The sequence below is a fragment of the Pseudonaja textilis genome, chromosome 3 (assembly GCF_049901715.1).
Source record: "Pseudonaja textilis isolate UNSWEBS1 chromosome 3, rPseTex1.2, whole genome shotgun sequence".
Lineage (NCBI taxonomy): Eukaryota > Metazoa > Chordata > Lepidosauria > Squamata > Elapidae > Pseudonaja > Pseudonaja textilis.
The window spans coordinates 42,531,780-42,820,137 of NC_141992.1; the positions used below are offsets into that span (position 1 = coordinate 42,531,780).

Genomic DNA, 288,358 nt, shown 5'->3' on the forward strand with positions numbered 1-288,358 from the left:
CCTCCAAGTCAAACAAACCAATTTAACAGGTTGTCAACTGTTATTAATATTATTAGTGTTAGCATTGAATATACTATTGCCATGTTCAATTTGATAGATAGGGAAACTTGCAATATTTCTGGTTCTACCTGATTATCCACAATAACTTTCTACAACTCTTAATTTTAATTACAGGGCACCATTAATCAGAGAACGGTCAACCAAAGATAAAAAGAGTAGTAGTCTTTAGGTTCTTCCCTACCAAAAATAGTTAACAAGGTACACATATTTTAAAAACCTAAACCCTTTAGAAAGGGGGAAACAAAATCTTTCTATTACACTTCATGGTTTAAAAATACCAATAATTGATGGCATGGCCTATTTAGTTTTATACTGATATGGAACATATTCTAAATATGAGATATATATCTTTCATCAAGAATGTAGAACTCAAAATCATGATTCTCCTTTATTTATTAATCCAGAATTTCTTTATCATAATTTGCATTGGGTCTGAACATAAAATTCTGGTGCAATGAGCATTTATTCCAAATATGGACATGAGAATGAGTAAAACCAACCAGAAATTTTGCACAGTCTGCAAGGTTGGTTAGCTTTGTCCTGAAGAATTCAGGGCTTGTTATTAACTGAGTACATCATGTGTTTTTATTTTGTTTCAATTTTTTAAAATTGTGGTTTTTAAAAGCTAAATTCTCACTAATATCACATCAGTCGCTATAAAACATTCCCAAACTATTCATAGCTCTCAGCAACTATTCCTAGGGGAACACTAGAGATGAGAAGAGCAGCAGCATGATCCTCCCAAAAGGAATGGCCAAAAGAAAGGACTTTTTGTACTCCTTTTTAAGACCCCTTCAATGAAGCTTCACCACTTATAAAATGTTGGACTCTACCTAAATTTTCCTAATTCTGACACCACAGCACCTTTTGAATCAAGTTAAGGATTTCTTTCAAAACACCTCAATCAGTAAAAAAAAGGTGGAAACCCATGTGAAGAGTGATCCTCTGTTTCTGGATCTCCTTCAAGAACTTACAGAAAAAAAATGTCACAAAAGGTACCTTCACAATTAGGGGCAGGAGAAGACCACCTGCCAGCATTTGTGCAATGAATTGTTGCCTCTCCAATCAGATCATAGCCAGGATTACATGCGTATTTCACAAGCATTCCACTGGAAAATACTCTTGTTTCCTGGTTACTGCGAGTCCCATTTTGAATGTTTGGGGGTGGTGGGCATTGCCTCACTAAAAGAAGAAGAGAGAAAATTGGGAAGAAAATAAAATTAAAAATATACTCTGGGATGATACATCAGGGGGAAAAGTAAGATACTAGTTATTCTTTAGGCTCAACTGTAAGCATCATATTTTCCACTGACTGAGAATGAAGAAAAGTGCATAAAATTAATAACAGAAGTTTAACATTGTTCAAACAATGGAAAAACCAGATTCATCCTTACCAAATTCACAGACAGGAATGGGCGGGTCCCACATACCATCCACTTGGCAATGGGTCTCTCTAGAACCAATCATCTTGTGGCCCCCAAAGCAGTCAAAACTAACTTTCTGGTTATATTTGTAAGTGCTGGAAACTCCAGCCACAATCCTTCCATTCTTAATCTGAGGAGATGGACATTGTGTCTCTGAAAAATGAAACACATATCAGAAGTAGATAGGGAGAAAAAAACGGAATCACTCTGTAGTAGTGTCAGGCCTGATTAGTTCAGTTTGGGTAGCTGAGGAATAGAGATAACCAGTTTGTTAGTGTGAGGTCCTCAAGGAAATATTTGAAGGAATCATTTTAAATGTTTCCAATTAGCAGCTGATAGTCCTTGCTTGAGAAGGAACCCAAGAACCCAAGATTGGAGCAGGAAACCTCACCTCCACAATACACACGGCCACTCCATTCTCCGGTTATCCCATCCTTAGAAGTACAGTAAATAGAGGCATTTCCAATAACAGGGTAGCCTTTGTCACAGGTATATGTTACAGTTGTCCCATACAGGAAATATTTCAAAGATTTTCCAGTATTCTTGCTGTGGGGAATATTTGGTGGTGATGAACACAAGATAGCTAGAAAGAAGTGGAGGTTGCGTAAGAAAGATAAATTAATTTCATTTTCCTTATTCGAGTGTAGATATAAAGCCTGGAACATTTATAACATTCATTAATGTAATATGTGCTGCGAAAAAACAAGTCAAAGTACATATGTTATATCAAGCATCATTATCTGTTGTGGCAGTTGTAGCTGTAAATTGAATTACCATGGAGTTAATATTTCCCCTTGTCTTAAGGCTTTTACAAGCAATTGCATATTCAAGGTCTTAGTACTCTCCTTTTAAAAACAGTGTATAACTATCTCTGGCATATAATTTCTCACATTGTTTCTTTGATATTGTTTCAAGGACATATAATAAAAGGATGAAATAAAAAAATAAGAAGACAGGCCATTTTAATTCAATTGAAAACTGTGTTAGTTGGTAAACCTGAATTAAAAAAAATACCCCAAATGAGAAGAAAGTGTTATTTGGAGAGAATCAACTGGTTGGGGGGGTGGGGGGGGATCATTGTTGAAATTAAATACTGAAAGTTACCAAAACTGAAAACAAATCAAGGTTATGATAGACGATAAAATTTGTAACTCAAGGTTCAATTGTGGGGTCTTTGGTGTTCTCAGAGGTTGGTGGTTTTCTTGGAGAGGTTTCATTACCAAACCCCATAGCATCATTCATTCTAAATAAAGTTTTTTCGTCATGACCTCTGGGCTTCAGGCATGTTTGATTGAGTGATGTCATTTAACAAGAGTGTTGTGGCATATGTGCTTTTTCTCTTTTTGGGATATTTGAAAAGAACTTTAACTTATGTTGGGATGTTGAAATGCAAATAGGAGAAATTACTGGCTGAAGGAAATGAAGATTTAGGTTTCACTGAAGTTTGATATTTTCAGTTTGTCACTGAAGGCCACGTCTTCAGTGGTGGTGCAGTGGTTAGAATGCAGTATCACAGGCTAATTCTGCTGACTGCCAGCAGTTTGATTCTTACCAGCTGAAAGTTGATTCAGCCTTCCATCCTCCTGAGGTTGACAAAACCCAGATTGCTGGGGGCAATATATGCTGACTCTTTAAACCAGTGGTCCCAAACCTTTTTTGTACCAGGGACCAGTTTCATGATTATTCATTCTTTACGGCCTGGTACAAAATGATCCACGGACCGGTACCGGCATCAGCACGCACGACCAAGGCAAGGCGAGCCGAGCGACTGGCCAGCCAGCCGTCCCCTGCTTCTCCCCACCACCTTCAACTCCTCCTTTGTACCTTCTCACGGTCGATGGGCTTTTCGGGCTCTTTCTTAATCTCCTCCTGAGTAACGCGAGACTCTTCCGCCATCAGGACGACTCTTCATTTGAAGTCGCCCCCCCTTCGATGAAACTAAGGCACGAGGATTCCTTCAGCACCCAAACGCTGCTTTCCAACCAACGACCGAGAAGCTCACCCGGAAGCACTTTCTCAAGCACCATCGAAACAAGATGGCGGTGCCCAAACAAAGTAGGCCCTACTTTCATTCTTTGAGGCCCGGTACAAAATGATCCACGGACTGGTACCGGTCTGGGGCCCGGTGGTTGCGGACACCTGCTTTAAACCACTTAAAGACACTGTAAAGTGATAAATAAGTTTAAGTACTATAGCTATTGCTATCTGCACTATAGCTGGATCTCAGTTTGATCAGCTCTCAGATTTTTCCCTCCAGGTCTCCCTACTGCAGCCCTCAAATTCACCCCTCTGGCAGCAATGGGACAATATTAAAATGGTCCCTATGTGAGCAAGGCATCTGTTGCTTTGCCAGGGGCATCTACTCCTATAGCATTTTAGATCAACCTTTGCCAGCAGAAAGACCTATTTGATTTCCTTTGAGAGTATGACACTAAATGAGCATAAAAAAGAGAGGTGGGAAGTGATACAGTTGTAACATTACAGATTCTGCTGGATTCCCAGATTCCTATCAGGCCCAGCTACTCTTGGGAATGGCCTTAGGTAATAGAAGCTGTTTTTGAACAACATACAATATAGAGATCCATAGGCTCCTCAAAACTGTGCTAAAGGCTCTGAAATGTTCTGATTTTTCTGTAGACAATTGATCTCCCTGTGGCTCCTAGCAATAGCACTTAAACATATATACTGCTTCATAGTGCTTTACAGCACTCTCTAAGTGGTTTACAGAATCAGCACATTTCCTCCAACAATCTGGGTCCCCATTTTACCGACTTTGGAAGGATGGAAGACTGAGTCAACCTTGAGTTAGTGAGGATCAAACTCCCAGCTGGCAGTGAACAGAATTATCCTGCAATACTGCATTGTAACCACTGCACCCCTACTAATTGCAGTATGTAAAAGTATTCGATTAAGGTAAGATTTGATTAATACATACATACATCAATCAAAAATCCACATGTTTTATTTTAAGTCATATCTCTCCTTTCCCAGATTCTAGGGCAAACCACAAAGATACAACAAAAAATGGATTCAGGCAAATAATGTGACTTTTGGATATAATTGCAAAATATGTTTAATTCTTTAGAATTTGCAAGATTAATTAAGTTTATTGCAATACAGTTGTGTTCATGACAGCTTATGCCACATTGAAAATGATAAAATGAAGCTGCCATAAAATTTTTAGTTAATAATATTTTTTTTATTAATGCTGTGTAATCAATTCCTAATGGGATAGAACAATTAGTAGTTAATAATTATTTTGTGCACAAGTTCTTTAAATCAAAAAATACAATCTCTGAATGTGTAGATACATAACTGATTTATTGATAGATTTTAAAACTTCTATACTCAAAATATATATAACACAATTAAGGTTATTTTATGATACCAAGAGCGTATAGTACCTAAAATTACATTGTGTTTGTACTGCTGTGCTCTAATTTCAGACTCATCTATTTGAATGGAGTCTGCAAAAGGGACATTAATGGTAGGTTGGACCACATTTTTGATAATGGTATCACCAACAAACTTCATAGACCCAACTAAAGCTTTTACCCTGAACTTGGCATTCTCCAGATGAATAGCATGTTAACTCTCCAAATTCAACTTGATTCAGCACAGAGGTAAAAGAGACTTTGGAGGTCTTCCAGTTGAACCTCAACCCCTTTCAGAGAAATGGCTGTTCAGTCTCTTCTTAAAAACCTCCCGTGATAAGCATCTACAACTTCTGAAGGCAAACTGTTTCACTAGTCAATTGTGCTCACCATTAGGAAGTTTCTCCTTAATTCGAGGTTGCTTCTCTCCTTGATTATTTTCCATCTATTGTTTCTTGTCCTGCCTTCTGGTGCTTTGGAAAATAAGATGACCGCCTCCTCTCTGTGGAAGCCCCTCATATGCTGGAATATTGCTATCATGTCACCCCAGTCCTTTTCTCTACACTAGCCATACCCAAATTGTCATATGTTTTCGTCTCCAGGCCTTTGGTCATCTAAGCTGCTCTTCTCTGCACTTTTTCCAAAGTCTCAGCAAGTACAAAAAGTATATGATATGAAACATGATTTTGAAAAGAAGTCACAATGGAATCATAATTTAGCTAAAGAAATATGACTGTATGCTCTACTTACGGTGACATTCAGGAAGGCTGCCACTCCATTTTACTCTTTTTCCATTTAAGGCACATTGTCTGGAAGACTGTCCTATCAGTTTGTACCTGCATTAAAACAGAAACTATTACGGAAAGGCCACTTATTCTTCCTGGGTTCAATTTCCTATTACCGATTCTCAGAAATGCCAGTGGAAAAAAATAGAACAATTACAATTCAATAACTTCTAGACGACCATGTGCTAACAACCCTGCATATAAATAGTGAAAATCTATTACTTACAAAGAACAAACAATGTATGTGTATGTTGAAGAATTATTAGAGGAAAGCATATCCCATCCAAGCCATTATTTTGCAGAGTTCTGTTACAATATTTTATCTTTGGGTCCTAATTACCTATTTTCTCAACTACCCAATCATGTTTGGGTAAGCAATATAGGCCTCTCCATCTAAAATATCATACATAAATGTACTGGTAGGTAGTCCTTGACTTATGACCACAATTGAGCCCAAAATTTATGTTGCAAAGCAAGACAGTTGTTAAGTAAGGTTTGCTCCATTTTGTGACCTTTTTGGCACAGTTGTTAAGTAAATCACTGCAGTTGTTAAGTTAGTAACAGGCTTGTTAAGTGAAACCAGCTTCCCCATTGCTTGGCAGAAGGTCACAAAAGGTGATCACATGACCCCAGGACACTGTGGCCATCATAAATATAAACCAGTTGCCAAGCATCTCAAATTTGATCATATGACTATGGGGATACTGCAACGCTTGTGTGAAAAACGGTCATAAGTCACTTTCTTCCGTGCCATTGTAACGTCAGATAAAGTTGCAAATGACTGGTTGCAAGCCAAGGATCATTCATGGTAAAAAAAAGCTACTTAATCACATTTAATAGGGATGAGGAATAAATTGGAGGAATGAATCAGTAGATTATACAATCCTATCTGCCTGTATTAAGTTTTATAAAAGTCTGTACTTATCCTCAGGGTGAAAGTGTGCAAACTTCAACACTTTCACTGGGTTCATGTTCTGCACCAAGCCATATTCCATTGAACAAACCACTTGCTGCTGAACTTGGGCAATACACTATGGCAAAAGCAAACCATATTTTGGCTAGTTCCTCCAAAACTTTGTCCCACTGTAAGCTTTTGTTATGTCCATTCAGCTTTTATATATGAAAGAGACAGTATCTTGTTCTTCATCATACGCCAGCAACCCATTCTGAACAAGCCTTGTCAGTGTCTCTGTTTGGCCTCCATTCCCAATGGTTGAAGTCACTATATATACTTTGCATTGTATTAAAATAACCCCCTTAGCATGACTTAGCTTTTTAAAGAATTTTTTAAATATTTTAATAAAATTCAGTAAAAAGAGAAATAATTAGTCAGTGACTCTGGTGCCATGTTGAAATTTCAGGCTTTAAGGCAGGCTTGTCCAACCCGCGGCCCAGGGGCCGCATGCGGCCCAGGTCGCCTCGTAATGCGGCCCAATGCCCACCCCAACCATCGTGCCACAGCCAGCGAGAAGGAGGAGAGGCAGGCGCGAGGTGGGGCGAGGCGAGCGCCAGGCCAAGCAGCAAGAGAAAAGGCGGGCGCCGTCAGAGCGCCACCTCCTGCTGTTACCGCCGCCGCTTCTGCCCGCCACCGCTGCTGCTTCTGCCCCCGCCGCCGCTGCTGCCCCCGCCGCCGCCGCTTCTGCCCCGCCACCACCTCCGCCGCTTCTGCCCCCGCCACTTCTGCCCCCGCCGCCACTCCCACCGCTTCTGCCCCGCCACCACCCTGCTGCTTCTGCCCCGCCGCCACCGCCGCTGCCCTGCCACTGCTGCTGCTTCTGCCCCCGCCGCTGCTGCTTCTCCCGCCACCTCTTCCCGCCGCTTCTGACCCCCGCCGCCCCGCCGCCACCTTCTTCTCCCGCCACTGCTGCTGCTTCTGCCCCTGCTGCCGCTGCCCCGTGGCGGGGAAGAAGCGGTGGCGGTGGCGGGAAGAAGCGGCAGAGCAGCAGGTGGTGGCGGGGCAGAAGGGCTGGCGGCAGAAGCAGCAGCGGTGGCGGGGCAGAAGCGCAGCAGCGGCGGCAGGGGAAGAAGCGGCGGCGGGGCAGAAGCCTTCCCCGCCGCTGCTTCTGCCCCTGCCGCTGCTGCTGCTGCTTCTGCCTTCCAGTCCTGTCTCATCCAGCCGGGCTATTTGCAGGAGGAGAGGTAGGCATGAGGCAGGCGAGCTTCCCCCTCCCCGCCCCGCAAAATGTGGCCGGAAAATAAACTGTAATAAAAAAAACGGTGATAAAAAATAAATAATTTTTAATAAATAATTAATAATAAATAATAAAAACATCTCACTAACTTTATTTCCAAATAAATTTAATATGTTAACTATGTTTTCTATGGTTTTTTGGGGTGATCGGGTATCGTTACCGTTATTTTATTTTATGTGCGGCCCAAACCAAATTTTCATCTTCTAATGTGGCCCAGGGAAGGTGAAAGGTTGGACACCCCTGCTTTAAGGTGATGTGAACCAAATGTTCCACAGTCATTATCATAGGAATAAACTTGAGCTGAGGGCAGATAGGTGGGCAGAGGTACAGGTGAAGTAGAGTGACAGGGGAGTAATGGCAGTAGTATAGAAAGGAGACAATGATTGCAAGGAGGAAATATCAATATCACATATCAATATGTGTTCTTTTGCTGGGACCAACTTCAAAGCTGTGAAAATTCCTTATTCAAATATACTTCGATGCATGATGATCTACTTTTAATGGTCATGACTATTTTTTTTCAAACAAAGGGTTTTTTTTACAACAAACATACAAACAAAACATAAAAACAAAACCCTCTTTCAATTATATACATACAGTGTGTCAGTTGGTTACAATCTTTTGTGCTATCCTTTTTTTACCATTACTCACAAATTATATAAATTCTCACCTTATCAATCTAGTTTGTGCTTATGTAATATCAATTATTAAACATGCATTTGAATAAACTATTTTTTCATCATTTTATACGAGATATTCTAATTGTCATTATGATTTAATCTTATACATTCATCCAATGGTTATATATTTTATATTGTATTTTATATCAATCTATTAACTTTTATTGTAAGGCTTACTAATCTATTTCTTTATCATGTCTTTTTATCAAACCATTGATAAAATAAATCCCATATCATATAAAATTGTTTATCCTCTTGTTCTCTAATTTCAAATGTCAATTTACTCATTTCGGCACAGTCCATGATTTTCTTAATAATTTCCTCCTGCATAGGTATTTTTTCATTTTTCCAATTCTTAGCAAATGCAATTCTAGCCACTGTTAAAATGGTCATGACTATTAATGAAAACTATTTCACCAGCTTCTTGAGTATCATTCTAGCAGAACCGATACCATTTTTTATTATCCAGGGCAAATAAAATGGGCCAAATTTGAACAATTGAGGGAAGTGCATATATATCTCAGAAAGGACTGCTGTATATATTTTTGTAAACTTCAGTAGTTATTCTCATTAATGAGTGTAAATGCCCACGTGTAGTAAAATACCCTTTTATGCATGCACATCAGAGGTGATATTCAGCAGGTTCTGACCAATTCTGGAGAACCGGTAGCAGAAATTTTGAGTGGTTCAGAGAAATAGCAAATACCATCTTTGACTGGTCCTGCCCCCATCTACTCTCTGCCTCCCGAGTCCCAGCTGATCGGCTGGGTCTTCTTTTGTTGCCCTGCACAAGAGAACGGAGCTGGAAAGCAAATTAATGGGATGGGGAGGGAATGGGATTTTACAGTATCCTTCCCCTGGAGTGAGGTGGGAATGGAGATTTTACAGTATCCTTTCCCTGCCATGCCCACCAAGCCATACTCACAGAACTGGTAGTAAAAAAAAATTGAATCCCACCACATGTATCTGGGATGAAGATTCTGGGTTTTGTAATATCCCAGGATCTGAAATGGACACCTAACACTAGAACCATCATTAAAAAGGCACAACAAAGAATGTTCTTCCTGTGTCAACTCAGAAAATTCAAACTGCCCCAGGAACCACTGAAACAGTTCTACAGAGGAATTATGAAATCTGCCATTTGTACTTCTATAACTGTCTGGTTTAGCAACCAAATAGGACAGGTACAGATTTCATTGGATAGTTAGGACTGCAGAAAAAAAAATTGCAACCAACCTGTCTTCACTGAGGACCTTTATACTGCACAGGTCAGAAAGAGGGCTGAGAAAATATCTACAGATCTCTCATATCCTGGACAACTGTTTCAACTCCTCCTCTCAGGAAATTACTACAGGGCCATTACATGCCAAAACGACACACAATTTTTCCCCTCATGCCATCACTCTGCTGAACACTTAATTACCACAGTATTGTCTTATGTCTAAGGATATTTACTCAAGTAGTAGGGCTGTATTACTATTATCCTTCTCATCTTTTTTGCATTATCTTCGCCATTGATAGCTTATAATTATATACTGTACTTTGTTGTTGTATGTACACTGAGAGCTTATGCACTGCAAACAAATTCCTTGTGTGTCCAATCACACTTAGCCAATAAAGTCTCCTGTTCTGTTCTATTGCATTACATTGCACTGGCACATATATCCTGAAGATTTGACCTGAATTCTTAGCTCCCAAAGGGATGTGATCCTTTTCTAGTGGAAGAATATTCTTTAATGTAAAGGGTAGCAGTATGCGTGTGCATGCAGAAGCATATAAAAAAGCACCAAAGAATGTTTTATGCACATACCTACTTGGAAATATGACTACTCAGTTGACCATAATAAAATTCTTCTTGGCAACTTATCCTAGCTCAAAATCCATTCCTCTGAAAAACCAATCTTATTGCAAAATAAATGAAAATCATACAAGTTTTGTCTATACTTACCCTTCCTCACAAGTATAATTTAATGTAGAACCAAACAGAAAATCTCCTGATACAATCAGCCTGCCATTTTCTGGTTCTCCTGGATGTCCACATGATTTTTCTAGCAAAAAAGAAAGAACTTGTATCTTTCTTATGCTAAAACATTCAAAACTGAAATTCATAACTATATATCATATGAATACATTCCCAACACGTTCAAAAAATGGAGAACATTTCCTCCTATTTTTATGAAGAAAAAAGCCACTCACTTTTACAAAATTCTTGAACTTCTGACCAAACCTGATTCCGGATACATATAGAAGAGGCATTCATTCTTGGATGCTTAACATAACCTGGGTTGCATTTGTATTGTACCAATGACCCAACAGGAAAGGAATTCATTTTCTGATATTCATCAGTGAGTTCTGCAAAGTCTAACCTCATGGGGATGTCACAGTTACCTCCTGATTTAAAAAGAAGAAATAAAGAAAAACAAATGGTCTCAGTGTTTATGGTTAGATTTTGTGCTTCAATCTTCTGATTAATTTTCTTTACTTAAAAAGATATCACAACATTTGAAAGGCCAATATACAAAATGCTGTGGTTATGGAATGTACCTTCACAGGTAGGGGCAGGAGAAGACCACATGCCATTATCTATACATTGAATAGTTGCCTCTCCAATCAGAGCATAGCCAGGATTGCATGTATATTTCACAAGCATTCCACTGGGGAATACTGCTGTTTCCTGGTTGCTGCGAGTCCCATTTTGAATGTTTGGGGGTGGCTGGCATTGCACCACTAGAGGAAAAAGGGAGAAGATTGGAAAGAAAAACAGATTAAGAAAGAATGTACTTTGGGCTGATACATTTATTTCAAGAATGAACAGTTCTCCCTCAAAAAGTGATTGTGAAATGTTCCAAAGCATTCTTTCAATGTGGGGTTCCCCTTGGATTCAGGAATCCTGTTTGATGAGCAGGTTATAGTTGCAGTAAGAGGACATTTGCACAACTTCACTTTGTGCATCATTTGTTACATTTGCTACATTTGGCAGCCCTGAGGCAGTGGGGCTTTTTTGCTGTAATAAATCCCACTAAGGTGTGGTCTGAGCTCCTGAAGGTCCTTTAAGATCTGGTTATGTCAGCAGACCTGGCAGCCCAAGAGAATAGGAGAACTAATATATTCCATTATTATTAACATTCTTTTGTCTGCTACTTCTTTGTTCTTTCTCCATTTTTGTGGCCTTTTTATGGTTTTATAATGGTGTTCAGGTTTTTATTGGCTGCTTAGTTTTGTTGCATGCTGCCCAGAGTTACTTGTTTGGTGGCAATGGGTAGCTATGTAAATCAGATAAATAAATAAATAAATAAATAAATAGGGTGAATGGGCATCAGCATTCTTTTCTGAAAATAGCATGTTGTTACTTAATAAGAACCCCTCCAATAAAAACTGCTTTCATATTTAGTGTTCATAGAAGAAATTGGCAAGTACAAAGGTGGGAGGGAGACATGGGGAGCTAATTAAATTTTTTACTTATGAGAGGCATTGATGAAATCCAGCTTCACTACACATCACTGACAGTTGGATGCTGGAAATCCCATATGTCATGCTGATACTAAATTATATGATTGCCTTTTACACATGTAAATGTAATTATTAATATGGGTTGATAAGCTTCTTTGGATTTAATAATTTTCTGGATTCACACAACTTAGACCTGAAAATCAAAGAGAAGTAGTATAACTTAGTTTAGTTTGATGTAAATAATGGCCTCCTTGAGAACTAATGGCACTTTCTTTTTTATGAAACACAATTTCAAATATTCCTCTTCCAGCATAAAGAACTACACCTTTGATTTGAAAATATAATCTGCTGAACAGATAGTTAAAACAGTCTTTCACCTGCTTGATGATGGCCAAGTTAAGAAGGGAATGGGATAAGCAGGATGAGCAATATACATATGAGGCCTCAGGCAGGAAATCTTTTATTGGATGTCAGAGAGTATAAATCAAAGAGAGGCAGTTGAGATTAAAAACAAAGAAGACTCCTAAGCAGCTAAGGAATAGAATAGAATAGAATAGAATAGAATAGAATAGAATAGAATAGAATAGAATAGAATAGAATAGAATAGAATAGAATAGAATACTTTATTATTTGTCTTTGATGCATATGCACTCAGTGTACATAAAGGAAAAAATACATTCACCAAGAATCATAAGATACAACACTTAATGAAAGTCATAGGTTACTAATAAGCAATCAAATCATACTATGAAACAAATAAAACAATATAAATTGTAAAGATACAAGCAACACTGTTATAGTCATAAGTGGGAAGAGATAGATACTAGGAAGGATGAGAGGAACAATAGTAATACAGTCTTAGTAAATAAGTTGGCAGGGTTGTGGGAATTAGTTGTTTAGCTACAAACACAAAGGCTGCTAAAGAAATGAAGGCAGTAGAACATAAACATGAAGTCTGTCCCATGTTTTCACCCAAATATCTGATAGTTCTGTTTTCCTCTTCCAGCCACCCAAACTTGTCCCTTGACAGCTAGGGTCAGGCAGCATATTGCATACAGCACACTATTATTCTTATCCTCTTTGTAGAAGAAAAAATGTGCATGGAAGGAGAGTATTAAATTCTCCTATCCGCCTTTACCTCCTCTGATTAGCAATGAAATTTATCTCAGGAGAATAAAAGTAAAAGCAATCTGCCTTGATAACAGTGGAGGTCCTATATTGTATGTTAATCCCTGTGAAGTTTGCTAATAAACTAGGTGACTTTAATTTCTAAAACTATTTATAGTGCTTCAGATTATATGTGATTTCCCAGACAGGAATAAACAACCCCAAATCTGTGATTTTTCCAAAGTTTAATTCACACTAATTCACACTAAATTTCCAAAGTTAAATTCATGCATCAGTTGCAATAAAATGTTCCCAAACTATTCACAGCTCACTGCAACCTTTCCCACATGAACACTATAGCTGGGAACAACAGCATCAACATCCCCGCAAAAGGAATGGACACAGAAAAGGGCTTTTTGTCATCAGTTATGTTTCAGGGTCTCTTTAATGAACTGTCAAATCAATAGGTACAAAATTCTGGACTCTACAATTAAATTTTCTTAGTTCTGAAACCAAAGGTAGGTTTTAAAGCAGTCTTCAGTTGGGGATTTCTTTAGAAACATCCCATTCAGAAAGAAGTGGAAATCCATGTGAAGGGTGATCCTCTGTTTCTGGATCTCAAGAGCTTACAGAAAAAAAATGTTGTGGTCACAAAAGATACCTTTACAGTTAGGAGCAGGAGAAGACCATCTGCCAGCATTTGTGCAATGAAGAGTTGTCTCTCCAATCAGAGCATAGCCAGGATCGCATGTGTATTTCACAAATATTCCACTAGGAAATACTCCTGTTTTCTGGTTGTTGTGAGTCCCATTTTGAATGTCTGGGGGTGGCAGGCATTGAACCACTAAAGGAGGAAAAAAGAAGATTGGGAAGAAAACCAGATTAAGAATATACTCTGTGATGATATGTCAGGGAAAAAAGACTAGTTGTTTCCTAGCCCAGCTGCAAAGCACCATAGTTTCCACTAACTGAAAGTGAAAGAAAGTGGAACCCACAGTCAAAACAGCATAAAGATTTCATGGTGTTCAAAAAATGGAAAATCCAGATTCATCCTTACTCTGTTCACAGACAGGTATGTGGGGATCCCATGTACCATCCACTTGGCAATGACTCTCTCTGGAACCAACCATCTCATGGCCCCCAATGCATTCAAAGCTAACTTTCTGGTTATATTTGTAGATGCTGGAAACTCCAGCCACAATCCTTCCATTCTTAATCTGAGGAGACGGACACTGTGTCTCTGAAAAATGAAACGCATTTCAGAAGCAGATAAGGAGAAAACACTAGAATCACTCTGTAGTAGCGTCAGGCCTGATTAGTTCAGTTTGGGAAGCTGAGGAGTAGAGATAACCAGTTTGTCAGTGTGAGGTCCTCAAGGAAATATTTGAAGGAATCTTTTTAAATGTTTCCAATTAGCAGCTTAAGAAGAAACACAAGAACCAAAAATTGGGACAGGAAAACTCACCTCCACAATACACATGGCCACTCCATTCTCCATTTATCCCATCCTTAGATGTACAATAAATAGAGGCATTTCCAATAAGGGGGTAGCCTTTGTCACAGGTATACTTTACAACTATCCCATAGTAGAAAGAATCCAAATACTCTCCAGTGTGCTTGCCATGAGGAATCTTTGGTGGTGGCGAACATGGAATAACTAGAAGGAGTGGGAAAGTCGAAAACTGAAAAGAATATTTTGTATCTTTTTTAGCTGAATATGTACTTTTCAATTAATTCATTAGTTCATATTCTTCTGGACTTATATTGACACAAAGCAATAAAATATTTTTATATATTACCTACATACATCATACTACTTACTCTCACAATAGGGAACTTCGTCAGTCCATACCATTTTATTGTTCAATACTTTACACTTTCTGGTAGACTTGCCAATCAGCCTGTACCTGATGCAAGACAAAAGAAACAGCATATACCATAATCATTTTATTTTTTGTAGAAGAATGCAGACTTTAGATAGTTAGGATCAAATGAATATTCTAGATTCATTTGTCTGCTCTAGTTCAAAATGAGCTGTTTAGAGTTGATTCAGTTCTGAGCTGGCCTCAGGTCTGAGTAAAATGTAGGTATAAAGATGGTTAAGAACCCATAAAGTATTTTAGTATTCATCCACCCCATGCATTTTTGTTCATGTGATGTCAGTTGGTATTTATATGCATTCATATGTGTAGACAGACAGCATATGTGTATGTGTAGAGACAGATTGCTAGATAGCAAAATAGCAAAGTGCAGGAGAAATTACTTTCCCTAATTGCTAAGTCTTCTTTTAGCAAAAGTCTTATATGTTTATAATCATACAATAGAAGGAGAAATTTCCTATTGTTTTTTATTCCTTGGAGGAAATATATTAGAAAGAAGAATATGTTCAACTCTGTTGTTTATTTATGCAATTTGTGAACCTGACAGTTGTCCTTCCTTTTCATTCAGCTTAGTCCTAATTTTTGCTGATGCTCGTTTTAGCAAACTTAAATTAAAAGAGAAAGATGCAAAAATGCAGCAGCAGGTTGAAAGCTCCCAACCTAGCCACTACTGCTCCTTCTCCATTTAGGCACAGGCAGGGGTAGGATTCAACCAGTGTTACTATAGGTTTGGTGATTGCGTTTTGCATGTACTTGCATGCTTTGTGTGCATGTGCGCCTGATATGCGTTGTGCTTGTGTAAAAAAAACCTTAATTTGGGCTGCCCAGACAGCTGAAAAGTGCTATGGGGGGGTATGCAGCATTTGAAAAGCCTCTATTTTCCTGTTTTTTCAACCTCAGCTGTGCCATGCAAAGCAGCTGAGGTTGAAAAAGCAGGAAATAAAGGACAGGTAAGAGCCCAGGCGGGCAGGGCAAACAGTAGCAAACACAGAACTGGTCCGGTGTCTGCTGCTCTTCAGAGCTACGGATTCTATAGAACCAGGCAGAACCAGTAGCATCCTACTCCTGGGCACAGGCCTTGCCCAAAGACTGGTGAGGAAAGTGAGATTTCCTTCATCCCACCAAAAAGAGTTCTTATCAGACCATTTCAGGTTACACTGTTCGAAGGAGGAAGGAATAAACAAGAATCACACCACTGGAAATTATCTTGGATTCCCTGTAACTTACCCTCCATCACACTGGTAATTTGCAGTGGATCCTAAGTCAAAATCTCCTGTTACAAGCAATCTACCACCATCTGGTTCTCCTGGATGTCCACATGTTTTTCCTAGTGGAAAACAAGAGGATGTCTACTTTCTCATGTTACATTGTAGCACAAAATATATAAAACTGGTTCAGGGTTTTTGTCTGAATTTAGCAGAAAAATCAATTCCCTTACATAAATTTACAGAATTTATTTAATCAGAATAAAAAAAAGACTTACGTTTACAGAACTCCTGAACTTTTGACCACTGCTGGTTTCTATTACACGTACTAGAATACGTCCCTGGCTTTTTCGTGTAACCTGGTCGACATTTGTATTTCACTGTTGATCCAACAGGAAAGAAATCTTTCTCTTTATATTCATCCATTAACTCAGCAGAAACTAACCTAGGTGGGTAGTCACAGCTATCTAATTGGGAAAAAAAGACAGCAATGAAATTTGCCAGATTCAATTTTCAATTTAGTTTCCATTTCTTCCCCTATGATCTGGAAGTGGCTCACCATATCTTGGAATATAAGGGAATATGATCATACTTGCAGAGTTAGAGCTGATTTATTCCAGAAAGTTCCTAGACTTTTCCCTGAATGTCAAATTTTAATTTAAAATAAATCCTTTTTCCCTTTAACAAATAAAAATTTAAGGGTAAGTGTAAATTTTGTTCAAGTCAAGACAGGTAATGTCTCATGGAAAGCAATTGTGCAGAATGAAACCTGTAGTAAACTATTATTTTAATCAAGGACATAAGATATGAGCTGGGAAATTCTTGTGCTAATGAAAGCACAATCATCTGTTTTCACATCTTGTTCTTCCAGAAATCTGAGTCAGAAAAACTGATCTATTGTTATGAAATTTTTCTGCTCATTGATCTGGGACTGTTCAAGACCATCTTTGTTACTAGCTTATTTATTGTAAGAAAGCACTTATAAAAGTGGAGCCAGTGTTGCATTGCAGCTAGATTGCTAGATGATGACTCAAGCCGTTATTTTACTTACTTGGGGGCTGGCCCAATTCATCTCCCCAGACTGTTATGAGAATAAAACAGAGAAGAAACTACATTTGCTACTTTATTTTGCTGGAATAAAAAATATGTATTAGTATATTTTTAAGATAGTTTATTAAATAACCTGACAGAATTGTGCAAAAATTGGCAGGAAAACAATTTCCATTTCTAGTAAATTAAAATGTTGGCAAGCTTTGACGAGATCCAGTTCTCGCTCATACTCTTCCATGGAATTCAGTGGATAATCAGTATTTCTCAGTTTAAACCCAGGCTGTCAAACTCAGGGCCACAGGGTGGATGTGTCATGTGCTGGCCATGCCCAGCTAAATGAAGGGGGGGAAAGTTGTGATACATCACATGACATCACCATGACAACACAAGTTTGACACCCCTGGTTTAAACGAAGTCAGGGCTGAGAAGCTACATTTCAGGTGGTCTGTCAACTGAACTAAGTATTTTTAAATTTCTCATTTTTAATTTCTAACACAGTATCAATAGATATAATCCATATAAACCAAAGCTTTTTGGCTTCCTCAATCATTTTTAATCATATATAAATGGATTCTGAAATCAAACTGTTGAAGAATCATCATTCTAAGAAAAGACAGGCTTTAAATGCAAAACAACAAAATGAATTCCTCTTAATTTTAAACCTATTTTGAAAGTTTTTGCCAAGCTAGTAAGTAAAGTAAAAAAGCAAACAACAAGTGGAGGAAAACCAACAGCATTCTAAATTCTGCCAGGATGAAGACCAGTTACAGGACTGTGACATTTACAGGTACAAATGTGGAAGGAAATTCACCCTGTAGCTAAAAACTGAGCAAGGGAAGTGAAAGCTATTATCACCCTTATTTCAAATTTAGATTTCTCCCCTACCATATTTCAATAACAAAAAAATACTTCATATGTTATTAGTGACACAAAATAGTAATGGGTTCAAAATCTGCCAAGAAATGATGACAGCTCTTAATTTAATTAAATCTATGAATATACCAACAAAATTCAGAATTGTACTGCATGTATTTAAAATCTGCAGTATAATACAGTAGAAACCTTCACTTGATTTAGAGCCCTTAGATCTGAGCTGGAAATATCAAGACTAATGGAAAGTAATGAGATTATCTGCCATGCAATGGTTTTTTGTTCGTTTTTTGAAATTTTGTAAGCAGTTCTGATTGGCATAACTCCAGTGATTACAAATAAGCGAAGGGAGAAAAGTCAGTCATGACTGAGAAAATACTGTATTTAAATAATGGTCTTCAATCACTAAATATCAGGAACTGAACACAAAGTCAGATTTCATTCCTTTGTCTTTGACCTCTCCAGAGCTTCCAACAAGCTCTTTTCTCCCAGATGAGGATCAAAGTTCAGAAGAAAAGAGTTATCAGAACTGGAATAGAAGACATAACTAATTTTTAAACTATTTGTGGAGAGAGAGGATTGACAGAGAGAGGTTAACATTACAGAAGCTCAACCAACTTCCACCTTCTCACCTTGTTTCACTAAAGGAGCAGCCAGGAAGGTCGCAGTAAACAAAAGGTTGAGGATGCAGGCAGAAATCATTGCTCCTGATTCAGTGATGACTATGAAGCTGGCAGCAGAATTCATGCCCTTATGTATATAAATACAAAAGAGGAAGCAGCAATAGTAGCAAGCAAATAAAAGAGGGGCTTTCATACCAAAAGCCCCAGAGGAACCAGATTTAGACAATAGAACGTGTTTCTTTGTACACTGTGAAATCTCATCTTGCACATCCTGCAGTTTTATCAGTGAAATCAGTTTCAGAAACAGTGGTTCCAAGCACCCCAAAACATACATACAAAATCAATGCATCCATATTGGTCACCCCAATAGTTCTGTATACATTTAGTCTGAGGTGAGATAAAATGCTGGATTATATCAAGGTTGTTTTTGCTGCATTTGGCTAGGAAGTTAAGAGTGTTTTAGAAACTGATGAATCTTATCAGCAAGCACAAGGAGAAATTAACATCTGAAGGTTGGAATAAAAATCACATACAGTAATTTATTGTCAGTAATAATTAATGTTAATAACAGACACAAAACTGCATTTCCCAATTAGATTAGATGAAAAGGAAGGACTTTTTGGTAAATGCAACATTTAATAACTGCCACAAAATCTCTTGTGGAAACTTGTTTTGCATGATCTTCTAAAAAAAAACCCTCCAGCCCATTTTAAGAAATGCAATCTTTAGAACTTTTTGTCTGTTGAAATTAATCAATCAAAATCAAAAACAGTTTTCTCCTACCATTCAAAATATGCAATTCTAATATTTATATTCAAACCAAGGGCACTTATCAGTAAAAACCTATTTTGTTGCAGTAAGACTTCAGTTCTATTCACAAAGCTTTATTTTTATTCCATTATGTATGAATGTATAACTGGTAGTTTCTGATAAAAAGTTCAGTGCAATTCAAACTTTAATATTACCATTGCCAGACATTTCTCTATATACAAACATTGCATTTAATTTTTTCATATAATACAATAAAATTTACAAATACAACTTTTGCAAACTAAGGCAAAATACTTTCTTGAATGCTGTAAGTATCCACGCTAGCCAGACTGATGCCAAAATGACATAATGTATTTTGTAATATCACAGAACATCACAATACACATTTTGTCATTCTCCCCCTCCCAAGCACCTCAGGTGAACATTTCAGAATCAGTTCCATTCAATCAAAATATACCTTATCACAGTGATGTTGACTGTTAAAATATAAAACAGAACACTATATTCAGCAAAGCTTACTGTTGCCGTATAAATTTAAACCCAGAAAGCAAGATTAGCTTTTCTTTGGCTGCCACATGAACTCAGAAGCCTGATTTAAGAACTAGGCTGTTAAAAGAACCATGAAGACTCTTCCATTCTAATATAATCATATCTTGTTAACAGCATAATGCATTATCCCTGAAGCAGAAACATGATAGGTTCCTCAAATTCTGTATCTGAGTGATAAGAAGCAGACACACTAAGTGATACTCTGAAAGGATTTAAGTGCAAACTATTAGAATGTAGAAGCAGCATATGCAGTCTTGTAGATCATATGTTGATTATTTCATGTATTAATTGCCTCATCCAATGGTCAAACTGTAAATCTATGAACTTTGAACTCAGTTCTTTAATAAGTTCCTATCTTCAGTTCTGAAGGAAAACTGTTGAAAGATTACTGAAGTTTTATTGTAGAAGTTCAATGGACTCAGATCAGTCTTTTGATTTTGGTTCCAAAGCCACATCTTTTTCTGAAACTACACGGTAATTATCAGTAGAAGCAGGATGAGTGTTAGCTTTCCTGTAAAAAAAAAAAAGACACAAAAATAAATTCATATTTACATATGCCGTTTAAATAAGTTTTCTTATTTATTATTTATTATTTTCTTCAGTCCTGTTAATAAGGAAAAAACAACACACACAAACACAGACTCGCTTCATTCTGTGAGATTTAAAAAAAAAAGTATTTTAATTAGGAAAATCCACCTCTGGAAACCAAAGCATTTTACATTAATAGTTGCAGAATATTTGACATAAAAATGAATTATTCTAAGCACAACAGAACTAGTGTACAAAAAAATAATATAATAAATGTTTTTAGATAATTGCTGCGGAATCACAACTCAAAACCTCTTTTTTACCCATGGGGAAGCTGTGTGGTGTCAATGCTGAAATCTCACAAGTCAACATCTTCAGTCAAAACCAAGCTTTGTTTACATCTACTGTAGGCAGTGATTAGAAGGATGGGAAGTATAATACTTAAGAGAACCCTTGGCATATTAATACTTCTTATGCAGTACATCACTTCGGGCTAGCTGTTAGGAACTGTAGACCATGCCCACGACTAATATATAAATTTCCAAGTTTATATAAAAGTTCAGCTTCTCAGGTCTTGATGTTGACAAACACATTTAAATCATCTTAGTTTTATTATCTAAGGTATACTTGTTCATTTAAACCATAAGTTAAATAGCAGAAAGGTAAAAAATAATTACAATATGTTCCCTCATGACTAGATTTGGAATACAGGGAACCATAAGTAGAACCCTGGTTATGTGCATATATGTATGATGCAGACTGCATCATCTACAAACTAGGAGTGAGCGATAAGAGAGAATCCCATTAGTGATGAAGTTTATGCCTGAGTTGATTTACATGCTTAGTACATCACTAATGCCAAGCCTGACATGAGCATGGTTTCTGGAAGTCTTTCCAATCTCTTAATAGCAGATCTGCCCTAGGTCATGCAACCAGGACAAAGCAGGCTTAATGGAGCAAACCGCAACCTTCTGAGCTATTGGCTAGCTGCCTTTCCCACCGGGGTCCATTACATTTTCAATCTCAATTTTTCATTACATTTGGACTGCTGGATTAGAAAGAAAATAAATATTACATAAAAATCCATCAGGCAAAAAAATCTATATTCTATGCTTAGAATTATGAAAACAATTCAGTTGGAAAAACTGACTGTAAAATATTTAAGTGCTTATGCAATTCTAAGAACTATAGTTTGGAACTATGACACATTTTTTAGAAAACGTTATTTCTTATCTTTACTTTTACCTACATCCCAACACAGGCAAACACTATTCTTAATGGTAATGTGACATACTTATTTAACATTGAGAACACTGTAAGATAATGCATATAACCAATAAGCTTATTAGTTACAGGGTATATCTGCATTTTTGAAGTATGTATCCTGGTATGTGTTAGTAATTTATTTTCAAAAGCTTATCTTTAAAAGTGAGATTTCACTAAAATAACTTTAATGCTAGCCTAGCACAGATACAGAATCTTGGGAAGAGAAATCTCCGACCTTATTGACAAAGAGTTTATTAAGGCCATTTCTTAAATAATTTGAAAGGTTTCTTTCCATCTGTGCCAAGGTACTGATTCTTGAGATAAGTTATGGGACTTCCTCTTCTAAAGAAGGAGTAACGAACAAACATGTTGAATGTAAAATGCTGGTGCGGCCCCTCAAGGAGCCATTGTTAAATCCCACCATTCAGGTGGTTACACCTCCAAAGGATCCTGGAAAAAAAACAGATTATCTGAACACTTTTCAATCAGGTTTTAGACCTGAATATGGAACAAAATTGGTCGCACTCATAGATGACCTCTGATGGAAGGGGGATAGAAGTGCTACATCTACCCTTATTCTTCTTGATCTCTCGGCAGCTTTCAATACCATTGACCATGGTATCCTTTTGGGCTGACTTAGGGAGTTGGGGATGGTTGCACAGTTCTGGGCTGGTTCACCACCTTTCTCCAAGGCTGCTCCAAATCAATGTTGATAGGAAGCATGAAGTCTACCTCTCGGCCGCTGCTAGGTATTCTACTACTTTTTAACATCTGTATCAGGGGTGTCAAACTTGCAGTCTTGATGCATCACACACTAGCCACCCCCACCTCCATTTTAACAAAGGGAAAAAAAGTCGCAATACATCATGATGACATGACAATGCGAGTTTGACACCCCTGATCTATATGAACTTTCTGGGTGACATTAGCTGTCACCATGGGATAAGGTATCATCAGTATGCTGATGATATTCAGTTATACATCTCCATCCCGGATGAAGTGAGTGATGCTATGAATGTTGTTTTGTGGAGCCTGGAGGTTGTGGGGGCCTGGATGGGACACAACAAAACTTTGGCTGAATCCTAGTAAAATGGAGTCGCTATGGATAGGAAGCCCCTCTGCATCCAGGAGTATATTTAGCAATATAAAATCTCTATTTATTATAACAATAAATAAGTTATATACGTTTCCAGCCTTCAGTGGATGATATAAATTTGATTGGAGAACGGTTCTTCATGTTATCCTGTAGATAAAACGTAAAACCTAAAAATGAACAACATTTCAGCACTTTTAATGTTACAGTTAATTAGAGCAAGATGGGTAAATCCTAAATGAAGTCTGAGGTGCTCAAGCAGGGGAAGGGAGGGAGAAAGTGGGGAGCTGTAAGTCTCTGAAATAAGAGCGGTTTTAAAATAAGCATTATCCAGAAGGATGTTTTTGGCTTCATGTTATTCAAAGCATTTGATCAGGAATCAAACTGTACAATTTAAATGAGTTAATTTTATAAAAAAGGAAGAAGGCAAAGAAAGCAAAAGCAAAAGCAAATCAATGGAGAAAACAGGCATCCCCACAACTTCTCCTGGGTGCATGCTTAAATCAGCTCACTCATATTCATGTATGTAGACCTCCCCACTCCCCGCAAAACAACACAGCAAATTGGATGATGCTAATAGAAAATCTGAAAACAGAAGATTTGATTATTTAAAGAAGTCTTTCAGCAAAATAAAGGTGTAATTAGAATGTTGTGGCCTAAAGGGAAGACAGATAATATTAGAAAAATGAACAGATTCAAGAAGGAAAGAGCCAGGCTTTAGTAATCTTAAGTAGTAAGACAGTATTTCATAAATGCTAGAAAACAAAGTTCGCAGTAATTTTTTTTTTGCAAAGCATCACAATATAGCTCCCTACAGATTGCACAAGTGTTAGTCTACTAAGATTCTCAAAAATGTATGAATATGTACTCTATCAAAAGATTACATCTATATACTCTTTACAAGTAAAGATGAGCACATGCAATGATAGTGATTAAGGATTACTGCTCAAAGAACCTGTGGTTAAGAAAACTGATTTGAAAATCAATTTATGAATAAATCTAAATTAGTGCTTACAAAATCCTGTAACTGTATATGAATTATATGAAAATATAATAATGATATACGGTATCAAAAACAATACTCCTGCACAGAGACAGAAAGCAAGCAACATACACAAGACAGGATGCCCATTGTAATCTGTCTAGAAAGATACCAAAGTTGCAAGTAGATTAAAAGCTGTTCCAAACAAACAATACAAATTTCACAAAGAAACATTTTAATGATTCCATTTCATTAGGGTACCAGGAAGTCAGAGACAGAAATCTCTGATATCAGCAGATCAGGGCAATATGAATAATTTTACTTTTTTTTCAACAAGCATTGCCAAGCCTGCAATTAAACAAATAGCAAACAGACAGATCAGCTCTGTCACTCCAGAACACTGGTGCTGGAGATGTGATTAAATTTAGATTAGCCATTCTAGACAAACTATAATGTTTTGTTCTTCTTCCTTCTTTGCTGTAGATTTTTTGCAATTGTTCAAGCACACAGCACAGAAGTTACTTCTGGACACAAAGCACATTTATATGAAAATTGTAGGCTTTAAAGACGGCACTGGCAAGTTAGAGATGGCTGCTCATGCAGCTACGAAGAAGCTAGAAGGAATTAGAGACAGTATATCTTGGGCTGACTCACCCCTGGAGAGAGAACCATCTCACAGCTGCATAAATTAAAGCAGCTAGAACTATAGCGGCAATGACAGCTCCTTGAAGGGAAAAAATGTGATAGCTTCATATTCAAAAGTAGTATCAATCATCATATACAAACTTCTGACAGTACTTTCAAGGTATGTTTCAAACCATTCTGCCCACATCACCTTGTATATACAGAGGATACTAAAAGCCAGGACCCACAGACAATTTCATATAGAAATTACATTACGTGTTTGAATTAGTGGCCATTTTTTTCAACATTTCCTTATTTGCTCCGTTACCTTTAAACAGTAACATTTTCTCTGAAAATAAATTAAATATATTCTGATTGGCCTATGGAGACTGACATTTGGTACACACCCTCATGTATGCAAAAATATCTGACTAAAGAGAAAAAAAAATAGGGATTTGAATTGCTTTAAAAAGATGCTCCGCAATGCACGGAAGCACATTTGTAGCATCTGCATGAGATTAAATACAAGTTCTACATTTTTTATCTGGGATCATGTGACTGTAGAAAGGAAGTTTCAGATTCTGCTGAGCATTCCTAGAATCAGACAAAGCTGCTTGTGAGTTCTACATAGCTGCTGCTTTATGCTTTGTACATGTCCTGAACAGAATGTGAAATTCAGTATTGAATCTTCATAGAAGATTGATAAATGACAAAAAAATTACACCAATGAGTAGCAAACAGTCACCCTGCACAACAATTAAACCAAACCGGATAGATAAACAAATGTAACACCTTTAATATTTTCTCACTTTCCTGGAATCCAATTTAATTCAATAAGGTACGTACTACATTTATAATAAAACCAGGAAAGACTTACGCTAGTCCATCAGTATAAATAATAAGTGATTACTGTTAATTAATACTGATAAAAACAGCAGAGAAAAGAAAACATTAGTGAGAACTTCTAATCTCATAATTTAGACAAAGTCCAGAAAAGAACTAAGGATTTGTTGGAGGATTGAGAATCAGGCCCCCTCTCTGGAATGAGTAAACAGAGAGGGAGGGGCCTGTCTCTCTTTGACTCCAGCTGACTGAGAACAATATAAAGAGTGGTGGGCAGGATAATTTAAGAGAGGGGAGAGGGAGGGTATGGTAATATAAACTTCAGTTTTAGACATGGGAACATTAAACATTTAAATTAAATCTATTGGGCAAATTAATTTGCCAAGGTAGGATGATATATCCTCAATATGTTGATGATACCCAATTACACATCTCCATCCAGGCTCAAGTATAGATATAGTAGAAGCATTGTGCTTGCATGGACAAAAATTTGCATGGACTGTGCATGTGCAGAAGGGGAAATCAGTGCAGAAAGGGAATCTGCCAGGGCTGGGTTTGTTTGCCACCCAATTTTTAAATTGTGACCAGAAGCGTTCATGACCTGAGGTTCCACTGTAGTTATTAAGTCTGGGGTGTTATGTGGCAGGTATTTGTGTGTTTGAATTCTAAAGCACTTTAGCATCTTCATTTTCTATTATTTTTGCTGTGCCACCAGTTCTTGCTTGCAGGCAATTGGGACTTCCTGCAGATATTCCAGTGCACTGTTGCAGCAGCTAAGTAGGTAGTCCACTGTTCTTCAGCTTCTTCGCAGAAACAACATTTGATTTCTATTACTATCTTTATCAATTCTGACTTTGTATGCATTTGTTCTTAAGGCTTGATCTTTGGCAACTGGAATTAGACCCTCTCTCTCTTCAACTTTCCTGCTCTTAGCCATAGCCAGCTCTTGTTATCTGCTTTGCCTGCTAGTTTTTGTTGTATATACTGGCCAGGTAATATTTTGCCTTTTTCCCCGTGTGTATTTAGTTGGCCTTTGTCATAGACTGGTTTGATCTCTCCAGAATTCAGTAACCCTTCATGATGTACTGTAGTATTTTTTAGTGTATCTTCTTCCCTGTCCTTCATATATTGTTCCAAAGACCTTTCTTATTCTTTAAATGGTCTGGTGTACTTTCAACATTCCACATCCACCTATTTTCTTTGGTAAGTAGAGTCTGTCAATTTTGCTGCATGAATGAAGGGCATTATTATTTGTATTATGGCTGATCACACATCAGCCAAATGTTTAGAGTTTATTTTGCATTTTTATCCACCTATCAAGTCTTTCCCAAAAACCTGGGCTAGACAGATGTCACTAAAGGAGAATATTTGTAGTTCAGGGTTGATTGTTCAAGCAGATCATTCAGGCAGATCCAGGCAGTTCAGGTTCAAGGTTGACTCAGCTTTCCATCCTTCTGAGGTGGGTAAAATGAGGACCCAGATTGTTGGGGGCAATAAGCTGACTCTGTAAAGTGCTTAGAGAAGGCTTTAAAGCACTATAAAGCGGTATATAAGTCTAAGTGCTATTACTTCTGTGGTTACCAATGTGTTTCCTTTAGTAATTAAAAGTTTTCGTTTCTTTAAGACCCGCTATGGCGTGGGGCTGGGCAGTTAACAAATCACTTTCCTTTTATTGTTCCTGCCCATCCCTCTTGGATATGGAGACAGTATCCATGGAAGGTCCCGACCAAACAGCAGTTGCAGTGGAAGGTGTGTTGATAACAGGTATTTTCAGTGGCAGTTCACTGAGGGCCAGCTTGTCCCCAGTCAAGAATGGCTTGTAACCCAACACTTTCAAAAATAGTAAAAACTGATTTTTCCAGAAGGACTTTGGAAATTGATTACTGTATAGACATGTGTGTGTGTGTGCATGTGCATATACATGAACATACGTAAAGGGCACAATTTTCTTATATGCTAATATTTGCTATATTTTTATGGAATTTAAAAATGTATATTTTGCTATTTTAATATTTGCAGCCCCCTGTGATCCATGAGAATTGAGGAAGTAGATATCTGAAAACAGATATCTTGAATAATAAGCTTAATATGAACCTGGATTTGTTCCCTTTTTGGGAGGAGAGGATGGTTGGATGACAAACACAGTTTTCCTCTTGGAATGACAGATTTCTGGTACAACCAGATTTTTTTCTGCCTTTAAGAGATTCCAGCTGTAAAAATGACCCTGACATAAAGAAAAAGAAAATCCCCCACCGTGTAACCAAAATAATTTATCAAGTTGAAATACTCTCCCATGAATTTAACTAGCAAACACAGGAAACAAAATATTTAAAAATAGCCAAAAGAGAATCTAAAACATGGGAAAAATTGTGAGGGCAGAAAAAGATCTTGCCTTATAAGAAGGGGTGGGAGTCATAGCCCTTCTAAGGAAGGAATTGTGCATTAAATGATCTCTGTTAATTTCTGTCAAACATTAAATGCAACCATAGTAGTTCAGTCTGTAAGTACTTACCAATAGCAATTCCAATAACATGGCCAGATCCTAAAAGAGAAGACAATCCAAAGAATAAACGTGATCAAAAACTTGAACATATTTAGTAAAAGTTTCACACTATTTTAACATACATATACAGTAAATCCATCATGTTATTCCCTTTTGGGGTAAACAAAATTACTCAAAGCACGTAAAAAGTATAAAGCAAAATAAATAAAAAAGATGAAATATGAGATAGCTAAAACGATTAAGGCTAATTATGCCAATACAATTAACTACTTGCCATATCCTTCTATTGTCTACATACTTTCATTCAATATTGTTCTGATAGATTCAATCACTTTCATTCAGAACTTCAACATCTTTCCCACTTTTTTTAGTTTTGCACAGATAGACATACACACACATACATGCAAAACTAAAAATGGGAAAGATATTGACATTCTAAATTCAGTAATTCAAATAATGAATTACTGAATTATTCAAATTCATTTGAAGGTGACTGAATTATTTAAGTTGTTAATTTATTATCTTTAACAGTGATCCCAAAAATATTTCAGGACTTTAAGTATAATATTGTACATGTATTTTGAAGTATAGGACTGTGCAAGAAATTTTGAAATACATTTGTATGAAATTGACCAAAAAGATTTTTAAAAGGATTCCTGAATAATTCATATTCTCTCCCTCTCTTTTATCTCTCATATTTCAGAGAATTTAGAGAAAACTATTTCAGAAAAACAAAAACAAAAGTGACCTCTTATAGAAATGCAAATGCTAGTCTAAATAATTACTTTCCATCATCAATACTTTGCGATTTTACCTGGTTCATCCTTGGGAGTTGTTTGAGTTGTAGTTGGGGGCCCTGCAGCTGTAAGAAAAAAAAAAGTTTAAAGACTAATCTGGACTTTTTAGGCAATGTCATACATAACATTTAAAGCTGAAAGACTTCATAAATTATAACAGCAATCTAATAAAGAAAACAAATAGTTGGAAGATAGATAAACAATTTAACTGAAAAAAGCTTAATGTAATGTAATATAGGTTAACATATATTGTAAGTAAAATTCTGCAAGAGTAAACTCAGCCAGTATATTAAAAGCATCTAGCTTAATCAGAACTAAGCAATGAAAATATATCAGCACAAAAACCAAGGCTCGGCAGGCCAGTGGAGGCAGCGGCAGGGAAGAGGAGAGGGAATTGTTTTGCGCATGCACACTGCTTGCACAAATGCAGCTTTGTGTGCATGCACATGTGCCCGCTCACCCACCACTTCTGCAGGCCAGTTCAGAATGGGCTGTGGTCCAGCACTGAGCTGTGGACCAGGGGTAGGGAATCCTGATATACATGATAGTTTATCAAACATTTCTTTGAAAAAAGAAAGTCAAATTTAAAATTTTGATAAACTACCATGTATACAGGGTCTGCCCCCACCCCCCCACCCCCCAGTCCACAACTCAGTGCTGGACCACAGCCCATTCAAAACGGGGCTGCAGAAGTGGTGAGTGAGCGTGCACATGTGCATGCACACAAAGCTGCATTTGTGAAAGCAGTGTGCATGCGCAAAACCATTCCCTCTCCCCTCCCCCACCTCCACTTGTCTGTTGAGCCTGAAAGGTTGGAGACTGCTGATGTATATATTTTTTAAAAAGTTTCACAACTGAGTGTAAACTGGAATCCACATTCCAAGTTACATAGCACAATAGAACATGCATTTCACAGATGAGGCAGAAATTGGATGTAAAGCAGAAAACAAATACAAATATAAATCACATATTTGCCCTGCCAATCAAAAAATGTGCAAAAGAACATTATATCAGTGATACCGAGAAAGTTACAACATATCATCATCCCTAAAGACATATATCCACAGGTATCCATGCACACATTGTTTTATCACGTTTCCTAAAAAGTCAGAGGGGTGTTGATGTTTGATAATCATGGGCGAAGTTATTCAGTATTGTTGATAGTAGAAATAATGCAATGATACATAATAGTGGTGATAATGAATCTCCTTGAAATATTCCTCTCGATATTAACCTCTCCCCCAGTCTCTCACCATCAACCTGCAACTGTGTCTTCCATTGTGCCATTGATCTTTGCACAAAGCTTCTAATGTTTCTACTGAGTTCTGTTATTTCTAAGTGTTGAATGCCTTATTGTAATCAATCCATGCTACATTTAAATTAGTCTTCTCTTGTAGTTTTCCAAAATTATGTTTTGTTATGATTATTTAAAGAAATTCCCCTGACACAATGCATTGTCTGTTTAAAAAGAAAAAGATTAAAATGTATACTAAGCATAAACAATTAAAGCAGAAGTTAACAGGAACAATTAAGAATAACTGCATTGGTCAGATTTCATGATGGCTGATGAAGAAGGTGCCTGATAGAATTTCCTCCTTTAAACCTCAAAAGAACAAAAAAAAAAAAAGGCAGAAGGAAGGTTAAGGGGAAGAAAAAGCTGAGAATGTATCAAAGAAAAGCAATATGAAGAAATACACTCTCTAAATTAGGCCTTATGGGAAACTAGTCTTAAAGGAAGTCCAAAAATCCCTAGCAATGATAAAATATTCCCAGTAAAAATGAAACCAAGAACACCAGCTACCTCCCCTGAGTTAAGACAACAAAGGATGGCATTGTTAAAGATGTTTAGCTCATGTATGGCATAGTTTTGGAGTAAATTTGAGGAGTCAAGAATGTTTTGTCATGGAGAACTCCAGCTTGAGTTATATCATAATTTCAGAGATGTGTGTAGAACCACAATGGGGTTTTTTTTCTTGAGAGGTTTAAAACACATTTTTCCTCTTAAATCCCTCCCTCCTGGAAAATTATTTTATTTGCATAGACTCCAGATATACTTTGGGAGTTAAGGTTCAGTAAAGAGACTCCGTCAATTGTGGTGTACGAAAGTAGAAAGCTGAATTCTTGTGGCTACTTGCAGAGTTTTGGTAGACAAATCATATAAAGCAAAGCTGCAAATGTTGCCACAGCTTTCTTAAAGAGATTGCAGATCCCAAGTGTTACTATCACTTGTCAGCTGTTGATATAATTTACATAATGATTATGCTGGTTAATGAAAGCTAGAAAGATCCAAATAGATTTATTAGGCCAGAAATAAACAAAATTCAAGCAAACAGAAGGCTAGAGCTTTTGAGGCCCTTAGAAAATGGACCAACTCTATTTAATGTTAACTGATTGAAGAAAGGGCAATATATCTAATGTCAAAATGTTCCTTCACAGTAAGATCTCTAAGGCAGTCAGAGAGAGGTTTTCACTGGGTTTGGCATTTTTGTCCTCTTACAAATAGTCCTTCACTTATCACAATTAAGCTTAGAGTTTGGGTAGAAAGGTTATTATTATTATTATTGTTGTTGTTGTTATTGTTGTTGTTGTTATTATTATTATTATTTTCTTTGCCTATTTTTTAATGTATTAACCATGTAATACTTTGTCTTGTCTCTTTTTTATTCTTTATTTGATCTTCTTCTGAGCCAATATGGCCTCTCCAGTACTTAGTAAGCCTTCATGGTAGACTAGCTTCAGTGCATCCTTTTTACTATCCTTCAGATATTTTTCCAGTAACCTTTTTTTCTTCCATTGTCTAGTATACTTGCAACATTCCAGTCCTACCTATGCTCCTTGATAAACATATGGATAAGGACTGGAGATGTGGTATTTTGCACTTACTGGTAAGCTGGGTTCTCTATATCTGTAAAGACAGTTGACCTCCCAGGCTTTAAAACAAATGCCATTTGACAAATTTGCCTATAACCATGACATTTGCAAGAAACCCAGCTTCTGGTTCCCAAACGAGTATCAAGCAACACCCACTATAGCAACAACAAAAATAGAAACCAACACAAACTGTTACACTGGATACATAATTATCACCTTCTAATAGAGAAATCAAAACTTTGCAAAAGGGTGAATAACAAGACAGAAAGCTATTACAGTCATCTGGGGTTTGATACTGTTCAAAAATGCAGAACAGCTCCCTGATGATTAAAAAGGTAGTGATTTTTAAATAATTTGAATCAATATGAGTTGCCTTGAAGGAATATCCTGAACAGAAGAAACGTCCATGTTAGGAGCTACCACTTACAGATCATTCCTGAAAACAATTCTGAATTAGAGATTCATGGCTCTTGAGTGGAAGAAAACAGGAAGAGAATGGGACAGAGGAGCAGCACATAGAATAGGCATATTGCATCTTGAGCTGCATTAGGAATTATACATCAGCTGAATAGATGTGACAGATTTTACATAAAGGCAATAGCCAGGCCTAGGGAAAAAAAGCAAAGGCTGATGTGAAGATAACTGGGATCACCATCGTCAAAATACTCTGCACGGTGATTGGCTTTGGATACATTTTCATAAGGATACATTTTGATAAATTATTTGGAGAGTAACAACTTATAGCAATGTCTATCAAAGTGAATCTCTCCCTTAAATAGTCTCAACTCTGTGGAGTACTCAAAGAACAGTAAACCTAGCAATGGCTATCAGAGAAAACTAGCATGATGAAAGTTATAAATTACAGGTTCTAAATTAGTGGATTGTGTGTGGGCAGGATTCTTAACTAATATTACAATACTTCTTCCCCTCAGATCAGAACTGAGTGAGACAAATCTTTTAGGAGCCTTTAGCCTTTTGCCATATGAAGTCCATAATGTTAATACCTATGCAGGAGAATCCTGAGGGCTCCAGCAGATGACCAGTATTTCATGCACACTTGAGAAGAGATGCATGAAGGTTCCCAGGAAACCTCTGAGGCATAGCAGAAGCTTTGGAAATAGTTGAAGATGACGGAATTGGAATTTGCAGCTGTAAGAGCTTACTCTTGCTCCCTAAGAGTGGTTCACAAATGGATGAATGGTTGCAAAAAGCTTGTTCAATAATCACTTGGCAATATTTTCAAGAATATGCAGTTTGATGCAAACAGAAAATAAAGTCCCTTTTATCTAAGAGGAAGATTTGCTTCTGCAACAATGGCACTTGCAAAACAGCTCCTTCAAGGTCATTAGGTCAAGACTAAAAGGCTTAGGAAGGGCAATTGTCCTAAATTTGTTCATGCATAATAGCAATTAATTAAAAAATACAATAAAATCAATGAATATAAACATGAATAAAATATAAAAAATTCCAGATCAATAAGCTGAGAAAATAGACACAGTATTATTCTGATTTTGAAAGACCAGTGACGGTTGCACTTATTCCGCCACAGACTATATGAAGAAAATTCTTGCCAAAGAATCTGTAAACTCCAGAAGACACTCTACATCACGGGTTTCAAACTTGCCGCAATATGTTGCTGTCATGTGACGTTTCACAATGTTTTTTCCCTTTGCAGAGCATGGATGGGCATGGCCTATGTGTGACGTATCTGGCCCGTAAGCCGCCAGTTTGACATCTCTGCTCTACATTATTCAGGGCTTGAAGATTTGCAGAACCACCTTTCTCCATGAGTTTCTGCTCTGGCTCATCCAAAAAAAAAATGTCTTAAAGATATCCAGGATGCGTATTTTCTCTATTGTGATACCTGTCCTTTAGAACCACACCCTAAGCTGACTCTGCTGCTCTTTAAGAGGGCCTTGAAGATCTAAACTACTAACATCTCAAAAAACTCATGAAATTCAGTTACAATCATGGTGATAGTAAAGGGGAGTCAGTAACACTACAGAATAATTTGTTTACGCTCAGTGCTCCATGGGGATCCATATTTGTTCCTTGGGCAAAAGGGAGATTTACATCGCAGTTTTTTAAGACTTAAGCATATGTCATTCTTTCAAGAGGCAAGGAAATACCACTATAGTCTGTTAAATGAAATGAAACATATTACCCAAATATTCACAACCCATCATGCCCCTGGTGGAGACTGACTCTGAGGAAGAGGAGGAACAGCCAACAGGGAGTGGAAGTGTGGCTCCAGAGGTGGTGGAGGAGACTAGGGAAGGGCAGAGGCTGGCTGAGCAGTCAGAGGAGGACCCAGGCCCATCCCCTATCCATCCTTGGGCATGCAGGGAGAGGATCAGGGTAAAACATGGTATACTCGGGAGGAGAGGGCCATGATCCTCTTCATGGTTTGCAGGTGTGAGATCTGCATAAAAGGTTGGACCTGCATGCTAACAAACGCTGGAGACAAATGAGTGTTTTATTCCTGGATGAGGTTTATCTTGGTTGGCGTTCTTCCAACAGACTATATACCTGGTTATCTTCTTGAAGTTTATAATTAATTATCCTGGTCTGTTGTGGAACTTTATTCAATGCGGTTTGGTTTTGGTTTTTGCTTCGTTATTGGCTCTTTGAATGTGAACTGTTTCTTACCTTTGAAATGTTATTTTGAAAACAGTTTACTCCTCCACTATGAACAATTAAACAGTGAAGCCAAGTTGAAGGCATTAAAGGACTTTTAGTTACATTTGGATTTTGTTATATTTCTGATATACTTTGGGTCATCACAACCCCGTAATTGTAAGCCATTCTGTAGATTAGTTGCACAAGAAAAGGATGGAAAGCAGTTAAAATAACAGTTGTGTCTATAGGGTCTTTCCTCCAAGACCAAATCGTCTGCACCCTGAAAAAGAGTTTTGACTAGCAATCCAATCTTGTGATGACTCACCTTCAGTGCCATCTTCTTTTGGTGAAACAGTGCCAGGCTTAGGGGGAATTGGGGGAGTAGAAGGAACAGCAGGTGTGGGGGGTTTGGTTGGTTTGGAAGTGGTAGGGACTACACAAAAAGAGAGGGGAAAATGTTTATGTAGTTTTCTCCAGACCCAGGATGCTCAACTTTAAAGTTTTCAACACTGATGTTCAACAAAGTTTTAAAAAACATTACTTACTCTTATCACACACTGGAAGAGATGGTTTCCACTGACTATCACTGTCGCATTGAATCGAAGAAGATCCTAACAAAGTGTAGCCAGGATTGCATTCAATCTCTAAATTATCCTGATATGTATATGTAGCTTGAAACACACTTGCCACGTTTCCATTTGGGATGCTTGGTCTGTGGCACTTGACCTCTGGAAAAGAAATCAATGTCTAGTTTGCACCAAATATTGCATCAAAAACCAGCTGGCTTCATGAGGGGGAAATGAAAAAGTATGCCATGATATTATCATTACACAAATGCTGTAAGTTATATATTTCTGTCACAGAATAGGAAATAAGGACATAATGGTGGCATGCATGCATGCATATAATGGCATCACCATGTGACATAATTATGGTTTGCTGCTGGCATTTGTAATCTTTAGACTAGAAACCATTATATGCTTAACTTTGGTTGAAAAGAATATCAAATATGGCTGCCCCTTGTTTGCAGGAGTTGCATGAAACAACAGTAAATGGATACACAAATGATTACCTGCAGATTTAATAATTAACTGACCCAAATATATAACTGTTATTATAAATATGCAACATTGACAGCCAGTGAGATATAGTTTCTTAGATTAGGATGAAAGAGTTCACCCTAAGATTTCTTTTTTATGATTAAGAAACATGGTTCTCTTGGAGTTGGGATGATCTCATTAAATTATAAGATACTATCCAATGTTTTAGCTTGCAATTACTCCATGGATGGTGTGGGGCTTGATAGAAATGCTTTTGGTTGAAGAATACACCACTTCCCTTCTGCTTAAGTCCTTGGTTTTTAGTCTATTCTTTAATTTTTATAACTTTAATTGTTCTTATAATTATGATATTTTTATTATACTGTAAGCCAGTCAAAGTCACTTTGGATAGCAAGATGGCCACCATATAAATGTAATAACCAAATCAGAAAGAAATGAGTTTTTAAAATTATGCTCCTAACACAATGGAGCACAAGTCCAATCAAGTTCTCAAGGGGATTATTACCAAATTTGAACACAATAAATTATTCAAACTATGTTTACATTGCTTTCAATTGTAACTTGTACAAACTTGTTTCACTCAGATAGATTCCATTTGACAATCCACAGCTCCCCAATGCTTAGAAGATTAGATTACCAGATTTCAGCAAGAGCATAAATGTATGGAACTAATGGAACTAATAAAAAAGCAAGTTGACATATTGAAGGTAAGGAAAATAACATAAATTCCATTACTTTTGCATTCAGGTGAAGGCAAATCCCACTCTCCATCTAAACCATTTTCTGCAACTACACATGTAATTTTAGGATTTCCAATAAGGGAATAATCAGGATCACACCGATAGATTGCTATCCAGCCAGCATCATATACATCTGAAGGATTGGGATCATATCTTCCATTGGCAATTACAGGAGGACGAACACAAGGAATACCTGGAGAAAAAAAATTCAATGAATTCAATTAGGCTAGAATTGCAAAGCATTCAGATTTAAATTTTTTCATGATACAAATATTTGGCTGCTTGAATTGATTTCTTGAATCCACCAAGTAAATGCACATTTTTGGAATTCTTTCTACGATCAACCAGACCACCAAAGTCACTTTTCTCATGCCAGGGACAACATTCCTATCTAATAAGTATTTGCTGTCCAGATTCTGGATAGGCTTTCTTCACAATGTTATTATCAAAGTGGTCTTCCCCATTAGAATCTCTTCCATATGCAAGTTTAAGCTAGAAAAAGTATGTTCTTCCTATGGAAGTACTGTGGAGGTTACCCATCTCTTGATAGAATACAACAAAAGAATATACTGAGAAAAGTGATATGACCGACTACATTGCATGGCAGGTGATGCTCACAATAGAAGAGCCATAGACTGAAAGGCTGCCTGTTTACATTGTGCTAATGTGACTTGACCTAAAAGTTTGAGATTTAAAGAGGCAGGATCCTATGCAAGGTTGTGATTTCAAAAAGGATAGCAGGAATAATAGTTTCTTTAGTGGACATGAATCATGTCAAGGTTAAACTGGTTATTTCCGAAAGTTCCAGATTCCATTGCAACATTTTTTTTCAATATTTTTTCCTATGCTTAAGCCAAAGATAGTAAAAATTAGGAAAAGGCAGCATATGGTGGCTTCCTGTATCCACTTTGTGTAGTTCGGAACCACATTAGCTCTTCTCCAGTCTTTGGGTCATTCCCCCATGCTCTAGGAGTTATGAAAGACTATATTCAGTGGTTCCAAGATTATGTCTGCCAGTTTCTTCAAAACCTGGAATGGAATTTATCTGGTCAATGTCTGGAAATTCTCAGTCCTCCAGGTCATAGTTGTTTCAAAGGTGCCTTTTCAAAAGGCATCTGGACTGATTTTTTTATCCTGAGGAAAAAGAACAAAATGTTTCACTTCTCATCCAAAAACTGATGAAACTTCTAGGGTGAGAAGTGAAACATTTTGTTTTTCTTGCTCAGAGAAAAAACCAACGCAGTTGCCTTTTGAAATACCATGTTTGAGACAATCCATCTGGTCCTTTGAATTTGAACTCATCTAGATTCGCTATGTATATCCAGGTTATGGTTGTCTGAAAGATACTTTTTCAAAAGACAACTTGTCTGTCTTTGTTTTTGCTTGAAGATGTTTCATTTCTCATTCAAAAAGCTTGGATGAGGTGAAGTTTCAGAACTGAAGCAGCTTCTTGGATGAGAAGCGAAACATCTTCAAGTAAAAACAAAGAAAATCCAGTTGCCTTTTGAAAAAGCACCTTTGGGATATTCAACTAAAAGCTAAGCAGACTGAACTTTTGCTATTAAGCTAAACGTAAAAGCACCAAAAGAATCTTAATAAGCTTAAAATAAAGTATCATCTTACGTTCGCAAGATGGAAGTTCTCTATTCCAGTCAACTATGCCTGATCTTAAAACACACTGACGAGTGGTGCCACCTATTATTCTGTACCTAAAGGGAAGAAAAGTTTTATTTCTCAGCCATGGATTTAGAAATTTCTAAAATAAGCCACAACAGGTTGGGTTCACAGAACATGCTGACTCAAACCAAATAAATTATATTATGATGTACTAAAATGTAGGATTCCAACCATTATAATACTCTGGTATTTATTTACCTAGTAAGAATCTCTAGAAGTACTGGCACGCGAGAGGTTGCTCAAAAGAGCCCCACTGTGCATGCGCTGCCCACCCACCAGCTGATTGTTGGGTATCTGGCGCTCATGCATGGGAGATGTGCGCGCATGCACAGAGACACGTGGGGTGCACAGGGAGGGTTCTCGTCCGCATGTGCAGAGATGTGCGGTGCACGCTAGGATCACACATGAATGCGTAGAGATACATAGCACGCGGGAGGGATTGCATATGCATGCACAGAGGGATCATGCGTGCCTGTGCAGAGACGCGTGGCATGGAGGGGTTCACACGCACATTTGCAGGGGACATGCCCCTCCCCGCACGCATTGCCTTCTGGGTGCTGACACAGGAGCCCAAAATTTTCAGCACAGGAGCCCAAAAAGGTTAGCCACCACTGATCTATAGGAATATAGATAATTACTATGGTTTACAATTCAGATTTTATTATATTTTTTTGTCCATTGTTTCCAAAGATATTTTTACAATTTGCTTCAACAAATAATCTCTAACTTACCCATAATTACAACCAAGGATTACTTCTTCACCAAGTCGGAGGTCATCTGAAGATACTATTTTGCCATTTTCTATATTTGGAACAGGACATCGCTTTCCTAAAAGATTGGAACTGATGTTATCATGTACTTATTCTAGCTTCACATTTCTCCATATTATATTATAGTTGTATCCCTCAAAAGAGTTATTTTGCAATGTAGTGCTACTTGGCAAACTATCCACAGCTTCTGTACATATCTTTTCAGTTCAGTGGCTGTTCATGCACTTACATATGAAAATAGACAAAAGTAGTTTATGAAACAGCTGCATGAATTGGAAAAAAGCTTGATGCTACTGAGTCAAAGTCTTTCAAACGTTCTCTGTGTATATTAAAATCTCTTAAAATTCTAATCATATAGTAACAAAAATAATTACTAACATAATTATAATTACATATGCATAGTACAGAACTATAGAAAATAAATTACATGCTTAAAAAGAAAACAAACTAAAAACTTTAAAACAGACAATAAAACACTGGAACTGTGCAAATTTCTAAATTCCAAATATTATTTTTTAATTATTAAACCATAAACTGAATCTACACAACACAGAATAGAATTCTACAAACTTACCGGTTTTGACACAAAGCCAATTCAAAAGTCAAGTGTTGAAAAATGTCATTAAGCCAATTGTTTTCTAATATATAAACATCTTTCCATGTGTACATAATTTACCTTTTTTGCAAAAGATCAAGCAGAACATGCAAACTAATTTTTGTAGATGAACAAATTCCTAATTTGGAGGATATATTTTAACAGATTATTAAAGAGTTTTCATTCTTAACTTCCCTCCTAGTCACTCTTCATCACAGAAATATTTAAACAATGAGAAATTATTATTGGAGGGTATATATCATGTATAATAGAAAGATTGTTTTTCAAAATTATTACATCTTCATAAAATGAATGGTATCGATATTTGTACAATATTTGTTCATCAACACAATAGCCCACCTCTTAATTGTTTTACTTACTCAGGTTTTTAAATCATATAAAACAGTTTTTAAATCATATGAAACATATTCAGTGGTAACATTCTTTAAACCCCAAGACATGATTATACAATAGAGGAGTGTCTAATTCTCTATTTCAAATTTCTTGAACATTTCTGTCATGCCCCTGGTGCAGACTGACTCTGAGGAAGAACAGCCAACAGGGAGTGGGAGTGTGGATCCAGAGGTGGTGAAGGAGGCTGGGGAAGGGCAGAGGCCGGCTGAGCAATCAGAGGAAGATCCAGGCCCATCCCCTATCCATCCTAGGTCACGCAGGGAGGAGAGGATCAGGGAAAAGCAAGGTCTACTCAGGAGGAGATTACCATGATCCTCCTCGTGGCTTGCAGTTGGGAGCTATGTATATAAGTTTGTAACTGCTGGAGTCAAAATTTAGTGTTAACTTTGAAAGAGGTTATTTTTGTTGGCATTCTTCCCATGGACTCTCCTTGGTTTCTTCCTGGAATGTATGATTAATTATCTTGGCTTGCTTCGGAACTTTGTCAATGCGGTTTGTTTTGGTTTTCTTTTTGCCTCATTATTTACTTTTGTGAGATTAAACTGTGAGTAATAAAACAGTGAAGTTAAGTTGAAGGCATTACGGACTTTAATGTATGTTTTGGGTTATTTTGAGAGACTGACTACGGGTCATCACAATTTATATTCTTTTTAAAAATCTTGGTGCAATATTGATGTTCCTCAGAAACAGAGATATCTTAATATCCTCACCCATCTGGGAAATTTAAATTGCAAAGCTCCTATCTACTAGACAAGATATTTTCCCAAGAATAATAATCCCCAGGTATTTCATAGATTCTGGAGTACCTGTATAAATGAAGCTTAATTTTTATGTCTATCTCTGAGGACCTTTTTATCAATAATAAATATAAAATTAAACTTATTTCAATTTATTGAATTCAATTTATTGAAGACCCATATTCTACAATTTCTACACTTTAAGGATCTCGGTCCCCTCCTTCCCCTTAATGTATCATCTTGAAACAGGATAGTAAACAATTATCTCTTTGTCATACATAAGGTAATGGGGGAATAAAAAATAATTTTCTGCATTATTGTCCAAAGATTGGACAACCATTTATTCAGGATGGTACAAGGATTTCTAGCTTGGCTCTTGGACTAGAAGATCCCCAAGGTTGCTTCCAGCCCTATGATTTTATTATTGTAATATTGATATATTTTTGGGTTAAAGTTTAGTTAAACTTTCCTTCAGAGTAGTTTGACAACATGTGGATTGGCTGACCTTGGTCATCTTTGCCCACTTGCTTGCCTGGGAGTCTGGGACAACTCACAACAAGACAATTCGCCGCAGGACAAGAGTTACAGTAATATTAAAGCAATGGTGAAACAGAATCATTAAAAAAAGGATGCAAAAGGAGGAACAAAATAAAATGCAACAGGCAAACATTAAAATAATTTTTAATTATTTTAAATGAATTGAATTGTCCTGCAGCAAGTTCTCCTATGAAGAGTTGGCTGCAGCAAGTTGTCTGATTCTGTGGCCTGCATTCTCTCCCCTGGGCTTATCATCCCAGCCACATGCAAGGGGAAGCACCATGGAAAGGTTCTAAAGCCTGGCAGGACTGTCTGTGCCATGCTGTACCCCAATACTGACAGGGTCCTTCTTTCACACACCACTTAGTTTTCTTTTGCACACTGGCCAGGACTTCCTTGTGCAAAAAATGGCTGGAGCTTGCTTCTTGAAAAATAATTATTCAACTGTATATGTTTCTTGGAACTTTTTCTGGCTTTATCTTCTTGATTGCCATTTTAACTTTATCCTCTATTACAGATTTGCTAACATAATTTTAAATTCTTCTGTATTGTACGTTCATTTTGCTAAACAATTTTTAATTTCTAAAAAAATCACATTTTTTGCTTCGCATTATTAAAACTGCATTATTCTTTTTGCTTGGTATAAATATTCTTTGCTAAATTCTCATAATCCAATAGTCAGAAGAATTTTAAATTACTGTTTTATTCCAAGTTATAGGATGGAAATTAAATGTACAACTTTAAATCTGACAATTTTGGAGAGTTGAACATATTTCATTCAACACTGCATAGCAGCCACTGTTGTTGACAAAAGATACTCACCTTGACAAAGTGTAGGAAGATCTGACCACTTACTAGTGTCAAGACATGTCATTTTAGGAGTTATTCCAGATATATATTCATAACCTGGAATGCATTGTAATCTCAGAACAGCTGCAGCTGGATAGGTATCGTCTAGGCTTCCTCCTCCTCTTAGTGAAGAATGGGGAGGTAGAACTGGTCTTGGGCAGTCACCTGTAGATAAGTAAAAATGAGGAAGTTCCGAAGTAGAGAACAGAAATAAATGCCTATTTATTTATTTATTTAATTTTATTTATGTTGCCGCCTATTCGCCCATGGCGACTCTAAGCATCTTACAGAATGTAAAACCATATTTAAAATAAAAAACAATAAAAACTAACAAAAAGAATCAAATAAATTAATAAAGTACAATAGAACAAAATCTGGAAAAAAATAAAAACTCACCCCCAACTCCCAACCTTGTCCCGACTAAAGCAGATCACACTAGCCATTTGATGAGCTCCATCCCGCTCTGGGCTCCGGCAAGAGACGTTCCCTCAGATAACCTGATCTCAAGCCATGAAGGGCTTTAAAGATGACAACCAGCACATGGAAGCAAATCGGCAACCAATGCAGCTCCCACAGGATGTGCACACCGGGGTCTGCACAAAACCATGCAGGCTGCTGCATTTTGCACCAACTGGAGCTTCCAGATGTTCTTCAAGGGCAGCCCCATGTAGAGCACGTTGCAATAATCAAGACAGGAAGTGACTAGGGCATGAGTGACTGTAAGTAGGGACCACTGGTCCAGGAAAGGGAGTAACTGGTGCACAACGTGCAGTTGTGCAAAGGCCCTCCTGGTCACGACTGGGCTGTAAAGCATAAGTCTAAGTGCTATTGCTATTAGAAGAAGCACTCATTAAAACACATGAAATCATTGTTCCCCTCTCCTTGGCACAGCAAAACCACACCTGAAGTACTGTCTGATTCTGAATCCTATATTATCAGAAGGAGATTTGACAGGTTAGAACTGCTTCAGAGAGCAGTAACAAAGATGATTATGAGATGAAACAATTTTCCATAGCCACAGAAATTAGTATGAGAAATAACAAGTTGCAGCCAGCTGGATTTCATTGAAATAGGTAAAAAAGCCTCCAGATGATAAGACCTGTATAGCAGTTTAGCTGGGGAGGTTGTAGATTTTCCATTGTTTGATGTTCTTAAGTCAAATCCCTCATGGATTCTAAAAATAAGTTTCCTATATTTTGCAATAAGTCAGACTAGACAAACTTTATGGTTTCTTCCAAACCTACAATTTTCTCATTTTCCTCTTCACTACACTATACTCTTTCCCTTTTTTAGAGGAGCTTAAAGCTATCTATCCTATCTTAGCTTATTTTTTTAAGGCAGGCAGATTGAAAACCATTCATTCGTTTAGAGGTGGAAGAAACCTCAAATGCAATTTACCAGATTTCCTGCATGGATAGTCCCCTGCTACTATGTGGGACAGACAGAGAAGAAGCTAACCATCAGAAAGAACATAAGCGAGCAGTTAGGCAAGGAGCCTCAAACTCATTGATAGCTTCACATTCAATGAACAAAGACATGTTTTCAACTTCATAGCTATGATTGTTGGCCCAGAGAAACAAAAATAGTTGGAGAAATAATTGAAGCCTGCAAAACTGTCCCCCGGTCAGTCAACAGGAATCCTGATTTACCACCAGCTAATTAGGAGCTGAGGGTTGCTTTTGTGGTATGGAGACAACTTGTCCTTAACACCAATAAGACCAAGGAGCTTATAGTAGACTACAGAAGGAATAGATCAGACATATACTTCCCTTATCAATGGAGACTGAGTGGAGTAAGTGGTCAGTTTTAAGTTTCTGGGTGTTACCATAAAAGAGAACCTGACCTGGGGTGCTCACATTACAGCACTGGTCAAAAGGGCCCAGCAGAGATTATACTACCGGAGACTTCTCAGGAAACAACTGAATGAAAAACTGCTGGTTACCTTCTACCCCGCATCATAGAAAGTATTTTAACTTAATGCACCTGTGTATAGTTTGCCAATTGCACAGTGGCAGATAGGACAGTGCTCCAGAGGATTAACGTCATTGCCCAGAAGATCATTGGTTTCCCTTTCCCCTCTTTGGAAGAGCTTTATAGCTCCCGCTGCCTTAAGAAAGTTCAAAACATTCTCAAAGATCCATCTCATCCTGGGCACCCTATTTTTGAACTATTACCATCTGGCAGACGGTACAGAATAATAAAAACAAGGACAAATCGGCTGAAAAACAGCTTCTATCCCAGAGCAGTAACTCTATTGAATTCTACTGTATAGTGTAATATTAATGCAATATTAGAGCTTTTCAATTCAATTGTATAGAATGCAAAGGATGTGTGTGTTTTATTTTTATAGTTATAATGTACACTGAAGATGGCATTTAATTTCGTTGTACAAGGTGCAATGACAAACTAAAACCAAAAAAAAAATCTTGGAAGAATAAATCTTTGATCCCCTGATTCAGATTGGATCCTGCAACATTCTCAAGGGACACATATATTTACCTTCATTCATGAAAATTTTGTTTTTTAACATAATTATGTCTTTGGGCTTTACTTCTGCAGTTATAAGACTGTGTAAATATAGCCCTACCAGTGACTTAAATAATCCTTAAATACATATTCTTCTGAACCTTGGCTTCAGAGTCCAGCTTTTATGTTCTGAAACAGAAGTGCACTGCTTGGTTTTCAGTCCCAGTCTCAATTGCTGTTTGGCTTCTGTAACTCAAGAAACCAACCCACAGAGAAAAGGTCAAGTGAACAGGTCAAGACTGGAAAAACCAATTTCTTCCCCTTGTAGTTAGTTACATTTCTGTTTGAGAAAGGACAACAAACATCACCCACAAAACAACTATGATGAAGTTACACAAAGGAACACATGTTGAATAAAGCCTTGCCTCCCATCAGGAGCAGTAAGTAGGAGGTGTTTAAAGAGCCTCTGTTCCGGTACTCAACTACCTCTGCCTTCCCAAAGACAGATCTGGCATTAACACTGGGCTGTTTCTGAATCCCACAGTCAACCAAAGGGTCCCCGGGTGGGGAAATGAAGGATGGAGAATCCACAGCCACCAAAGAGCCCCTAGGTTTGATCCGTGGTGGCGCAGAGGTTAGAATGCAGTACTGCAGGCTACTTTTGCTGATTGCCGGCTTCCAGCAGTTCGAGTCTCAACTGCTTAAGGTTGACTCATCCTTCCATCCTTCCAAGGTGGGTAAAATTGTTGGGGGCAATATACTGACTCTGTAGAGAGGGCTGTAAAGTCTAAGTGCTATTGCTGGTGCCAAACTTGGCAACTTGTAAGACTTGTGGACTTCAACTCCCAGAATTCTCCAGCCAGCTGTGCAGCTGTATGCTGACTGGAGAATTCTGGGAGTTCAAGTCCACAAGTCTTACAAGTTGCCAAGTGTGGAGACCTCTGCAACAGGGGGCAAAACATCGGCAAAATGGGTGTGGCCTTCGCAGCCCCCGCCTCTCTCTGCCCGCAGAGGGCTGGCGTCCTTTCTTCTCCCTCGACTCAAAGGAGCTGAGCTGCCTTTGCGGCGAAGCAAATGGAGCAGCCGCTCTGTCTGGTGAGGTGGCCTGCTCGCAAAGGCACCGGAGTCCACTTCCTAAAGCAATAACTAAGGCGCCTCTCCCCTCCCCCACATACCCCCGCCCATTTTAGAGCCCGAACTTTTAGCAGGCTCGTAGAGAGAGGGAGAGGCAGGCGCCTCTTACTCACACAAAGCCGTGGACGAGAAGAGCAGCAGGAGCCAGGCCGCCGAAAGAACCCCGGCGGAACAAGAAGCGAAAAGACCCATCGTTAAATAGCAAACAGGAGCTTCAGAGGCAGAAAAGGGAGCAGCGCCGCCGCCAAATGCTACTGGGTGACGACAAACCGCAACCCCACCACTTTTCTAGTAAATGGGCGTGCGCCGCTTAGCTCTTTTATAGGCACGTCATCACAAACAGGAAGGGAGTTTCTAAGGCGACAGCGCCCTGCTCCACCGATCAAGGGTAGCGCTGCAGGAAAGCGCAAGAGCACGTGGTTTCGGACGGGAAGTGTGTCGGCCCGGGAGGAGGAAGGGCGGTGGTTTGAACTCTGACTGTAAAAGGAGTCTGGAAGAAAGTTGCGGTGGTTAAGTCGGAAAGGAAAAGAAAAAACACAAAAAAACCCGCGGAGGTTGTAAATCAGAGGTCTCCAAACTTGGCAGCTTTAAGACTTGTGGACTTTTTTGTGGACAATTGTGGACAATTCTGGGAATTGAAGTTCTCAAGTCTTAAAGCTGCCAAGTTTGGGGACCCCGGTTGGAAATGATGAATTCAGGTTGCAAAGCTGGTATTTTGGATCGTCCCCAGTTTACCGATAGCTATGTGTTAGGTTTCAGTTCTCTCAAACGGAGGTAATATGACTACCATCCACCTCTTAAAGCTCTAAAAGATTTTGCAACTTGAAAAAGACCCAACAATGCTGGAGAGTATCCAACTGGGAAAATATTGGTTGATGGTGTATACTTGCAGTTGTAGTGGTATTCTCATTAAATTGCTTTTTTAAAGTCACGTTTTATAGAATGGAATAGGAATAGAGCTGGAAGGCACCTTTATTTTTTTGTTTATTTGTTTTGTCAATCGCTTACAAGATAATAGGTATAAGAATGAACCTGAGTATGAATACAGGAAATAGGTACGAATAAATGGGGACAATAGGACAGAGACGGGAGGCACGATTGTGCACTTATGCACGCCCCTTACAGATCTCTTAGAAATGGGGTGAGGTCAACAGTAGATAGTTTAAGATTAAAGGAGTGGGGGGTTGAGGATGTAACAACAGAGCGCCATGGTTTCTGAAAGCAAGCTATTCTGCTGCTTGATTGTCTTCACTATCAGGAAGTTTCTCCTTAATTCCATGTTATTGACCAGCTTGGTGTAGTGTTTAAGATACCAAGCCAGAAACCAGGACAACATGGATTCTAGTCCTGCCTTAGACTCAAAGCCAGCTGAGTGTCTTGGGCCAATAACTCACTCTCTCTCTCCCTCTGCCCTAGGAAGGAGAAACAGCAAAGCACTTCTGAAATATTGCCAAGAAGACTGCAGGGACTAGTCCAAGCATTCCTGATTCCTAGCAACTATCTGGAGAAGACCCTCCAAATATTGGCAAGATTTCAGAAGTGGTTTGCCATTGCCAATCATTCATGGTAGAGCATCAACAGAAGCGGAAATACGAATTACTTCTGCACTTAAAGATTAAGCAATTGCATCTTGTATATTTAAGTTACTTCTAAATGATTTCATTTGCTTCCAAGCAACTTAGCTTTTCAACAAAGGAAACCAGTTTTGAATAAACACATAAAGGATTGTGCAAAAAAGTAAACATGGTAGAAAATAAAAGTGCACTGTAAAACTTTTTACCTTTTTATCATGCATCTTATTTTTGTCAGTTGACAAAAGATTCTGCAAACATTTACATTGATAATTAGAAATATTTGAAGAAAATAGTTTCTTAAGATCCTCATTACATATGAGGCACCATGCTGAGTCAGACTTAAAAAGTCCATTCTGTTTTTCAAAATGACCAACCAGCTTTGTTTATTTACCTTATGTTTTATGTGGTAGCAAATGCTATTCTTTAGTTTTATTCTGGGAGATGGAAAATACTGAAATAAACATTTTTTTTAAAAAAAGTAGCAGATTTGCTCTTAAAATTGATAAATGTTTTGGTTTTTTATTGAGAGAAATAAAGTTAAAACAGTATTTTCTAGGAACTGCTATGGCACTTAGAAAAGTTGTTGCAAGGTAGTTAATCTTGTTTTTTCACAAAAATGAATGGCTGAGGCTGAGAATAAATTCAAAGCTTTATGAAACAAGGTAAATACAGCTGAGAAGTTGATCCCTGGCTTGGAAGTTATATAATTTATTTTGGAGAGGATTGCATTCCCCTAGTAAGAATAGAACTTTGTCAAGTTTATTGTAGATTTACTCATGTTACTGGATTCCTGCAGAAGTCACTGGGTAGAACAACCTATTAACAATTTTGGCTTGTACAATAACTCCAGCGTTTGCTGGCAAACAGTTTTGGGTTAATCCCTTAAAGCTGAAATTAGGGGATTTTCCTTGAGGATTCTGCAAATAGCTACAAATAGCTCAGAATTCTATATAACTCCATTTCTGAAGGATCTACACTAATTCATTTAGCCGTTCAGTCATTTTAATAAACCACTGTTGATTTCTCTGGTCTTAAACATCTTTGAACTAGGATCTGAATAACTTTTAATAGAGTCCTTACATCCTGATAAATGCACTGTAGACTATTGATATTAATTGTAATGCAGAAGTGGGCATGCTCAATTATGGTACAAACCATATGAAATCAACTACCCACATCCGTTCAGTAGAGACCCCCCATCCACCCAATTGTAGAATATTTCTACTATATTAAAAACTTATCTGGTTGCCCAAACATTTTGGTTTTCTCTCTATCTTTTGTTAGCTGTTCTACAGTGTCTTAATAGTGTTAATTTATACTTATTGCATTATTTAATGATTAAAATGATTTTAAATGAAGGTCATCTATGATTTGAACAAATTTCAAAGCTTCCCTCCTACAATAGAAAGAAAGATGAAAAAATTCTTAAATATCTATTAGTTTTTCATTGAGTTCAATTAATAATTTTTATATCTATGTGCTGGGCAAAAACTGAGAAAGGCTGACTAAAACTTGGGAATTCCAATTTATTCATAGTAAATATCTTGAAAACCAAAGGTGATGAATATATAAATGGCATCCAGCATAATCTGGAGACTACTACATTAACATTTCATAATGGGAAGACAGATTAGCTAACCAAGGGAAGGACATGTGCACTCAATTTTTCCATTGAGTCATCTATGTTTGAATAAAGCAATGCATGATGATGTTTCAAATAAATTTAGCTTATGAACAATCATTGACACTTGGACTTTCAGGAAACCTGATACCAAGTACGTGATTTCCTCTAGTGTTGTATAAAACAAGCACTAATTATGTTCAATAGGTCACATATTTTTTTAAAAAAACATTTTGTTCTTTCTGAATTTAAAACAAAAAAAGCTTACTTCCACACCCTGCTGTATCCTTAGCTTTGTAAGATTATTTGATAATGCAACAAGCATTTGCTGCTAGAATGAGGTGATGGTCATGACAAATCAATAGATAAGCAGAACGTTCTATTGGAATGGCAAACAAAAAAATTGTGGAGGATAATGATATAAATAAACAATTTCAAGAATGATAAATGCAGTCCCCACTGGATAGCATTAGACTAATACACTATCCAGGTATCATTTCATATATGCTTCCAGCATATAAAATAAAAAATTGTGACACAGGTTAATGGACACATACCTTAGTATATAGCAGGGATGCCAAGCTTGAGTCCTAACTCTACAATTAGGTCACATTAGTCGCCCCTAATAGGCTCATTCATCCCATGAATAAAGACGTAACATTTCTCAAAATGTTGAACCCACCAAACAAACAAGCCTTCGGAAAAAAATGAAATGTCGGGAAAAATAGAATTATATGCAGTATCCATTTCTATACTGTCCTTTGTTGATCTAAATTGACACTGCTGTTTTAAGAACATACAATGAACTAGTATAATTTGCTTTGCTCATATAATAATGTTCACATTATGTTTATTAATTGATTTTATATTAAATGTTTCCAAAAGCTTTAACTAGTGTTCTAGAGGTTCTGAAAAGTTAGCAACAAAGAAGTTTACAAGTAAAGCATCCAGATTTTGATCACATGACCATAGGGATTCTGCAACAGTCATAAGTGTGAAAAATAAGACACTATTTTCAGTGTTATGGTAACTTCAGTCATTGAAGGATGATTGTAAGTCTTTCCCTGCACATTGGGCACAAGCAACTGTATAAAAGGAGGAGCAGGTAAAATATTAACCTCTATTCTGAAGTCTGCCCAGCAACTTCCATACCAGATTGCTCCACCACCCCATAGATGGCAATGTTTTTCATCACAGCTTAGCAAATATTATTGGAATGGGGCAATTTGCCAGAGCCAAATCGCTGCTGGACAACTCTCTACGGTCAACTCGCTACGGGACAACTCACTACAGGACAATTTTAACAATTCTATTGAATTATTTAAAGTAAATAAAAAATTATTTTAATTTTTGCCATTCACATTTCATTCTGTCCCTTCTTTTGCATCCTTTAATTATTCTATTCCACATTTCTTTGATATTAGTGTAACTCTTGTCCCACAATGAATTCTCCAGTGGCAAGATGGCCGTGGTGAGTTGTCCCTCAGCAAGTTGGCCATGGCGAGTTGGCTGTGGCGAATTGTCAAAGACCCAATGTTATTGTTAGAAATCTACCACTTCTGAAACAGGTGGGAGGTATATAAGAAACACAGCAGGATCTAAAGCTATGCCTCTTGATTCCCCATTCATAACTTTGGAGACTCCTGAAAGAGACATGCAACTCTCCATGGACACTCAAAGATTTAAAATTTGGATTTGGATTTATTTTCCCAGTTGATGACCTCATATCCTTTGAAAACATTTCCTTACAACGGAAGCTTTTAGTGCCAGATAGTATCCAATAAAGGTAGAGTTAATACTAGGCTGATGAAAAAATATTTCTTATGCTATTACATATGGCAAGTCAAGTTTTAAAAATTATCCAGTGCCTAGAATAGCATAATATATTTATAAAAGTATTTAAAATATTTTAATTTTCTACTTAAACTTAAAGTTAAATACATATGGTTGTTACATATAGTTGTATTAAACAAAATATATAATGTTTATTGTTAAACACAGAAGTGTCATTTGGAATATGAGAATATTTGGAAAGAAGAAAGAATTTTTCTTACTTGGTATAAAATGCTTAATGGAGAAAAAAGAACAAAACTCCAAAGTATGTTTCTTTGCAGAAGCTGCCCATGTTATCTGTGAAACAGCATTACTGCCATACTCAATCTATTCCTTCCTTCCTTCCTTCCTTCCTTCCTTCCTTCCTTCCTTCCTTCCTTCCTTCCTTTTCTCTCCTTTCTTTCTTTCTTTTTAAACTTGGGAAAGTATCTCAGCATAAAATATTAAATATTATACAAAACATCAAATTTAATAATTCATATTTTACATCTTTTTCTAAAAATAATAAAAATCACTGAATTACAAAGTAAAACATCATTCAACTTAGTAAAAAAAATTGAGGTTATATTTTACCTTTGCATTCAGGAACAGACCCTCTCCAGATCCCAGTTTTATTATCTTCAGTTATACAATGCAGAAGATCACCTCCAGAAAGTGAAAACCCGGGATCACAGATATAGGTCACATTTGAGTTAAGGGGAAAAGTTCCATTCTTTCCTCCAGTATAAGTTCCATTCTTTATTTCTGGAGGAGGAGGACAAGTGGGCCCTGAAACCCAGACAAAATTTTGTGATTGGTAAAAAATCTGCCAAAACACAAATGGGTAATTATTTTTTCTAGAAGAGGAAACTAGATTGTCTGTGTCATCTATGTATCTATCCATCCATCCATTCACCCATCCCCCATCCATCCATCTGTCATCAATATCTTCACCTAAACAGTCACTACGAAGAATATGCTAACACCAAGTCAGTTGGATATGGGTCTTTCAAAAGCTAGTGAGGGTCAGGTCTGGCTTGATTATGAGGGGAAAAATTGATCTTGTCAGATCTGAGAAATTAGATAGGATCCTTTAAGCTGTTAGCTTGGCCATCTCTGTATTAGATCAATGCCTCTCCTTGCTAGCCAAAGGACCTTTGAATGGGTTCTGATAATGGTGAATTCCTCTTTGAGAAAGGGGGCTGTTCCTGCCATCTCTTGGTTCACCCCTTACAGAGAGCCATTAGTAGATTTCACTGTCCTTAAAAATTTCCATCCAGTTTCCAACCTTCCATTTTTAGGAAGGATTGTAGAGAGGGCAGCTGTGCTAAATATTTAGAGGCCCAGAAAAAGCAAATTGTCTGAAGCCTTTCCAATGAGGATTCAGACCTGATTTGGGATGAGACAGCACTGATTACACTCTTGGATGATGTCTGGTGGGAGCAAGATGGGGGTGATGCAAGCATCCTTGTTTTTCATCTCTCAATAGCTTTAATACCATCAATCACGGTTTCCTTCTGGAGTGTCTGTAGGACTTGGGTGTGGGTGGCATAGTGTTGTGCTGATTCTCCTTCCTATAGGGATAGTTACAGTTGGTGTTGATATGGGGGCGGGGTTGTAATATGAGAGTCTAGCCTGCGGCCCCTCTTTTGTCATCCAAGAGTTTGGTATGGGCTGTCTAAGTATCTCCACCCTAGCTACCGTAGTGTTACTGTGGAGGTTCTCTCAATGCGTAGAGGCTATGGGGGCCTGAATGGGGCACAACAGGCTTCTTCTCAGCCCGAGCAAAAAGAAATGGTTCTGGGTTTGGGGGCTTCTTTGTTCAAGGGACTTCCAACTTCGTTTGTAGATGGGTGGCACCTCCCTAGACACACCTCGTATGCAATCTGGAGGTCCTCCTGTACTTGCTTCTCTTGCTCAAGTCTTTGCACAGCTTTGGGCTGTGCATCAGTTGTGACCCTACCTGAACCAGGGAACCCTGCTCACAATCACTCGTGTCCTTGTGACCTCCAAATTAGACTGCTGCAATGCTTTTGAATAACATGGAGGCCTCAGATGCTGGAAAATGCAGGGGAGTGTCAAGTTAATATCATTGGTTTTAAGGCACATAGGATGCCACTGTTCCACATGCTGCACTGTCTTCCAGCATGCTTTCGGGGACAATTCAAGCCTTCATACCTTGGGATTAGGGTTTCCCCAATTATTTCCACCTGTTCCAGATCTGGCATTGGCTAAGGAGTGTTGGCTGATGGGAAGATGGCATTTTCTGCTGTGGCACCTGCCCTTTGGAACATCATTCCACCCAGAAGTGCTATTCAGCAGGTTCTGACCAGTTCTGGAGAACCAGTAGCGGAAATTTTGAGTAGTTTGGAGAACCGGCAAATACCACCTTCGACTGGAGATTTTACAGTATCCTTCCCCTGCCATGCCCACCAAGCCACGCCCACAGAACCAGTAGTAAAATAATTTGAATCCCACCACTGATTCCACCTATGCTTAGGTTAGCTCCAACCTTGCTGTCCTTAGGGATGTTATTTTTACCATCTCTGAATTAGATTTATGCCCCTCTTGGTTAAGCCCTCAAGGAGGTATTCAATATCAAATGATGGTTAATTTATTATTGAGTGAAGAATCGTGCCTGCTTCTTCAAAAAAATGTATCACTGGACCTAACCCTAAAATGATATTGATTGCACTTGAAAATGATCCTTCACAGGATCAGGATTAAGGATAATACAACTTTCCTGATCTTACTTGATCTTTCCATGGCATTTGCTACCATTAACTATGGCATACTTGTGGACTAACTTAAAATGTTGAGAGGGGAACACTACTGCAATTGTTCTTCCTTTGGAATTTGATCCAGTTAATACCATTAGTGCGTAGGAAAAATCCAGTCCAAGGGCCCTGTTGTGCTAGGCTCACCCTTCTTCCCATTTCTGTTCAACATCTACATAAATGAATGAGTTCACTTGTCAGCATGAGAATATAGTACATGATACCCAGTTTTTTATCTTAGTTCCTGGCCAGACAAGCAATGCCATGGAATCCTATCCTGGTTCCTGGAAGGCACTCAGAATTCTAAAGATGGAAAATGGATGGATGGATGGATGAATGAATTCAATTCCAGAAGAGAGATTAAAATAGAACAAACACAAAAGAGAAAAAAATCCATGAATGCCCACATAACAGCTAAGTCTCTGTATTAGCTTTAATCCAATTTCTCAGCGTCTGAAACTAGCATGAGGAGCTGCTAAACTTAGAGATGCTCCATTGGAATTCCAGACTGTTCTAAGCATTTCATACCCTCCCCCGCTGCAATCCACAGGCAAATCCTGGGCTCAGGCTGTTTGAAAGAATTAAAAGAATCTTACTGAAACATATTGGAGGCTTTGGTTTCCATACAACTGTATTATTAGAAAATGAACGTGATAAGCACTGGCTTGTAGGTGATCCAATTAATTGGTACCTCAAGAAAAGAAAAAGAACATAATACATTTTAATCTCTTTCTCTTTTAAAAGTTTGGAGAATACCATGGACAGCCAAGAAAAAGCATATATTATTGAAGATTTATTGTATTATTTAAAACATAAATTATCACAGTCAAATTACAACATTTTGGGCCTATTAGGTGAAGAAACAGGTCTCTTGAGAAGTCCATGTTTCTAGAAAAGGAAAGAAGAGGATGACTTAATTATAGCAGTGCTGAGTACACTATTGGGAGACTTGAAGATTATGTAAGCAGACAGGGTTACCAGTTAGTCCAGGGATGCCAAACTCATACCATCACGGCAGCATCACGTGATATATCAGGACCTTTTCCCCTTTTGCTAAACCGGGCGTGGGCATGGCCAGCGTGTGATGCATCTAGCCCTTGGTCTGGGAGTTTTGACAGTCCTGGTATAGACTCCCTTCCTTCCTTCCTTCCTTCCTTCCCTCCCTCCCTCCCTCCCTCCTTCCTTTTTCATATTTGCTTACATTGTTAAGAAGAAATCTAGTCCTAAGTGGCAAAAAAAGTCCAACTCTGCTATAAAAATTCTCATCCACAGTCTAGTAAACATTGGAAAACAAGTCATGAAAGAGTGGAACATTTTTTTTATTCATCCTTATTGATTTACTATGTACTGTGTTCATGCCATGCTGACCACTTGCAATCTCCACATGCCCTCCCTGAGCCTTGCTATATCTCTCTTGCCATTCCTACACCCTTTATCTGAGTCTTGCTGCTTTACAACTGCATCAATTAGCAACAAAAATTCTAGTTTCAATTGTTGTCTAAAATAAAGGACTACTTGTATCATAATTAAACTTTGCTATGGAAGCCAACTCAACACGCACCCTTCATTACAGGTGAAATTTACGTTTGCTTTTAGCAGGAAATCCGTTAGAATAATACGGTTACCATTTTCTGGTTTCCCTGGATCACCACATGATTGTCCTAATAGGAAAAAAAATTGAGAATTAATATTCTATGTCTCTCTCTATATATGGCAATAATAGATAATTTCAATCAGTCATAAAGAAAGCTTGTACATTTTCTTGGGAGAAGAGTCATAGTGGAAAAACAAGTTAATTTATATATTGTAATTTAACGTAATCAACAAAAATAATGCCCTAAAAATGCTCAGCATTAGAGGGAAGATAACTTTATTACAGTCCCTGACCAGCAACAGAGGCATTAATTAATAAAATTATGAGTTGCAGTTTCAAAATGTATCAACTATCAGCACCAGTCAATGATATTTGTGATATTTTTAAATATTCAGTTAAGTTACATGTTTAATGAATAATAATTATTATTATAATATAATATGCCAATTATATTTGTGATACATTTTTAAATGTACAGTTGACTGAGTTTAATGTTAATAATGAATAAAAGATGGTGAAGATGATGATCATAATAATAATAATTGACTGAGTTTCATGTTTAATGAATAAAAATATATAATAATAATAATGTCTTTTGGTCATTTTTGTCTTTCTCTTTTATATAGTGTTGCCTTTTTCTTTTCAAGAAAATAATTTATCGCTATTTATCATTTTACTGTTCTCTCTGTTGCTTCCAGTATTCGTACTCTACATTAAGTTTAATAATGATACTCAGGTTTTAAATTGTATAATATACCAGGTATCTTCAATCACTTACTGAATTATTGAAAAAAAATTATTAGATTTGTAATCCCTCATTTTATTATATTATCAGTATATTGCATTGTTTCTGTTGTGTTGTTTAATTGTTTCATATTGTTTTGTTTGGTAGCCACTTGAAGTAATATATATGAGCAGCTATATTAATTACTTTATTATTATAGAATAATAAAGTAAATAAATAAAATCAGCGATCTCCATTCTGGCACTTAAATTACATATCAAGAGGAAGATACTAATAGGCAGTAGGCCTAATTTGAACTATAACTGCTGACATAAAATAATGATAATAAAAATTATAAATTAATGAGTATCAAACTGAGGTGCTTACATTTTGTGTCACTAGCACCCTATAAATAGAAAAGATTGTCTGAATTACTTGTGCTTCAAGATGAATATAATCAGCCACCCTAGATCACACCTAGATTCCCCTTTCTCACTATGGAAGACATTATTCAAACCTGAATCATAGCCATCAACCCTCACATCTCCTAGCACTCAGGTTTCTGGCAGAAATAAAATAATAAATCTGAATAAATATTTCATAAAAGAAGGATAAAAAATTAGTCAATATCCACCAGTATTCCATTAAATGAAAAACATATGCTATAATTACAGTTTACAATCAATCAATAAGCAATTCCTCAAAAAGCAAATAATTTAGGATAGTAAAAAAATAAAGATGCCAATAAAGCTGCATATGATATCAACCAAACTAAAAACATAGTGTATCTATTAGTCTTTTAAGAGCTTCAGAAGTGTAATTCAACACCGCTATAAATATTATTAATTAATAGCACACATCAAGCTGGCCTTTGTAGGATCATACTTTATGAAATCATTACCAAATGAATCAGCAATTTATTCAATGCAGTTTTGAAGGTAGTTTCAATGGAAGATCCTGACCTTTACAAAAAACTGGGACTGATGTCCAGGTATAATTTGAAAGGCAAGTAATAGCAGGCCTCTTTGGATGACCAAGAATGTGTTCAGCGCTTCGATGGCAAATATGGTGCACAACTGATCCCACAGGATAGAAATAAAGAAAATCATCATCACTCACTACGCTAAATCTGGTCTCTTGTGGACTCTCACAGCCACCTGTGAACAAAAGCAAATGAAGGTTTATAAAAGAAAGGTTTTTTAAAAACTTACTTTATTTGTTAAAATATGTATATTTATTAAGGGTTGATAACTGATAGAGGAAAGGGCATACAAATCACTAGCTGCTATATTTAACCTTTTCCTGGCAGCAACCTCACGCCCAAGAAATGAGTCTACATTTTTTGCTTCATTCTGATTTTGATTGCCCCACCCAGGTGACTCCATAGAATGACAGTAGTCCAAGGGAATGTGGTTGAAAGAATGATGAAAACCAAATCACAATGCAGACATTGAAAGGACGTAATAAAAAAAATAATACAGAAAGTTATCTGAAACAGGAAGAAACATTCAAGATAATGATCATTAATGTTTTATCAGGTTCATACCATCTGTGTTTGGAGACTATCAAATAGTATTTAGAACAGAATTCATAAATGTAGAAGGTGAAAAATATACATTAGTAATTTCCATCCTTACAAACTAGTCCAAAATTTATAAGCTTGTACATCTATTTGCAACCCAATTGACCCAGATATGTGTGTGTGTTTGTGTGTGTGTGTGTGTATAGTTCAAGACTGTCCAAGCCCAAAATTTCAAGCCTGGTGATATAGGGTATTCTGTTGCGAGCAGATGAGTGTAGTACTCTTCTCTTGAAATACTTCTGGACTCGCTCAATTGTATTAATGTCTGTGATATGCATGTCTGTGTGTGTGTGTGTGTGAAAGGAAAAATAGTTAACATGTTCAACAACAGCAAAGTTTAAGTTCAAATTACTCTGTTAAAAATCTGTTATTGTAATTATCTCTTAGAAAATCTACAATGGTTTATTTACCACAAATTACCCCAATCATTATCTCTGAATCCAGGGTAAAATACCCTTGTTTGGTTCTTGATGGTGAAACCTTTTCTTAGTTTTTAATTGGAAACTTTTCCAACAATTGCATCTCATTTCCAAAGTTCATAAGTCTTTGATGTAAATATCTCTCTGCAACATCCAGTGTTGAATTATTCTCCTTGACAACATTACATTCCTCCTGCCAAGAAAGTCCAGTCTATCCTTCATTATATCCATTAGCTCAGAATTTCCTACATTTATTTTCCTTTCAATCTTTTCTGCCAGGTGTATATTTTTCAAACCAAATACTTTCCCTTTGCATCAGACAGCAAAGATCAATTTCTATTTCCTCAAATTTCAAGATTATTTCCTGCTTTTGGATGTCATCTTGAGTTTGCAAAACCATTATTGATCCATTGAATTTGTTGTCTATATTTTCAAATAAAACCTGTAAGTTGGAAGCAATCTTTTTTCAGATGCCTCCCAAAATTTTTTATCTCCTTTTAGAGGCATGAGAAACACTCTTTAACCACAAGAAAAACAGATAAATTGTAACAGCTTCTACAAGGAAAGGCTCCCCCGTGCAGGGCTTAAAAGGGGGGAAATTTCCTGACTTCCGGTGGCGAGGCAAGGACGGGCAGAGGGGCAGAAATCCGCTTGCGGTTCTAGCCATCCTTTTCTTGAGTTTGGTGCGATCTTTCGGGGTGCTCGAGACTCGGAGAAACCCGTGCCGGTGTGGGGGAACCTCGGGCTGCAGTGTGGGGAAAGCAAACCCCCTGCAATGAAGAGGAAGTCCTCCAGAGCCCAACGATCAAGAACAGCCTCCTGTCAATGGAGGCTCCGAAGTCCGGACTGCCACCAATGGGAAGGAAACAGTGAGTGAAAGTTTGCAAGCTCACGGGGAAAGAGAGTTGTGGTTAAAGACAGTGGCAGAGAAGATATTTGACTGACAATAGACTGATTTCAAGCTGTTATATACTGTGTGAATGCCTGCTGTGAGCTCTAAGAGAAAGCGGTTACAAGAGAATCGGTCTAGTGAAAGTGAAGGGGCTCGGCAGGCAGAAGAGAGTCGGAAATAAAAAAGAAGTAAAGAAAACTTTGGAAGTATGGAGACCAGCATGGAGGAGCGATTAAAACGACTCTATTATCACTAGCATTTGGATTGAAGCTATTAAATCGGAGCCAGAAGCAGAACGAAGCCGATCGGGGGGAAAGACAGAGCGGCGCCATAAGTGGTATCCAGAACATTGAAGTGGCTACAACAAAGTAACAGATCTGTCTGAAGGGACACAATCTAATCTATAAACTCTGGGAAAATTGAGAACTGGTCCTAGCAGAGGAGACAGTTCCTTTCTCTATTTGAAGGAGATCAGAACAATTGATTTAAAGAACACTAAAATATAAGTAAAAGAGGAAGTTTTTAAATGAGTGGGAACATTGCTTACTGGCAGCTGTTACTCCGCAAATCTTCATTTGCCATTTCCAGTGTGCTCGAAGTGAAAGCTCCCAAACTGAAAAGCGGAAACAAAAAACTCTTGTCTTTGGAATTTTCTTTTCCTCTACCCTTTTCTGTGTGTACTACTTACTAAAATAGCCTCTCTTCCTTTCTACTTGTTGAATGCTATGTTGAAATATGCTTGCTTTTTTTTCTGATTTCCTCTTGATAAATATGTACATTTAGTAAAGAAATATTAGAGTGTTAAAATATTGGATTAATTAATTTAGTTAAGTTATTATTAATAGAGATTGTTATAATTTGAATGGGAATATAGGGGAGACAGTAAGAATATTAAGCATTAGTTATTTAACAATCTTAGAGCTCTCTAGACCAATATTATATTTCATTGTGTGGGTGTATCTGTGAATGTAATGTATTGTGTAGTTAAGGTTATTTTATATTGAAGTTAAACTAGAGAAATATATATACACTTTACTAATTAGTTAAGAATATAGCTATTTAATAGATTGATAGATTTTGGTCAATTTTAGTTACAGAACTAAGAATACTGAATGCCAATTTGGAATAATATATTTAGCATTGTACAACAACAAAAACAAATTTTAAAGGAAATGACTACTACAACTACCACTGCTCTGAAATCTGGTAGGAAGGTTAATCCCACAATAACGACCACTTTGGCAACAACTTCACCTATGGCACAAAAAACAATAGAGGAAACACTACCAACAGAGAAGTCAACTAGCATCTCGAATGCGAATATTCAAGCAATGTTCCTAACCTTACAGGACTCATTGACAAGATTGCAAGAAACAATGACTAAAAACCACAGTGAAACAAGGGCAGATATTAATGAATTGAAGGAAGAAATGGGGAAACTAAAGACAGAAATGAAAGCAGACATTTCCAAAGTAGAGGATAAAGTGGGGGTGTTGCAGCAGGCCTTGGAGAAAAATGAAGTTATAATAAAAGAAGTAGAGAAAAGAACTGAACAAACGGAAAGGGAATTAGAATGGGTGGATGAAGATCTCAAAAGCATGAGCAAAGAAATGGAGGACTCCCTCATCCTCCTAGAAATGGACAAGGCAGCAACTTACCTAAGATTCCAAAATGTGGCAGAATCAAAAGAAGAAGACCTGGAATACTTGATGGCAGAAATACTGGCCGGTTTATTGAAGATGGATAAGGATGAAATTCAAAAAGAGTTTGATGAAGTCTACTGGGTCAATACAAACTATGCAAGATGCCACAAATGTTCCAGGGAAGTACACATACGATTCACTAGAAGATGTGTTCGAGACATGGTATATAGAACCTCAAGAGATAAAACAATAACCTACAAAGAGAAAGAAATTGTGATTCTTAAACAGATACTGAGGAGAATAAGGGAACAAAGGCGTGACTATAAATTTCTGGCAGCATATTTAAATCAAAAAAGAATTACATTTAAATGGCTTATTCCAGAAGGAATGTTAGTGTCGTGGAAAGAGAAGAAATTCAAAATAGACACTATGAAAAAAGCCCAGGATTTTTACGAACGGATGGTGGGCCCACAGGAGCAAAGTAGTAGGGAGGAATTGGACACAAATTTTCAAGAAGAATATGGCGGACATAAAAATAGAACTGGAACGGTAGGAAACCAAGAGAATATCTTTCCACAACAAAAGACAGAAGGAACCACATCAACACAAGCGCAAGAAGAGAGAGGAATTGTTACATGACAAAGAGCAAAACAAAACTAAATAGATGGGAGAAGAAAAAAAATTACTATCAATAAACATAAATGGTTTAAATTTGACAATTAAGAGAAAAAGGATATTATCTAAATTAATTAAACAAAATGCAGATATAACGTGCCTGCAAGAAACCCATATAAAGAAGAAGGATGAAAAATATTTAGAATGCCTGAAATTAGGAATGTTATTTACCACACCAGCGGATGAGGAGAAAAAGAAGGGAATCGCAGTATATGTGAAAGAGGATTTGAAATCTGAGCTAATATGGTTGGACTTAGAAGGAAGGACTCTGGGTTTGCAGATCTGGATTAATGATATTCCAATTCTTTTAGTAGTAATATATGCCCCAAATGGAAACCAAAAAGAGTTTTTTAAACACCTATATAGAAAATTGGTTGAATTGCAAAAAAGAAACATTTGCATAGTAGGGGATTTCAACTCCATTGCTAATTTCCAAAATCACAGTAATGCCAGGAAGAATAAAAAGGGGAAGAGAGAGCTCCCCAAGATCTGTAGGGAAAAGATGAAAGAGCTAAATCTGACAGATATATGGAGAAGATTACATCCTGAAAAAAGACAATTTACATTTTATTCAAATCCCCACCAAACATGGACATGGATCGATATGGCATGGATGAGTGGGGAAATAGCAAACGAGACAAAAGAAGTGGAAATTTTGCCTAATGAATGGGCAGACCATAATCCAATACAGGTAATATGGAAGGGCAGGGCAAAACCAAAGAAAAGATGGACCTTAAACACTCAATAAGAGAGAAAGAATACATTAATAAATTAAAGGAGGAATTGAACTTTTTTATAAAAGAAAATGATAATGGAGAAACCACGAAACAAAATGTTTGGGATACGATGAAGGCGGTTATAAGAGGCATAACAATCTCTTATAACGCCAAGAGAAACAAGGAAAAATATTCCCAACAAAACAAATTACAACAAAGAATTAAGGAGCTAGAAACCCTTCTACAAAATAACCCAAAAGAACCCAAACTGCAAAATCAGATAAGTATAGCCAAACGCAAACTGAATTTAATTGATCAAGAGAAAATGACTATGAATTTGAACTTAACCAGACAAACCTATTTTGAACATGCCAACAAGCCAGGAAGATGGCTATCTTATAAATTAAAAAAAAAGAAAGAGAAGAGATTGATATACCAGTTAATAGACAGCAAGAGAGATACATACCAGGAAATAGAACAGAAAAAAGAAATCATTCATAAATACTTTGAAGATTTATATAAAAGAGAGGACGTTAGTGAAGATAGAATAAGGAATTATCTAGATGAAGTAAAGGATAAGGCAATTGGGGAAGAAATGGCTGAACTACTAAATAAAGACATTACTGAATCGGAATTGAAATCAGCAATAGAGAACCAGAAAAATAATAAAACCCTGGGCCCAGATGGGATCCCAGGGGAGCTGTACAAGGCAATAGCAGATCAAATCGGACCACTTATGGTGGAAGTCTTTAATGACATTTTACTGGCAGCCAGGATGCCAGACTCATGGAGTGGGGCGTTGATCTCGCTGATCCCGAAGGAGGATACAGATCCCAGATATATAAATAACTACAGGCCGATTTCACTTTTAAATACGGATTACAAAATATTCACACTTATTATAGCAAACAGATTAAAAAGGATCTTAAACTTGTATATACATGAAGACCAAAATGGATTTCTCCCAACTAGGCAAATAAAGAACAATTTAAGAATAGTATTAGACGTACTAGAATTCTACGAAGCCCACCCCGAAAAACAAGTAGTACTTATGTTCCTAGACGCAGAGAAGGCTTTCGACAATCTAAATTGGCAATTTTTAATTCAAAAAATTTATAATTTGAATTTGGGCACCAAATTTGAAAATATTATAACAACTATATATGATACACAACAAGCTAATATAATAGTGAATGGGGAATGCACTCTCCCAATAAAGATAGAAAAAGGAGTGAGACAGGGTTGTCCACTCTCTCCCCTGCTCTTCATATTAGCATTAGAGACATTATTAACACGAATTAGGCGGAATTCTTTCAGACAAAGAAAGTGAAATACTTAGGAATTTGGCTAACCCCACACTGTAAGACACTTAAAGAAAACAATTATGATAAACTGATACACCAAGTAAAGAAAGATTTAGAATCGTGGGGGAAACTTCAAATTTCACTACTAGGCCGAATTGCTACTATTAAAATGAACATTCTCCTCAAATTCTTGTACCTATTCCAAACGATCAAATTACATAAATTTTTTTTTGAAGAACTTAGTTTGGTAGCTCACATTTTTGCTAGGCTTTAGAAGTTTTTGAAGATTGAGCTGTGAGACTGGAAGCTGGAGGCATCATGTTATAATGGTTCTATTTTTACATGAGCAGATGTTTTGAGTGAAATAACCTTGAAATTTATTTGGCAAGGGAAAAAACCCAGAATAAATGTAAAACCAATGCAGGATATGAAGAGCAGGGGAGGCCTAGCATTTCCAAATTGGGAGTTATATCACATGGCCACTTCGTTAGTTTGGCTGAAGGATTGGGTGAACTTAACCAACAAAAGAATATTATTTTTAGAAGGCCATGATTTACAAAGGGGGTGGCACGCTTTCTTATGGGATGTAGGGAAAATCAATCAAAAATACTTCCATAAGGAGACGCCTTGAAGATTACAAGACCATTAATTAATGGTAATACGGCTTTTAAAATACATCTGGGATTTTGCCTCTGGAGAAAAAACTGTAAAGAGAAGAAGAGGAAAAAAGTTTTGTTTGTTTGGATTGTTTGATAACTCTGACATTTGGAAACTACTTCAAGATTGAAAGCATCTGGGTTGTTTTAAAAAAAAAACCTATAATGGTACCATCGGTTGACAAACTGAAAATGGAATATGAAAAATTAAAAGAAAGACAACAAAGTGGCAAGGATTCTTTGGGAGCTGCCTTCCATTTTTTAGAAATGGCGGTTTCTATGTACCAGCAAACACTGGAGGAAGGAGAAGGAGAAGTAGAAGAAGAAAAGGAAGAAGCCATTTTTAATGGACTAAAAAGTTTGGCTAAGAAAGAAAATGGGAAGGGAGAAAGGGAAAAGGAGAATTTAAGATTTAATAAAACAACCAAGAAAAAGAAAAATAGGGTGAAAAGAAGGTACAATGTTAGAAAGCAATTGAAAAGAGAATTACAACAGAGAGGGAAACTTAAAAAGGGGGAGAGGAGAGGGGGGGGGCAAAAAGACCAGATTGGAGAAGAAAGGGAGGGAAAAAGAAAAAAAAAGCCACGGGTTAGGACAAGATTTAAAAAAAAAAGTTTTTTTTTTTTCAGAGATGAAGGATGATAGATAGTTTATAATTAAAGAAGATTCTGCAAGAGTGCATAAGATAGTATCGTAGTATTTGCATTTGAAACAGTTTATTGGAATATTTAATGAAATATTAATGTTTAATAATGATGGATGTTGATATTTGATTGAATATTAGGAGACTGTGTTAAATGATTAATGCTTAGTTAAAGTTTAATTTGTTTGTTTTAATGTTATTATAACTTTAGTATTTTATTTCTTCTATCCTAAAACAATGTACTTATCAGAATTAGAATTAGAATAGAAATTATATATTTAATTATACTATAAGTTTACTATTCTTTTATTTTAAGATTTAATATGTAGAATGTACTAAGCAGAATCAGGATGGAAATTATGTATTATTTTAAGCTTTATTTTAGGAGAAGGTGTCATACTTCAAAAGCGATTACAGGGGAAATTTTTTGTTAAAGGGAAGAGATACATAGATGTTTGGTAAAGAACGGACAAAAGATATAAGTATAATGACTTTGAAATAAGATGAAATAAATAAAATATAATTAAGAGAGTGGAAAGATGGGATAAGTTATATAGAGAATACAAAATGGTTAATAAGATATGAAGGGTATATAAGGTGGGCATGAATTTGATTTAGGTCTGTCAAAAAAGATGTAACCTGGGGCCAAGTCACTTCTCAAAAGAAGTTTTATGTTTAGTGTGTGGATTATTTACGTTTGATTCTAAATTAATAAAATCTTGGAGAAATGAAATTAAAGGGAGAGAAATTGGGAAAAGATATGTATAAATGATAACTAAGGAGGTTTTTGTTTTTTTTTCTCCAATGTTTTGCTTTAGGTTATGTATTTTGTGTGCTTATGACTGATTGAGAATTACTGAAATTTTGATAGAAGGAAATATGATTGAATGAAAGTGAAGGGAGAAATAATGAGAAATTTGGAAAAGATATGTATGTGTAAATGGAAGTGTGATAATGTGGAACTATGCTTTAAAAAATAATGTTTTATTTGCCTTGTTGAAATTTATAAGTAATTCTTAGAAAGGAGGTTTTATACTTCTATGTGTTATGTTTTGTTTGTCTTCAAAAATCAATAAAACTTGTTCATAAAAAAATAAAAAGAAAAAAAAGAAAAAAAATACATAGACACTTAATCAGAGACGCACTATTAACAAATTGGAGGAAAATATGGAAAAAACATTACACAAAAATACCAGTATGGATTTCAACAATGGAGGCAATGATTCACCCAAACAATTTGGAAATTACCAAAATGATTAAATACAAAGATTTACTGGACCCACAAGGAAATTTGTAACCGAGGCAGGAACTTCAGGAGCAAGGACAAAAAATTGATCAATGGGTTTATCTTCAGATTCAAAGCAGATACAAACAAGACAAAAAAGAATTCGGAATCAACAATAAATTGCAACAATTAGATAAAATTTTATTAGGATCAAATAAAAAAAACATAACAAAATTTTATAATTACTTATTAGAAACAGAACTTTGGGGGGAATTCTAATATTGTGGGGTAATTCTGTGTTGTGTCAGATCTGGAATTACCACGGACTTTGCCAATTTGATGCTTTCCTAAATAAAAGAAATGGTCTTGGAAGATGGACTTTGTTCTTTTCTTTTTAAATGGATTTCATCATTTGGAAACCTGACAAATAGCTGAAGCTGAACATAACCCTTTGTGGTTATAGCATCCATCTGCTCTTAAGACAGGAACTATGAATCCAAAAGAACCCCCAGGCTATGAAACTGCTGCTTCTTGGGGCACATAACCCCATCAAGAATCAGTCCTGGAATAAAAAATACTTTTGAATTAACAGTCAATCATCTTGCTTGGGTTGCATCTGAAACTGTTTTCCTCATTAATAATATGAAAGTCTCTAGCCATTGAGGTAGGACTTCTACCACATCTTCCGCTGGGCCAGGGTAGAGAAGTAGTGGTGGGTACCCTCAAGATATTGTGGGTGATGTAACAGATCATGTATCTGTTCCAGTACTTTGGCTTATATGTTAAATAGGGGAGGGGACCAAGCCTGGGGCATTCCATAAAATAATCTCTCCACTCAAAACATCTGCTCATGTAAAAATAGAACCATTATAACATGATGCCTCCAGCTTCCAATCTCACAGCTCAATCTTCAAAAACTTCTAAAGCCTAGCAAAAATGTGAGCTACCAAACTAAGTTTAGAATCTTCCCCTCAGAAAGAAACAATTTGAAAAACAAACAAACCATGTGTGCATGCAGGGAAGAAACATCTTTAATTTGCTTTTTCTGTAAGATAGCAAAGGAGCTTCACACAGGGAGGCATCTCTTGTAGTATTGAAGCTTATGAATGATCTGTAACTTCTGCAGTCTTGTGATTATTTCAGAATCTTGTGATTATTTTATGCAAAATCTTATTTAGGCACGCCTATCCCACTGAGTGCTTATGCTTGCTTTGGCAAATTATCGCTTTACACCTTTGTTCTGCACAGAGAAAAGTTTTGCAGACTCTACTCTCGGTGTGTGAATTGGCTAACTAGACTGTTTCAAGGACAACAAAGGTAGCTAGCCTGATTTTCACAAGGAACTGTTCCACAGCATCAGTGCTGTGACAGAAAAACATTCCCCCTAAAGCCCCCTGAAAATGTGTGTTTTCTAGTTGTTTCTTTCTGTTTATCTAATCAGTAAGACTGTTATTAATTGGAAAGAGAGTCTTATGGGCATCCAGGTGCCAAGCTATAAAAGGCTTTAGAGGTCAAACTCAACATCTTAAATTGGATCTGGAATCCAACTGCCAGTCAATGCAAGGTCCAAAAAAGTATTGTTATGTGCTCCCAACTTTCAGAGCCACTGCAATTGCAGTTTCTGAATACTCTTTAAAGGCTGCCCCAATTAGACTGCATTACAGCAGTTTTACAGTGACAATTATTCTTGACAATTATGCAATATCATTACCAGACATTGCAATATGTTTATCATTACTCTGGTTATAGCTTTACCTGGAATAAGTTTAATTTTCTGCTGCAGGAATCAACTAAATTTATAGATTATTCTAAAAGGGCAGGATTTCATTTTGTACAAAAATAAAGTATTTCAGTTTATACCTTTCTGAAAAAAACATTGCAGTGTGTTCAATTAAATATGTACAGCTAGCTATAATTTCAATAGGTACAGTATATCTCAATAATTCCCTTTAGTTTTTGGAGCAAGATTAATGTTGTCAAAATAAATATTATATAGGTTTATGGAGAGACAGATAAACCTTTATCTTTAGACACAGATAAACCTCCAGGTGACCTTAATGACCCACTAAAAGAATGTAAATGGGGCCAGCTGCCTGCAAGTAGTATAAATCCTTCCATTCCCCACTATCCAGTCAGAGCTGAAGAAGCTTCTTGGATGAGAAGCGAAATGTCTTCAAAGAAAAACCAGAAAGTCCAGTTACCTCTTGAAAGAAGCACCTTTGGGACTGCAGTCTGCTCATAAAAAACAGCTGCCTGAAGTATATGGGCAACCCATTCCACAGGGGAAGCCAGTTACCCATTTAGTAGATGGGCAGGCATCAAACATGAGGGTGAAAGTTCCCATAATTTTTCATGGGGAATTATAGCCAAATTCAACACCTGGATGTGAGATCCATACTGCAGAAATACTCTTTAAAAGAAAGTGAGATCTGTAGGTTGCCCACATAAAAGAAAATATAAGGAAGATTAAAAAAAAACTTACGCTCACAAAACTCTTCCACTATGTTCCATCCTTTGTCTGGAAAACAAGTTGCTATGAATGGTTTGCTATCGTCTTCTTTATAGCCAGGAAGACATTTGTAGACTACTGTTTCAAAAGGTTTGTAAATAGATTTAATAGGATCATATGGCTTAGCATATTTCAATACTGGTGGAGGTCCACAGTCACCTAAATTAAAGAGAAAACATTAATTTTAGTCAATGTGCAGCTGGTTTTCTCTGCAATATTTTTGGTATATAATAGAACAGTGGTTCTCAACCTTTTCTTCATCATGGACCTCTTTTAAATACCTTTTGTGGCCATGGACCCCCAAGACCTACAATTTAAATCATAACAGTTCTTCAAGCCTTCCTGGACCCCTTGTGATGACATGGTGACCCCACCAGGGGTCCACGGACCACAGGTTGAGAACTACTGTAATAGAATATATCATAATACATTTATACTAAGTGTATGCAATAGAGAATGGATTTTGTTTATTTATTAATTGGAATTTATTTATTACTATACTATACTACCAGCTTCAATCTATGTTCTCAGCCATAAAATCAGCACAATAAAACAGTAAATTTGTTGTTGTTCAGTGACTAAGTTGGGTCCAATTCTTCATGATCTCATGGACCATAGCACAGCAGGCCCACCTGCCCACATTCAAGTCCATTGCATAAATGACACTATCTAACCATCTTATCCTCTACCATCCCCTTCTTTTGTCTTCAGTCTTTTCCAACATCAGGATCTTTTCCATTGAGTCCTCTCTTCTCCTTAGGTAGCCAAAGTATTTGAGCTTCAGTTTCAGTATCTGTCTTCCGAAGAACAGTGAGGATTGGTTCCTTTAGGATTGACTGATTTCATCTTCTTGCAGTCCAAAGGACGCTCAAAAGTCTTCTCTAACACTACAGTTCAAAAGCATCAATTCTTCAGTGCTCAGCCTTCCTTTTGGTCCAACTCTCAAAGCCATACATTACTACTGGGAAAACCATATTATAAACTATACTAATACAGTACATAAGATAATAAGGTATATAATATCAATGATGCTAGATCATAAAACTCCAATACACAAAATGCCTTGCAAAGACAGCTTTCTTTGCAGATTGTTTCTAAAGGATGCCTACATAGGCCCAAATTGAACTTTGATGGGAAACTGTTCCCTAATGTGGAGTCATTACAGAAACACATTGTCTTTGGATCTTCTCACATCTGGAATTGAATAGTCAACATTGAAGTACTCCAAAATTCTCTGCCTGGATTGAATATTTAAGTCAGGTTGGTTCACCTACAGAAGATGATCCTGAAGGCTCAAGCTATGGAAAGCAGAGGTAGTATTCAGCAGGTTCTGACCAGTCCTGGAGAACCGGTAGTGGAAATTTTGAGTAGTTTGGAGAACTGACAAATACCACCTCTGACTGGCTCTACTGCCATCTATTCTCTGCCTCCCAAGTCCCAGCTGATCGGCTGGATCTTCTTTTGTTGCCTTGCACAGGAGAACGGAGCTAGAAAGCAGGTTAGTGGGGTGGGGAGGGAATAAGATTTTGCAGTAATCTTCCCCCAGGAGTGGGGAGGGAATGGAGATTTTACAGTATCCTTCCCCTGCCACACCCACCAAGCCACACCACACCCACCAAGCCATGCCCACAGAACCAGTAATAAAAAAAAATTGAATCCCACCACTGATGGAAAGATTTAAAACCAGTATTTTGAATTCCACTCAAAAGCCTGTTGGCAGCAATATAATTGCAACACAATGTGATATGGCTAAATAGTTTTCAGCTGGGAAAAGAGGCGTTGGTCCTACCTGAACGCCTCTTCTTGGGGAGCCAAAGGGAGAATCCAGGATGGGTAGTCTCTAGTCTTCTAGCTCTGTAGACCAAGTTGAAAACTGAGGACTCACCCCTGGTAACGGTCCCCAGTTCTGAATGACATTGAAGTGAGTTCAGCAGCTCCTTGTCCTCAAACTGATAGCTCAGTTGATACTGCAAAAAAAGGGACATTTTCTCCCTACCCCAACCTGACAGAATACAGGGTGGGATGGATTCTCCCTTCGGCTCCCCAAGAAGAAGCATTCAGGTAGGACCAATGCCCCTTCTCCACTGAGCCGAAAGGAGAATCCAGGATGGGACATACCAAAGCTGGCTGATGGCTATCCTATGGGGGGATCTGGATTGGTCGGAAGTCCCCACCTCTACATGAACACCATGCAGGACTCGTCTTCCAAAGGATGCCTCTGCTGAGGTAAAGGAGTCAATTTTGTAATGTCTTATGAATGGTGTCATTGATGACCAGGTCACAGCTCTACAAATGTCCAGAATCGATGCCTGCATTGCCCAGGCTGTGGTGGTTGCTGCACTTCTGGTTGAGTGTGCAGTGATTCCCCTGGGTACAGGAAGGCTCTGTAACTCATAGGCCTTTGCAATGCAGTCTCTGAGCCAGCGACCTACTGTGGAAGGTGTCACCCTGCGACCCAAAGGCTGACTTTATGAAAGGGTTCAAGTGGAGGAGAAGTCAGTGCCTGCAGGACCTTAGGCAAATCCCAGGTGGGGTAGTAGTGGACCACTGGTGGCTTCAAATTCGTGGCTCCCCTAAGGAAGGCTTTCACCCTAGGGTGTTGGGCCAGAGTAGTAGAGCCCTTGACCAAAATCACCAAGGCCAAGGCAGCCACCTGTCTCTTCAAGATATTGGGAGTGAGACCTCTATCCAACCCATCCTGCAGGAACTCTAATACATTTGCAACAGAAACAACAGTGGGTTCCAATTGGTGACTAGCGCACCAACTGTAGAAAATCTTCCACGTTGCATTATATATCCTGGTCATGGAAGGTCTTCTGGCCACCTGGATGGTCTGAATGACCTTTGTGGAAAACTTCTCCCATTTCAGGATCCCCTGCTCAAGCACCAGACGGTCAGCTGAAACCAGGCTGGATCTGGGTGCTCGATCGGGCCCTGGCTGAGGGAGATATTATGCAGGGGAATTCTCCAGGGTCTGGCGACTGACAGGCCCACCAGGTTGGCGAACCAAGGACACCTTAGCCAGTAAGGGGCTACCAACAGAACTTCTGCCCTCTCTATCAGTACTTTCCTGATTGGGCCCGGAATCAGGGGAAGTGGGGGAAGGCATACAATAATCCCTGGGGCCACCTGGACTGGAGAGCATTGACCCCTTCTGCCCCCCGTGCAGGGAATCAAGCAAAGAACCTCAGGAGCTGTGTGTGACTTCCCTGATATGCTCCTGTGAGAGAAAAACCTGTCTGGCCAAGGTGTCTATGATAGCCCCCAAATGCAAGAGCCGAGTCGATGGTACTAGATGGCATTTGTCCAGGTTTATCGAGAACCCATGCTCTCGAAGAATCCTGATTGTCGACATCAGATCCTCCTCCGTCTGGGGTTGGGAAGAGGATGTTATCAGGATGTCATCCAAATAGCATTGGATCCTTATGGGTAAGGCTCTAAGGTGTGCTGCTACTGCTGCCAGGAGCTTGGTAAAAGTCCGTGGGGCTGATGACAAGCCGAACAGGAGAGCCCTGTATTGAAAATGTTGGGCACCATAGCAAAACCTCAGGAATTAACAGTGGTTGGGGTGTATAGGCACATGGAGGTAGGCCTTCATCAAGTCTACCAAGGCCAAAAAATCTCCCTCCCGCAGTCCCTCTAGAATGGAGTGGAGGGAGTGCATCTTGAACCTTTGGTAGATTAGATGTCTGTTGAGCCCTTTCAGGTTGAGGATTGCTCATCACTCCCACCCACCCCCTGAGGCCTTTGGAATCACAAACAACATTGAATAGAAACCCTGTCTCTCCTGGTCTACCAGAACCGGCTGGATGGCCCGAATGTCCAGCAGATGGTAGATCGCTGATTCCATGAGATCCCTCTTTGAGGGGTCCCTAGAGACAGGGCAGCACACAAAGGCTCTTGTGGGGAGGAGAGAAACTCCAGGGAGAGACCCAACCATAAGGTTGACAGGATCCAAGCGTCTGTCGTAGTCTGTCCCCACCTCTGCCAGAAAAGTCCCAGATGGCCCCCTATGGGAGATGAGGCTCGGGCATCACTTGTTGCATCTGAAGGGTCTGTTGGAGCCCCTAAAGGACCTTCTGCCCTCTTGCCTCTGATGCCCTCTGGTGGCAAAGGCCTGTCTATCGGCCTGAGACAAGGATCTTTGGGAGAAGGGCCTACTTTGATGGGGAAAGCCTGCCCCAGCTTCCCCCTGTTTAAATGAGGGCTTCCTGTAGTAGGGAGGAGACCTGTAATCAAAGCACCTCTCCTGGGAGGGCAGGATCTTTCGCTTATCCCTGGTTTCTGTCAAAAAGTGATCCAGAGCCTCCCCAAAAAGCCTCTCTCCCGTAAAGGGAGCTGACGCCAGCTTCCATTTAGTTCTGATTTCCATCTGGCAATTTCTTAGCCAAAGAAGCCTACATGCTGTTATGGAAGAGGCCATGGCTCTGGAGGAAAATTTGGATGACACGAGGGTGGCATCAGCAGTCAATTGAGCTGCAGCTATAATCTTATTCAGGTCCTGATGCACCCTGAGATCCTCAGGTGCGATTCTGCCCTGTAGCTGCCTCAGCCACCACAAAGAGGCCCGAGTAAAAAAAGATGCAGTCATCGATGCTCTGATGGCCCAGGAGTCAGCTTGATGAGCTCTCCAGAGCACCATCTCCTCCTTCCGGTCCTGTGCCTTTAAAATGTCCTCTGCATCAGGTGGGATGACAGATGAGGAAGTTAGGGCTACCACTGGGCCATCTACCTTTGGCACTTCCATAATGTCTAAAAGGTCCTTGTCCACATTAAATAAGGTGGACTCAGACCCACTGGGGCGAATGTACATCCCAGGGGACTCCACTGCTTTTTGATCAGGTTCAGAAACATCTGGGGCACAGGTACAGCGTCCACCACATATACTTTTTCAGCGAACAGGAAATCCTGCCGATCCTCTCCCTCAGTGGGAAGGTCCTGAGTGACCATGTCCTTTTTAAGATGAGCTGTGCTCTTGGCCTTAACCAGCAGAGTCTTGACGAGAGCCGGCTGGAAAAGGCCCTTAAAGGAGGGGGGACCTGCTACCTCTGACTCCTCACCCGAAAAATCCCTTTCTGGAAGGAGGTCCCTCTCAGAGCCATAAAATTGGCTGCTTTCTGAAGGGGAGGCCAAGCAATCTCTGAAGTGGATCAGCTGTTCTGCAGAAGCCTGCCCCTGCCCCTGAAGGACGCCTCTGTTAGTGTCCAAATAAGACAGCTGGCGCAGCTGGCTCACCTATGCCTAAAATTCCTGTCTTATTGTTTGGGAGATCCAGGATCTCATGAAGGATGGCATTTCTTGCATCTGAGTCTCCTCAGTCTGTAAGCCAGATGCTGTAGGTGTAAAGGTGGCTGCAGGCACAGGTCTGGCTCTGCTGGAGACTTGGCCTGCAGGTGCCGCCATCAAGATCCCTGAGGCGGCTCAGAAAAATTGTGAGAGGTCTCTGTCCTGATTTGGAGGTTTCCCTGCAAATCCTTAGTACTTGAGCCACCAGGAGACCAGGCAGTCATAAACTGCCTAACTGCCAGTTGGTCTGGCTGCCTGTCATCTTGTGAGGGCTAAGTTTGAGAGGTGGCTCTGTTTTCAGCCACCCTGGATTCTCTCACTGCCCTGTCAAACTGTTTGTCTATGGCTTTTTGTCTACACCTGGCTGCCTATCCTCAGCCCTAGAGGGTTTTTTAGGGGCTAGAGCCCTGGCTCTAATCCTAGCTGCTGCCTCCAAACCAGCAGACCTGGGCTTAGGTGATCCCTTTACAGCCTTCTCTCTACCCTGTTGAGGAACTGACAATTCTTGATCGGCTCCCTGGCAGCCATCTGGAGCCTGCCAAAAATAACTGTCACTTGACAGGGGGAGAGAAAGGGAAACAAAAGTACAGAAAAAAAAATATATTTAGCCTACACTGTCTGCTACAGCCACAGTAGCTGTTCACCACTTCAGGAGGCTAGCGTGACCCAAAGTGGTGAGCTCAGCCCAGCTCCGCAATTCAAAAGCTGAGTCAGAGAAAAAAGTTGAAAAAACGGGTGACTCTTTGAATTGCAGCAAGCCCTGACAGGTCAGAGGCTTGCGAGCCTAGTGCTGGCTGCACCGCAATTATCAGGCAGACTTAAGTGTCTCGCAGCTGCCATGGTGCTCTGGGGACTGGATAGGGGGTCAGGATTCAATCCTGATGGCCAGAACCCCCCCGAAGGGACAATATGGGAGATGAACTGCAAGATTGCCCCAAAAACGCAAGAAATGCCTGCCGCCGCCAAAAAAGGGGGCGTTTAGCAGCAGATGCGCTACCTTCAATGATCATAAATTCAGGGATTGGTCTCAAGGTTATTTTTTTATCATTGTCATAATTGAGACTGATATAAAAAGTGACTTCAGTTAGACAGTTCTCTTAGGTTTGTGTGAAAAATTGCAATGGAACAAGGATTCCAGAACTCATTGTGTTCTAGGTGCAGGAGCATAATCTTAAATCTAATAGAGAAATTACTTTGGCTGTTAGAAAAGTGGAAAGAGGAGTGATAAAAATTGCAAAATGAGTCAGGAAAGAATACTTGTGTGATGTATAAAATAAAAACAGAATGATGTACAGAAATAAAGAAAATGTACTTGACCCATTGTGAATAGGATATTAGAAATACTGACAAAGATTAAGAATTACAAGTAGGACTGTGATAGACTTTGGAGTAGGATATAGTTAAGAGAAAGTTTTATTTTTGTGAAGAATAAAACACTTGACATTCCGTAATAAAGATATCCTAAATCTTGCAATAGTGGTGAATATCTGTAGCTTGAATATAAGATGAGGGTGAAGATGCATTTTCTGAGCTTGTGGGTTAGTTTCCAAATGTTTCATTACCAAGATAGGTAACATCTTCAGCAGAGTTTAGGGAATGTCAGTGTCAGTGTTCATGAAAGCCCGAATCCTCCAACCCTTAGGAATAGCAATAGCCCACAAACCCACAGCCATACTGTGGTAATCATCATATTCTGTAAGTTCTTCGTACAGTTTTGCATAAGATCTGGGGATTTACAAACACTCCTCATGGGGGCAGTATTGCCTTTGTGATGGGCGTTTGGTCCTGTTTTGACCTGCAAAGCTTAGATGGACCAGGTATATCGGTGAAAGTTCACAGTACCCAGCCGAGCCATTCCCGTGGGACTTTCTGTGCTTAGATATTCTCATGGGACTTTTCGCAGCCCTGCTGAGGCCCCGTTGAGGTAATGCTGCTGAGGTAATGTTGAGGTCATTGTTTTGATTTTGTACTTGCATTTGCTTTCTCAATAAAAGCTGGTACCTGGGTTCTCTCAGGGCTGGCATTTGCTCAGACGGTTCCCTGCGTCTCATTTCAAGTGCCAGACCACCACACATACTCCGCTAGGAATTATCCAGGACCAAAGACAAAATAAAGAAGGATGAAAGAAACAATGTAATCTACAAAATCAACTGTAACCATTGCAACCAATTCTATGTGGGACAAACATCACATCAATTAAAAATCAGGATCCATGAACTCTGACTGGCAATCAAATGCCATGGTCCCAAATCTTTAATCTCTACCCACACTGACACAAAACAGCACTAGTTCGATTGGAGCAACACAAAAATAATTGGCCCTGCTATCACCCACCATGCTTATGAGTTCAGTGAAGCCTGGCATTCCACAAGCAATTCCATCAACAGACACATTGACCTACAACCAGACTATGAATCCCTCAGAATCCAAATCCAGTGCACAACCAACCAGAGACAGCACTGATCATCAACCAACCCACGCAACTCCTTTCCATCCAGGAATGGGCTGATACTGGTTCACCCTTGTTTGGGCAAACTGGTACCGAACTGGTAGCTAACTTTATGGATGGTTCAGTGAACTGGCAAATCCCACCTGTCCCAGGAGTTTCCACGTGGCCCATTTTGGATCCTAGATAAGTGCAGGGTCTGTGTGGAGGCTAGGGGAAGGCAAAAAATGGGCCTCCCTGAGGCTTTGAAAGGCCAGAAATGGGCACGTTTCCAGCCTTCAGAAGGCCTCTGGAGCCTGGGTAGGCTGTTTTCGTCCTCCTGGAGGCTCGAGGAAAGCTTCCGGAGCTTGGGGAGGACAAAAAACGGGCCTGCTGGAAGTTCAAGATGGCTGGAAATGGGCCCCTTTCCAGCCTCCAGAGGGTCTCTGGAGCCCAGGGAGGCTGTTTTCACCTCCCTGGAGGCTGGAAGAAAGTCTCCAGAGCATGGGGAGGGTGAAAACGTCCCCCGCCATGATATAGAAAGCTGACTAGGCCATGCCCACCATGTCCACACCCACCCAGCAATTGGACAGAAAATCGGTTGCTAAAATTTTTGAAGCCCACTCCTACCCCCACCAGCAGTTTACTTCTCAATGACCCTGACCTGATGTAACCTCCCTATCGTAAGACTCTTATTGATTCACTCCTGACCCATCACAAGACCCTCACTTGACATGCCCACACGCAAAGCGTTTATAAACAGAAGAATACTGATACTGACATCCCCTAAATTCTGCTGAAGATGTTACCTAGCCTGGTAACGAAACATTTGGAAACCAACCCACAAGCTTGGAGAATCAACCTTCACCCCCAAAACATAAACCTGTCCACCTCCTTGCATGTGTTTATACCATCCTTACATGCGTTTAAGTTCCTTACTACTTAAACTACTTATTACACTTGGAACAGGGTGGTCACTGGAGCTAGAAAAACATCAGTTCTCTCACTTTCTTGCAACTAATGTTGAGGTTTTGTCAAGAACCAAGGCAATGATTAGGAAATCAACCATCTCCTGCTTATTTCCCTTCTTGGATAAACTGCTCAATCTCTTCCCCACCCCCATATACACACATAAACATATACAAACATCAGATTTCCTCATTCTCCTAATCAATGCTGACACTCATTTCTTGATGCAAACAGTTGAGAGGACTGGGATTATGTATTGTTTATAGAAACAACAGAAAAAATGAAACAAAAAAGAAAAAAGGAAGAAAAAAGGAAGAAAAAAGAGAGCAATATCCAGGCACCTCAATCACTGATGAGTCAAGCTATGAAAAAATCATCAGCAATTATAATATTCATTCTAAAATATTGTAAAAATATTTATGGTAAAAAAGGAAATTAAAAAGGGAAGAAGAAAAATAAACTGAACTTGTATTTTCTGTGTATCATGTTGTGACTTTGGAAAAAAGAATTTAAATTTATAATGAATTATCTGCTCTTAGAGACAGTCCTGCCAACCTAGCAGTTCAAAAGCATGTAAATGCAAGTGGATAAATAGGTACCACTTTGATGGGAAGATAACAGCACTCCAAGTTTCACTGCACACCTAGCAGGATGTCATGCTGGCACATGACTGTGCAAATGTCTTTGGATACTGGCTTAATGGCATAGTACCACCCGCTATAGTCAGCTATGATTAGTGGAGTAAAATTCACATGGACTCCTTTACCAACCTGTACCTTAAAGATGGTGCTATGCAAACTGATGCAAACTCTGAATTATTATTTAAACATTTCTGAGGTTTACCATACATTCTTCTAGCTTGTGCAAGAAGGAGAAACAGGGAAATCTTGCACCAGTTTTGGTTCACATGCCTAAATATGTATCCAGCTTATTGTATAGAGGCCTCATTGTTGAAAATCCATGTTCAAATTTGAACCAAGTTTGCTAGGTCAGCCATCCTTTTAGCTCTGAGAATCAGCTCCCAAAATCCAAAGGCAACACAACTGAGAATTGCTGAAACTTCTCTACTGCTGAAAATTTTGTGAGTTTAAGTGTATAGTGTATATCTGGAGGAACCCCTGCCAGGGGAACACTACATTAAGTCATTCTAGGCAAATAACTATTTGTCTAATGAAATATAAATTACTCTGGAAATAGATATGTGGCTTGAACTAATTTTCAGCAACTTTTCAGATAGATATGTGAAATAGTAGGAAAAACTATTAGGGAAGACAGTATATCTCTTTAATCAGTATAGTACCAGAATCCATATCCTAGATATTTGTGTCTAAAATATTCACTTAAAGATATTTTATTTCCATCAATTTCCATTATTTGTGTCATGTCATAAGTATGCAAACGATGTAAACTTATATGAATGATGTAAGTTTGAATTTAACAAACATTCAGAAATAACAGACACACCCTCCCTGTAGTGTATTTAAATAGAGACTTCTAGGGCAATGTTCCTATTGGTTAGCAGAATCAACGATACGATTGGTTAGTCACGTTAGTATCTGATTGGCCGCCTATAGCGGTGGACAGTTTAAATAAATGCCATTGGTTGCGAGCCGCGGAGCAGCTGCTATAAAAAGGGCTGCTGCGGCTCGATTGCAGTTGAAGTTACTGATTGTTATTAAAGAGCTGAATTCAACTCCGGTCTGCGAGTCTCTTTACTGGCGACAGAACACTGGTGACAAGGATGGGATAAAAGAGACAAAGACCATAAGCACGTGGCAACGACAGCTGAAGGACCAACGAGATGGCCGGCAACAATTTGCCACCCGCACTGTTCAACCCAGCCGAAGAAGACTGGGAGTCATACATTGACAGATTCCTGATGTTTTTAGAAAGCAACGAGCTGCAAGGAATCACCGACCAAAGGAAGAGAGCTGTATTCCTAATGCATTGCAGTCAGACTGTTTTTAAAATGGCCAAGGCATTAGCAAGACCAAATGACGTTAAACAGAAGGCATGGCCAGACCTGAATCGGATGTTGGAGGAACCATTACGCACCGGCCGTATCCAACCTGATTAGAAGGCACAAGTTTTACAAGCGTGACCCACTAGAAGGCGAGAGCATTGGAGACTTTGTAGCAGCCTTAAGAGACATTGGGGCGGGGGCATGCGAATTCCTCAACATGGACGAAGCCATGAGGGATCTCATAGTCCTTGGACTAAGAGACACAATGTTACAGAGCAAACTACTAAACTGACCAAACATCACCGTGAACGAAGCCATTACTGAAGCAACTGCCACTGAAGCCGCAAAGAAATCTGCAGCAAAAATGAAGCAGATGAACACAACGGGCAGCCCGGGCATGAACAAAGAGAAGAAGACAGAGGGAACCCAAAAGCACGCTGCCATGACTTCTCACCATGAGGACATCAAATCATCAACCGATTCAGATGACAAAGATGAGGAAGTGAACAGACTCTACTCAGAAAGGAACTGGAGAGAGAGATGAAGCAGAAGATCCGAGTTCCAGTGTGCAGGTTTCGGTGGAAACCACCTGAGATCTGAGTGTCAATTCCTGGATGCCACATGCCGGCATTGTGAGAAATGGGGGCACATCGTAAGGGTATGCCGAAACAAAAAGAGCTATAGTTCAAGGGGACAAGGCAGTACCCACCCACCCACCCCCGAAACAAAGAAAGGACAATCGGAAGCTGTTGGAAACGTGATGGAAAAAGTCAATGGAAAAATGAAAAGGAAGAAACGCATCAAACTATCACAATTGGGATGGCCAGAACAACAAACACTAAGAAGGTTCGAATCAACGTCCTGATTGAAGGCGAGCTGTGCGAGATGGAAGTAGACTCCGGTTCGTATTTATCAATGGTGTCATGGAACACAATAAAAAGCTTAATTCCCAATATACAACACAGAGAACTTGAGAAGCAAAGCCTGATCATCAAGGACTACCAGGGTAACAAAATACCGGTAGTAGGGCTAGGACACTTTAAAGTAAATTTTAAAAGATCCTGCCATTAACCATTGTTGACAGAGATCACCCCAGCCTGCTCGGGTTGGAATGGTTCGAACCGCTCGGAATCGAGGTGACAGGAATCAACAAAACCACCATGACTGACTGGGAAAAATACCTGATAGAAGAATTCCATGACGTATTTGACGGGACCTTAGGCAAGTACCGTGGGACCCCTATATCGCTTAACTTAAACCCGAACGTAACTCCAGTTAGGCTTAAGGCCAGACGGGTACCATTTGCACTAAGACCTAAAATTGACGAACAACTAAACAAACTAATCGTTCAGGGGGTACTAGAGCCAACTGACCACGCCAGATGGGAGACCCCAATTGTGATCCCTATAAAACCTGATGGGTCCGTGCGCAACTGTGGTGACTATAAGGCCACCCTAAACCACGCATTGCAACAGAGCGCATACCCCGTTCCAGTAGTCCAACACCTGTTGCATTCATTGGGAAGAGGCAGGATTTTTGCAAAACTCAACCTCGCGCAGGCATATCAACAATTACCCGTTGATCCTGAAACAGCCGAGGCAGAAACCATCATAACGCACAGAGGTGCATTTAAATGCAATACATTACAATTCAGCGTAAGCGTGGCCCCTGGCATTTTCCAGAGCCTAATGGAACGCCTTCTACAAGGACTAAAAAGGGTGGTGCCCTATTTTGATGATGTATTAATATCTGCTGAAAACAAAAACCAACTAAAAGACTGTTTAAGGGCAGTTCTGACAAAATTTAGAGAAGCAGGACTCAAAGTCAAAAAAGAAAAATGCCAACTTGCCACAAACCAGGTCGAATTCTTGGGATACCTTATTGATGAAGCAGGAATCCACCCCACACACAAAAAATATGAGCAATTAAGGAAGCCCCCAGACCCAAAAACAAAACGGACTTACAGGCCTTTTTGGGTCTCATTAATTTTTATCATGTCTTTCTGCCACAGAAGACAACAGTAGCAGAACCACTGCATAGACTCCTCAATAAAAAAGCCAACTGGAAATGGGGCCACCAAGAAGAAACAACATTCCGAAAAATTAAAGACTTAATCACATCAAAATCAGTATTGATTCAATACAGCAACGCGCTACCTCTGTCACCTGCGACGCTTTGCCCTTCGGAATAGGCGCAATACTCAGCCACACGCTACCAGATGGCAGAGAAGCACCAATTGCCTTTTATTCCAAGACATTATCTAAAACTGAAAGAAACTACAGCCAATTGGACAGGGAAGCCTTGGCAGCCATCTCGGGGGTGAAACGTTTCCACAAATACTTATACGGTAGGACATTTTCTTTGATTACCGACCACAAACCATTATTGGGAATCCTAGCTGGAGACAGGGCAACCCCCAATTTCCTGTCCCCAAGAATGACTAGATGGTCAGAGTTTCTAGCAGCTTACAGTTACAAACTCATTTATCACCCAGGGAAAGCCATACCCCACGCAGATGCTTTAAGCCGTGCACCACTACCAGGTCACAATGACAATCCAGCTCCCACCACACAGACACTACAAATTGAAACAATGCCAAACTAGCCAATCACTGCATCAGACATCGCAAGGGAAATGGCTAAAGATGCACTGATGAACCGAATATTGAACTGGGTGGCACGGGGTTGGCCGGAAAAGATAAAAACCAAGACTTTTAAACCTTTTAAAAACCGGCAAACTGAATTATTGCTGGGAAAAGGGTGCATTTTATGGGGAGACTGGGTGGTTGTTCCTCAAAAAATTACAAGAAAAGGTGCAACCATGCTACACGAAGGACACCCTGGCATAGTAAAGATGAAGTCCCTGGCCAGAAACTACGTTTAGTGGCCAGGAATAGATAAAGACATTGAAACCTGGGTTAAAACATGTAACAAATGCCAATCTTCCAGCCCCCCCCTCAGCACCAGCCCTCGAATGGGAGACACCCAGAGGCCCCTGGTCAAGAATCCATATGGATTTCGCCAGCCCCACAAAAGGTTATACTTACCTGATCATCATGGATGCCTATTCCAACTGGTTGGAAGTCATCATCATGAATTCAACAACAACAGAAGCCGTCACCAAACAACTCAAAAAGCTTTTTGCCACCCATGGTCTACCAGATGTAGTAGTATTGGACAATGGGCCACAGTTTACAGCATTGGCTTTTGAACAGTTTCTCACAGAGCATGGAATACGACATGCTTTGACAGCGCCAGCTCATCCAGCGGCGAACGGTAGAGCGGAACGCATGGTTCGTTTTATGAAAGAAGCACTGGAAAATCTTGACGGAAGTGATATGCAAGAAAAACTCAACACCATGCTCACCATCCAACATATAACACCATGCACGACTATGAACAAGAGCCCAGCTGAACTTTTGATGGGAAGAAAATTGCGATCTTACTTGGATAGACTGCACCCTACCTACAACCCAGAAAAGCCACCAGACTCGTCCAGTAAGTACCGCTCCTTCTTACCAGGCGATTTAGTCTACACAAAAAATCTTACCGGAGAACCATTATGGTTATCGGCAATGATTACACAAATCACTGGCCCTCATTCCTACCACCTAGAAACCACCTATGGCAGATTGTGAAAATGACACATCGATCAGCTACGGTCCCGACGCATCGAACGAGACACCGACATTCCCCGAAACGCAGAACAAACACCCCCAGACATTAATAAAAAATCCGGAGGGGGGGGATCAAATTAATAATAAAGAAAATGAAAATAACCCGTTTACAAAACACCAACCGGAAACAGAGAACCCAGAAATAAATAAAAATCACTTACCATTAGAAGACTTCGAGAAACAAGAGGAGCTGAAGGAACCTCAGGGGAGAAGCAGCCAGGCCGACTCGACCTGCCCGCACACACAGCGAGGAGACCACGCTGCCCATCCAACAAACCCAGACCGTAGAGAAAGACCAACCAACCCAAGGCACGACCGAAGCGGCATGGTCAAGGCACCTTTCCAGGAGGTTCCAGAGGGAAGAGTGGAACGGACAGCTGGCCTGTCAGAACCGGCGGAGACCAACACAGGGACTGAACTGCGCAGGTCAACAAGGACTTACAAGAGCCCCGCCTATCTGCACAACTACGTTACGTTTGAACAAACCAAGAGGGGAGGGGTGTAGTGTATTTAAATAGAGACTTCTAGGGTGATGTTCCTATTGGTTAGCAGAAGCAACGATACGATTGGTTAGTAACGTTAGTATCTGATTGGCCGCCTATAGCGGCGGGAAGTTTAAATAAATGCCATTGGTTGTGAGCCGCGGAGCAGCCGCTATAAAAAGGGCTGCTGCAGCTCGACTGCAGTGGAAGTTACTGATTGTTATTAAAGAGCTGAATTCAACTCCAGTCTGTGAGTCTCTTTACTGGCGACAGAACACTCCCATCAAACTTATTACTGAAATGAAGGTTGTACTTTTAAATACTAGTCTACTACTAGTGGAATTTTTGATAAAAGAATTTCCACTGTCTCCTTGAGAAGCAGACCTTATGGGAAGAATGAGAACGTCCAGCCATAGATTCCACCTGGCCAACCATGCCCCACAGATGGACATTTGGTTATCAAATCATACCCCCTTTTAAGGTTGTTTTTTTTAGCCAAAAACATTACAAAGACACTCCAAGCATTCCAAGATTGGGGTTTATCAGACTTCTCGGCATCCTTGCTTTCTCATTCAGATCAGATGTCAGCCCTGTAAAGTTGGCTGTCAAACCCATTGAAGCAGTCAAATTCAGGAAACAAGAACCACTTGGATTTCTGCGGTATTGTAGCAGAAACCTGAAAGATTGCCAAAGCCACTCTCCATCTCAACTTGCATTTATCAGTCTCTTTCTCATGCTTCCCCTCTCTCCTGGACCAGGAAATCTTTTCTACAGTGGCTGAATCAATCTCTAGAGTATCTTGAAGTTATGTCTCTTTAAGATAATTGGAATACCATGAAGTTTTGTTTCATCTGAGCTAGCTGTATTTACCCCACATAATTCTAAACCAGGAAAGTAAATTTAGAGCACAGGCAGTAAAACTACCATGCTAGAACCAACACTTTCAGCATCTATCTAAATGGAGAACACTTCAGAGGGGATGGGTTCTTGTTTTCACTCTCCAGACCTATTAATATTGCTAAATATTCTGAAATACATAGAGTTTGACAGAAGATAACCTCTGGCTAGTTTCATTTTTAAAAATTATCTCTGCAAATTGATGAGGCACTTTTTTCCAACTTACTCCTGATCTTGCTACAGGACATATGATAATGTTTAATCAGAACATTACAACAGCCCTCCTGAATCAGCACAAGGTTCATCTTAGTTTAGATGCTTCTGTGGTGCTTATAATCAAGAGATGCTGACCATAGACCTACCCTCCAGGAATTCATCTTGTCCTTTTTTAAAGTTATTCAAATTAACAAACCCACATTTTGTGGCAATGAATTTTACAGCTTAATTATATACTGTATTAAAAAAGTATTTTTTGTTTATTCTAAATGTCTTTCTAATCAGCTTCATTGGTAATTTCTATTCAAGGCAAAAGAAAAAGTCTCCTTGTCCACTCTCCAAAAGTGTGATTTTTAGACACATTGATCATGGATCCGATCAGTCACTCTCTTTCAGAGCGAAAGAATCTCAACATTTATTTTGAATACCCTTTTCAGCTGTACCCCTTTTTTTTTTCCAAATGTAGCAATGAGAACTATGTACAGTATTCCAAAAATGGACATGCATTAGGGTAACATGAAGGTGTTAAAGCACTGAAAATTTCACTATCAGTTTCCTCATATGATAAGTTTGAAATTTTAATGACTCCTTTGTGCCTGTGCAGAATCCAGAACTGCAGCAGATGCAATTAATTTTAACTGAATTATGTTTAGGGTATTTAAACAGTGATTCACAGATCCAAAATAACTCCAAGTTATATACCATTTTGTTTTGTTTTTTTTCTTGAAAATATTTGTGTTCCAGGCAGAAGCATTTTACAACAAGTAGGAGCAAGTGTAAACAAAGATGGGATGAGATCAAAAGTAACATTTGATAGCAACAAGGTTGGTAAATTTACATTTGGTGTCCTGAGAGTTCACACCATTGCCTGGTCAGAACTAATATTAATAACTGGCTTCACAGAACATAAAGTGCATTTTCTTTTCTTTTCCACTCTTACCTATCTTTATATGAAGTAGTAATCGTGATCACTGACTCTCTCCTATGACTATATTTTGAAGATTATTTTGGACCGGAAGAGAAACAAGGACGTCCTTTTTCGGATCAACCGTTATTTGGATGATGGGAAGGCAGCAGAGACCGGCTGGCTAACAGTCGAGTAAGTGGCCGTCTAAGCGACGCAGTTCCCTCATCCCCTCCAATCCTTCCAGTTACTTACCCAGCACTCCGGAAAACAGAGAGAAGAAGAGCACTAAGATTCTGGGATCCAGATGGGAAAAAAAGTTCCGAAACATCACAGGGGGAACTTCTACCCATTTTATTCTTCCTTTCAAAGAATGAATCTCCAAGGCGCCAGGAATAAGGGTGCGGAACTGCATGGGTGGCGGGCGATAAAGGCTAATATCAGGAATCCCTCGGCTGACAGTAGGCTTAAGTAAGGGCTTCCCTGCGACTAATTGCGGTGGAAACAAGGCGGTGGGTAAGTCAAACTATTGCGAAAGTTCGAATTACGCTGCTCCGCGTTTTTTGTAATTCACTCCAATTCTTGCTCTCCTCCCTTCAAAAAAGTCTGACAGTACTGTATTTGTGGTTCATTGCTAGGCGCATGTTGTGTCAAACACACATTCTGTTTTTCCCGTTTTCAGAAATCCGGAAATGACTGTTTTACCACACCTAACTGGCAGAGCCAGGCTCCCAAACTGTCTATCTATGATACGCATTTAAAAGAACGCTTTCCGTTCTTTTAAAAGACTCGACTCTGCATGTTCTACCACAAAATTGTGCTTTTTCCAAAATATATCGACTGCTTTACTTCCCTTACACAAGAACACTAATTCCAGGTTGTATCATTATTAGATATAATGTCTCAATACTATAATCTGAGTTTTTAAAAATACTATTATCAATTTTATATGAATTTATAATAATGGTAGCTATTTGTCTATGAAGATTCTCAGTGATCCAGATTGTGGTTGTCCCAAAGGTGCTTTTTCAAGAGACAACTGGACTTTTTGGTTTTTCTTTCCTTTGAAGACTTTTCACTTCTCATCCAACAGAGCTGAAGAAGTTTCTTGGATGAGAAGCAAAGCATCTTCAAAGGAAAACCAGAAAGTCCAGTTGCCTCTTGGAAAAGCACCTTTGGGACAATGGTGGCTATTGATTTTATAGTTGTCTAGTGGCTCACATCTCCATGCCATTGTGTTCTAAAGATGTATGTGATAAGGAGTTAAGAAACATGAAATATATTCCTTCCAAATGTGAAGTATGTTTGCAAATTTTATGATTTAAAAATAAAATTATTTCATCAGAAAATATTACTTTACATTTATTGGCTATCTCCACTCAACACTAAGGGAAGGGCATTAGTTTTTGTATATTTTTTGTTGTAAAAAATTTGAATATTCTTCCACTATGGTCTGGTCTAGTCCAGCTAGTGCCTTGTTTTGGTTTTATATTACTACAAATGTTAATAAAAGTTTTGGAAGAAATATTATAATTAGGGAACATAATGTGGTATTGAACTTCAATTTGAAGCTATGGAATTTATTATCTCAAGAAGAAGTTTGGAATAGAGCATAGAGGATATTTTTGGTATAAGTGTAAAAAATGTATTATTTTGATTTTAAGGAGCAAGTCCAGGGCATGAGTTTATTATTTAGTCTGTGTTTTAAAATGAAAAGATGATGAGTATGTTTTGATAGGTTTAGATCTTATAAACTTCAGGATTGAAGTAATTTAGTCTGTTATCTGTAGTAATACGGATCTCCCCCCACCCCCCACTAATTAGGGATTTCTGGACACAGAGATTGTTTAACCATTATATTTTTGGGATGCTTTTTATTTTCACTACTTTTAAAAATGCAAATACCATGTTAGTGTGAATTGTCTGAAAACTATATTTGAGTAGAGCCATAGCTAGCCCTAAGCTGATAAAAAGTACTGTTCTTCATGCCATAGAAAGCATCTAACATCTAATGTAGTTGACTGATCCAAGTGAAAGCTACGAATGTGATCCTTTTAGGGACATGTACCTTTTAGAACAAATTGAACATCACTAACTTAGATCAAGAAACTATATATTAAAGGCATTTCTGTCTTGACTGCATTGATCTCCACTTTTTGAAGATCTTGTCCAGTACTGCTGCCTGATATTTATTTAGTAATTCCTGTACCTCACTAGATATGAATAAAAGGAGAAACAGAGCTGGGTTTACCAATATTCTGAAGATACTGATGACACTTTTTAATAAATCACTAAATTATTTACTCAGTGATTTCATATAGGTATTGAACAACATGGAGGATAAAATGTATTTGTTTCACAATGGCTTCATTTAATGAGGTTGGAACCAATCTTTCTACAGGGGAGAAATGTATAGCTTCAGTGACTGAGGTAAGCTACTACTAAATATAATAAACCATGAGGAACAAAGGGCAGCATAACATAAGGTTAACCAAGTTTTTCCAAACACTTTATTGACATCAATAGGCCTTAAAAACAAGGCGATCCCAAGAAAGTGAGGTGGTCCTGGATACTCTTACTCATTCAATTGGAGAATCTAAGTATAATTAATTTGATCGAATACTTTGCTTTCAAAGTATTTACCCAACATGTCTCAGTGAGCTGCTAAAGTTTTGATTTCTCACTGGGTTTGATTCCCCAAATCCCCGAACACTCTGAGAAAATTCCAGTAGTGATACTGAAAACATGCAATAGTAAAGGAAAAAATATTTTCACCTTCATCACTATCACAAAGTTGGCTCAATGAGTTCTTACTAATGTTGGTTGAGAGCTGAGTTTTCCTTTACCTTCCTTCCAGTTACTTCTAACTTGCTCTTTTGCTCTCAAGTGAGATATATAGCAAGAAATTGAATGGGTTTGACATTGATAACACACTCAAAAATTATCAACCGGCTTGTTCTTATCTTTATCTGAACAGACACAATTTTTAAGTAAGTTTGCAGCATAAAACCTGCCAGAACTTTATACAACATCTTTCCATGCTGCCTTGGTCTAATGGTTAACTGATCATAGCTGGTATAAAATCTTCCACTTTCAGACCACCATCTTTTTTCCCAATAGAAAATAAAAACAGATCCACAGTGCCATGTGTACTGAGTTAATAACAAGTTCAAGAACCACAATTTTCTGAATAAAATATAAGCATTGCCAACTAAGCCAGTCCCAGCATGAATGTTGATAGTTCTCAGAACTTATGATACTGTTGACTATAGAATTCTTCTGGAGCACTTATGAAGATTGGGAACTGATAGCATCATTTTATGGTGATTCTTTTCCCATCAGTTGTCATTAGGTGTGGGAGAGAGAGTTTGGGGCCTTAGCTATTACATTATGAGATGACATTAAGCTCTGGCATCTCTCATCCTGTTTGTCAGGTCAAAGGGGACTCTACTGTGCCATGTTCTTAAAATCCTGTAGTGTGTGAATTTGTGAAATACCCAGGCATGTTAGTTTCTAAAGATATTTAAGTTTATTTCTTATGCAGAAAGTAGTTCAACTCAAATGCTATATGGCTGTCACAAATAATAATGTGAATATATTAGCAAAAGAGACAGAAAAGTCAATAACACAGCAGTAAATGCATTTTTAAAGCAGGCTATCATAAATATATTCAATAATCCCAATAGTGGACTTCCGGTTTTAGTTTCTTCACTGACAGACCAAAACCGCGATCATGCGCAGTTTCGATCTGTGCTCGCTGCCGGAGCACCCCGAGCCCGCTGGCTTCGGGGCTAAGCTACCCCATAGAGGTGGTGAAGAGGGGGGAGACTGCCAGCAGGGTTGAGGAGAGCCGCACCTCTCCTCCTAAGCTGGCCATTACTCCCTTTCCTGAAGGCGGTTGCAGTGGTGGTCAGAAATGGCCACCTCAAAGAACTCAACTGGAAAAGAATGTGCAGGAGGAAGATAAGAAGAGAAAGTTTTGGTTGACCGGGTTAAACTGCAAAAGCAACAACACAAGGTACCCCGGAATTTAAACTATAAAAAAAAATAACATTGTTCCCAAAGAAGATTTTGAAGCAGTGAAAGAGAGAGGGAAGGGAAAGGATTTGTGTTGTTTTTTCTCTTCCCGTCCATATACTGACAGCTAAGAGACTTAAGCAAGTAATTGAAAAAAAACCCACTTTGACATCAACAGGCATTTAAGCTGAAAATAAAATGTCAAAGGGATAATAAAGACTTCTGGATACTTAAAAGCTTTTAAAAGCAGGAAAGGAGAGAAAAAGAATAAAAGGGCAGGATCTGGAAAAATGGAGGAGACTGCCTGGAACTAAAACCTTAACAAGATTCCTAAAAGATACATTTTAACTGAAACTTGGCAACAAAATAGTAGAACCCCAGGAAGAGAAAGTTGAAAAAAGAAGCAAGAAGAAACAGCTTGGGATTATTTGGATTATTTGGTGATCTCTGGATTTTTGGTTATTGCATTTAAATGACTAAAATCAATTGGGTGGTTGTTTAAAAGTGTTTAAAATGGCACCACTTTTAGGAGAACTGAAAGTGGAACTTAAAAAGTACAAAGAGGATGCACAAGAAGGAAGAGGTTCTTTTGGGTTCGTATTTCAACTCTTAGAAATGGAGATCTGGAACTATGAGAAACAACAAGAAATGCTTGCAGAACAAGAAGATTGGGACAAAGAAGAAGCCATCTTTAATGATCAAGTAATTTTATGTGGGGGGAAAAAAGGAAAGCGGGGAAAGAGAATGAAAAGTTTAAGATTTGAAAAAACAACCCCAAAAAAAGAATAGTTTGAAAAATAAGTATAATATTAGAAAGCAACAGAAGAGGGGATTACAGAAGAGAGAATTAGAAATAGAGAGACAAGGGGGTAAAAAGGGGAGGGAGAAGAAGAGAGGGAAGAAGAAAAGGAAAATAAGTTATAAAGGACAGAAACAAGATATAGAGAAACGGGGCAAAGGTATAAGAATTGAAAGTATAAGCCTGTTTAGAGATAATGGGTAAAAACTTAATTGTAAAAGGGATTCTGCAAAGGTACATAAGATAGTATTGTTATATTACTGTTAGGAATATGAGTCACCTAACAGCTATTTGGGATGGAAATATATAAACCAAGATAGACATTTTAATACTGTATCTTTAAGAGCATGCAAAAAGTGTAATTGGGTGTGGTTTCTCAAACGGCCATAAGATGGAGCCAGAAACCTGGATTGTTTAGTCTCAGGAAGTCTCAGAAGAGAGTGTGAGTGAATTTCTGTTTCCTTCTATTGGAGAAAGTTGACTGTTACTGATCGTTGATGTAAGTCTGATACTGAACTGTTTTTGACACTGGACTTTGTTATTGGATTAACCCTGGACTAAAAGCTGACTAATCTTACCTGTGAATGACTTTGGACTGCTTGTTTGGACTGTGCTTAAACGTTTATTGAAAGTAAAAACCTACATTAACTGTACAGTGTATCTGTGTGTTGTGTGTGTATTATTCACACACTTCTCTCACTACGTCTCCCTGTATGCGCTCATTCTCCTAATGGGGAATTACCTCAACAATTATAAATAGAAATAATCTTTGAAAATATGCTTAAGATGATAGATAAAATATTTATTGTAATCTAGTGGAATGTTTGTTAAACACATGAAATAAAGTGAATGAGAGAATTAAATTCCAAGGAAGTAGGATATTTAATTGAAAAGAAATGTTAAAGATGTTAAAATTTTAATGAATATTAATGATAGAATTGAATTGGAATGGAATGAGTGTTATATTTATATTTATATGTGTGTGTGTGTGTGTATAATCTTTTTTTTAAGAATATAGTGTGCATTTTTAGAATGTATCAAGCAGAATTCGATTGGAAGTTATGTATTATATTGAATGTTATAATCTTAAAGGTATACATTGAAGCTTAAATAAGAGTTGAATGGATAAAATTAAAAGATATAAAGGTGTCATACTCCAATTAGTAACTACAGGAGAAAATTTGTTTAATGAGAAAAGATAATATGAAATTGAAACAGGACAGACAAAAGTATAAATATAATGATTTGAATTGAGATGAGATAATCAAAATAAAGTTGAGAAAATTAAGAGGGGAAAAACTATGTAGAAAATGTAAAACAGTAATAAGATATGGAATAGAACACAAAAATGAGCATGAAATTGAGTTTGTGTCTGTATGAAGAAGTGTACCATGCTATTTTCAAAAAAAGATGTTTTATCTGTATTATGGTTTTTTTTGTGAAAACCCAAATAAAATTTTCAAAAAATAATAATAAACCCAATAGGGTTCTGGCAAACAGTTTTCAGAGTGTTGCTATCTGCTTAGTCAGCTCTAAAAGCCATCAACAGAACCACCTTAATAAGCTTATCCCTTTGCTGTGCCATGCAGAGCAGCAGAATTAGCTTCTGTTACAGCTCATAACAGAAACTGATTAGTGTGTGTTTGTGGATATCCCACCTTCCTACAGCATTTCCCTTCCTTTTGATTGTAAGTTTCCCTCCAGCAATCAGAATTCCATTTCAGATGTCAACTACTCAGTCCTCACCAGCATGCGGTTCTTGCAATACCTTTAATTTGGGAGTTAGAAGTTAATAATACTTAAACCCTGATCAAAGAAGCCATTCCTTGGAGAATTTATACCTTTGCATATAACAGATGAAATTTTGCTAACAGGATAATCAGATGTTTCCTTGTGGCAACAACAGGAGTCTAGAAACTAATTTCTGTGAAGAGTGGTTGAAGACTTTTAATTAGGGAATGAGCAATTCCTTTTATGCGGTCTTTTCCTTTCCTTTCCTTTCCTTTCTTTTTGTATTGCATCTGGAGAATGCAGATGGAGAATGCCTTAACTTCTAATGCATGTATAACATTTGAAATTGTAAGTACATTATAGGTATAGATATGATGTGTTTATATTCTTTCGGCAAGGAGAAAAGAAGACTGAAGTGTGAATATTGTTGTCTATTTAACCTCTTTTATTGAAGCATTAAAACATCAGTTTAGAAGTTGTGTTTCTAACAAGGAGTTCCTGTAATCATATTCCTGTGGGTCTAATCTGATAAGAGACAGGATGTGCAAAGAGCAATTGTGCTGTACTTTGTGACTTGTATTTTACTAATGAGAAAATAGGAGCAGCTCTAAATAAAGAAGAGAAGGGAATGTAGATAGCAGGGTGGGGGAGGAAGCAGCAATGTTTCATGCTGTGACTCAGGTCACAATAAGCAAAAAAAACAAAAAACAACTTCAATAATTCTTTGAATGTTTCATCTACTCCATGATTACAGAGCACTGTGAAATAAGATAAGTGAAATAAGATATCTGATAGGACTGTAGCAAGTATACAGAACTCACATTTTTTGATCCAAGATTAAGTTTGCCTATGAGAGAGAATGTACTCTTTCAGTTTTAGTTGAAAAGGTTTGGTATGAATATATTTTTGGAATTTGTTTTTTTTTTTGTCAGCAGTACCTTGTTCAAATACCTGTGTTCAGGATCACAGCATTAAAAGAATCAGACTCAAACCCACAACAAGGGAGAAATTTCCTGACAGTTAGAACAATTAATCAGTGGAACAACTTGCCCCCAGAAGTTGTAAATGCTCCAACACTGGAAGTTTTTAAGAAGAGATTGGACAACCATTTGTCTGAAATGGTGTAGGGTCCCTTCCAACTCTGTTATTCTATTCTATTCTAAAATTATTCTGATAATGTTTATTTCAAAAAGATTTAAGAAGTCTCATCTGCGTAAGCTGCATCCTGTGTAAGAGAAAAAGGGCAAGGCACTGGCTGTTTGCAGTTTTGGGGGGGGCTTCACTTTGGTCAGCTTGAGGGAGCAGAAGCTGGCATTATGGAAGATTGTAATTACTGTTCTACTCACTGTTAATTCACTTTAATTTTTAATCTTATATGTTATTATTGGATGCCTATTGTGAAACTGACTCAGATGTATATGAGGGAATTCTCCAGAATATAATGTCAACCCCCCAAAAATCAGCTGATGTGCCATTTTGTTGTCTCATTTAATCATAAATGCATACCTGGAACTCAGTCTAAATCTCATAATTCAGAAGGTGGGAATGGCTGATTCCATAGTGATTAGAAGCAAGTTACTAACATTCTGGAGCCGGAGAAATCAAATAAATTAAGTTAAATTGAATCAAATCAAAGATTAAGCACAGATAAGAAATGGCCATTGTAGAATTTGTACACATTAATGGATAAATGGTAAATAGTAGTTGTAGCTATTAATAGCTATTATAGGGGTTTTTCACATGTATGATTAATCTAAAATCTACTCCAGTCTATGAGATATTAGGATTCATCCAAGGGCTGCATTATTTATGTGTCGAACCCAAGTATCCCCCATCACAAGATAATGGGTCCTTTCTTGCAAATCAACTATGATTTTCCAGGATCCAATCTGGGTCAGTCACCAGAACCAGAGATTTTTGTCTTCTGAGCTGTCAGATTCATGCTGTAGTATATTTTCAGGGAACTTCTCTCTAGCAGAATGTGTGCCTTTCTATGTGTGGTATTTATAGTGCCTGTTCTAAGTGGTAACTGAACTGCCCAGCCCTCACCTTCTAAGTACTTGATAGGCTGGTAATAAATCAGCACTCTTATTAACTGACAAGGAGCCTGTTTCCAAGAGTTCAATCACTTCTCTGGCTGTTTTTGTGCCTACTAGTACGATAATCTTAGTAGTTGCAAAGCTGAATATGTATTCTTGTTTATTGCAGCTTGAGGCTGCAATGATTTTGCTTGTTAAGTATGTGTGACTATATTCCTGGAAACTTTCTTCTGATTAAGCATGCCACAGAGAGTCAGAGAACCATTTAGGGCACAATCTCTTCACTTTTTTGCAGATTGAGATTCAGAGCAAGCAGGTATTGTTTAGAATCAGGTGTTCATTTTTTTTTCCTATTTAGTGTGGTCTACAGTGTTTGTATTTTGGGGGAAATCAATTGACTAAATTTTGACTACATTTAAAACATAAAATTTTATGTTGCTATCCACTTCCTATCCACCTGGAAAGGACCAATTCAGCACTTATCAGTACCAGAATCGCAAGGAGCCACAAAGAGGTTTCTGTCATGACATGGCTCAAAGCTCAGGAGGATGAGGAGGGGAGGGGTACTTTCTCATTCCCTCCGCTGCAATTGAATAGGAAAAGTACTGCTCCCAGTACCAATGAGAGTTGTTTTTGCCTAATTAATAATGCATACTTTGTATTAAATATTTTGATACCAGTTTGTCAACAAATAATATATGAACATGTTAAAATACAAGTTATTTCTCTGGCTGCAACAAGAACCATATTTTCTACTAATTATGAATGAAGGGAAGTGGAACATATAAACAGACCAGAGCTTGAATATTGTCCAGAAATTGGAAAACCCCGATTCATCCTTAAGCTGTTTACAAAGAGAGTCCCATGTACTATCCATTTGCCAATGAATTCCCCTAGAGCCAACCATATTCTTCTCCCACTCCATGCACTCAAAGCTAATCTTGTGATTGTATGTGTAGGTACTGGAAATTCCAACTAGAATAATAATTGAAAGGGATCTTGGGGGTCTTCTAATCCAACCCCCTACTCAAGCAGGAGACTACACCAGGGATGTTAAATTCATGGTGTGCTGGCCATGCCCACCCCTGTTTTAGCAAAGGGGGAAAAAGTCGTAATAGATCACATGATGTCAACATGACGCCCAAGTTTGACACTCCTTCCCTTCACCATATTAGACAAATGGTTATCCAATACCTTTTTAAAAACCTCCAGTAATGGAGCACCAGGGGTGGGATTCTATCGGTTCTGTCCACCTCTGTAGAACCGATTGTTCTGAAGAGCAGCAGACATAGAACTGTTTTGGCCCACCCGCCTGCCCGGGTTCTTACCTGCCCTTTATTTCCTGCTTTTTCAACCTCAGCTGCTTTGTGCGGCACAGCTGCGGTTGAAAACACAGGAAAAAAGGGCTTTTCCAACTACTGCACACCTGCACGCAGTGCTACCCAGCTTTCCAGGCAGCTCAGCAGGTCATAAATTGCACTCGTGCGACTCACACATCCGTGCGCGACGCAGAGCATAGAACCGATAGTTATACCGGTCAGATCCCATCCCTGTGGAGCACCCACAACTTTAGAGGGCAAATCATTCCACTGATTGTTATGTCAGGAAATTTATCCTTATTTCTAGGTTGGTTCTCTTTTTGATTAGTTTCCGCCCATTGCTTCTTATTCTGCCTTCAGGTGCTTTGGAGAATAAGTTGCCCCTCATCTTTGTGACTGCCCCTTAGATACTGGAACAGTGTTATCATGTCACCTCTAATTCTTCTTTTTGTTAAACTAGAATACCCAATTCCTGCAACCATTCTTCATATGTTTTAATCTCCAGTCCCCTATTCATCTTTGTTGCTCTTCTCTGCACTCTTTCTAGAGGCACAATCTTTCCAGTCTTAATCCGAGAAGATGGACATTGCGTCATTGAAAAGAAGTATATCAGAAGTAGATAAGGAGAAAGAATTGGAATCACTCTGCAGAAATGTCAGGCCTGATTGGTTCAGTTTGGGTAACTGAGAAATAAGGGTAGCTAGTTTGTCTGTGTGGGGTCCGCAGGGAAATGTTTGAAGGAATAATTTTAAATGTTCCTCGTTAACAGTTGGTACCAGATAGTCTTTGCTTAGGGAATAACACAAGAAACAAGGATTGGAGCATGAAAACCCAGCTCCACAATATGCATGGCCACTCCATTCTCCATATATCCTGTTTTTAGTAGTATAGTGAATAGAAGCATTTCCAATGAAGGGGTAGCCTTTGTCACATGTATATGTTACACCTGTCCCATAGGAGAAATCTTCCAGATAATTTCCAATGTGCTTGCCATGGGAAATATTTGATGGTGGCAAACATGGAATAACTAGAAAGAACAGGAAAATGGCAAGGCTTGTTAATCTTGTCTGCTTCCTCTTTTGCTTGGTCCATATGCAGTCCATCTTCCCATAATTTCTGTTTTTCACTTGTTAATGTCAATTTAAACGTTAATTTAAGAGATAAACCATCTTAACAGTTAATTTAAGACAAACCACCAGCAGGTGGGAGATGCTATTAGAGGCTTATCAAACAAACTGTTATGGAATTATTTTAATACAAATTTATTAAATTTCAAGAAAAAAATACAAAATAACAAAAAAGGGGAACAGGTAATTGAAAGGGGAAAAGATTAAAAAGAGAACAAAGTGGAAAGGAGGAAAGGGATAAACAATCTACATGTATATGCAAGTTTAACAACATACGTTACCATGTTGAATCCAATAAGATATCATTAAATCAAAAATATTTATCCATCATTAATGAACAATAGTAAAATAATTTCTAAAAATAATAGTTTAAAAATAAATATAAACAAAATATTAAAATGGCCATAATTTCAATGCCTATTCATTTTTCCAAATCCATTCTTTTTGTTACTAACTTTTATAGTTGTTTCATCTCTACACATTATATTACTTCACTAATATAAGCCTTTAATTTTCATTTTCCTCATTCCATTCATTAATTTTTTTTCTTTTGGCATACAACGTAATGACTAAATAAAACATAATATGTATTTATAAAATGTTTTTCCTAATGTTTCATTTTAATGTTAACTTTAATGTCTTGGTGTTCCATGTGAATCTTATCCAATTTTTATCTCAATAACATTTCAATTCTCTCAAACTTACCTTCTAAGAATTGTAACAATTTTTAAATTAAAATATTCCATCTCCAAAGAGTTTTCATTTTTTCACCATATTGAATAGCATCCTCTAATGGCCAAATGAAGTAATTACAGTTTATGTTTTTTAACAGAAAGCAAAGAGGAGGACTTGGTGGCTAAGACGCTGAACTTGTCAATCAGAAAGGTTGACAATTTGGCAGTTCAAATCCCTAGCAGCGCATAACGGAGTGAACTCCTGTTACTTGTCCTAGCTTCTGCCAACCTAACAGTTTGAAAGCATGTAAAAATGCAAGTAGTAAAATAGGGATCACTATGGTGGGAAGATAACAGCGTTCTGTGCACCTTCGGCATTTAGCCATGACCACATGACCATGGAGATGTCTTTGGACAGCTCTGGCTCTTCAGCTTTGTAACAGAGATGAGCATTGCCCAAAGACATCGTACAGAGACAAGTAAGACAGAGAAGTTACTTTCAGTTGGATAGGAGGAAAAAAAGGGGTCTCAAAAGGCTCAAATTTATTATTTTATTTATTTTGATTTATTTTGATTTGTCAATCGCTTACAAGATAATAGGTATAAGTATATACATAGTTATGAATACATGAAATGGGTACATATAAAAAAAATAAATGAAACAATAGGACAGGGACAGTAGGCACATTGGTGTGCTTATGCACGCCCCCCTACAGACCTCTTAGGAAAGGGGTGAGGTCAATAGTAGACAGTCTAAGGTTAAAGTTTTTGGGGTTGGGGAAGAAACTACAGAGTCAGGTAGAGTATTCCAGACATTGACCACTCTGTTATTGAAGTCGTATTTCCTGCAATCAAGTTTGGTGCGGTTAACCTTGAATTTGTATCTATTTGTGCTCTTGTGTTGTTATGGTTGAAGTTGAAGTATTCATTGACAGGTAGGACATTGCAATGTATTATTTTATATACCATACTTAGATCAGACCGAAGACCGCGTAATTCAAGGTTTTCTAGGTCTAGAATTTCAAGTCTGGTGGCATAAGGTATTCTACAACGAGTAGAGGAGTGGAGAACTCTTCTTGTGAAATTGTGGGAACTATGATTCTTTGTTCTTTGTGTACGTGCTAGGACAACGGAGCCTTCTGGTGGTTGGCTGGAACACGGAGCAAGGAGCAAAGACAAATTGTTGCCATTTGTTAACCAGAACTGTAGCAAACTTAAACTCTGCAGCCTTGTATGCTTTATGCGAATGATCAGTGCATGTTGTGTGATGTAATGCGTTTGTGATAGGACGTTAACAAAATTGCTACGTTAACAAAGATTGCTTCTAATAAAAGAGGGTTTCGGAGTTCTCTCTGTGCTCTCATCCCAAGACAACTTTGCGTAGTGTCTTCTTTTCATGAGAGACCACCACAACTGGTGACCCCGACGTGATCCACTCAAAAGAGATACGTCTTTGACACACCCATTCTCATCGTCTGGAATAGACTTGGTGCACCCCATCTGGTTGAATCGCTGGCGACAACGGATCCCTCGTGAGTATGGGTGGAGCAGGCAGCTCACATTCAGGAAATCAGAGAATTGACCAAATGAAATTTTTTTACCTTTAGAAAGGGGGGCTCCCTTCATGCCCCCCTCCCAAAAACCTCTATTGAGGAACTCGTAGAATACATTTGGCAACACTGCCCTTCTTATCCGGCTAAAGGCAGTATCAAAACTACAGTATGGAAGGAGATTGGAAAATACCTTCATGCAAGACCTAGGGCCCCTTCGTCTATATTAATTGCTTGGAGGGTGGTTTTTGAGTCTCTTTCCTCTCTAGAGCAACCCCTACTTGGCCCCCTTTCTGGACCCCCTCCCTATGTGAATCCTGCTGTACAACTCTTGCCCCCCGCTGTGATGCCTGTGTCTCTTAAACCAACTGCCCCCCTGGAGGCAAATGAGGTTGGTAAACCTCCCCCCTTCTCCTGACCCCCCCTCACCCAATCCCTCTTCTTCTTCTCTTGCTCTTCCTTCTGTGCTTACCTACTGCAATTCTTGCTCGAAGTCTCTCTAAACTTCTCATCCTAGAATGGATACATCTGCCTCATACCCCTCGTAAATCCATTAACCCCAAACCTTTGCTCTTCTCTATACTTATTCACAAAGGGCGTCAATGTTGTAAAGCCCTAATGGCTATTGAACCCTCTGTACTATATGTCCCCATGTCATTGTCCGATTGGGAGGTAATGCTATTGAATTCAGAGTCATTACAAATTGTAATGGGAGAATGGCCGGTGACTATTTCCTGCCATCTCCCTGCAGATGACCGGCTTAATTTACTTAAGCTGGTTCCTTTTAATTGGCAAGTAATAGAATCCACAGCCCCCATTCCCTCTGTGATCACTATATATGCAGATGGAGGGAAGCAATATGGTGCCTGTGCCTGGTTTTCAGAAGGGCAATGGCGCACCAAAGTTACTCAGCCGCATCCACTGATACTATTCTATCCGCTTTCTCTCTTTCTCCTCTAACCCCTTGGGACAGTCATAACTATTTTCATCAAAATAAAAGGGCTCTTATGAAGGAATTCCAAATCACCGCCCAAGAGGCTGCTGCAATTATTCAACAATGCCCTACTTGCAGCAAGCAAGCCCCTGCCCTGCCAATGGGAGTAAATCCCAGAGGCTTAAAAGCCTGCCAAATTTGGCAAATGGATGTAACCCAATATGCGCCTTTTGCACCATGGATATATATCCATGTTTCAGTGGACACATACTCAGGGTTCATCAGGGCCTCCCCGCAAAGAGGAGAGACCACAAAACATGTCATTAACCACTGCATCCAGTCATTTGCATGCCTGGGAAAGCCCTCGGAATTAAAAACTGATAATGGCCCCGCCTATACTAGTACCAACTTTGCTACCTTTTGTAAACAATGGGGCATTTTGCACAAATTTGGCATTCCATACAATTCTCAAGGGCAGGCCATAGTAGAAAGAGCCAATCTGACCCTAAAGAATGCTCCTGACAAAGTTCAAAACTTGATGGGGAAACTCACCCCAGGGCTACCCACGCTGCAAAACAAGCTTAACTTGTGCTTATTTACACTGAATTTCCTGAATGAGTCTGGCACACCTGCTTCTTCTGCTGCCTCTCGACACTTTTGCTCTCCATCCAAGGATGCTCCTAGACCTCCAGTCTACTTTCGACAGTTGCCAGATGGCACGGGCCAGCTGAACTTACAACCTGGGGACAAGGGTACGCGGCTGTTTCCTACAACAACGCCACCACCTGGGTCCCCGGACGACAAGTGAGGCCTTTTCTACCCAAACCAGCCTTGCCTACATCAGCATCATGAAGCTGCCCGCTGCATTCATCATTTGCCTCCTGGGTTTCCACATTGTTCCTGCCGATACGACAGCCACCCCATCCTCCTGCGACGCCTGCATCAAAACTACTCGCAGCGGAACGCAAACCCAATCCACCCTGATCTATCCTACCTGCAACTCCACGACGGTCTCCCCTTGTCTGCATAACAACACTCAATATGCGCGATGTTACACTGCCGAAGGCATTCAGTGCTATGAGCCCAAGGCAGTGGGACCCATTACAGCATCCCTATATGTCTATGCATACAAAGGTGGCTCCAGTTCTGATCTTGCAGGAATGTTCTCTACCAGTCAAACAAAAAATGGGTACATAACCCATAATGTCACTCGGGGGTACCAACACCTCAGTATGCTTTGATGCTTGCCTTGCCATCAGCAAAGGTCAAGGTCCTAACGACACTGCAGGAGTTACCTGCGGCTCACACAGCTGGCAGAGATCTTATCTACAGGAAAAGAAATATCTCTTTCAAAAGGTGTCCGGGACTAACGTGGGGGCCACCACTGTTTACAACTACTGGTACACCCCACCTATTGACTCTGCTCAAGTAAGAGGCCCTCAAAATATTAATATCACTGTTAAATCAAGCTCTACTTCATGTACCACTGACAAATGTAATCCCATTTGCTTGTACACTCACTTACCTGAATCTAAGGGGGCACAATATTGTTTTTTAGGTCTTGATTTTAGAGACATGTTTGGATCCTGGTTCCCAAAATTGCCTGGTTTGCAAGCTATTGTAGCGCTCATTGGTATGATTGCTGCGGGATGTGTTGTATTTCCTTGTGTATTACCCATCTTTGTACGCACTATTTCTAACAGTTTATCCCTCTTGGCTGAGAAAAAAGCCAGTGCGCAGGTAATGGCTCTCTGGAATCAACGAATAACTAACACATATGAACCACTGCCATCCGAAAATGAGATAGGAGAGCCAACCTGTGACGACCCAGACGAGGACAAGATGTTTGTGATGGTTGAAGAAGTCACGAACGCCATGGGTAACAGCACTCTTGCCTATGGGCCTGACAAAGACTGTTGTTGGGACTAAAACACTCCCTGTCTCTTAAAAAGGAAAAACAGGGGAGATGTGGGAACTATGATTCTTTGTTCTTTGTGTACGTGCTAGGACAACGGAGCCTTCTGGTGGTTGGCTGGAACACGGAGCAAGGAGCAAGGACAAATTGTTGCCATTTCTTAACCAGAACTGTAGCAAACTTAAACTCTGCAGCCTTGTATGCTTTATGCGAATGATCAGTGCATGTTGTGTGATGTAATGCGTTTGTGATAGGACGTTAACAAAATTGCTACGTTAACAAAGATTGCTTCTAATAAAAGAGGGTTTCGGAGTTCTCTCTGCGCTCTCATCCCAAGACAACTTTGCGTAGTGTCTTCTTGTCATGAGAGACCACCACATGAAATATTTCTGGACTTTCTCAACTGTGCTAATATCAGATACGTAATGTGGGTTCCAGACTGATGAGCTGTATTTGAGTATTGGTCTAGCAAATGGTATGCTCTAGTTAATAGTGTAATATTATCAGAGAAAAAGCTACGTAGGATTAGGTTAACAACTCTTAATGCCTTTTTGGCTATGTAGTTACACTGGGCTCTAACACTTAGATCATTAGAGATGAGTATTCCAAGGTCTTTTACACAGCTTGGATCATCAACAAGATCTTGACTATTCAGCTTGTATTTTATTTTCTGATTTTTTTTGCCAATATATAAGACAGAGCATTTATTTGTTGAGATTTGAAGTTGCCATTTGTTTGACCATTCTGATACATAGTCAAGATCTTTTTGAAGGGTAGAAGTATTGTCTGTGGTATTGAACAGCTTTACATCATCGCGAAGAGAATGCAGTTGCTCTTGATATGATCACAGAGATCATTTATGTAGAGTATGAAGAGAGTTGGTCCTAGAACACTGCCTTGGGGGACACCACTATTGACAGGTATAGAATTTGATAGGACACTCCCAATTTTGACCATTTGTTTGTCTGTTTGACAGGAATGCTTCTATCCAGTTATGCAGTTGTCCAGACATACCATAAGATTTTAGTTTTAGGAGTAGTTTGTCGTGTACCACTGAATCAAAGGCTTTACAGAAGTCTATGTAGATTGCGTCTATTGTTTTGCCCTGATCAAGTTGTGTAGTCCATATGTTTTTTCAGTGTAAGAGTTGTAGATTACAAGATAGTTTTTTCCTGAAACCAAATTGTTTATTGGAGAGTAGGTTGTTTGTCTCTAAGTGGAGGATAATGGATTGGTTAATAATTGATTCCATGACTTTACAGGTGATGCAGCATAAGGAGATTGGTCTGTAATTTTCAACTAGGCTGGGGTCTCCCTTTTTGAAGATGGGGATGACCATGGCTTGTGACCATAGGTTCGGCAAGGAGCTGGTCCTGAAAGATTTTTCAAAGATTATGCTTAGAGGTTCAGCTATGGCAGTGGATAGCTTTTTAAAAAGTAGGCGCATATTCCATCCGGTCTAATAGATAGAGATGGTTTTAGATTGCGTAGTGCTTTTTCAACATTGTCTTCTGTAAAATCAATATGTATTAGATCATTGTAGTTGTCTGTGGTTTGGCTAGGAAATACTGGGCATGATCCATTGCTGTTTACAAATACTGAACCGAAGAATCTGTTAAAGATGTTGACTTTAATGGTGTCATAGTTGCAGTCTTTTTTAAAAAAAACAAGTTTTATTGATTTTACAAACAAACAAACAAACAAACAAAACAAAACATCATTAAACATTAAAAACAAAAAACCTCTTTCCATTGTAGATCTTTACAAGGCAGGTAACATATTGCTTTATATCACGTACTTATAATTTATCCCATTTCCATATAAACACGTAAATTCCCTTTACCAAATTCCACATTGTTTCTCTTTAATCATTATTCAATCATATTTCCTTTCTAATTTATCTGGTATTCAGTCATCATATTTATATTTTCCTCTGGCTTGTTTATAATTATTCTCATCTAGTCTTCCTCCGAGATTTTATTATTTAATTCTTAATTAGACACACACACATAAGACATAAACATAAAAACATAAAACTTTCTTCTAGAAAGTAACTTGGCCCCAGATTACCTCTTTTTGTATGGACTTCAATTGAATTCATGCTCTTCTTATATACCATTACCCTTCTTATTTACCATTCTATATCTATTACATAACTCCTCTCCACTTTTGCCTCATCTTAATTCTGTTTTATATATTTAATCTTGCTTTAAAGAAAAATATTTTTATATCTTTTGTCCATTTCTCCATTTACATCTGTCTCATTTCCAATTTAAAAAAGAATAGTTTCCCCTGGAATCACTAATCGGAGTAAGATGCCTTTCTATCATTCCCCTGAATTAAAATTTAAAATAACACCTAAATCCCAATCAGATTCTGCTTAGTACATTCTACTATTTCAGAAACCAATATTACAATAATAAATCCATAATAGTCAACACATTAGTCCATTAAAATCTATATTTAAACTAATATTTTAAACATTCCCTTTAGTATTTTATTAAAACTTAATATTATTAAACCTTTTAAAGTTATACCTTGATATTTTAGTCTTTTATTAGATCTTAAAGAGTTCTGATTATCTACTTATAATACAAATACCACTATTACAATACTCATGTGTACTTTGCAGAATCCCCCTTTTTAAAAAAAATCCTTATATTACCCATTATCCCTAAAAAAATTTCCTTTTCTCTATCTTGTTTTATACCTTTGTAACTTTTCCCCCTTTTCCCTTTCCTTGTTAGCCCGCCTAAACTTTTTACCCCCTCCTCTCCAAACCTCTGCCTTCTTGATTTCCCCTTTCTGTTGCATTCCTCTTTCCTTTTGCTTTCTAGCATTCTGTTGCTTTTGCATCTTCTTTTTCTCTTTCATAAACATTTTTTTATTTCTTAAGTCCTTCCTTTTCGCTCCTCTCTTTCTCCTTTCTTTCTTAGTCACACCGTTTAGTTCATTAAAAATGGCTTCTTCTTCCTCAGCTTCTTCCAGCTGTTGTTTAATTTGCTGACACATGACAAGCGCCATATCTAGGAAACAAAGGGCTTCTCCCATAGCATCTTTGCCTTCTTTCTTTATTTTTAAATATTGTTTTTTTAGTTCATCAAGAGATAGAGCCATTTTAAACTGTTTCTTCTTCTCTTTCTGTATCCTCTTCTTATTATTAAACCAATCAGTTATTTCCAAACTTAAAACAGTTCCCAAAAGTCCCAAAGTCCCACAGTCATCAAACAGTCCAGGCAGAGTACAAGCTTCTTCTTTTTACAATTTCTCTTTTAGGGGTGAAGTCAAATTTGGGAAAGAAAAAACATCCAATCTGTGCTTTAAGTCTTTCTTAGAATTAATTTCTATTCTCTTTATCTTCAAGGCATCTCCTCCAGCAAAGTCTTAGAGTAAAAATTTGTTTTCCCAAGCCTCTCCCTTCCCACTTATAACAAAGGAGTTTAGGTTTTACCTTCTATCAAAAGGCTGGTTTCCCTTGTCCATTTGTTAATTCCATAAGGGAGGGAGAGTAACTTCCCCTTTTCGTCACTTTTCTTCGCAGCTGAAAACATCAATCGGGAACATTATAGCTTCCAAGCCAATACTTTCCCAGGTGTTAAATGTGTCATTAAGGTCCCAGTTCGACCAAGAAAAGACTTTCGTTTTAAAACTCCTTCTTCCTCCTGCGCATTCTTTATCCAGTTTCCGGCTTCTTTATGGTGGCCATAAAGACCGCCGCTTCACCGTCTTGAGAGAAGGGGGTTATTGCCGGCTGGGGGGGGGTTGCGATAGCCCACACCCCTGTCTGGATCCCCCCTTTCTTCAGCTGCCCCAACAGGGCAGCCTTAGCCTCCAAATCCGTCAGGATCGGAGGCACCAAGGCGGCTAGCACAGCAGGGATCGCAGAGAAGGCGAATCCCTGCTGTCACCGAAGCCGACAAACCGGAAGTGTCCTCATAGTTGCAGTCTTTACCATTAGGTCCTATCAGAGGTGAGATGGACCTTGAGTCTTTTAGTTTGTTGTTTACAAAATTGTAAAAAATGTGGGTGGAATTGGTGCATAGAAGGTTTTCCTCTTGTTTAATGTGATAATTGGTGCATTCAGTCTTTATCTGGTGGCATAAATTTTTGTATTGGCTTTTGAAATTGGCAACGTGACCAGATTTGTTTTTCCGCCAGAGTGATCTCTTTTTGGATTGAAGTTTCCTTATTGTTATGGGTAATCTGTTTTTTTTGGGGGGGAGGGGGGAGTTGTTGTTGGTACATATAGTTTGATGACTCTTTTGACTTCAAGTAAAAATATGTTGTAATGGTCTTCAACAGTATTGCATCCAGTGAATAGAGATTGCCAATCAAGGGATGAGAGATCGTTGTCTATAAGATCATAGTTGCCTTTTTTGAAGTTATAATTGGGGATTACATCATTGTGATTTTTGTGTGGGCATATGTTGAGACAAAAGTCAATCATATTGTGGTCACTGCTGGAAAAGGGTTCTTTAATTTGTATTCCATAAATTAAATTCAAACTATTGCAGAAGATGAGATCAAGGCAGTTGTTTAGTCTAGTGTTGTTGGTTACTAGTTGTTCCAGTCCCAGATTTGTAACAGCATTGTAAAAGATTGCATGTATGGGTTCAGTTGTACATTCATTTAGGGTCCAGTCAATATGAAGTAGATTGAAGTCACCAAGAAAGATAAAAGCATGTGGGCAGGATGCTGCCCATGTTAGTCATATATTTAGCTTGTTTACATGTTCGATGTCATAATCAGGTGCTCTGTAACATAGTAAGAATTGAAATGTGATATTTAAGGATAGTTCACAGATGATGGTCTCAGGAAGAGCAAGCTCCTGGGTAACTTGGATGTTTTTTAGATTGTTTTTTGTGGTAATGGAGTCAGGGAGAGATGCGTTGAGCCATGTTTCACAGACAAATATGATGTCAAATTTAGCCATATTTAGTAAGAGGAAAAATTCAGGTATTTTATTTGCAAGGCTTCTTGCATTGAGTAGCTTGCATTTAAGGCCAGCAGTAGTTGGAATTGAGGTAGTTAGGGGTTTGCGTGCCTAGTCTTGGGTGATGGTGGATTGGTTGAGGTAGGGTTGTGGTTGAAGGTTAAAGCTGAGATGCGGATTGTGTGACTTACTTTTGATACAATCAGCATGGTAGTCAATGTACAGATCCTTCTCTCCATTGTCTAGATGTTTTTTGAGTTCAGTGCGGAGCACATGGGAGCGGGCACGTTGCTGTATGGTTAGGTCAGGGCGGCAACGGAGGTTCTTATGGTTGGTGTTCGTTTTGGCAAGTGAATTTATAGTGTAAATGAATTTATGTTTGCTTGATTCATTTTTGCAAATGACCCTGCAGAAGCATGTGGCCACAGAGCCATCTAAATCCGCATTGGCCGAGAGCTCAAAAACAGAGATGGCTCTGTGGCCCCATGCTTCTGCAGGGTCATTTGCAAAAATGAATTAAGCAAATGTAAAGTATTTCATCAGGGGAGATGGTTGATGCTTGATAATCACTGATAATCACTTGGACAGTTGTGATGTCATCATTATCATTGATGTCCTCTAGACCAAATAAGATGGCATTTGGACATTTCCGTTCACGCTTAACACCTTCTCTGATGAGGATTGGGATATCATTATTTGGCTTATGTTTTTTTGTGGATTGGGTTGTGGTTGTTGGGTCGAGATGTGGTTTGTAGCTATTGGATGTTCAGGTTTTTGCGTTGTGTCTTTTTTTTTCAAGGTTGGATAATCTTTCTTTTAAGGCGTCCAGGGATGCTACTATGGTGTTATTCGTGTTTCTATGGTATCAACTCTTTCAAACAGATCCAGTTTGGGTCTGCATTGGTTTGCAGAGATATGGAAACTCATTAGATAATTCTAGGTATTGAATCATTTGCTCGGGTAATCCCAAGCAGTCATGATGAGCGTATTTGTTACATAGAGAACATTTGATGGAGTCTTCATTATTCTTTAGAGTTTTGTAGCATTTAAGGCATGTGCAGGAGTCTTGTGGTTCATTGGTGTTGATTACTTTCTCTTTAGGTTATGGTTTGGCATTGGATTTTTTTCTTGGCATGGTAGGTTTGTTAAGATGGTACGTTGATTCAATTAATTAATGGAACAATTTTGGGTAATCAATATAGCCAATATCACACCAATCAATTGGTGGCCTTTTATTCAAAACTTTGTCCAAACTATAGATAATTCTGTTGGTGAATCTCATTAGACAATTTACATCCTCTAATATTTCTGATATGTTGTTAAATAAATTTTAATTGTTCGCTGCAGATAGTCTCAACTTACAACCAGTTAGGACTAGACTTTTCACTGTTAAGCAAAGTGAGGGTGAAATGAGTCATGCCTGATTTTTATGAAATTTTTGCCTTGAATCAGTGCAGTTGTTAAGTGAAACAGGCAGTCATAAAGCGAATCCGGCTTGTTAAAAGCCAGTTGAGAAGATGGCAAATGATGATATGATCATGACCCTGGGACACTCCAACTGTTATAAATGCATATTGACTGCCAAGCATCTTTGGGGAACTGTTGGGATGCTGCAACGATGAGTGAGAAGAACAGTTGCACAGCAATTTATTTCAACGCCATTATAACTTCGAATGGTCACTAGATCGGTAGTCCTCAACTTGCGACAATTGAGCTGAAAATTTACATTGCTAAATGAGAAATGTGTTAAGTGAGTTTTGCCCCATTTTATGACCTTTCTTGCCACATTGGTTAGGTGAACTTGAATTGAACTTACCTTTGAAAGAAATGCCCAGAGTCTGTTTACTTGTTAACATAGCAATTATATCCTTGGGCTTTGTTCTTGCTGTACAACAAACAGACTGTGTGAATACAGCCCTACCCAGGGACTTAAATAATCCTTACTGTAAATAAACAGTGTGGCAATCTGGAGACAACTTGGACTTGCTGTTCTTACTTCAGGCCTCTGCATAACTTAGGATTATTTGTCAGTTATGCCCCCTTTTTGGACCAGTGAACTCTGCTGACCTTCACTGGTGCCGTTTTGATTGACAGATTGGTTTTATTATTTATTATTTCATTTTATTTTACTAGATGTATACCAAATAAGGACTGTATTTCATCAGATTAAATGGCAACTATATCTTGTTCAAAGATCTACTTATTTCTTTCTTTTCTTGCAATTTTATTTTATTGAAAAGATTGACATACAAAGCCCAAAAGAAGAAAATTAAACAGAGGCAAAATTAGACAAATACATTAAAAAGTGGATTAAAAGAACAAAAACATATATTATTGCTCTAGTCTAGTTGAACACTGACAAATCTATTACAATAGCTTCCTCCCTTGCAAAACAGAGGCAAAATTTGAGCTTCTACAACTATTTGCAACTCAATTGACCTGTTATACACTACATATATGAAAGCAAAAAATAGTAATGAAATATTGTTTTACGTTTTTAATTGGGAACTTTCCCAACAATTGCATTTCATTTCCAAAGTTCATAAGTCTCTATTGTAAATATCTCTGCAACATCCATTGTTGAATAATTCTCCTTGGCAGCGCAGCATTCCTTTTGCCAAGAAAATTTGGTCCATCCTTCATCTATTCAATTATCTCAGAATTTCTTATATTCATATACTTTTCCATCTTTTCTGGTAGATCTACATTTTTCACACAAAATACTTTCTTCTTTATGTCAGATTAATTTTGTAAGATTGGGTGTAATATTAATTTTGATTATTGATAATTATGTAGATCCAAGGAATTGATTTTTTGGTGAAATGTATTTTTTATGAGATAAATGTATATACAAATGTGAGATGCATATGTCTTTGAGGTGGGATTTTTTGTTATAATGGATCAATAAAATGGAAGAAATACAGGACTTTTTTCTTTTGTTATGGTTATATTAGTAAGGAAATATATTTGATTAAATATTTGTATCTGTATGGTTGGAAGCCTTTCCTCACATTTCCCCCTCCTTTTTTTTTCACTTTTTAACCTTTCTACCTTTTTGAATCCCTCACTTTTTTGTAGTTTAATGAAATTTAATAAAGTATTTTTAAAAATGTGGAACTCGTGAGTTAACCCTTGCTAAGTCATTCTCAGTATAACTTTCTTAACAAGGCTGCTGTTTGGGGAATAAAACAGGGGTGACCCCATATATTCCTGCTTTCAGAAAAAAATATGGAATATAAATGCAATAAACAAACCAACAGATAAATGGTTTTAAGGAGTTTGTATTTTATGTTTAGCAATGAAATAAAATAAATAAATCAAGCAGATACTCAACATAATAAAATAAAATCTTGATAGATTTCCCATATGTTTGATTTCATGACTTCACCAGCAATTATACAGAAGAGCCAGGAGGAAGATTAGTTTTCCTAGGAAAAAAGTGGTAATAAATAATTCAAAACTTTTTGCCTGAAAGAAGAATGAAGCAGGAGTTTCATACAACATTCAATACCATTTTTTACCTCACAGGATAAGTGGTTCCTAAAGTATTGCCCAATTTTGAGGAATTAGAAAGATGATTTTTCATATTTGAGTTTCCCTTAAAAAATAAAATAACCCCAAATTGGGCTAGAGACAGAGGTGGTATTCAGCAGGTTCTGACCAGTTCTGGAGAACTGGTAGCGGAAATTTTGAGTAGTTCGGAGAACTGGCAAATACCACCTCTGACTGGAGATTTTGCAGTATCCTTCCCCTGCCATGCCCACTAAGCCATGCCCTCAGGAACAGGTAGTAAAAACAATTTGAATCCCACCATTGGCTGGAGAGACTTATGGACAAGTACTTGTATTGTCCCTTTACACATTTATCCTCCTATCACCACTACTGCATAGGGTCAAAAACTTTAGCTTGCCACTTCCAGTGATAACATTGTCAGAAGAATAGAAGAGAGGGCAATGGAAAATGGACAGAACGGAGGAAAAAGGAGGGAATGGGAGGGGAGAGGAGAACATGTATGAATGTGTATATTTTATAAACATAACAGAATAGATAACAGAATAGATCTAATAGGGATAGTCTGGGAAGAATGCCACGTATATGCTTGCTGTTTTTCTTTCCATTAGGTATTTCAGATTTTCCAATAAGAATAACAGAGTAAGACTACTAAGAAGAAAGGACTGGAAGAAGAACTCTGTGAGTTTCTTTAATCCTTTTGCTATCATTCATATTTACTTTTATTTATTTATTATTAAACTTCTATGCCGCCCATCTCACCAAGGAGATGCTAGGTAGCTTAGGCCTCTTTTCCAAACAGGTATAAAAGGATAGGACTGCCAAAAGCAATATCTCTGCTTGCTTTATACCATTGTGGATTTATAAGGAAAATTTTAAGATTTGTATATGTTGATGAACATAAAGCAAACATGGGTTTTATTTAGAGTATCTGATCTAAACATCCTGGGACAGAAAAAACATTTTCAATCTAACTGAGATGTTGACTACATACTCTTCATAAGACTTCATTTTTAGATCCTCCAACCCTACTCCAGGTTTCCCTAAACTTCATAAAGTGTAATGCTCAAGACTTATTGCAGTAATCCAAATGCAATTTGATTAGCACATATGTACTATTACTTCCTATGAATCTGGACATAAAGGTGAATGCAACCCAAGAATTTGTTGACCCCAGCAGTTGTTGCATCATATGGCTTGTTCATATTGAATGCTTTACCAGAATCTCTAGATCCTTCTCACAGGGCTATGACAATTCACCATGTCCAACTCGCTGTGGCCAACTCACCACAGGACAACTCACTGCGGGACAAGAGTTATACTAATATCAATGAAATGGTGGAATAGAATCATTAAAGAAAGGATGCAAAAGGAGAGACAGAATGAAATGTGAATGGCAAAAATTAAAATATTTTTTATTTATTTGAAATAATTAAATAGAATTGTTAAATTTGTCCCACAGCAAGTTGGCCATGGTAAGTTGGCTGCGGCGAGTTAGCCATAGTACGTTGGCTGCAGCAAGTTGGCTGTAGCAAATTGTCCCATTACTCTTCTCACACTCAGTACTTCCCTGCCAGGTCTCCCCTGTCCTATACAGTATCCATATCTATGATTTTTCCTACCTAAATGCAGAACATTAATTTGTAACTCCTAAACATCAGGGGTTCCAGTTATTTTGAATTGTGATTTTGTTCCATCCTTTAGACTATTTATAAAAGGTTAATTAGCACATAGCCAAAGATAGATATCCTATTCCAGTGACTCCCAACCTTTTGGGCACCAGGAACTGGTTCTGTGGAGAAAGTTTTTTCCAAGGACTGGAGGGGGCATGGTTTTGTATGCTGCATCCCATGGATGGGACTTCGCTTGTTTGCTCATCCTGGTTTCTGGCATGCTGCTGCTTGGTGCTAGTCCATGAACTACAGACCCCTGCCCTATTCAGTCTTTGCCTTCAGAAAATTGAAACTTAGTCCAATTTAGTGGGGCAGAGGTTTGGTCTCTACATGCCCCCTTACCCCTCTGTTGAAAGTAGCTCAAGAACAAAGGCTCCTTCAGAAAAGCAGGTAGGATGTTTGGCAGAAATCATAGAAACTCCTCTTCTGAATAAGCAGAATTTTTTCCACATTAATGTTCTTGTGGTAACATAACTTTTTATATTTGATTTCATGATCAATATCTTTATTTCTCAGGTACAGCCTGAATAAGTGCAGGATTTTGTCTATTTCATTTCTCTTACATAATCTGCAGTAAGATTGGGTTCTTGGGAGTTTTGACTTCGTTGTGAGCTAGGATTCTGATAATGAGTTTTGGCACATCTAAATATGTCAATCAATTTTCACTACCAGGATTCCATTCACATGAAGGCCTTTATATGTATTTGGACTGCCTTTGTTGACATGTAAGCATTAGTTCACATGCTGATAAAGATTCAGGAAATTGTTAGTAAGAGAACTGTAAAGCTTTCCATCAATTGCAAAGCAGTTCGGTTCCTCACCACTTCATAGAACAGCCAATAAGAATTTTTTTTTTGTCCAAGGTGATTTAGTGGTAAAGTATGAAAAATATTTAAGTTGCTGAAATTCCTGTATTTTTAAAAGGTGTAAATGAAGTTTCTGTGAGAAGTTAGAAAAATAAACTCTCAATTAAGACAGGTGTCAAAGTCTAAATTCAGTGACAACTCCAACTATATCAACACTAGAGAAAGAAAAGTTTACCACACTCAACATGTTGAGTTTTACATAATACTGAACCTTAAATGTTCCAATTCCACTGTAATATAGCGTTTAAGGTATTACACTGAAATTGGAAAAACTAAAGTTCAAGACCTCATTTGTCTATAGAATTCACTATTTGGACAGTCAGAATACATCATGTCAAGCTACCATGTATGAATTATGAACAGATTATAACAATAAGTAAATAAATATTTGTCATTCATGAAACCAGAAGAGCATTGGCTACATTTTGAAATATCTTACCATGTAATTACTTACCAAGTGCTGTAGTTTTTTTGTATCCTAAAAGAGAAAAAAGGGAAATGGAAATGAGCTAAACTTTTGAGCCTCATTGGAATCAACACATGCTTTCTCTTTCTAGTTTATTTAAAATATCATTATCATTTGTTACTAAATAGTAGCCAATGTAGTGTGGTGAGTAAAGTGCTAGATTATGAATTTCAATACATGAAGTAAAATGGGTACAGTGCACAAAAAGAGGAACCTGAAATAAAGCTGGAAAAATACTAGGATCAACATCACATTGCAACCAGTACTATTGAAAACTTTGATCTGAAGGGGTGATTTTTTTTTTTTTTTGGGGTGGGGTGGGGTGGGGGCTAAATTAATCTCCATTTGGGAAGGCCTAATTTTGGAAGAGCCAGTTTGCACAACAGATAGAAATACAGTGCTGAATATGAACTGTTTCTATACAAGCATTGCTAAATTGAAGAAAATGCCATTTTTGCTTGTTTCTTTTCTTTCTTTTCTGTCTTTTATTACAAACTGCCACAGTTTTCACTATTTAAAAAGAAACCATCTTGCTGGTACAAGTGCAGTAGCTCACCTCAGACTAGTTTAGTCTTACCTGCTTTTGAAGTAGTATTTGGCTTTTCTGTAAATCCTGTTTGAAAGAAAATGTTGATAAAATAAAATTCAAAACATACAGTCCGAAGCAGTGAGAAGGATTTTTTAGCAATATATAAAGAAATTTTCTTTCTTGCACCTTTTTTCTTTTTTTAGTTTATATTATTTTTTATTGTTCTATTTAAAACTTTTAATAAAATTATTATGAAAAATATTTTAACTCTGAGCAAATGAGAACCAAATAAATTCTTTCTAACGAAAACAAAAGCCCTACCTTTTAATGCAAATATCTGATATAGCAAATAAATAAATAAATAAATACTATGATGAATTCTTCTATTGAGCGTGAAGAAAAAAATATTTCTACCTAGTGAACATCCATATTAGGTTACAAATATAAGCTGTTAAAATTGCTTTTATATTAAAAAAAAGATAAAATAAAATCTAAGACCTCACCTCAGACTAGTTTAGTCTTACCTGCTTTTGAAGTAGTATTCGGCTTTTCTGTAAATCCTGTTTGAAAGAAAATGTTGATAAAATAAAATTCAAAACATACAGTCCGAAGCAGTGAGAAGGATTTTTTAGCAATATATAAAGAAATTTTCTTTCTTGCACTTTTTTTCTTTTTTTAGTTTATATTATTTTTTATTGTTCTATTTAAAGCCTTTATTAAAATTATTATGAAAAATATTTTAACTCTGAGCAAATGAGAACCAAATAAATTCTTTCTAACGAAAACAAAAGCCCTACTTTTTAATGCAAATATCTGATATAGCAAATAAATAAATAAATAAATACTATGATGAATTCTTCTATTGAGCGTGAAGAAAAAAATATTTCCACCTAGTGAACATCCATATTAGGTTACAAATATAAGCTGTTAAAATTGCTTTTATATTAAAAAAAAGATAAAATAAAATCTAAGACCTCACCTCAGACTAGTTTAGTCTTACCTGCTTTTGAAGTAGTATTCGGCTTTTCTGTAAATCCTGTTTGAAAGAAAATGTTGATAAAATAAAATTCAAAACATACAGTCCGAAGCAGTGAGAAGGATTTTTAGCAATATATAAAGAAATTTTCTTTCTTGCACTTTTTTTTCTTTTTTAGTTTATATTATTTTTTATTGTTCTATTTAAAGCTTTTATTAAAATTATTATGAAAAATATTTTAACTCTAAGCAAATGAGAACCAAATAAATTCTTTCTAACGAAAACAAAAGCCCTACCTTTTAATGCAAATATCTGATATAGCAAATAAATAAATAAATAAATACTATGATGAATTCTTCTATTGAGCGTGAAGAAAAAAATATTTCCACCTAGTGAACATCCATATTAGGTTACAAATATAAGCTGTTAAAATTGCTTTTATATTAAAAAAAGATAAAATAAAATCTAAAAACATATTACAGATAACAGGCTCATGATGCATAAAAAGGCAATTTTCACTGCAAAAGTTGTGTACAAGAGTGAAACTATATTATTAATAAAGGAGGGATAAAAATCTAATTAATAAATATTGATATTCAGTATACAGTAGGATCAGGGCCTTATGGAAGACTGACAAGGTGGGGGCCAGTCTTGCAGGGACAATGTTACAAAGGGTGGAAGCCATGAAAGCGAAGGCCATTCTCCTGAGTCCTGACAGGTGTACATCCTTGGGGACAGGACCTGCAACATTCCCTCCCTGTTCTAGTGGGTCAGGTGAAAATAAATAGCAAGAGATGGGCCCTGAGATTGCTAAGCACCTGAAATGTTCTGTGTACAGCACTTGTAAATTTAAGCAACCTGGAAATAAGGAGGAATTTCCTGACAATAAAAACAATTAATCACTGGAAGAGCTTGCCTCCCGCAATTGTGGGTTCTCCATTACGAGAGATCTTCAAGAATAGATTGATTGACCATTTGTCTGGAATGGTATAAGGACTCCTTGGACTGGGGATTAGGCTCCTTGGGCAGATAGAAAACCTCCAAGATGCCTTCTAGCCCTATAATTCTAGATTCTGTGATCCAGGCTGCTTCAATATTTATCTATATTGATATAGATACTGATATGTATAGCTAATTTTAAAATTTAAAATTTAAATTACATTTTAATACAAAGATATAGTTTCAAATATAGCATATATTACCAATAAGCAGAATTACTAAACAGAATTAAGAAATTAATACAATTAATGATCAGCATTACATTAACAGAAGATTGATAATATCAGACAAAGTACATTGTGCATTTTTATGATATGAAAAGGTATATAAATCTTTGAACTTCATGCCAAAATCTATAGAACTGTTATTTGGAAATGCTGAAAAAAGAAACTTTAAGAAGGAAAAAATCCTACTAAAATAGAACATATAAGTACCGTAAACTCTTAATTTAACATTTCAATCAAACAATATTTTCCAATTTTATGTTTTATTTTTTGTGGGCACGGACAATTCTATGGCTCTGACATGATCCCTACCTATCTTTTATTTTTTTGTAAACAGAATGTTTGCCATAGGCTTTTCCTATGCACCCTGCTGGAACCTGTTTCTCAGTACCTCTTTTTGCTGCACTCAACGTCTGGGCCCAGCTCTTATGACAACTGAAACCTGGGATACTAAATTAGGCAGCAATAAGCTGCAAGACATTTGGACATGGCAGTAGATTAATAAAAGACCCATATGAGATGGAAAAGATAGCCATTGTGGTTGAACATGTTGGAGGTTGTAGTCAAACATACCTGGACTCTCATGCAGAGGAAGATGGAACTAAGCTGACAATTGGAGCTGTTGCAAAGATTCCTAAGGGTTGCTTCTGAAATACTAAAAGATGCATTTTGGAAAACAACTGCCCTTCTTCTTGATTTCTTCTTTCAATTGGAGTTTGCACCTGGTCTTATTGTAGCTCCAGGCCTCAGTTTCAGCTCTAGCCCCTGCAAGGGCATATGTGGAGCAGTGGTGAGATTCAAAAAATTTTACTACCGGGTTCTCTGGGCATGGCTTATTTGGTGGGCATGGCTTAGGGTCATGTGACTGGGTGGGCATGGCTTGGTGGTCATGTGACTGGATGGACGTGGCTTGGTGGTCACATGACTGGCTGGTGTGGCTCAGTGGTCATGTGACTGGGCAGGTGTGGCCAACTCAATGTCACTCACGTCAAGGGGTGCCTCGCCTGGCCCCTCCCCTCTCAGCCATTCCTTGTCATACCCAGCCTCAACATATCTATAGTTCCATAAAAATGTTCTTTACCTTTTTTTGATTTTATTATCTACATACTATAGATGTACTTTCATGGACCACTGAAAGGAGGAAATGTCTCACATGCTTTGCCCAAGAGTGTGGCAACAGGCTTTTAAGGGGCTGCCAGAAAGAGGGGGGGGGGCAATGTATTTTCCAAAGCACCAGAAGGAAGGAAACTGGACAAAGAGAAAAGCAACCTAAAAGTAAGGAGAAACTTCCTGACAGTGAGAACAATTAACCAGTAGAACTGCTTGTCTCCAGAAGTTCTGGAAGGTCCCTTCTAAGTGTTATTCTGTTATTCTGACACCTTTCCCAGGACCTCTACTCAGAGTTTGGCATCCTCAGAATTTTCCTGCCTAAGCAGTAGGGTTGGATTAGAAGACCTCCATAGTCCCTTTCAACTCTGTTAAACACACCTGTATTTATGCTTTGGACCATACACATTCAATGCATGTAAACTCTGAAAAATAGACAGTAAAGGCAAATAGACAAAAGAAGGCAGCAAAATCACTATAGGTGTATGGACAGTGTAAAATATTAATATATGATAACTAATGGAACAATTAAAAATAGCACAGAGTTTTTTCTCTCTCTCCCTTCCTATTTTTTTTTCTCTCTCTTTCTTCCTCTTCGTTTATTTCCCTTCCTCTTTCTTTCTTGCTCTTTCCTTTTCTTTCTTTCCCTCCCTCCCTCCCTCCCTCTCTCTCTCTCTCTCTCTCTCTCTCACACACACACACACACACCACACCTGGTCTGACTGGCGCAATGCGCGAAGGCAGAAAGTGAGCCGTGTGGCAGCGGCTGGACTCACTTTGTTTATTTTGTTTCCCAGTGGTTACAGTGGCAGCGTCGATGGCGATATTCCGAGAGGGCGATGGCGATATTCTGAGAATACCGGGGCTGCCGCTGCTGCACATATACACCTCTTCTGCCCCCTCAGCCTCAGCACAGCAGAGATGCCCCTCAGAGCCGCACGCCCACCCGCTGGCCAGGCTGGGATGGAAGCGGCGCATCCCCTGAGAGGAGGCAGAAAGCGGCCAGTGCATGAACCGCCATGGCCTGTTGCTTTGTTGATTTTGTGCCCTGGGAGAAGGCAGAAAGTGAGCAGCTACAGGGATGGCGGCGCTGCTACAGGAGGCAGCCCCGGGAGTCCCCCCACCCTCCATTTTGGAGCACCTCTTACCACAGCATCAGACAGATATTCCTCCTGCATGGAGTCAGCTCCTGCACAGCCCTGCCTCCCCAGAAGAGCAGCAAAAAGCCTGCTTGATTGAAGAGGAAGGAAAGCCCTGGCCCACCCGTTCTGGCTGGCAGCTGTGCTCCCCTTGCTATTCCAGGTTCCAGCACACTGACCAGCTCGGACATGGGGAGCAGAGGTGCTGGCATGCAGGTCCACCCCATTGAGCTCGCTGCACCAGGCGGGGAGGAAGGAAAGCCTCAGCCAACCCATTCTGGCTGGCAGCTCTGCTTCCCTTGCTATTCCTGGTTCCGGCACAATGGCCAGCTTGGACACAGGGCATTTGATGCCCCGCCAGTAAATGCTGCCACCGCTGAGAGCAGTTCTCGCCTGTATCTCGCTGCTGCTCATTTAGAGAAGCACGGATGTGTGTGTGAACTACTGCCACCTCTTACCTGCAGTGATGGCAGGCTGGCTGGCGGGCCAGAACCTGGAAGAGAGCAAGGGGAACAGAGGCGCCAGCATGTAGGTCCATCCCATTGAGCCCGCTGCACTGGAGAGACTTGCCCATGCACCTTCTCCTTGCAGAAAGTCCCACCTTCATGTGTGCACATGTGAGATCCCGGGACTTTCGGCTAGGAGATGGCGCTTGGGCTACTGGCTCGGTTCCATCTTGCAAAGAAACATCAACTGGGAGACTTCTTGCACCAAAAAAAAAAAAAAAAAAAGAGGCAGCAGCTGCAGGCATCTCGTGACAAGGGGTGTGTGTGAGATGTGGGCTGGCAGGGTGCCCAGCAGCTCTCAGCCCTGGCTTGCCTTCCCTGGCAGCCAGCCACTGGAGGAAGGTAAGGTCGTGGCCATGGATGACAAAAGAGGCAGTCATAGGGGAGGAAACGAGGAGATTAAGGGCCAGGCCAGGGCCTCTGAAGGAGGGGAAAATAGGTGACGCTGAGGGAGAGCGAGTGGCAAGTCGGTGGCGGCTTTGGGGCAAGGCTGGAGTTGGGGAATCACGCATTCTCCGACCCAACCGAGGCAGCCGGGGGGTCCAGAGCCTCAGGGAATAGCGTGCATCCCTTGGGCCCTGGCCCCCGACCCAAGGCGAAGGCTCAGTGGGTGGCATGCATTGCTTACCTTTGGTGAGCTTAGCCGACCGGAATCAACAAGGCAACTGGTGAGGCGATTAGCTGGGCCACATGGCAAAAGCAACATATATAGGGCAGGGGTGGGTGGGGCGAGCATCAAGCAGCCAGAAATGATGGTTGAGCATCCGGAAGAGGCGAGCGACTGTTGGGTGAGTGTAGCGGTTCAGAGGCCTGGACAGCCAGAAGTTGCTACTGGTTCCAGTACACCCTCTACTTAGTGTCAAACAACCTACTCTCCCAAAAACAATTTGGTTTCAGGAAAAACTTCTCCTGCAACGTACAACTCCTACACTCTAAAAACATATGGACTACTGTACTTGACCAGGGTAAAGCAATAGACACAATTTACATAGACTTCTGCAAAGCCTTTGATTCAGTGATACATGACAAACTACTGTTAAAACTAAACTCTTATGTCATTTCCGGATGCCTTCATAAGTGGATTACTGCATTCCTGTCAGACAGGCAACGAATAGTAAAAATAGGGAGCACTACATCAAACCCTGCTCCAGTCAACAGTGATGTCTCCCAAGGGGGGAACAAGACACTCAAATACCACATTTTGCAAGGGCCAATCTATTCAAAGCAGACCAAGGAATTAGGTGTGCAGGAAGACTCTTCTTTCACAACCAAAATGGTTTGTGTACATAATTGTCTTCTGAAGAAACTGAGTTATTACCATTTAACTAAAAGGGTTTTATGTACAAGGACATTTTTATACAAGGAAAGACTAGGATCAAACCAACTCCCATTTGGCATGGAGAACTTCACAGATATAGGAATATTTCCAATAACTTAGTCAATAGCTCTTAAGACCTGAATTTCATTAATGGTTCTGTTATAATTCATCATAATTCACCTATAGTTATAGTTTCTTATCATTTGAATGAATAGTGATCGCCACTATAAATCTACTTGTAAGAAAAGAGTGAGTAGCAGAGGCAATAACAAGGGAAAGGAGAAAATTAAACTTCATGTTAGTCATGCAGAAAATTATGTATTAAATGTCAACCAAACTCTCCTGTAAGACTGTAAAATAGTTACCTTTAACACATTCGGGGATGGCAGGAAGCCATGAACTGTTAGCCCCACATTTAATATGCAGGCTTCCCACAGCAGAATAGCCGGAATTACATTCAAAGCTGATGGCTTCATTATAGGTATATGAAGGCTTAGGTACATTAATTAATTTCCCATTTTCCACTTTTGGTAGATCACACTTGACCTCTGAAAAGAGAAAGCATCTTTTAAAGAAAACCAGCTCAGAACAACAGCCTATAAATAAAAACAACCAAGTTCTTGGCTAAAAGGGATATATAATCTGCGATTGCTTTTATTTTTCTTTCTTCTGCTAGTATCGGATATTAAGCCACTACAAGATCATATTCGGTTAATCTTTTATTCCGTTTGTGTTTTGGTAGCTGGTTTTCATACCATCAAATTTTGCAGTTGGTTTTCATACCATCAAATCCAAATTTCTTTACTACAGGTAGTCCTCGCCTTATGACCACAATGGAGCCCAAATTTTCTGTCGGTGTGTGAGACAGTTGTTAAGACAATTTTGCCCCATAATATGATTTTAAGTTGTTGCAGTTGTGAATCTGGCTTTCCCATTGAGTTTGCTTGTCAGAAGGTCACAAAAAGGGATCACATGACCCTGGGACACTGCAGCCATAATAAATATGTGTCAGTTGCCAAGGATACAAACTGGGACCACGTGATCATAGGAACGCTGCAACGGTCATGTGTGAAAAATGGTCATGTCACTTTTTCAGCCCCATTGCAACTTCACTAAATCAACTGTGGTAAGTCAAGGACTACCTGTACTACCACTCTTACTGCATGTTTGGGGTTTTAAATGGTTGCTCATCTAACCTAGTAACTGTGTTACTAGGTTATAGATGCAGAAATTGGAAATCTCAATCATTTTGCAAGCAATGACCAAAAAGAGATGAACTCAATATAAAACATTGTTCATAACGAATCTGAATGTTATTATTTTCCAATAAGCAGCATATTTTATGTGCATAACATGTAGGGATTCTATAATATTTTATACTACTATAGCATTTGTCATAGCTGCCTTATGAATTCTACTCTCCATTTAGGCTACTTCCTGCAACTATGCATGTAGTCATTGACCTTCCAAACAGGGGGAATCAGTTTGATAAATTACTACTCTTCCATAGTAATAAGTGGAATTAGAATCAGGAATTCTTTCAGGCCAAAGACAAGAGATATCTGAAAGACGGGATCATTTCTTTGAATTAACCTTTGAATTAGACCAGAATTAACAGTTAACAGTTTTGCTATATATTATAAATGACTACAATATTTCTCAAAATAGTTTTTTTTCTTTGTTATTTTTCAAATTCCCCTTTCATGCAGGGACCACAGAGCTTCAGAGTTGATGCCATGATTTTCTTCCTGCAAGAATTTTATTTACCATCAACAACAGCTAAAAAGGCAATTCAGCTAATTAAAGAGGCTTCCATTTTCCCTTACTTTTACATTCAGGGGCAGGTAAATTCCACTTCCCATTTCGGCCATCTTCTGTAGTTATGCATGTGATGGTTGAATGTCCAATCAGGGAGAAATCACTGTTGCAGCGGTAGATTACAACTGATCCTACATAATATTCGTCTTTAGGGTCAGGATCAAATTGTCCATCAGGAATATTTTCAGGACGATTACAAGGGATATCTGAGGGAGAGACAATGATTTCTCAGAAGTCACCTTTTAACTAGAATAACAGTTACTCTTTGGCACTGGAAGAATATTCAGGCTGTTTCACTACAGGCAAGTAAATAAGCAGAGAAATGTTCTCCTTCCACCAGCCAAGAGCAAAAAGCTTACTTGGCATGTAGCAGAGGAGAAATCATATTACATAATTATTTAAATCTTTATTATATTGTAAGTCATCTAGAGTCACTGTACTAATGAGATGGAATGCATAGAAATTAAATAATAAAGAAAGAAACCATTTGGACTCTACCCTGTTCATGGTTGAGGTTTTGTCACCTAGCTGTTGTTGCGGTCAAAGGCTATAGCTATACAATGGATTTTGCTAATATCCTTAGAACAGTTATTTTCAGTATATTGATAGGATTGAGAGAGATTTATTTTGGAGATATTGGGGAATTACTGCAACACACTTTAGGCAACCGAAGGACTAATAATTATTGTGGAGAAGCATAAAAATGGTTTGGCAGTTTAATAGATTATTTAGTTGATGGAGATATCTTCCAATCTTAGTAAGAAAGCAGTAGCATTACTGCAAGAAATTTGGGATTTGGAATTCACAGGAATAGCAATGGATTGTTATATATGAAAATCTTCACAGAGATTTCAAATAAAGAACAGTAATACATGATTTAGTTAAACAAGAATGTTCAATGTTCAAACCTCCTTCTCTACAGCACAGGTAGTTCTTATTTAACAATTGGAATTGTCTGTCATTGCTGTTTTTAAGCAGAACACTGCATGACCTGACTCAGGTTTACAACTGTTTTTTTTACAGCAATCATGAAGTAAATCACCAGAGTTAAGCAAATCATGTAGTTGTTAAATGAACACTTTGGTTGATAAGGGAATCCATCACATCCAACGTGCATGTTTGTTGTTTTCTGCTGGAAATCGAAAGTCATGAATCAAAGTCACTATGATGCTGGAGGTTGCAACTGGTCATAAGTGATGGCCCAATTTCAAAGTGCCTGAAATTTGATGAGGGGATCTGTATGAACCATTTGTCAATTCAAGGACAGGGCATAACCATCTTTTTTGACTCTGTCATAATATAGTCATTAAGCGAGCATTGCCTGCACTGCTTACATTCAGGGATCCCCAGATGCCTTAGACTTTCCCAACTTGTATGAAAGCCTAAACAGAACACTGTTCTGTTAACAGAACACTGTTAACTTTTTTGGAAGCTGCACCAGAAATCACTGGCAGAAACTTTAAATGACCTTAAAGCAAAATCTCTTACGTTCGCAAACAGGGAGCTCTCTATTCCAATCAACCTTGCCATCTTTCAGAACACAGTTAAGTGTAGCTTCACCAACAAGTCTAAACCTAAAGGCAAAGAGAAACAATTCAGAATATACATTTCTAAATCTCATCTTGTTATCTCTTAAGAATTATAAGAGCCAGATGTGTGATATTCATATTTAATAAATGATCCAATAAATAAACAAAACAAAGAGGGTAAAAATATTTAAAGAAAGGGAAGTAATAAAGAAGCTGGTGTCCCATGAAGCAGTTTTTAAGAAGCAGGTTGAAAAAGTCTCAGACAAGCAGAACAAAATGCTGTCAAGGTGAATGTTCCACAGTTAGGAGCAAAGGACTCATTTTATTTCTCACTAAACGATTTATGTATATACATTCACGTAGTGGTCAGATGTACTTTTCTTGATTCATGTAGAAAAACTGAGGAGGTAGACTGTTTATATATTTTTACATTTGAGAAGACCAATTTAGAACAAGCTTAATTTTATTTTAAACTGACTTTTGTGGCTGTTCTTTCTAAGGCAACTGTTTTAACAGATGAACTACAACTCACCCATGTACACAGGAGAAAGTTACATTGCCACCCAAACGGATGTCGTCCTCATCATCAGCATCTGTCTTGCCATTTGGTATATTTGGAGTGGGACATTTCCTCCCTAAGAGAATAATAAGCATGTATGTTAGTCTCTCAGTTCAATGTAGAAGTGATTCAGATCCAACCTATCACAGGTCTGGTAACAGGGGTCCCCACAAAGAGTAATCAATCATGTGGGAATGCAGCACTTCTACCTCTGAGGTGTAATGCTAATCTAAACCCAGGCTGATTTGACAAGCTTCTCTTACTCTTGCACTAGAGAGATGCAGCCTCAGCAGGGCAACCAAGCCATCTGCTGAACTGCAGGCTTACATCAAAATGACAAAAGCATTTTGGCATTGTTAAAATGCAGTGTCACCCCTGTAATATCCTTCTGTGACATTATAATAACTCTGCCAAAGGGGTGGCATTGCCGCTGGAACTATGCAAAGTTGCTAGTTTACCTAAAGCTATATCTATATCAGCTATATTGAGCTCGATATATACAGTATAACTAATTTTAAAAGAAACATCTTTCAAAATATAATATCAACTTTGTGATATTGATATTGATTTATTGGTAAGAATCAATAAATAAACAGAATTACAAAATTTATATAATTATTGCTCAGTGTAGCATTAATTTAAGATTGACCAGACCGAACAACATACATTGACAAATCATTGAGCTTAGGGCCATAATCTACGGTACAATACTGTTATTTGAAAATGCTATAAATAAATGAAAGAAGAAAAAGGTCTATTAAAATAGAATATAAAAGTAAGTAATCTTAGAACTTCAGAAATAATTGTCTCTCCTGCCCTATTCTCAATCCTTCCTCTTTTTTGTCTCTTTCTGAGGAAACTATTAATCACAATTGCCGAGTAGATAGCAGGAAAGCCCCACCACCTACTATGATTTGGAACTGTGGACCTGCTTGTAAAATAGTTAGAAGCATGTTCCAAAATATAGCAGATCTGAGATATGCTTGCCACGTCTCATATCCAGGCTCTGCATCTAGGTATTAACAGCAACAATGATCTCCAGCCAAATTGGAAAAGATCCTAGAGATTACCATTGCAGGAGTTCATTATGACGAATACCCCACTTGGATTTCCCACTGAACAGATTAGTTTCAAGAGCAAGAGGATGTTAAAGGAGTAGAGTTACATGGGGAAAGGTGGTGTCCCCTCTTCCACACTCCTAGAAAGTATGGAAAAGATGTGGAATTTAAATCTTATGGACTAGACTGGATTCCCTTTTGCTCCATCTGATATCCTTTTGTCTTAATCAGGGGGAGTCTGAGAGCACTATTTCTACATAATACATTTTTATTGGAAGGCATATACTTTTTTGAACTCAACTCACTTCACCACATGCATTTTTGTTCCAAATTAGTGTTGCGAATGTCTCAGCAGCATTGCTGCAATATATTAAAATAATAGCTGAGTTTGTTCTTTGTTTGGTTCCCCCCTCCCCAGGGGTGGGATTCAAATTTTTAAACAACCGGTTCTGTGGGCGTGGCTTAGTTGGTGGGCATGGCTTGGTGGTCATGTGACTGGGTGGACGTGGCTTGGTGGTCATGTTATTGGCTGGGTGTGGCCAACTCAATATCACTCACATCGAGGCATGCATCTCCTCGCCTGGCCTCTCATGACTGTGGGATACTGCAACAGTTGTAAGTGTGAAAAATGGTCATAAGTCACTTTTTTCAGTGGCGTTATAACTTTGAATGGTCACTCCACACAAGCAAAGTACCAGCAAAAAAGGGAAAGAAAACTCCAGAGAAGTTCGAGAGACAGGAAGTCTAGTCCTGCCAAGAATGTAATAAGGGTTAATGGAGAGGCAGTTTCTGTAAGCAACACCAGAATGTTTCCTTCCTGCCTCTTTACAGGATTAGGCCAGTAATTTCTTCTAGCAACCAGTTCTCTGAACTGCTTAGAATGTTAACAACCGGTTCTAGAGTATAGGTGTGAACTGGTAGAATCCCACCCATGCCCCTCCCCCCAGATACGTATTAGAAAAGGAAATGTTTGCAAATCACTCACTGAGTGACAACACTAGTTGAGAGCAGGTGTTCCATAAGGTGGGAGAAAGAGAATGATATTGGTCCTCCTTTGCTTTCCTCTGTTTTTTTTAATTGGCATATGGAAACACCTTTCTGCAAACTGTCTTCCAAAATTGCTGGATATGTTTAAATTCCAATGTCTTCCAGATGTTCCTCATTTATGTTCTTAGTCAGGATTGTTGTCTTTAATCTATTTACTTTTAAACCCACCATTTCTCCAAGCATTTTGATCTCCCTTGTAACCCATTCAATGTTGTCTTGCATGTCTTACACAATCAATACCAAATCATCAGAAAATCCATATAATTTGCAATTGTGTACTTTGATTTATAGCCCTTTGGCTCTCTTGTCTAATATCTCTATTTAACAGTTCCAACTGTAGAATAAATAACAAAGGGGATAAAAGACACCCCTGTCTTGTTCCTTTCTGGAATTCACATGATGTTATCAAATCTCCGTTCACCATAATCTGAGCTTTCTGGAGTGTACAGAAGGACTTCAGACCCTGTATAAATCCCGAGCCATCTTTTCTACTACTTTAAACAGAAAGGCCCAGTTCAACTTGTCAATCGCTTCTGTAGTCTGTCTAGTACAATGGCATGAGATTTTATGTAGGGAAATTTATCTGTAGTCTCAAGATTGTAAGAGATTGTCTTCCTCAAGACAGAAGTGTCAGTACTCAGATTGAACTCTGATTGCAGAGGATACATCCCTTAAAGATTAAACCCCTGTCCATAAAACATAATTTTCTGAAAGAAAGGAATTTGTTATCCCTGTTTCTTCTTTATTAATTCACCGTATATATTAGAATGCTAAGGTTCTCATCTAGGATATATGAAGCACTTGTTTTGGATTTTTACTGGATTTTATAATGAAGTTTGGGAGGAGCCAGTGAAGGTCGATATATAGAAAATATAAACATGGATGACCTATTTTTCAAAATGGAACCATCATGAAGATACTCACCTTGACACAATGATGAAATTTCAGACCATTCTGAAGTGTTCAGACATGTAATTGAAGGGTTAGTTCCAGGGATATATTCATAACCTGAGATGCAGTGGTATGTCAGGACAGTTCCAACTGGATAGCCTTCTTTTGGGACGTCTTCCTTAAGTGTTGAATGAGGGGGCAGTACTGGAGAGGTGCAGTTATCTGGAAATTGATATAAAGGTTTTCAGGGAGGAGGAGTAAAGAGCAATTTATAATAGAAGTGTGGGATGCTTTATAAAGACCCAAGCCATTTGTATTTGTGTATATGTTTGTGTGTCTGTGTGTGTATATATAGAAGGCACCATATTCTAACAAAACATTTTAACAAAATTTACTCAGACACGGGCAACTTCAAGCACCTTCTTCATTTTTCCATCTCTCCGTTTCAAGGCAATTTCCAACAAAGCCAACAGTAGAAACCAATATGTTGTACCTCAAAAAATACTGGAAGTTCTTAGTAAAATTGCCACACTATTATATGAATCTCAGACCAAAAAGGAGCATTTGATTGGTGATTAGAAAAAAAGGAGGTGGGAAATATATGAATGCTCTTCATGTGTATCATATATTATACAGAACAATCTTCTATCTTCTATCCACAAACTGACCTAAGAGGCTGAAGGAAGATTTAAATTGATGTATTGCAGTGGTAGGGATGCATTCTATAATAGTATTTTAGAGTATAGGTAATACACTAGAAAAAAAATGAGTTTACCCATGAATTGTAACAATTAAGTTGCAAGTTCTGTAAAAATTGTCTGTAAAAATGATCTGAGATGTTCTTCTCATTTTTGACCTTAATTTTACACATAAGATCCCATTTTTCAACCAATACTATGACCTAGAGCAGTTCACAATTTAACATCAGGAATTGCATGTATTCAGAAGCACTGCTGACATTGCATTTTAAAAGTTGTTTAGTGGATATTCAATAAATGAACCAGTATGATATCACCCTTAAATAAACAGATAAATCAAATTACTGCAGAATTGAACTTTTGTATTTCATGGCATGGTGCCTTGTGATTTATCCCACTCTTAAACTATGCATTAGGTGGATTCAGAAATCATTTGGATTTTGGTGCAGTATAATCTATAAAGTCAGTTTATAAATCATCCTTTATAGTTTAGTTATATCCAGTTAAACTAGCATAAACTAGCAAACAAGCTATAGTTGAAACAAATCATGGCTTAGCAGAATGTACTTATTGTTTCCCTGACCATCCTTTGTTCACATTATGGCTAGAGAAATGCTCTATTTATATAATTCAGGTTTGGATGTGAGTGTGTCAAATCACCCCTGGACAGAGACCACTGATTATGGAATACACTTCCCAAGATCTGATCTCATATTTCAATCTCTTCCAATAAGTAAGTTAACTAAATGGGATCCTAAACCATGACTATGAACAAGACAGTCAAACACCACATTCTGCAAAAGCCAATCTGACCTATTCAGAAGGAGGAATGAGGTATGCAGGAAGACTTTTCCTTCACGACCAAAATGGTTTATGTATGTATTTCTCTTTTGAAGAAACTGATTTATTACCATTTAACTAAAAGAGTTGGGTGGATGTGGCCAACTTGACATCACTCAGGTTGAGAGGCGCCTCACTTTGTTTGGCCTCTGCTCACCATGCCCAGTCCCACCTCACCCCCCTCCCAGCCACTCTTTTTCACACCTGGCCGCTCACCATATTCAATAAAAAAAAATCCTCGCCTTGTACAAATAAATAACAAACATCTTGACTTCAGGTTTGATGCATCTTGCAAAGTATTACTGCTTATTCTAGTTGCCTTTCCTACTAACAGGTCCATCTCAGGTAGTAATTTGCTACAACCGCTCTTGCCTTTTGCATCATTCTTTGGGAGATTATTCTGAAATGTTACCTGTGATGTTTACAGCTTAACAAGTTTGTTTCCGCCAACCCTGTTTTCACATGCAATTCTTACAAATTATTTTGACATTCCTTCCTTTAAAAAAAATCCAAAGTAGTGGTTAAGGTGCTGACCAAGAACCCAAGAGACTGTGACTTCTAGCCCCATTTTAGGCTTGAAAAAATGGTTCAGTAAACCATCACTCTCTCTCAACCCAATCTACTTCTTAGATTGTGGTTGTGGGGAAACTAAGAGGAGGAAGGAATATTAGATAAGTTCTCCACCTTGAGTTCCTTATAAGGTAATAAAGACAGGATAAACATCTAACAAAATAAATAAATCATTTGTGAGAATGATATCTTTCTAAAGGAGAAGGGGTATGGACTGCCTTGCACATGCCTTACACTACTGCATTTATTTCATTTTTATCCACTTTATTTTTCTTTACTTTTTGGTTTCTTCTTCAATGATGGCATAGCCTGTGAAATTCTTACCTGTCTCACATGCTAAGGTTATGTGGGAAAATATCAAGTAAACACAGCCATGTGAGTGACAGGCAATGGCAACAGAAATCACTAAACAGCTACATTAAGGCAGAAAGGTGGAGGCACCAGGTTGCAAAAAGCAGAGGATCTCAGAGAGAAGAGAGCTGAGACATCCACCTTTCATCAAACTGGCACAGCCTAGTCAACTGCATAAAGGTAGGAAAGTCATCCATGCCTCTTTTATGTCTCTTTCCGTTGGAAATTTTGAGGTTGTTTCAAACTGACAGTGCAAAAATTGCCCCAGCTCTAAAATACTGGTGATCTTTTCAATGATATTTCACTTTTTATCTAGAGAAGTGCTGATAGGATTTAAAAAGCAAATTCAACCCTGCCCTTTTTTTCTGTTTAATCAATTTTGCCAAAAATCTCCCCCACTCACAATAAAATAGCACTGTTCCAATATTTGAGGGGCTTCTACAAAAATGAGGGGGTCAATCTATTTTCCAAAGCATCAAAAAGCACGACAAGAAACAATGGATGGAAACTAACCAAAGAGAGAAGCATCCTAGGACTAAAAGAAATTTCCTAATAGTAAGACCAATCAACCAATGGAATAGCTTGCCTTCAGAAGCTGTGGGTGCTCCATCACTAGAAGCTTTCAAAAAGTGATGGGACAATTATTTGTCTGAAATGATATAGAGTCTTCTGCTGGAGCAGGGAGTTGGACTTAGAAGACCTCTGAAGTGCCCTCCAACTCTTATTCTATGTTCTCTATGTTCTAACTTGGGTGCTTCACAGAAGAAACAGTACAGCTGGCTGGACTACACATGCGTTAAATTCAGGGCCTGTATGATCAAGCTGCATCATTGTCCCATCCTGTATCTTTTTCCCCTAGGAAAAAACAAGAAGTAGCCAACACGACAGCAGTTATAAAAGGTCTTGGGGAACTTCAGGGAGTATCAGCTGATTACAGAAGTGTTGCTTAATACCCTTCATAATGAAAATGTTTGTAATCTTGTCTTTCTTCCTGAAGGGAAGAGGTTATTCCCATCACTAGACGGGTGATTGATGGGTTTCTTGGGTGTTACCCTGACCTAATCCTATCAGTTTCTATTGTTTATTCAAGGTGTGTGCCCGCTGCATTCCTGCGGTTTTGTTATTGCAACTAAGTATTTGCCTGTTAAGTGGTTTTTGGCTGTCTGACCAGAGCTATTAACTGAAGGGAGAGAGAGAAAAACACCAACTCTTTTGCACTTTATTTTCATCTGGTTTGCCGAATTGCACAAAAAGTTAGCTACCGGTTCAGGTGAACCTGTGAGAACTGGCTGAATTCCACCACTGATTGTATGAGCAAGCACCTTCATATACAAGGAAAGATTAGGATCAAATCAACTCCCATTTGGCATGGAAAACTTCATAGGTATAGGAATATTTCCCATAACTTAGTCAATAGCTTTTAAGACCTGAATTTCATTAATGGTTCTGTTATAATTCATTATAATTCACCTATAGTTAGTTTCTTATCATCTGAATGAATAGTGATCGCCACTATAAATCTACTTGAAAGAAAAGAGTGAATAGTAGAGGCAATAACGATAATACATGTGAGTCAGGCAGAAAATTATGTATTAAATGTCAACCAAACTCTCCTGTAAGACTGTAAAATAGTTACCTTTAACACATTCGGGGATGGCAGGAAGCCATGAACTGTTAGCCCCACATTTAATATGCAGGCTTCCCACAGCAGAATAGCCGGAATTACATTCAAAGCTGATGGCTTCATTATAGGTATATGAAGGCTTAGGTAAATTAATTAATTTTCCATTTTCCACTTTTGGTGGATCACACTTGACCTCTGAAAAGAGAAAGCATCTTTTAAAGAAAACCAGCTCAGAACAGCCTATAAATAAAAACAACCAAGAGCTGTTCTTGGCTAAATCTGCGGTTGCTTTTATTTTTCTTTCTTCTGCTAGTATCGGATATTAAGCCCCTACAAGATCATATTCGGTTAATCTTTTATTCCGTTTGTGTTTTGGTAGCTGGTTTTCATACCATCAAATTTTGCAGTTGGTTTTCATACCATCAAATCCAAATTTCTTTACTACAGGTAGTCCTCGCCTTATGACCACAATGGAGCCCAAATTTTCTGTCGGTGTGTGAGACAGTTGTTAAGACAATTTTGCCCCATAATATGATTTTAAGTTGTTGCAGTTGTTAAATTATTACACACTTGTTAAGTGAATCTGGCTTTCCCATCGACTTTGCTTGTCAGAAGGTCACAAAAAGGGATCACGTGACCCTGGGACACTGCAGCCATAATCAATATGTGTCAGTTGCCAAGGATACAAACGGGGACCACGTGATCATAGGAATGCTGCAACGGTCATAAGTGTGAAAAATGGTCATGTCACTTTTTCAGCCCCATTGCAACTTCACTAAATCAACTGTGGTAAGTCAAGGACTACCTGTACTACCACTCTTACTGCATGCTTGGGGTTTTAAATGGTTGCTCATCTAACCTAGTAACTGTGTTGGATGATTGTTACTAGTTAGAGATGCAGAAATTGGAAATCTCAATCATTTTGCAAGCAATGACCAAAAAGAGATGCTCAATATAAAACATTGTTCATAACGAATCTGAATGTTATTATTTTCCAATAAGCAGCATATTTTATGTGCATAACATGTAGGGATTCTATAATATTTTATACTACTATAGCATTTGTCATAGCTGCCTTATGAATTCTACTCTCCATTTAGGCCACTTCCTGCAACTATGCATGTAGTCATTGACCTTCCAAACAGAGGGAATCAGTTTGATAAATTACTACTCTTCCATAGTAATAAGTGGAATTAGAATCAGGAATTCTATCAGGCCGAAGACAAGAGATATTTGAAAGACAGGATCATTTCTTTGAATTAACCTTTGAATTAGACCAGAATTAACAGTTAACAGTTTTGCTATATATTATAAATGACTACAATATTTCTCAAAATAGTTTTTTTTCTTTGTTATTTTTCAAATTCCCCTTTCATGCAGGGACCACAGAGCTTCAGAGTTGATGCCATGATTTTCTTCCTGCAAGAATTTTATTTACCATCAACAACAGTTAAAAAGGCAATTCAGCTGATTAAAGAGGCTTCCATTTTCCCTTACTTTTACATTCAGGGGCAGGTAAATTCCACTTCCCATTTCGGCCATCTTCTGTAGTTATGCATGTGATGGTTGAATGTCCAATCAGGGAGAAATCACTGTTACAGCGGTAGATTACAACTGATCCTACATAATATTCGTCTTTAGGGTCAGGATCAAATTGTCCATCAGGAATATTTTCAGGACGATTACAAGGGATATCTGAGAGAGAGACAATGATTTCTCGGAAGTCACCTTTTAACTAGAATAACAGTTACTCTGCATGACCTGACTCAGGTTTACAACTTTTTTTTTTACAGCAATCATGAAGTAAATCACCAGAGTTAAGCAAATCATGTAGTTGTTAAATGAACACTTTGGTTGATAAGGGAATCCATCACCTCCAACATGCATGTTTGTTGTTTTCTGCTGGAAATCGAAAGTCATGAATCAAAGTCACTATGATGCTGGAGGTTGCAACTGGTCATAAGTGATGGCCCAATTTCAAAGTGCCTGAAATTTGATGAGGGGATCTGTATGAACCATTTGTCAATTCAAGGACAGGGCATAACCACCTTTTTTGACTCTGTCATAATATAGTCATTAAGCGAGCATTGCCTGCACTGCTTACATTCAGGGGTCCCCAGATGCCTTAGACTTTCCCAACTTGTATGAAAGCCTAAACAGAACACTGCAACTTTTTTGGAAGCTGCACCAGAAATCACTGGCAGAAACTTTAAATGACCTTAAAGCAAAATCTCTTACGTTCGCAAACAGGGAGCTCTCTATTCCAATCAACCTTGCCATCTTTCAGAACACAGTTAAGTGTAGCTTCACCAACAAGTCTAAACCTAAAGGCAAAGAGAAACAATTCAGAATATACATTTCTAAATCTCATCTTGTTATCTCTTAAGAATTATAAGAGCCAGATGCGTGATATTCATATTTAATAAATGATCCAATAAATAAACAAAACAAAGAGGGTAAAAATATTTAAAGAAAGGGAAGTAATAAAGAAGCTGGCGTCCCATGAAGCAGTTTTTAAGAAGCAGGTTGAAAAAGTCTCAGACAAGCAGAACAAAATGCTGTCAAGGTGAATGTTCCACAGTTAGGAGCAAAGGACTCATTTTATTTCTCACTAAATGATTTATGTTTATACATACAAGTAGTGGTCAGATGTACTTTTCTTGATTCATGTAGAAAAACTGAGGAGGTAGACTGTTTATATATTTTTACATTTGAGAAGACCAATTTAGAACAAGCTTAATTTTATTTTAAACTGACTTTTGTGGCTGTTCTTTCTAAGGCAACTGTTTTAACAGATGAACTACAACTCACCCATGTACACAGGAGAAAGTTACATTGCCACCCAAACGGATGTCGTCCTCATCATCAGCATCTGTCTTGCCATTTGGTATATTTGGAGTGGGACATTTCCTCCCTAAGAGAATAATAAGCATGTATGTTAGTCTCTCAGTTCAATGTAGAAGTAATTCAGATCCAACCTATCACAGGTCTGGTAACAGGGGTCCCCACAAAGAGTAATCAATCATGTGGGAATGCAGCACTTCTACCTCTGAGGTGTAATGCTAATCTAAACCCAGGCTGATTTGACAAGCTTCTCTCACTCTTGCACCAGAGAGATGCAGCCTCAGCAGGGCAACCAAGCCATCTGCTGAACTGCAGGCTTACATCAAAATGACAAAAGCATTTTGGCATTGTTAAAATGCAGTGTCACCCCTGTAATATCCTTCTGTGACATTATAATAACTCTGCCAAAGGGGTGGCATTGCCTCTGGAACTATGCAAAGTTGCTAGTGTATCTAAAGCTATATCTATATCAGCTGTATTGAGGTATATATATATATATATATATATATATATATATATATATATATATATATATATATATATATATATATATATATATATATAATAACTAATTTTAAAATAAACATATTTCAAAATATAATATCAATTTTTTGATATTGATATTATTAATTTATTGGTAAGAATCAATAAACAGAATTACAATATATATATAAAATTAATGCTTAGTATAATATTGATTAAAGATTGACCAGATCAAACAATGTCCATTGGCTTATTTTGATGATATGAAAAAGTATTCAAATCTTTGAGCTTAGTGCCACAGTCTACAGTACTGTTATTTGGAAATGCTATAAATAAATGAAAGAAGAAAAAATATATTAAAATAGTGTATAAAAGTAAGTAAACAAACTTGAAACTCCAGAAATAATCCTGTGGGTCCATTGCTGTTCCTCGCTTGGCAATGCTTAAGGAGAATTAGGGTCTAGAGACAGTTGATAGTGCTACAGGTGAGGCTGTCAGAGAGACTGTTTGGCAGTCACGCAACACCTTCTCAGCCTGTTTGGCTCTACTGCCCAGGGGAGGCAAAGCCTCTCAATTGGTACACACCACCTACTGCTAGTGGATACGTACATATGGATAGCGTGGCAGGTCCATCCTGAGCATGGAAGTTCTGCCGCTAGCTCAGCTAAAGCCACAGGATTTTTAATTTTCCCTACGGGGGCTACCAAAATGGGAATTATGCCTCTGCCTGCATAATAGGGGGAGACCCTTCACCCCACCAAAACCAATGGCTTGAAAGTGGCTCCTCTGCCACCCACACCATCCATTTCCCCACCATCTTCCCCCATCACCTCCCCACTTTGGAAAAATAGCATGTCATTTGGGTGAAAAATGTTTGGAATGGAATAAAGCTCACCCATTCACCTCCTGCTAGCAAGCTGGCTAATGGGGTGAGAGGAGAGGCAAAGAAGCAGGACGATAGGTGAGAGGATAGCAGCTCTTGAAAGAAAGGGGCTGAGGGAAAATGCATGTTTTACAGTATACTGCAGGTGCCCCCTGCTCGCTTCTTTCCTGGCTTCCCTCCTGCCATCTCCTCAGCGCTCACCCACTTGCACTATCCCTCTCCAGTCTAGCTTGACACAGGTGGCAGCTCACAATTTCCCTTTGCAAGCCTGCTGTTGGTGAAGCTGGGCGCCACTGAGGGCTGGCTTTTTGCCTAGGTTGTCCATCTGTCGGGTGGAAAATGGCCTCCTCCCCAGGCCCCTGTCCATTTTCCCCCAGACAGCCAATAGCCAGACAAACCAAGTCAAAAAGCCAGCCCTTTCTGCTTCTCTTGCCTTGCAGGTTTGGGTGGACGGTCAGGAGGCTGGAGCAGGGAAAAACCTGAGAACAACTGGCTTCCAGCTACTTTCCTTACCCTGCTCAGTGGAAAGAAGGTCCCCACTGAGTTTTAGCTGGGTTCAGCGGGGGCTACAATCTCTTTCCTGAAGAGACTTGGGGATTTAAGGTGGGCAGGAAGACATTTTGCACTGCTCTCCACTGCCCTCCTTGCAGCAAAATCCATGCTGGAATGATGGGGACAGAACTGCAGTTTTGCAGGTGCTGGAAAAGGAGAATCCTGAAGCTCCCTCTTGTCTCCACTTGCCTAGGGAGGGGTGAGGCATGCTATTCAGCCACTTTGCCGAACTGCACAAAAAGTTGGCTATTGGTTCCAGTGAACCGGTGAGAACCGGCTGAATCCCACTACTAATTAACAGCAAGGATGTTCTGCACTCTATCCACTGTGCCATCAAAGCTTATCATGTTGATTACTTGTTGCTGTACAGCATGTTTTTAATGTTTCAACATTGATTTTGTTGGAAGTGCCAATAAAACAAATATATCGAAGAGAATAGTAATAATAAATAAAAAATGTAGAAGTATTTATCACCCTATAAGCATTTCTTATCTTCTTGTTGTAGAAAATATTTTTTTAACCTTTCACTTGTTGTAAAACGATTATATCTCATGCCTGCAATCAGTTACATCCCTCTCCTATTAAGCACATGATTGTCCCATCTAAATCAATCTGAATCCATCTGTTTTCCGTCATGAATATGTTTCACCCCAACATCACCCCCCCGCCCCCCCCGTCCCCCCCGCAAGGTACTTCTCTGGGAAAGTAATGTAAAAATGGCCAATTGTGGTCAATTAGATGGACAATAGGAGAAGAGATAAGAAAGGTAAATATTGCCTTACTAGAATCCATCTGTTGCAGGAAGATGTAAATCTTAGTTAGATTACATGACTAGAGATTTACAAGGTAATTAGAGAACTAAGAATGAAGACTTTTTTGTGTATAAGAAGGACAAGATATCATTCTGTATTTTGTAGAATTTTCCTCCCACGTCCCTTGTGATGTGCTAGGAACTTCTTCCCAGATTCTTTAACTTTGATCAAAGAATAAAAGTCTGCTTTATTTAATTTGCAAGCCTCCATTTAAATCTTTGTTTTGGCTCATTTTTGGCTTAAGCATACTGCCAGACCTTACAATATGTCTAATTTTATTGACCATTTACACTTTCATGAATAGTTGTAAGGGTCCCAAGTACAGTGCTTTTCCTGGGGCCCATAATGCTGTTAAGATGGCCCTGGGTCTGCTATAAGGTGGGAGAAAAAGAATGATGTTGGTCCTCCTTTGCTTTCCTCTGTTGGTTTTTTTAAATTGGCATATGGAAACACCTTTCTGCAAACTGTCTTCCAAAATTGCTGGATATATTTAAATTCCAATTTCTTCTGATCTTTCACATTTATGTTCTTAGTTAGGATTATCTTCCTTAATTTATTTGCTTTTAAACCCACCATTTCTTCAAGAATTTTGATCTCCCTGGTAACTTATTCAATATTTTTTTGTGGGTCTTGTACAATCACTACCAAACCAACAGCAAATGCATGTAGCTTGTATTTGCGTACTTAGATTTGTAGTCCTTTTGCTTTGTTATCCTGTCTAATATCTCTATTTAACAGTTCTGACATTAGAGGAGGAGCAAGTGAAGGCCGAGACAGAAAAAATGTAAACATGGATGATATATTTTTCAGAATTATTATTATTACCTTTATTGTCAGAGTACAACATGTGTACAATGAGATTGGCTGAGCCTCCCTTCGTGCAACCCCCCAACACAACTCACACTGAGGACAGAAGTCCCTTTACCCAGTCCCAATGAATGAAACCATAATGAAGATACTCACCTCGACACAATGATGAAATTTCAGACCATTTTGAAGTGTTCAGACATGTAATTGATGGGCTAATTCCAGGAATATATTCATAACCTGAGATGCAACGGTATGTCAGGACAGTTCCAACCATATAGCTTTCTTTTGGGATGTCTTCCTTTAGTGTTGAGTGGAGCGGTGGTACTGGAGAGGTACAGTTACCTAGAAATCAAAAATAAAGTTTTCAGGTAGGAGTAATTAAGAGAGATCTACAGTGAAAGCGAGGGTTGATTTATAAAGTGACAGATGATTTATAAACCCACAAACTATATGTATAAAGTATTGTATATAAATTTGCTTAAATATAGTCAGATTCAACAACCATCTTTGTTTTTCTATCTGTATTGTATTAGGGCAATTCCCATCAAAGCCTAATTTTAATTACATTAGTTCCTTCACCATACATTTATCTATATTATTATTTGATATGGTTCTTCCCCTGTGGTGGAATCTACTGCTAAAGTTGTGGGAGGAATTAAAAGATTAGCTAGCCTGGAATCATTGCAGGGGAAGAAACAGTGGAAGAGAGATCCTCCTTGCACTTTGGAGTGACTATCTAGTTGTTCTGTAATTAGTGTAGTTAGTCTAGCTAGATTTTTGTAAATAGGCAAGTAGCAATAAGAATACTGTTTTGATCAACTCCAGTATTGTTCTGGTTCCTTGTGCCTGACATTCCCCTTATTTATTTAACTCCCTCCTTTTTCTCTTTGCTCCCAAACTGAAGACTCAAAGAGAAAAAGGTCAATATAATTTCTGGTACTCCTTATCTTAATACAACATTCTTGACTGATCTTCTGCTTGTATTTGAGCCTGTTTCCACAAACAAATCATAGATATCTTCTTTCATCCATCTGCATCTCAGTAAAAGTTCAAATAACTTTCTGTCTTCGTGACATAAAAACAATTAATTTGAAAGGAAAGCCCTATCCTGTATCAAATCTCTCGCTCTCTCTTTTTTTTTTGGTCAATAACTTGGATTTCTTTCTTTTCTTGCTGCATTGTAGTTACATTAATAGCCTGGAAAAATAGTGCCCCGTTTGATCTCTTTAATCTCTACATGTTGTTCTTATAATGTAATCTTTCATATTTGAGTTCAGAAATCTAATCAAAATGTCTCTAAGTTTTGTGTTTTCCAAAGAGAGTAAAATCAGTGAGCATGTTCAATATCTCTATCCATCAAATTCATATGAGACCTCAAGGTCATTAATTTTAGGGATGAGATAAATTGTCAAATTACTTATTTGGCTTTTCTCTGCCACTCCTTTAATCCATACATTATTTTTCTTGCTACAATCCAGTAAATCTGCCAATTCGATCTTTATTTCAGAAGTACACTTTTCAATTTTCTCTATCTCAAGAATGTTATTTGTATCCAAACTATAAGCATTGCAGGCTCTCTGAGCAATATCTGCTATTTGCGGTGATATTTCCTTAACTTGTTTATTTATTTGCTCTGACATATATACCAAGTCTTTAGATCAGGGGTGTCCAACCTTGGTAACGTTAAGCCTAACGTTACCAAGGTTGGACACCCCTGCTTTAGATAATCCCACAGCATGTTTGTCCCATTTTGTATTTAGTTCTTTTTTTAGCTTGTTTTATTAATTGTCCAATTACCAAATCAATGTCTATCCTTCCTCATAAGCAGTCATTCCCTCCATTGTCCCTTCTTTTACAGAGAGCTTCCTCAAGCTCCTTCAAGTTTTCCAAGGAGGCTTTAGTCCCTTTTCCTTTACACAGTTTCTTTTCTGAGCATACCGCTTTACTAATTTCATTATCTGATAAAACATTTAGTAAAGGAAACTGGCTATATTAAACTGGCTATATATTAACTGATTAGTTGGATTAGGGGAAGAGTATGCTGTCCTCACCAGCAGCAATAGATGTATTAATGCAATTAAAATTAGCAATTTATCAATTGTGGCCAAAAGCAATTGTTTTTTCAACATTTATATTCTTCAAATAATCCATCAGCAATAAAAATTAACCAATTTTTAAGAACATTTTCAGAACTGATTCTTAGTGTATGAGTGTATAAATTATATGCTAGTTAGTTAGTCAACTAAAAGTGATTATTAGTAAAATTATTAATATGAATCAATCAATCAATATGAATCAATTGGCTTTATTCCAAATCAAAATATTTCTACTCCTATCAAAAATTATTAAATATTATACAGCTTAGTCAAATAAATAAGGGTTCCCTAGCCATTTGATCTTTAGATATATTTAAAGCTTTTGATTCTTTGAAAATACAAATTTATAACAAATATGAAATGTAAATTTGGGACTGATTTTTATAAGATGTATGAAAATATTTATGGATAAACAAAACCTCAGATAAGACTATTATGATTCAGATTCCATCACAAATTCAAGAGATACCAAGCAGTGTTGCCCTTCATCCCCTATACTAGGGCTGTCAAACTTCCAGCCCACAGGTTGAATACATCATGTGCTAGCCACGCCCATGCCTGGTTAAGCAAAGGGGGGGGAGTCTCAATATGTCACATGACACTGCTGTGACGACATGAGTTTGACACTCCTGCCTTATACTATTCAACCCAGCCATAAAAGCATTGGCACTAGCATATAGATATAATAAGCAGGTTTGTAGGATAAAGTGGGAAAAAAGATGTGAAAAAAGGGCACCCTCTCTGAGTTCTATGGAACAGCTCATCTTCAAGAGTTGTGGTAGCTTCAACACTGGAGGTTTTCAAGAAGAGACTGGACTGCCATCTGTCAGAAATGATGTAGGGTCTCCTGCTTGGGTGGGAGGTTAGACTAAATGACCCACAAGGTTCCCCCCAACTCTGTTATTCTGTTGGGTGCACTTTCTTTTTCATATAACCATATCTTTTAAACACATTTGCAGGTTATTTGATTTTGTCTCTCCAATGCTTCTTTCTTAACTGTTATTTTAAGACAGAGTTAGAGGAATTTATAGAAGTGTAAGGACTATCAGGTAATTCCAGTAACACACATCTGTTGTTTTTTATACTCCTGAAAATTGAAAAAAAAATCTTCATAGTTTTAGGCATTCCAATATTATATAATTTTTTTTAAATAGTTAGGTAGTATTACTACAAATATAAATTAAATCTTTACAAATAACTAAAGCAACATGGAATAAAATTAAGTAAGGAAATGAAAAATTGGGTTTCAAACAATTTCAATATTTTAGGGTGAATTGCATCAGTAAAAATGAAATGTTTTGCATGATTAAACTTTTTAATTCAGTGCTGCCCATTGACAATTCCAGAACAGGCTTTAAGGCATTGGCAAGAAAATAAATAAATATAAAGTTTCTGTTTTCAAGCACAAAAACTTGAGAATAAATGGAAGGTTTTCATATAGACCTTAGAAATAAGGAGGCTGGTGATTTTTCGGTTGCAAGGCTTCGGCGGCGGCAGGAATCCGCTTCTCTGCGGGTCCCTGCTGTGCTCGCCGTCGAGGTACCCCCGATCCAACTGGATTTGGGGGTTGTCACTGCCCTGAAGGGGCAGCGGAAGACAGAGGAGATCCGGGCAGGGGTCTGGGGATATCACACCCCTGTTCCCCAGCCGGCTAGACTCCTTTTTCCTGAGACGGTGGAGCGGCTGTCAGTATGGCAGCCACAAAGAAATCTTCAACTGGATAAGATTGTGCAGGAGGAAGAGCCAGAAGTTTTCTTGGCTGAACCAGGACATTATGTTACTTTTTAAAACACCCTGGAAACCTGACTTTGGTTTGATACATTTGTTTCCAAAAGAATTTGTTACATCGGCGAAAGTGCTGAAGGAAAGCTCACTCCCCCTCCTTACGAAGAAAGCAAAGGAGCATAGAAAAACCTGCTTTTTAAAGGTAAAAATAAGCTCTTTGTTATAAGTGGGAAGGAGAGGACTAAAAAAAAAGTTTTTTAAAAACTTTGTTGGAGGAGACGCCTTGAAGATTACAAGACCATTAATTAATGGTAATACGGCTTTTAAAATACATTTGGGATTTTGCCTCTGGAGGAAAAACTGTAAAGAGAAGACGAGGAAATAATTTTTGTTTGTTTGGATTGTTTGATAACTCTGACATTTGGAAATTACTTTAAGATTGAAAGCATCTGGGTTGTTTTTAAAAACCTATAATGGTACCATCTGTTGATGAACTGAAAATGGAATATGAAAAATTAAAAGAAAGACAACAAAGTGGCAAGGATTCCTTGGGAGCTGCCTTCCATTTTTTAGAAATGGCGGTTTCTACGTACTAGCAAATACCGGAGGAAGGAGAAGGAGAAGAAGAAGAAGAAAAGGAAAAAGTCATCTTTAATGGACTAAAAAGTTTGACTAAGAAAGAAAATGGGAAGAGAGGAAGGAAAAATGAGAATTTAAGATTTAATAAAACAACCAAGAAAATGAAAAATAGGGTGAAAAGAGGGTACAATATTAGAAAGCAATTGAAAAGAGAATTACAACAGAGAGGGAAACTTAAAAGGGGGGAGAGGAGAGGAGGGGGCAAAAAGACCAGATTGGAGAAGAAAGGGAGGGAAAAAGAAAAAAAAAGCCACAGGCTAGAACAAGATTTTAAAAAGAAAGTTTTTTTTAGAGACGAAGGATGATGGTTAGTGTATAATTAAAGAAGATTCTGCAAGAGTGCATAAGATAGTATTGTAGTATTTGCATTTGAAATAGTTTATTGGAATATTTAATAAAATATTAATGTTTAATAATGATAGACGTTGATATTTAATAAAATATTAGGAGAATGTGCTAAATGATTAATGCTTAGTTAAAGTTTAATTTGTTACTGTTTTATTGTTATTATAACCTTAGTATTTTATTTTTTTATTCTAAAACAATGTACTTATCAGAATTAGAATTAGAATAGAAATTATACATTTAACTATACTATAAGTTTACTATTCTTTTATTTTAAGATTTAATATGTAGAATATACTAAGCAGAATCAGGATGGAAATTATGTATTATTTTAAGCTTTATTTTAGGAGAAGGCGTCATACTTCAAAAGTGATTACAGGGGAAATTTTTTGTTAAAGAGAAGAGATAAATAGATGTTTGGTAAAGAACAGTCAAAAGATAAAAGTATAATGACTTTGAAATAAGATGAAATAAATAAAATATAATTAAGAGAGTGAAAAGATGGGAGAAGTTATATAGAAAATACAAAATGGTTAATAAGATATGAAGGGTATATAAGGTGGGCATGAATTTGATTTAGGTCTGTCAAAAAAGATGTAACCTGCAAAGATGTAATCGGCAAAACATCTCTGATTAGATTCTAGTAGTGAATCAAAACTAATCAAAGATGCTTTGCCGATTCTTGTTGATTTATTTGTATCTCTTTATTTTATGTTGCTCAATTGCATTGACATGTGTGTCCTTTCTTGTGCAAAACCCAGAAGCTTTTGTGATTCTTTGCAGCAAAAAATAGTGACCTCTGGCTTTGTTCTACTTTTCAAACATGCTGCCACTGCCATGTTCTAGGTGCCGGCCTCACAGGTCCACCCCATGGAGCCCACTGTCCTGGAGGGACCTGCCCAAGCAAGTGAAGTCAATGGGGTGAACCTGAGAGAGGGAAAGATAGAGAGAGAAAAGAGAGATGGAAGCAAAGAAAGAGAAAGGGGAAAGAAAGAAAAAGGGACAAATAAAGGGGGGATGGAAGGAAGGGACAGAAAGAAAAAGAAATAAAGAAGAGGGAGGGATGGAGGAGAAAGATAATGAGATATCATAGTCCAATCACCTGCTCCAGCAGGATTAAAAGGGAGTGTGTGTGTGTGTGTTTGTGTGTGTTCTCCTTGTAATTTACCAGTACATTTTGGTTTTGCCTTCTTCAGAATTGGCACTGTAATACATTGGGGAAAAGTCATTTTTAGGGTGGAGATCTGGTCCAATGGATCTTGTTTAAAGCCTCAACAAAATGTGAGAGCTTCCTGATAGTCTTGACCATGTTTCGTCCACAAAACCTATAATAGAAGCCAAAGATTTTTTAATGTTCTGGTAAAGATGTTTCAATGTGGAAAAGGGCCTCAGTCTAAATTAGGCCTCATTTCAATCTGATGAATCAGGTCTCTCTCTCTATCTCTCTCTCCCCCCTCCCTCCCAGACTGGCTTTGCTCTACTTTCCCGATCTGCCTGTGGGACTGGCGCATCAATATGGATGGATGGGTGGATGGATGGATAGAGAGAGAGAGAGAGAGAAAGAGAGAGACAGGTAAGTAGGTAGGCAGGCAGATAAATTGGTAGGTAGGTACGTAGGCAGATAGGCATGCAGGCAGGCAGGCAGATCTTTTGGATGAATGTATGGATAGGTAGGTAAGTAGGTAGATAGATAGTTCTATATTGTAGATAGGTATGTAGGTAGGTAGACAGAAAGACAGGCAGGCAGGCAGGCAGGCAGGCAGGCAGACCTTTTGAATAGATTTATGGATAGATGGATAGATGGATGGATGGATGGATGGATAGAAAGATAGATAGATAGATAGATAGATAGATAGATAGATAGATAGATAGATAGATAGATAGATAGATAGATCTATATTGGTAGATAAGTAGGTAGGTAGGTAAGTAGGTAGGTAAGTAGACAGAAAGACAGGCAGGCAGGTAGGTAGGTAGTCAGGAAGGCAGGCAGACAGGCAGGCAGACCTTTTGGATGTATGTATGGATGCATGGATGTATGTATGAATGTATGTATGTATGTATGTATGTATGTATGTATGTATGTATGTATAAACAGACAGACAGACAGACAGAATGCAACAGCGGTGGCACTTTGGGAAAGTAGAGCAAAGCCAGAGTGGGAATTGAAGTCCACACAAGTTGCCAAGGTTGAGAAACACGGGCTGAATATATCAACCTAACCATTCTGCTTAGAGTTTAGCATGCTGTTTGATTCTGGCTTAGTCAATAAACCATGGCTAAGATCTTCCTGCTCCTTAATGCAGCTGTCCCTCTGTCCCTTCTCCAGCCCCCTGCCCCAGTTCTTTTTTTGGCATCCAATTTTGCAATGCCAACCTCCCTGGGGCAGCGATGCGGCCGACTTCACCCTCTTTGCTGCGACCCAAGGTCCATTTCCATTGGGCCAAGCAAGGGGAGGTTCTCTGCACACACTCAGAGACTCCCAACTTCTGGGAAGCGCTCCACCCATCTTTACGCTCCGCCCAGGAGGAGGAAGGCATGCAGAAGCAGCCCAGACTGGTGGAGGCAGAGGGAATGATCATTTAGAAAACAAGCAAGCAAGCAAGCAAGCGCAGGGCTCAGTCAGAAGAACGAGGCTGCAGAGAGAGGCTAGGTTCTAGGTCCGGGCTGACCACGTAGAGCCGAACTGAACTGAGCCATACACCTTGGAGAGCCGCAGCTGCACCCACCCACATCCTGCATGCAAGCCCGGCTGGCTGGAGTGGCAGAGGCTGGGCGGGCGCTGTGTGCTCTCTTGTTCTCCTCCAGGGAAGAGGCCCTAACACCAGACCACCCACCCCTTCCATTGCATGTCTTGGGAAGGTTTTGCTTTCTAGTGCACCTCCGCCGCTTCCACCAGACAGGGCAGCCTGCAAGCTAAGCCTTTCCACCACCTCCCACCTCTCCTCCCCAGGCTAGCAACATGCAATCTTTAACTTATTTTTTTCTAAAAGGTTTGATGAACTTATAAAGACCATGCAAAACAAACAAACATTAAATACTTTAAACCTACAAGAAAATTTTTTTTTCAAAGTAGCAGATTCATTGGGAAGAAATATAGACACAGAAACAACACAGATAGTGGAAAACCTTAAGAAGAAATGTGATTTCCTAGCTGTAAACTGGCCAGGAAAAAATATAAGAAATAATAAAGCTGACTCCATACCTTTCAAAAGCTTAACACTGTGCTTTTGTATAATAGCAGAGCACTCTCTAGGTGGACAAATGGCTCATGGATTTTTTTAAGGAGTTTGAAGAAGAGTGGTAAATGGATTTAATACATCTTATTGAGGAATGCTTTTATCTGTTTTTTTGGGGGGAAGATAGATTGGCTTTGGAGATTAGACTTATTGTATTCAATTAATCAGCAATTGACAGATGACAGAAAGAAACAAACATAGATATTTTGGGGACCAATTAGGGTTAATATTTGGGATGATTTGGGATTGAAGCTGTGGTAAATTTTCTATGAGTTGATTACAATAACAGTTTGTTAACAGAGGTTTTTAGAATTACAGTTTTGTCATGCTCTTATTGTTCACAATTTTTATTGTTCATTATAATTGTTTTTTTTTTCTGTTAACTATTTTATTATTAACAAAGTGTATAGATGACAGGCTAACAATTTTTAAATAGATTTAGTAGTTTAATAGTTTTTTTAAAAATTGGCCTCTTTTGCAAGGGATAGGAAACTAGCATTGCTGTATTATATTAATCAGCATTTGACTAGGAAAGACATTATGTATATATGTAGTAGTCTTCTTTTCTTTTCTTTTTTTAAGACACTTTTTAATGTATTTTTTGTGTTTTTGATTCTTTTGTCCTTTTTAAAATACTTTGGTATTTTGTATTTTAACCTTCTTTGAATAAACTAAAATTTTCCCAAGGAAGTGAATCTGGCTTCTGACTTTGCTTGTCAGAAGATCGCAAAAGATGACCACATGACTCCAGCTCACTGCAACTGTCATAAATGTGAGTCAGTTGCCAAGCATCTGATTTTTTTTTTTTTGAAAACAGTTTTATTAATTTTAACAACAAACAAAAACACATAAAACATAAAAACATCATCCTTTCCTTCATGAGTTTACAGACAGTGTATCGGTTGGTTTACCACATTTTTTTGTGCATCCATTTCATAGTCTCCATTGTAGTTATATTACATAATAGCTCATATTATCAATCAACAATTATATAACCTAATATCATTATTAAACAATCATTTGACTATAATTTTGTTAGTTCATACTTTAACGAGATAACTATAGTTTACTTAATTTATTTTATAACAAATCATAAAGTCATACCAAGTCTATCTTAATAGAATTTTATAAAAATAGTATCAAATAAAAAAAAGAAATATGTATTCATTGATTCCTAAGGTTCTAAATATTCTAGTAGATTATTATATTTTATTATCTAGCCATTGATAAAAAAGATCCCAAACTTCATAGAATTGTTTATCTTCTTGTTCTCTAATTTCAAATGTCAATCTACTCATTTCAGCACATTCCAATATTTTCTTAATAATTTCTTCCTGTGATGGTATTTTCTCATTCTTCCAATTTTTAGCAAATACAATCCTAGCCGCTGTTAATACATTTACAATCAAATATTTCAAATTTTTATTGTATGTATCAGGTAAGATTCCCAATAAAAAAAATCTCTGGCTTTAAATCTATATGTTTCTTTGTCATTTTTTCCAACCATATGCACCAAGCATCTGAATTTTGATCACAGGATGCTGAAATGGTCAACAGTATGAAAAAAAATTATGAGTCACTTTTTTTCAGTCCCATTGTAACTTCGAACAGTCACTAAACAAACTGTTGTAAATTGAGGACTACCTATGTATCACCCCATAGTGCTTTAGAGCACTCTCTGAGCAGTTTATAGGGTCAGCATATATTGTCCCAACAGTGGTGGGATTCAATTTATTTTACTACCAGTTCTGTGGGCGTGGCTTGGTGGGCGTGGCAGGGGAAAGATACTGTAAAATCTCCAATCAGGGGTGGTGTTTGCCGGTTCTCTGAACTATGCAAAATTTCTGCTACCGTTTATCCAGAACTGGGCAGAACCTGCTGAATACCACCTCTGGTCCCCAACAATCTGTGTCTTCATTTTACTAACCTTGGAAAGATTCCCTTCAGTTTCAATGTGAGAAATGCAGTGAAAGATTATACATTGTTAGTACCAATAGCGCTCAACTTACAACAATTTATTTAGTGACTGTTCAAAGTTACAACAGCACTGAAAAAAGTGACTTATGACAGTTTTTCAAACTTACAAATGTTGCCGCATCCCTTTGGTCATGTATCAAAATTCAGATCCTTGACAACTGGTTCATATTTATGATGATTCCAGAGTCATGTGAAATCATGTGATTTCATATGACAAGAAAAGTCAATGGGGAAGCCAGAGTCACTTAACAACCATGTTATTAACTGAACAACTGTAATGATTTATTTAACTATGGTGGCAAGAAAGGTTGTAAAATGGGGCAAAGCTCACTTAACAAATGTTTCACTTAGCAACATAAATTGTGCGCTCAATTGTGGTTGTAAGTCAAGGACTACCTATATTTGACTCCTGTTAGGTTGGTAGCTATACATCAGCATTATTCTTTCAAATGCTGGAGAGGTTGTTCAAAAAAAAGGGGTCAGTCTTTCGGTTGTGATAGTCATGTGATAAAATGATACCTTTCAGCAATTTTTCAAGAGATAATTACCATCAATTATTAAGTTAAATTAAATTAAATTAAATTTGAATGATCTCCAGAGTTAGATTTATTACACTTACTTACAGACCAGATTGTACACTTAAGAATACATAATTGATTATCTGTTTAATTATAGCAGCCAAAAAATGTGAAACACTGGAAAACTTCAGATAATATAACAACTACGTTGTGGATGAGTAAAACCTCTACAATTGTCTTGGATTGACTCACAAATCACAGTTGAAGTCAATTAAGGGAATTTCAGAAATAGGAACCATAATTTTATCAAACTTGGTGAGAGTTTATGCTTTATCTTAATAATAAGAATACATTATAATCTGGACTTCTGGTTTTGGACTTCTTCGGCGAAGGCCCGAAATCCATGATCGTGTGTGGTTTGATCCATGCCCGCCACTGGAGCACCCGAGCTACCTGGATTCAGGGCTGAGGCCACCCCGTAGAGGTGGCGAAGAAGGGGGAGCCGTCAGCTGGGTTGAGGAGAGCCACATCTCTCCTCCTCGGCTGGCCATTACTCCCTTTCCCAAAGGCAGTTGCAGCGGTGGTCAGAAACGGCCACCTCAAAAAAGAACCCGACCAGACAAGATTGTGCAGGAGGAAGTTTAAAGGAGAAAGCTTGACTGACCGGGTTGAGTGGAGAACATCTATTTAACGTACCTGGAACCTGAACTTTAAAGACTAATACTATTCCTAAAAAAGATCTTAAGCGGTAAAAAAGAAAGGGAAAGGAAACGGAATTGACTTTTTTTCCTCTCACATTGACAGTTTTAATTGACTTGGAACATTAAGAAGAAGAGATTCGAATAAGAAATTGATACTAATCCACTTTGACATTAATAGGCTATTTCTAGCTGAAAATAAAGTGTCAAAGGGATAAAGATTCTTGGATAATTTAAAAACTTTCTTTAATAAAAGAAAGAAAGCAACGGAGGGAAAGAGGAAAAAAGAGGGTGGAATCTGGAAAATGGAGGAGACCACCTGGAACTTAAAAAAATCGATAGTGGAATTTTAACAAGGCTTGCAAAAGATACATTGTAGTTGAAACTTTGTTACAAGACAATAAAGCCCCTGGAAAGAGAAAGTGAGAAAAGAAGCAAGAAACAGTTTGGGATTATTGGATGATTCCTGGAATTTTGGATGATGGATTCTAATGAAACAAAATAAAATCAATTGGGGATTGTTTAAAATTTTTAAAAATGGCATCACTCCTTGAAGAGTTAAAAATGGGACTTAAAGAACAAAAAGAAGAAGCACAAGAGAGAAGAGGATCTTTTGGCTTCGTATTTCAATTTTTAGAAATGGAGATTTTGAACTATGAAAAATAACAAGAAACGCTGGCAGAACAAGAAGGGCGGGATGAAGAAGAAGCCATCCTTAATGACCAAGCAACTTTAAGCAGGGTGAAAAAGGGAAAGTGGGGAAAGGGAATTAAAAACTTAAGCACTGAAGCAACAACCAAAAAATAATAATTTGTAATTTGAAAAGCAATCATAATATCAGGAAGCAGAAGGGAGGATCACAGAAGGGAGAATCAGATAGAAAAGGGAATAAAAAGGGGAAGGAGAAGAAGAGAGGGAAGAGGGAAAGGAAAAGAAGCTACAAACAACAGAAACAAGATATAAAGGTACAGGAAAAACCTACAAGAATTAAAGGTATAAACCTATTTAAAAGACACAGAGACAATAGTTAAAATTTAACTTAAGGAGAGGATTCTGCAAGGGTGCATGGGATAGCATTGTTATATTAGAAATAGAAAAGGGTTAGAAAATATGTTTAGATGGCAGGAAGTGATAGGAAAAATTTGTATTGATGTGTAATGGAATATTTGTCTGTAAAGAGAATAAGGCTCTCAATGATTTAAAAAGAAAGTTAAAAAAAACTGAAAAGAAACATGGAAGATTTTTATCAGTTGACAAGATGAACTTGAATAAGAATAATAATTTTATTGACTACTGTTAATAACTATTGTTTTGTTTTTTATTTAAATACAGTAATAAGTAAAATATGAAATATAGATGATTAAAGTGAAAGATAACTGATATTACTAGGTAATGTTTGTTAAAAGAAATAGAAATGTAAAATATTGTTATTAATATTAATGGCAGAGCTGTACTTGAATAGAATAATTATTCTATTTACTATTGTTATACATATATACACAGATATATATACATATATACTTTTTTCTTTTAAGAATTTAGTGTGTATTTTTAAGGGAATGTACCAAGCAGAATTTGATTGAAGACAGGTATGTGTTATAAAATAGAGGTTTAAAAATGAATGTTATAACTGTAAAGGTGTAATTTAAATTTTTAAACAAGATTTGAAAAAAGATACAAAGGTGTTACACTCCAGTCTAATAATTACAGGGAAAAATTTGTTTTATGAGAAAAGATAATATAAAATTGTAAACAGGACAGATGAAAGTATAAAAACATTGATTAGAAAGATTTTAAAAATTAGAAAAAGATATGTAATTGAATTAAGAAAGGAATGAGATAATTTAAAATAAGGCTATAGGAAGTAAAGAAAGGGAAAAGCTATTGAAAAAATTGTGAAAATAGTTATGAGGTATGGATTAGAATGTATAAGATAAATATGTATTGAGTTTATGTCTGTATGCAGAAGTGATAACCCGGGGTCATGCTGTTCTCAAAAAAAGATATTTTATTTGTATTTGTATGTTTTGTGAAAACTTAAATAAAACTTTTATATATATAAAAAAGAATACATTATAATCTGGTTTACTCATATGTGATGGATTTTATAGTACCTGACATTTTATTTAGATGGTGCTGAATATTTTTTGTATTTCCTTTATTTCTTCTTTTAACCTATTTTGGAATTAATGTAGCTATCTGATATTATAAAAGCAAAATAAATAAATAAACTACATAATTATATATAAAAAGACTCGTACTCCTTTTCATGCTCTTCTATTTTTAAAATAGAGTCTTGAAATCTATTTCTATGTAGAAATACTAGATAAGAATCAACTATATAACACATTCAAGGATTCTGGAGAGCGACAGACAGACAGAAAGAAACAGAGACAGAGAGAGTGAGCTTGTCCAAAATCACATGATGTAAATGTCAGAAATCCAGTGTCAGGGGAATAGTATCAAAGCAGACTGACAGCCCCTTGCCTACAGGCAGAGGGACTTTTTCCATATCGACCAGGAAGTGCCAACGTAAAGAATAATCAAATAACATAAATAATAATTAGAATATCAGATAATGTGTCTTTATAGGGGCAAGTAACCCCCCCTCAACATGCAACATGACCCTGCTTTTAAAAGGTAGCCTCTGGCAGGTATTCAAAGACTGTCACTTACCTTGAACCTCAGGCAGCCAAAAGAGTGTTGGCAGAAACAGCCAAACCCACATTGGAAGGCTACTCTGGCAAAGTTGAAAAAACATCATTTGAAAAGCAAAAAGGAGCACCTGAACTCTCCACAAGAGCAGCTGGAAGAATGAACATCAGCGTAGGGCAACAGAGCAATATATTCAAAGCAGTTCCCGATAAACAATGGCAGTGCACCCTTGGAGGAAGAGAAACCACATTTCTTATCTATTTGGCCAAACCTTCTTTTCACAGATAAAAATTATACAAGGTGAACTCCAGGAAATAGTTTGTCTTCTGTTTGCTCATTAATCATGGAAAATAGTTTCCTTCCAAGATTGACAACTTTTTGTGTATTCTTAGACCTGATTTGTGGTGTTTTTTAGATTAGTGGATTAATAGGAAGCATTTTCCATATTCTGACATGTCTACTTTTAATAACTATGGAGAAATTTCATTTACAAAAGAATAATGTTTGTAGTTTCAATCCTTTCGTTTGCTTCTTGTGAGCCACTGCTAGCTAATCTGTATAAAGAAATAGTGCTTAAAGTCCCCACCCTTAAATTGTTGTATTTGTAATTTATTACAGTGCTATAAATTTTCTATTTGCTTCCATGACAAAGAAAAACTAACCAAATAGAAGGCAGCATTTCCTGGAAGAGTAAAAATCCCATTTTTGATGTGTTGCTCAGTTTCCCAACATATTAGGTCTATATGGCAATTCTGTTTGAGTTCTGGAATACTAATGCTTTGAATTGCAAAGCAATCCTGTGATTTCTGCATTCTTTTTGACTGAAGAATTACACCAACAGTATTATGAGGGAAGAACTGAAATAGAATGTAAAATGAAACTTAATTTTTACAAAAATGCCAGAATTGCATGCATTCAGAAGCACGTCTGGTATTGCATTCTTTTAATGGACCATTTATTGGATATTCAATACAACTACCATGTCACCCTTAAAAAGCAAAGATATCAAATGATTGCAGAAAAATTGGTGGATTTGAATTTTGCATTTCGTGGCATAGTGCCTTGTGTTTTACCCAATTCTAAGCTATGCATCAGATGGATTCAGAAATCATTTGGATTTTGGTGCAGTATAATCTATAAACTCAGTTTATAAATCATGCTTTATAGTGTAGCTATATCCAAACAAACTATAGTGGTGTCAAACAAACTATAATTAAAACAAATCATGACCCAGCACAATGTACTTATTTTTTTCCTTGCCATCCTTTGTTCACATTATGGTTAGGCAAAATCTCTATATCATCCAGATTTGGAATGAAGATGTAATAAGTGACTGAAAAAATCACCCCTGGATAGAGACCACTGGTTATGGAGTAAGCTTCAGAGGAGGCCTCCATCTTTCTGCTTCCCAATATTTGATCTTTTATTTTACTTTATCCAATAAAGAAATTTAAGTAAATGGGATCCTAATCTGTGACTATGAACCAGACAGTCAAATACCACATTCTGAAAGGATGAATCTGGCCAAAGCAGAAGGAGGAAGCAGGTGTGTAGGCAGGAGTGGGCGGCTACTGGTTCGCACGGGTTCAGGTGAACTAGATGTTAATTTTACATCTGGTTTGCTGAACTGGTAGTTGCAATAACTGGCTGGACCTGCCTACCCTTCCCTGCCCCTCCCAGGAGTCTCCAGGCAGCCTGGTTTGGATCCCAGGTAAGTGCAGGGCCCATGTGGAGGCTCAGGGAGGGTAAAAAATGGGCCTCCTGGAGGTTCAAGGAATGCCTCTGGAGCCTGGGGAGGGTGCAAACGCCCCCCACCACTATGATGCAGGAGGCTAACTATGCCACACCCACCATGGCCATGCCCACCCAGCAACCGGGTAGATAACCAGTTGCTAAACCTTTTGAAGCCCACCCCTGTGTGTAAGAAGAGTTTTCATTCACTGGACCAAAATGCTTTGTGTATATACTTCTCTTTTGAAGAAACTGAGTTATTACCATTTAATTAAAAGGGTTGTATGTGCAAAGGCCTTCTTATACAAGGGAAGATTAGGAGCAAATCAAGTCACATTTGTGATGGACAACTGTGTATATATAAGAATATTTCCAATAACTTAGTCAACAATTCCTAAAACCTGAGGGAGGGGTGGGGTGACTGCAGCTTTGTTTTGCTTCTTACAGCCCCAGAGCATAGTATCCCAAGAGGTGTCTAAGCTATAGCATGGCAAGCAGTCACAGAGCCACATAGTTCTGGGGCTGCTTGCTACCCCATAATCTAGGTTGCAGGCTAGCCAAAATGGCACAATAGGGGGAATAGATAGGTGGGGGAATTCTCTGTGTTACGTGAATCCTTTGCAATAAATCAATGTTCTACTTCAGATGTACTTTATGTTTGAAGTAAGGTGTTGTGAAGCATGCTTGTGTGATAAAACAATCCCACATCTTTCAACATGGTGGTCAGATGAATATAAATCCAATTATTATTTGTTCAATAAGGCTTTGCTATACTGTATGTTCTATCCAATCCTTGGAACAATGATCATGTATACCCTTTAAAACATTTACTATTTTATGGAAGGACATATTAGAGATATATGTATCTGATATCTAAACCAAATGCCTAGCAGTTTAGGTCATAGTATACTTCCTGCTTTTCTAAAAGAGGACTTTAGCATTATCCACTCTTTTTTATATTCTAATTACTTGGGGTTGAAGTCTTCTGCTCTACAATATTATTGTTTACCAGAGAAAAACTGTTCACTTTATGAGAAGCATTTTCCAGGTTATATTTGTGGCTACAAATGAAAAAGAACTTTAAGAGCCATTTTTTTCTGGAGTTATACATAAATTAAATATATAACTTTACTCAAGATAATTCCGGGGATTTTTTCATCACAGATTTCTGGACAGCATAAATTTAAAATCCATTCTTCTACATTTGTCTTTTTGGTTTCTGGAAGAAATGGCACCTCACTCAAGCTTCTGATCAAATTTGATTTTAATATGTGCATATATTCAAAATTTTGGAAAAAAGACTGGATTGTTCACCCACAACAATTGAAATTACCTGCCTACAGTATGTTGTTTTTCTAACTATCTGAAAGATATTAATATCTCAAATTCTTCAATTAAAAAAAATCACATAAAATAAAGAATAAGTTGAAGCTACTACTGGAAAAGAAGCTGGGTCATAGCTAAACATGCACACAAAACTTCTGGATACCTTATTTCAACAATCTTAGAGAAGTATTATAGACAGAATAGATGTTCAGGATTGGGAATTTCTAAAACTTAAATACTAAAGGGCAATAGAAATGCGCCAGAGAGAATAAAAACATTACCTTTCCAGTCAATTGGACAACTCTTTTTAGTGCTGTATAAACAATCTTTACAAAGAAACCACAACTTTAAGAGCTATATTCAAACCAGTCATTATTTATTGGCTTTCTTCCGTCATTTACTTGGGAATAGTTTTAATAGCTTTAAATCATTTTATTTTATTACAGGCTTCTACAGGTATTCTCAGATCTGATTTTCAGTTGCATTGGGGCAATAGAATGTGTATTTTTTTGGTCTTGTATGTCTGTTTTTAATAAGCATAGAACTATAGAAAATGTTTTTGATTAAAATTAAAACTCTTTGCCATTTCACTCTTTTTCATTGCTTCTTGTGAATTACCACATATATACATACATTGCTACCGGTATTTTCTTTTGTGAATGCATCATTGTATACAGTGCAGAAAATGAGATAGTTCCAAGTTCAGTCCTTGACATCTTCAGTGCAATGCAATGTAAGATATATTTATTTTTGAGATTTTAGGGAGTTACTGCAAATCAAATTGGAATTGTTAAATGAATCTTTTCCCCAAAAAATTCCTTGGCAGATGTAATATATTAATTTGTGCATATAATTCATTGCCCTGAATCATAGTTTTTATGAATTCAAGGGTTGGCCAAAATGATTTTGAGATTCTATCCAGCTTTAAAATGTAAGTTTGTACTAAATTTAAATTAGTGTAGGTTTATCAAACAGCTCCTCAGAAGCTAATGAAAAAAACTTTTGTTAATTATAGTTGTGTTTCAGTAGTCAAAAATAATACCAGGATGAAGGAATTATGATCAATCTTTCTTTCTCTCAGTCTTCTGAGTAAGGAGATGAGTGAAATCTCTGTACGTAGTAGAGCCAGACCTTCTGGAAGCAGTTAGCTGTCCAAAGTTGCCTTTTAGACTAAGATGGGTGCCATATACATTTAATAAATAAATAAACGGTCAGCTGATTTACCTTGCAAAAGCACATATGTAAGTGTTCCAGTTCTGACAGTATGTTTGGGGATCTACTTCATACATGTGAAGTTCTCAGCAGAAGCTGCTTCAGATGATTTTTTTCCAGCAGCTGATTGCATCTATCTCTGCATGTGCCCCCATTCTCCCAATAATTTACTCACTGAATACTTGACTTAAGTGGATATACCTTAACATTAAAGAAAGAATAAAGACTAACAGCATGTGGACTAGTGGTGGGATTGAATTTCTTTTTGCTACCGGTTCTATGGGTGTGGCTTCGTAGGCGTGGCTTGGTGGGCATGGCAGGGGAAGGATACTGCAAAATCCCATTCCCTCCCCACCCCACTAACCTGCTTTCCAGCTCCGTTCTCCTGTGCAGGGCAACAAAAGAAAACCCAGCTGATCAGCTGGGACTCAGGAGGCAGAGAATTGATGGGGGTAGGGCCAGTTAGAGGTGGTATTTGCTGGTTCTCTAAACTACTCAAAATTTCCGCGACTGGTTCTCCAGAAATGGTCAGAACCTGCTGAATATCATCTCTGATTGGACAGAATAATTCAAGTTTTGACAACATGAATGAAGGTTTCATCTCTACTTCATTAGAATAAAGGAATCATTTTAGTTAATCTATTTATATAATAATGACATGTATTTAATTACAACCTGTGACTGTACTGAGAATATCTGTAGCCCAGGGTTGACATTTGGGTCATGGTGGTGATGAAGGCAGTAAGATTGCAGTCACCCATTTAGTATGAACAATTAACATGGTGCTTTTCCTCAAATCTGGTGTCTTTCAAATGTATGGGCATCAAGGTAAAGGTTGCTTTTGAATATGGAATGCATTGGAACGTAAGTCAGGTATGGAATGCCTACAACTGATAGACTCTAGACGGAAATGGACTTCTGGTGTAATTTGCCTTTCTAAATTATTGTTATTATATTTAACATAACTACTGGCAGACCATAACTAGACCAAGTATTTAAAAAAACAAGAAGCAGAGGAGATTAAAAATATTATCCATTGCTCAGAAATATTGTCCCTTACTCAGAATACTATATTACCTACTCTATTCTTTTAGCTATCTTCTAGTGTTGCTAAAAAAATGTATCAATTGTCTACCATAATGTGACTTCTTTTGGAAAGGGTGTTACTTTGTTATTAGTATTAGGAGAAGAGAATCACAATGAGTAAAATAATGTATTAAACAGAGTCACATGTAGGGTTCTTGATGTCCTCTGACTTTCGTTTTCTTGTAGACATTTTATTATACTCTAATGGCTTGCTCTGTCAGTGCTCATGGGAGTTGTCTTGGTGGTTTCTTGATCAGGCTGTTGTTTACTCTTAGGTTGTTTATCTGTGTTGGTGCTCTTATACAGCTTATCTTAGAGTAAATTGAAAATATGCAGTCAGGAAAAAATGGATAGGGTCTATGATTCTGGGTATTTCAATCTTGGTGTATATGGTTAGGTTGGGTGTACTGTGTACACACCTGACACAATACATAGCACATCTGACCTAACCAAATACACAAAGAATCATGGATCTTTTCAACTTTTAATACAATTGATAAACTTTCAGTTTAATAGACAAATGTATCAACAAATCAAAGGAACACCCATTGAATCATTGATTTCAGGATGCATAGCTGAGACTGTAATCAACGCCTGGAATCTATAGCACTCCCATGGTACAACCCAAAGTTTGGATCCAGTATGTAGATGGCACTGACAGAGCAAACCACTGCCTTTTGTTTCCAGTTAGCGTTTTTCTTGTAAGTAAGCAGTTCGTGTAGGAATTCTTTTTCTTTTCCTTCTCTTCCCCTCCCCAATTTACCTAAATTATAGTTATTGTTATTCCTAGCATCCTTTGCTAACCGTCCCTTTTTTTAGCTTTCACTTTTTGGACACTGGCTGTATTTGTTTTCAGGAGAGTTGCTGCATTTCCTGCACACCTCAACAATTATACTTTTCTTCTTCCTTCCTTATTGCAACTCTGCCATGACAATTAGGCAGCTGGATATTTTGATTCATTTCAAGCTACCTATCTCTCTGTCCATGACTTTTTGCAGCCTTGGTTTTTAATATATATAATAAATTATTCTTAAGCCAGAGATGACAATTTTGTAAAGATGTAATAACTACCTGATCTCAAAGTTGCCAAACACTGAATAAAGATTATCTATTCATGGAAGGGCAAAAGGAAAAATGATATTTATACTACAGTGGGTATTAAAGGTAATGTGTGCATTCTCACTAGCAGCAGGCAATCAGTTATTCTCCATAGTTTCCTTGTAGCCTTATTAAAGATCTTGAGCAGTGCTTCTGAGTCTTGTGTCAAGACCAGCCAGGTGAGAAGCTAGGTCAAGTAGCAATAAAGATTTCTGATTTAGGGTCAAGTCCTAGTCAAAGGAGTTGGACAGTTGTCACTAGTTTTCTTTAGTAAACTCTACATTGATAACATAATGGATTATTTGTGAATCTAGCAGCAATATTAGAGTCACTGATTTGGTAAATGCACTAATTTTATTTTGTCTTCTATATTAACAATTTTTTAATCAAGTGTGATCATTTCTCCAACTTCATTACCACTCCTGGATTTAATATCTCACCACATATGTTGAGAACTAGAAAGCATATATTTTGTGGGAATATCAAAGAAATAAGGTTTCATGGCAATGATCATTAACAAATCGTTTATCTATCTCTGGTTAGTTGCAGGATATGAAGAATTAGATCCAGTTTTTTTTCAATTATATCCAACCGATCTTCAAGAGACTTCTCTATTTTAAAAAAAGGAAATAATAATTGATCACTTGAAAGAACAACAGAGAGCACATCTCTAAATAAACAGTGGACATTTTGAATTGGGGGAGCCATACAAATTGAAATCAGAAACAAACAAATAAATGAAATGTCTTTTATTCCACATAAGATCATGAATGTCATATGCCAAATTAGCTGAGCCTGAATCTTGGGTGTACCTAAAAATTATTTTTCTTTCATTGCCAAAATGAAAGATTTATATTAGCCTTTCTCCAATTTCTGCTCTTCTTATACTTGAGAAACATTCTTAAAATTTGGGCTTAAGAAGCAGGATCTTATGTACTAAGAGACAGGCATTGTTTTTTAGCAGCTATTAACCTATTCATACCTCTGGAAACATTCAGGATTGTTGTTGTTTTTGTTTATTGTTGTTAACATATGGCATTGTTATATTAGCCAGGGACCACAATGCTATAGCAAAATAGTAGATTTGCTGCCAATTTACCAGCTTTGTTGTAGGAAACACTTGCGTGCTTCCCAAGGTGTGCCAAAGGAGAGCGAGCTGGCTTTGTACCAGAAAGAAAGACAAGCAACTCTTCTTGCAGCAGCATCCAAGCCCCCTCACCTTCCCCAGAGCTGCCTTGCAAATGGGCACCAGAACTGGGAAAGTTCAGACCTAAGAAGCATCAACTCGTCTCCCCACCAAAGTGGTACCTATTTAACTACTCACATAGAACATGCTTTTGAACAATTAAGTGGGAAGAAGCTGAGGCAAGTGATGGGAACTCACCCTGCTGGAGGTGGATTTGCTGGAACAGAGACCATCTCCAGCATCATTAAGCCACTTAGCCACTGCCCCTCATATTAAGGATTTATAAATATATAGTACATAAAAACTGTTGGCAATAAATTTAAATGTAGTTATCTGAGAAACTCAAATACTATTGGCGGACTGTAGGCTTGCCCAGAGACTCTAAAAATATCATTCAATATTTGTAGTCTACAATATTTTTGTGTTGCATACTATGAAAAGGATATTTCTAAATATTACACAGATAAAGTCAAAAGTGTATCTCATCCAAAAGTTTTTCATCAGAAATTTTTTCTAGGTTTCTCTTTGACTACTAACATTTTAACAGATATTGCTAATATTTTTCAAAATTGTTCACAAACTCCAAAAATGGAAAACTTCCTTTCTTAAATGAGAATTATAATGTTTTGAATATAGTTATAGTCATGCGACAAAGAAAGTATACCTGCTTCAGCTACTATTGTTTTACATATCAGAACATACTAAAAATCACCTGGTCCTTAGCAGTTCTTAAAAGTAGGTAAATACAACGTCAGATGAACGACACATGACATATCATACCATGTCATCATTTATTTGCAAAAAGCCAAAAGGGAGAAGAATCTATGTGTGAAAAAGTAAGTATACCCTTACTGCTTCAATATGTCGGAACAGGCTAAGTAGCAACCAGGTATGGCTAATCAAGTGCCCCTGATCAATTGATCATCAGCAAGTGTGACTACCTCTATAAAAGCAAAAAGTTCCAAGTTTCCTGGTCTCCCACATTGAGGTAACTGTTAACACAATGCCAAAGAGTAAAAACATCAGCAATGACCTTAGAGAAGCGATTGTTGCTGCCCATCAATCTAGGAAGGGTTATAAGGCCATTTCCAAATACTTTAAAGTCCATTATTCTACAGTGAGGAAGATAATTCACAAGTTTGCTGGGTCTCTAGTATTGAAGTATGTGTTAACACAATGCCAAGGAGTAATGGCATCAGCAATAACCTTAGAAAAGCAATTGTTGCTGATCCCAAGCACATCAGCAAATTTCCAACAGAATGGCCAAAAAAAAAAAAAAGAACCAAGGTTTACAATGGGCCAGTCAGTCCAAACCTCAACCCAATTGAAATTTATGGCAGGATCTCAAAAGAGCTGTGCATAAACAAAAGTCCACAAAGCTCAAAGAACCGAAGCAATATTGAAAAGAACAGTGGGCTAAAATTCCTCCACAATGATGTGGGAGACTGATAAAGTCACACAGCAAACAATTGTTGCATGTTATTACTGCTAAAAGTGGATCTGCAACTTATTGAATCATATGCCATCACAAATGGCTTCTCGGTTTTGGCTTTGTTTTTGTAACATAAATGAGATTCTATGGAGATTCTCAATCATCTCGGACATGGTTGTCCCAAAGATGCTTTTCAAAAGGTCTTTCTTGTTTTTCTTGCTTTTCTTTCTTTTTTCTTTTTTTTTGGTTTGGAACTGAAGAAGCTTCTTGGATAAGAAGCAGAACGTTTTCAAGAAAAAAATCAAGATAGTCCAGTTGTCTTTTGAAAAGTACCTTTGGGACAAATGATGACATGGTGTAATACAGGGGTGGTATTCAAAAATTTCAGCAACCGGTTCTCTGCCCAGTTGCTGGATGGGCGTGGCCATGGTGGGCATGGCCTACTGGGCCTCCTGCACCATGGTGGGGTGGGCTTTTTCTCCCTCCCCAGGCTCCAGAGGCTTTCCTTGATCCTCCAGGACGGTGAAAATGGCCTCCCCTGGAGAGCTCCAGAGGCTCTCCAGAGGCCAAAAATGGGCCCATTTCCTGACTTCCAGAACTTCCGGGAGGCCCATTTTTCACCCTCCCAGGTTGTGCATCTTTCAAATTTTCAACTCTGGTGTTCAACAAAAATTTAAGAAAAATTACTTACTCTTATCACACCTTGGAACACACGGTTTCCACTGACTATCAGCGTCACATTCAATTAAAGAAGACCCTAACAAAGTGTAGCCAGGATTGCATTCAATTATTATTTTATTCTGATACGTATATGTAGCTTGAAACACACTTGCTATTCTTCCATTTGGGATTCTTGGTCTGTGGCACTTAACCTCTGGAAAAGAAATAAATGTTTAGTTTGCACTAAATACCCAACTGGCTTGATGAGGGGCAAATGAGAAAGTATGCATGATGTTACTGTTATCATGGTGATAATCAAGTGGAGTCAGTAACTCTGTAGGATACTTTGTTTACACTCAGTGCTGCATGGGGGTCCATATTTGTTCCATGGGCAAAAGGGAGATTTATATCTCAGTTTCTTCTGAGACTTCAGCATATGTCATTCTTCTTTCAAAAGGCAAGAAAATACTATGATAGTCTGTTAAATGAAATGAAACATATTCCTCAAGTACGCACAACTCCATAGTTGTAAGCCATTCTGTAGATTAGCTGCACAAGAAAAGGATGGAAAGCAGTTAAGATAACACAGTTGTGGCTATAGGATCTTTCCTCCAAGACCAAACATCTGAACCAGTAGTGACAATCGACTGGTTCTGCCTGGTTCTGGAGAACCGGGAGGAGCGATGAGCAGCAGATTTTGGCCCACCCACCTGCCCAGGCTCCCATACTCACCTTTATCCAATGAATTTGAAGTGCAGCTGCTTTGCGCGGCACAGAATAGTGCTGCGCGGCAGTTGCTGAAGTGACCGGGATTGTGCAGGATTGGAGGAGGCGAGTTAAAACGCTTCTGCGCCTGTGCAAAGTGCGCATTTGTTGCATGAGTGCACACAAAGTGTGTGCACACATGCAAAGCACGCCCACCAAGCCACACCCACCGAACCAGTGGCAACAATATTTGAATTGCACCACCGATCTAAACCCTGAAAAGGGGTTGTGATTAGCAATCCAGTAATGTGATGACTCACCTTCAGTGCCATCTTCTTTTGGTGAAACAGTGCCAGGCTTAGGGGGAATTGGGGGAGTAGAAGGAACAGCAGGTGTGGGGGGTTTGGTTGGTTTGGAAGTGGTAGGGACTACACAAAAAGAGAGGGGAAAATGTTTATGTAGTTTTCTCCAGACCCAGGATGCTCAACTTTAAAGTTTTCAACACTGATGTTGAACAAAGTTTTAAAAAACATTACTTACTCTTATCACACACTGGAAGAGATGGTTTCCATTGACTATCAGCGTTGCATTGAATTGAAGAAGATCCTAACAAAGTGTAGCCAGGATTGCATTCAATCTCTAAATTATCCTGATACGTATATGTAGCTTGAAACACACTTGTCACATTTCCATTTGGGATGCTTGGTCTAGGGCACTTGACCTCTAGAAAAGAAATCAATGTTTAGTTTGCACCAAATATTGCATCAAAAACCAGCTGGCTTCATGAAGGGGAAATGAAAAAGTATGCCATGATATTATCATTACACAAACGCTGTAAGTTATATACTTCTGTCACAGAATAGGAAATAAGGACATAATGGTGGCATGCATGCATATAGTGGCACCACCACATGATGTAATTATGTTTTGCTGCCATAACCAGGGATCTTAAGGCTGGAAGCCATTATTTGCTTAGCTTTGGCCAAAAAGAATAGCTATCTAATACAGCTGCCCCTTGTTTGCAGGATTTGCATGGAACAAGATGAAATGGTCACAAAGCTAATTACCTGCAGCTTCAAATACCTGAACAAAACATGTCAGTTCACAAACTTACACTTGAGCTATAACTATAGTAGTTATAAATAATCTACAAAACACTGATGCAACCAAAAGTCATTGAAGGCAGTTATCAAGTGATTTTAAAGTAATATGAAACCTGATTATTTTTTAAATGACTTGGGTTTAAAGTAAGATTTATTTTCTATGATTAAGGCACATAATCCTCTTGGCATGGGAAATCATCTCGTTAGATTATAAGAAATTGCCCAATGTTTTACCTTAGTACTAGAGGGAAACAAAATTAAATTATTTTTATTGTCCCCTTAACACAGGGCTGTCAAACTCAAGGCCCCGGGGCCGCATCTGGCCCACAGGGTATTAAGATCTGTCCTGCGGGGCCACCTTGAAAATAGGGAAGGACTGGACCGCGGTGCTTTGACTGCCACAACCTCCTGCAATCCTCTGCCAGTGAAAATGGAGTTTGGGAGGGCTGCATGCGAGCTCTGCTTTTGCTGGCAGAGGGTTGCAGGAGACCGTGGCAGCAGAAAATGGAGCTCAGGAGACTGTTTTCACAGGCAGAGCACTCAGACACCACACGCACCACAGACATGAGTGACGTCAAGCTGGCCACGTTCACTCTGACCATGCCCACCCTGGCTCCCTGAGGTCAAACACAACCCTGATGTGGCCATCAATGAAATTGAGTTTGACACTCCTTAACAAATAATATAATAATGCTAATCGAGCTCAAAGGGATAATTACCAAAACGGAATACAAGCAATAGAATAAATTATTCAAACTATGTTTGCATTTCTTTCAATACTCCCCTGTGAGAACTAGTTTCAGATGGATAATTCCTACTTTGTAATCCACAGCAGCCTAATGTTTAACAGACAAGTTTACCAGATTACAACAAAGAAATACTTAACAAATGGGGGGGAAAGGGAAACAATTTTACAGTCTGAAAGTAAAGAAAAGAACATAAAATTCCATTACTTTTGCATTCAGGTGAAGGCAAATTCCACTTTCCATCTATACCATTTTCTGCAACTACACATATAATAGTAGAAACTCCAATAAGGGAGTAATCAGCATCACACCGATAGATTGCTATCCAGCCAACCTCATATACATCTGAAGGACTGGGATCAAATCTTCCATTGGCAATTACAGGAGGACGAGCACAAGGAATACCTGGAGATAAAAAATCAACCCTGATTCAAGTAGGCTAGAATTGTAAAGCATCTGGATGAAAATTACCTACATCGTGGGATAGATGTTTAGCTGCATGAATTAATTACTTCAGTCCATCAGGTAAATACACATCTTTGAAATACGTTCTACTATCAACCAGTCATTGTTCTAGTGCCCAAGACAACATTCCTATGCAAATAAATATCTGCTGTCCATCTCCTGCATGAGATTTCTTGATAACATTCTTTTTATCAAAGTGGGTCTTCCTCATTATGATCTCTTCCGTATGCAAGTCTACACTAGAAAAATTACATTCTGCCTCTAGAAACAATTACCTATCTCTTGACAGAATATAACAAAAATTCTTACTTCATTTGAGAAAAGTAATCTCAACAATCGTATTCCTTTCAACGAAGTACCTATTTTGAAGTAAGTGCTGAAAATGATGGCCACTTTCAGGAGATAGCTATGCAACCCAGAGACAGTTGCCCTCCTTCTCCAACATCAGGGCCAGAGATCTTCCAAAGGTGTGCATAATGCTGATGGGCATGTGGGGAGAGGGCCCAGGGGCTGTGGGATCCAGCAGGGAGGGATTGGGGGAGGGGAGAGAGGCAAGGGGCACCGCATAATTCCTATAGGAGATTGTAAGGATGAATGTGAGGAAGCTGCAGCAGCTGTAACTTTGAAATAGCCCAAGTAGCTTTTGTGGAATCTGTGTAACTTTGAAAAGCCTCTAAGTGACCTGTTGTTAAGCAAGGACTACCTGTAAAACTGAAGAAAGCAGGATTCTGGATATCATTGTTAATGTAGTCTCATGTAACCAAATTTGAACAGTTAGTGCAATGAACCTTACCATTAAAAAGGTATACCTGCATTTGCTTTACTGTGAGCAGAACCCATTAGTTTGGAAGAGCTGATGAAGCAAAATCTCTAGTTGCACACGGTTCTAGTCATATTTAAGGAAACATGAGCAGTAGCCCGTTTCATGGCTTATTCTTCAATCCAGCAACATTGTAATCTGAGGGGAAGGATATAACTAACTATATTGAGGATATTCTACCTTATATTCTTTAAACTGGTTCCAGTAGAGAAGAAGATCAAGCCTAAAGGCCTTTGATGGTGTTATTTAATGACAAAATGAAGCTATGGGGATGGAGGGGCGGGGGGGAGGAAGGAATCATTTATCAATGCTACTCAAATATTATCAGTTTCTATATTGAACTTTACTTTATACTATGAATTGAGGCTCTACAGGTAATATTGCTATCCTGATGCCTGGACAGCAGAAGATGACGAAAAGGTTTAATCTAAGCAAGATGAAGTAACTGCATTAGGAAGCCATCTATTCCCCTGCGGGGGTGGTGGTGGTGTTGTAATTTAGTCCAGGATATTTTATAATCTTCATAATCTGGGGGACACTGCTTGACTCATGGCTCCTCAAGGAGTATATAACAGCTGTGGTTAGTAGAACTATTCTATTCTATTCTATTCTATTCTATTCTATTCTATTCTATTCTATTCTATTCTATTCTATTCTATTCTATTCCGCGTTATATTGTTTGTCAGTTTTAATCTCTCTGGCTCTTCTCACAATCACTAATAAATGCCTTAAAAATCTCTTGGTTGAGCTTTCGCAGAACACTGTCTTTGAAAATCACTGAGAAGGTATAGGTAGTCAAAAATGAAAAAAAAATGCAAATAGTTATGGGTGTATCTCATTTTGTCTATATAACAACAGTTCCTTGAGAGCTGCAGTGGTGATGGGTTTATTCATACTGCTGGTTGTCATCATTAAATAGCTGATAACTGAAGCATCTTCAAAAATGTCTACTCCAATAACCACCTGACCAATGAGATCTGAAGCCAGCCTTCTGTGGAACAGCATTCCCTCCCACCTGAGAGATGAGAATAGCCTCAACCATGAATCTGTTCCTGGAGGTCTTGGGAACTGGAATATTGTTCTCTCTTGTAGTGAATTGTTTGCTTACTAAATGTGATCTACTTTGTAGTATTGCTGCACTTCATGTTACTGCTTTTGTAAGTATTTTATATTTTTCACTTGGTTTAGGGACATTGGATATGAATATCATTCAGATAATGCAGGAAAAAGTTCTGTTGATATGTTTCATTTAGACATACTTATAAATAAGCAAAATTATTCAGCTAAAAGCTGAGCAGACTGAATTTTTGCTATTAGAAAGTTAAAGGTAAAAGCACCAAAAGAAACCTAATAAATTTAAAATAAAGTATCATCTTACTTTCGCAAACTGGAAGCTCTCTATTCCAGTCAACTATGCCTGATTTCAGAACACACTGACGGACAGAACCACCTATTATTCTGAACCTAAAAGGGAAAAAAAACTACCTTTTGGTAAATAAATTATTAAAATTATATAGAATATGTGAGGTTTAGCCATGGATTGTTCAGTTGTAATTTCTTCACAACAATTACAGTTATAATTTTTGCCACCTTAATAAATATTTTATAATTTCATTCCATGTCTTAACATAATGATTTTGAAACAGCATACATATGTCAAATTTACGCCCAAATATTCTACCTTTTTCTCAATCTTGGAAACTGTTTTATTCATAAATTCTATTTGATTTTGCATCTTCATATTTTTATTAACATCTTTGGCTTCTGTTTAATAATCTTAAAACCTGCTAATGTATCAAATTATTTTAATTGAATTGAATTAAAAGGCCAGGCTTGAACTTCAGGTTTGGGGCAGATACTGCACTTTATCCACTGTGCCACAATGGCTCTCTTTCACTCAACAGGCTTAGTCCAAACCAAACCAATTTTATTTTGACGTACAGAAATGTAGGAACCCAGTCAGTATAGTACTCCATGTCTGCTTATTAACAATCCCTAGAAACATTCCAAAATCTGATAAGGTGAACATACCAGAAATGTTCACCTTCAAACCAATGTCAAAGCTTCATATCCAGAGGTGGTATTCTACTGGTTTGGACTGGTTCTATAGAACTGGTCATTATGATTCTGTGCAGTTCAGACAACTGGAAAATCGTGCCACTGGCTGGGCCTGCCCCTCTCCACCCTCCCCTCTCCTCCCTGCCCAGTCAGGCCTTATCACACGTGTACAACATCGTGTGCGTTCCTGACATCACTGAGTGTGTTCTTCCCTGCCCAGTCAGTCATTAAGGTATTTCTTTCCCCCCCCTCCCACCAATCACATGTTCCTATGATCAGCTGTGCCAGGATTCCCCTCGCTGTCTTACTGGTTCGTCCAGGATGATTCCCTGAAGCCCTGGAAGGCAAAAAATGGAGGGGGAGCAGACCCCCCTACCTCCACTCTATTTTTTGTCTTCCTGGGCCCCAGGGAAGCTTCCTGCGAGGAAAAATGCCCCAGGAGGCTTCCCTGAGTCCCAGAAAGCCCCCCAAATGGAGTGTGTGAGGGGGTACTACACGCCCCCCGGCTCCATTTTTTTTTCTTTCCTGAGGCCCAGAATGCCCCAAATCAGAGTATGGGGGGGTGCACCCCCCCGGCTCCATTTTTTCCTTTCTGAGACGCAGGGAAAGCTTTTGGGAGCAAAAAGACCCCACAGGAGGTTAACCTGAGGCCCAGAAGGCACAAATAAATGGGGGGGAGTTGCTGCAAAAAAGCCATGTCCACCCAGTCACCTGGCCACACCCACCTAACCACACCCACAGAACCAGTTGTTAAACAATTTGAATCCCACCCTCTTCATATCCCACCCCTCTACTGCCACTATAAATTACTTTTCCTGCTCCCCATTTCCAAGTAGATATAATAATGTTACACATGTGATTTCACTACCAAGAATGAAGAAGCCATACATGGAAAGATCCTCTGGGGATAGGAACATAGAAAAATGTATGGATATAGGTTAATATGGCCTCTAAATAATTTGATCAGTAAAACTGATCAAAGCAAAAAAAGATGTTTAAGCTGCTTTTGAGATATTTGTATCTTAATGAAGGCATATGAAGACTTATAGTACATATTCACAGTTCAGATTTTTAATATCTGTACTTCCTGAAACAATACATGATTGTCATTTCTCTCTAAACATATTTTACAAAACTAAGTTGCTTCAAGAAATAATCTCTAACTTACCCATAATTGCAACCAAGGATTACTTCCTCTCCAAGTCGCAAGTCATCTGAAGAGACTATTTTGCCATTTTCTATATTTGGAACGGGACATCTCTTTCCTAAAAAGATTGGAACTGATGTTATCATGGGCCTTTGCCATTTTTACAATAAAATGAACATGGAAAATAGTATCTTTCTGGTGACTGAATGACTTGATTAGACTAATCATTGGTCTGCAGAAAATCTTCAATGTGAAAGAAACTTTCACGTTGGGGATTAAACTCAACATGGATGAGAACAGTTCTTCTACATCTCTGAAAGTTAGTGTGCTTCAGATTGCACTGGTTCAAGTTGTGAGCAGTGAGGGGGGAAACGATGGTGAAGCTCATCTGGAGGTGGCAGAGTGTAGGGCAGCTGGGGTAGAGCACAGGGAGATCCAAATGTCAGAGTTGGAGGGAAGACAGATGGTACTGGGGAAGTTGAAATAACCCTCCAGGTTTAAATATGGGTGGGTGGTCAAGAGGTTCTAACAAGCTAGAGATCCCAATTTCATAGGCAACAGTATAAAAACTGGCCACACCAATATTTCTAATTCAGTGAACAAGAGAATCCAAAAAAGTACAAATTATTATTGCCCAGTAGAATGCTTTCAGAATTCTCATAACTCAGTATTCAGGTTTGTCTGAATATAAATCTCTGAAAGTTTGCATGTATTTCATTCAGCATTTTATAAGAGCTTAGGCTAAACATAAATCTAAAAAGATTAAAGGTGTGCAAACATGCTTTTTCTTCTCCCTTGAGTACCATTTTTGTTGAAGGTTTTCTTTAGATAGTATATGTGACCTTGACCTCTTAAATGAGGGCAGAATATACATTTAATAAATGATAAATAAGCAAAAATTCTGATTCATCATAAATGACAATATGAAGAGTAATCTTTGGTTGATTTCTCCTACCATCCATAGTGTTAGCATTACATACATCCTAGGATCCTGGGCCTACTGCCTTCCAAACAGAGAAGCATCTGAATGAAGATGAACAGCTTCAAGGCAGCATAACAATAACTGATGTGCCCTAGTATTTTTAATGAATTCCGGTGGCAGAAGAAACCAAGAAACAGCAATTCAGAAACACCCCACCCAAATGCTTGCTAAATTCTCAGGATCCAATAGCCAGATTAATTTTCAGATAATGTTTTATTCAAAATAAATTACAGGATGGAAACTAAAGCTACAACTTTAAATCTGACAATTTTGAAGAACTGAACATATTTCATTCAATATTTCATAGAAGCCACTGGTGTTGACAAAAGATACTCACCTTGACAAAGTGTAGGAAGATCTGACCACTTACTAGTGTCAAGACATGTCATTTTAGGAGTTATTCCAGATATATATTCATAACCTGGGTTGCACTGTAATCTCAGAACAGCTGCAGCTGGATAGGTATCTTCTAGGCCTCCTCCTCCTCTTAGTGAAGAATGGGGAGGTAGAACTGGTCTTGGGCAGTCACCTGTTGGTAAAGAAACATGAGGAAGCTCTGAAGTAAGCAACAGACATGAAGGTTTATTGCAGTACCAAAGCCCAACCATACATAAAATCTTAACCGTAGATTTACTTCCTGAAAGTCTGTCCCAGGTGAAAGACCCTCACTTAATCTTTCAGGTCTTCTAATGATTCATTCATCACCACTGTAACTGAGTCTTCTCTGCTCATTCTGTTGCTGAACATCCTCTTCTTTTTTTCTTTCACTTTTCCGGCATCAGAGCTTTCTTTATAGAGTTACCTCTTCAAAGTACAGTCATGTGAAAAGGAAAGTATGAGTTCTGTAATGTTATGTATCGGGACAGCAAAAGCCATCTAGTCCTTAGCAGTTCTTAATAATAACCACGATAACTATAGATGAACAACAACACATGACATATCACACCATGTTAGCATTTATTTTACAAAAAACGGAGAAGAATCCATGTATGAAAAAGCAAATACACTCTTATTGTTTCCATAGGTAGGAAGAGAGGCTATCAGTCAGGTAGCTCTATTCAAGCACCCTTGATCAATTGATCATCAGCAAGTGTGGCTGCCTCTATAAAAGCTGAAGCTTTAGGAGTTTGCTGGTCTCCAGCATTGAGGTATCTGTTAATAAAATGCCAAACAATGATCTTAGAGAAGGAATTGTTGCTGCCCATCAATCTAGGAAGAATTATAAGGCCATTCCAAACATTCTAAAATGAAGAAGATTATTCACAAGTGGAGAACATTCAAGACAGTTACCAATCTTCCAGGAGTGGACATTGCAGCAATTTCCCCCCAAGATCAGACCATGCAATGCCCAGAGAAATTGCAAGAAATCGAAGAGTTACATTTCACACTATATAGGCCTCAGTATTATGTTAAATTTTCAAATTCATGGCAGTACAATTAGAAGAAGACTGAACAAGTTTGGTTTGTTTGGAAGAGTTGCCAGGGGAAAGCCTCTTCTCTCTAAAAATAAAATGAAAGCGTGGCTTAGGTATGCAAAGTTGCATCTGAACAAATCACAATACTTGTGGAACACTATCCTTTGGACAGATGGAACCAAAGTGGAAATGTTTGGTCATAATGCACAGTGGCACGTTTGGCAAAAACCAAACAGTATATTAACCACACAGTATATTAACACAGACATCTCATACCAACCATTAAGCATGGTGGTGGAGGGGTGATGAATTGTGCTTGTTTTGCTGTCATAGGATCTGTTGGGTATAACATTGATACACCAACTAAGTTTGGGTGAATAAATATATAAAACCAAGGTTTGGGTGTTTGTAACTTGTAGCTTTAAGCACCAAACTGCTTGTAATTAACTAATTAAGGGTGCGGTTACAAACGGCAATAAAAGGCAGTAAGAGAAACGTAATCTCTCTGCTTGATCTCTGCTTGATTTCTGCTTGCTACTGTTTGTTTGCTACTATTTGCTACAACTGTTTGAATACCTGAACGAAAGGACTACTTCATTGATGTGCTGATATCCTGTGAATACTCAGCGTTGTCTTCAAAAGGAAAGGTATCAGAGGAGAAGATATCTTTACAAGCAGATAAGGATATAGAACTGACTAGTACATGGACTAAGTTACTGAATGGATATATTTGTGAATGACATATGGACTGATTGACAATGTTTAAACTCGAATTGGATTAAACAACTATTTAAACTACAAACAGTGTTTGTCATCAGTGTGTGTAAACCCTAGGGCCCTTCCTCTCTCATTTGGCTGCCTGGTTTGACTGCTGCTGCACATTCTGTTTTTTGGGGGTTTGTTCCCAAACACTAACAGGATCTAGGTACCGTGCAGTCATTGAGTTGACCAAAGTATTCTAGAGTCAAATATGAGCAGGGGTGGGCTGCTGGGGGTCCGCAGGGGTTTGGGAGAGCCCCTAGCTAAGATTCTGTGCAGTTTGGAGACCCCACAAATCCCACTCCTGGCTGGCCCCACCCACCCCACCCCGCCCATCCCAGGAGTCCCCACATGGCCAGTTTTGGATGTAGATAAGAGCAGGGCCCATGCGGAGGCTCGGGGAGGGCAAAAAAAATGGCTTTCTAGAAGTTTCGGAAGGCCGGAGATGGGCTCATTTCCGGCTTCTAGAGAGCCTCTGGAGTCTGGGGAGGCCGTTTTTGCCCTCCCAGAGGCTTGAGGAAAGCCTCTGGAGCCCAGGGAGGGCAAAAACACCCCCCCCACATGGTGCAGGAGGCTGACTAGGCCATAGCTACTATGGCCATGCCCACCAGCAACCGGGCAGAGAACCCGTTGCTAAAAATTTTGAAGTCCACCCCTGAATATGAGGCCATTTGTTGGGCAGCTAAAGCTTGGCTGACACTGGGTCACACACCAGGACAAGGATCCCAAGCACACCAGCAAATCTACAAGAGAATGGCTGAAAAAGAAAGTAACCGCAGTGTTGCAATAGCTCGGTCAAAGTCCAGACCTCAATCTGATTGAAATGGTGTTTTGAGACCTCAAGAGAACAGTGGACAAACAAGTACCCACAAATCTCTATGAACTGAAGTAGAGTGGGCCAAAGTTCATCCACAATGATATGAGAGACTGATAAAGTCATGCAGAAAAGAATTATTTCAGGTTATTGCTGCTAAATATGGTTCTATAAACTATTGCATCATAGGGTATTCTTACTTCTTCACACATGGTTTCTCCGTTTTGGCTTTCTTTTTGTAAAATAAATGATGACGTAGTGTAATACGTCATCTGTTATTGATGATCTGAGATATGTATTTATCTACTTTTGAAATAATTGCTAAGGATCAGATGATTTTTACAATGTCCTGATCCATAAAACCATAGAACTCAAAGAGGGTGTACTTACTTTTTCATGACTATATTTGAAATGCAATACTTCAAGGCTGAGCATTTGTGCTTCAACACTCTAGGCTGATTTGTTGATGATCCATTTGTTTGATTTCTTGGCTGTCTATAATATTCTCAGAAGTTTTTAAAATTATTATTTTATTTGTTTTAATTCAATTCGTACCCAACTCCAATGGAATTTGTTTCTGCAACATGAACATCAAAGTTTAAGAGAGTCAATACTCTTTTTCTTCTTGAAAACCAACATTTGCCTCCATAAAAACTGCTGCAACTTCTAACCTAGGTTGGTATGCTCACATAATATTTATGACCATGTTGCATTGTATTGGAATTGTCAATCTCAATTACTGTCATTAAGTGAAGATCATCTGTAATGACTGATGCACCACTACTTACTAGATATAATTATCCATGCAGGATTACTACATTCATGTCAGAAGCATCTGCCAAGGCGCTTCCAACACATGCAGTATTCCATGCAGTAACTGGATTACTTACTGCATGGCACTTCCATGAAGTAACTGGATCAGATGTTGGTTTCTCTGTACATGAATTTTCACCAAATTGAAATATGAAAACTGGTATAGAGCAGAGGTGCTTCAGATGATCATATCTGTTAGAAATTTATCTGGTCTGGTCTGATGGTGGCTTAGCAGAATGTTTGAAAATTAAAGTCCAATTTTGTGTCACTTGCAATGGCTGCTTGTACAATCTGAAGCTCAATTTATCTGTCTGTTATTAACTTTTAAAACTTGAATCTTCACAATTTTGTCAGGCAGGGAACCATGCTCAAAATAGCTCAGGTCAAAATAAAACCTGATTTAAGTAAAAATCAAGTCAATGAATATAGTTGAGACTACAATGTAATACTTTTTCCTTTTTAGTCATAAAAATACAATTTAATGATAATTTTGGATGAGGCTCTGGAGTGTATCCATGCTTTGCATGTGCATCTATGGGCTTTATGTCATGTAGCACACACTAAATATTTAAAAACTGCTTCCAAGCCTGTCTCTTGTCTTAGTTCTGCCTCCTCGATACTTCTTGAGCAGCAGCAATAACTTTAGGCCAGGGGTGTTAAACTTGTGGCCCATGGGCTGGATGTGTCACATGCTGGCCCCGCCCCCACACAGTTTAGTGAGGAGGAAAAAAGTCCTGATACATCATGTGATGCTGCTGTGATGATGCAGGTTTGACACCCTTGTTTTAGGCGGTGGCTTCACTCCTTTTCCACATATGTTTTGACATCCCTTAAGTTCTCCACACAGGCAGAACTTGCACCACAATGAAAACTGTGGGACCCACATATATATTTCATTTATTAGATTTCAAAAAGTGCTCATGGTGGCAAGCACAGCAGGCCCTTCCCCCTATTTTTCTGTACAGCAACAATCCTGTGGATCAAGTTAAGCTCAGTTAGCCCCTTTTCACCAGTAAAAGGTTTTATGCTGAGGAATTCCAAGCCAAGTTGACCTAGGCTCACCTATTCTTTATAAGGGTATCTTAAAATGTTGAATTGAAAGTATATTTCAAGACAGTATTTAGAATGATTCTATATACTTTGCACCCTGGCTATATTATCTGTGGACATTGCCTTCTCTGAATATAGAAATTATGCTGCAGGCAAATATCCCTACATAGTGACTTAAAATATTTTAAATAAACACATAAAATCTCCTGATTCTTATTTCCAGGATTCAGATTCATGTTCTCCAACAGGACTTTAGCCTCTTGGCTTTCAGTTGATGTTTGCAGTCTATTTTTATAGAAACTGATCTTCGGAGAAACAGTTTTCCAAGCCTAAATTTCCCAAGTATAATGGATTTCTCATGGGAACTAGGCTTCTGTATGATGAGTCAAAAATGTGAAAGGGCTTCATGATTTATGCGCTGAGTAACAATTCTGGCTAGTTTGTTTTATGCTCCATTTCTGTGTTTGTTTTCTCGTTAACTGCATTTATCAAGGAGAGTGCTCTAAGTGGATGTAGATAAAAGTCCTACTTCTTAAAACTAGTACAAATACAAATGAGAACAAAAAAATAGGGTAGGTAAAAAATTAAAGCTGCTTGAAAGTAATCTATTAGTTTTCCACTTCTCTTTCTGTAATGCCAGGCTTGGCAAGAAACTGAAGAAAACCCATTGACTTGCCCTTCTGGAATGTCAGGAGAATTTGTACAGGTACTTGGCAAGCTTGACCCTCTTAAAATGAACTCCTCATCAGTGCTTCAAGTGCTAATCTGGGCAGCCTCGAGTAGCAAAGTAGAATGTCATTCCGGCACAACTTGATTTGATCTGATCTGTGTCTTATGAAGAATTAGTAGAGAATTAGTAGAACAAATAAAAGCAGAAGCAGAAAGACATAATGAAATATAGTGCCACAGGGAATAGATAGGCCCATGAAAAGGAAATTTTCTTGCCACCTCCTCTACTTAAAAGCAATAAATATTTAAGCCAATGCTTGTGTTAACCTGGCCCCATTTGTCCATCCTCAAAAGACTTTGTACTTTATTCGGAAGTCAAGTCTGACCTATGATTCTGTCCTGGACTGGTGAACTTGAGCCCATCTTCAAAATGCTGAGAACTGAGTTCTCAATTATATTGACAGGACCAGCATAGAAATAAAGCAGCCCTTTAGCACAAGAGGACACAATTTTAAAATTCAATCCTGTAGCACAAGCGAATACAATTTTAAAATTCCACCCACACTGGAAGGAATTGAGCAGTGAGAAAATGGCTGAAGCTCCAAGCAATGCTAGCCTTGCCCTGCAAAAGAGCCTGGAAAGCATGAAGTAAAGTAAATGTAAAAAGCTGTTAAAAATAAGTGGGACCATGGCTTGAGGAAGCTTCGGTTCTCTTTCAGAAAGTAGTTAACCTCCTGGAAGCCAGGTCAGCCCCTTTTCTTTCAGAAACCAAAAGCAAACCACCAAGAGTACATTTTACTTACTTTGAACTTCAGACAAGGACAGCAGCAGCAACATCCAGGCTAGGAGCCCAGCCTGGTTGCAAGATAATGCTAGCATTGCAGCAGCAGTAGAGAAATCTCTGGTCTTCAGAAGAATTCTGAGAAGAATATTGGCAGCTTCGGACAGAGCAAGAATTTCCACAGCCAAGACCCATATGGCAAAATGTGAGAAAAGGAGTGTCTTTGTTTTCAATAGGCACTTGGTATCTTTTTGTTGGTGAGCCAGAGAACTTCCTGGTTCAGAACAAACAAATACATGTTTTATTTATACAAAGAACTCTAAGGATTAGAAATAAATCCAGGCACAGAGTATGCCAAATTTGTGGTGACATAAATTGACAAGGTGACTCTCAAAATAGACTTCTCAGCAGTGTTTAGAAATAAATGCAAATATGTTTTATGTTTATTCATACAATTTATACATTGCCTAACTGTAATCAAGTCTAGGAAGCTTATACTAACCACAAATCAATTTACAGACAGGTGCAGATCACGTATATCCAGAAAATAAGCCAAACAGAACAACATAGCAACCTCTGGGTGTCAATAGCCAGCCTTCTCTAAGGTCTGGGAGAATTGCCACGTTTCCAATGACTTTCAATGATTGTCAAGGCACTGAGGGGTGTTCCTAAGGGCAGAGGCCAGCACTGAGAATGCACGCTTCCTAGTCCCACTGGATTACATTGTTGGATTGAAACAATCTGGAATGCACCTACTTTGCTAATCTCATTGGATGGGCAGAAGCTATCACATATATGCAGTCCTTCAAATAATCAGACCCTATGCCAGGGATGTCAAACTCGATTTCATGGAGGGCTGCATCATGGCTGTGTTTGACCTCGGGGGGCCAGGGTGAGCATGGCCAGCTTGAAATCACTTGTGTCGGGGGCACCTGTAGTGGCCTGAGCACTCTGCCAGCAAAAAAAAGCTTCCAAGTTCCATTTTCGGCTGCAACGGACTCCTGCAACCCTCTGTCAGTAAAAACAGAGCTTGGGAGGCAATGTCAGTGGCTTAGAACACAGCAAGCCCTTCCATACCCTCAAACCAGATAGCCGGGTTATGGTTATCGGATGTCTGAACAAGATGAACAGAGACAGCGACAACTGGGATGGAGGACACTTGCGAGAAAGGAGTACACAATAACTCTAATTTTCTTGAAATCAACAACAAATTTACAGCAAACTATCAAAAATGTTCTTAGGCCTAGATGTACATACATGGAATTACTGTTTCCAGCATCAGAAAAACTCTGATTTTTCAGTTTTAAAATTTTCCCCCTTAAAATCTTTATCTTCAAGAACATATGCTAGCAATGATATAAAATAAATGGCATGCTTTTCAAATGTCATCATAAAAACATATGATAAGTCATGTGATTTACAGACTACTATGATCAGATTCATTGGATTGAAATTGATTCTTGGATCAATTCATGATTCAGTTGGGAGACAGGAGGATAAAAAAAGTGACATGTTGTTTTGCCAGATTTCTGGTAACCCTAGACAGGTTGAAATGTAATAAACTGCCAAGCAAAGGAGTGTCACTGCTCTCATTCAACAGGCCTATTTATTTTATTTCACTGCTTTTGTTGGTGACCACAGCTTCCTGGTTCATATTTGTTACTTCTATCCCCCTTGCAGGATTCATGCTTAAGCTTTGATTTTCTAAAAAAACCAGATTGATCACAGGGAAGATATTAAGAATATGATCTTTACCCTTTTTTTGCCTGTCATATTGTATATTTGCATTTCGTTGGCAGCTCTAATTCTTTCAACCAACGCTTCTGGATTTAATTGACAGCCCTTTCTTTGTAACTATAAAGTTAGGTAAGTTAGGTAAGATAATGCAAAAGATAACTGATAGCCCTTGAATCACTGATTCCATTTGGGGAATTAATTCAATTTGGTTTAGATGCTCAAACTGTTGAAATGAATCATTTTGGGAAAAACTATTTTTGTACATGTTCAAAATATCTAAATGAGTTTAGTGGCAATCTGGCTGAATCACTGTTAAACTGAATCTCTGTTTTTTGGCATAGGTAGAGTTTTTTTTTAAGCAAATTTTATTGATTTTAAAAACAAACAAACAAAACAAAACATCATTAGACATTAAAAACATAAAACCTCTTTCCATTATAAATCTTTACAAGGCAGGTAACACATTATTTTATATCACATACTTGTAATTTATCCCATTTCCATGTAGACACGTAAATTCCCTTTAACAAATTTCACATTATTTCTCTTTACTCTTATTTAATCACATTTCTTTTCTAATTTATCTGCTATTCAATCATCACATTTATATTTTCCTCTGGCTTGTTTACAATTGTTCTCATCTGGCATTCCTCCGAGATTTTATTAATTCTCAATTAAACACACACACATAAAACACAAAAACATAAAACTTCCTTTTAGAAAGTAACTTGGCCCCAGATTACCTCTTTTTGTATGGACTTCAGTTAAATTCATGCTCTTCTTATATACCATTACCTATCTTGTTTACCATTCTATATCTTCTATATAACTCCTCCCCACTTTTCCGTCTTCTTAATTCTATTTTATATATTTCATCTTGCTTTAAGACAATATTTTTATATCTTTTGTCCATTTTTCCATTTACATCTATCTCATTCCCAATATAAAAAAGGATAATTTCCCCTGAAGTCACTAATCAGAGTATGATGCCTTTCTATCATTCCCCTAAATTGAAGTTTGAAATAACACCTAAGTCCCAATCTGATTCTGCTTAGTACATTCTACTATTTCAAAAACAAATACTACAATAATAGGTCTATAATAATCAACACATTAGCCCATTAAACTCTATATTTAAACTAATATTTTAAACATTTCCTTTAATATTTTATTAAAACTTAAAATCATTCATTATTAAACATTTTAACATTGTACCTTAATATTTTAATCTTTTATTAAATCTTATAGAATTCTAATTGTCTATTTTTAATACAAATACCACTGCTACAATACTATCATGTGTACTTTGCAGAATCCCTTTTTTTTAAAAAAAAAAACCCATACATTACCCTTTGTCCCTAAATTTTTTTTTCTTTTTCCCATCTTGTTTTATACCTTTGTAACTTTTTCCCCCCTTTTCCCTTTCTTTCTTGGCCCACCTAGACTTTTTACCCACTCCTCTCCAAACCTCTGCCTTCTTGGCTTCCCCTTTCTGTTGCATTCTTCTTTCCTTTTGCTTTCTGGCATTATATTGTTTTTGCATCTTATTTTTCTCTTTCATAAATATTTTTTTATGTCTTAAGTCCTTCCTTTTCCCTCCTCTCTTTTTCCTTTCTTTCTTAATCACACCATTTAGTTTGACTTCCGGTTTGCCAGGCTTCGGTGACAGCAGGGATTCGCGTTTCTCCACGATCCCTGCTATGCTAGTCATCTTGGTGCGTCCGATCCTGACGGATCTGGAGGATAAGGCTGCCCTGTTGGGGTAGCTGAAGATAGGGGGGATCCGGACAGGGGTTGAGGGGTATCGCAGACCCCCTCCCCAGCCGGCAATAACCCCCTTTTCTCAAGGCAGTGGAGCGGCGGTCTTAATGGCCGCCACGAAGAAGCCGGCAACTGGATTAAGAATGTGCAGGAGGAAGAAGAAGGAAGTTTTAAAATGAAAGTTTTTTCTTGGCTGAACCAGGACTTTAAGGACATATCTAATACCTGGAAAATTACTATTCTTTCTGGATGCTACAATGTTCCCAATGGAGGTTTTCAGCGGCGAAGGAAAGTGTTGAAAGGGAAAGTTACTCTCCCTCCCTTATGGAACTAACAAATGGATATGGAAAATCTGCTTTCTAACAGAAGGTAAAAACTTAAAGCCCTTTGTTACAAGTGGGAAGGGAGAGGCTTGGAAAAAAAAATTATTTTAAGACTTTGTTGGAGGAGGTGCTTTGAAGATAAAGGTGCTTTGAAGGTGCTTTTGAAGCTAACTGCAAAAAAGATTTAAAATACAGATTGGGTTTTTTTCCCTAATTGACTTTACCCCAGGAAGAGAAACTGTAAAAGGAAGAAGTTTGTGCTTTGCCTGGACTGTTTGATGACTTTGGGACTTTGGGGAATTGTTTTAAGTTTGGAAATATTTGATTGGCTTAATAACAAGAAGAGGATACAGAAAAAGAAGAAGAAAAGGTTTATAATGGCTCTATCTATCGATGAACTAAAAAAACAATATCTAAAAATAAGGAAAGAAGGCAAGGATGCTATGGGAGAAGCCCTTTGTTTTCTAGATATGGCGCTTGCTATGTGTCAGCAAATTAAACAACAGTTGGAAGAAGTGGAGGAAGAAGAAGCCATTTTTAATGAGGTAGAGTTTCTAATTACACTCTGGTGACCTCTACTATTTATCAGCCATATTGTTGTATTACACCAGACCCTGGATGCCAATTGAATTGTATGTCCTCAATAACTTCCAATAATTGATATGGTGAAGTGTTGTAGGATACAGTCAGTAAGATAGCTAGAAAATTGGGCCTCTTTTTTAAAGTGTAAGGAAGTGGTCGCCAACCTGTGGGCCATGGTCCACTGATGGTCTGTGAGAAAATTTTGGTGGTCCACAAAGAAATGCCACACCCAAAGTAATTAATCCAGGCTGTGTAGGAACACAAGGCTGCACTGCCCACATGACCCGTGGGAATTCAAGGCTTGTATCGCTTGCATTGCAAACAACATGAGGTAGTAAGGGGAGGGGGGAAAGTGTGGAGGGGGGAAGCTTGCCCTACTTGCCCCAAGCACCTGGCCTGGCCACTGGGCTGCTTCTTTCCACTTCTTTCTTCGCCTGCTTTTGGCTGCATACAAGGAAAGCAACAAAAGTTTCTTACTCTCTCCCAAACTCTGCCAGGAATGAGTCTTTGGGACCCTGCAAGGCATCCTGCTCCAAGAGGCTGTGCAGGCAAAGACTCATTTCTGGCGGAGTTTGGCAGAGAGAAAGCAAGATTTCTGCTGCTTTCCTTGCATGAAGTCAAAAGTCTCTCTCTTTTTTTGTCTCCCCGAGAATGGAGCTGGAAATGCTATCCTATGATCCCAAATAAAGAACGATCGGAAAACTGGGTGGAGAATTTTCCTGCAGACATTTTTGGGGATTTTCCCAGGGTCTCTACAGGCAGAGACCCTGGGAAAATCCCCCAAAAAGTCTGCAGGAAAATCCCCCACCTTGTTTTCCTACCAATTGACTGTTCTTTATTTGGGATCGCAGAATAGTCTCTCTCTCTCCCTCTGAGAATGGAGCTGAAAAGCAGGTTAGGAATATGGCTGCCTTGGAGGGTGTGTGTGTGTGTGTGTGTGTGTGTGTGTGTGTGTGTGTGAGAGAGAGAGAGAGAGAAAGAGAGAGAGAGAGAGAGAGAGAATATTACCTCCAGCCTTCTCTGAGGTTAGATCAAATCTCTCTCTCTCTCCCCCCTCCCCCCCCCCCAAGGTCAGCAACCGTCAGTCAAAATTTATATTAGTGGTCTGTGGGATTTAAAATTATGAGTTTGGTGGTCCCTGAGGTCCAAAAGGTTGGCGACCCCTGGTCTAAGGTGAATTATCAAATTTCCATAAGAATAAATGGAGCCATCTATTAGAGGAATAAAGATAAAGAAGGAGATAAATAGATGAAGTGGAGAAAGAGACAGAAGCTTCCTGATGATGGGCTCCAGCACAAGTCTGAAAACATGGAAGAATAAACTTTTGATCCTGGTGACCAACTCAGATTACATCCTGCAACAATTATCCTGGGACATATATTTACCTTCATTTCCAACAGAAGCTCCTCTCTGATTTTCTTGTCAGCTTTCAAAATGTCAACTCTTCAGTCATTTTCCAAAACACCGGGAGGTTTTTATGGAGAGCAGACACACTTCTGTGGCGCTCTCTGATATGAAAGGTATGAAAATCCAGAATGCTGACTTTTAATCAAAAAGTCCAGCAGCAGCCGTGTTTGATAACAACTCAGGCAGAAGTCACTAGGGTGTGTGTGGACTTATTTAGAAAGCCTAGCTAGGAACTCTTGTAGCCTCTTCCAGGAAAACATTTTGAAACTGCCTCTCCTAGTTATCTCTGCTTGCCAATCTTACAAGGAGAGCAGAAACTCCCTTTGAAATAGTTCTAAAGAAGTGGCTAAAGGAGTCACAAAAAGGAAAACAAGTAACATCTATGATAGCATTCCCCAACCTTTCTGGGTTGGTGGCCCAGAGTCGGGGGGTGGAGTTGAGAAGAGGGTTTTGTGTGAGGGGCAAGTGCACATGTGCGATGCACAGCTTCATTTGTGTGAGTGGTGGGAACATGTGCCTGCTGCTTGCACCTGTGGGACTGCGAGCACCGGTGCCCACCACTTGCACAAGTGTGGCTGACGGTGCATGTGAGCACATTGGCCCACCAGTTGTGAATAGGCCACAGCTGAGTAATGGGCCAGGGCCCACATGTTGGGGACCTCTGATCTATGACACTGGTCACCTTAGCTGTGCTTTAATGGAGGTAATATCATTATTCTTTTATTGATGTAGAATAAATTTCTAGAATTTAAGGCTTAAAACTTATGAATTGTGTGTTATATCCTGAGTTGCTACTAGCTATATATGCATGATTTCATTATTTTATTTTTTGGTTGCATTCAAGCTTTCATTTGATAAGTAAAACTACTTTTGCTCTCTCATGAATTTAGTGTCATAACATTTCTTATATGAATCTCAACTATTCTATACCTCTAACAAAATAAATACAGTAAAAAGTTTTGAGTCCTTGGTCATTTGATCTTAGTTATTTTCTTGTACACATTTAATTACCCAACCAGATAATAGCATTAGTTCTAGAAGAGAATGAGGTTTGCTCTCAAGACTAATAACTTTCCCTTTGGTGGAAATATTGTTAGTGGTTCATTGATTAGGCTGTTGTTAATTGTTAGCTTGTTTGCCAGAGTTGGTAGAACCCTGATTGGGGTATTATTTGCTATTTGATTGTTGGACTAGTGTTAATATTGGTGTTAATCTCTGCTTCTCTGGATGTTGATTGCTGGTGAGGTGCTTTGGTCTTTTTGTTTTCTTTATGGTTTTTCAAAAATACATAAATTAAGATGAGTGTTGTCAATCCTCTTAACTTGACCTTCTGATTTCATTTATTTCAGGATCAGTCTGAGCAACCTGGACTCCAGGCTGGAATGAAACCCAGAAGATCACTAAAATGATATACTTCTGGTTGTATTTTAAAAAGAAAAATGCAGGGAGAAGTTGCTAGGTCAGAAAAGAAAAATAATAATTAGAAATATATGTGTTGGATATAAACCTCTATTTACAAGGTATTGTTACTGTTGTGCTATTGCAGCATTCATGGTAAAGGTAGCTCTAAAAGACATTAGAGGCCAACACAGCACTAAGAAAGAAATGTTTATTTTAAAATTAGTTCTTGTGTCTACATACATTTGCATTTTGATGCTTTAATTTTGTATATACATGTAGTCCTTGATCTACAACAGTTTGTTTAAGTGGCTGTTCAAAGTTAACTGCACTGAAAAAAAGTGAATTTTGATAGTTTTTTCACACCTACAACTGTTGTAGCATCCCCAAGGATGTAGGATCAAAATTCAGATGTTTGGCAATTGGCTCATATTTATAACAGTTGCAGTGTCCCAAGGTCATCATGTGATCATTTTCTGAAATGAATGGGGAAGCCAGATTCACTTACAATTGTATAACTAACTTAACAACTGAGTTATTTATTTAATCACTGTGGCAAGGAAGATTGTAAAATGGGGCAAAATCCACTTAACAACTGGCTTGCTTAGTAACATAAATTTTGGGGTCAATTGTAGTTGTAAGTTGAGTGTGTGCGTGTGTGTGTGTGTTTAAACAATTCAAATATTGCCCAACCCCAATAAGTTATGGTTGGGTTTTACTTAAAAACCAAGAAATATTAAAAAGAGAGATATAATATAAATCATATGTATCCAGAAGACAAATCCTATATACTAACAGTCCATAGCAGCTCAATGATCATCCTTCCCCAAGAGTAGGCAGCTTTTCAATGACTTTCTGAATGTCATGAGAATGGGAGCCACGTGGATCTCTTTGGAAATGCTTTTCCAGAAGGCAAGAGCTGTAGTACAAAGCATACCATCCAAGCCTAAAAGTGGAAAGCCCTCAGCCATTAGCCTTGTCAGAACTTAACCCAAGTATCTTCCTCCTTTTCTAGGATACGGGTGGCACTGAGTAGAAATATATATTTAGATTTCATCAGTATACTGTTGATATTGGATGCAAACTGATATTTCACCTCGCCCAATAGTTTCACACACATGGAAACACACACACACACACACACACACACACACACACACACACAGGCACCCTTAAATGTCTATATGTTCTGGAAGACCTGCCCATGGAAAGAAAAATTATTGGCAGTTTCTTTGCTGAGTAGGTGAGAGGGCACAGCAGCAGAATTGTCCAATTCGTGAATCTGATAGCCCGTTTTCTGGACTGAGTTCTTTGCAATTTGTTCCATAGAGTCTTAATTTAGCCAGTTTAAACAATGAGTGTGGATATGCCTTGAAATAACAACAATAAAAACACTGAACAAAACAGGCCTTTGAATTTGGAATGTAGAGCTAGTTTGGTGTATCAGACTAGAAACTAGGAGGCTGACTTTTAGTCCCCCCCACCCCTCCCCAGTTAGACACAAAGCCCAGGATGTCCTTGGGCCAGTCTGTCTCAGTGGTAGGAAGGTGGCAATGGCAAACTACTTCCAAAGTCTTGCCAAGAAAACTACAAGGATTTGTCCAGGCAGTCACCAGTGTCCAGAGTTGACACTGACTCAGTGGCACAAAAAATAAAAATTAAATTGGAATGCATGCCAATAGTTTGTTTCTTTACCAACAACCAAATGCCTGTTGATAATGATGCTGTAGCTACTAAACGGAAACTTGTTTTTTGGTAATGAGTTCTTTTTGGAAATGAACAACAGGTTTTAGTAATAAAAATCGTTTCCCTCTTTTTTCTAAAATTCCTCATTTCTTTTCATTAATATGTTTTCATTTGTCCTTTTGTGCATTGGAATGGAATTTGAATAGATTGTTTGTTGGATAATTTATTAGTTTTGTAACTTTCCAATGTGCAACATTTTTCTTCAGAAAGTTACATTGAAATAACTGAATTGTGAAAAATTTAAGATTAGCATGTATGTATCAAAGATCTAACTGTAATCCAGTTCTCAATAGCAAGAGAGGAAAAAAAAATATTTTCCCTGTTTAATTTGTGGATGAATAATTCTAAAAATTATAAGGCTACAGAGCTCAAACTATTAACCTCCCTATATAAAAGTACTAAGCAATATAAAATTCCCAAGAAAGTGATCAGCAGTTTTAAGGGATAGGAAGATGAAGGATAAAATATCAATTTCATCTTTAAATTTTGATGAGAAACTATCTGGCCAATTTTCCTTTGAAACAAAAATGCAGTAATTCCTTTAATATTGCAATTGTTCTATTTGTGTATTTTCTGCCAGTACCTATTTTTTCACTGAAAAGAAATGCAACGTTTTGAACAACTGGTTGTAATTATGAGGTTAATACTTTAGTGAAAACCACTTCTATATTTTTAACTATTCCATTTTAAAGAAATTAGGAGATGATAGATAGATAGATAGATAGATAGATAGATAGATAGATAGATAGATAGATAGATAGACAGATAGATAGACAGATAAAACTTTCAATGAAATTCACATTATTGATAGGTGAGCCTCCTGTTTTTCACTATATAATCATCTTTCAAATTTTACAATCTTCTTTATTTCACTTACATCCTAAGAGAAGATAGTATGAGGAACTTCCACACAACATGGGCAATAAACCTGCTGTTGAAAAAGCAGGAAAAAAGGGCTTTCCCAACCAATGCACACCTGCACGCAGCGCTTTTCAGCTGTCCGGGCAGCTCAGCAGATCGTAAATTGCACTTGCGCGACTCACGAATGCGCATGCGATGCAGAGCAACAGAACCGGTAGTTATACCAGTCGGATCCCATCCCTGGCTACCCCTTATTTCTGGTCATGGCTTGGCTTGGCTCAAAGATACAATTAGGCAGGATTTAGAATCTTTATTGCAGAGAAGCATAAATCCTGAAACACAGACTTAATTGACCATTCTAACACAAGGGCATGGAAACAACTGGAGTATCATATGCCAATCATATGCTAATTCCTTTCTCTCCTTACAATTTCAATTGTGGGGAAATGTTCTGATCAGGAAATCAGAAAATTATGATCAGTCATCAGTGATGGTATTATTGTCAACATTCCAGAAAACATCCACTCCAGCAAATAACTCCAAGACAAACATCTTCTCAAAAGTTCTGTTTATTTGAATAGTAACCTGGCACATCTGGGGAATCCTGAATCTGAAAGTTCCAGGCTTCCTTGCAATAAGTAAAAACTACAAAACCACCCCCCACAACCCATCATCGCATCACATGCTCCAATCACCCCAACTTGAGATTTCCCCTCACCCAGTTGCAGAATAACGTAACCTTGACTTAGAAGAAGAATGCTATTATGTCTAACCGCATACACTCCAAGGAACTCCCCCCTCCCATTTTCCCAGGCTCAAGAATATGGCAGCATGGAAGTGTCCAGTGTCAATATGGCTTCCAAAGCTGACAGTTATAACTATAGATGAACTTATTTTCAGCAAACCAGTCAGCTTCCATAAAGGCAGTTAGGGACATTTTTATTTGTTATTGTATTGGATAATATGATTTCAGCACACTCATGTGTGGTGTGGGATAGACATATGCACACTCCCCCAACCCAAGCACAAAAAAAATTAAGTGTGTTTCAACAAGTTTTGTTTTATCTTCAGCAGCTGATTCACCACTTTTCTTTGGATGCCTAAACAGGGAAGACACCAGTGTCTTGCTCAAGAAGGGATATAATGGTATATGTTTTTCATTCCTGATCCTGGATAGAAACAGCACTGATCTCTTTGGCTGATTATTTTTGTTGCAACATAGATGGTAGGAATGCACCCCTTCAGATCAGTAGTGGGGTTCAAATTTTTTTACTACCGGTTCTATGGGTGTGGCTTGGTGGGCATGGCTTGGTGGGCATGGCAGGGGAAAGATGTTCTGTATGGACATTAGCATTCTTGTAATCCTGCAATCCTGATTGGACAAGCGCACAGCAACCGGATTGGTCGAGCGCGTGGCACTGATTGGCTGTTCGGAATCGACCGCGATTGGCCGAGCCGATTGCGGGCAATTCGAATGGCTGTCATTGGCCGCGGCGCCCGGCACCAGTTCAATATAAGCTGCCGCATACCCAAACGGCGGCAGATTTTAAAAACCTAAATAAAAGAGCTAAACCCAGTCACTGCCTCGCGTCTTTCGTGATCGTATCAGCCGATACGACACTGGCGACGAGGGTGGGATTCTGAAGCAAGACCCACATCGCACGTGGCACGCGGAACAGCAACCGGCAACATGGCCAGCGGCACCGCACCACCCGCACCTTTCAACCAAGCTGCCGAGGACTGGGAATCCTACATCGATAGATTCCTCATGTTCTTGGAGAGCAGCAAGCTCAAAGACGCAAATGGGCAGAAAAAAAGGGCCGTGTTCCTGACCCACTGCGGGCCCGCAGTATTTAAGATGGCGAAGGCCCTCGCCAAACCCCTCGACGTAAAGGCAATGGATTGGGCCAACCTTGAACCCCTGCTGCGAAGCCACTAAGCGCCCGCCGTGCCCACCCTCATCCGCCGACACGATTTCTACTGGCGGGATCAAAAAGAGAGCGAGAGCATCAGCGACTTCATGGCTGATCTACGGGACCTCGGGGCCCTGTGCGGATTCACCAATCTCGACGAAGCCCTGTGCGACCGCGTCATCCTCGGCCTCAAAGACCCCGTCCTGCAGAGCCGGCTCATGGCGAGGGGCGACATATCCCTCACCGACGCCCTCGCTGAGGCCACCGCAGCGGAAGCGACCAGGAGATCAGCGGCCCGGATGCAGCAAGCGAGCACCACGGATCGCCCAGCCACGGCCGAGACGATCCCGACCCCCGAGGCAGTCTGAGACCACCCGCCGAACGACCACCTCCACACACCACGGCGACCTCGATTCCCCCACCGACTCCGAGGACGATGAGGAAGACATCCACCGGCTACAGATGGAACATGACCGGTGCGAGCAGCGGAGCCGCAAGTTGAGGTTCCAGTGCGCCAGGTGCGGCGGCGATCACCCACGGTCGGAATGCCAGTTCTTTGACGCAATATGCAGGCACTGCGACAAACGGGGCCACATCGCCAAGGTGTGCCATTTTAAAAGGAACTACAGCCCCCGGCGCCGAGACAGCCCGATGGAAAAGAAGCACCCATCACCTTCTTTTCAAGGACTCTCTCAAAACCGGAAAGGAATTACAGCCAGCTAGACAAAGAGGCCCTGGCAATCATCGCAGCCGTAAAGAAGTTCCATGAGTACCTTTACGGCAGGACTTTTTCCATCATCACAGACCACAAACCGCTGCTCGGAATCCTGGTGGGGGACAGGGCCACCCCGAACATCCTATCCCCGAGGATGACAAGGTGGTCCGAATTCCTCGCCGCCTACAGTTACCGGCTGGACCATCGCCCTGGTAAGTCAATCCCGCACGCAGACGCATTGAGCCGCACACTGCTACCCGACCTGGACGCTGACCCAGCACCCACCATGTCCACCCTGAGCATAGAGACCTTACCCAACCTCCCCCTAACCACGTCAGACATTGCCCTGGCAACAAATAAAGACAAATGTCTGGCGCGGGTCCTAAGGTGGGTGGAGAAAGGGTGGCCGGAAAAAGACGATGATGAACAATTCAGAACCTTCCGGAGCCGCCAAACAGAACTCTTCACACAAAAGGGCTGTTTACTGTGGGGGGACAGAGTCATAATCCCGGAAAAACTACAGAAAAGAGTCTTGGACATGCTGCATGAAGGGCACCCTGGCATCGTTAGAACAAAAGCCCTGGCCAGAAGTCACGCCTGGTGGCCAGGGATGGACAAAGAAATCGAAGCCTGGGTGGCATCGTGCAAGCAATGCCAAGAATCCAGACCAAGCCCCCCCGCCGCCCCAGTCCTAGAATGGGAAACCCCCAGAGGGCCATGGTCCCGGATTCACATAGATTTCGCGGGACCCACCAAAGGGCACACGTTCCTGGTGACGATAGACCCTTACTCCAACTGGCTGGAGGTAAGCAACATGAGAACAACCACCACAGAAGCCGTCATCAAGGAACTCAGCAAACTATTCGCAACCCACGGCCTCCCGGATGTCATCGTATCGGACAACGGCCCCCAGTTCACCGCATTACCCTTCAAAAGATTCCTAGCAGAACGGGGGATTCGGCACTCGTTGACAGCACCGGCTCACTCGGCGGCGAACGGAAGGGCGGAAAAAATGGTCCAGTTCACAAAAAAGACAATTCAAAAAATTGAAACCAGGGAAATACAGGACAAAATCAACAGGATGTTATTCATACAACACATAACCCCGAACACAACAACGAACAAGAGCCCGGCGGAGCTGCTGATGGGAAGAAAACTGCGATCACCACTCGACCGCCTACACCCCACATACAACCCAGAGAAACCCTCCGACTCCACCAGCAAACACCGGACATTCTCACCAGGAGACGCGGTCTATGCGAAAAACTTCACAGGGGACCCACTCTGGATACCGGCAATGATAACCCAGGTAACGGGTCCCTGCTCGTACCGGCTACTAACAAACGACGGGCGAGCATGGAAACGACACATCGATCAGCTACGATCGAGAACCACCGCGGGAAATACAACCGACACGCAAGCACACACAAACAGAGAACCAGGAACAGAGAGGGAACGCCAAAACACCAACCAAGAGGGGAGGGAAAACCCCAAAGAACAAAACAGACAAACCCATCAAAAAAGAAACCAGCAATACTCACCTACCGAAGCACCAGGGAACGACCCACTCGAAGCCTCGCCTGGAAGGAGCAGCCAAGCCAGCTCGACAAGCCCGGGAAGCCCAGGAGGGAGCTTCGGCGAGAGGCCCAACTCACCCTTCCAGGCGGTTCCATCGATGAGGCGGAGAGCGGCACAGATCCCGACCGAACCGGCCGGCAGCCAAGAGACAACTAATCTGCGCAGGTCCAGTAGGCAAGTAGGGAGCCCCGCCTACTTATGGGACTACGTTATGTAGGACCGAACCAAGAGGGGAGGGGTGTTCTGTATGGACATTAGCATTCTTGTAATCCTGCAATCCTGATTGGACAAGCGCACAGCAACCGGATTGGTCGAGCGCGCGGCACTGATTGGCCGTTCGGAATCGACCGCGATTGGCCGAGCCGATCGCGGGCAATTCGAATGGCTGTCATTGGCCGTGGCGCCTGGCACCACATACCCAAATGGCGGCAGATTTTAAAAACCTAAATAAAAGAGCTAAGCCCAGTCACTGCCTCGCGTCTTTCGTGATCGTATCGGCCGATACGACAAAAGATACAGTAAAATCTCCATTCCCTACCCACTTCTGGGGGAGTTACTACAAAATCCTATTCTTTCCCCGCTAATCTGCTTTCCAGCTCCATTCTCCTGTGCAGGGCAGCAAAAGAAGACCCAGCTGATCAGCTGAGACTCAGGAGGCAGAGAATAGATGGGGGTGGGGCCAGTCAGAGGGGGTATTTGCCGGTTCTCTGAACTACTCAAAATTTCCGCTACCAGTTCTCCAGAACTGGTCAGCACCTGCTGAATACCACCTCTGCTTCTGATCCCTCAGCAATGTTTGATACCATGCCCACCAAGCCACACCCATAGAACCGGTAGTAAAAAAATTTGAACCCCACTACTGATCTGAAGGGGTGCATTCCTACCATCTATGTTGCAATAAAGACTGGGTATCAGGACCATATTTTTACATTGGTTCCATACCTGCCCAAACTGGAAATTCCAGGTGGTTTTGTGAACAGTAGAAAGGCTTTTGTAAGTGATAAATTATATGAAAAAATGACGAGGGACAGCAATAATAGATTATTAAGCATCATCATAATTTATTATATAGGCACTAAACATGAGTAGCATTGTAAAGAACTACAATTAGCACAGTATTGCACTTCAGACATTAATTACAAATGGGTATGCTTCACGTATTTTTCTAACCCATTCTGGGGTTAAGGCAACAATATGTCACTTACACCAGTTTAATTTATACACACTTTAAAAAGAAATCATTTCTCCCTGACTAGAAAGCATTTCAGCTATCAGAGTCTCTTGGTAAACATTTTGATAGGTTGGATCACTTTAGATTCAGAACGTTTCTTTCATGTATAGATGCTAATATCAGAGAGCGAAATATTATCAATTAAGGAGGCAAAGTTGCTGAAATTACATTAATATGTCCTAGCATAGAATATATATTATTTATCTCTTGACATTATCAGGTGTTCACTCTGAGAAACATTTTCATTACATGTGAAAAATATTGTGTTTGTTGTGCATTAGTGAGGTACATAATGTGTAGATGTTTTTAAATTAACCCATACTATGAATTTAGATAAAATAATGCCGCAGTATGGTACTGGTGCACTAAATGAAATGCCATGGTATTTTTTTTTATTTTGTAGGGTACTCTAATTTTAATCTTTACAGTGAAATTGTAATACTAATAGGTTAAAATCCTATGTTTAGGGTATTTACCCTTAATAAAAGCTAGAATTGCCAGCATAAGCCAATCAAATCAAAATTCTGGCATTAGAGGAGTCATTAGCCCCTGTCTTTTGCCCATGGAACGCACCATTTCCTGGATAAATTGAAGGTGTGTATGATTTTTCTCCCCTTTTTAATTTCTTTGAAAGATAAAAAGAAAACAAGGACAGTAGAGTGAGAGTTCTTCCTCCATTTACTCCCATCTAATAATGATCATCTGATTGCACATGACCCATGACTTATTTATGATTATGTGTTTCTGTCTGAAAATAAAGGTGAAAGAAAGCTCCATATATGTATTTGAAGATAATCATTTATGTTTTTTTTTTAAATATGGAAAAAAATCTAGTATGACAGTTAAGAGTTTTTAAATTTAAAAGAGAAGAAAAGGGAAAAGTAAGCATTACCACCTCACCTTTAGAGGGGTATTTATCTCTTTTATTCATATTTTGCTCTGCTTAGAAATCATCTATTTCATTTGCACAAGTAATTCAAAACACTGCCACTAATGTATTTTTTTTAAACTTTACTTAATGAACAACAACAAGAAGATACAGTATGTATCCAGTTATATAAATCTTTCAGACATACTGCTTTAGCTTACCTGATATTCTATCTCTATTCAGGATACAAAGAGAAAAATATGCATTGAGTTCTGTGCTACTTTTGCATGCCCAATGTATACAAATTACAAGATGCCTTCTATTAGAAATAAGGCAAACTTAACATGTTAGAGACCAAAACAGGAGGATAGAAGCTATGCTTTAAAGATCTTTCCAAGATCAATCGTTAATCATTGTGCATCAAACACAGAACGCAACTCGTATATCAAATGTATCTTAGCATTTCATATAAGTTTTTAAAATGCAAATTGTAGATTTAGGTATTTGTAAATGCAAAAGCAAACAGACATTTAATGTCATGCCACTGGGGAAGTCAACATCAGCAAAATGGAAGGCACAGGTTCACTATTTACTACCATAGGTACAAAAAGAATGTAACAGTAGCACTTAAACTTATATACTGCTTCACAGTGCTTTACAGCCCTCTCTAAACAGTTTACAAAGTCAGCATATTGCCTCCAACAATCTGGATCTCATTTTACCAACTTCCAAGGATGGAAGGCTAAGTCAACCTTGAGCTGGTGAGACTCGAACTGCCGAACTGTTGGCAGTCGGCAGTCAGCAGAATTAGCCTGCAGTACTGCATTTTAACCACTGTGCTAACCATCAAAGCATGTAGCTTTGATGATGATACCACAGCATCCATCTTGCATATTTTGACCTCCTCCACTGAAGACATGTTGGCTATAATATTTCTTTTAACAAAAAAATAAGAATCATGAAGAACAGAGCTGCAATTAAAAATCTTTAAAATATGGCAAGCAGATCTTTACTTGACTTTTTAGAAATCCAAATCTTCTCAGCTTGGAGTTTTGAAGCATTAACTTTTTCAATTAGTTCATATAGATGGCACTTTTGGAAAAACCCTATGATTGGCCTAAGTGATGTACTTCTGCTACTTTTATTATACATTAAAACAGTGGTCCCCAATCTTTGCTGCTTGGCAGCCTGGTGGAGGGGGAGAGGGGAACCAGGCCGCATGAACAGCGGACCGGCATGCACATGTGTGTACAGCTCAACTTGTGCACGCAAGAGGCTGATGGGAATGTGCATGAACATGCAGCTCAACTTATGCAAGTTGAGCTGTGCATGCATGTGGTCGCACACCGGTCCACCACTCATGCAGCCTGGTTGCAAATAAGCTATGGCTCATTAGTGGGCCACAGCCTGTAGGGTGGTGATCCCTGCATTAAAATAAATAATTGTTACTAAGAATTGCTTACCACCTTTACATCAATGGTAGAGTTTACTTAAAATTACCCATAGTAAAATTGATAGTTGTTTCAAACTGGTTAGCAAGCAATGATTCTACTTTTAATATTTATTAACTTTTGACTTTTCTCCTGAAATGAGAAAGGAAATAGCAAAGTCTAATATATTTTGTCTTTGCTATTGGAGACCTTATTGCTATCATTTTGGCTAAGATGTTTCTACCCTGGAATCAGCATTTAAAAACTTAATGTTTATCATATCCCACAATGAGGATGAGTACCTGAAAGGTAGCCACTCAAGAACTATTGAAGACAAGAGTTCAAGATTAAATGCCCTTGAAAGAAAGAAAAACCCTCATATTTCCTGCAGAACCAAGTAAGACAGACTAAACTCTCCTAAACATTTAAGGAGATTCAAATGGACATGCTTGCTATTACCTATTCAGCAAAATGTTCTGTATAGATCTTTTATTGTAAAATAATGTCTACTATCACTGTTACTGCACGTATAACACTATAAATTCAAGTTAAAATACTTTTTGAATTAGCTACAAGAAGTTTGAGAAGTAGATTCTTATGCAGTTATTTTTCTATAAGGAAGAACTTTGTTAAGTTACATAGTGCAATCCACATACAATATTTATGAAGAAAGAAACAAAATAAGATTTGTGTTTTGGAGAGGCAAAAAAATCTTAATTTTTATGAGTCACATCTATACAACAAATCTCAACCTATTTAAATGTAGCTTAGATGTTATGGCTTTTCTATAAAGGTTTTACAAGAATGGTATTTCTTATGATTTTAATTTGTTAGCCATAACATTTAAACAGGTATGAAATTGGTCTATACTTTTAATATTGATGCTTTTTAAATTCCAGAAAGATGTGACCTATAGACAACCAATAAGTACATTATTAGGCCTTAAGAGCTTTAAAGCAAGCTTGTTCTAAGTTCAAACGCAGATCATTTAATATACATCATGAAGGAAATGTTCAGTACTCCATTTCCTGAGACACTAGAGAAGTTCAAAAAATGAGACAATCCACCATGCCTTAAAGCCCCTGAGGCAGCAGAAGCAGCTTCATTAAATAACCTTTCAAGTAGTTCCAGTCGAAGGTGATTTTTTTTCAGAGACATCCATGAAGTTTTTCTATGACACAAATGGAATACTTCTACATTGCTAAGCCAGCTTTTTTCTAGAAAGGAGAAACCAAACATAACAATTAAAAGAATAAAGACTTTTATCTGAAACAATATCAATATGAACCAGGTTCCTCATTTTTTAAAATGTAAATTTACAATAAATACATATGGCATTACATTATATTATGTTACTTTGTTAAATTTAAAACAAAGGTCCCAAAACATTAAAAACTGTTTTTGTCTTTTTAAAGAGGTTGGACCTAAACTTTTTCATCCTTATATATTTAACTATCTATGTATTTCTTCTATCTCTTGATATCTACTATACCTTTTATAAACATTTTCCCCATCATACCGTTTTATTCTAATGTAGCCTAGTCTGCAATTATCTGGGACTTGAAACATCTCTGTTTTCCTTAAAATGTTCATTATAACTAACTTGGTGTAACACAGAATATGATTTTTTAATGTACGACTTTAATAGATCTTATTACTGCAGTGGCATGTAAAAGCAACTTGTAACCATCAAGGTCATCCGTTAATTATCTGGAACATGATTGTTATCTCCCGCTCTTGCTCCTACTTCCACAAGTTGTTGTGGAAGAGGAAATAGAAGCTAGTTTATAGGTTGCTTGTAGTCTCCAAACAATCCTGCAGTTTTCATGAAGGGTATTTTGTAATCAGTTGGTTTTGCACAATGAATAAGAAAAGGACACCATCTATTCTTTGTGCCAGGTAACAAAATCTTTGATGGACCCTGACAACCATTTTTCTAGCTTGAGAATGAACAGAACTGTTCCAACAGAATTTAAGACAGATTGATTTATTCTTGTAAAATCCCTGTATCCATTGAAATATAATTATCTTTCCACAAAATAATTCTATTTAAGCGTCACACAGATTTCAAACCGCTATCACAACATTGGATTTTTTTATTTTTTAAATATTTAATGGTTATGTTATTTATCATGTACCACAAAGTATATCAAGACCCAATAAGGCCAGATTCCTAGACAGACATAGGCTCATTGTACTTAAGGATGCTATATTGTTAAGATATGATTCCTAATACCTACTGAGATGTTTGACTGACATCTTTGATTTGATCATTAATTCTTTCTGTCCATTTATAGTAGAAAATACCTGCTCACTAAATTAATTATTATGTCTTATAGGCTTGAAGCTAAGAAATGTGTAGATGGCACACATTTTTTAAAACAAAATTTTTAAAATCTTTCCAAATATGTAATAAATTTAGGAATATAAAAAACTAACCCCAGGGTTAGTAGTTCAGGATACAAATAAGAATTTATATTTTAATTGTTCATTTGGGAATATTTTTATATAAAGTTTCTCAACAAAATTGCCACAAACATAGTTATTTAATTTTCAGGCTTTTTAAAATGAGGATAAATCTGAACTGGCTAGGCCTAGAAATAAATTCAATTAAAAAAACCTAAAAATTTGGTCTGGTGCTTGCTTAAAACACAAGGCTAGAAACAAGGAGACTAGGAATTCTAGTTCCACAATAAGCACAAAAATCAACTGGGTAACTTTGGGCCAGTTATTCTCTCCCAGCCCAACCCCATTATCATGGGATAATAAGTGTAATTTTCTTTTAAATGCTGCTTGAGAAGACATTGAAATATGGGGCTCTGGAATGCCTTTAGTTATACTTGGGCATATACATGCGAAGATCTGCAAATGTGTGTGTCCATGGACTCCACCTATATTTTGTAAAGCAGCCTGGTGTCCTTTCAAACCGTACACAAATCAAAAAGTACTATTATGTTTCTACTATTGCAAGAATTAATAATTTTTATGCATTGGATTTAATAGTAATCTCCTTTGATTCAACTCTGAACGATATCCTGGAGACAACACTTCATAAGAGGGAGTGGAAACAGGTTTTCTAGGATTGGGAGGAGGGTGTGTTTTTCTTCACGTTTTCATGAAAAATCCAACCACACATGTAGAATTAGTATTATCCTGCTGAGCTTTTTAGGAGCTCAGCCAAGGTTGTCTGTGTGTTGTCACCAAGTTGAGCATAATGGCATTAAATGATGTTAAATAAAAGCAATACATACAATAATTCAACTATTTTATTTACCTAGCCCACAAGAAAATCTACAGCTTATATATACATATTTAAGATATGTCATTACCATATTAGGTTTTTTATGAAAATATCAGCTATAAAAAACTGTTATCTATCAGAGAGTTATGCAGCAGTGTAAAGTTCCTTTCCAATGCAGAAGTACTTGAATTGTGCCTGAAATTCCCTAAATTGAAACACATTTGACCATAAGCCATATTGTATATTGCTTTTAACTTCAAGTCCTGCATAAATCTCTTTTAATTTATGGAGTAAATGGGGCTTCAAATATGAAATAGAAGCATGTATGAAGGACTTATTAAAAGTAGACTACTTTTTTAAAAAAAATACTGCATATTCGTTCTAGATGTCCATGAATTTCCATTCTTTACATTCTTCTTTCTTTATATTTGAAATATCTGCAATTTCAAAGCTTAATTTTAATAGATTTGCAATATCCATTAAAATGACAATTCTCAATAGAAACAGTTATTTAACTACACAAGAATACAACTTTCATAGATTAATTGAACAATACATTCTTTTTGTAAGCAAATTAGTATTTAGAAAACTGAAACACAGCTATTGTAATATAAATAACAGCTTCTGCACATGAGTCTAAATATGGCTATTGTTATAAAGGCACACAACACAAACTGGTTTAAAGGACGTCACAATTATCTTGTGCTTTATTTTAGCTAGTTTTATTTTAATAGGTTACTATTGTCAGCATTTGGATTTCTAAACAATAAATCAAGCTGTATAAAACTATAGTCTATGGAGTTTCTCAGTCATTGAGGTCATGATTGTCCCAAAGCTACTTTTTCAAGAGGCACATGGACTTTGTTTTTCCTTTAAGACATTTTGTTTCTCATCCAAGAAGCTTCTTCAGTTCTGATTGATTGGTGGAGGATGGAAGGATTTATATACCTTGCAGTCATCTGGTTGTTAGTACTCTTTCTGAGAGTCAGTGAGACTACTTAGAGGTGTTTCTGAGAGTCATTGAGACTACTTGGACCCCTCAGGGTCACCTGAATAGTAGAAACAGGGGTGTGGAACCTTCCTGGAACTGCTGAAAGGACTCCTTTCCCTCCCTTCAAGTAGTCTCAATGACTCTCAGAAAGAGTGTTAATGAGAGTTAGCACTCTGAGCACGCTCCACCATTCAGTCAGAATTGAAGAAGCTTCTTGAATGAGAAGCGAAATGTCTTCAAGGAAAAACAAAGTCCAGTTACCTTTTCAAAAAGCACTTTTGGGACAAGCTGTATAAAACCATCCAGAGAAGTGGGTGATACTCGAATCATTGTATCTTCTCAAAAGCTTAGTAAGGCTATTTTAAGGCCATTCTTATGTTGTCTGAACATCGTATGTACAGATAGTTCATTTTATAATGAATGCCACTTTACTTCACCAAAAGTGATGCTTCACAGGTAAAAATTTCAACAGTGTAACTACTCACAACTTTAATATGATAGAGAATGTCAATGCTTCAAGGACTAAGTTTGGAGGTACCTTATGATCCAGTGACAGACTCAGCAGAAATGTTGTCTCTGCATGGACACATATAAGAAACCTTCATAGCAACAATACCAAGCCTTTCAAATGTTGTTTATGCCTTAATGCTTTGAGGAGAGTTGCTCTGTTCACAGCCCCACACTTAGAAAGTGCCCCTTGTAAATATTTTCCAAGGGTCTAGTAAGCATGGAATGTTTTTCTTAAACTTTTGTGACCTACAAGTTAACGCATGTGGGTGAAAGATCTCCAGAAGGTTCTCTCATCGTTTTCCTATATGTGTCCTTGGCAATATGAGAGACATTCATATTTATACAGTATGCTTGATAGAAAATAACTATATAATTGTAATAGTTGAAAAATAATAAACTATATGGAAATATTGCTTCTAGGTGAATAAGTAAATCAATAAAAATGCATACATTTTAAGGTGTTTCCTGTAGTTTTTTTCAAGTCTTATCATTAGAGAGCCAAAAAAGCAAGACACCTTGCCCTCTAATTTGAACCACAATCATTTGTCCTGAGAAATCCATTGAAATGTTTTTTATAAAGTGACAAATGAAAAAACATGATTAAAAATCTTTAAGTGATTCTCCATGGATTCCAAACTCCAAGTTCATATTTCACTGAACTACTGTATTTGAAGTGGAATCATAAATTCCTAGGAGAATAAAAATCTCTCCTAGGAATTTATAAGTCCACTTTGACTAGTTCAAAGGATAAAAAGAGAATAAAGATTGTATAAATGCTAGGAAACTCTTTCTTGAAATGAACTTCTTGAAGTCCAATGTATTTTAATTAAACATACTAAAGAACAATTCAGTGACTCAACCTGGTCATAAAACAGTGCTATTTTGTTCTGTCTTTTGAACTACTGGAATTCAAATAAGAAATTGAAATCACCATAGATTTTTAAATGTCCTGTTTAGGACGTTTCCTATTTAGAAGAGAACTGGGACAGAAAAGAAGAAAGGGAGACAGAAAGGTAAGACAGACAATCTGATTTTCAAAAAATCTAAATCTGGTTGGAGACATTTGGGACTTTCTCCAATTGACTAAAGCTTAAGGCTATTGTCTAGACTGATCTCAGCATTTATAAAGGCCCTCTCTTTTCAAATGTAAAAATCAAATCAGTCAAGTAATATCATACTGTATCTCCAGACTGTTTCTATAATGGTATCACAGAAAAACATCTAATATTTTATTCACAATGTTCTAGCATCCATTCTTATTTTCCTTTCCACATGAAATTTCGATATGAAAACTTGGGTAATACAAGAATGAATTAACAACAGACAACAGCAGTTTAATCGGTGGTGGTATTAATAAACCCTATCTTGAGGTCTTAGGGGGTTTTTTTTAAGCTATTCCATCTGACTAATTTCTTTTTTATTAGGATTTAAAATGATTCAAGTAACTGATCGTTTATTTTCTAACAGCAAAACTGGGTACATATATTGAAATTGACATATTTATCGTGGGCTAAAACATGCCAAAGTGAACAATATTATTACATTTAGCAGCTTAGCAAGACAATCATTTCTATATATTTCTGAGCAAATCCATTTTTAAATTAAGCATTCTATAACAAAGGATCTCAATCCTAAACCTTCAGGACAAAGACTAAAATTTTACTGGATAATTTCTAAAGGAAGTGTATATGACAGTATAACCAATCCTTAAACCACTTTCATCTTATTTGATTATATTTTAGAATGCCATCAAAATTCCTAACACTTTGGGGCATACAACATTACAAATTAGATTTAAAGTTATTGAACCTTATGGTATCTAAGAATTGGCTTGCATTACATTATATTTAGTATTTTGGCACTTGCCTTATGGAACATTCTCTTCCTTGAACATCCCTTTTTGTGTTCCAGAAGTTCCTCAAGATCTGTTTATGCCTGAGCATCCCAAGGAACCAGACACTTGTTAGATCGCTCCACTGTTGAGGTGGATTACTCTCTCTCTGCTTGGGGTTTGTATATATCTTTAGTTTTAATCATCTCCATTTCTAATGCTGATTTTTCTATTTTTAAATGTGTGTGTGTGTGTGTGTGTGTGTGTATTAATTTTTATTGACTGTTATACACCACCTACAGTAACTTCTCATGAGATAAGTGCTATATATATGGTATTTATGTTATTAATATTATTAACATATAAATAAAATTTCACTATCTATTCTACAACCATAGCAGGAGTCACTGTGAGCACCTGTTTGAGAATCTGTTCAGAGTTCTGAAAGTAGACTAATATTCTTGACATAGTATATAAACAATTAATGCTTGCCTTCTTATCAGTTTTCTGAAGCAAATCATTAACCACAGGGCTAGCACTGTAACTATACAAAAGCAGAATCAGCTCACAAAACCATACTGTAGCTGGTCAGAATATCAGTGAGCTGTGGGAATGCATAAAAACACCTCTTTTCAAAACCCCAAAGCAACCATATCAACCAGAAATCTTGAACAATTGCTCCTAGGTGCCTCTGCCAGACAGAAAATGCAGCTTAAGGAGAAAAAGCATCATGTGGAGGTAGCTGGGACCAACCCTGAAAGCAACCTTATCGGTATTGCAAATAACACAGCCTCTTTAACAATTATGTAAGAGGTGTTTTATATATGCTCCAGTGAAACTTCATTTTGGAAGATTTTCCACAATTTGTTTCTATGATGTTGAACACACACTCCAGAGCAAGGCAATTAGAAATTTGATGGATGTTCCCAACACAATGAAATTAAAATGAACTTTTTTTTATTTCTGAAGAAGTTAGAAATAAGTTAAAGGATCAGTTTTGACTATTCCTTATTCCCAATAACCCACAGGGTTTTTTTTCTACTAGTGCAGTCAAAAGTAATTTCAATAAAAGCAAATGCATATTGCATATACTGCAATAGTGAAATTCTGTTTAATTGGTTTAATAAGATGTTCTTTTATTAAAAGAAGAATTTCCCTTTAATTGTAGGTTTCTTTTTCACTTTTTATTCTAAGGGAAGATCTTGATAGGCAGAATTCAAATGTAGTGAACTACTATTTGGGAAACCTATTCTCTACTTCAGACTCTAATGCTACATTGTACATTATTATTTAATTTAAAATTTCTTTTCATAGGATATATGCATACTTGATATAACTATCCTGAAGGGAATTACATTCTTGTTATTTTTTCCCTGCATGTTATCCTACCTTCCAGTTCCTTCATTCATCTGTTTTTTAAATTAATTCAAGTTAGTTATCTATATCTGTAGGGTACTTCAATTAATTCTCTTTAGACCATTTCTTTCTCCTTTTCACAGAAACCGCAACAAACTGAGAGGCTGGGGATAAACAAATCAAGAACAGTGATATTTATAAAACTTAAATAAATAAATAAGAACATTAAGTTTCAGATTATACGAAAATGTAAACACTGGACAGGGAAATTTATGAAACTATTCCCAAGAAAATAATGTGAACTAACACATTCCATGGGAATAATAAAAGTAAATTGCACAGGAAATGACTTTCAAATTAGCTTTAGAATATTTTTATGTAAGGCAAAGCATGGGACTAGTACCAAAATCCAAACCATATGTCAATAACATTTCTCAACAAGGATAAATCATTAACAATACTTCTTCATTTCAAGGTGAATGAACTGCATTTGCAAAGATCATATGACTATCATAAATTAAATGTTATTTATCTGCAAAACTCAAAATATTTCTGCCAGATGTTTATCAGGCAGTTTTTACTTTCAGTAATATATACAAAATGAATGCTTCATTTGACAAAACAAAGCATCACAAACGAAGCAAACAAAACATCAACAAAAAGTCACATTCGCATATATACACAATTTCATGGAACAGCACACGAAAGCTAGCATATCAAGACAAATTTGTCAGCAAAAGGAAGTGCAGGGAAGCATCACTGCAAAACAAAGCATGAATCATAAGCGACTGGCGACTCTGTACACAGGTTTGGAATAACTGCTTCTTTCACCGTCAGTCTCACTTGGGAGTCGAGACAGAGACCAGAGGTTTTCAGATGACAGCATCTGATTTCTCCCTATAGAAAGGGGAATAACAAACCATTGACACAACCTCTCTCATTATAGCATGAAAAATAAACTGCACATAATTTCCCAACCTTTCCATTTTTTTTCTGGCAATGTACATAGTGCACTCACCTAGTCAGCATTTTAAAGGTATGTCATATCAAAAGAAACGAAGCATTCAATCAGTTGTATCAAGTCAAGTACACTTCTTTAAAAGGAGGACAAAGCTATCAAGATATCATGTATGTACTTGAAAACATCCAAAGGAAATGCTCATGGTGGAAATCTGTAATTCTAGGATAACTGCATTGGAGCATTAGAATACATTCCCAGCTGAGATAACAAGTCTAACATACTAGTTGCTTTTTAAGAAGGCTCACATGGCATTTCAAAAACAGGTAGGATTTCTAACTGTAATTTAGAACTATTTATTTCTAATTTTTAATTTTAAAACTTTTTCTGCATTATTTTCATTGTTTTTAATCGGCACCTGCCAACACATTTAACTTGAAAACCAGCAGCTGTTCTTAAGGAGCCATGTGTACATAGGACAGCACTGCACTGATTCACGTTAGCTGACCAGGAAAACTTATGGTAACATGGCTTATACTTGTGCTCAGAGTAGACTTCAACAAAGATAGTTACATCTGATCCCTTTTAGTTGTATTTGATTACCGTATATACTCGAGTATAAGCCGAGTTTTTCAGCACATTTTTTGTGCTGAAAAAACCCCCCTCGGCTTATACTTGAGTCAGATTCCCTCTGAAAAAAAAATGGTATGGAACTCCAGAGCTGGGCAGCCGCTTCCCTGCTTCTGTGTTTCCTTTGCAACTTGTAAGCATGGGGGTAATCGGAAGCAGAAAAGTTCTTGCATGAGGATGTATTGTTTTTTCTTTATTTAACTGTTTTTAGGGGGGGGGGAAAGACCCACCGTCATGTGAGAATGCTCAGACACGAAATCTATCCGCCTGAAAATAAGTGTGTGTGTGTGTGGGGGGGGGATTTTAACAGAGGGAAGACATAGGGAGAAGGCAAAAGCGACGGAAGATCCTTCAGGGGAAACTGAGGGGGAGACTCACCCTTGGTCCAGGCTCGCGTTGTTTTCTGAGATCGCGAGCCGCTGCCACCACCTCTTCCTCCCCCTCCTCCTCCCAAGAGGACTAAAAGCAGCTAGGGCTGAGGAAATGAAGCCACCTCGGCTCGTGTTGTTTTCTGAGATCGCGAGCCTAGAGCCAGAAAACAACGCGAGCTGCTGCCACCACCTCCTCCTCACCCTCCTCCTCCCCTCCTCCTCCCGAGCGGACTGAAAGCAGCTAGGGCTGAGGAAACAAAGCCACCTCGGCTCGCGTTGTTTTCTGAGCCTAGAGCTAGGGCGCTTTCATTGCACGGCGGAGCTTCTTGTTTCAGGAAACACCGGGCATCGTTGCTGCCCCCTGAGGGGAGGGCGATTCTGGGCTGCGCGATTGGGGGACTTCATGGCTTTGGGTGGGTGGGTGGGAGCGAGGATGGACGGAGTCCGCGAAGCGGGGCTTGCCTGCCCTTGCTGGCTGCCTCTGCTTCCTTAGGGGCGGGGAAGGGGGCTCATCTGGACCAAGGGTGAGTCTCCCCCTCAGTTTCCCCTGAAGGATCTTCCGCCGCTTTTGCCTTCTCCCTATGTATTCCCTCTGTTAAAATCCTCCCCCACCCACACACACACTTATTTTCAGGCGGATAGATTTTGTGTCTGAGCATTCTCACATGACGGTGGGTCTTCCCCCCCCCTAAAAACAGTTAAATAAAGAAAAAACAATATATCCTCATGCAAGAACTTTTCTGCTTCCGATTACCCCCATGCTTACAAGTTGCAAAGGAAACACGGAAGCAGGGAAGCAGCTGCCCAGCTCCGGAGCTCCACACCATTTTTTTTTCAGAGGGAATCTCACTTGAGTATAAGTCGAGGGGGGTTTTTTCAGCACAAAAAATGTGCTGAAAAACTCGGCTTATACTCGAGTCAATAAGTTTTCCCAGTTTTTTGTGGCAAAATTAGGTGCCTCGGCTTATATTCGGGTTGACTTATACTCAAGTATATATGGTAATTTTATTCACGTGAAATAAATGTTAATCTTATGACCATACAATATTTCACCCAGCCAAAATGGATTTTAATTTTCACTAAGGTGATTTGATACAGTACTTTGTATTAATGTACACTTTTCTTCTAAAGTTCTCTTCTTCTCTTGGAAAATGTATGTTAATCAAAAACATATGAGACATGTAAGCTGTTCTTAAGGATACTCACATGCAAGGACTTTCCATCTGAAGCTGCAAAGAAAGAAAACAGCATAGGAAAAGCTCAAGCTTCAGTTCTGGGAAGTCAAAATAAGCAAAAAAAGGAAGGGGAAAAAAAAGGAAGATAGCATATGGAAAGAATTAAAACCATCCCCTCCCCCCCAGAATGCTGTAAAATGCTGTATGTGCAACATACAGTGTATTTCATAAATTCTGTGCAGAATACTGTCTACGTTTCTATTATGTACTAACCCTATGCACCCTAAAGATTCACTTTAGCACTTCTTTTCTTTTCGATGTTAAAAATGAAGGAGAAAAGTGGAGAAAATAAAGTAATAATAATCATAAATTATTACCATTATTATTTTTAGTGTCAAATTAAAATTGTTACATAAGAGTAATATTCAAGTGTAATCCTCAAGGCTAAAAGCTTTAAAAAAGGAAAATAGTCTTTTTTCAAATAAAACAGTACCAACCCCATGCATTCCTTTGTACCAATCTTTAAAAGTCTTCTTTCTCTTACAAAATCACATTTTATTAAGCTACACTATAAAAAGGCTTCAGAAGAACATCCATCTGATGTACAGATGCAGCTAGAAAGGCATCTTGGCAATATGTCTTAGATAGATAGATAGATAGATAGATAGATAGATAGATAGATAGATAGATAGATAGATATGTGTGTGGGTGTGCGCGTGTGTGCATGCATGAGGATGGGTAGATAGATGGATGGGTGGGTGGGCGGATGGGTAGAGATAGATAGATAGATAGATAGATAGATAGATAGATAGATAGACAGACAGATAGATAGATAAACAGTAACAGCAAAAACAACAAAATGGCTGTTTACCGGACCCTGGCTTATCTTAGCAGCTTCAGTTCAGCTTTCCTTAATTTTGTAGACTTCAAGAGATTTGGACTGAAAATTGCTTAATTTTTTGCATATTTTTTACCCAGTTGTTCCAACTTTTAGTAGCCTTTAAAAGATAACAAACGATTCTATGTTGTGAAACCCCACAATTCCAGGTACTCTTTAACTGCCTTTCTTTTTATTGTGTGTTTTGGCAGTGGTACAAATTGGAGTAGAGATTTAGGATATTACCGCCTGAACACTCTCTTGAAGCTTTTGTTGATCTTGAGCCTCCTGGAACAGCAGGGATCCTGCCAGGTTGAGAGGCTGACTCCCAACACTGTAATTGCGAGGCCGTTTTACTGTGTCCGGACTGGCTAGTGGTGTAAAGCTGTTCCTTCTCATCCTTACAGGGGTTTGGCTCTTTGGAAGGTTATTCTGATTAAAAATGGAGGATACCATAAGAATGAGAAAATAACCCACAAAGCAAAAACAATGCCACTGACTGTTTCTGATGCCAGGCTACCCATCCAGATGTCTCTCCCCCCACATAACCTCTGCCCTAGAGCACACAATGTAATAATTAAAATCATGCTTCCTACGACATCTAAGAAATGTGAATATAAGTAGTATCCAAGAGTGCTGGTATACAAGTAGGAAAAGGCTCTGCTTCAGAGTGAGGTAAGATACGTGGAGTTTGCTGAGCCCACCCTTTTATCCACTGCATTCATGTAACAGTATGGAATAGCAGCAAATGACTTTTGGAGGAAAAGGGAATAGGCAAAAATTTGGTACATTAAGTCACCATTGGAGATAATCTAATTTAATTCATACCTCTGGAGCCAAATGGCTTTTACTATATATTTCACTAAAGATCTGCAATCTATCAACTCCTGAACCACATCAGGCCACACTACCAAAACACATGATGATTCAAATAAAAACATAAAAAATACTTAAGCTTTAACATTTATTTACACTCCTCTCAAGCATACTTGGATGAATAGGTACAATCCTGTCAAACTTCATACTATGGTAGGTCCAACAGTAAATATCAACTTTCCAGAAACAACATCCCCACACTCAGAAGCCCATCAGGCTCAATAGAGCTAGGTCAGCTAATTTATTTCAAAAGTAATGTAGACCCAGATATTGATTCCTGTAGAAGGCAGATCAAACTTAGTCTCAATTATATGTCAACCCTGTGTTTAAATCTTAGATCTTGAGAAGTCATATTGTCCAGTTTTGTCCAACCATTTAGTGCCTCCTACTGGTCAGCAGCTAATATAGTACTTAAAACTATACGCACAGGCACACAGACACAGACAGACAGACACACACACACACAAACACACAAAAACACAAATTCTGAGGCAAGCCAGTCTTGAAGCCTCTAACACAAGGCCCAGATTAATAAAAGCACAAAACTGTCTGCCATGAAAGCACATTGAAAACGAACAGAAAAAGGTATACTGCATATCTAATAGACCTTTTCCTCTACTTTTCAGTTAATGGATTTCTTGCTTTTTTTTTTTTGCTGGGTTCATTTTTCCTTGTTTACATAACTATTTTGTCTGCCTGAGAATGGTTCCTGTTCTGCCAACATAACCTTTACAAATCCCTTCCTTCCTTTCCTGTTAATGTCACTGCTACAGTCTCTAGAGTCTTCAGCAGCTGAATTTTAAAGAAGTGACAGTTGCTCAACTCTTCAGTAAACCAAGGGGGAGATCATACTGGAGTAAGGAACTAATTTTTCTTGCTCTTAATTATAAAAGTTCTGCAACAGTGTGTTAAAAAAAAAAAGTATCCTACGTTGCATATGTCTTCATTGCAATTATTGCAAACTGAGAGAAGATCTTGTTTTTTAAAAGATTAATTAATTAATTAATTTCCAAATGAATAAAACAAGAAATTCATCTTTTTTAACATAGAAAAAATGACTAGGAAAATTTGTTTCGGATAAATAACTGCAGTGGAAAAAAATTAAGCATGACAAAAAAAACGACTTACATAATAACTGCTGCTTGTACGAGTTTCAGTAGGTAGAAAATAATTATTTCACATAAATTCTGTAATTTTAGCTTTTGTTTTAAAACACAAATTTTGATTTGCATAACTAAGACAACTTTGACACCAGAAGAACCTTGTTTCAGTAAACTATGCTACAGTAGCATTACTACTGTGATCATTCTGACATTACAATTGGCACACAGTGACCATTTCAAGGTACAGTTGAAATATGTGATATCTTTATTATACCACCTGTATTGGCCACAAGTGTGTTTTCAGGGAAAATTTACATTGTGTGTTTTGCTATTTAAAACACTATATGATTTTGATCCAGGTTATTGGGAAAATTCAATTTTATTAGCATTAAAGTGCTTACACTTGATCAGTGCTGAAGGTCTTGTCTACATTTCAAAGCAAAGAGCTTTGACAGTACGGTGGACAGGGCCTTTTGATAAATAAACTGTTGAAACTCCCTTTTGCATACTATCTTTTGAGTAGTAATTTTCAGGCCCTTTATTACACCAAATGTACCATGACATTTAACTATTTTAGTAGGATTTTGTCATTTTAGCAGTTTTTAAATGTTGTAGTTAGGGTGCAAGTGCTTGTTTTTAAAATAGTGAACAAAGTTTTTTTTTTTTCTTATAAGTTATGTTCAGATATTACTTTTCCTATGAAAACCTGAGGAAAAGTGTCATTTTCTACAGATTAACTCACAGCAAGTTAGCAGTTGAGAAAATTGATTAGGAATTAGAAATAGAGCACAGGATATGTAAGTAATGAATTTCATGCTAGACATACATAAAATAATATCAGTAGCATGCAAAGAATTGGCGTGAAATTCAAGGATACATAGACAGATTTCTTTCTCTCCTTCTCTTTAGCACCATTAACAGCTATTCTGTAGCCTGGGAGATACAATAGTAAAAGTACATGAGGATTACAGATAGAAAAGAGAATTTTCTTTTTCTGGTTTGTCAGTTTAAATCTTTCTCATCAATACCACTGTTTTGTACATTATTTCTGATATAAGATTGTTATCCAGTGCCCACTTCTGCTCAGCAGATTGACTATTCTCATGTACTGGGGACTTTTAAGTTCATATTTTAGAATTGTTTTTCTAATACAGGAAATATATATATTGGTATTGCATAAGAATTTGTACAGTATCTACTGTTGCAGCCTATGAAGATATAATTTATAGTTCAGAAGATTGAAGTGAGATTTTATTGCTTCCTGTGGTCCACTAGATTCCTGAGTGGGTAGGATGCATGACTAAGTCCTCCACACCCTATGACAGTGCAGATGGGAAAAATTTCCCAAGGGTTCTTTGCATAAGGACACAAATATTTTCCATGGATATATATCTTGTGACTAAATGACTAGGAAACTTCAGTCAGCTTTTAAAAATAGAAATTATTATTGTTGTAGTCTTTACATTTTTGCAATTTAACTCCCAAGTCAACAGTTTTCTCCTAGATCATGAAAAAAATGTGAGGCTATCCTTTTTTATCAACAGCATTATATGACAGAGCTTAAAGCTTTGAAATGTAGAAATAAAAATATATTGGAAAGTGGATATCTAACTAAGTAGTATTAAATTGTAATTATCTCCTTTCAGTTGACCTTGACCACTGGAGAATATATGGATATTGTTTTCCTGGGAATAATATGGGAGTGGATTGCTCTTCCTTTGTTTGGATTTTTTCCCCCTTTAAGTTGCTGATCTAGGTTTCAACCCATGTATTTCGCTGCTGTTCCATTCAAGAACAAGCTAGCACTAATTTTGTTTTGTGACAATCTGCCAAGGACAGATAAATGCTGCTATGTAGAACATTACCAATTAATTGAAAAAGATTCAAAGCACATACGTGAAATACCAGTTTGCATGAATTAATATAAATGCATATTTACAAGTTTAAAAATTAGTGGTGTTCATTTCAATAAAAGTATTTCCAAGAATCTGCAGAATTATTTTCTCTCACCACCAAATTACATATTCCTCCCCATATGTTTACACATTGCACTAAGCCACAAAATCTCGGTTTGTTGAACAAGCCACACAACATTGTTGGGATGGGGCCTATGTATGGGTTCTTAAAGGCCTAACCAGACAATAGGAAACTATGTTTAAACAGAATGTCAATATTGTTTTTATACTTAATATAGAAGAAAATAAATATTAAAAGTTATGTTGAATTTGATGGGAGAGTCAAAGCAATTGCATCTTTCTCTTTAAATTAACAGATAAGAGATCTGGCATGCAGGAATGTAATTAATACAAAATTAGATGGTGTTGCCAGGTGTAATTTGGCAAAGAACCTAGAGCCAAAGAAATGAAACCACAGCTTGATTTTTGGAAAACACAATCACAACAAAAACAAATGAAGCATATTGTAACTTACCATGCAAGTGAAATGACATATTTGCTAAGGTTGGAAGAAGTAACTGTTCTTTTTATTGACAAAGCATTTGTCTACTCCCTTTGATAGAGCACTTTTCATCTCTACAAGGTCTTATCTGCAAATTTTGGTAACTCAAAAAGGTTTTTTTTAACGTGTGTTGACTTTGTACAAAAGCTTCTGCTGCTGCTTGCAATAGATCAATAGAAGAGTCAAGAGACACTTCTGTACAAATGCAGCAGCATCTACACAGAAACTTCTTTTGTAAAGTGAAACAACATGGCTCATAGGTCCACTGTTTCACACAGCATCATGAAAGGTGCTTCATATGGGCCTTCATCACAAAGAATCATTTGGAAGCTCTGCCCAAACCAATATTTGCAAACAGAACGAAGTCTTGGCAGTCCCTTCTCAGAAATGAAGTATTTACAATACTTTTATATAACTTTTACCAATGATGTTACACAGTTCTTCAGAGTGGATCTGAAATTAAACTTGGATATAGATGTTGTATCTTGATCTGCTTATGTTCAATATGAAGCAATGCCCTTGATCAGTCACTGATTGTTACACAGACTTCTTCCCTATTTAAAGAATTCAGGTATTTCTATTGCAGTTCTAGTAATTCTGAAAATTATCTTATACTGTTTCATGATGCTAATATTCTTTGAATCTGTTTTTCTAGTTTGACCCTTGTGAGTAGTGTTTAGCTAAGCTGACTCTCCTAATAATCCTTTCTTGTTTTTTAAGTCTGCATTTTGTGGAGTATTTGGTATGTCCAATGTGGCTGTCCACAAACTGTCACCAAATATTCAGTATAAAATAAATTTTATGAATTTATTTTAAGGTTTCTTTCTATATTTGGGGAGAACAAAAGAAATGAAAAACACATTATAAATACTCTTTTCACTCTTTCCTTTCTTGAGAATTACCTAAGATTGACTATGACTAAGTCAGAAATGAAATATATAAAAGATAAGAAGATAGAGGAGTTGTAGCCGAATGTTTTTTAGTACATACCACTGTGGATGGCTTGTCCCGGTGGGTGTCTACAGCTTCAACATTCAGAGAAATCATGTCTAATTTGCAGCCTTCATAAAATTGAAAATATAGGGAATTTTAGGAACCATTTTGGGAATTGAAGTACTGTAATATCATCAAGAAATGAAAAGCAATATATATCAAGGAAGAGATCTGAAATACTTGAATCCAACAGACTCCAAAAAGGACTATGCCAAAGTAGGCAAGAATTAGACATATAGACGGAAGACATAGATCTCACTGTAATTATTTAATCAGTTATTCCCCAACAAGTCACATTTAATTTAGCTTATCATTAATTTAATTTAACATGTTTTATCAGGAAGTGTACCATTATTTATAAAGGGAAACTGAGATGACTGTTGTGGTTTGCCGGCAGCCTGTGCAGACGCTAACGGAATCAGACAGTGGAGAAGAACGGCGACCAGTCCGAGACTCTGGGGAGGACTCAAACAAGGGCCCTGTGTCCAATGCAGAGATGGGGCCAGGACCATCTGGGAGTTGTGTGCTGACTCTGGAGATTCCAGAGTCTGGCAACAGCAAGGCAGAGGAACAAGGGGAGCCTGTTCCCAGTGTGCCTGTGCACAGAGCTGCTAGAAGGCAACAGCAGCTAAGACAAAAGGGGTGACTTGGGAATAATTGCCCCTCCCCTAAGGTATAAAGGAAGTGCAAAGGTAGAGAAACCTTAGATACAGGTACAGATAATCAGAGTTGGAAGGGACCTTGCAGGTCATCTAGTCCAACCCCCCACCCAAGCAGGAGACCCTACACCATTTCTGACAAATGGCAGTCCAATCTCTTCTTGAAAGTCTCAACTGATGGCGCTCCCACAACTTCCGAGGGAAAGCTATTCCATGGGCTGATTGTTCTCACTGTCAGAAGGTTTCTCTTTGTTTCCAGGTGAAATCTCTCCTTGTTCAGTTTCCACCCATTATTCCTTGTCTGGCCTACAGGAGCTTTAGAAAATAGCTTGACCCCTTCCTCCCTGTGGCAGCCCCTCAAATACTGGAAGACCGCTATCATGTCTTCCCTGGTCCTTCTCTTTACTAGACTAGCCAAGCCCAGTTCCTGCAACTGTTCATCGTATGTTTTAGCCTCCAGTTCCCTAATCATCCTGGTTGCTCTTCTCTATACTTTTTCTAGAGTCTAAACATCTTTTTTATAATGTGGTGACCAAAACTGGATGCAGTACTCTAGGTATGGTCTTACTAAGGCTTTATAGAGTGGTATTAGTACTTCCCTTGATCTTGACTGTATCCTTCTGTTAATACAATTTAGGATTGCATTAGCTTTTTTGGTGGCTGCTGCACACCGCTGGCTCATATTTAGCTGGTTGTCCACTAATACTCCAAGATCCCTCTCACAGTTACTGCTATTGAGCCTGGTTTTACCCAGTCTATATGGGTACTTTTGGTTTTTCTTGCCGAAGTGTAGGACTTTACTTTACATTGAATTTCATTTTCTTAAATATGGCCCATTGTTCTAGTCTGTCAAGATCCATCTGGATCTTGAGCCTTTCTTCTTGGGTGTTAGCTATTCCTGCCAGCTTAGTATCATCTGCAAATTTGGTAAGTTCCCCTTCTATTCCCTCATCTAAGTCGTTAATGAAGATATTGAAGAGTACTGTGCCTAAGATGGAACCTTGTGGCACCCCATTGCTTACTTCCCTCCATGTAGACTTAGACCCATTGTGGAGTACTCATTGAGTACGGTTTGCCAGCCAGTTGCGAATCCATCTAGTGGTGGTGCTATCTATACCACTTTTTTCTAGCTTACTAAGAAGTAGGTTGTGGTCTACTTTGTCGAATGCCTTGCTGAAATTTAAATATATTATGTCCACAGTATTTTGCTGTGTACCTTTGCAGGAAGCAAAGTTGTTCACTCTGTTCGGATTAAATCTTAAAGCTCTGTGTGGACTTTGTACTTGGGTTGGTTTTTTACAGTTAATTTGGCACTTTAGTTGTTGGCAGAAATTCAAAGGAGATAAAGGTGGGTCAAGGGACTGTTTGGGACTCATTATGGGCTGGGAATGAGCATAATTCCCAGCGTTGAAATAAAACAAGAATTGTTTGGACTAAACGTGTGCTTAATTACGGTCCCAGGAAGCCTTGGCCAGAACAATGGGTAAAAGTCACACATGTACCAAAAAGTAATATATAACTGTACTAATTACACTTTATCAATTCAAGAAATAGAAGATACCTAATCTAATGAAACAAATAATAAGATAAATAGATATTTGCATTACTGCTTTTCTCTCATATGTTCCAACATAAACAAATAAATACTTGCCATAAGCAACTGGTGTAAGCTTAAAGATGGTATGAAGAGGACATCTTAAATAAGGCAATTCATCTAAGATAAAGTAATAAAAGTTAAACAGATGTGCTGGATAGTAGTGCAAAACAGGCAGTATACTTTGATTCAGCAGGAACTATGAACCAACCTGCAGGCTCTGAAGAGTGACACACAGAGAATGTTAGAATTAGAATTGAGGTACAGAATAGAGGCAATACAACTATATTCTCACAAAATTTGACTATTCTAAATATTCTGCTGTACAGAAATTTAAAAATTTCAATATGGAACTCAATCTAATTTCCATAAACCTATTACATAATAGTAATTCTCTGAAATTATCTAAATAAAATTTCTTTCAAGTCAATGGACAGATCTAGATAGCTTTGCTGGTGGCAATATGGAAGTGGTTTGCTGTTGCTTTCTGAAAATACTTCTAAATTTCCTGATAACACTTACAATTATGATATTCCCTGGAAGTCTCATATGGAAGCATTGATTAGGCCTGATCTAGACAACTTTGGCCAAGAAGTAGTATTTCCTAAGATGATATATTATAATACCTGGATCTTCTATACAACAACATGGTTTTCCTCTTCTGGACATCCTCCAGTTGCATGGAGCGTGTGTGTGTGTGTGTGTGTGTGTGTGTGTGTGTGTGTGTGTAAATTTGACATTCTCAATTATGCATGCAATATTGATACACATTCAATAGGGGCTGGACTCTGGATTATGCCATATATCATGCAAATTTTGACACACATACATAGACACACAGACATGCACTACACTCAAGCCACTTATCAGGATAGCTAAGAATTCTGGAAATGTTAATCCAAGATATCTCAACTATAGTAGACTGTGGATGGTTAATGTAGCAAGTATATTAACCCAGTAATACTGAGTAACATTTAAAGAACATAGAGAAATAATCAATATAAAAACAAAAGAAGATTGCAATAAAGCTTGGTCAAATAATAATTTGACATTTGCCATAACTGCATATTCATTACATAATCACATCCTCATCTTCACACATAAAGATTACTGGCTCCAATATCAATAAAAGTCACTGAATGTGTATACAGTATGTATATTTTGAAAGTGCCCATAATGTCAATAATTTTAGACAGGACAGTGATATCTAGTCTGGAAAATAATCAATAATCTGAAACTGAATCTATTTTAGTAACTATGGCAGCTTTATAAACTCAGTAGAAAAAAAGGAAGAGTACGTGTGAATGTGAAGCCTGAGTTTCATCTGGACTAAAGCAGGTAAAATGGAAAACTCTCCTCTCCTTGCACATTGCAGTTCTGAATGAAATCTATTCTCATGGCTGCTATCAATGTTATTATTTATTAAACTGATGTGATTACTAATTATGCATTTATTGTCTTATGTAGTTTATAAATTGTTTCCTATTAAGGAAGATAAACTCTTGGTGGTTGAAGACTATATACAGTTTGGTTTTATTAGATTAAGGCAGCATAGCAGTGGTGGTTAGGGCTGTGCGGTAAAAGTAGGTAAGACAATGTTAAAAAAGGAAGCAGTTCAGAAAATATGACATTAAAAAAATATCAGCTTCATAAACAAAGCTCCCTCAAAGAGTTGCTATAGAAAAATACAAAAGAAAAGAACTACAAGCTGAACTTTCATGGCAAGCTATGATGATCAACTTCAATAAGGTGAACTGGGAATCTAAAGCTTAGAGAAGGAACTACTGTTGTGGTTAGCGGGCAGTAGGTGTGAACGGTGGAGGAGAGCGAGGACTCAGATGAGGGGCTTTCAGAGATTGTGGGGGCTGGCAGCAGTGATAAGGGGGTTCCCGAGGAGCCAGTGCCAAGTGTACATGCACGCGGGATTGCTTGTAGGAGAGAGCAGTTACAGCAGCATGGGCGACTCGGGAGTAAGGCTGCAAGGTGAAGGCCCCTCCCTCAAGAGGATAAAAGCCAGGTTTGAAGAAGCGTTCTCTGCAGAAGGCGAAGACACTCTGAGACTCAGCCTCATGGACATTATAGTTAGTATTTGAAAACTCTTGTAAACTATTTCTTATGTGTGGGTTTTTGGCAGCCTTGAAAAACAACTTGGCAAGGCTCTTTCTTGTTGGAGCTAATTAGTTGGAAGCAGCCTTTTATCTGTGAAGAAACAGAATTCGTGAATGAAACCTTAAAAGGTGGGGGCTGCTGCCTTTGTCTTGTGTTTGCTCTCTTGGAACCAGGTTGGGTCAGAACAACTACATATAAACTGCTCACCTCTATTCTAGATCATCACTGCTTTATTTCCATTTGCTATAACAAGAAAAGTTTTTTTTTACCTGCACTCTTGTCAAGAAAATAGGCCAATAGACATCTCATAACTGCCTGGTGAGAAATAACTAGGACATTCTCTTGACGTTCCAGTTCCATAATTACAGGTTCCAAGCGTTGGACCAAATCTTGGTAAGACTAAAAAAGCCCCCAAGAAAAATATTAATCAAAAAGATGGAAGTTTCCAATAAATGTCTTTTTAAAGTATCCAAATACTTTTTCTACCTAGCTGACTATTATATTTTATCTACTATATTACATATATTACATCATGGATCTTTCTTGGAAAATTTAACATAGCTTACATGAATTATTTTGATTTGGGGAGGGGAGGCAAGATTTCTAAATCAAGAACTTCCTTATTCTTTATTGGCATCATTATAACACCTGAAAATTGGTCGGTGGGTAAAATATCATAATTTATATGATTCAGAAGGCTCTGATAGCATTTTGGATTTCAAAATCTAACACTGCATTTAGACTGTTATGACTTTGAGGATATGAATAAGAATCTGGGAGCAATTATGTCACACTAAGACTTGTTGCGTTTCTGCCCTAAAATGATAAAGCTTGTTTATTATGCGATTTGTCAGTTGGCTCCAGGAGAGTTCTATATTATAGTTCTTTTTTAACTTTAAGGACTATTGCAACACAATGAATACACTTCCAACTCTATCAAATGAAAGTGGTAATATTTAGTTTAATATAGCAATGATTAAAAAAACACACTTCTCCTCCAGGATAGCGGTAAAGGTACTTCTCTTGATCTCGAAGTGCAAACTCTTCTGGATATTTTCTTTGAATCTCTTCATATGTCATTTCTTCACATACTCCCTAGAAAATTAAGTATGGAATGCAAATGAATTTAATTGAACCTAAGCAGTTTGTCTTTTCTAAGATTTACATTTTTCCAAACATGACAGCAGATATATTATACCATCTATTATTTGGAAACAGGACCTTGACAGTATTGAACTTGATGTATTGATAAAAAGTGCTTCTCGACTGCAGCCATATTGAATAGGGATTTATTTTTAAATTTAATTTATGAAATGATGGATGGAGAGAAAGAGAGAGAGGTGAAGGTAGACAGAGAGACAGATAGATGAAATTATATGTAGCTTATCTTTATGGCAACAAAGTTTACTTGAAACTACATCACCACTATCCTTTTAACTTTTCTGCCATTCTACTCACTGCATCGATTTCATTCAGTATCTTCCATTGCTCATATGGTACGCCTAGGGCTTCTGCTGTTTGGATTGTTCTTTTCAACTGGCTAGTCCAAACTTTCAGATCCATAATCTCTTGCTCTTTGATAAACATTTTCAATGCTTCAGCAAACTGTAAAACAATACAGTAAGATTAAGATTTTTCCTTGCATATTATGAAGATAAGGATAGTAACTTATCTTTGGTGCTGCTTACATTATCAGGAAAAAATTTTAAGGTGGTATTGGAAACAGCAATTTGGAAGCTGTAGAAAGCAACTTTTCTCCCCAAGTCATACACAGCTAAATTTTTATAATCACAAAGTTCAATACAAAATTTGTCGATTTTCTTGTATTGTATATAATGGTCATTTTGTTGTTTTTTGGTTTTTTTTGTTTCCAACTGCTGTGCTACAATTCCAACTGTAATATAAAGTTTTTTGATCCAAAATAAGCTTTTATCAGTGTATCATTCTGAAGAATTCTCCCATGTTACAGGCCAATTTTAGAGAAGTACAATGGGCTGCAACAGGGCATGAAAGAAACCTTCATCAAGGAAAGGTAACTTGACTGCAATCCATTATCTTAAAATAACATATCAAGCAATGGGTTAAACAATTACATGTAAGCATGTTTCTATTATAAATGGTCCTATCCAACTTGCAAAGTTTTTGTGATTATTATGAATTCTGATTTATACTAGAAGTTTACCGGTAAAGGAGTGGGTTACTTTGAATAATCACAATCTTTTACAATAAAATAACTAAGGATGGAGGATATCACAGAAGAAATTTGAGGTATAAATGCTAAAGAAATCTTCTATTTTTTATTCCATTCAATTTATTTAAAACACGTTTATATCTTTTTTTAATGTTTTTTAATTATGTAAGGTGGTAATGTTTATGGGTATTCTCAGAATATTATTTAAGTATAATAAATTGAACTATTCTTCCAGTAAAAACTAGTAAATTTAGAATGTAATGTTTGTTGTTTTGAGTATGTATTTCTGGTCTTCAGCTGAACTGAAAGTAAATGTGGGCAAATAATCTGTCTTAATTTAGCTGTTAGTATGCAAATTCCTGTAGCTCCTGTTTGCAATTCATTAAAGCAATGTGAGTGTAGAAAACATGTTACATTTAAGGAGTTGCTGACAACTAAAATGTGTGTGCTCTGACTGCCTTTTTGCCTTGAATCTGAAACACAGCAGTGCCCAACAAAATTTGCAAACTTCCTGTGAATTAGATCATACCTGCTTCCCACGTGTTGACAGGCCTGAATCTCCACCTATCTTTCTAATAAGGTTGCATTCACTTTCTCCATGTCTACAGAGATAAATTGTGCGTGGCTGAATGTGAATATTCATGAGATAATAGACAATTTTACTTTGGATGTAGTCTTGGACCCGGTTGACCAGAAAGCGCTGCCCAACGTTGATAACTTTAATGAAAGAAAGGTCTCTGCAATTAAAAAATATATACCAGAAATCATTAGATAGCAAGACATCACACAATTATTCAATGTCTGTTTTTGTAACTAAGGGAGGGCGCACCACAAAAAGAAAGGTGAAAGGCTGATGCATAAAAGAGATGAATTTGAATATGAGAACCAGTTTTTAATTATATATTAGATCAGGGTAGTACTTAGGATTCTGTCTCCAAAAGATGTTTCAGAGATGGTGGAGGATGCATATAGTACATTACATTGGACTTGCACAACAGCTAGAGAATGTAATGGGATTGTAGGAAAAGATATAGCTGCATTTTTCACTCCGCCACTAGTCCAAAGCACCTTTTAGAGATCAAATCTAAAATGCAGATTGATTCTCCCTCCCTCCCCCCCCCTCTTTTACCCCTCCCCCCCCACTCACCAAAGCAATAACTGTGTATGAGAAGTGGCAAGGTAGTAGTAGAAAGATATCGGAAAGCAGAAAGATAAAAGCTTATTTCTATGAAATCATGAGGGGAAAAAACATTATATTTTAGCAAGTATTTTCAGACATATAAAACGTATCTCTGACTATTGAGATACTTTTTAAAGTATACTAATTATTACAAATATTTAAATGTTTTTAAACTATTTCTAAATATTGCTAAAAAGGAGAAGTGATTCTTGCACCAGTCCCAAACCAAAACAGATGTTACAAAACCTGATTCTTATACTAGAAATTATTTCTGTTCTTAATAAGTAAGAAAGAATAAACCTTGCATGCATAAAATCTCTGAATTCTCCACTATTTTCTAGAATATCCTTCCAGAAATCATAATATCCTCCCATCTTTTCTTCCACGCCCTTTTTACTCCAAACACATGCAGTAACCATGATCCAGAGAAGTATCAATGGAATGAGGTATGGTAGAAGGTGACTTTTCAACTCTTTTTTCCCTGACAACCTCACTGACCAGTCTCTCCTGAAGTTTGGAATGGTGAAGCATTCTTTTAGGGCAGATTAAGGCATAGGGAGTTTAGAACAAAATAACTGTAACTGAAAAACTGGGCAGAGTATTGTGATCCCAGAATAATCCTCCATTTGAATGTCATCAAGTTTATAAGGAAGACCTTATCTTCTTCTGTCACAGCCCAAACCTATTCAGGAAGAGGCTTTTCAGGGAAGGTCTTCAGAAAAGTCACCTCTGCCTGGTTTTCCGTTGGTGTGTCCTGGATCCAAGTCTATGATCAAGAATTCCCATGATTCCTTTGCTGTGCATCTTACTTGTCATAATCAACTGGATCAAGGGGTTGATAGGTGACTTTATAACATTCTATTCTCTTCAGAAAATCTTCCATCACATTTTCTCGGTTTCTTTCTGGATAATCTGGACTGGAGACTTTAACATCCTGGTGCAACCAAAAAACCGAACTCTTTGAAAGGCAAACTCTATCTATACAAAAACTTTATATATACATAAAGAGATAAACAGCAGTGATAACAATCTTAAACTCTACTTTTAATAAACCACTTTTAATAAATATTACCTTCTAACAAGGTATAGTTTTGACCATCTGGGAATAGATATACAGAAATGTTTTTTTAAAAAATGCACTGATTCTAATGCACAGGTATGCCTTCCAAGATTAATAACCAGTTTCCAAATGTTAATTTGTTTCATGTAACTAGATATAAGGTTTTGCAGATTCTGATGCCTGAATAATTTTAAGAGACTTTTTTTAAATCTTATAATCTATTTATTTTATAAATTCATCTAATGAATATAGTTTAAAAAGTATTGCACCAATACTTGGGAAAGCATTACCTATTTTAATTTTGTCTATTTAACTGAGTCAACACTATTTTAAACCCTAACATAACAAAAACAGATAGTTTTAATACAAAATATTCTAGCATTTATGCATACAGTATCTTTCCTATTAGACAGTTTAGAGAAGAATATATGTTAATCTGCTGCAACAAACATAGCAAAAGTAATAAAACACTCTAAACTTTTATTGTAACAGGAATATATGTAGCCTACAATCTGGTGCACCAGATCGTTGGATCTTTATCCTGAGATAGGCAGGCATGTATATTTTTGGGTGCAATAGGGATAGAACACTCAGAGAGAAATGACACAAGACATTGTAGATAAAGAAAAGCATGGTAATTATTGGTTGTTGGGTTTGACACAGGCACTTTTCCACTGGTAAATTGATTAACTCTTACAGCAGGGCTGTCAAACTCATGGCCCGAGGGCCAGATGCATCATGTGTTGGCTATGCCCATGCCCAGTTTAGCAAAGAGGGGAAAAGCCATGATACGTCATGTGATGCCGCTGTGATGACATGAATTTGATACCCTTGTCTTATAGTGAGAGAAGAAATCTTAGCTTGTTTTGTGTAAAACATTCCAAGAAAACCTAAGAAAAACAATTAATAAGCAATACTTATAACTCCTCAGACAAGCACCATCTACCTTCTATCTATAATATACAAATCAGGCAACTCTAGATATCCTAATGTTTCTGGAATTAGTATAATCAAACCAGGATATATGGTATTTATATTATCACACAGTAGAGCAAATCCTCCCCCCACCAAAAAAAGAAAAACAATATGTCAAGATCTTATGGCCTACATCCCATCGCTATGACCTATGCATGCTTAGATCATCCCGTGATTGTACTACTGCAGTGAATAATTATCATCTATCCAGCTTTTTATGGTATATGGCCTGAGTATCTAAGGACCACCTCTCTCCTCATTAGATCCAACAGAACAATGTTAGCTGATGGAACCTAGATTGCACATGATTTCCACCATGACACCTGCCTTTTGAAATATCAATCCCCATAAAAATTGGGGTGGCTCCAACTCTACAAGTTTTTATATGTATCTGAAAATCTGTTTTTTTCTCAAGCTCTAAGATATGTCCATTTACTTTGTTTACTTTTATGTTACTTTTTGCTTTTGCTTTTAGACATTGTCTATTTTAATCTATATGTCACCCAGAGTCAGTACTCAGTTTATACAATCTATTATTGTACAAACAAACATAAAAGACTCTAGCACTCTATTTCTAATATGTTGCAGTCACTGTAGGGCAATATAGTCTTGGCAAAACTAAATTCTATAATGGAGAAAGGTTTGTGCAGAATGGGACAGAGCTCACAGAATTAGCAGACCAATACTCAGTGCCCAGTTCAAGCATTTACCAGCTGTAATTTATCTTCCTACTTTGAATTCTTTATGGTATTGCACATACTGTATTCTTTCTACTTTGAAAATATGATTTCTGACTGGTTTGACTTCTAACTTTGGCTATAGAGCAGTGATGGCTAACCTTTTTGGCACCAAGTGGCCAAAGCACGTGTGTGCACACAAATGTATGCATGTGTGTGCAAACCCCCAAAATGTAATGTGCGTGCGTCCCACATGCATGTGCCCTGCCCCTGCCCCTGCATGTCACCCCTGCGCATGGATCTCACCCCTGCATGCACATACCTCACCCCTGCACATTGCCCCTATGCATGCACACCACCCTGCGCACGCATGCATGTCCCAAAGACCAGCTGGTCAGCGGGAGGCACACACACATGCGCCGCAGAGCAGAGCTGGGGTGATGGCTCGCGTACCCACAGAGAGGGCTCTGTGTGCCACTTTTGGCATGAATGCCATAGGTTCACTATCACAGCTATAGAGCCTAAGCTTAAACATGGTCCAATTATGCTAATTATTTCTTCGGCAGGAATGATTAAGCAAAACAAAGCTAGAGAATGCAAAACACTAACCAATATATTGGCTGCAATGACTTCTGGATCATCACAGACAGATTCCACAAAAAAAACCTACAAAAGAAAAAAATGATTTTATTTTATAAAATACAAAAATTCTGGAGACAGGATAAGAATTATTTTTTTCAAGAACTGTCTTTCTGCAGAAATAATTTTGCAATGCAAAATGCAATGCAATGGATGCATTGCATACCAAGATGTGGGAGGTCAAAGAAAACAGTGAGTGGGTGTCCTATCTTTATAATACTATCTTCTTTTTCTCTGTGTGTCTCTCTCTCTTTCTCTTTTCTTTCATTTCTCTCTCACCCTCTTTCCCCTCTTTTCCATCTTGCAGACTGCAAGAAAAGGGACAGATTGTATAAACTGGTTGCTTCCAAGGATTTGTGAAACTGAACCAGACTAGAAAGTGAGGATTTTCAAGTAGTATGGTGTGACCAAATGGATCTTTTTAAAATGTGATAAAAATCCAAACAATTATTGGATCCCAAAATGCTTCATTTCATTATCTGCATATTCAACTGACCAATAATTAACCATTAAAAATACACAGCAATATATTTGGAACATTTCCAAAAAATCCTATATGATCAAATTAGGGTTGCTTGCTGACTCACAGGCATAGCACAGCATGTGTTTTGGAAAAGACTGGTCAATTTTCTGCTGGAATGTGTCTTAGCTACTTTATCAAATGTAACTGAATGCTGGACATAAAATAAGCTCAATAGAAAAAAGATTGATTTCAGAAATCCACAAATGGGCTTGATTGCCTATAGCAAAAGTACCTTTTCATTTGGAAAGCAAAAGATAAATATCCATTTGCAACATCCTGGAATCTCATGATAGCCATTTGCATTTGTCTCTGACTATACTACAGCAAAGTTGCAACAAAATGTCCCCAAAGAGCTTTCTTCCAAAAAGCAACTGGATTTTTTCCTCTTCATCTCTGAAAAAGCTTCTTGGATGAGAAGTGAAACATCTTCAAGGAAAAAACAAAGTCCAAAGCTTTTTGGAAAAAAAGCACTTTTGGGACAACCGTGACCTGGATGACTGAGAATCTCCATAGACATTTTGCAACAAAATAATTACCTTATAAGAATTTTCTTTGGCAAAAGCTAAAATCATATCCCGTCTTTCTCGTGTTGTATTGGTTGCATCAAAGACCTGAACAAAAAGCAGAAAAGAGAGATGGATCATGTAAGTGACTTATAATTGCTCCCTGCACTTATGAACATCCCAGATCTTCATGGTTAAAAGATCAAAATTTAGACACATGGCTACCAGCATGTATTTATGACATTTGCAGCATCCTGAGAGTGTGTATGATTGGCATTTGGGACCTTCAGAGGGGATTTCTGACAAGCAAAGTCAATATGGGAAGCTGGATTTACAAAACCAATGTGGTGATTCACTTAACAACTGCACAGAAAAGGCCATAAAATCAGGTGCAAGTCATATAATAATTGGATTGATTAGTGATAGAAGTTCTGGTTCCAATTGCACTCATAAGTTGAGGACTCTCTGCATGCCTGCAAGGAGAGAGAATTCCACAATTAAGTCTGGCTTCAGCATCTGGCATACCTGGTCTATTCCAGGTCTTACCACCCCGGCAAAGCCATGGTTGATGCCTGGCCAACACTTCTTTAAAAAAATAGGTGTAGTGCTCTAAGAAACTCTTCTGGATCCTTCAGATGTTGCTGAATTATAAATCAGCCAGAGAGGCCAAAGTTGAGGGTGCTGGGAGTTATAATTTAACAGTATCTGGAAAGCCAGATTCCCCATCCTTGCAGCATTACCTCCCAATAACCAGGTGTGCACTTACAGCAATCTGGCCAGCCTCTTCCATGAAATAAACTTTCACATCTTCAAGGGCCACCAAGGCACACTGTCTGCAAAAAATGAGGGAAGGAAGGGGAGGAGGGAGGGAGTAATGAGTACTCAGACCATCCAAAGTAATCAATTAGTTTCATTGTTATAATTTCATCTTGCCCATGCACAACACTATTGAAGTTAAGATTCAGGTAACCCTGTCAAAACACAAATAGGGTCAGTTAAATTTCTAAACTGTCTAATTCACAATTTAAAGACTATTCATCATGGACATAAAGAAACCTTAACCATGAACAGTAAAGAAAATAATTTATGCCATCTAGTGGTGAAAGCAAGCAATTGGTAATCTAAAGTAACAAAGTATTGTATATTTTATTTATTTTTTCTTTATTTTATTTGGTTTGTCAATTGCTTACAAGATAATAGGTATAAGTAAAAACATAGTTATGAATACATGGATACATATAAGAAAAATAAAAGAAACAATAGGACAGGGACAGTAGGCACGTTGGTGCGCTTATCAACGCCCCTTACAGACCTCTTCGGAAAGGGGTGAGGTCAATAGTAGACAGTCTAAGGTTAAAGTTTTTGGGGTTTGGGGAAGAAACCACAGAGTCAGGTAGAGTATTCCAGACATTGATCACTCTGTTGCTGAAGTCGTATTTCCTGCAATCAAGTTTGGTGCGATTAACCTTGAGTTTGTATCTATTGTTTCCTCTTGCTCTGTTATGGTTGAAACTAAAGTATTCACTGACTGGTAGAACATTGCAATGTATGATTTTATACATTATACTTAGATCAGACTGAAGGCGGCATAGTTCTAAGTTTTCTAGGTCTAGAATTTCAAGCATGGTGGCATAAGGTATTCTGCAATGAGTAGAGGAGTGGAGAACTCTTCTTTTGAAATATTTCTGGACTTTCTCAACTGCGTTAATATCAGATATGTAATGTGGGTTCCAGACTGATGAGCTGTATTCGAGTATTGGTCTAGCAAATGTTTTGTATGCTCTAGTTAGTAGTGTACCAGAGAAAAAGCTACATAAGATTAGGTTAACAACTCTTAATGCCTTTTTGGCTATGCAGTTACAGTGGGCTTTAGCACTTAGATCATTAAAGATGAGTACTCCAAGGTCCTTGACAGAGTTTGGATCATCAACAAGGTCTTGACTATTCAGCCTGTATTTTATTTTCTGATTTTTTTGCCAATATGTAAGACAGAGCATTTATTTATTGAGATTTGAAGTTGCCATTTGTTTGACCATTCTGATACATAGTCAAAGTCTTTTTGAAGGGTAGCAGTATTGTCTGTGGTGTTGAATAGCTTTACGTCGTCGGCAAAGAGAATATAAATTGTGAGGGGGAAAAACAAATTAAGCTATGCTTAATATTAAAAATGCATAGCAATGAATAAGCAAGAAAGAGGTTGAGAGATAGGATTAACCCAAATATCATATGCATATATGCAAGTTTTAAAAATCTTCACAATCTATCAGCATCAGCAGGTGAATGTGAAACATGCCAGATATTATGTTTAGGAGCAGCAGCTTTTATAAGATGTGATTCAATCTTTTATAAGATTGAAGAAGTCTTTCTCTAACATTGCATCTAATAAAGATATTAAGGAGAGCCAGTTTGGTTACTGATTAAGGCACTAGGCTAGAAACTGGGAGACCTTGCATTCTAGTCTTGCTTTAGACGCAAAGCCAGCTGGGAGATCTTGAGAGAGTCACTCTCTCTCCACCCAACTTACCTCACAGGGTTGTGGTTGTAAAAAAAATGGGATGAGGAAAGTGTGTTGGATATGTTCACTGCCTTAGGTTATTTGTAAAAATAATAAAGGTGGGATACAAATTAAATAAATAAAATAGGCATTAATCAGTTATGCTGACAACAAGGGTAGGACTTTGAAATAGGAAGACCACTTCTTAGAAACCACATCCCTTGACATCATTCATTTCCTCTTTGCTTCCCAGTTTCCTCCAAAGAGATAAAAGTACGTGGGAAACTCCATTATTTTGCCCTTGGATGGCTCTTCACTTTTGAAGACAAGAGGCCAAATCTAGTGACACAGTTGAAGAACAGCTATGGCTGACAACTGGACGAGAGTCAGATGTTCAAGGAGGAGGAGGAAGGACTTTGGTCTGCAGCAGTGGTGGGATTCAATTTTTTTTACTACTGGTTGTGTGGGCATGGCTTGGTGGGTGTGGCAAGGGAAGGATAGTGTAAAATCTCTAGTCAGAGGTGGTATTTGTCGGTTCTCCAAACTACTCAGAATTTGTGCTACCTGTTCTCCAGAACTGGTCAGAACCTACTGAATACCACCTCTGGTCTGCAGGCTAGAGTCCAAAGCATTTCAGGCTGCCTATTTTTCAGCTGAAGACAATAATTTATTACCACCTGAATTTTGCACTTTGAAATGCCAACTACGCTAGGCCGTGCCATGCCATGCCATGCCATGCCATCTCTCCCACTCCCCCTCTCTCTTACACACACACACAAACAGAAACTGTCACATTTTCTGGCAGTGAGAACAATTGATTTAGTAGGATGGATTTCCTGCAGAAGTTGTGGATGCTCCATCACTACAGGTTTTTAAGAAGAGACAGGACATCAATTTGTTCAAGATGTATAGGTTCTCCTGCTAGAGCAGGGGTTTGGACTAGAAAACTTCCAATGTCCTATGTGTTAGGTTTAACACTGCCTCCAAAGAATTAAAGTCAAATTAAGATTTCTTCAGACAAAGCAAGTTTAAATCATTCCCTAACATGACATAACTATATCAGCATAATACACAACAAGAGTAGACGATGGTCCATGGAAGGTTGTGCTGTGATAAACATTTCAGTTTAATTCAGTTTAAATCAACCATTCTTTTTCTGCAGCAAGCCACCAGCCTCTAGAAATACATGAGCTCATCATTTCTGGCCTAAACTGATTAGGAGATGTTGATTTATGGTAGTAGTTTGAATCAGATCTAGCGGTCCCACTTGGCTTGGAACTGCACAAACCTTTTCATTATGGCTTTCTATATTACCACACTCCACTTGCTTTCTCTCTTTGCTGAAACAGGATGTTTTGTAACACACCCAAGTTTCTGCTGGTCTGTGCTGTACAGTAATTGGATAGATTGCAATGCTTGCAGATTTCTGTATCTAAAAGTTACCAGCAAGCACAGAGCTTTTAAGAATGTGAAAGGCCAGGGAAGAAAACATTCCTTTGAACTCTTCCCACCCCACTTTCTTCTTTCTGCAGTCTAAGACAATGTCTCCATTATTTTTTGTTTGTTTTGAAATCAACAACAAACTTTCCTTATATTTTAAGTGAGATATAAGTCTCAAGTTCTCAAGTTCTGCCATAAATAAAAAAATGAAGTATTTGAAATATTAAGTACTATGTCAGATGCACCTCCCCACTTTTTTTTCTTGGCCCTATTAGCAATGGAACCTATTCATCTCTGAACTGTGAGGCTGGAGGACTTCCCCAGAGCTGTATCTGGAGGAAACACTAAAATGAAGAATACAATCTGTAACTTTATTTGTGTTGCTATCATGTTGTTGAAGTATGGTTGCTTGTTAAGTTGAAAAGCTACTCCCAAAACAACTTCCAGTCTATGGAGATTCTCAGTCTTCCAGGTCATGGTTGTTCCATGGGGTTTTTTTTTTGAAGATGTTCTCATTGATGAGAAGCGAAATGTCTTCAAAGAAAAACCAGAAAGTCCAGTTGCCTCTTGAAAAAAAAATACATTTGGGACAACTAAGAGCCAGGTTTTTCTGAGTAAGACTCAAATTTAACCCAGAGGTTCTCAACCTTTGCAATACAAATATTCTTCAACATATATCCACAACTGGGGCCAGAATTTTGGTCACTGAGTGACGCAGTAGTTAACAGAGTCATCATATGACTGGACTGGATCCAATTTGATAACCATTTTTACTGCAGCTGTTAAATGAAACACTTGGTTGCTAAGTGAATCATACAATCATTAAGCAAATCTGGCTTTCCCAATTGACCTTGCTTATTGGAAGTCTACTGGGAAGATCACAAATCACAATCACTTAACCCTAAGATGCTGCAACAGTTATAAATGCGAGTCAGTTGGTAAGTACTCAAATTGCAATTATGTGAATGTGGGGGGGTGGCACAACTATCGTAACTTTGAGGACAGGTTTTTGTTTTTTCCAAAAGTCACTTTTTCCAAAGCCATCATAACTTCAATCTACCGTTAAATGAACAACTGTAAGTTAAGAAATACCTGGACTGTAATCTCCTAAAATGATAAATATATTTCCTGATTCTAAATAATAAATCATGAAACTAAATAATAAATCATAAAACTAAATAATAAATAATACTGTTCAGGTTGGTATCTGATTTATTAATAACATTTTAATATACCAACTCTACATAAACTTACAGTAGTTTTTAAAACACTCCATAGTTCATAAAGACAATAAAGCAAACCCACACCTCCTAACCCCCTTCCTCCTCATCCATTAAAAGCTCCACAGCTTTAACTTTCCCTTGGCAGGGAAGATGCCATTTGGATCTCCACAAGTAGGCTGTTCCATTATCCTGAAACATATATTATTTCTTCCCAACCATACCATCTCATATAAGAGATGCTACCAAGAAGCCCATTTGGGACAATTAAAATGATTCCACCTGAAATAAGGGGATTCTGCCTTTCAATTGTGCTCAGAAGTCTTTTGGTAGCTAATACAACATCTGTGGTACACCAGGCTTGCTCACTGCTTCCTCTGTACACAGAGAGTGAGTGTCAGTTTTGGTGCTATGAGTTTTGGATAGTACACAAACCTGCTTAGCTTTAAATAAAATTTGTGACTCTTCCCAACTTTGCTTTTGACTGTCAGTTCTTCAGATCATGATCTACATTTAGAAAACCCCGAATTAATCTAAAAAAGAATAGCCTCTAAATACTGAATACAAAATACTGAATCCTAAATACTGATTCACTGAAGCTATATTTTTCAAATTGTCTACTTTTTCTACATATTTTATTCTCCTCTGGGTTCAGAATATTCCATTGTCCCTATAAGGAGGTGCTTTTCTCAAAAAGGAAGGAGAGAAGGAAGCAAAATAATTTACTACTTATGTTTCTAAGCCTAGCTATAAAGCCTTCACTCAAAGAATTAAAATCTGTTATTCATCAAATGCAAAATACTGTATTTAATCAAACTATTTTTGACCTATTAGTATAAGCCACCTAAATAAATTTTAAAAAATTCTTCTGAAAATTTGTTTCATAACATAAGCTTTTCAAACTTGAAATTTCATGCTAACAAAATAACACATCTATAACTAAGTATAAATAAATAAAAATGGTACTAAGAAAGTTTACTGTTAGTTGGAAGCACTAAATTTAAAGCAGAGTAAAGAAATATATTTTACATAGGAATGGTAAGACTTTTTTAAATCAATGATTTCATCAATGTTTGAAATTTTCTTCTCTTTTGCTGAAATATTTTTCTTTTATCCCTTATTTTAGGAGACTTTTTTCTTTTAAACCCTTTGCTTTGTTTTTTCAAAAAAATCAAAGATTTAGAAATTAAAATAATTGCGCAAACTTGTCCCCATTTACTTACAATATTCAGTAGAGCTATCATTAGGAAAGTGAGCACTTTCATCAAGTTTTGAGATTATCTTAGTGAATTCTATAATTAACAATATGAGTTCAAGCATATTTATTATTTAGAAAACACTTAATATGTAGTTAATGTTAACTTACTTTCTAATCCTCATGGCTTCTTCATTATCATGTCTGAAGAAATCATATGATTTATATGATTTAACTGCTTCACGACGATAAACCCCTAAATTAAAAACTTTTTAAAAATCATGAAATTTAGTTAGTAATTTAGTTAGTAAAGTTCCATAGTAAGTACGGTATTATCTCATTGAGCAAATATATTCATTACACAACTTGTTCAATGTACTATATTGCACCAATAAAATACATATATTTAAAAAAAAACTATATGCATTAAGCAAATGTCTGCACTATAATTATTCCCATTTAGGTGTCATTAATTTAATTTACAGTAAAAAGTTACCATATTACTTAATTTGTGCAAGCATAACTTTGTAGCATATTTCACAGAATATTTAATTTCAGTGCATCTCAAATGAACCTAAAAATAAGAGTATAGCTTTGCCAATAACAATGTAGAAATGCTCTTAATCTGTTCAGTGGAAAGAACATTAACGTTGGAATTGGAAACCTGAATTCATTTTCTCAAGAATTCATTGTGGGTCCTTAACCATAACATACAAATTCTCAATTTACAACAGCTCATTTAGTAACTGTTAAAAGTTACAGTGGCACTGAAAAAAGTGACTTATGATTATTTTTCACACTTATGACTGCTGCCATATCCCCGTGGTCACGTGATCAACACTTAGATGTTTGGCAACTGTTTATGGTCACGTGATCCCAAGCAAAGCCAATGGGAAGCAGAAACACTTAACAGCCATGCTGTTAACTTAGCAACCTCAATGATTCACTTAACAATGCAGCAAGAAAGATCATAAAATGGGGCAAAACTCACTTAACAACTGTCTCACTTAGAAACAAAAAATTGAGGCTCAATTGTGGTTGTAAGTCGAGGACTACCAGTAGTATGAATTTCAGTTCCACATTAACAAAATGGACAGAGTGATTATTCAAGCCTCACTGTAAAGGGCATGATGCTGGAAAAATCAGTATTTAAAGTTGTTTGATTTCAAGGGGAGAAAATAAAATTGTTTAGCTTGATTCATAAAATGTGCTATATTTTAAAATGTAATTCTGATAAAAAGTGTGCTTTAAATTTTAGCTCATTTTATATGTAAAACCTATCTATCCTGTCAATCTGAACCTGTAGGATTCCAATTAAGCAACAAAATCTGAAAAGGCTTACTATGTTCTGCAGCGGTACTCTGCAGTGAATGAAATGTGCATTATTCATCTTAAACTAAAGGCCAATGACTATAAAATAAGAATTAATTTGGTATTCTAACTGCTAATTATTTATATCCTCTCCCCCCCTTTGCTTCTAGAACTATATTTGGTGAACAAGATTAACATTTCATCTGCTAAAATAACTAATGCTGTATTATCTGAACATAATTCATATTGTGTTTGTTAGAATATGAAAAAGAAGCAAATTAATCTTGATTTCTCTAAATTTTGGACTAGCTGCTTTGTCAGCTTCCTATAGATATATAGCTTATCCAGTTGTATACTAAAGATAGAACCAGATTTTTTAATTAATTCAATCAATATATTATAAATGACAAGAGTAATAATAACAATAATCTTCAGGAACCTTTTGTAGGCACTCCAATCCAGTTGAGGTAGCGAGTTAATTTCTTAGATACATAAGTCTTGCCTCTTGCAGGAAGACCAATCATTACAATCAGAGTTGGTGAGTTAGTCATATAAGAGGCCCATGCTATAAAAAAGGAGAAACAAATCAATAGTTTCTAAAAGTTGAAAAATAAAAAAAACATTCTTGAAAATTTTCACATTCAATTTTCTGTCCATACTTCAGGATATTATGTTCCTTTCCCAGAATCAATCAATGAACTGTGGCATTATGGTCTCCAATAGTTGATAATTAATGCAGCAAATAAAAATGGCCAATAACAAAGGGCTTCAAATTGGATATATTTTTCCTTGAAATATTTTCCAATTAAAGAAAAATTTATATTTCCTGAAAATATAAATATGGAAAACTGAACTAATATTTTATTTTCCTTAGGCTGATATTAAACTAATTTTTATTACAGGTCCCTTAGAGAAATATATAGTTTAAGACAGTGTTGAGTCATGTTTTGCTAGAGGGTGGCCATAAAGATGTGTTTAATAAATGAAAAAAATAAAAGATATGCAATTGGTTTATAGGGTGGTGTGATGGCGGTGGTACAGACACTGGGCTTGGCTTGTCAGTTGGAAAGCCGACAGTCCAGGTTCAAGACCTAAGTATTGTGAGCTCCTGTGCTCACTCCAGCTCTTGCCAAACCAGCAGTTCAAAAGCATGAAAATGCGAATAGATAAGTAGTTACCACTTTGGTGGGAAGGTAACAATGCTCCGTGAGGTGATGCTGGCCACATGACCATGGAAAATCTTCAGACAGCACTGGCTCAGCGGCCTTTGAAACAGAGATGAGCACCAGATCCTACAGTTGGAAATGGCTAGTGGAATAAATCCACAGGGGGGCCTTTTGTAAAAATTTGGTTTACACATTCATAAACACATGGAAAGAGACAATAGTTGGTGGAAAATTGTTTACATTGTCTTGATTTTTATTTCTTACCCTTTAGTGTGTTTTGCATAATGTTGCTTAACCCAAAATGAATAATGTGATGGTATGTGCGTATGTAAAAGATACTTGCGACTTTCAGTATGTACTTTGTTATGTCCAGTAGAGTAGGGATCAAGAGAGCATGATTACAGATATGCAACAGACACATAGTATGGATATTCTTCCAAACATTGCAGGCTCCACTGAATAATATAAGGCAAAACTGTATGACATGTGTAGATACCTATACATATTATTGCATAGGGTCAGACATTCACTAACATCTCTTTTTTTTAATCTTTCTATTACCAAATCACCTCTTTTTGCAGCCCAACAAGAAATTTAAACTGATAATTTGCTGAGAGTAAGTCAAAAGCTGAATTGCCCATTCTTGCTGAAGTTCAGGGGGAACTAAATCACATGGGTGCTGACATTTTACCAAGATAATATGGTTAAATCCATTTCTGACTAAAATCTAAAGCTGCTTTACTGGTTTCTAAAGTTCATCTGGCCTCTCAAAATAAGGCACTGCCTGTAAGCTTGTTTTATACATTCTTTTGTAAATAGCAATTACTTTCCCTAGCAACATTTTTACCAAGTTTAAAGACATTGGACTGTAAAAAAAAATTAGATACATTAGATTGTGAGCTTCATCAAAGCCAGAATGAAAGTTTCAAGAAAGGAAATCTTGTTGGGAAATTTGTCTTCCTTTCACTCATGTTCAGCAAAGTAACTTCCCCATCCCCAGTGTAAAAAAAACCCAACAGCAGGCTAATAAAATGAACAAAGAACTGTCAGAAACAACAGGTTTATTGAAGGCTTATTTGGAGGATTTAGATGAACCAAATTTAGTTTTAGTGCTACAGTTCTAAAATATTAAAGACAATAGGAAACTATCTAGCCACAAGTAACCAATTGAAAAAGAGGAATACAGCTTAGCTGAAATGGATGCTTTGTTGAAAAATGAAATGTTTCTAATTTCAGCCTTCAAAATACTAAAAGAGTAACAATAAAAGCCAAATCTTACAAAAAAGATATGATATTCACCAGCAGATATGATATTCTCAGTGACGTGCAGCATGATGGAGATTGTGCAACAGGACACAATACAAGCATTTAGTAATTAAGAATTATACTATATTCCAGAAAAGAAATAAGTCTCTTCCCTTAAAAATCAAAATGAAAGACAAATTATAGATTTGGAAAATAGATCTGGAAGCTGATGAATGGGGAAAGGAAAGAAGGTAAAAGGAGCAGAAGAAGAATAGAGGTCCTTATCCTAATCTATTTGCTTTGTAACCAGAAAATAGGAAAGAAGCAAAAAACTGCTTTTTTTGGAGGGTAAGAGGAAAGCATTTATTTCACTGGTGCTGGAGGAATGGAACATTTATTTTCACAATTGGAAGTGTTGGCATCAAGGAGAAAAGATCAAACACAGCCCAAGTAAAAAAAAAATCAGACAGTCATTCTCCATATTGCTTTGCTACTCAAATGTCAAATAAGATAGGATTCTTGAAATAAAAAAAAAGCCAGTGGCATTTAAATTCTTTGAAGAAGAGCATCCAACATGTAACTTAGTTAAACTATTGCTCTCCTAGCAAAAATAAATGGATACTAACCAGTAAAACTATTTCCAACAACTGACATATAAAGTAAAAACACCCCAAAACACTGAAAAAAATCTACCAATAACAGATGTGAGCATTTCATCTAATTGCAAGACAGCTATGTGTCTGGTTTACAAGATAGTTAACTGAAGACATCCTGCCTGACATTAGCTGGGTTTGATAAACTGTATAATAAATCAGCATGATTTATTTGTATCCAGCACATTACTTCTTCCCTAGCTTTTTCCAATGGATTTTTTTTTTGCAATTGAGATATATTAAAATCCTGAAAAATCTACATTAAAATATCCTAAAGCTGAGGCTATTCATATTTTTTTCATCAAAATATTGTGCATTTATCACAACCATTAAAAATCTCCGGGACACTTAAGCCTTGTCAAACATTCTAAAGGAGCACAACTCTTCAAATTGGGGAGAAACTACTTCCACAGACATGCAGATTCAAAAGTAAATATTTTCCATTCTGTTTCCACTTTGCCATTCTTCAAAATGGTACTAGTAAATTTACCATTAATCTAGTAACATCTCCTTCTTTCATAGCATACCCAAGTAGCCTGTAAATGTGTGCTGCTTTCAGTCAGTTTTTGACTTCTGATGACTGCCTGCATTAGTCCCTGCAATTTTCTTGGCAAGTTTATTTTTCCAGATGTGGTTTGCCATCACCTGCTCCCTAAGGTTCAATGAGAATGACTGTCTGAAAGTCATCCAGTTGGCTTCATTCTAGATCTAAGGCAGGACTACAACTCACGGTCTCCTGGTTTTTAGCCTGGTGCCTTAACCACCAAACTGGCTCTCCACCTAGCAGCCTACATGAATCTTATCTCACTTATGATGTTTTTCATTCTTAGATTAACCCCATGATCTTAAATGAATGATTATCTTGAACGTCGTTCAATGGGAGCCCCAATCTATATGTGGATTCAAACCAGGATCTCCCAATTTTAAGACAGCAAACCTTTATTCTGAACAAACATTTTGTAAAATAGAAAGCATCGAGACCAAAGGTTTTGGACACAACCAGGATTTAAATATGACAGGTAGTGTAGTCTCAGATATCAATAGTTTTGTTTCAAAAAAGAAATCACCCCTCTGTTCGAGACTGTGATCAAAATGATCCTAAGTGAATCTTTTTTCCTTCGAAAAAATATCACAAAGCAATCACAAATACTCACAACACTTCTTCTCCGAAACCCGCAGATTTGAAGGCTTGCTTTCTTGGCTGTAACTGTTACCATTTATATTCTCTGGGATGGCAACAGCATCTGCTGACATTGCTGCAAGGCACACAATTCCTCAGTTTTGGATCACCAAATTCCTTCTAAGGACACATATGGGGTGGGGGGGAGGTTGTGAAGTGTGAATTATTTTCTAGAGAGAAAAGAAATAATAGGCATAGTCTACTCTATGAGGTTCCTTCTTGCTGGGATTCCCACCCCCCACCCCCCCGGAAAAAAAAGAACCTATACAAAAGTTCTTGGTCAAGGTCAACACAAGAGATAATTTTCTATTAATTATAATTTTCCCACACGGCAAAATATAATCTTGCATGAATATCAATATGATGAAAAAAACTTAAATACGAACAACGTAGTCCTCAAAGGGAAGAAATAACGATGCCCTACATCTTCGTTTTGAACCTTATTCTCTTGGAGTGGGAGTCTCCCCATCAAACTCGGCACGATGCCACGCAACTACTGAGCAAGATCGCCGCCCACCCTTCGGTCCCCGGCTCCGGTCCTTTCTCCCTTGCGGTCTTTGCAGGCATACCCGCGAAATTCAGCACGCCCGCGCCGGGGACAGCAAGGCCAGAGTCCTGGGCGGGCGAGCGGAGCCGATCCAGTCCGCAAGAGAACCTTCCCGGGAGCGCAGCCAAGCCACGGCCAGGTACCCGGGCGCAGGTGACTTTGTCCCCTCCCAGGCGGTGGGCGGGCAGAAGGGTGGCAATTCTTCGGAGATGCGGCTATGCCAAGCGGCGTGAAGGCCAAGCAGAACAATGCCGGATGCGCCAAGACAAGTGACGCAAAAGAACTCCGAAAAGAGGGAAATATTTCTATTTCAGTGGGAACCGGATTCATACCTGTATTCGAGGCTGCGTGAATGCAGATTGCAAATGTATCTTTTCAAGGGAAACACTATGCAGAAGAAACCAATTCCCTACCCCTCGCACAAGATTTAAACACACAGGTATGTATATGTGTTGTATACATGTATGCATGTATGTATGTATGTATGTATGTATGTATGTATATGTGCATGTCACGTATTGGCGTTTCTTCACTATGCGACACTAACGTCCTTCGATAATATTCGCTTCCTAGTTTGAACTCAAAAAGCAATCCGTGGAGACAGTAGGCAAATGGGGGACAGGTGTTCACATTCATGAATGCTTAGAACGAAAGTCAAAGCGAAATTATTCCGTTGCTCTTGGAAAGGAGACCACCAGAAAACCCAAAACGGTCAGACTAGGCTGGGGAAGTTAAGAAAACACTCCGGAAGAAGGCAATTCTGAATTACTTCCGTACTGTTGCCAAGACAAATGTACCGACACGTCCCTGCAGCCGCCAGAAGTTAAGAGTCATTGAAGGACGTTTTAGTTTTACACATGCGCAAAGAGGCGCTTCAGCAATAGCTGCAGTGACTGAAACCTAAAGCTTCAAGAAAGTGGGCGGGCAAAGACGGAGCCTGGATTGCGTCACATTTGTCAGCACTAACGTCAGTTTTCTGCGCAAGCGTACTGACAAAAAGCGGCACGGACGGATGTTTATCCTGATCCTGCGGTGAGAGTCCTTCCGCGATTCTGATTGGCCTATCGGGCAATTGTGCATGCCAGGAAGATGTAGAAGCGACCAATAAGGAAGCCCAAAGGGAAGGGCTACTGGGGTTGCCTGGATGCCGGGAGTTGCAGCCATTTTTGCTGCGGGGAGGCGGGGTGCTGTTAAATGAAGCCCGGCCGCCCTCGGCAAGAGTACTACGGATCGGGCGGCGATCATGTTGCGGCTCCGTTGTAAAGCGCGGAGTGGGTCCTTTCCGCTTCCCGGCCTAACGGCACATTCCCGTCTACACGAACTCCAGGCCGTGATCGCTGCCCTCACCGGTGTCCCCACCCAGGCCCAGCGCCTGCTGCTCGGCTTCCCCCCTTCGTGCCTCGACCTCAGTGATGGAGAGCAGCGCCTCGGAGAGCTGGGCATTCATTCGGGTAAGCGGAAGGGTCTTGCCTGGCTGGGCCCTTAGGCCGTTCCCGCTGAAAGTTGGGTCCCCCCCATCCCCATTCCCATCAAGAGGTGCCTCTCTACAGTTAGTGGGGAGATCTGAAAATGGCTTCCAGTCCTGCTCGGCGGCTGTTGTGCTTTTTGGGATTCGAACCAGGAATCAGCCCGCCACTCAAAAAGGCAACAATCCTGGGATGAAATCTTTTCAGTCCAGGTCATTTTATTCGGTGTTTTCTGAATGAAGGTCATGAATGGTGAATTTTTAATAAAAAAGGAAGAAAAATGTTGAATACATAGAAGAGAAGCTGCTTTTAGCCTGTAGAAATCTGGTTTCGTTGTTTATGCTAGGATGCAGTTGATAGGTATTGAATGCAGGATCATGGCTGGTAAGAATTGAAATCAAATATCTTTTCTCCTAGAAAAAAAAAATAGATATCCTGCTTGGTAGTAATCCTCTTTTTTACAGATATATTTAAAGATGTGCTCCGCAAGAAGAAAATTTATCTTTAAGATTGCATATTTTCTCTTTGTCAGAACAGGAAATTGCAAAGCCATGACACCAATGTTTTGACATCTTATACTTGTCTACATTGGGTAGCACCCATCAATTATATTTCACAGTTTTGCTCTTGTATGAAGCAGAGCTTCCCTGTCTTTGGAAAACAAGAGGATTGCTATAACTTGTAGTCTTCTGCATCTTTCTAATACATGTGAAATTTTTCATATGGAAAATATTGAGATGAACTCAATAGAATTTTTGCGTTATAAAATAGAAATTTGTGTTATAAAATTCTGTAAGATATATTCACAATACATCTATTGGTTACAGAAGAAATATATAAGAATTTACTCATTAGATTTTTTTTTCTCCTTCTGGAATCCTTATAAAGACATTTTCTATTGCTTGCCTCCCAACTATCTTTAATGTTAATGATTGCACCTGAATTACATCTAGTTCCAAGTATGGGAACTCCTATCTTGGGCAAGGGTTAGACTAGTCAATCTCCAAGATCTCTTCCAACCCTATGATTCTATGATAGCCATACATGGATAACTTCAATGAGGAGTGAAATACTTCATATCATTACAGTAATCACTGCAGCAAAAGGAATATTATAGCCATGTGACATACTGAAGGAGAGGTACCTGAAAGAACCATGGTAGAATCATAATATAATGTTATTGCTTTGTTCTATTTTATCTCGACAGGTGATACTCTAATAGTTGAAGAAGATGCAACCAAGCCCAAGACTGATTCATCTATAGTTACAAAGCGGACTGTTTCTAATTCAGTTAGAGAAGCTGTACCTGTGCTTGCCCGAAAGGTTGTTCCAGCTGACAACTCATGTCTTTTTACCAGCATATATTATGTAGTAGAAGGTGGGGTTTATGAACCAGGCTGTGCCCCAGAAATGAGAAATCTCATTGCCCAAATTGTAGCAAGTGACTTGGAATCCTATAGTGAGGCAGTCCTAGGAAAAAGTAATCAGGAATACTGTGACTGGATCAGAAGAGAAGATACATGGGGAGGTGCAATTGAGGTTTCTATTTTGTCTAAATTCTATCAATGTGAAATTTGTGTAGTTGATACCCAGACAGTCAGAATTGATCGTTTTGGGGAAGATGTTGGCTATGCTAAACGGGTGCTTTTAATTTATGATGGTATTCACTATGATCCACTTGAGCGTAAAATCCCCAACTCAGACATTCCTCCCCAGACAATTTTTTCCACAACTGATGACGTTGTCCTTGCACAGGCTTTGGAATTAGCAGATGAAGCCAGAAGAAAAAGACAGTTTACTGATGTAAATCGCTTTACACTGAGATGTATGGTTTGTCAGAAAGGATTAACAGGACAAGTGGAAGCCAGAGAACATGCCAAGGAGACGGGACACACCAATTTTGGAGAAGTGTGAATTTTCTGTGAGGTTGGTCATGTTTACTACCTCACTGATCCAGAACAAGCCTCCCAATTTTTAAATAAGCTATATGTAATGTTACAGATTCATTCAAAGTTTGAAAGCCCTAAGTTTAATTATGGCTGATATGCACAGGGTTGCAGTTGATAGTGTAAAATGTTTACAAGAGTGCATGCAGTGGTGTCATATTTTCCAAGGATCTTGGAGTATTCTTTGCACAACTGAGAACTAGAGATAGCAAAATAGCAACTGATACCAACAAGTGTATCAACTCTTGAAAAAAAGTCTTGAGCAGCTGCTGAAGAAATTCCTCTAACACAACTGAATATATACATTGCTGTAGCTAGCTAGGCCTGCATCAAGGACTTTAGAATCACTGGTGAAATAAAAATCTCCGCTCCATTACTGGATTTTTGATTCTGGAATCTATGAAATAGTTAAGCTGGTTCCATTCATATCTGGCAAAATTATTTGCGTCTCAGTTTTGTTCATGTGAAATGTGTATGTTTTTGTAACTTAAAGCAGTAATCCCAAAGCTATCTTATTTGAAATTGCTGATTTGGAAAACTGTAAAAATAAGGAATGCTAGTTACATTTTCAGCAGTCTTAGAAAGTAAAGTTACTAATAAGTTTGGATAATTCCATAGTGCCTAATATACCAGTATACATTAATTATATTTTTAAAAGGTGTGATCTGTTGGGGTGTTAATATGTATAAATTATAGGGACTTCAAAATTATAAGAAACTCAGCAATATGAATTAGTGTATTCATATAGATAAATAATATATTGCAGCTATAATATTTCAAGGGGAGGGTGTTTCATGACATTAGATTGTTAAATTTAATGTCAAACCTTAGGGGCAGAGGTATGTTTCCAAATTCTCCACTTTTCTAAGTATAGCAGTGTCCCTGATAACTCAAATTATTCTCCTTGAAAGTAGTATATCATAGAGAAAACCTTCAGATGTGGATACATTGGAGGTAGGGGAAAGGAGGAGAAGGTAATTGCCAACTGGGCTGGATGTTAAAAGCAAAACTTAGTGAGCTGCATCCAAAATCACAAAGTGTTGGCTGTTGGAAACCATTGTACTCTGATCTAACACTTGATTTGTTTCACAACTTAAGTGCACACATCCTTTCACTGTTGTAGCTCTTAACTGAACTCATTCACTATTGTAAGCCTTATAAGTGTGTGTGTATGTTGCATACCTACACACAAATGCTATTTGCTAATACATGTTTTATGAATAATACGGTTTGCATGTGGTAGAAAAGCTATACTTAATCTGGAGGGGTTTTGTAGGCAGTAGAAAATGTATTGGGGATTATCTGAATTAAAATAATTTACAAATAAATTTATAAGGAAAGGATTTAGCATTTGAGAGAAAAGAAAATTAAAATGTGAGATTGTAATGAAGTGTGATCAGAACTGGTTTAATGCATGCTGACTTAGAAATAATTCAAATTATCAGAAAATAGAAGTGGTTTAGCAATTTTAGTTGCCATCAATGAAATAGGCATTAGGAAATGAGTAATTTGGATCTAAACATTTAATATTTCTTGGCACCAAAGGATATACTTGTACCTTTTTAGGTCCCAAATGTATGTATGGTTAATTGACTTTTGCATTTATTTTTAATGTAACATGATCTTTAAAATTTCAAGCAATCATAGGTTGTGTAACAAATCTTGACGAAGTTATGCTTTAGTGCAAGGATCTGCAACTTTGTGGGGATTAGGGATATATTTGGAATCTTGAGAACCAAGAATATATTTGCAAAATGGCTGCCAGGGAAGGTTTCTCCAATTTACAAAATGAATTTACAAAAGTAGTGGACTTCCAGGAAAGTCTGTTACAACTACACTGGCTAGTTTAGAGATATTAAGGATAACTCAGTTAAGACTAATAAAGTGGTATTTTTGCCAAAAGCCTTAAATGAAACAACTGCAATTATACTTGTTACAGTATAGGAAAATGTTACCAACCTCACTAAGCTGCATGCTTTTATTGGCCCAAAAGACTGTTAGACAAGAATATTATAGTACGGTAATTTATTTAAAGTTCTGCTTTAAATAATGAGAATCAAAAGTATAGGAAACCATTTTACAATTAATATTGGTACTGATCTCTTTAAAGTCTTAGATCAGATTAGTTGATCTTCAAATCCTGTATATATTTGGATATAAGTAGACACTGGAGATTGTTACTATCAGAGATATGCACACACAACTATAACCCTATTCAAGAATTTTTTATGGCTTAATTGCCAAATATGGTTTGTAAAATAGGGTGTAATTATATAAAACATGGATGCGTAATATATTAAGCATTTAATCTGTAACCATATATCTACATATACTTGGAAAACATGATTAAAATTAATAAGACTTAGAGGAAGAAAAGATATATTCCGAGACTTGAATATAGTAATACGCTAAGGCCTTTAAACCTCGTGGTTTGGGAGGAGGAATCATATTTGTTCACAGACTAGCTGAGATTACATTGAAACCTAGATTCTGTATTAATCTCATTTTGTTTGCTGTAGAATTGATTACATGCACCTATCAAAGGTGATGAGAAACTGATTTGTTTATATTCCATTTAAGCAAAGGTGCTAAGGGAAACTTATTTTGTATATTGTGTTCTATTAAATATTTTTAATTTTAAGAGTATGTACTTTTTGCATTTTTGCTTTAAGGTTTGTCTGGAGACATGGGTTTAAATCACACTAGCTCACTGTATCTTATTAAGTAAAATTTAAGTATTCCTTTACCATCAGTATTATAACTTTTAATATTTAAAATGCAGCATGTTACTTTTTATTGAACTATTATCATAAATATGTTTCTCTACAGATGCACACATAAAGATCATTAGTTGCATGGAAATGCATTCAAGAATTCAATGTTTATATAAAATAAATCCTTGGTGGATTTAGAAAAACTAAATGTAATCTGACATGTTTCATCTAAATAGTGGTTACCTGAAAGCTTGTAAATTTGGACACTACAGAATATTATTTCCTTTTATTTAAATATTGTAAGTATGAAGATGGTATCATATTTTGGTACCAGATTTGGATTATTTTTTTTATTTTTCATAGCTATAAAAGAAAATCTTAAGCTGGTAAACATAATTTGCGGTAATGGGTTGTAATAGTTAAACATTATGGTTTTCTTTCCTATTATAATGGCTACAAAATTAAATTGGATGATTGCTGAAACATGACATAATCCAAACAATCTCTTATGCCACTTTTTAACTTTTCTAGCAGTGTTAAAATTAATATTTTTGCTGTAGAAAAATTCTAGTTCCTCACATCTAAATCAACTGGGAGATGAAATTTCCTATTATATCATTTATTTTATAAAGGAACCTATGTCTACATTATCTTTAAAAACTATTACTTACACCTTATGGATATAGAAATCAATTCAAATGAACTTCAATCCGGGAGTAGAAGAATATATCCATTTTTTGTTCTGGTGCCAACTTATATAGATACAGTTTAATATCCTTAAAAGTATCACTAACTTTAAAATTCTCAGAAATTGAGAATAGAGTGCAATTTGAAAACTGAACATTTAAATGATAACTACTATAGAGTAATTCTATAGTATTACTTGATTGGATTAAATGTTGAAGATGTGTTCCAAATTTGCATATCTGGTAACAGCACCAGCATTAACATTCAGAAATGTGAAAATGTATGTTTTAGCATATGGCCTTTTGTATATTTTTAGATGAGATCAGTGTATCAAATGCAGCACTTTAAAAAATTGTCAATCATGGTTTATCAGTTTAGTGTGCTTTATGAAGGAATTAAATGGGTGCATTATTTTTTTGTAAACTGGCATTTTTAAAACATCTAATATTTTACAGTGGTACCATATATTACAACAGTATTTCATGGAAATACATACTGAATATGTTCTGTTTAACATGCTCTCTTGAGTTTAATTATAGCAACACTAACATGTAACATTATGCATGCATGTCCCACTTTGTATTAACTTGTATTTCTGCTTTCTATCTTTAATAAAAATTGATGCTGATACATATACATACTTTACACAAGCTATTGCAAAATGTATTGCAAATTATTAGCAAACAATTCCAGTGTGGGTTTTTTTTAATTAAACGACTGTTTTTGAATTATCTATGGATTTAAATCAGTTTGAACTCTATGAAACTGCTTTATATTAACACTGCTATTCTAAGCAACTGTTGTATTCCATTAGCATCTCAGGCAGAGTTTCTTCCCATTAAGTATCTCCAGTGAAAAGGACTGAGTCTGGCTCTTATGCATTCAGCCCCTTTATGAGGGAGATGGGTGGTTAAAAATAAGATTAGGTAGGTAGGTAGATAGATACCTTGCATAATATGCTGGAATGAATGACCCCTGTGTAAAATTAAAACAATATTTAACAATAATTAATTTTGGAAAAGTGGTTTTGAAAAATAACTAAATATTAGATTGAGAATTAGCTACTTTTAGTATGTATTCATTAAAATATTAGGGTAATGTTACTCATACCCTTAAGTTTTCATTTATTTCAATGGGTCAACTCTTGTGGAGCTAATTTTCATCTAATTAAGTATGTGGGATCTGTTAGTCTGAAAATGTGGAAAACTCCCCCAAAAATGAGGAGGTGGAGTTGCACTGTATGTAAAGGACCACTATATTGCTACAGAAATGCATGAAACCAAAGATGAAAACCACCTAGAATGCATATGGGTCAATATAAAAGAAAAAAAGAATGACATGGCCATAGGCGTATATTATAGACCACCCAATCAAGCAGAAAAAATAGGTGTCCTTTTTGCCAGCCAACTAAGAAACATATGCAGGAAACACAACAATAGTAATGGGAGACTTCAATTATCCTGATATCAATTGGAAAACTAATTCTGCATGAAGTGAGAAATCAAATAAGTTCCTTACCAACCTAGCTGACAACTTTGTTGTCCAAAAGGTAGAGGGTGAAACTAGAGGAACAGTCATACTGGACTTAATTCTTACAAACGGAGAAGAAGTGATAGAGTTGAAACTGTAGGAACCTTGAGTGAGAGTGACCATGTCATACTAGAATTCAACATAACACAAACACAAGCAACAGAACATAATGACACCAGAGTCTTGGATTTTAAAAGAGCTGATTTCAATAAACTCAGAGAGAACTTGGGAAAGATTCCATGGATGAAAATCCTAAAGGGGAAAACAGCTCAAGAATCTTGGGAAACTCTAAAAAGTATGATCATAGAAGCCCAGACCAGCACAATACCAATGAGAAAGAAAAACAAGAAATCCGAGGGGACTTCCGGTTTGCAAGGCTTCAGCGGCGGCAGGAATCCATGATCGTGCGCAGTTTCCGCTGCGTTCGCCGCGGATTTGAGGGCTAATAGTTACCCCATAGAGGTAACTGAAGACGGAGATCTGGCAGGGGTCTGGGGGAATCGCAACCCCCCTCTTCAACTCCTTTTTCTGAAAGCGGTGGAGCAGCGGTCAGCAATGGCTGCCACAAAGAAGCTTCCATCCGGATAAGAGTGTGCAGGAGGAAGCTGAGAAAGTGAAAGTTCTGGCTGACCGGGATAATAAGTAGCATTTCAATACCCTGGAATTTGAATTTCATTAAAGATACATCGTTCCTAAAAAAGATTGGAAAAAGCAGCGAATGAAAGTTAAAAGGGAAAGTTTGTTTTTTCTCACTCTCCTTCCTTACGGTGACAGCTGTTGAATGAGAAATCGGAAAAACCCGCTTTGGCATCAGGTAATTAAACTGAAAAGTAAAGCCAAGGACAGTAAAGAAAAAACGTTTTTCGTTATAAGTGGGAAGGGAGAGGAAAAGAATTAATATTAAGATTTTGCTGGAGGAGGTTGCTTGGAATTTATAAGATTAGAGCTAAATTGTAACAAGACTTCTAAAAGGTACATTTTAAATTGGAACTTTGCAACTGAACTGTAACCCCAGGAAGAGAAAGTGTAAAAAGAAGAAAGTGCTAAATGAAACAGTCTGTGTGTATTTGGATTGCTTGGTGACTTTGGGACTTTTGGAAATTATTATTTGAAAGACTAAAAACATTTGGGTTGTTTAAAAAAAATTTTTTTTTCACAATGGCATTACTTGTTGATGAACTGAAAATGGAATTCAAAAAGTTAAAAGAAGAGGAACAAGAAGGGAAGGGCTCTTCTGGCTCTGTTTTTCATTTCTTAGAAATGCCTATTTCTACCTATCAGAAACTACAAGAACAACAAGAAGATTGGGATGAAGAAGAAGCCATCTTTAACAAACAAGCAACTCTAGTTGGGGAAGAAAAGGGAAAGAGGGGAAAGGGAATGGAGAATTTAAGACCTAAAAAAACAACCAAATAAGAGAAAAATAAGGTGAAAAATCGATACAATGTTAGAAAGCAACAGAAAAGAGGAACACAGAAGAGGGTGGAGATCAAGAGACAAGGGGGTAAAAAGGCTAGATTGGAGAAGAAAGGAAAAGGGAAAGAGAAGTTACAAAGGTTTGAAACAAGATGTAAAGAGACAGGATTTTTTCAGAGATAATGGGTAAAAATATAATTTAAAAAGATTCTGCAAATGTACATATTGTATTGTATTGTATTTGTATTTGAAATAATGTTAGAAAACTGGAACATTATATGATTATAAAATGGGATAAAATATTAAAAGGAATGTGTAAAATGTTTAAGACTTAACGATAGAGTTTAATTTATGGATTATTGTTTTAATTATATTATAAACTTATTATTTTTTCTTATTTTAAAATATAGTATGTAGCTTTAGAATGTACTAAGCAGAATCCGAATGAAAATTATATATATTTTTAAGTGTGAAATTTTAGGGGAATTATATAAAGGCGTCATACTTCAATCAGTGATTACAGGAGAAAATTTGTATTAATGAGAAAAGATAATAGATAATTGAAACAGAACAGACAAAAGATATAAGCATAATGATCTAAATTGAGATGAAATAAATAAAACAGAATTAAGAGAGTGAAAAGAGGGGAGAAGCTATATAGAAAATGTAGAATGGTAAATAAGATATGAAATGGTATATAAAGTGAGCATGAATTCGAATTTATGTCTGTACAAAAAGATGTAACCCGGGATTAAGCCGCTTTCCAAAAAGAAGTTTTATGTTTTCATGTTTTGTGTTTTGTTTGTGTATGTTTGTTTATTGAAAATTAATAAATTTTTATATATATAAAAAAAAGAAATCCAAGAAGAAACCAGCATGGTTGCACAAAGATCTCTTTGGCAAATTGAAAGAAAAAAAGGACAAGTACAAAAAATGGAAAGAAGGGCATACAACTAAGGCAGAATATCAGCAGATAGCCAGAATCTGAAAAGACGAAGTCAGGATAGCAAAGGCTCAGAACAAACAAAGACTTGCAACAAAAGTCAAAGATAATAAAAAAAGTTTCTTCCAACATATAAATAACAAGAAAAAAATCAAGGAAACAGTCAGTCCACTAAAGAGAGAAGATGGCAAGGAAGTAACAGGCAACAGAGAGAAAGCAGAACTGCTTAACTCATTCTTTGCATCGGTCTTCACGCAAAAAGAAACTACAGCTCAGCCCACCAAAAACATAACTGTAAAAGACAGACCAGAAATAAAATAAGCAAAAAAATAGTAAGAGAACACCTGTCCGATCTTGATGAAAACAAATCACTGGGGCCTGATGGATTACATCTCAGAGTTTTAAAGGAGCTGGTAGAGGTCATCTCAGAACCACTGCACCATATCTTTCAAAAATCCTGGAGCACCAGGGAACTACCAGAGGACTGGAAAAGAGCTGATGTGGTTCCCATCTTCAAAAAGAAAAAAAGCAGACCCAGGAAACTATAGACCAATCAGCCTAACATCAATACCTGGGAAGATACTGGAAAAGATAATAAAAAAACAGATCTGCCAACATCTAGAAACAAGTAAAGTAATAACTAGCAGTCAGCACAGGTTTGTTAAAAACAGATCATGCCAAATCAATCTTATTTCATTCTTCAACACAGTGACTAAATTAGTAGACCAGCAAAATACTGAGGACATAATATATTTAGATTTCTGCAAGGCATTCGACAAAGTAGACCACAACCTACTTCTTAGTACGCTATAAAAAAGTGGAATAGATAGCACCACCACTAGATGGATTCGCAACTGGCTGGCAAACCATACTCAACGAGTAGTCCTTAATGGGTCTAAGTCTACATGGAGGGAAGTAAGCAGTGGGGTGCCACAAGGTTCCGTCTTAGGCCCAGTACTCTTCAATATCTTCATTAATGACTTAGATGAGGGAATAGAAGGGGAACTTACCAAATTTGCAGATGATACTAAGCTGGCAGGAATAGCTAACACCCAAGAAGATAGGCTCAAGATCCAGATGGATCTTGACAGACTAGAACACTGGGCCATATCTAATAAAATGAAATTCAATATAGTAAAAAGTAAAGTCCTACACTTAGGCAAGAAAAACCAAAAGTACACATATAGACTGGGTGAAACCAGGCTCAATAGCAGTAACTGTGAGAGGGATCTTAGTGGACAACCAGCTAAATATGAGCCAGTGGTGTGCAGCAGCCGCCAAAAAAGCTAATGCAATCCTAAATTGTATTAACAGAGGGATACAGTCAAGATCAAGGGAAGTACTAATACCACTCTATAAAGCCTTAGTAAGACCACACCTAGAGTACTGCATCCAGTTTTGGTCACCACATTATAAAAAAGATGTTGAGATTCTAGAAAGAGTACAGAGAAGACCAACCAGGATGATTAGGGGACTGGAGGCTGATGATTAGGGGACTGGAGGCTAAAACATACGATGAACAGTTGCAGGAACTGGGCTTTGCTAGTCTAGTAAAGAGAAGGACCAGGGGAGACGTGATAGTGGTCTTCCAATATTTGAGGACCTGCCACAGGGAGGAAGCTATTTTCTAAAGCTCCCGTAGGCCAGACAAGGAATAATGGATGGAAACTGAACAAGGAGAGATTTCACCTGGAAACAAGGAGAAACTTTGTGACAGTGAGAACAATCAGCCCATGGAACAGCTTTCCCTCGGAAGTTGTGGGAGTGCCATCAGTTGAGACTTTCAAGAAGAGATTGGACTGCCATTTGTCAGAAATGGTGTAGGGTCTCCTGCTTGGGTGGGGGGTTGGACTAGATGACCTACAAGGTCCCTTCCAACTCTGATTATCTGTATCTGTATCCCTTAGCATTAGTATCTATTTAAATTTTATCTTTCTTTCAAGATAAATCTGATGAGATACTTGAATAGCAATAGCATTTAGACTTAGACTGTTACATTGTGCTTCACAGCCCTTTCTAAGCGGTTTACACACAGCATATTGCCCACAACAACTTGGGTCCTCATTTTGCTGACCTCAGAAGGATGGAAGAATGGGTCAATCTTGAGCTGGTCAGAATTGAACTCTTCTTAGTTGGCAGAATTAGCCTGCAATATTGCATTTTAACTTCTTGAGTATCTCTATTTCCAACTTACTGAGATATCCAGCACATATATTTTTCTATTTTATTTTAATATAAATTTTATTTGGGTTTTCAGAAAAAAAACATAAGACAAAACACCTTTTTTTGAGAATAGCATGATCACGGGTTGTCACTTCTTCATACAGACACAAACTCGATTTCATGTTCATCTTTGTGTTCTATTCCATGTCTTATTACTGTTTACCATTTTATACATAGTTTTTCCCCTCCTTTGATTTTCTCAACTTTATTTTTAATTTTCTCATATCTCAATTAAAATAATTATATTTGTACTTTTGTCCTGTTTCAATTTCATATTATTTTTTCTCATTAATGTATGTAGTTACTAATTGGAGTATGACACCTTTATATCTTTTGATTTTGTCCATTCAATTCTTATTTAAACCTCAGTTTATACCTTTAAGATTATAACATTTAATATAATACATAACTTCCAATCATTAAGTGTCTATTAAGTGACTATCATTAAGTGTCGTACCTTGACTCCTGATGAATGTATCTTTTCTTTTATGTATATTGAGAGTATTTACACCAAGACAAATTCCTTGTGTCCAATCACACTTGCCCAATAAATTATTCTATTATATTCTATTTGTGTTCGTTTTAATGCTTCAATTCTTATTCATTTTTTGGGTTGCCTCACATACTTCTCTCTTGAATCTTTGTCTCTATTAACCTCTACATTTTTATTATTCAGTTTATATATTTCTCCCATCTCTCCCATCTTATACTGCCTATCTCTTTGCAATTCTGCTTGGTACATTCTTAAAATACACACTATATCCTTAAAAAAATATTTATATATATATATGTATATGTATATGTATATATATATATATGTATGTATGTATATATGTGTGTGTGTGTGTGTGTGTGTGTGTGTGTGTGTATTCATTCCATTCCAATTCAATTCTCTCGTTAATGTTCATTAAAATCTTAACATCTTTTTCTTTTCAGTTGAATATCATACTTCCTCGTGAACACTGATAAATTTTCCATAATTCTTTTTTCCCCCATATTTCTCTTCACTTATAATTTTATAAATCATTAATAATAATTAAAATGTTCCCATCCTTTCCTAATTCCATTCTCTCACTTTCATTTATTTATTAACAAACATTCCACTATATTACAATAAATATTTTATCCATCATTTTAGTCATCATATTTTCTAAAATTATTTCTATTACTAATATAACAATACGATCTTATGCACCTTTGCAGAATCCCTTTTTTAATTAAATTTTCACCCATTATCTCTGAACAGGCTTATACTTTCAATTCTTATACCTTTTCCCTGTTTATATCTTGTTTCTGTCTTTTATAACTTCTTTTCCTTTCCTTCTTCCCCCTGTTCTTCTCCCTCCCCTTTTTACCCCCTTGTCTCTCTACTTCTAATTCTCTCTTCTGTAATCCCCTCTTCTGTTGCTTTCTAATATTGTAATTATTTTTCAAACTATTCTTTTTGTTGTTTTTTCAAATCTTAAACTTTTCATTCTCTTCCCTCTTTCCTCCCCCCCCCCCATAAAATTACTTGATTATTAAAGATGGCTTCTTCTTTGACCAGATCTTCTTGTTCTACAAGCATTTCTTGTTGTTTCTCATAGTTCCAGATCTCCATTTCTAGGAATTGAAATACGAAGCCAAAAGAACCTCTCCCTTCTTGTGCATCTTCTTTGTTTTTTAAGTTCCATTTTCAATTCTTCTAGAAGTGATGCCATTTTAAACACTTTTAAACAACCACCCAATTGATTTTAGTCATTTAAATGCAATAGCCAAAAATCCAAAAATCACCAAGTAATCCAAATAATCCAAAGCTGTTTCTTCTTGCTTCTTTTTTCACTTTCTCTTCCTGGGGTTCTATTGTTTTGTTACAAAGTTTCAGTTGGAGTGTATCTTTTAGGAATCTTGTTAAAGTTTCACTGTAAATTCCTTTTAGTTCCGGTCAGTCTCCTCCATTTTTCCAGATCCTGCCCTTTTATTCTTTTCTCTCCTTTCCTGCTTTTAAAAGTTTTTAAATATCCAAAAATCTTTATTATCCCTTTGACACTTTATTTTCAGCTTAAATGCCTATTAATGTCAAAGTGGATTTTTGTCAATTCCTTACTTAAGTCTCTTAGCTGTCAGTATAAGGAATGGAGGGAAAAAAAACATCCTTTCCTTTCCTCCTTCGCCGCTTTAAAATCTTTGGGAACAATGTTATTTTTATAGTTTAAATTCCAGGTACCTTATGTTGTTGCTTTTTTGATTTAACCCAGTCAACCAAAACTTTCTCTTCTTATCTTCCTCCTGCACTTTCTTTTCCGGTCGTCAAGTTCTTCTTTGAGGTGGCCATTTCTGATCACCGCTGCAACCGCCTTCGGGAAAGGGAGTAATGGCCAGCTGGGGAGGAGAGATGCAGCTCTCCTCGACCCTGCTGGCAGTCTCCCCCCTCTTCACCACCTCTACGGGGTGGCTTAGCCCTGAAACCAGCTGACTCGGGGCACCCCAGCAGTAAGCATGTATCGAAACCTCACACGATTGCAGATTTCGGTCTGTCGCCGAAGGAGCTCAAACCGGATGTCCCATCTTATCCTATATTTTTCTATAGTTGACATCCAGTCAGATTGCATTTAACTAGAATTCAATTGCATTTTAACTTTTTAACTACATGTATTTTAGCTGGTAAAAATATTTTTTATATAACTTAAAAATCTTAGAACAGCTGAAAGCAGCTTGTTCCTAAATCCAAATCATCAGTATGTTAAAGGGAGTTAGTCTTTAAGAGTTTAGATGTAATAGTGCAACAGTCCCCAACTTTTCCAGCTTGTTGGCCCAACCGGGGGGGCATGTGAGTGGCACAGACAGCTCTTTGCACGGACATGTGCATGCATAGCTCTTTGATCAGTGTACTTGCCGTCCACTTGCACGAATGGAGCTTTGTGTACAAGTGAAGGGTGCTTGTGCTCGCATACGAGGTTCCACTTGTATGAGTGGTGGACACTTGAATGGAAGGCATTTGTGCTCATGAGACGTTCAACTTGTGCAAAATATCTATAACATTTATGAGCTGTGGTGGTGCAGTGGTTAGAATGCAGTACTGCAGGCTACTTCTGACTGCCAAGTGCCAGCAGTTCGATTCTCAAAAGCTTAAGATTGACTCAGCCTTCCATCTTTCTGAGGTTGGTAAAATGAGGGCCCAGATTGTTAGGGGCAATATGCTGACTCTGTAAACCGCTTAGGGCTGTAAAGCACTGTGAAGCAGTATCTAAATCGTATTGCAAAGTGCTATTAAAATAATAAAGGCAGGATAAAAATAAATGTTATGGATATTTCTCAAATCAAACTTTTTTATTTCTCCCAGATGACATGCTGGGAGAGGGAAATGATCCAAAGTTACAGGGGCTGAGAACCAGGAATATGCTAGGCCAAGGGTCTTCAAACTTGGCAAGTTTAAGACTTGTGGACTTCAACTCCCAGAGTTCCTCAGCTAACATGACTGGAGGAGGAATGTTGTGAGTTGAAGTCCACAAGTCTTAAAGCTGTCAAGTTTGAAGACTCCTCTGCTAGGCAAACAGTGCTAGTGCATTCCTTTCTATGTGTTATGTCCCATTGTGCGTGTGTTATCTTTCTTGTAATACCTTCCTCTCCAGTGAAGGTAAATGTATAAACATTAATCCCCTTCTGGCTAATTATCCCAAAGGACAGAGAATGCGAAAAAGTGGAAGCTGAAGTAAAATTGTAAGTGCAGTCATAATCATGTAGTTTGCCACTTAGCAACCATATCACTTAGCACTAATTGTGGTCCCTAAACAAGCACTACCTATATCTAGTTTTAGGGCATTGATAGAGAATAGATGTTTTTGGTTATTTCTTTACAGAAATGTTGAAAATTCAAAAGGGTTCATAAACTTTTAAGCATCTCAGTAGCTATTGAGCTAGAAGTCATACATTTCTCAATATTGCTGGGTCTTAAATGCTGCTTTCATCACATCTGGTGTGTTATATATTATATAAATAAAAGTCTTGTATCTCTTTGCAACATATGCTTTCATGGGTAAATTTATATAATGATTGTACATTTTAGTGACAATTCTAACCTGATGTCCAAGTATTGTCCTTTCAAAACAGGAATTAGTGTAACAGAAACAATACTGTGACTTGGTATGGACTATTTTAAGTTTTATTTTAACATCGATGTGCACTGTGTTTTGCAAAACAGGGCTCTGACCTAAATACATTGTTTGAATTACAAAATGTCAAAAGTTATGTAAATTGCATAAGGTTGGAGAAGATATGACTTTCTGATGGAATAGAAAAAAATGGTTAATGGCACAGTACCTTGCCCAGGAGAAAGGTGCATTGTTTCAAATATTTGAATGCTCTTTATTCATGCTTGGTAACCTATTGACTTCAGTAATGTATTGGTTTGATGCCAAAAAATGTCAGCTTCCCCTTCCCCCACCAATCAAGGCCATTTTTAGTTAATAATTAAGAAAATGGAATGCTAAACATATGCAATAATGACATCTGTGTGCCGAGACAATATTACTTCAGTGAACATATCTGGAAGTAGAAGGACCGGAACGAATAAGGAAAATAAATCCCAAAAACTTCATGGTCAACATAACATTTCAAGTATAATACTCAAAAAATTGTAGCAATCCCATTCAATTTTATTTTGAGAATTACATGTAGGCCCTTATACGGAATAAAAATAAGAAATCATAGTGAAATGAGTAAAGAAAGTTCACTTGCCAGATAATACGGATAGCCTGATCTTTGTTCCATGATATTGCAAATTGGAATAAATCTATTGGAATCCTAGTGAAATATCACAACATCAGTAGTAGAACATCATAGTAGAACATTTAGTAGTAGAACTTAATAAAATTCCAATCTTTATTAATTTTATAAATTCAATAAAATAGATATAAATATTCTAATAGTTTTCTAACAGTTATTCTTTTTTAAAAAGTACATTACTCAGGCAGCAATTGTAACTCACTACATAATGTTAATAAAACCTATTAGATACCAGCTAGAAGCATGACACTATGGTTTGTACTTCCTGTTGTCTGAAGTTGAATCTCTACGTATGATTTATTTTGGGACTGAATGCATTTGTGACTATTCTGAATCTTTTAGTGAAGAGGAAATATACAGCAAAAATATCAACTGCCAACCCCTAATCTTTAAGGCATAGTTCATTAGTCACTCAGAATAGTGAATCTGATGAATTCACATATGAATCCAAACCACATCCTAGAAAGAACAGCTTAATGAGCAGGAACATACTGGAGTCAACGCTATGGGTTTCTCTTTGAAGATATCACTAGCAAACTATGCAGAAGAACAACATGCCAAATGTAGGTGGTGCCTGCTGATGCTCATAACACATTTTAAGAAAGAAATATAATTTTTACATTTGGAAAAATGGGCAGGATAGTATCTTATTACAAGTGGAGAGAAAGGAACTTTCTTATTAATCCATTGATCTTCAGTTGATAGATTGAAAGAAGAAAACGTAGATGGATAAGGAATCAACTTTGTAAAGTAGTCCTACCTTCTAGCTGCGTAACTTTCCTGCAAAAAATACTATTGCTGAATGAAAAAAATACTTTCAATATTCTATTTAAAACCAGGTAAATGTTGATTCACTCAGACAAATAGGATAATGGGTTTGCTTTGTTTTGATTTCCACATTTAACATCTGCACATATTTTACTTTTAGGCAAAAGTGACAATGTGCTAAAATAATATGTCCAATATATCGTTGGACTTTTATACAAAAAATCTGTTGCTTCATATTTTTATTTGTTTATTTTATTTATTTATTTTTAATTCATTTAATAAATGTCTGTCCAACTTACACATGGTGACCCCATGTTTTTAGGCTACAGTTTACTTGATTTTAAATACATTTGACTGAGGAAAAGTTCATTCACTTTTATTCTTTAGTTAAGTGCTGACTCTGAGCAACATTCTATTTACTCTTTGTAAATTGGAATAAACACAGAAGAAAAATATCATTTATTACAAATTATTATTCTTCAGCCTTGAAGAAGCTTTTTGGATGAGAAGTGAAATATTTTCAAAAAACCAAGAAAACCCAGTTGCCTTTTGAAAAAGCACTTTTGGAATAATACTGAGTACCATTACAGCCTACAATGCAAGCTAAAGCTATGATCCTGTGCATATTTACTTGGTATGTTTCCTTTTGAATTTCATTATGAGTAAATTATGCATAGCAAAAATGTGTGTGTGTGTACATGCATGTGTCCCTTATGTCTGGATCAGGGGTGGGATTCTAACAGCTCGCACCTATTCGCTAGAACTGGTTGTTAACATTCTAAGCAGTTCGGAGAACCGGTTGCTAGAAGAAATTACTGGCCTAATCCTGTAAGGAGGCAGGAAGGAAACATTCTGGTGTTGCTTACAGAAACTGCCTCTCCATTAATCCTTATTACATTCTTGGCAGGACTAAACTTCTTGTCTCAGGAACTTCTCTGGAGTTTTTTTTCCCCTTCCTTTGCTGGTACTTTGTTTGCGTGGAGTGACCATTCAAAGTTACAATGGCACTGAAAAAAGTGACTTATGACCATTTCTCACACTTACGACTGTTGCAGCATCCCCACAGTCTTGAGAGGCCAGGCGAGGAGATGCGTGCCACAATGTGAGTGATATTGAGTTGGCCACATCCATCCAATAACATGACCACCAAGCCATGTCCACCCAGTCACATGGCCCAAGCCATGCCCATCACCAAAGCCACGCCCACAGAACTGGTTGTTAAAAAATTTGAATCCCACCCCTGGTCTGGCTCATGGTCTGCTGGATATATACAAAAGACTTATCAAGTGCTTTAGGCTTAAAGTCTGTTATATAGACCAAAGATAGAATTCAGAAATTACTGTTAACCAATCACATTTATATGGCACTTTATATGGCACCATATGGCGTCATCTAGGGAATAACATATACAACAAAAGTCCATTCTAAACCAGCTCTAATTTCATAAACTTCTGTGTTATCAGGGAAAAAATGAAAACAACACTTTAAAAAGATTTTCTTTATCCACACCACACGGTAAAAACCAATAAATCTGAAAGCTATCTTAATAGGGGTCCCAGAGACCCAACAATCCCAGGACTGGAACCAAAGCCAAGTTTTAAGAACTTTCCAGAACTCTAGGAGAGAGGGTGCAGTCCTTTTGGCGTCAATGATTTTCCAGAGGTGGGACTGTGACAGAGAAAGCATGTTTCCTCTATCCCACATGATAACCACATTTAATAAAAGGATCCTGGTGCTTACACATTCTGCTGGAATGTACAGTAGGGTGAGTAGAAAAAACTGGGGACAAATATTATCAGTTATCCAGGCTCTGAGGAATGCAGGGCTTTGTAGGTAATAACCTGTGCTTTGAACTGCATTCAGAAGCATTCTGCATTCAGAATTGCATGCCGTGTGGCAGTAATGATATATGGGCACATCGAAAAGCATCTGTTACCCAAAGACACCTATTACTGCTCATATTGCTGTATTTTGAACAAACTAGCTTCTCAGTATTCTTCCAGGGCAATCCCATATAGAGCATATTGCAGTAATTTAATTGAGTGGTTACCATGATGTGAGTAACAATCTAAAGGGCCTCCCAATCAAAGATAGGGTACAACGGGCACACAGGATGAACCTATGCAAAAGCCCACCTGGCCACAGTTGCCACTCACTTTTTGATTTTCAATTTGAGTCCACTTCATTCAATATGTCCAAAATGTGGAGATTACAGGTGATCTATTTCTGAAATAGGTGGAGAAGTCCTTAATAAATAAGTAACTTGTAAACAATAAAGAATAAAACACTATATCTCTGTGTTTATTATTTACTGATTGAATTTGAATATTTTTTATGAAAAAGGCCATAGATATGAATACAAATACTTGCAATGTTTCCATCTTCTTATGCCAGATAAATAGGATTAGATCTATGTACAATTATTCCTAGAGTAGATCAATGATAGGTAGTCCTCGACTTACCACAGTTCATTTAGTGACCATTCAAAGTTACAACGACACTGATAATAGTGGCTTATGACCAGGGGTGGGATTCTACCAGTTCTGTCCGGCTCTGTAGAACTGGTAGCTGTGAAGAGCAGCAGACATAGAACTGGCAAAATGCAAATCACTGAACTGGTAGTTACACCGGTTGGATCCCACCCCTGCTTATGACCATTTTTTTTTGTAAATTTTATTTGAGTTTACACAAAGAGAAAAAAAATACAAATAAAACATCTTTTTTGAAAGTAGCGTAATCCCGGGTAACATTTCTTTGTACAGACACAAATTCAGGTTCATGCTCATTTTTATATTCTATTCCATATCTTATTACTATTTTACATTTTCTGCATAGCTTCTCCCCTCTTTTAATTTTCTCAATTTTATTTTAATTATCTCAATTCAAATCATTGTATTTATATTTTTTGTCTGTCCTGTTTCAATTATCTATTATCTTTTCTCATTAAACAAAATTTCTCCTGTAGTTACTGATTGGAGTATGACGCCTTTATATCTTTTCCCTAAAGTTGTAACATTCAATATAATACATAACTTCCATTCAGATTCTGCTTGGTACATTCTTAAAATACACACTGTATTCATATATATATATATATATATGTATGTATGTATGTATGTATATATATATATATATATATATATATATATATATATATATATATATATATGGATCTTTGGTTGTTCGGGTTTTCTCCCGCGTAAGATTCGAAGTATCTAGGCAACGTTTCGATGAAGTCTCATTCATCATCTTCAGGCTTCTGTCTCCGGCTCTGTGCTTCTCAGAGTAATGTGAGATTGCAGCTGCTTCCTCCTTTAACTGCCAGTGGGGGTGGGACTTGATTGGGTGGGGGTTTGGCTGTGTTCTGATTGGTTGGGGGTTAGCCGTGTTCTGATTGGTTGGAGGCGTGTTCTGTTCAGGTGGGGGCTTGGTTGTGCTCAGGTTAGTCTTAGTTGCTGGGGGATTTGAGCTGGTGAGTTGTGATCTTGCTGTTTGGCTTCTAGTTCGTGGTCCTGCTGCATCTTCATAGTGGGTGTCGGTTTGCTTCATGTATGGCTCAGAGGGGTTTGAAGTGGGTAGTGATGCAGCTGCAGTGCAGCTTCTGGTCCATGGTCATGTCTCATTTTCTGAATGAGTGGGAGTCTGTTTTCTATATGGAAGTGTGGTGGTGGCATCTTGTGTGGCTCTCATGGGTGTGGGTCTGGCCACCACCACACTTCCATATTCACTCTGAAAAGCAAGAGCCAAAGACAGAGGCCTGATGATGATGAATGAGACTTCATCGAAACGTTGCCTAGACACTTTGAATCTTACGCGGAGAAAACCCAACAACCAAAGATCCATATATATATATATATATATATATATATATATATATATATATATATATATATATATATATATATAATACAGTGTGTATGTGTATGTGTATGTGTATGTGTATGTGTATGTGTATGTGTATGTGCATAGATAGATAGATAGATAGATAGATAGATAGATAGATAGATAGATAGATCTTTGGTTGTTCGGGTTTCTCCCGCATAAGATTCGAAGTATCTAGGCAACGTTTCGATGAAGTCTCATTCATCATCTTCAGGCTTCTGTCTCCGGCTCTGTGCTTCTCAGAGTGATGTGAGATTGCAGCTGCTTCTTCCTTTTAACTGCTAGTGGGGGTGGAACTTGATTGGGTGGGGGCTTGGCTGTGTTCTGATTGGGTGGGGTGTGTTCTCATTGGTAGGGGTTTGGCTGTGTTCTGATTGGTTGGGGGTTGGCCGTGTTCTGATTGGTTGGTGGCGTGTTCTGTTCACATACAAATACCGCGAGAACCTCAGAAAACTATATATATATATATATATATATATATATATATATATATATATATATATATATATATATATATTTGTTTTCTGAGGTTCTCATGGTATTTATATGTGGATCTTTGGTTGTTCGGGTTTTCTCCGCGTAAGATTCAAGTATCTAGGCAACGTTTTGATGAAGTCTCATTCATCATCTTCAGGCTTCTGTCTCCGGCTCTGTGCTTTTCAGAGTAATGTGAGATTGCAGCTGCTTCCTCCTTTAACTGCCAGTGGGGGTGGGACTTGATTGGGTGGGGGCTTGGCTGTGTTCTGATTGGGTGGGGTGTGTTCTCATTGGTAGGGGGTTTGGCTGTGTTCTGATTGGTTGGGGGTTGGCGTGTTCTGATTGACCGGAGGCGTGTTCTGTTCAGGTGGGGGCTTGGTTGTGCTCAGGTTAGTCTTAGTTGCTGGGGGATTTGAGTTGGTGAGCTGTGATCTTGCTGTTTGGCTTCGAGTTCGTGGTCGTGCTGCATCTTCATAGTGGGTGTCGGTTTGCTTCATGTATGGCTCGGAGGGGTTTGAAGTGGGTAGTGATGCAGCTGCAGTGCGGCTTCTGGTCCGTGGTCGTGTCTTATCTTCTGAGTGGGTGTGAGTCTGTTTTCTACATGGAATTTGAATTAGAAAACCAAGGAGTATACAAAATCCCCTGCACTGCCTGCCCCACCACATACATTGGACAAACTAACAGAAGAATAAGTGCACGCATTGAAGAACACAAGAACTCAATCAAAAAAGAAGAACCGACCTCTTCCCTGGTCCAACACCTCAAAGCCACAGGACATGAGATTGACTTTAAAAATACCAGAACTATCGCCAAAACCGAACACTTCAGCAGCAGAATAATCAGAGAAGCCATAGAGATAGAAAAACGCCCACACAGCATGAATAAACGAGATGACACCTCCCGCCTTCCAGCCATTTGGAAACCCGCCCTCATGAACAGACGAGTACCTAACATGAAGAATGACACCAGACCCACACCCATGAGAGCCACACAAGATGCCACCACCACACTTCCATGTAGAAAACAGACTCACACCCACTCAGAAGATAAGACACGACCACGGACCAGAAGCCGCACTGCAGCTGCATCACTACCCACTTCAAACCCCTCCGAGCCATACATGAAGCAAACCGACACCCACTATGAAGATGCAGCACGACCACGAACTCGAAGCCAAACAGCAAGATCACAGCTCACCAACTCAAATCCCCCAGCAACTAAGACTAACCTGAGCACAACCAAGCCCCCCCCACCCCAGCCAACAGAACATGACCAACCCCAACCAATCAGAACACAGCCAAACCCCTACCCCACCCCACCCAATCAGAACACAGCCAAACCCCGTACCCAATCAAGTACTCTGCAGTTAAAGGAAGAAGCAGTGCAATCACATCCTTAGAAGCAGAGCGAGACAGAAGCCTGAAGATGATGAATGAGACTTCATCGAACGTTGCCTAGATACTTGAATCTTACGGGAAAAACCCGAACAACCAAAGATCTCTCTCTCTCTCTCTCTCTCTCTCTCTCTCTATATATATATATATATATATACACATACATACATACATACAGAGAGAGAGAGAGAGAGAGAGAGAGAGAGAGAGAGAGAGCTTTGGTTATTCGGGTTTTCTCCCGCGTAAGATTGGCAGTATCTAGGCAACATTTCGATGAAGTCTCGTTCATCATCTTCAGGCTTGTGTCTTCGGCTCTGACAGAGTTGTAAAAACTATTAAAAAAAATTGTAAAATGGGACAAACTCACTTAACAAAATTTTCAATTAACAACATACATTTTGGGCTCAGTTATACTCATGAGGACTACCTGTAATATCAAAGGAAGTTAAATTATGAATATAACATACTTTGACTTTAGTGGATTTAATTGTGGCAGTATACTTTCAACCTTGCATGGTTTTCCTTTTTGTTCTACTTTTGCTCCCAAAACTTTTTAAAAAATCACCTACTTCCTCCACTTGCTAGGGAACTCAGCCCTAAGCAGCATTTTAACTACAAAAGCATTTTACCTTAATAACATTCAGTTTTTAAAAAGATAGTCATCTGTTTTGCTTCATTTCTGGGTGCTACTGTTTAGAATAGAAGAAAAAAAGCATGTGGTTAGCCAAGAACTCTGTAATCCCTCCTCCACTTTTCTTTAGGAAACAGCTGGAATGAAGAGCTTAGGGGAGGAGTCACCTTCAGGGTGGAGGGAGAAGAAAGATAGGAGGAATTTACCTGTCTAGGTAAGTCAGTGGGAGGTCAAGAACAGAACAGAGGAGGTAGTATAGCCTGTTTGATGTGTTGGTGCAGAGCAGAGTACGTGGAATTGTTTTCATTTCCTAGCGAAGGTGAGTTAAACTCTAACTAAACTATGTTTGCTTAAAAGGATACGGTGTGTTACTGTATTTATTTGTTCTTTCTTGGCTTTATTCTCACTTATACCTTTGAGTTGCTACTCAGTGATGGTGGAAAGGCTAATTTCTCCTTATGAAAGTAAGTCGTATCCAGGAAAAACTTCTCTTTACAAAAAAATTGCTGATAGAATCAAGTTCTTACTGCATCAAGCAGATTCCAGTTTCTAGAACTACATTTTTGGAATAACAAAGAATTTCTTATGCTTACTATGCAAAATTACAAAACAATGAGAATCTGCTTCAATATTAAGAACAGGTATTAGTTTAAAAACATTGAAAGATGGAACTGAGTAGAAATGTTTTTTCTATAAGACAGCTATTTCTTCTATCAGCAATAGAAAACAAAGGCTACTTTACCTCAATTGTAATTATAATATATTTGACTGAATTTATTTTAACATGGGTGGAAATTTACAATTCATTAGTTGAATGTAGTGAAACAAAAGGAACTGTAAATGATTTTAATTAGATATTAAGATAGTTGGAACATGCAGATATGCAGCTGTAATTGGTGGTTATTAGAGATTTGTCTTTTGTGCTTATAGGGTCAAATGACTTGTCCATACATGTTGGAATTCTGTCTTTTTCTTTTTCCACAAACATGACATTGAAATGCAATTAAGTAGATGCATTCAAGAGTCTGTCTTTAGCACTCATTCTGTTTCACAGATAGGCAGAGGTTTATTCAGTAAGTATTGTAGTGAGAAGAAAATGGTACAAGTAGGCAGAGTTACACAGAATTTAAAATTTATCTGAGTATTTTGCAAATTATATTTTTAACTATTCAGCATCTTTTGAAATATATATGTATTTTGTGCCTCAAAATATCAAGCGACCATGCCACTGAAATTCAGTGCAAAAGGTGTTCTGAGAGACTGCATGGGACTTTATGTGAACTTAAGTCCCCTCCTATGTAAGTCCCATCTTACACTATAATGTGTAGGATGATTTTGGTATTTGTCGTGTCATATGAGAAATTCTAGCAAAATGAGATATTTGAGCAATCAGATGTTGTGTCATAAGAAACTACATATAAACCACAACAATGTAATTGAGAGGTGCTGACTTCAGAATACTGACTCAAGTTATTGTGAAGTATACCAGAAAAATAGCTGATGGTATAATAGGCCTCTGTAATTTGCAATGGAATAAGCTGAATATAGTCTTTGTAATTTGGATCGCCAACTTTTAATTTTTTTTAACATACAACAAAGTAAGAGTGATATCAAGCTGGTATTGGCTATGTTCATTTGAGTAGGTCACAAATAACCCAGGTCTATGAATGATGTGCTTAGCGAATTATTGCAAAACATTATTGGAAGAATAAAGCTTAATGAGCTTCCAACATCTTCTTTTCCCCACAATAATAACTCTGTGAAGTGGGTTGGTCTGGGAGAGTGTGGCTGGTCTAAACTCACTCAGCTGGTTTTTGTGGCTAAAATGGGACTTGAACTTACTGTCTTCTGTTTTCTAGCATGGTGCCTTAATTACTAGACCAGACTGGCTCTCATATTTTGCTAGGAACCATAGAAACATAGATTTAAATGTTCATCAGGGAATTTTAAAGGAAAGATATAATTTAAGTATTCAAGTTAAACTGAATGGCAAATAAAGAAGTGATATATAACACTAATGTTACATTCTGGATACTGATCCATCGTTAATAAAGCAATTGTTTTATTGCTTAATTGTTTTTAAGTCTTCAGTAAAACAGTTTGGTGTAAAACAAGATGATGCAAATGATAGAAGTTTGAATGTGTATCTACACAACAATTAAATTTTATTTAAAAGACAGCCTTTCAACAGTTTCATGTTGAAATAAAATGCATTGGAGGAGTAAAAGATAGAGTTCCATGACTGGTAGCAGTTTCTTAGCGTCATCTAATATGTCTTCTATGGCTCTACTTTACAATTTGCTGATTTAAAAAATGTTGTCCCAGGTATGAAGGTCATATGAGAATGACTGATAACATTTCCCTGGTGCAGTTAGCTCACATATGTATTGTTGGTATCTTAAGCGTGGGCGCACCTTGTTTCATTTCCTCAAATATGTACCCAGAAAAAAAGTATAGCTGTGCCCTGTGTTCACAGTTTGATACCATGAGACCTAGTATTCAAGGATGTTAGTTAATATTTAATATAGCTTTTAGAACTATTCTAACTACTTTTGTTAATTCTTAGAGTTTTGTGTTGTTCAAATTTCTTTACAAGCGAAACTGATTTTTGCCACCCACAGTAATGTTAAGTCTTGCACAAGTTAGAAAAAATTGGAACCATACCTTTCAGCTTGCTACCCTTACTTTTGAGTTTCGCTGTTTTTAAAAGAGAGATCTTGAATCCAGAATTTTTCTCAAGCATAGCTTGTTCAGACACTGGAATCTGACCTCTCACTAAAACTTTGTCTTGAAAAAGATGTTTAGAGTTGTTGGCTTTTGAAGCAAATCAAATTTTGTGGGGAAACAAAACAATTTATTACAGAATCCCACAGCAATATACATGGCAATAAAAATGCAGGCTTGGGTGTTTCAAAAATATTACTTAGATGCAAATATTTTAATTCTGACAATTGAATGAAATAAACCCCACTGCAGAAACAATAAATGAGGTAAGCCAATTTAAGATTCTGAGTTCAAGTACATATCATAACTGTTTCAGGGGCAATTATACTCAGTTGCTTCTTTTGCTTCTCCTTTTTCTGCTGTATGTTATTAAAACCGTTTTTCCAAACTAAAGAAAACAAAAGCTCTGGTAAAAGAAGGTTAGAGTTCACTCCATACTGTTGTATTCATTCATGATCTGAATTGATATTGCACTACTAGGGTGCTCTATCTGTGTTTTCCTTGTGGCTATATATGCATTAAAAGGACACTATAGATGTTTTTTACAATCTATAAATGAGGGGTGCAATGGCTCGGCAATTAAAGATTCTGAGCTTGTCAGCTGAAAAGTTGACAATCCAGGTTTGAGACCTGAGTGCTACATAATGGGGTGAGCTGCCCCAGCTCCTGCTTACCTAACAGTTTGAAAGCAGGCAAATACAAGTAGATAAAAAAGTACCATTTCAGTGGTACAGTAACAGAATTCCATACACCACGGTGTATAGTTACTCTGGCCACATAACCAGTGATATGTCTTCAGACAATGCTGGCTTCCTTGGTTAGGAAATGGAGCTGAATACCTCCCCCTAAAGTAGGACATGCCTGGACAGAGGAAATCTTACCTTTACCTTTACTTTTATAATATATGAATGATAAAGAAACTCTATTTTTCCAATAGCTCTAGGAACCAGCTGGCATAAATTTAATGGAGTACAAAGAACGTATTCTGTATCCAGAACTCCATCTGTACGGTATACTGTAAATAAATAAGTTCTGAACTTTTGCACAGAAACTGAATACCTGATAAATAGAATAAAGGAAAGGAGGCTAAGCAAGGACTATGCTAAGAAGTGCTGCTAGCACTTTGCTAGCCTTGTTAACTTAGTGTAATTTGAATCTTACTAGTCATCACCTCCATTCTCATTAAAGAACATACATACTGGGAAAGCATTTAGACCAACTCTGTAGCTTGTCAAAAATAAGTGTTCCACATAGAAATATGATGGGCGGCTTGGACCTTTCAGTCTTCAATGCTTCTGAACCTGACTCTTGTAATGCCTCTGAGAATTTGAGGAAAGTTTTTAGAGAAGGGAAAAAATACTTGTGGAGCCCTATGATGCATTTCAAGAGCTTCACTCTTATGTATTTAGAGCTTAAAGTGTGAGACGATTGCTTTACAGATCATATTAATTGTAATTATATCTGATTGGTAAGAATCTCTTAAAAATGCCTAATGCAAAGGTTTGTAAATCTACCCTGTCATCTCTGCTTCCTTCCTTTCAGTTAATGACATTATTATGCATCACTGATGATCAAGATAAAAAATATTTGTTTGAGAGTCATCATTCTATATTACATTAAGGCAAATGTAAGGTGTTCATAAATCATCCATAAATAAATGCAAACACTGACATTTGCACCTAAATATTATAGAGGTCCGTATGATTTATGTTTCTGAATCACCGAAGTAAGATGTGAGTTCAAAGATAGCACTGGCCTATAATAATTGATGGATATTAGAAGTTTTCAGTTTTTTGAAGTTTAAAATTTTGAAATGCTAGAAATGGTTTTAATTGGGTTTTCAAGGAACAGAACGTGACAACTTGCCTGACTGACTTACTCTAGCTTGCCCCGGCGTGCCCTGGCCAACTTGCTCCAGCCAACTTGCCATGAGACAACTCGCCACAAGACAATTCAACACTGGATAACCTAACATGAGATAACTGTACTGTTATATGCCACTGTTTCTTTGACATTATTTTAATTTTTGTCATTCATATTTTATTTTGTCCCAGTACAGTTATCTTTTATTGAGTCATCCCACACTGAATGGTCCTACAGTGAGTTGACCAGGGCAAATTGGCCAGAGCAAGTCAACTGTGATGAGTCAGCTGTGGCAAATTGACTGCAACAGGTCAGCTGTGGAGAGTCGGCCAGGGTGACTTGTCCTAGACCCACAAGGAAAATGCTGTGGGAAGTGATGTTGAATTAATATAGCATATTGTTTATTAATGATATTAATGATGAAAGCAGAAATACTAAAATAGGTACTTGAAACATGGACTGTTGGGTGTATACATCAACAATTCTGATTGTTTATATGTTTGTGTCATTAGAAGCTCTATCTTCTATCACTATTACATTTCTTGTTTCGTTGTCAATTCAGAAAAAGAAAATAAGCTTAAATAGCTGTCTTTTTTTCATGATAACCTCTTTGGTGAGCCTCTTTCTCTTTTAAATAGAAATTTTATTATTATAATTTAAAAGATTAAAACTAATACAAACTAAAAAAATAAACGTTTAAAAATAAAAAGTGTAGGGAAAAATAGAAATTAAAGAAAAAATAAGAATACAGTAAAGAGAAAAAAAAGAAATACTGTATAATAAAGAAATGATTTCTCTTTACATCTTTTTCAAAAGTCTTTTAACTTATATTTAATTTTTTTATAAGGACTAAAACTTATCACTCCAAAGGTTCCAAATAGCTCATTTTTTAGCTATAAGTTAATTATATTCAAAAATGATTAAAAAATGAAGCTGCTAAGTTTATGTCCATAAAGCCTACTTTACAGCAGTGAGCTTGGTGGAAACCATCCCCCCTCCAGCTACTCAATTCATAAACTAATTTCAAAGACCTCAGTTCCAGAAGTCTACTCACAAGAAATAATCATCTGGATTGCAAATGGGCAACCTCTTGATCACTCCTTCTGGAGAGATTGTGCTAGCCAGAATTCATGTTTGGCTGTTGGTTTCCATCCCAGTGCCTTTTCTGCTCCTTCAGAGACAGCTGGTTCATCATAAATCCTCAGCAGAAGTCTGCTGGTTTCTTCCCCTTGATGCAGTTCAAACTAGAGTTGTACCATATGTAATTTTCATAACAAATTATACCACACCCCAATATGATGGAAAGAAGTCTTCTTTTGAAAAACAGATCCTCAAATTGTACTGACAGATGTAATCCCTGATTGAAATAAAAAGGTTAAATTACTTTACTAATAAAAAATGGAAGTTGAATGTGTTTCTTTGTCTATGTTTTTGTACAGAGTGACAGATCCCATCTTGTTTTATTCTTATTATGTTTTACTGTTTATTATATTCGGAGCCACCCAGAGTTGATGTGGGAGAGTGAGCCATGCATGTTGGCTGGTGCCTAAGTTGAATTTAAAAATAAAAAAACTACACCCACATATTTTTAAGATGTATAATGCAAGAACTCTGTACCTTTCTAAAAATTATAATACTATAATTCTTTAGATTTCAGACTGCTTTCTGAAAAAAACATACTGGTAGTTAAACTCATTTTTTGATTTTCAATTTTACTCAATAAATCAGGAAGCAAAGAGAGTTGAATTTCTGAATTAAAATTAGGGTGAAGTTGGGTGAGTTCCAAATCAATCTGAATGAATATTATGATTGATTCACTCTTCTTTAAATCTCATTTTAGAGCCTTTTCCTACATTAGAGATCCCAAAGTATTGGAAAATTGTTTTACCCAACTTCTCTATAACAAGTATTGAATACTGTAACACAAGACAAGTAATTTGATTGAAAGTTGCCTGTCTATGACAAGTGGAATTGGGATTAAGGTTGATAAAGATGTTGTGTTAAACTTAGGCAGCCACTTGTAAAACAGGACTGGCAGCTATTTAGCACTTTTGAATAGCTGCCAAGGCCTTAATATGGTGTTCTATTGGATATTTACCTATGCTCTCTTTTTTAGATTTTTTTCCCCCATGCTTGAGCTAGACGATCCCATTCTGGAACCTTATGGGAAATTTAGAATGGCAGCTGGATTCAGCCATTCATTCTAAGAGTTTTGCTGTTTTATTATATGAAAATTAAATATTAGAATCATAGCCTCCAAAATCCTGTAATCTAAAAACTTTCCTCTTTGCTGTGTAAGACAATTCATTGGAGTGATGATGTGATTGAGATGCTTTTTGTACATTGAATGGACATATTGTCGAGCAAAGGTGGCCTCACTGAATTAGATGTACCCCAGTATTACTACTGCTGCTTCTTCTTAGCATATTCCCACAGATGCAGAGTCTACTTTTTGGATCATATACACCACCTTGCACAGTCAACTGCATCTCCGGGGTGGAGACCCATGGCTTGCATGTCTTTGTTGATGGTGTTTTGTCATCTCTATTTTGGACACCCCTGAGGTCACCAGCCATTGACTACTAGTTGGTAGGCTGTCTTGGGAAAGATGGAAGGTGCTGCTCTCTGGACATGTTCATACCAGCGCAGCTGGCCTTCTCTCATCTTCTCTGTAATTGGTGCTACACCCAAATGCTGTCAAATGGTATCATTTTGATGTGGTCAAGAAGGGAGATGCCCAATATCCAATGGAGCATTCATATTTCCATGGCAAGGAGATAGCTTTTGGTCCCTATTGTTACTGCCCAGCATTCAGTGCCATACAGTACAATTAGGTGGGTCTAAGGAATGCCATGTGTAGTGGTTGTATCTTCTCATGATATTTCTCTATGAGCTGGCAACCTGCAAAGATAGTATCAGTTATTCTCCAGCCTTTGACAAACCGCATAGTTGATGGTGGGTTGGGCAATAATGTGAATGCATTGATCAGGGATTGTCTTAAAGATCTTCATAATGTGAGACAGAAGGCAGCTGGCTGAGCTTTGTTCCTAAAAATTGGAGCTGTTACCCTTGTTGACCAATCAGTTGGTATATGGACAGTGTTTGTTACAGCATTGAAGAACTCGGTCAGCCAAGGTCAGCTTGCCCTCGGAAGTTGTGGGACTGCCATCATTTGGGACTTTCAAGAAGGGATTGGACTCCCATCTGTCAGAAATGGTGGCTAACTTTTTTGAGCCCCTGTGCCAAAAATTACCAGCACCCAAAAAGCAATGTGTGTGTGGGGGCCCATGCCCCCTGCGCATGTGCACGCCCCCACATGTGCCTCAAATCTCTGTGCATATGTGTGCGATCCCCCATGTGTGACATGCATCTCTGCACATGTGCACGAGTCCCCTGTTTGTCTTTGCACATGCACGCAAGACCCACCCATGTGCCCTGAGCATCTCTGCTCATGTGCACACACCTCACCTCCTGCGCATGCATGCCAGATACCTGACAATCAGCTGGCGAGTGGGCAGCACATGCACATGTGCAGTGGGGCTCTTCTGGACAATCTCTCATGTGCTGGCAGAAGTGGCTCTGCGTGCCAGTTCCTGCATGTGTGCCATAGGTTCGCCATCACAGGTGTAGGGTCTTCTGCTTGGACAGTGGGTTGGACTTGATGACCTACAACGCCCGTCCAACTCTGATTATCTGTTATCTGTTATCAGTATCCCTGTGTTTCACACTTCTTTTAGTTTCCAGAAGTCCATGGGAAGATTGTCAGGTCCAGGGGCGTTCAGGTTCTCCATTTTGTCCACAGCATTGTTGACTTCCTCAGTTATGAGTGGATTGGATCATGTGTTGGTGTGCTTTCTGGAATTGGTGGATGTGGGAATTCAATGTTGGAGGACTCATTGAAATGATCTTGCCATCATTGCAGGATTTCCTGTTTATCTTGGAGTTGTTTGTTATCCTTGTGCTTAATGCACATGTGATTGTTGATGTCTTGGGCAGCCTTTTTCTGTGCTTTAACCAATCAGTAGATGTCTTTCTTCCATTTCCTTATCTCCAAGTGGTCATGTAGGTCTTGGTAGTGTTCTGCCCTGGCTTCAGCAAGTGCTATCTTGGCTGCTCTTTTGGTGGTTACATAGTTCTGTCGATTCTCTTTGGACTTATCTGCCTGCCATTTTTTGAAAGTTTGCTTCCTTTCTTTAACTTTCTCCTGCACTTGTTCAGTCCAGAGCCACACTTTTTTGGTCAATATAATGGTGATCTAATGTTGTAATATGGGAAATTTATCTGGCAGTGGTGATGACAGAGTCACAGAGTGCTGATTAGGTGATGTTGCTTGTAGCTGCACTGATAGGTGGGAATACAATTTTTCTGGTCAGTGCTTCTTTGTGGTCCTGCAACTTCCACCATTTGATCCTCTCTGGGCCTATGATGCTGTTCATTCTCTTATGGCCTTTTTTTCTGTAACAAGTAATTTGTGTTGTGGAGCAAGAACATCAGAGGAGATAACCTTGGTGTTGCATCCCATGGGAAGGTCACATCTTCTCAAAAGAATAAAATTGATCTGACTGCTATTTCCATTACTGGTGAAGGTAATGAGATGGTATGGATGTTTCTTGAAAAATGTGTGGCAGATCATTTGCTTCTGCAAAGTTCAGGATTTGAAATCCATCTTCACTGCAGTTTCTATAACCTTTTTTTCCTGTGGCATTGGTAACCATCCTGATTGCTTCTCACATGACTATTCAAATCACCGCAAAGGAGCAGCAGGTCTTCTTCAGGGCAGGCACAGATTTTAGTTTGCAGTTCATTCCACAACTGATCCTTGGTGTCCTCATCAAGTTCTGTTTGTGGGGCATAAGCAAAAAACACCTGGAGTCAGCAGGTGGGTGTATCGATGGTGGCAGACATAAGGCGGTGGGAATTTCTCTGGATCTCAGGCACATGGCTGTGAAGATCTTTACTCACAACAACAGCAACACCATAGTTGTTGGAAGTGCCATGGTAAACCAGTTTGTAACTTTTCCAATGCCTCTAGATTTCTGTCCCTTCTATCTGTTTTCCTGAACGCACGCTATGTCAATATGGTGGTGTTTCAGGATTTTGCTAACTTGTGGCTGCATCCAGACAGTGTTCCTATGTTGAGAGTGGCAATGTGCAGAGATTTTGGCTTCTTTTGAGCTAGCTTCTTTAACCAGTCCCACTCCTGGACTGGTAACCCTTGTCCATTTTTCACATTGGTTGGTTGGGAGCAGCATGAGTCGCTTGTGGGGGATGCCCTAGTGGCTTCGATCCATTTGTAGCAACAAAATTTCTGACCAGCTTGTTGCCTGGGCCTGGCATTGGGGTTAATGATCTGTTTAGCACCACCCAAAAGTGGGTGGGCTATATCCAGTGGCACCATGAGGAGGTGGACCATCACTGCCAATGTAGCCCAGTACTACTAAGGTTAAATATGTATAAGAGGAATAGTTTTCTCATTTCTTGTGGAAAGAATTTACACAATGTGACACAAGCATGAGGTGGAGCTAAAAACATGACTTACTGGAATAAACCTTATGACCACATCATCACAAGGTAATGTGGCCTAATGTATTTAACAATGGTTAGGGAGTGGTAGGAAAGCTCTCAGACAGATTTATTTTTTACAGTGTTAATAATTGCTTAAGCAAACACAACAAATTTATATTAACATTAAAATGTATCTTAGATTAAGATTCAAATCTTTTCATTTTGGGTTATTTTTACATAGTCAACATTTTCAATAAGGCAGTCAGAATGTCCAAAGATTGGATTTCTGTGCTTTTTATTTTAAAATGGTAGAAAAGGAGGATCGGGAGAAAATGAATTGCAAAAAATTAGATAATTCATTGAAGACATGACAGGTACTACTAGTACTTGAGATGACACCCTTATGACTTGAGACTTGCAAATGGACAATGCCAATATGTTGCAGAAATGCATATTCCTATCAGTGGTGGGATTCGATTTTTTTACTACCAGTTTTGTGGGCATGGCTTGGTGGGCATGGCGTGTCTTGGTGAGCATGGCTAGGTGGGCATGGCAGGGGAAGGATACTGTAAAATCTCCATTCCCACCGCACTCTAGGGGAAGGAGGCAGAGAATAGATGGGGGCAGGGGCAGTCAGAGCTGGCATTTGCTGGTTCTCCAAACTACTCAAAATGTCTGCTACTGGTTCTCCAGAACTGGTCAGAACCTACTGAAAACCACCTCTGATTCCTATTCTATAACTTACTAAACCCCTAGTCTAGCACTGCATTCTCAATGGACCTGCCTAGAATTAAAGTCTGTAAGTAGCTCAGGTACAATATTATAGAAAACTTTGGAAGAGATGAAAGTACATGTTTTCCTGATAGGTTCCTGCTTTTAAAGGAAGTGACAACACATGCCTTTGGGAACAAAATCTATTAATTTCTTTATGTTCTGTTGCATAATTGTCAGTCCAGACTAATCCACCAAAATAAAGGAAAGTATACTGTTATGACACAGTGATTAGGAACTGCGATGGAGGGTTAAATCCTTATTATTGTTGCTCACACACTCAGCCAGATATTTAGACTGGTATTGGTATTTTTATCCACCTATTGAATCCTTCCTAAGGACCTGAAATAGGCAGATATTGATAGTATTAAAGGTATTATTGAAAGATGTAAGCTGTTCCAATTATCTTTTGCAATTGATTGATGGTGGTTTTCTCAATGCTGATGGTGCTCAAATGGTGCTCCAGATCTTTTGTGATTGCACCTAAGATGCCTATTTCTATAGGTATTATTCTTGCTTTCTTCTGCTACAGTTGTTCTATTTTTGTTTGCAGGTCTTTATATTTTATTATTTACCCCCAGTTTTTTCTGTTCTACTGTCCCCAGATACCACTATGCAGACTTTTGTTTAAATCTTAGTGACAATTGTTAAATCTGGTGTGTTATCTGGCAGGTGTCTGTCAGTTTGAATTCTAAAGTTCTTGAGCACTTTGGTTTCTTTATATTCCATTATTTTCTCCATTTAATGATCCTATTAGTTTTTGCTTGCAGGCAAATGGTTGGGTTTTTTTTTTTTGCAGTTCTTCTAACTTACTATTGTTGCTAATTTGCTGTGTCACTGTTTGCAGTCAATCTGCATGATTTTGTTGCAGCAGGGCTTCACTGTTTTTTTAGTTGTTTTTTTTTTTTTGCAGAGGTACCACTTGCTGTCTATTGCTGTTTTCTCAATTCTGGTTTTGTATGCATTTGTTCTTAAGGCTTGGCCTTGTGCAATTAGAATTAGCCCCTGAGCCTCTTTTTTCAACTTTCCTATTCCTAGGTGTTGCCAAGTCTTGTTATTATCTGCTTAGCCTACTATTTTTTAATGTATATGCCCCATAATACTTCATTATTATTAATAGTAATAGTATTATGGTTTATCACACAGTCAGCCTGATGTTTAGATTGGATTTGGCATTTTTATCCACCTAGTTAGGTCTTCCCAAAGACCTGAAATAGGAAGATTGTTGTGGTTTGATGAGAATTATTATTCTGTTCACAACAAGATGAAGTCACCATTGCCAGTTCTTTATGTGATGTTGGCCTTTATACTAGAGGTGGTATTCAGCAGGTTCTGACCAGTTCTAGAGAACCTATAGCAGAAATTTTGAGTAGTTCAGGGAACCATCAAATACCACCTCTGACTGGAGATTTTACAGTATCCTTCCCCTGCCATGCCCACCAAGCCACGCCCACAGAACCGGTAGTAAAAAAAAATTGAATCCCACCACTGCTTCATACTCATCAAGTTCTTTCCAAGAACCTAGGATGTTGTAACGTATCAGTGTCACATATGGGCATTAATACCTATCCTGATTTTTTGTTTGTAAATCAAAGTGGCAAACATACCTAATACTCCTGTCTCTTATTTTCCTTACCACAACAAGCCAATGAGGTGTTGAATTTCCATTCAAGAACAAAATTTATCAAGTGACCTGAGACAAATTACAAGCTTGCAATCAGATTTAATCATAGAATTACTGAGGACACCACATATATACTGGCTAAACCTAGAATTTCTGGATATGGCCACATTCTAGTCTTGCAGGCATAGTTTAGAACTTCCTGTTTGTAATCAAGACTTCAATTCATTGAAGAATGAAATATATTTCTTATCTCCCCCTCCCAATACATGTTATTCACAGTAGAAAGATGCAGCTATCTAAATAACCCTAATTTAAAATGTTTCTTTGTTAAAAGTGGTTGCGTTGAGTACATAGCTGTCTCTTTAAGGCATTCTCCTTTCTCTAAGGAATGTCAGGTATGTGGTAAGTAAACACACACCCTGGCCTCTGCACTAAGCAAATAGGCTCATTACCTATGACTGCTTACAACTTTGAATTATTTAATGCTAATCTTCATTTTGTTTCAGCATTGTTAGTCAATAGGTATTATAACTATTAGTTAATAAAGCAAGACAACATTTAGGGAGACTACTCTCATGTTCCTTGCCTGTGATTTTATGTGGGAATAAATTTGCTTTGTCTTCACAAAGCAAAATAAAATGTGCTTCTCTAATGCATTTTTCCATGTATGACCTTGGAGAAATTAAGATTTGCACTTACTGATTAAGCAGGTAGCACACCTGACTGACCTGGACTCAGAGGCTAAGCAGAGTCAAATTAGTCGGGGGACCACCAACATACACCAGAGCTGCGGACTGAACTGGGAACTCATGAAATATCTTGGAAGAATTATTACCATGTTTTTTCCAAGAAAACTGCTTCAGCATGCTCATGAAGTTCCATGGGTTGAGCTCTCTTTGGAAACTTTATAGCAATTAAACCAGGTCAGAGTCTACAGCAGTATTCATTAACCTGGTACCCTTTGGATATAATCCTCAGCCAGCTTGGCTAACTGTTCATAAAAGGATAAGGAACTGGTCGTGCCTTTGGGAAATTTTGGCAAATGGCTTACAATGCGGGGGTCCTTGGTGCTTTATGAGCTTGCTTGTTTTCTTGCAGACGTTTCATTATCCTAACTAGGTAGTATCATCAGTGCTAGTAAGGCTATCAGTTTATATTCTGGTGTCATGCCTGTCTGTTGTGAGTGGTGGTGGTCTTAGGGATTCTTTGGTTGGGCTGCTTACTGATGGCTCTGATGAGTTTTTTGATTGGGGTATTGCCTACTTGATTGTTGGTCTGAAGTTGACCTTGGAGTTAATATATGTTGTCCTGACTGCTGATTACTGGTGGAGAGGTGCTGGAGTCTTTTTCTCTTTTTGGGTTGGTTATCTCACTTTTTTTTTTCAAGGAAGTATTACATGTAATAGGACAATTGTAGAAAATAATGCTTAGATTATTTTGCAAATACCTTCAATATTTGAGAACTGAGTTATGAAGCAGGGGGATAACTTCTGCCTTTTAAGATTGATTGTTAATAGTAAAGAAACCAAAAAGGAAGAAATATACTGCAGACCTGTACTTGGTAGTAATGAAGCCTTGGAAAGATATTCAGAAGTTGTGAAAGATTAGAAGTGCAAGCCATCATTTTCCTTTGATACTTTATGGAAGTAAAAGTTGAACTTTGAAAAGCAGAATAGAAAGAACATTTAATGCTTTTGAACTTTGTTGTTGGATGACTCCCTAACAATTTCATGGATAGTTAATCAAATGATTCATAGAACAAATCAATTCAAAGTTTTCACTTGAGGCAAAAATGAAAAGGCAGCTCAAACTGTCATTATTTTGAATACATAATGTAAAGGCCTAACTCTTTTTAAAAAATCCATAATGTTGGGGAAAATATAGGGAAACTGAAGAAGATGACTAGCAAAAAGATGGGTGGATTTGATTACAGTGGTGATTATAAAACATGAACAACCACTTAGAGACAGATCAATCTAGACAAGGTGTATTTGTGTGATTGCTAAGAGTGGACAGTAATTTTATGATGCATAATTACCTTCAACACACCATGTAAATCAGGTTTGTAGGAGTACCGGTAAGTACTTTCAGATTAAGGAAGTGCTCATTAATTATATAATCTTAATGAAATGAAGTTACCCATAATTCCAGAGAATTTCAGTAGTGTGAATTTGGACACTTTTGTATGCATAGTCATGAGTTACTGCTACTAAAAACAACTGACCTTTCATAAATGTATTTAGTGAGCATATTTTTTTTAAAAAAAAAGCTTGTACAAAAAATGAAAATGTAAAAAAATAAAACATTTAATATTTCTTAATTTTGTCCTAAATATGTTTTGACATTGCAGAATATTTATGGTTTTGTTTTCTTTTTATCCTAGAGCTCTTGAATTATACGGATTGCTCTCTTATCTAACTTGATATGCCTAAAAAAGATTTATGGGTAGGAATAGCTGAACCAGATCCCACACCAACTGTTGACAGTGCAAGCAGCTGTGACAGTGTTATCAGCAACAACTCCAGTTCCTTGGCAATGGTAATTATTTATTTGTGTATTGATTTATTTTGAAAGTTGTGTGGTATCTATTGCTTTAATGGCATTGGAAAAGTATAGTAAAGTATTGTAAAGTATAGTAAACATAGTTCAATTGGACAACTATAAATTAATTGAAATAAAACAATTAAATGTCAGTTGTGGTTTGATCCAGATAGGCTCAGTTCCTTACTTGAAACTGAAATTTGACCTAAGAGTCAACAATAAAACATAAAAACCACACATATAAAAAAAGCTTATAAATTGCACCAACAGATACAATAGAACACATATTTCTAACAATCATTCCTCAACAGTTAGAATATTAATTTTCCAATTTCTCAGTATAATTCTTTTAGCTACTACTCTACCTCATAATCTGTACAGCCATAATTCTTGTTAATTACTCAGATTCCCAAGTTTTGGAATACAGTTCACTACCTTATTAACATTTTTAACATTTAAGAATTTAAAGGTTTTCATATATATATATATGTGTGTGTGTGTGTGTGTGTGTGTGTGTGTGTGTTTTCTGAGGTTTTGCGGGTATTTGTATGTGAATCTTTGGTTATTCGGGTTTTCTCCTGTGTAAAATTGGAAATATTTTGGCAACGTTTAAACGAAATCTCATTTGTCATCTTCAGGCTTGTGTCTTCAGCTTTGTGCTTCTTGGAGCAGTGTGAGCTTGCAGCAGGACAGTAGTACCTCTTATGTAGGGCAGGACAGCTGTTCCATAGGTCTGTTCATCTTCTGGGTCTCTATTATGTCTCAGTGTGTTTTTGTGGATCAAGCCGGTGATTTTGCTTTTGTGGAAGCTGTTGGCTGTCAGTACTTTAGTCAGGGTGCATAGTTCAGTCTTTATGTGTGTCTTGTCTGCCAGGCGTTTGGTTCTAGTAATTAGTGTTTTAGCCACGGAGTTTATCTGTGCTAGGTGGTGGTGGGATTGGGCGTTGAGGTAGTGGTTAATGTGTGTTTTCTTCTGATATACGTGTGTCGTAGTGTGCCATCTGTTTTTTTGTAGATTAGTACATCTAGGAATGGTAGTTGTTTGGGGTATGTGCTGTTTAGGTGTGTTAGGAAATTGTTTAAGTTTTCTTTTCCATGGGGCCAAATCACAAGTGTGTCATCGATGTATCTTAACCATAGTTTGGGTTTGTGGATGGCATTGGCCAGGGCTCTGGATTCGAATTCTTCCATGAACAGGTTTGCAAATTTGGAAGCCTGCACTCACAAACAAAAAAATCTCCACACCACAAGCCAGGTAAACACCTGGGCACAAACAGATCCCCCCTGATACCTCCAGCTCAAACACACCTCAACCAGGCACCCAGATGAAACCTAGCAGCCCTACATAAGAGGTACTACAGACAAAATTAGTAAGATACTGCACAGACATCACATCAAGACTGCCTTCAAAACAGACGGAAAAATAGCAGCCATCCTTAGAAACCCCAAAGATAAAATTGACCTGGAAAACCAAGGCACATACGAAGTCCCCTGTGCATCATGCCCAGCCACATACATTGGACTGACCAATAGAAGAATAAGTACCCGCCTGGATGAACACAAAAATGCAGTCAAAAAGCTGGAACACACTTCCTCACTAGTCCAACACATGGAAGCCACAGGTCATAGCATCAACTTCAATGGCACCAAAACCCTAGCCACTATAGAAAACCCCAGCCACAGAATCATCAGAGAAGCCATAAAGATTGAAAAAAGACCAGAAAGCATGAATAGAAGAGATGATTCCACCAGACTGTCAATCATTTGGAAGCCTGCACTCACAAACAAAAAATCTCCACACCACAAGCCAGGCAAACACCTGGGCACAGACAGATCCCCCTGATACCTCCAGCTCAAACACACCCCAACCAGGCACCCAGATGAAACCTAGCTTCCTAACTAATGATAGCCATCCATTTACCCGGAGCCAAGCTGCACTAAAGGCCTCCAATAAAGTAACACAATGTTGCCAGCCAATCAAGATACAAAAAGAGGCAAAAACAGACAGAAGATATTAGAAACACCAATCAAGCAGAACACAGCAAACTCCAAGACCAATAAATACAGACCAAGACTCCCAACCAATCAGGGTGAAGAAAAACCATTCTGGCACAGCAATAGGCTGCCCCAAATTTAAATCTGAAACCACTGTAAAAGCCTGACTCACAGATGAACACTATACAGAAGCTTGATGATGGCAGATGAGATTCTATATATATATATATATATATATATATATATATATATATATATATATATATATATATATATTCTATATATATATATATATATAGCAGCATATATATATGAGATTGGCCTCCAAATTAATCTTATATATATATATATATATATATATATATATATATATATATATATATATATATATATGGCTCTTGGTTATTCGGGTTTTCTCCTGCGTAAAAAATATTTTGGTGACGTTTTGATGAAATCTCATTCATCATCTTCAGGCTTGTGTCTTTGGCTTTGTGCTTCTTGAAGTAGTGTGAGCTTGCAGGTGTTTTTTCTTTTAACTGCCAGTGGGAGTGTGGCTTGACTGGGTGGGGGCTTGGCTGTGTTCTGATTGGCTGGGGGTGTGTTCTTATTGGTTGGGGGCCTGGCTGTGATCTGATTGGTTGGGGGTTGGCTGTGTTCTGATTGGCTGGGGGTGTGTTCTGTTCAGGTGGGGGCTTGGCTATGTTCAGGTTAATCTTAGTTGTTGGGGGATTTGAGCTGGTGAGCTGTGATCCTGTTGTTTGGCTTCACGCTCATGGTCATGCCACATCTTCATGTTGGGCGCCAGTTTGCTTCAATATATGGGTTGGTGGGGGTTTGAAGCGGGTAGTGATGCAGCTGCGGTACGGCTTCTGGTCCGTGGTCGTGTCTCATCATCTGTGTGGGTGTGAATCTGCTTTCTACGTGGAAGTGTGGTGGTAGCATCTTGTGTGGCCTTCGTGGGTGTGGGTCTGGTGTTATTCTTCATGTTAGGTACTCGTTTATTAATGAGGGCAGGTTTCCAAATGGCTGGTAGGTGGGAGATCTCATCGCCCACACAGATGATGAGACACGACCACGGACCAGAAGCCGTACTGCAGCTGCATCACTACCTGCTTCAAACTCCTCCGACCCATACATGAAGCGAACTGACACCCACCATGAAGATGTGGCATGACCATGAATGCGAAGCCAAACAACAGGATCACAGCTCACCAGCTCAAATCCCCCGACAACTAAGACTAACCTGAACACAGCCAAGCCCCCACCTGAACAGAACACACCCGCAGCCAATCAGAACACAGCCACCCCCACCCACCAATCAGATCACAGCCAGGCCCCCAACCAATGAGAACACATCCCCACCCAAGCCACACTCCCACTGGCAGTTAAAAGAAAAAATAGCTGCAAGCTCACACTGCTCCAAGAAGCACAAAGCTGAAGACACAAGCCTGAAGATGACAAATGAGATTTCGTTTAAACGTTGCCAAAATATTTCCAATTTTACACAGGAGAAAACCCGAATAACCAAAGATTCACATACAAATACCCGCAAAACCTCAGAAAACACACACACACACACACACACACACACACACACACACACACACATATATATATATATATATATATATGAAAACCTTTAAATTCTTAAATGTTAAAAATGTTAATAAGGTAGTGAACTGTATTCCAAAACTTGGGAATCTAAGTAATTAACAAGAATTATGGCTGTACAGATTATACAGAATTATACTGAGAAATTGGAAAATTAATATTCTAACTGTTGAGGAATGATTGTTAGAAATATGTGTTCTATTGTATCTGTTGGTGCAATTTATAAGCTTTTTTTATATGTGTGGTTTTTATGTTTTATTGTTGACTCTTAGGTCAAATTTCAGTTTCAAGTAAGGAACTGAGCCTATCTGGATCAAACCACAACTGACATTTAATTGTTTTATTTCAATTAATTTATAGTTGTCCAATTGAACTATTGTCAGCAATGATGGGCGCAGAAAACAAAACAAGCAAATGTATGCGCTGTTTTGACAAAAAGTTAGAATTTTATTGACCTTGGTTAGAAAGATTGGTTAATATTTCCCAGGAATTGATTGGTAAGTTTGAATGGAAGACAAGAAATGGAGATGAAATTCTTGTTCTTAAGAGCAAGCTTTTATGACTTCTCCTTTACTCAGAAGTTTTTTGTTCTTTGTTTTTGTCTCAAAGAGTAACAGTGGCTTTGATTATCTAACAGTTGAAGAAAAAGAATGCCTTATGTTTCTTGAGGAAACCTTGCATTCTTTAGATGCTGAAGCAGACAATGGACTTTCTACTGATGACGCAGAAGCTGTTGAACCTTCTAAACTTCCAAGGACATGGCCTACAAGAGATGTCCCCAAAGGTAAGTTTGTGAACTGTTATATAAGTGATTTATAATGGGGCTATTTCAGCTGAACAGTAATTCTTGACTGAATTTTGAAGAAACAAGACACAGATTTAAATTCCTGTTTGTATAAGCATGCTTTAAGGTGAGTGGTGGGATTCAAATTTTTTTACTACCGGTTATATGGGTGTGGTTTGGTGGGTGTGTAAAATCTCCAGTCAGAGATTAGTAGTATTTGCTGGTTCTCCAAACTACTCAAAATTTCTGCTACCAGTTCTCCAGAACTGGTCAGAACCTGCTGAATACCACCTCTACTTAAGGTCACAAAATAGTTGATGTTATTCTGCCATCCAAACTATCGGAAAAAGCTTTAATATAGTACAGATATGTTTTAGGTTTGATAACATTAAAATACAATGCTTTGAGACGAAATTATATGTTGATTTAACATGTAAGAAATTAAGTTTCAGGAATTAGGTTTTTTTAGTCAAAATTCACATCATCAAAATAAGGAAAGTAACCTGTTGAGTCTCAGATCTAGTTCTAATTTTTTAAATATAGTCAATATATGCCTGGAAATTTTTCAATAAGTTTTTTTATAGAGTTGTACTTTGAACTTATCTTTCTTCATAAAAGGTGGTATTCTATGACTGAACAATATAAGTACTTGAATTTGTGATAGAAAACCAGTATTTTTATAGTTTCTCTCAGCTACATCTCTTGGAGGAAATGTGCAAACTCTTGGATAATGTATTCATATTAATGTTTTATTATTTCATCCAAAGTTTATCAAATTAATGTAATAAGTGTGCAAAATCTAAATAAATATTTGGTTCTATTCCTTCTTGGCTTATATTTCCTCTATTGATAACTTTCTTTCCTATTGTTTGTTGCTAAAAAAAAATAGAATATATTATTATTTACCTTGTCTTTCCCCTATCTCTATTTTTTATTTTGTAGAACTGGATACTGACTGTCTTGGAAAACATAAAGAAATTGATCCAAAAGGCAACACCTCTCTTTCTGGTTCAATACCTGCTGCCATCTTAAGTCCAGGCCACCACAGCCTTCCAAAAAATATCATGGCAAAAAGTACTGTTCAGACTTCCAAGATTTTTGTTGCTGAAGCACCAGAAACTAATGCTGATGAACTAAAAACTCTTCCTCCATTACATCCAACTTTATGGGACTCTTCTAAGCATGGGACTTTGGACGTACTGAAAGAAGTGCCTGAGATAGGTACTCAGGGAAGAATCTCTGAGTTGGAATCAGTAGTAATTCCGCCTCCTGAACCATTCCAAGACCAGAGGAAGAGCCATATCGTAATGCAGCATGAATCAATACTTACTGATTCTTGGAAACATGCTGAAAATGGGGCAACATCTCATTATGAAAGTAAGAGGAACCAAGGTGTAATGGAAGAATATGAAGCAAGAGCTGTCCAACAAGAATTCCCATCAGAGATGATGGAGACAGCAGCTGGAAATAAATCCTTTCTGAAATCTGTCTCTCCTAAATGTAACAAGAAAAGTTCTGAGCAAATTGTTAATCATCAAGAAATTGATCATAAACATATACTGGAAGAATCTCAGTTGGATTCTAGTTTCAAGCAAGGCCCTCCTACTGCCCCGAAACCTAGAAAATTGCCCCCAAATATTATTCTCAAAACCAGCAAAAGTAATGTTGCATCACTTAATATAGATCCAACACATAAGATAAAAGTATCATTGCCATTCAGTGGAAGGCCGAGAGCTGCAACTGGTGACTTTTCTATGGATAAAACCTATGCCCTCCAAAAAGAACAAGGGAGGGCAAGGAGGGAGGCTCTTGAGAAACTGGGACTCCCTTTGGATAATGAAAAGAATCCAGATGACCAAGTGATCAAAACTTCTATTTACTCAAAAGCAAGAGAAATGTCCTACACTGGCAGTAGGGAGAATGTAAACATGGATGACATTACTCTTCATAAGAAATCTGTCCAGCAGTCTGACCAAACTGATGTCAAAGAAGTCCAACCAACTGACATTAGCATCTCAAGGATCAAACAGGCAAATTTCAAATCTAACACACTGGAACGATCTGGTGTAGGTCTGAGTAGTTGCATCACTTCTGGAAGCGAGGGAGAGAACTTTAAGAATAAAAGATCTTTTCTCAGCAAGATCACTCCAAATTTTCTCAGGAATAACCGGATGCGCCCAGCATCTCTTGGCACAGGGAAAGACTTTGTTGATCTGAAGGAAAACAAACAACATAATGTTGAGTGGGACAAAAGTCATGACCGACGATCTTACCCACTTCAGCACCCCTCCAAGCTTCCTAGGCCAGCATGTGTTAGTGTAAAAATCACCCCTAAAGGGGCCACAGAAGAGAACAGAAAGGAAGCTTTAAAGAAGCTTGGCCTATTGAAGGAGTAAACTTAATAGCTGACTCAACGCAAAAACTGTATGTTCAGTTTTGGTTAATATACTTATTTAATATATTCTTCTATATTTTTTCATCCAAATGGAGAAATCGAAGGTTACATTATACCTCTCAAGATTGTGTATAGTATGTGAGCATTGAGGGGTAGATTAACATTGATTTTAAAAAATCATTCAATTAATTCTGCCATTTATTATACAGTACACTTCCCATCAACAAAGAATTTTTCCAATCCACCTGTATAGGATGCCTTTGTGTATATATGTGCAAAGATTTGACTATTGTGATATGTAAATATATGATTGTATGTGATAGATATGTTTAGTCAAAGGGGAAAATCTAAAATGTTAGTGTTAATTGCATGGGGCAAACCATGAACTTTTGAAATCTTGTACAGACTTATATCATGACAATAACAGTATGGATAGAAATCTTTAGTCAATATTGAGCTGCAATAGTAGTATGTTGGTTTCTTTTTAAATGATTGGGCCTAATGTAACCTTGCTCACTGAAACCAGCAGTACTCATTTGGCTCATATATGTAGATCATTCAGTGTCTATTTAATGAATGAATAAAGAATACATACATTGCATATAAATGTGAAAAATGAAGAAATTGACAATTCACTTGTAAATTGGCTTCACATTCTAAATTAAAAATTAATAACACATAGATGCTAGAAATAAAGTTGATTTGACCCACTTTAGTTTGTCACACCTATTTTATGTGGAATGATTATCAAATGTATTCAAATTTAAAATCACACAGCTATTTAGAATGGAATGTATGAGTGCATGCTTCTAAAAGATTGAGTAATAAACTTTTGTATGGAAAAAGGTTGGGCTTCTAACTAGTAAAGCTATCTTCTTGTAAAAATGAAATACAAATATATCAGGGGTTATAAATTACAAAAATCTCAGTAATATAAAGCTTTGTAGCTTAGTCCTTCCTTTTCCTATGAAAACAGTGGCAGGTATATTAAAAGACTGGAATTAAATATTAGGTATTATGCAACTGAATTGCAGAACAAAACCTCATTCAAGAACAACAGCAGCACCACAACTCTGAAATCCAAGGTTTTGATATGGAGTAGAAGCAAAATCATAAGCCTGTGATATGTGTTCTTCAAATCTTTCTTTTTAAAAAATTGTGATTTTTCTGAATTTCCAAACATTTAAAAATGTTTCTTGACAGTGTGTGTTATTTGGGCAGGTGCCCCTTCCACTCGCACAAATGAAGCTTTCTGCGCATGCTCATTCCTTTCAGTTTCAAATAGGCCACGGCCCGATATTGGGCCTTGGCTTGGGGGTTGAAGATATGGCCATAAAGTTTATATTTTTTCCAGTAATTCTCCCTCCTCAGTTATGTATATAGATGGATACATTCCCTTTGAAGGAACAAAGACAATGATTATCTGATAATTATATCAATTAAATTAAGACTATTAGATTTATGATATTCTGAAGGAAAATGAATTTTAAGCCATTCCAGCAATTTATTTGTACAATACTATATGCTGTTGATCAAGATCCCTACAGCAAATGTAACCATGTAAATTAATAAGAGAGGAAATTGTAAGGTATTTTTCAATAGGTAGGGGACAACATTACTATGGTGAAAACTCAATGAACTAATTTTAAGGAGAGATTTGCATTATTTCTAAAATATAATACATGGAAGATTACATCATTGAAACAATCTCATCATTCATATCATGAAATCTTTATAGAAATGACAAATTATAAATGAATTTGTTCAGTTGCATGCAAATCGAGTTGCATTTAAGTCTAGAAGATTTAACTGAATTGGAAAAAATATATAGACTACAAGTAACCTAGAAATTTCTTCTACAACATATGAAGTCTTTGGTTTATTCAGCCCTATATATGAACTAGTTTGTAAGAACTCTCTGCAATTTCAGATGGAAGTTCCTTCATGATGAAGTTGGGGTTTAAATAAATGGATGCTATGACCAATGCTAGCTATTTCTAACCATAGTATAATTTCACTTTGTAAGTAGGCTTCTACATTTCTGGATTAAAGAATTACAGAAGCTAGTTATAAAGAATTTTGCCTTCCTTCATGTTATAAATAGTGTTCATTCCTATTATTTAAATTGGTGAGAGATGGTTTTGTGGGGAACACCCTAAGACTTGATTAAACACATTTATGCTTGATGCTCATTTTCAAGAGTTCCTGATTCAACAAGTGATATATGAGTGCATATTTAATGCAGATCCCTATCATTGATTGGGTGGGGTTAATATTAGTTTAAATTAAACTTTTCTTCCATCGTCTTATTAATCAAAATGACCAATTCAGCTGTAGATAATCTTGTGTACAAAACACAAGCAAGGTTTTTATTTAAATCACTTCCACATGAATGTCACATCTTTTTATCTACTATTCAAAAATGTACATGAAAAAATGTACATGAAAAATAATGGATCAGCTTTTCAAACAGATGCAGGCACCTTATTTTGAAGTCTGGATTGTGACAGGCCCATACATGTGACTTTCTAGTGCAGGAGTTTTCTTTAACATGGCCCAACTTGTTCTTGGCTTAGGTATGAGATGTAACACAAAAGTCATTAAAAGACAAACTGCATGTAAACAGTTCTGAATCAAAACATCCAACTTTTGAGCCTCATCTTAATCTTAAATATATGAATCATCACATTTTAATAGGTAAATAAAAAAAGTTTTTTGTGAAAGTTTATTAACCATTAGTTGCATATATACTATGGTGCTTTAAATAAAAAACTCATTTGACTCATTTATTAGGGGCTAACATAAAAGCAGATATGGGACTCCTAACCTTCTCCAGGCAGGGTAGAACACAAGGCAGATAAAGGCCTAAAAGGAATTTGAGAACCAAGTCATCTTTTAAGAAAGAGATCATTGGAGCAAAGGAAAGAGTACAAAGCCTGAAAGAAAAGGGGGAAAAAGGAGGACGGGACAAATGCTGTTTCTCTGCTACCAAGCAACAGAGGAAGAGGGAAAAATACGATTAATTGTTTACCATTATTATTTTGATGTGACACAGGATGTTTCAGTGAGAAATTAAGCTGATGTAATTACTTCCAAAGTAATGGAAGGGAGGAGAAATGTATGAAGCTCCTACTTTGACCCAAATGGCCTATGCATGGTCTTCAAAACAAGTGAGATTTAATGAAGTCATAACTAAAATTTCCATTGACGTTAAAATACATGGTTATGTTTGAGTGTTATGTAACTCATGACTAACAATGATAATTGCCTACATGGAGAAAAATGTTGTTTTCATAAACAGATTTATACCAAGCAACAGAGCAATGTTTGTATTATTTGTCAAACAACCTTCAGAAAACAATTCCTGGATTAACCAGAAGCTGCAGTTGATACAATAATACCAGTTAAGATTACACCCTTTTGTGATACACAATGCTTATAATGAAAGGGCTGCAGTGATTGGCAATTGTTTATCAAACATAATTTATGAAATTGCTGTTAACTTTAAAAATCTAAACTATTTGAAGTGCACCTTTCCTCTTACAAGCCTGTGTGATCATTGATGCAAGAGAGGACTTTTTAAAGAATGCTCCTACTGTTTTATCTGGTATATGGAGCATGGCTTCTTCTAGTGTCACCTTCAGGCCAAAGAGCACACTGAAAATTGTGACCAGTCTTGATAAGAGTAAAAATGTTAATGTTTATTAGTTGCCTTGAGTACATGATGGAGTAGAAAGATATAGTAGAATGTAAATCAAATATATAAAATATATTACAATTGTATTAATTATAATGCTTCTCAGGCTAAGGTATGCACCATCAGAATCAAATAGCCATTATTTTGAGATGATTCCAAGAATGAACCAAGATGGAAGCAACTTGAGATTTTCACATAGATTAAGTAGTACCGTGGTATTCATCATTAATTGGCTTTGGGAGGCAGGAGTTCATTTCCCCCCCATAAGGAATAATATGGTGAGTCACAAAGTAACTGACACCAACAAGTTCTAGCTTGTGCATTGACTACCAAATAACTTATGAGTATCGAAACAAAATGTTTGTGACAAAATTCATTGAGTACAAAATTTGATGATTATCAAAGCAATTGAGTACCTAGGTATAACTGTACTTGGTTTCATCATAATTCATGTTCCAAATACCAGATGAACAAACAAAGAATCATGAAGAAGGAGCAGGACTAATGGATCCTGTGGGAAGATAGATCTTTTAGTAACTGCTCAATGATTTTATTCATTTATGGAAGCCTTAAAGCCTAAATATGGCTGTTAACCATTAAATTAATGCCTAACATGTCCTGTATTTGAATGTGCAATATCAACTTTCATATATTGATGGGTACATGACATAATTGAAACAAAACAATGTGTTCTAACTGTATATAATTGAACTATTTTGGGACCTACATTTTTTTCCCTTCTTCAACACTTTTTTTTCTGAATGTTATCCCTCTTGTGATTCATATTAGGTTCAGCAAACTATCGTTCATCTAGTCTAAATTTGGTGCCTGCCTGTATCAGAAAAATGTGTGTGAAATATGTTGCGGAAGTTACACCCTTCTGATGAAATAATATTTTTCAAATGAGCTGGCATAATTTACAACTTAAGCTACCTTTGCTTGTCAAAAGGAATGCACCCACCAACATACTTCATGGAACAAGATTGGGTTGTGTAGAGTCTTAACCTGAAGCATGTGTGGTATGTTCCCTAACAAGCCTGGCCTACAGATACCTGTTTATGTGGGTGGAGAGAATCCACAAACACTCCTTGTCTAAAGATTCTCCAATCTTAACTTCTGAATTCTCCATGTTTATGTTGCGAGGGTGTTAGGCTGGAACAAGAGAGTTATGCAGAAAAGAAATCTATTTGTGCTTGATTAACTACCTCTTTGTTTTTTGTGAAAATCAGTATTGCATTGTTTCTGGACAGCTATAATAATCCAGTGGTGGATTGTTTTGGACTTTTCATGAAATCTTAGTCTTATTACTTCCTAGGTTTAAAACAGTATGATAAGAAAAAGTGTTTAGATGTGTTCCTGTTCCTAATATGCAACCGTCCCTTCAGAGTTTTAATCTTGCAAAACCTTTAGGAATGCTGATCAGTGAGTTGACACAATGATTTATACTTTAGATTTCTTACATCCTTAGAACTGTTATGTCATTAGTGTCAAATTGGAACCTGCTTTAAATCCATACTCAGACAAGAGATTTGCCTTGCAATAACTTGCTTTCAACCTATTCCTATCTTTTAGGTTTGGTATAATTAAAATGAAACATAATGAACTCAGTGGATGAGGGCAGATTTTTATTAACCCCAAGTCTGTAAATTAAAAACTTACCAGAAAGCCAGCTTTTTATATGTGCAGCTTAGTTGTTAAATGTTTCTATGTGGGATACCATTGATTTGTTTATATGTATCCAAAATTTGCAACTGACACAATGTAATTGTGATATTAACTCGTCAAAGTGATGTTTGCACTAAAAAGTCTGTATTGTTGCCAGTTGCTTACAGAACACAATTTAAAATACTGATAGTAACTTTCAAAGCCCTGTTCTGACTTCGGAGTCCAACAGTGAAGTATCAAAATATGTACTTGGGGAAGAGAGATATAATTTTATTTAATTGATTTTTGTCTTCAACACATTTTTTAATGATAAAAATTGAATAGAAAGAAGAAAAAGGAAAGAACAACTGAATGGAAATGGATAATGGGAAAAAGAAAATTGAACTGGGAAAGGGAAAAAAAGAAAAGAAAAAGAAGTCCTACACAAAAAGTTTTTTTAAAAGAAAAGACAGAAAGGGAACCATGCTATTGTTCAGCTATACCTAGGTGACTTCTTTTGCTGTGAGTCAATTCCCAAATATGGAGAGGTTTCAATTTCTAGCCTTGACAAATGCCATTGTATTCCAGTTTATTTAATTTTTAATTTTAATTTTATTTTGTCAAGTGATTATTAAATAACAGGTATAAGTATAAACATGAAATGAATACGAATAAGAAAAACAAGAAACAAAAAAGAAACAATAGGACAGGGACCATAGGCATGTTGGTGCGCTTATGCACGCCCCCTACAGGCCTTCTTAGGAAAGGGGTGAGGTCAATAGTAGACAGTCTAAGGTTAAAGTTTTTGGGGTTGGGGAAGAAACCACAGAGTCAGGTAGAGTATTCCAGATATTGACAGTTTGTTCATTGTCTCTCTCACTTGTCTTCTGGTCAATGACTTGGTTAGCAGTTTGCCAGGAATCTAGAAATGACGTGACAGGAATTTTGTTTTAAAGTATTGAGAGTAATCTTTACTACAAGAACCCCTGCTATTTTCCTTGCAACTTATCCTGAATCATTCCAAATGGCATCAATTTTTCACAACAAATGGAATTTCTGATTGCTGTTATTCTATTTGACACCATCTCTATTTATCAGAACATTTCTTTCTCAGTTTTCAGACCTCTGTGGAGACCACTTTTTTTAAAAAAAATTCACAATTGCTTCTCATTGTCTTTCTGCACGATATTTGCTTTTATCTGTTTTATCAGGTTTCTACTCATAATAATTCACTCTCTAAAATAGTTGTAAATATAAGACCATAAAATCCATAATTTTTATAATACATACAATCATAATGGATTCTGCCATTATGAATGTGACTGGCAATTAAGATCTGTGTGAAATATTTTTTTGAAGATGACAATCCATCAAGCACATGAGAGAACATTTGCTGGGCTGCATTCAGTTATATATTGCAACCCCTTGAGAACTGCATTTGATTCCATTCTCTTCATATTTAAAAAATCTGTAAAAAATATTTGCTTTGGCCACTGTGTTAACTGATAATTAATTTCAGTATTAACTTTTAAAAAAGAATACTAAGTGGAATGCCAGGAATGGAGAAATTACCTGCTTTGCATGATAGTTTCCATCCTTGTCATCCTTAATTATGCTGGAAAGATATCTGCTTGAAACCTGAGGCCTTGAAGCTGCATGTAGCACTTGGAACCCTTAGGTGTAATTCTAGAAAACTGTACAAGTTACTATCAAATGGTAACTTTGAATGAGATCTAAAGAAAAACTATGCAGAATTATAGAATTGGAAGACATTTTTAGACTGTCTAATTCAACCCTCGAGTTCAGTTCAGAAATCCAAATCCAAAGGTTGTCAAGGCCTTCTTAGACATCTCCACTAAGGTAATTGGTTCCTCTGTCCAATTACACTTACTATTAGAATTTTCCTCCCTTCTCTTCTGAAGACTACAATTATCAAATTGCAGTGAGTAAGAATGCGACTTGCAGATCCAGCATTCGCCTGTACACTTGTTTGGAAGGAGGTCAAAGCAATTTAGATAATCATTATGCAAGTAATTCTGACAATTATTATGTAGTCTAAGAAAGCATGAAGGAGAGGGATTACATGAATAGCCCTGCCTTCTGCTGGTTCTGCTTCCACCATGCCCATATTAGTCCCTTCCAGGTTTTTGAGGCAAGATAGAAGATCTTTTTAACATTATGTTTTCAGTGTTTGAAGATAGTAAGATCAGCTGTGGAGATCTTTATAGTTTCACTTGTGGATCTAGTTCACAATATGGTAACTAGGAGTAAGGTTTTCACAAAGATGACACCTCAACAATGTGCTCTTTCTTGGAAAAAATAGGCACACATGAAATTTTAAATGAGAATTTGTCATCCCTGTTCATCCAGGCATTTGCATGCCAGAGTAACAAGTGATTCAGATGAATGTTGTTTAACAGTTTAACATCTGAATACCAATGATATTCATTAACTCATTTTATTGTTAATTATTTTATTAAATAATTTGATAGTTTCTACTGTGTACTATTAGAGGAAGAATGAAAGAATTGAGAATACCAAAATGACAATTTTAAAAAATGTTCAATAGTATTTATGGTGTCTCAAGTGGCCAGGATCTTTTCTCATATGAAATATTTTGTACTTACCTAGTGGCAAATATCTGATATAGATTTTTCCTCTGAAGTGTCATTGTACATATTAAAAACTAATTCCTTACTTGATAAAAAAACATTACTAAAATTCAATTTGGAAGCTACATTAGATAGCCAAATGAAGCTACGTCAAGTGACATGTTAGGACAGTCGCTAACATTATATTGTTGTCTTTATTGTGGTACTGTAGCCACTCTGAGTACTTCTACCAGCACCAGACTCACATCTTTTTCTTATCTATTCTCTTTGCAGAACAGTTGTCATCACTTGTGT

At 37.7% G+C, this 288,358-nt stretch overlaps 6 protein-coding genes and 1 pseudogene across 23 annotated transcripts; 2 read left to right on the forward strand and 5 right to left on the reverse strand.

Moving 5' to 3' along the window:
• Positions 1-1,343: 1,343 nt before the first annotated feature.
• Positions 1,344-18,824, reverse strand: LOC113446112 (complement receptor type 1-like). Its single transcript, XM_087930359.1, has 15 exons — positions 18,710-18,824; positions 17,209-17,238; positions 16,436-16,624; positions 16,180-16,279; positions 14,894-14,979; positions 14,538-14,729; positions 14,130-14,312; positions 13,734-13,916; positions 11,060-11,242; positions 10,712-10,906; positions 10,464-10,563; positions 5,609-5,694; positions 1,876-2,067; positions 1,455-1,637; positions 1,344-1,372 (listed from the first exon to the last, which is right to left on the reverse strand). Exons 1-15 carry the CDS (start codon positions 18,822-18,824, stop codon positions 1,344-1,346), a joined length of 2,046 nt encoding a protein of 681 aa, XP_087786485.1.
• Positions 18,825-19,571: 747 nt separating this feature from the next.
• On the reverse strand, positions 19,572-183,984 carry LOC113446113 (complement receptor type 1-like). Its single transcript, XM_087930360.1, has 31 exons — positions 183,908-183,984; positions 175,055-175,170; positions 174,000-174,251; positions 168,014-168,205; positions 166,716-166,812; positions 164,868-164,953; positions 162,412-162,609; positions 160,896-161,078; positions 160,676-160,783; positions 159,682-159,864; positions 149,941-150,084; positions 136,184-136,372; positions 132,458-132,560; positions 131,885-131,970; positions 131,144-131,341; positions 129,659-129,841; positions 125,597-125,785; positions 122,541-122,643; positions 121,968-122,053; positions 120,488-120,685; positions 119,027-119,209; positions 41,500-41,691; positions 38,356-38,452; positions 37,571-37,656; positions 35,943-36,140; positions 34,692-34,874; positions 34,472-34,579; positions 28,674-28,721; positions 27,869-27,898; positions 24,544-24,613; positions 19,572-20,531 (listed from the first exon to the last, which is right to left on the reverse strand). Exons 1-31 carry the CDS (start codon positions 183,982-183,984, stop codon positions 20,444-20,446), a joined length of 4,254 nt encoding a protein of 1,417 aa, XP_087786486.1. The 3' UTR covers positions 19,572-20,443.
• On the reverse strand, positions 45,378-84,985 carry LOC148126085 (complement decay-accelerating factor transmembrane isoform-like). The gene is made up of 7 exons (XM_087928694.1): positions 84,566-84,985; positions 67,466-67,651; positions 56,191-56,385; positions 54,472-54,571; positions 53,507-53,601; positions 50,728-50,922; positions 45,378-45,616 (listed from the first exon to the last, which is right to left on the reverse strand). Exons 1-7 carry the CDS (start codon positions 84,723-84,725, stop codon positions 45,378-45,380), a joined length of 1,170 nt encoding a protein of 389 aa, XP_087784820.1. The 5' UTR covers positions 84,726-84,985.
• LOC148126086 (uncharacterized) lies at positions 69,573-70,637 on the reverse strand (annotated as a pseudogene).
• A 5,051-nt stretch (positions 183,985-189,035) lies between the features above and the next one.
• On the reverse strand, positions 189,036-233,647 carry PFKFB2 (6-phosphofructo-2-kinase/fructose-2,6-biphosphatase 2). Of its 13 annotated transcripts, none has more exons than XM_087929353.1 (17): positions 233,480-233,621; positions 232,885-233,030; positions 229,106-229,231; positions 227,527-227,623; positions 221,773-221,839; positions 221,040-221,114; positions 219,951-220,007; positions 217,439-217,563; positions 215,979-216,186; positions 214,717-214,863; positions 214,249-214,353; positions 213,528-213,657; positions 211,207-211,269; positions 208,894-208,964; positions 203,714-203,899; positions 202,622-202,644; positions 189,036-192,744 (listed from the first exon to the last, which is right to left on the reverse strand). In XM_087929353.1, the coding sequence occupies exons 2-17, from the start codon at positions 232,982-232,984 to the stop codon at positions 192,729-192,731; spliced, it is 1,596 nt and encodes a 531-aa protein (XP_087785479.1). In that variant the 5' UTR covers positions 232,985-233,030; positions 233,480-233,621; the 3' UTR covers positions 189,036-192,728. The 13 variants fall into 13 exon arrangements, with proteins under 13 accessions (XP_087785479.1, XP_087785480.1, XP_087785486.1 ...); XM_087929352.1 differs by lacking the exon at positions 189,036-192,744 and adding an exon at positions 195,018-200,353; XM_026715639.2 differs by lacking the exon at positions 189,036-192,744 and adding an exon at positions 195,018-200,353 and having other exon boundaries at positions 232,885-233,080; positions 233,480-233,602.
• A 125-nt stretch (positions 233,648-233,772) lies between these two features.
• On the forward strand, positions 233,773-239,515 carry YOD1 (YOD1 deubiquitinase). Its single transcript, XM_026715642.2, has 3 exons — positions 233,773-233,896; positions 234,031-234,908; positions 236,131-239,515. The coding sequence occupies exons 2-3, from the start codon at positions 234,701-234,703 to the stop codon at positions 236,835-236,837; spliced, it is 915 nt and encodes a 304-aa protein (XP_026571427.1). The 5' UTR covers positions 233,773-233,896; positions 234,031-234,700; the 3' UTR covers positions 236,838-239,515.
• Positions 239,516-258,474: 18,959 nt separating this feature from the next.
• On the forward strand, positions 258,475-280,826 carry C3H1orf116 (chromosome 3 C1orf116 homolog). Of its 6 annotated transcripts, none has more exons than XM_087929365.1 (5): positions 258,493-258,617; positions 263,077-263,195; positions 273,169-273,323; positions 277,542-277,716; positions 278,659-280,826. In XM_087929365.1, exons 3-5 carry the CDS (start codon positions 273,210-273,212, stop codon positions 280,110-280,112), a joined length of 1,743 nt encoding a protein of 580 aa, XP_087785491.1. In that variant the 5' UTR covers positions 258,493-258,617; positions 263,077-263,195; positions 273,169-273,209; the 3' UTR covers positions 280,113-280,826. The 6 variants fall into 6 exon arrangements, with proteins under 6 accessions (XP_026571373.1, XP_087785494.1, XP_087785491.1 ...); XM_087929367.1 differs by having other exon boundaries at positions 258,542-258,617; positions 263,082-263,195; XM_087929366.1 differs by lacking the exon at positions 258,493-258,617 and adding an exon at positions 258,707-258,762.
• Positions 280,827-288,358: the final 7,532 nt, after the last annotated feature.

Bases quoted from the DNA above. Each gene is read 5' to 3' on its own strand.
- LOC113446113 (XM_087930360.1), bottom strand. From the start codon at position 183,984: ATGCGCATTCGTGAGTCGCGCAAGTGCAATTTACGATCTGCTGAGCTG. The intron at 131,971-132,457 runs GTGAGTTGTAGT...CTTTGCCTTTAG, and splicing joins ACTTTCTCCTGTGTACATGG to GTTTAGACTTGTTGGTGAAG. The intron at 36,141-37,570 runs GTAAGATGATAC...TTTTTTCTCCAG, and splicing joins AGAACTTCCATCTTGCGAAC to GTATTCCTTGTGTTCGTCCT.
- YOD1 (XM_026715642.2), top strand. From the start codon at position 234,701: ATGTTGCGGCTCCGTTGTAAAGCGCGGAGTGGGTCCTTTCCGCTTCCC. The intron at 234,909-236,130 runs GTAAGCGGAAGG...TTATCTCGACAG, and splicing joins AGAGCTGGGCATTCATTCGG to GTGATACTCTAATAGTTGAA.
- PFKFB2 (XM_087929352.1), bottom strand. From the start codon at position 232,984: ATGTCAGCAGATGCTGTTGCCATCCCAGAGAATATAAATGGTAACAGT. The intron at 214,864-215,978 runs GTATGATCTAAT...ATTGTTTTACAG, and splicing joins TGTCAACACGTGGGAAGCAG to TTTGCTGAAGCATTGAAAAT. The intron at 203,900-208,893 runs GTATGTACTAAA...ATTTTTAATCAG, and splicing joins GGGACAAGCCATCCACAGTG to AATAACCTTCCAAAGAGCCA.
- C3H1orf116 (XM_026715588.2), top strand. From the start codon at position 273,210: ATGCCTAAAAAAGATTTATGGGTAGGAATAGCTGAACCAGATCCCACA. The intron at 273,324-277,541 runs GTAATTATTTAT...TTTGTCTCAAAG, and splicing joins ACTCCAGTTCCTTGGCAATG to AGTAACAGTGGCTTTGATTA. The intron at 277,717-278,658 runs GTAAGTTTGTGA...TTTATTTTGTAG, and splicing joins TACAAGAGATGTCCCCAAAG to AACTGGATACTGACTGTCTT.
- LOC113446112 (XM_087930359.1), bottom strand. From the start codon at position 18,824: ATGAATTCTGCTGCCAGCTTCATAGTCATCACTGAATCAGGAGCAATG. The intron at 17,239-18,709 runs GTGAGAAGGTGG...TTCTCATAACAG, and splicing joins TGCTCCTTTAGTGAAACAAG to TCTGGGGAGATGAATTGGGC. The intron at 14,730-14,893 runs GTAAGTAGTATG...CACTCCTTCTAG, and splicing joins CGAAGTTCCCTATTGTGAGA to TTATTCCATGTTCGCCACCA.
- LOC148126085 (XM_087928694.1), bottom strand. From the start codon at position 84,725: ATGCAGTTCCGCACCCTTATTCCTGGCGCCTTGGAGATTCATTCTTTG. The intron at 53,602-54,471 runs GTGCGTGTTGAG...TCTTTTCTTGAG, and splicing joins AATTTCACCTGTAATGAAGG to GTACCAATTAATTGGATCAC. The intron at 50,923-53,506 runs GTAAGATTCTTT...TCTGGGTTTCAG, and splicing joins AAAGCCTCCAATATGTTTCA to GGCCCACTTGTCCTCCTCCT.